The 239689-nt window shown below is 42.7% G+C and overlaps 21 protein-coding genes and 1 long non-coding RNA gene across 42 annotated transcripts; 12 read left to right on the plus strand and 10 right to left on the minus strand.

Moving 5' to 3' along the window:
* Positions 1-17153: 17153 nt before the first annotated feature.
* Positions 17154-33402, plus strand: tnrc6c1 (trinucleotide repeat containing adaptor 6C1). 2 transcript variants are annotated; one of them, XM_028411151.1, is made up of 18 exons: positions 17154-17263; positions 18964-21456; positions 22936-23130; positions 23526-23692; positions 23781-23858; positions 23953-24171; positions 24282-24428; positions 24534-24653; positions 24855-24938; positions 25175-25415; positions 25497-25661; positions 25766-25942; positions 26052-26201; positions 26476-26586; positions 27135-27353; positions 27751-27824; positions 27906-28045; positions 28130-33402. In XM_028411151.1, the coding sequence occupies exons 1-18, from the start codon at positions 17239-17241 to the stop codon at positions 28530-28532; spliced, it is 5208 nt and encodes a 1735-aa protein (XP_028266952.1). In that variant the 5' UTR covers positions 17154-17238; the 3' UTR covers positions 28533-33402. The 2 variants fall into 2 exon arrangements, with proteins under 2 accessions (XP_028266952.1, XP_028266953.1); XM_028411152.1 differs by lacking the exon at positions 26476-26586.
* A 2950-nt stretch (positions 33403-36352) lies between these two features.
* Positions 36353-38255, minus strand: LOC114439625 (uncharacterized). Its single transcript, XM_028411687.1, has 4 exons — positions 37796-38255; positions 37290-37637; positions 37118-37218; positions 36353-36977 (listed from the first exon to the last, which is right to left on the minus strand). Exons 1-4 carry the CDS (start codon positions 37842-37844, stop codon positions 36765-36767), a joined length of 711 nt encoding a protein of 236 aa, XP_028267488.1. The 5' UTR covers positions 37845-38255; the 3' UTR covers positions 36353-36764.
* An 877-nt stretch (positions 38256-39132) lies between these two features.
* Positions 39133-43453, plus strand: LOC114439624 (zona pellucida sperm-binding protein 3-like). The gene is made up of 10 exons (XM_028411685.1): positions 39133-39571; positions 39643-39758; positions 39833-39936; positions 40010-40184; positions 42338-42455; positions 42533-42615; positions 42688-42884; positions 42973-43101; positions 43177-43239; positions 43305-43453. Exons 1-10 carry the CDS (start codon positions 39230-39232, stop codon positions 43451-43453), a joined length of 1476 nt encoding a protein of 491 aa, XP_028267486.1. The 5' UTR covers positions 39133-39229.
* A 199-nt stretch (positions 43454-43652) lies between these two features.
* LOC114440272 (BUB3-interacting and GLEBS motif-containing protein ZNF207-like) lies at positions 43653-48753 on the minus strand. Of its 3 annotated transcripts, XR_003671116.1 has the most exons (12): positions 48639-48753; positions 48243-48369; positions 48012-48150; positions 47757-47939; positions 47580-47640; positions 47454-47506; positions 47216-47370; positions 46902-47129; positions 46254-46395; positions 46055-46177; positions 45701-45781; positions 43653-45253 (listed from the first exon to the last, which is right to left on the minus strand). XR_003671116.1 is itself a non-coding variant. In XM_028412618.1 (11 exons), exons 1-11 carry the CDS (start codon positions 48677-48679, stop codon positions 45774-45776), a joined length of 1260 nt encoding a protein of 419 aa, XP_028268419.1. In that variant the 5' UTR covers positions 48680-48753; the 3' UTR covers positions 43653-45773. The 3 variants fall into 3 exon arrangements, 2 of the variants coding, with proteins under 2 accessions (XP_028268419.1, XP_028268418.1); XM_028412618.1 differs by having other exon boundaries at positions 43653-45781; XM_028412617.1 differs by having other exon boundaries at positions 43653-46177.
* Positions 48754-48995: 242 nt separating this feature from the next.
* Positions 48996-52235, plus strand: c8h17orf75 (chromosome 8 C17orf75 homolog). Its single transcript, XM_028411425.1, has 10 exons — positions 48996-49327; positions 49557-49631; positions 50025-50150; positions 50233-50361; positions 50478-50538; positions 50607-50726; positions 50864-50928; positions 51037-51176; positions 51254-51357; positions 51505-52235. Exons 1-10 carry the CDS (start codon positions 49185-49187, stop codon positions 51718-51720), a joined length of 1179 nt encoding a protein of 392 aa, XP_028267226.1. The 5' UTR covers positions 48996-49184; the 3' UTR covers positions 51721-52235.
* A 250-nt stretch (positions 52236-52485) lies between these two features.
* On the minus strand, positions 52486-55030 carry LOC114439476 (uncharacterized). Of its 2 annotated transcripts, XM_028411427.1 has the most exons (10): positions 54904-55030; positions 54748-54825; positions 54612-54644; positions 54016-54102; positions 53808-53905; positions 53478-53707; positions 53318-53404; positions 53166-53237; positions 53032-53097; positions 52486-52825 (listed from the first exon to the last, which is right to left on the minus strand). In XM_028411427.1, the coding sequence occupies exons 1-10, from the start codon at positions 54967-54969 to the stop codon at positions 52788-52790; spliced, it is 855 nt and encodes a 284-aa protein (XP_028267228.1). In that variant the 5' UTR covers positions 54970-55030; the 3' UTR covers positions 52486-52787. The 2 variants fall into 2 exon arrangements, with proteins under 2 accessions (XP_028267228.1, XP_028267227.1); XM_028411426.1 differs by having other exon boundaries at positions 53166-53404.
* Positions 55031-55181: 151 nt separating this feature from the next.
* rhot1a (ras homolog family member T1a) lies at positions 55182-66471 on the minus strand. Of its 3 annotated transcripts, none has more exons than XM_028411424.1 (21): positions 66062-66471; positions 64882-64940; positions 64620-64701; positions 64277-64320; positions 64143-64196; positions 64005-64057; positions 63745-63853; positions 63045-63146; positions 62721-62819; positions 62521-62629; positions 62278-62398; positions 62119-62203; positions 61888-62033; positions 61711-61811; positions 61491-61621; positions 61290-61373; positions 61034-61156; positions 60746-60948; positions 59447-59590; positions 57221-57331; positions 55182-56231 (listed from the first exon to the last, which is right to left on the minus strand). In XM_028411424.1, exons 1-21 carry the CDS (start codon positions 66096-66098, stop codon positions 56114-56116), a joined length of 2115 nt encoding a protein of 704 aa, XP_028267225.1. In that variant the 5' UTR covers positions 66099-66471; the 3' UTR covers positions 55182-56113. The 3 variants fall into 3 exon arrangements, 2 of the variants coding, with proteins under 2 accessions (XP_028267225.1, XP_028267224.1); XR_003671068.1 differs by lacking the exon at positions 59447-59590 and adding an exon at positions 58917-58997 and having other exon boundaries at positions 56103-56231; positions 57221-58293; XM_028411423.1 differs by lacking the exons at positions 57221-57331; positions 59447-59590.
* Positions 66472-66798: 327 nt separating this feature from the next.
* Positions 66799-75646, minus strand: atad5a (ATPase family AAA domain containing 5a). Of its 3 annotated transcripts, none has more exons than XM_028412840.1 (20): positions 75279-75646; positions 74668-74729; positions 72818-74550; positions 72667-72739; positions 72425-72583; positions 72154-72301; positions 71817-72077; positions 71564-71706; positions 71309-71450; positions 70769-71204; positions 70582-70664; positions 70068-70382; positions 69801-69968; positions 69472-69711; positions 69314-69378; positions 69056-69239; positions 68815-68945; positions 67799-68682; positions 67538-67693; positions 66799-67450 (listed from the first exon to the last, which is right to left on the minus strand). In XM_028412840.1, exons 2-20 carry the CDS (start codon positions 74716-74718, stop codon positions 67372-67374), a joined length of 5451 nt encoding a protein of 1816 aa, XP_028268641.1. In that variant the 5' UTR covers positions 74719-74729; positions 75279-75646; the 3' UTR covers positions 66799-67371. The 3 variants fall into 3 exon arrangements, with proteins under 3 accessions (XP_028268641.1, XP_028268640.1, XP_028268639.1); XM_028412839.1 differs by having other exon boundaries at positions 67799-68679; positions 69472-69714; XM_028412838.1 differs by having other exon boundaries at positions 69472-69714.
* Positions 75647-76299: 653 nt separating this feature from the next.
* rfx1a (regulatory factor X, 1a (influences HLA class II expression)) lies at positions 76300-86709 on the minus strand. Of its 5 annotated transcripts, none has more exons than XM_028412177.1 (18): positions 86557-86709; positions 84676-85062; positions 83933-84042; positions 83765-83857; positions 83119-83216; positions 82591-83026; positions 81767-81948; positions 81217-81336; positions 80971-81104; positions 80478-80596; positions 80235-80341; positions 79998-80149; positions 79642-79739; positions 79293-79442; positions 78764-78972; positions 78456-78609; positions 78320-78365; positions 76300-78235 (listed from the first exon to the last, which is right to left on the minus strand). In XM_028412177.1, exons 2-18 carry the CDS (start codon positions 85040-85042, stop codon positions 78075-78077), a joined length of 2736 nt encoding a protein of 911 aa, XP_028267978.1. In that variant the 5' UTR covers positions 85043-85062; positions 86557-86709; the 3' UTR covers positions 76300-78074. The 5 variants fall into 5 exon arrangements, with proteins under 5 accessions (XP_028267978.1, XP_028267980.1, XP_028267979.1 ...); XM_028412179.1 differs by having other exon boundaries at positions 81767-81942; positions 82642-83029; XM_028412178.1 differs by having other exon boundaries at positions 82642-83029.
* Positions 86710-88065: 1356 nt separating this feature from the next.
* Positions 88066-88847, plus strand: rln3a (relaxin 3a). Its single transcript, XM_028412476.1, has 2 exons — positions 88066-88314; positions 88537-88847. The coding sequence occupies exons 1-2, from the start codon at positions 88071-88073 to the stop codon at positions 88815-88817; spliced, it is 525 nt and encodes a 174-aa protein (XP_028268277.1). The 5' UTR covers positions 88066-88070; the 3' UTR covers positions 88818-88847.
* Positions 88848-90389: 1542 nt separating this feature from the next.
* On the plus strand, positions 90390-96922 carry il12rb2l (interleukin 12 receptor, beta 2a, like). Of its 2 annotated transcripts, none has more exons than XM_028412959.1 (15): positions 90390-90528; positions 90801-90899; positions 92400-92541; positions 92635-92783; positions 92893-93035; positions 93136-93277; positions 93390-93466; positions 93544-93778; positions 93875-94069; positions 94183-94287; positions 94374-94508; positions 94764-94925; positions 95020-95089; positions 95622-95727; positions 95884-96922. In XM_028412959.1, the coding sequence occupies exons 2-15, from the start codon at positions 90827-90829 to the stop codon at positions 96220-96222; spliced, it is 2073 nt and encodes a 690-aa protein (XP_028268760.1). In that variant the 5' UTR covers positions 90390-90528; positions 90801-90826; the 3' UTR covers positions 96223-96922. The 2 variants fall into 2 exon arrangements, with proteins under 2 accessions (XP_028268760.1, XP_028268761.1); XM_028412960.1 differs by lacking the exon at positions 90390-90528 and adding an exon at positions 90562-90718.
* A 1532-nt stretch (positions 96923-98454) lies between these two features.
* LOC114439665 (transportin-2-like) lies at positions 98455-108822 on the plus strand. 2 transcript variants are annotated; one of them, XM_028411758.1, is made up of 25 exons: positions 98455-98602; positions 99759-99858; positions 100096-100171; positions 100295-100444; positions 100626-100732; positions 100899-101032; positions 101182-101263; positions 101355-101477; positions 101709-101827; positions 101918-101978; positions 102174-102345; positions 102532-102684; positions 102762-102987; positions 103166-103337; positions 103441-103527; positions 103657-103764; positions 103843-104001; positions 104131-104218; positions 104353-104451; positions 104652-104747; positions 104841-104916; positions 105119-105218; positions 105309-105383; positions 105772-105942; positions 106027-108822. In XM_028411758.1, the coding sequence occupies exons 2-24, from the start codon at positions 99760-99762 to the stop codon at positions 105877-105879; spliced, it is 2670 nt and encodes an 889-aa protein (XP_028267559.1). In that variant the 5' UTR covers positions 98455-98602; position 99759; the 3' UTR covers positions 105880-105942; positions 106027-108822. The 2 variants fall into 2 exon arrangements, with proteins under 2 accessions (XP_028267559.1, XP_028267560.1); XM_028411759.1 differs by lacking the exon at positions 98455-98602 and adding an exon at positions 98641-99353.
* A 583-nt stretch (positions 108823-109405) lies between these two features.
* fbxw9 (F-box and WD repeat domain containing 9) lies at positions 109406-112737 on the plus strand. Of its 2 annotated transcripts, none has more exons than XM_028412669.1 (8): positions 109406-109751; positions 109831-109975; positions 110504-110740; positions 110822-111332; positions 111470-111618; positions 111716-111919; positions 112105-112242; positions 112317-112737. In XM_028412669.1, exons 1-8 carry the CDS (start codon positions 109648-109650, stop codon positions 112386-112388), a joined length of 1560 nt encoding a protein of 519 aa, XP_028268470.1. In that variant the 5' UTR covers positions 109406-109647; the 3' UTR covers positions 112389-112737. The 2 variants fall into 2 exon arrangements, with proteins under 2 accessions (XP_028268470.1, XP_028268471.1); XM_028412670.1 differs by having other exon boundaries at positions 112105-112170; positions 112317-112736.
* A 6814-nt stretch (positions 112738-119551) lies between these two features.
* kcnc3a (potassium voltage-gated channel, Shaw-related subfamily, member 3a) lies at positions 119552-159232 on the plus strand. 3 transcript variants are annotated; one of them, XM_028412668.1, is made up of 5 exons: positions 119552-120094; positions 138101-138232; positions 139176-140037; positions 140776-140988; positions 158156-159232. In XM_028412668.1, the coding sequence occupies exons 1-5, from the start codon at positions 119552-119554 to the stop codon at positions 158167-158169; spliced, it is 1764 nt and encodes a 587-aa protein (XP_028268469.1). In that variant the 3' UTR covers positions 158170-159232. The 3 variants fall into 3 exon arrangements, with proteins under 3 accessions (XP_028268469.1, XP_028268468.1, XP_028268467.1); XM_028412667.1 differs by lacking the exon at positions 158156-159232 and adding an exon at positions 152864-153182; XM_028412666.1 differs by lacking the exon at positions 158156-159232 and adding an exon at positions 150965-151118.
* Positions 159233-165344: 6112 nt separating this feature from the next.
* On the minus strand, positions 165345-168227 carry LOC114439502 (protein tyrosine phosphatase domain-containing protein 1). Its single transcript, XM_028411469.1, has 12 exons — positions 168040-168227; positions 167863-167943; positions 167660-167778; positions 167439-167576; positions 167085-167356; positions 166702-167004; positions 166368-166613; positions 166171-166287; positions 165994-166095; positions 165732-165812; positions 165552-165662; positions 165345-165467 (listed from the first exon to the last, which is right to left on the minus strand). Exons 1-12 carry the CDS (start codon positions 168225-168227, stop codon positions 165345-165347), a joined length of 1881 nt encoding a protein of 626 aa, XP_028267270.1.
* Positions 168228-169505: 1278 nt separating this feature from the next.
* On the minus strand, positions 169506-172691 carry myl4 (myosin, light chain 4, alkali; atrial, embryonic). 2 transcript variants are annotated; one of them, XM_028411473.1, is made up of 9 exons: positions 172553-172691; positions 172263-172318; positions 170558-170644; positions 170445-170472; positions 170223-170372; positions 170058-170131; positions 169877-169976; positions 169718-169795; positions 169506-169636 (listed from the first exon to the last, which is right to left on the minus strand). In XM_028411473.1, exons 5-9 carry the CDS (start codon positions 170323-170325, stop codon positions 169608-169610), a joined length of 384 nt encoding a protein of 127 aa, XP_028267274.1. In that variant the 5' UTR covers positions 170326-170372; positions 170445-170472; positions 170558-170644; positions 172263-172318; positions 172553-172691; the 3' UTR covers positions 169506-169607. The 2 variants fall into 2 exon arrangements, with proteins under 2 accessions (XP_028267274.1, XP_028267273.1); XM_028411472.1 differs by lacking the exons at positions 172263-172318; positions 172553-172691 and having other exon boundaries at positions 170558-170747.
* Positions 172692-182082: 9391 nt separating this feature from the next.
* scn4ab (sodium channel, voltage-gated, type IV, alpha, b) lies at positions 182083-192900 on the plus strand. The gene is made up of 31 exons (XM_028411468.1): positions 182083-182310; positions 182938-183121; positions 183218-183355; positions 183621-183739; positions 183834-183923; positions 184435-184563; positions 184923-185014; positions 185096-185344; positions 185420-185483; positions 185561-185702; positions 185815-186015; positions 186108-186201; positions 186364-186602; positions 186761-186832; positions 186908-187009; positions 187099-187455; positions 187539-187737; positions 187856-188100; positions 188232-188340; positions 188510-188664; positions 189125-189298; positions 189407-189529; positions 189678-189962; positions 190347-190400; positions 190553-190690; positions 190780-190884; positions 190993-191263; positions 191376-191997; positions 192095-192239; positions 192351-192428; positions 192547-192900. Exons 1-31 carry the CDS (start codon positions 182207-182209, stop codon positions 192898-192900), a joined length of 5433 nt encoding a protein of 1810 aa, XP_028267269.1. The 5' UTR covers positions 182083-182206.
* A 3114-nt stretch (positions 192901-196014) lies between these two features.
* Positions 196015-197193, plus strand: gh1 (growth hormone 1). The gene is made up of 6 exons (XM_028411470.1): positions 196015-196095; positions 196209-196342; positions 196434-196550; positions 196665-196805; positions 196882-197028; positions 197121-197193. Exons 1-6 carry the CDS (start codon positions 196086-196088, stop codon positions 197181-197183), a joined length of 612 nt encoding a protein of 203 aa, XP_028267271.1. The 5' UTR covers positions 196015-196085; the 3' UTR covers positions 197184-197193.
* A 638-nt stretch (positions 197194-197831) lies between these two features.
* Positions 197832-200022, plus strand: LOC114440136 (uncharacterized). Its single transcript, XR_003671102.1, has 5 exons — positions 197832-197892; positions 198697-198738; positions 198817-198923; positions 199002-199094; positions 199499-200022. It is a non-coding gene; the product is annotated as an uncharacterized LOC114440136 (long non-coding RNA).
* Positions 200023-200895: 873 nt separating this feature from the next.
* Positions 200896-208539, plus strand: cdc27 (cell division cycle 27). Its single transcript, XM_028412294.1, has 20 exons — positions 200896-201066; positions 203111-203186; positions 203273-203420; positions 203525-203650; positions 203743-203840; positions 203920-204065; positions 204223-204443; positions 204525-204624; positions 205037-205146; positions 205317-205416; positions 205491-205671; positions 205785-205957; positions 206052-206204; positions 206305-206385; positions 206607-206734; positions 206833-206950; positions 207047-207175; positions 207550-207624; positions 207885-208014; positions 208145-208539. The coding sequence occupies exons 1-20, from the start codon at positions 201040-201042 to the stop codon at positions 208234-208236; spliced, it is 2412 nt and encodes an 803-aa protein (XP_028268095.1). The 5' UTR covers positions 200896-201039; the 3' UTR covers positions 208237-208539.
* A 341-nt stretch (positions 208540-208880) lies between these two features.
* maptb (microtubule-associated protein tau b) lies at positions 208881-215376 on the minus strand. 2 transcript variants are annotated; one of them, XM_028412305.1, is made up of 11 exons: positions 215256-215376; positions 213592-213654; positions 211717-212934; positions 211023-211051; positions 210876-210933; positions 210714-210793; positions 210496-210645; positions 210318-210399; positions 210043-210152; positions 209780-209944; positions 208881-209687 (listed from the first exon to the last, which is right to left on the minus strand). In XM_028412305.1, exons 1-11 carry the CDS (start codon positions 215374-215376, stop codon positions 209655-209657), a joined length of 2109 nt encoding a protein of 702 aa, XP_028268106.1. In that variant the 3' UTR covers positions 208881-209654. The 2 variants fall into 2 exon arrangements, with proteins under 2 accessions (XP_028268106.1, XP_028268105.1); XM_028412304.1 differs by having other exon boundaries at positions 211023-211054.
* Positions 215377-218145: 2769 nt separating this feature from the next.
* crhr1 (corticotropin releasing hormone receptor 1) lies at positions 218146-239235 on the minus strand. 2 transcript variants are annotated; one of them, XM_028412339.1, is made up of 14 exons: positions 238841-239235; positions 228585-228675; positions 228434-228484; positions 228222-228341; positions 226868-226950; positions 222251-222357; positions 221519-221639; positions 221293-221446; positions 221150-221210; positions 220987-221059; positions 220811-220896; positions 220595-220733; positions 220091-220132; positions 218146-219958 (listed from the first exon to the last, which is right to left on the minus strand). In XM_028412339.1, the coding sequence occupies exons 1-14, from the start codon at positions 238871-238873 to the stop codon at positions 219818-219820; spliced, it is 1302 nt and encodes a 433-aa protein (XP_028268140.1). In that variant the 5' UTR covers positions 238874-239235; the 3' UTR covers positions 218146-219817. The 2 variants fall into 2 exon arrangements, with proteins under 2 accessions (XP_028268140.1, XP_028268139.1); XM_028412338.1 differs by having other exon boundaries at positions 221293-221639.
* Positions 239236-239689: the final 454 nt, after the last annotated feature.

The following is a 239689-nucleotide window of genomic DNA, read 5'->3' on the forward strand; positions in this document are numbered from 1 at the left end:
GTGACACGATAATCTATAGGCCCATGACAGCATGAACAGATGGGGCTGTAATTGCACACTATCACTTATAATCAGACTCATTGTTATTTCTTTACCATGTCATGTTTCTAGTTTAATTTCGGATGCCACCGAAAATTACATTTATTCAGCTCTGAATCTGTCTCGGCAAGTGCTAACAAATTAGCCTGATTGGCATATACATTTTTCTGATGTGTGAGGTGTGTATGAACTGACTTTGGTTCAAATAATCTTAGCCATTTCCTCAGAATGTGATAAAAGGCTGATTTTGTGTGTTGTGCTGATTTTAGTAACATGTATTATGGCTCTAAAATTAAAAACAAACCACAACAATCACCCATGTGGACCGAGTGTAGGTTCATGCTCTGGTTTGTCATCGAAATTGTGCCCTCTGCTGGCGGGTAATCATGTTGCAGAGGCGATATTTATCTCCACAGAACAATTGTGTTTGTTTACTTTTTTTACTTTACTTCGGATGCGCTTTGTATCAAAAGACAAACACAGGAGGAGAGTCCAGCTGCACCGAGCAGCACACGCGGCGGTGATGGAGGGGCTGCTGCAGTTGTCATGGAAACGCCAGGGGTGGAGGATCGCGGAGTGGGACCAGTTTATTTTGTTATTGAAGGTCACATGGGCGGATGAAGCTCCGCCCCTTTCCCCCCGTTACCACCGATTCAACCGTCTCGAGCTCCTGCTCCGGTCAGTTACTACAAAATGGCTGCTGAGGCTCCGCCGCCGATGAGAACCCACTGAAGGCTTCACGGTAAGATTTCTTAATCCCTTCGGCCGCGCAGCACGACACATTCAGCCAGTGTCGCTTTACACTTTCGAAAATATGCTGAATTCCGAAGTTAAACACGGCTGCTGGACTGAGAATGTAAATATTTTCAGCTCAGCCCACTTTGACATCTGTGTTGTCTTCGCCTCGGCTGATTCTGTTTTAAAAAAAATCGCAGCTGGTCTTTATTTTTTTTTTAAGCTGGTGAGCTTGTGTACGGAGCTTTTCTTCACAGCGGTTTCATGCTAACTTGGATTGTTTTGCTCATGAGGCGTCGCGGCTGCACGGTTCAGACGGTACAAGGGCGCTCTGCTCTGTGTTGTTGCTGCTGGTCGAGTTGTGTGTGCAGCAGCTCGTCAGACATTAGTGGGACGCTTGTTGTTGCGCTGCGTTCAGGAGCAGAGCTGACATGGATAAAAAAACATGTTTTGTCCATGTTCACACTCTTTGCTCTGTTTGTTTGTTTGCATGGTTGCTTCTTTTCCGGTTTCTTATGCGTCCTCCGTCATTATTGTTGACTACTTTCTAACTCTCCTCTCCGTGTATTGACCAGTGTAGTTGACATTCTGGCCATGCTGCTTCATTTTCAGCTGTGTAAACCTCGAGATATGATGCAGCAGCCATTGCCTCATGAATCCTCTTCAGCAGCCACCATGGCTGTTCTGGAGCTTGACATCCTGCAGTGACAGAAACACACACACACACACACACTCCTCATGAGAGGGCAGTGTGTGTGTGTGTGTGTGTGTGCAGACTGGGAATTCCTGTACCCTGATGCATGTAGAGGGCACACTGACGTCAGCTTTGAGGCCCGCTGGTCTCAGTTACGTGCTGGAATCCCTAATTTCAGTCTGGTCCTGGTAAAAGATGAAGAGATGATGGTAATACAGAGAACAAAAACAGCCGCCTAAATACAGTGTTTATTAAACTGCATATATCTCAGCTGCGGTTGTACGCATACACAAATGTTGATTTTTTTTTTTCCCTGTGAATTTTTTGAATGAAACTTTAAATTCTAAACACTTCCTTTTATTTTTGGATTTAAATAATGGACGCAAACACACAAGCAACTCACATATATATACATATATCTCAGTTGTAATTGGACATTGCTTGAAATTGATTAGATTAATTGCTCCTCCTTTATTTCCATTTTTAGTCAGAGGTAAATAATAATAATTTGCAAGTATTATAATGTTGTTACAAAAAAAGGATATCTTATTTTAACGTGAATTTCAATGCTCACAATAAACAGATTTTGAAAGAAAAGCATTTAACTTTTATTTCAACTTTGCCAGCCTGGCATCGGATGAATGGATTAAGTTAATGTTAGTTGACAAGATAGCTTAGTTAACCAGCCAGCAACTTAGTGCTGCCATACAGCTGGTGTTGCTGGGAACAAATGGCTACAAGGTGGCAGCATATCTAGTGTAAAACTAATCTGAGCCTTACCTGTGTTGTCTTGTTGAGAGTAGTGGTTGTAAGCTGAGCAAGAAGTTGGTAAAAGACAAGTGAGATAAATCTGCTACAGCGAGCCACTCGCCCCCTCTGTTGGTGACGGCTTCTTTATGATTTAATGTCTGCTTTTACAGATCTGAAAAATACTTCTGGGCCTTGGTGACCTCTGGCTTTTATTAATTGTCAGTGTTACAGTTGTAATTCTCTGCAAATGGATGTCAGATTCTTGGCTGCATCTTTAAAGTAAACACTACTTTACAGTGTTTACTGATTGTCATTTTTGTCATCATTCTTAATGTAGCTTAGAGTTATGGCTTCTCTTGTACACAAACTTTTACTGCACACAGTAGGTATTTTAGGTGGATTTAAGATGTCAAATGTGGAAATTGTGAGAAAGCAGTGTGAGTGGATTGTTGGCGATTGTTGTTCTTTGATTTGTCAGCTGGCCTTGTTAAAGTGTTCCCATTACTTGTGGAGCACAGAGTTGACATTGGGAATGGACACAAGTTATTTTAAGGCCTGTTCATAGTGCCAGGAGTGCAGAACAAGTTTCTCTTTTCCTTGTCATTAGTGCGGGTCAGAAAGCATTAACATGACCACACTGAGAAGAGCTGCAAATAGTTTATTGAGTGCAATCCTCTTTGCAAAGCACAAGGACTTTGTCAGTGCTTACTGAGCAGATTTTTAAAGCTTCAAATAAACTGAAGGAAGTACCAACCTGCATATTTTTATTTCTTTAAGACATTTTTTGTGTGTGTGTGAAAACTGTGCCATAGCAAGAATAACCAGTGAAGAAGAGTAGAGGACACTACACATTCTACCAAATCTGTGATAAGCGCCATTGCTGCTGCTGCTGCTAGCAAGCCACCTTCAAAGTGCTTGCCGTGCTCGTGTTTGGCTTGCAGCTATGGCATTCCTGGCTCTGTGCCCAGCGACTGCCGTCTAGCACCCCTTCCCCCATCTCTCACACATACACACAAACCATTGTAACCCCATCATCTTCATCGCTTGGATGTGGGGCAGCAAGGCATCTACAAGTCCGCAGTCAGCAGCTTGAGTGTCTTTGACAGTTAATCTTGCACACATTGATTCTCCATCTCCACTCATTCTTTCATCCAATTTTACACCTGATTTTATTAGACCGTCCTTGGTTTTCCCTGCTTGGTGTTTTCTTTTGTACCTTCCTTTGTCAGCAGAGCGAGTGTCTGGTTTTAATAGGGACACAAAGCTTTAATCCTGTTGTTCTGACAGGAGGATGTAATTCCACAACAGAGCTGAGCGCCCTCACTACAAACTCATAACACACTCATGATGTAGCTTTGGCATCCCACGTTTGTGAGTAAACAAAACAGCACGTTTGACACCTCCTCTCTCGGTGTGTTTTTAATTTATTCAATTGTGCAATTGAATGTGTTATCATTATAAATGTTAACATTTTATGAAAATGTGGGATTTATTTTTTTTTAAATGTCAATAATACAAATGGTATTTTAATCACAGTCATATCTGTGACTATTATTGTTCTTATGATGGAAATCTAAAATCATATTACTTGTTATATTACCAGAATTGCTGCAGAATCTAAGCTCCCAGTTTTGCATCCCTCCAGTATCTGTCTGTCCTCCTACGTTCAAGGGATCAAACATCTGTCCAAGCCAGACAGATGTTATGACATGAATCGGCTGCTGTCATTGAGAGATGCTCTGGTTCTATCCTGCTCGGCGACCAAATGTTTCTTAAACTGAAATCATTCTGACACTTTGCCCGCCACTCACTCTCCTGACTCAGGTCAGAGGGCGACAGCAGCTCACATTAACTGAAACGTCTCTCTTATCCTCTGATCCCATGACACAAGCCCCACTGATGCCTTTGAAAGGAGCAGCAACGGCTATATTTAGCGTAGCAGCTGCACCAGCAGGTTCAATATCAAAATTGTTGGAGGTAAAAAGGAAGTCTTAATATAACATGTTAAAAGTTTGGACGAAAGGCTGGAAAAGTTGTATACTGCTAACTCACAGTGTTAATTAGCAACATGGTCAGTAACATGATTAGGCTTTCAGAAGTAAAGTAACACCTTGTACTTAAGGGCCCTGAGATTTATCACTGCACTCCATTTGTATTTTGCAGTTTCTAATTAATACTGACAAGGTGTAATAGCCATTGGATGCAATGGATACTGGTTTGGACCCATGTATAACATGCATTTCTTACCCAAGTTAGTCTTTCTTCACATTCATTACATTTGTATTATTGAACCTTTGCAACCAAACAGATTTCTGCGCTGTGCTTAAGGGCGATGTCTGTCTCCACCTGATTGCTCACCAGGGCCTCAGGGAGCGCTTGTTGCCAGGCAATGGCACACATTGCTGTCGCCTGCAGCAGCATAGGCTTGGCAGGAGAAAAGGCTCATAATGTTATGTACAATTTGACTAGGTTCAAGGAGCTTGATTCAAATAGTTTTTTTTCTATTTTCCCCTTTCTGTCCTCAGGACCCTGGCAGCCAGCTTTCACCTATCCATTCATGTATACATCTATTCACACATTTATGTATTCATCCATACTCATCATTCCTACCTGGATGCACTTGCACATGAAACTCTCTCTCTGGTGTGTTTTAGCTTGGCTGTTGTGAACTCCTACATCCAGAGATCTGGATACAGTCAGAGGTTTAATAACCAGAATACATTTGTTTGTAATAAAGACGGCTGATTTTGACTCATTTGGCTGCTAGCAAGTGAACATTAGCAGGTGATGCACACTAAGACAAGGCAATCAAAGAAGTATTTTGTTTTTTCCAGTAAGTAAGTATGGGAACGTCCCATATTTTTTAAAGTTTCATTACAGCCTTTAGAGAATGGAGTGAAAAAGAAGCCTGCATTATTTTCTCAGGTTATCAGTATTACTCCTGTCCTCTGGTCTATTTCAGCTACAGTCACTGACACTGATTTTACCTTGAAGAACAACAGTTTAAGAAAAACAGCTTGAAAGATGTCAAAAATCACTTTCACAGATGTTCACCTGCTCAAGCAGATCGTTCCTCTTTTCAGTTAGTACTTAGAATTAAACCATGTCCTTCTCTTTCTCTGTCTTTTCATATTGAAGCTGTGAAAAAAGCAAAAACAGACGAGAACCAGTGAATGGAAGATAAGCAAAAGGCAAAAGAAGGAGAGAAGAAAGAGAAAGGAAGCTGCTCAGAAAAAGGTAAGTGTGCTCTTGTGTTTTAGCTTCGATTGTTTCAGCCTACAGATTTATTACAACATAAGATAAACTCTTCGTTTAACGTGTGTGAGACCATGATATTCTTTTTCTTTACTACTTTCTGAGTTACATAGCAAAGGGATAAGGTAAAAATCTAAAGATTATTCCAATCAAAAATAAAACTTTTGGTTGTAATCACAGTTGTGTGGCCATCTGTAGTACCATAGATGATGAACTAAGAACATCTACAATAAGTACAGGTGTTTTCATTATAGCCTCATTTGATTGAACATGAGGACACTTTTACTCATCTTATTCCCTCAGTGAGTAAACTGCTCAGAGTTAGTTTAACAATTTAACCTTACATACAAGTAATAAACTGTAAAGGCTTTCTAATTATCATTAATTTCTATTTTTCCCCCTTTTCAGGCCACAGAACAGATAACCAAAGGTGAGTTGTGACTGCTTGTATGGATTCTTCTTCTGGTTTTGCTTTGGTGTTAATTGTGCCTTCGCTGGGAGTTTGTTAAAGCTTTTCACATGGGAGGAAGACCTACTGTTAGTAAGTTAGGATGTGTATAAGATGAATGAATCAGATGAGTCACTGAAGCTTTTTGTTGATCACCTTGCAGTTTGCAGTTGTTTAAAGGCTTTGAGATTTTAACATGAAGCACTAGCTTTTGTTAAAGTTACTGAAAACTTTACGAGCAGGCAGGTGGTCCGTATTACCACCTGTGAAGCTGGTAGACGAGACTAATAGGAGCATGGGGATGGTGCAGCTGCATCTGAAGCCTCCCCATGGGCTCATCCTGCTTACCTAAGAGGTTAGATGTGAGAGGGAACCTCAAAAGACGACACACAGAAATAGCCAACAAACACACCTTAGTGAGATACCTGATTGAGGTTGACTGAAAAGTGGCTTCTGTAGTGGAAATTAGGCTTTGGTTGCAGGTTTTGAGCTCCTGCTCTGTGGCAGCTGCAGATCCAACAGGGAAGAGGTATATAAAGCTGCTATAACAAGCCAGGCCTGTCTGTCCACCAGAGATATGAACTGCTAGGTTCTGCTGCCTGGACTTTCATGTTAGTTTCCACAGCAGTTTGCAGCCGGTTCCTTTATATAAATAGGGACATGTCCAGGGATGAACGATCATGATCGGTGGCTGATTGATCTGAACACCCCTTGTAGGCAGTTATCCTTGGTTCAAGAGCAGATTGATTATTTTCTTGCCACTGTAACTCCAGAGATACAAAATGTGTTAACAGGCAGCATTCATCACAATTTAAATGTTATTCTGACAGATTTGTGGTTAAAAAATTTACGCTGACAGAGAAATATATTTTCTGGTCTAAATTCGTGATTTATTTAACCAGTCAATGAGAAAAGCAAATTGTCTGTGTGATATTAACGCAACTATACTGGGAACTAATTAGGAGACCAGGTCTGGTGGTAGACTGAATAAACAAGCATCCATACATGTGAGATTACCAGGAGGACCCCAAGCACGACAGTAACACTACACCACCTCCTGCCTGGTGTAGCAGAGAGGCCCAACCTGGGACCAGAGGAGGAAGGAGCGCAGGGGAAAGGGAGCAGAAGTCAGTAGGGTGTGAGGAAGGAGACAGAATGAATTGTCATGTTTACATTTGTGTGTGAAATAATAGAGGCTGCTGCTGAAACACTGTGTCTCTGGTTGATATGAACACATTAGAGAAAAGCATGTGAAAGCAAAAGAAACAGATGGAGCCATGTGAAAGTGTGAGAATGCACTCTGGTTTCCTGTTTGCCGGCACAGCTGAGGGGGCCCTTTGTAGGTTATTTTTTACTGGCTCAGTAACACACACACACACACACTGTTTTTCCCTGTCTCCTACTGTAACAGCATCATATGTGCATCGTGTGTCTGTGCAGACGCACAGATGCAGCTCATAAACTTTACATCACTGTGCACAGACTCCACTGCCACACTAACCCAAGCTGGGAGAGTTATGAATTTACTGTAATTAGCAAACCTAACCACATTCTATTAAGTACATTTTAAACAAGGCCTGGCACATTTAGTGGATAGTTTGTTGTGGTGTAAAAGCTGACCTCTGCCTCAGTCTGAATTACTGTCTCTGTCTGTTCCACAAGATTACTGGTGTGGTTTGTTTGTGGTTTGAAAGCAAAACATGGACACATGGACATCTGATTTTTGTTCTGCTCAGGAAGACAGGAAAGGTGTGTTGAGCTTGTCTTGTAACTTGTGTATTTCTGGCAGCTTATTAGAAGTGAATAGACTCTCAGTATCCATAACGTCTACATTGTTGCAGTGATGGCCATAAAATGAGGCACAGTTAAAGTTCAGCATGACTTGCTGTCAATTACCAGCATCTGTTTTTTCCCTGTGGGTCCATGTTACACTGATGATGCAGGATGCAGCTTCCAGAGCTGTCCAATCAATGAGTTACCTGTCAGTCTGTGTAACCACTGTAACTGGATCCTTATAGCCCCCCCAAACAAAAATGCAACTTACACATTTTGTGTCGCTGGATTTTTGCAACTGTGAGCTGCTAAAGCTATGTTTAAGTGTCCTGCAAATAGCTTTATTATTCATATTGTTTAAGCGGTGCTGAGCAGCTCTCAAAACAAACTGGCCAGGTTGGTATTAAGAACCTGTCGGGTGCATCAGTAGTGAATGAGCTCTTGTGTTTATGTTCATGCTTTGCATTCTTATTCCTATCAAAGCTCAGAAACACACATACACACAAAGGCGCACATTTACATAGGCCAATAAAAGATAACATTATTACAAAGTAGTGTCGCAGCAGTAATTTCATAACAGATTAATTTGCCGTTTCACATTCGCTTAATTACGCCCAGCGCTTTGTGTTGGAGAACCATAAATTGTGGTGTGATCAGGGGGGGGATTTATACCAGCGCTCCTCTTGTCATCGGCACCGCCTCTTCATGTCTTATCCCAGGAAGCATAGCCTGAATGGATGCTGTGCTGGTAATGATAAACTGCACTTTAAATAACAATAGACATAACATAACATCTGTATTCAGCTACTGGTACTAAAAATTGTGCCATTTGTGTCATTTCTCTGCCGCAAAAATTCCCAACCTTTTAGTGTAATGTATTATGTGTAGTATTTAAGAAACAATCGTTTTTTGCCGTGTTGTAGGAGCAGCAGGTGCTGCCTAGGTCAGCAGGATAGGACATTCCACACTCTTTCACATTTCACTTCCTCTAAATCATAACAGAGAGTGGAATCTGCTCTGCCTATAGCTGTTGGCACAACAGGCCAGGGACAGAGAGGAGATCAGTCAACTTAATTTTGTCTCTGGTTTCCACATGCCTTGGGAGATCAGCAGACACACAAGTACCCCTCTTCAACCTGTGCATACTGAAAATGAAAAGATGAGAGCGTTTGTGTACATGTGGAGAGAAATTGGAGTTGCCTTACACTGTATTAACCCACTCAGGTGTGTGATTATGTTGCACTACTCATATTTCTGTTTACCTTTTGATAAATGCTCTGACCTGTGTAGCCTTGATTTCTCTGCACTGTGCTGTCTGACATGTAGTGCTTTCAAATAGTTTTTTTTAATCTATATGGAACAGATTTGCTTCTTTTTAAGTGGTATTTATTGGGCAGCAAAGGCAGCAATAGAGTGTGCTTGAAGTGTTAGATGGCACGCATGCATTCCAATCAACTTAACCTTAACACGAATAAAAATCTCTACTGCTAAGATTTTACAGAGCACAGTAACATGTAAAAACGTGTGAAAATGTCATTTTGTTCGACATGAACTAGTAGAAGAAATGTAGTACTCTTGTGGATTTATTGGAAAAGCTGTAAAACCATGGCTGCAGTGTTTATGACTTTAGTCTCCTAATTACCAAAAGACTACAATTAAGGTTGAAGCTTTAAAGGGTTAACTTCTTATCTCCTGAATAGCCTTACAATATTATAATGGAGCCCCTGCCCTTTATTTACCCATTGCAGTGGAAAAACGTGGTGTTAGAGCTCCTTTAATCATTTCATTCCCTGTTTAGGGTCATTTAACTAACTCAGATGATGTTTTTGTGTCCAGCCGTGAACCGTCTCTTGACGTTTGTTATCAGTCATGGAATGGTTCGGTTTAGGCATTAAAAGGCTTTGGTGTCTTTGCGAAGTCCCGCCCTAAAAAACGGATTAAACAGGTACAATTTTTTTTAAGTTTTGCACGCAATACATTCACACTGCCACAGGAGGGTGCAACCTACATAAATGCTGGTCCTCTTTAAAATTCTTCTGCTGCTGTCATGAAGTTCAGCAATCAGCTCTCCACCCATCTCCCCAGACAACCTCCCCCTAACCAGTTAGGTCTTAAACATTAGGGAAGTGTGCTATCATACTTTTCTCTCTGAAATTAAGAACCTTTTTAAGTGTAAAATCCTCTACAAGTAGCGCACACAGCCCCAAGGCCGAGGCTTGATGTGCATCTTTGATGAGCTGGGAATTCTCCTGTGTAGCTGCACGGCTGAGGACTGTGTTTTTGCAAATAAGCTGTCAGAGAGAGTGACTCTGATCTTCATTTACTCTTCTTTTCTCACTTTTTATTCAGTAAGGCACTGCTTTGTGCACACATGCTTCATTAGCCGCACCTGCCAGTAGCATTTATTATTTGTGTTTTCTATTTCCAGATGCCTCTCTTAAGAATTAATCAATCTCTGCATGTCTTTTTGATGTCATTATATTACTATATGTGCCAGATATGGCACGTTCTTTTGAATTAAAGAAGCAGCGTGGCATACTATCAGCAAATAGTGCTCTAATTGTAAGCGGATTTGGACCGAAGCTGTGTTAGAGGCAGTGTGACTGGAGCTCGTGGTGGATGGCGCAAGGGGGTGGAGACTTTATTACACACACACACACACACACACACACACACACACACACACACACACACACACACACACACACACACACACACACACACACAGCACTCTCTCTCTGCTCTGCCTCTTTCTCGTCCTTCTCTATGTCGGCACTCTCTTTCACTCTCACTCCCCTATCCCTCCCCGGTCCCTCCATGTTTCTGTCCTGTGATTGGCTGACTGAGCAGCCAGCTATCTTCTCCCTTCCCCCCCGAGCTTCTAGAAGAATTTACGTCACACATCAGTTCCAACTGTAAACGATCGCCTCCAAAACTATTATTATTATTAATACCTGTGTGAGTCGTCTGTTTGTAAGAGGAAATCACCTCTTGACAGTGCTGATGCTGACCGTGCTCATCCGCCACCGTTCGTAGAGTAATAATAGAAAAAGGTAGTAGTAGATCATTGGAACTAAAGGAGAACGCAGCACAGGAAGGTGGGGAGGGAATAGCACAGAAAAGGAGAGGAAATGGAGCAGATGTGGAGCAATCAGATGAGAGGCGAGCTCTAGCACTTTGAGTCTCTCCTGCACATGCAAGTAAAACTGGATCACACTTGTTGTCATGACAGGCATGAACAAAAGGAGTTGCAATATGCAAGGAAACGGCGATATTTACAAGGCTGTGCATCTGTACGATCTGTGACATTATCTCGCCCTCTACCCTCAGTGTGGGCCTCACCATTACATAACTCTTTGTTTTTGTGTGTGACGACTGGCCACATTATTCACTGTTTCACTGCGCACACTCCTGAAGGGAGCCAATGGTAAAGCCCTGCTCTCAATAACTCACTTAGGCTGCACAAAGATTTTCTTTTTCTTTGTTTTGTTGGCTTTACAAGGTTCACCCCTCTGTGCCCCCCTATTAATAAGGACTGAAACACCACTTTTGGCTCCATGCACATTACGTCCAATCAGCTGATGTTTGGGTTTGATCTTGTACAGTATATATGTAGGTTTTAAGCAGGTTTTGCGGCTTGTTCACATACTAGTTTACCAGCTTATGCTATTATGTAATGAAATGTGCTGAGGCGATTATCCAGTGTGCTTTGCGTCCATATTGTGTCCCATCTAGCAGCAGATCTGTGACCCTGACCTGATCATCCTGTTTGTGTTAATGTGACCCCTGACCTGTTAGAACCTGTTAGACTGGTGAGGATGCTGTAATTCACATATATGTGATATATTTTTATAGTCTGTATAACTTATCAAAACGTGATATACTGCATGATGTGAGGGCTTAAACAGCTAGAATGCCAGGTTAAATTAGTGCCTAGCCAATATTCTGTGACCTAATAGAGGTGAGCTCACCTGCATGTGTTTGAGTAATCACTACCAGAAGAGGGAGACAAAAAAAGAATTGGGGGAAAGAGATTTACATTCTGTTGTTTCATGAAATGTAAATGTGAGCAAGCACTTGTTACTAGGTTATCTGGATGGAAAAGAGGACTCCTTCCATCGCTGTCCTGATAGCTGTCGCACAATAATGCAGCAGGCAGGTCCTTTACCTGGTACCTAACCGCTTGAGAATCTGAGAGATTTATGTGACCTGGCTGTGCCTGTAGGCAAAGTTTTTTTAACAGTGCCACCCTGGGATTATTGCAGCCCTCTGGTTCTCCAACGAACAGCCATGTGTTTAGACTGACCACTGCCTAGAATCAAGCTTCAAGCAAACTGGAGAGACAGAAATCCTGTGCATTTATAGACATTTCCTCGTTTGCCTTTCTGAATTTAAGTGCATGGTTGTTTCCTGGTGTGGCCATGCCTTTGAAAATAGTAACTGGAGAATAAACTCAGCCACAGTAGTTTTCCAGGAAAGACTGGTGCTGTGCTGGTGACTTTTGTTATTATCTTTTTTTGGCAACTGGACCAATGTAATTTTTTGGTACTATTGTTCCATAGAACCTGTTCCATAGACCCCATTTGCGCTGTGCCAGGCTCTGTCAAGCTCCTCACTACTCTCCTCTTGGAAACCCCAGTGCCGTCTTCGCAGTGCCCCCAAGCAGTGGAAGTGGCAAGTGTGTGCAAACAGCAAAGCAACTGCAGTCTCCGCTCTAGCAGTGTTACCCACCCAGAGAGGTGTCCCCACTCTTTTGCCAGCAGAAGCACTGGCACTTGTTAATGTAGTCATAGCCTGTGCCCTCTTGGACCGTGCCTCTTATCACCAAGGGACGTCCCGCCACAAGTGGACCTGCTGCACTCTTCAACCTTCTGTTCATGTAGCTTGCCTACAGACAAGCATAGTTATGCTGTTGGGCAGTAACTGCCTCTTATTGATAACAGAATTAGTGTCTCACATAGCTGCTTTGATTGTTTACAAATGTCCCTCAACAGTGCTCTCTAATGCAGTTGTCATCATCAAACCCATATATGCATACCTGCCACTTTTGAAAGACAGTGGCTACCATTTTCTTTTTAGTTTTTGTATGACACGTACCTGCAAAAGCACTTGCATCAGGTGATGCTGGCTGTTGTTTATTTTCACTCTGCCTGTGTGGGAATTAGGAATGGGGATAGAGGAATACAGGGCTAGAGGATAAAGAGTAAACACAGCTGGCTGTATTTATGTGTGTGTGCGCGTGTCTGTATTTTCCCTTCCTGCAGCTTAACATGATGTGTTCCTAAGTAGCGATAGTCTATATTTCCTAACAAAATATTTCCTACTGTTTAAAAGTGATTATATTTTAAGGGGTTTGGTGATTATATTGTGTGACAAAGAAAAAACATTTCCATTAGTATGCGTTCAGGTGCTCTCTGTTTGAATGCAGCTTTGTCTCCATAGCAATGAGATGTTTATCCTCTCCTCCTCTTCCTCCTCTTCACAATTGTCTTCCGACTCTTCGTTCAGCTTTGCTGACCAGCAAACCAGTATTTCCTGCTTTTAGAGGAGGAGCATCACAGAGCTAGCTAGTTGGCGGACCACCTCAGTGGGACTGACCTGGCATAGATAGAGGACTGAGTTAGAAAGAAAGAAGTATAGAAGGAGAGAGAATGGCAGAGGTCCAGTTCTGTGGGCTGAAGTGACTCATGGCTTACGGTAAAAGCTGCTGCTTCTCTCCGCCCCTCTCTGGCAAACCAGCTCGACTCTGCTTTTGCTCTCTGTGTGTCTTTAAACTGAATGATCACAGTAGGACAGACAGACAAAAAGGTGGATAGACACAACCTTTAAGGCAACTTCATGATCATTCATGTGTCTCCCCAGCCATGTCTGTTTAAACCTTACAAGCAAGTTAAGTGAATGCAAGCAATCCTTTACCTCCTTCCTCTACACAGTCTTGTGTGCTGACAAAATTGATTTCCTTTACCAAAGCTTACATGTGATTTTACAAACACATGTGCAACCTTATCATAACAAAACTGTATTCTCACAGCTGACCCTCCACACAGCACTGCAGCCCTGCTCATAGTCTGACAGTCAGCGTCTTCTGCCTGTCTTAGTCTGACTCCACCATCAAACTATGAAGTCAGAGGAAAAAAATGTGAACGTATGATTTGTAGTTTAAGCAGCTGTCGGATGATGCATTTTACATCACCTGGTAGACGTTTGCAGAAAGAGTGTTTTGGGAGCAGGCTGCATGGGGACAGGGAGGCATTATTCATTTACACACAACCAACATTCTACATAGCTGGTTCAGAATCTGCATTGGGCCCCTTCATGTAAATGAATTGTGACTATTATTTATTAGTCTCTGTATAGCAAAAACAGTCTGTTTAATTGTTAACTACTCAGACAGAGAACATCATTTGAGTGAGAGCACTAAAGATTTTTAGCTTATAGCATTTTTCTAACATCATGAAAGAATGATCAAGGATCATATACCAGCAGGCAGACACCGACAAAAACCTCTTAATATAAACAGATCTTGTCAAGTCAAAGAACAGTACAGCTGATGTGCTAATAGCTTGTCTGGTTGAGAAGAGAGAGAGTACATGCACGCTAGACTTAATGTGCTCTTTAAGTCTGCTGATGATGCTGTAAAAGAGCCTTGGGAATCCCCTCAAAGAGGACTGGGATGTCTTGTGATGTGATTAAACATCAGCTCTCTGTTAACCACAAATGTTCAGCTTTCGCTCTCTTTCCCCCCCCCCCTATCTTGTCTCACAAGCTCTGTGTCGATCCAATCCGTTCTCCTCAGCCTTTCTCTGCCGCGTTCGTTGTCCTCTGATGCACGCGCTCACTTACTCCACCTCTGCTTTACCAAAACTGCATCTCACACACTCGCTCTGTTTGGCCTCAAGACAGCAAGGATTAGTCAGTTAGCTGCATATACTGTGTGTATGTCTGTCAATCCTCCCATTATTATAGCCTTCTCCTGATGTTGCATTTTGCTTGGCTAACAATCCATATCCCAAGGCCCTTTCATGTTGAGGAGGCATGAGAGAGCAAGCTATTTTAAGACTGGCATGCTGAAGAAAGCCCTTGACCTGGTTTATCCTTTAGAGCAAGAGGGGGAGAAAAGGATACTGATAGGCAAACATGACAGCCAGATGTCATCTCATAGACATATTTTGTCTGTGAATAAAAATATGTGAATATGAAACAACGTGTGTGCATGTTACAGGATTGTGCCAGTTATCTGTGCCATTTCGGCATATAGCAGTAACAATGAACTACTGGTTGTGTCATTGTGTGATGGCAGCTGGCAAGATTTACTTCAATTTTGTCTTGTCAGGATACACAAGCCACTGTAATGCTGCCTCACTCACACCCTTAAATTTCAGCCACACAAAAACAGTCTGCTATTGTTAATTATTCTAAACTCACACTGTAATAATGCTTATAGAGCTGCTGAAATAGCTCAGTGTGTTGAGGGCGTTTTTATGTGCCAGCTTATGACCCTTAGAAATGTTGTATTACCGGTACTAATGCATCTAGTATTAGTGCCTGATTGCATGATGGTTTCCCTCAGTTTTAATAATTGTACTGTAGAAACAGTTTGCTTTGTGTAAAAAAGTGTCAATAATACTATGTACCTGTACATTTATTTAGTCCAGGGCAACATTTTTCCCAGTTTAAGGATAAATGTAGTTTTTGTTTTTGTTTTCAATGTAAAAGAGACTCAAGATTCCACAATGCTACAATGTTCAGTTTATTATCTCATTAAGATATCTGCACATTATTTGTTTGAAAAAGGACTTTACTAGGGCATTTTTTGCCTTATTGTTATGCACCGCTTACAATGCATCAAATCAAATACAGAATGTGGTGTTTGTGATCATTAAACACAGAGGTTCCATATTCCAGGGAGTGTGTGTGTCTATCAGAGAGCTCGTTCATCGGGCTGGCAACAATGCATTGTCAGCTCTGTACTATCCAGTCTTTCTGCCCCTCTGGGACTTCATTAAGCCAGGAAGAGTACAGCTGAGGCCCACACATCCCTACTAGATTATTTTGTTGCTCTGTTCTCAGCCTTTATCTCTGTTCTTCGTTGTCCATCTTTGCTCCCTGTGTATTTTCAGCCCTCTGGATCCAATCCTAGCTCTACTCTACCTTCATACACACACACCTTCTCAACATGGGGCAAAATGTGGCTAGAACTGCAGTACCTTGAATGGCCAGGCTGGTTTCAAAGGCAAGTCAATCCCATGAGAGCCCCATGGTCACATCTTTGCTGTGGAATGATTTTATTTGGTTTTATTTTATGATCATTTCTCTCACCAATGCACTGAAAATGATACATATATAATGTCTCTTTAGTATACAATCAATGCTTGCACTCAATTTTGTTATAATTAAGGCTAAATGAACACCTGCTGATCTCCAGGAAGTGTTTCTTTTCCTGTCTTTCCCAGGTGTTAAGGTATACACACACTAGATGTAGTCCATAAAACGTGTATGCTAACACACAAAGAGCGAGTGGCCATGACCTTGCTCTTCTTCTGATCCTCAGAGTGGTTGAGAGGCACAGGGGGCTGAACCTCAGCCATAAAGGGACTCTGTTCTCTCCCAAACATTGACTTATTGTGTTGTTATGTGGGCGCTGGGATCATTTGTAAACAATAGCAGCTTTGATTCAGGAGGCTGCTGCTCTCTCTTTCTTGTGCCAAGCTCCCTGCCCTTCCTATCCTTCCCTCTATGCCCGCTATATCTCATGGATATCTTTACTCTGGTGTTTTTGTGTAGTTCCATTGCCATAATAATCCCCATCACCAATGCAATGTGATCAAATAATACAGGTTCTTTAATGATTTGTCCTTGTTGTGTACAATGGCAGTTTTCCATCCCAAGCCTAGTGTTGCTTCTCTTGAACCAAAAGGCAGTTCTGTATTTAGATAACTTGTCTTTGTTTGTCATTTGATCATATGCCATCATGCATGAACGTGCATATGTGTGAGAAAATTACACTGGAGGAGCTGTACAGACTTTTTGTAAGCTGTCTCATGCCTGCCACAGCTATTCATGGGGAGCTAAATGTTTCGTGACAGTTTTGAAAGGTTGGAAGATGTGAGGGAGAAGGAGGGGGGGGGTTAGAGGAGTCCCCCCTTTTGTTTTACCTCACGCCTTGTGAGTGCATATTGAAGGTCGCCAGTCTCCCACATTTCTCTCTAACATTCCCATCCCTCCCCTCCCCCAACCGCCCATGTTTCCCTGCTTTTCCAGAGTAGGAGAATATCCTCCGTCAGAATCTAAATAGAGCATGATATAAATAAAAGGCAGAGGGAGGCAATAGATAGAAGAGGAAAGACCCAGCTAAAGCAGTGTTTGGTGGGAGGGACAGGGCGTGAGGAAGGAGGAGGGGAAGGGGGGGTTCTCTCATGCCGCGCAAGAGCTGTGCAACTTCTTGGCAGCATTTCAGAAATGAGCCTCAGAGGCTTGGCGAGCCGAGCAGACATATTGAGACAAGGATGGTCGCTGCATTGCACAAAACCTAGCTCTTTACAGGATGGTTGGGAGGCACCTCTCCACAGGTATTTCATTTCTGTGTTGCTCATTTTCTTTTCTGTCTGCGATCTGCCTTCTGTGTGTGTTTTTTTTTTTGGTTGGTTGTATTTATGCAATGTTGATGGAAGCTTTAGCGACAGTGCTTTGCAGGCATGCAGTGTTGCGTTCTATGTTATGTGTTTATTGTTGCAAGTGAGGCATGCAGGGGTTGAGATACAGACGGCAGATCAGAGCCTTTTTGGCTCTAGTTCAGGACTGAGAAAATGGCGGTACTGCACTTCTTAGTAGAGTGACGCTACAGAACGACAACGATGTGTGTGTCAGAAACACAGTGCCCTCTTTTTTTCCCTCCGATCTCTTGCTGTCCTCTCTCTCTTCCCTGCAGTTACAAGCATTGAAGTAAGCTTGGAAACAGGAGGTGGCACACAAATGCTGTCACTTACCTCATGTAGGTTTGATACAGTCAGTGTATTCGCATGCATGTGACGATGCATGTAAACAGCAGTGACTGCAGCATGAAGGATTGCAGGAAATAGGCAGTGAGGTGGCACCAGTCAATGAGTCATTAGCTGTAATTAGACTTATTTAGTGACAACACAGTCCAAATGCATGCAGGAATTCAGGGAGGTCACTTGACTCCCTCTACAGAGTTCTAAGAGAAGTACGTCGAGTTATAAGAGAGGGTGCAGACGGATGGAGGCTGACCTGGTGAAGTGATGGGATTCCCAAAGTTTTTTCCCCACATAGGTCAGAAGTTTAAAAACTGGAGTAAAGTTGGTGCCTTTGGCTCACACAATATCTGAACTGGTGTGATGTTTTTGTCTAATAAGAAATGCTTAATATGGCCAACATTACTTTAGCACACACCCACTATCTTGTCATTTTTTTGAATACAATAATCTAGTATAATATACAAATGTAATAATAATTTAATAGTAAACAATCAAATGTTTGTAACCATGAAATAATATTTTTTTGAACTTACAGTTAACTTTTACCTGTAAGTTAAGTTACTTTAGGATCAATAGTTTGGAGGTAAAAAGGAATTTTGGCCTGAAAATTTTTTGTGTATGTTTTGCAGCTTCTATGAGCTGATCAATAATAAGTAACTTTTGCTCAACATTTATTCCTGCTGGCAAGTCCTAGTCCAACATGATCCACTCAAGTTGACAATGTCTAAAGTTAAAGTAACAGACAATCAATGGTCTCAAACAAAAAACACTCTATTGAACATGTTATTAAAAACAACATTCAGAGCCCTTAATGTTTCAAATACAACATTTGTTTACTAGAATTCCGCAAATGAACATTTGAAGCAATATCAGCAAATACATCCAATGTTCCATGACTGCTTTATATGACAAACACAAATAAATGCTTAACAATACTCCATTGTTGTCTTTAGTGACATTGTTAAAGAGAATTATTCCTGTCATGTGTGAAATATGTGTGACCAATGAATTGCGTAATGGTTACATTATTTTCAAATGACATTATTTTCTCTAGTATCATATTAGTCATTTTCCTGTGTGGGTGGCATTCATTTTCATTAATAACGCATCTTTTGAAGTTAATGTATACATAAGTAGACACCTTACATGTTGCTATGGTATTTCAGTGTTAGTAAGCTAATGTGGGTGTGGTGATGTGTGTAACCTGTGGCTTTCATCCACTTTTTTGTGCTCATGTACAGTTTTTTTTGTTCTTTTTCTTTTCTCACAAACAGAACTGCCCCCACAGAGTGGCCAGGGAGCCCATTATGATAATCCCCTCTGGGGACACCTGCCAGTCAACAGGATTTCCACAAGTGCTGCATCTTCCACCAATCTCAGTAGCTGGGATCAACTGATCATTGACCAGAGGGACACAGAGGCTTGGCCTTCTATTACCCTCAGCCAGAGCCAGGCCCCTCCAGGAGGATGCCCTTTGAACAGTGACTCTGGTCACCTGACCAGCAGCAGCAGTACCTGCAGTAGTAGTATAGTGAGTATGGCCACGGGCTCCAATAGCCAGACAGGCCACTTCCCTGCCAACCACCTAAGCAGCAAAGCCAACAGTGGGCCCAGCCCTGCCAATCATACTGGAACCAGCATGCTCTCTAATCAGGTTGCAACCAATCGCAGCTGGGGCTCTGGACCTGGACCCTCCCATTGCACCTCTCAGTCCTCAGTGGGTAGTGAAGGGAAGGGTGACAGCCCCGTGGGAGGAGGTGGAGGCAGTAGGGGCTGGGGTTCTCCTTCATCATCCTCTACTACCAACTTTAACTTGAACCTTAACCCAAATGCCAACCCATCTGCCTGGCCCATGTTGGGGCACGATGGGGGTGGCACAGGGGGAGGCAGCTCAGGGGGAGCCAACACCATTTCACCTCCACAGCCTACGCCCAACCTCTGTAATCCACCAGGCCCCCCACCAGCCCAGACCAGCACCTGTACCGGAGCCAACACTAACAGCAACTCCTCGGGGATTGGCAGTGCTTGGGGTACCATAATGGCTTCTGATGCCTCAGAGCCACACCCCTCCCAGTCCACGAATGTGTCTTTCAGTTCAGAACCTCAAAACCTTAAAAGTGATGGACCAAATCACACTAATAAGCAGGAACCCCCCAGCCCCATCCACAACTTGACTGGATGGGGTAGTGCACCTGTAGGTGTGGGTTCCATGGGCCAACCACCACCAGCAGTCTCACAAGTCAATGGAGAGGATGGTAACTCAGTATGGGGTAAAAGTGGCAACCCAAAATCAACATCATCTAAGGAGGCCCCTGGCTGGGATTCTGGCTGGGGTCATGGAGGAGGAGCAGGGAACTCTGGAGGCTGGGGTGAGCAGTCTGCTGGAGACTGGGGGAAGCAGCACACTGAAGAGGCCCAAGGTGGCTGGCATGCACCCAGCTCTCCTCCCCAGGATTCACAGGCAAGTCCCTGGAACAGAGCTGTGAGCACAGCTGGTGCTAGTGAAGGAAGCAGTGACAGTATGGAAGGACATCCTCGGACAAGAGACCACTCATCCAGAGGTAATACAGCTCCACTGCTGCCTGCACAGGATCTAGATCCCAGGGTGCTGTGCAACACTGGCTGGGGACAAACTCCTGTTCGCCAGCACACCACCTGGGATATGAATGATACAAAACGTAAAAATGATGCAAGCACTGATTCATGGGGCTCTAGTCCAACCACTCCAACTGATACCCAGGGGCCCTCTAACACTAACACAGTCCCCAGTCAGAGGACTGACCCTGGAAGCAAAAATGATGTGCCTGGTTCTCAGGGAGCTTCTGGTTGGGGTGGGAGCATAGCCGCTACCACCCAGTCCAGCTCTGGTTGGGGAGAGCCACCCAACAACATTAAGCCACCAGGTGGCCCTGGTGGGTGGGCCAACCCTCCATCAGGAGGCCCCACCAACAGCATACCCAAGAACGGGAGTCAGTCGTGGGGAGAGGAGAAGTCAGCAGGGTGGGATGAGTCTAACATCAAGTCCACCTCCCAGGGCTGGGGAGAACAACCCAAAGCACCACACAACTGGGGTAACAGTGGAGGAAGCAATAGCACAGGAGACTGGAGAGAGCCAGAAGAGAACAAGAAGAGTCCCACTAATCACGGATGGGAGGGAGAGGCAGGGGGCTGGAAAGAAAACCCACGTGGCTGGGGAATGTCTACTTCAGGACCTGGGATATCTGGATCTGGAGGAAATGGTAGCTGGGGTGAGTCAGTTCCCCAATGTCCCTCTGGCCCTGTTCAAGGTTGGGGGGGCAAGCCTCAAGAAGGGCCCAGTGGTAATAGTGGAGGAAGTGCCATGGGCTCTTGGGGTGGCTCAGGCTCAGTGAAGCCAGTAACTGGCTGGACTGGTAGTAAGCAGGAGCCCACAGCTGAGCCCACAGGCTGGGAAGAACCATCCCCTCCTTCAATTCGACGCAAGATGGAAATAGATGATGGTACCTCTGCTTGGGGTGACCCTGGTACCTACAATAAGGCGGTAAATCTGTGGGATAGGAACAATCCAGGAATGTCACAGGCAAAAGTTACTACTGGAGGCAATAACCCGCCTGTTCCGAGCAACAACCATCCTCACTCTCACAATCACCAGTTTCATGTCCCGCCTGCACCTTTGCAGAATCATAGCCAAAACACCCCAAACCCAGGCCCTACCAGTGGGCCTATGGATCATCCTGTGCAACATCAGTCTGGGCCATCTCACAACAGAGGTCCCCTGATAGCTCAAGGTAAGACAACTGAATGTTCTAATTTTGCAGTGTGTAGTTGTGCCGCATAGTTCAGAGTCAGCCACAATATTCCGATTTTAAAGCTGATTTGATTTGAAATGTAAATGAGCTTTCCTCCCTGTGTTTTCCTGCTTCAGAGTAAAGGTGTCAAACATGAAAGCTGGTTAAATAGTTAGCATGGTGCACTATTAAGCCGCAAGCTGTTGATCCACTTAAAGGTAAAATCTTGACCTAGTTTGCACTCTCTGGATTTACATCTAATCAACTATCTAAATCACTCAGGCAGTAACAGCCCTGGCCCTCCATGAGGCTTCTCACATTTCACAACACCGGGCATGATTGTGTGGGTATCCCTGGCAACTTCACATGGGTATTCAAGAGGCACAAGAATGCTGTTTACAAAGTGCCTCGTGAAAATACTGATTCACTACAAACTGTTTGAGACGGATCGGAAGTGTGTGATTATATGGAAGCCACCATCTGTCAGTAGTTGAAGGGAGGAGGTGGAGCAAGCCCCTTGGCACTAAGAAGGGACAGACACCCCCTGCTGTCCCTCACTTGACCCTACATGTTGAATGCACATTGGACTGCATAAAACCTGGTAACAGATCACCTTGCTGACTGTGGGTTAAAAGCAGTTAACAGTCAATTCTCAGTATTCATCACTAAATTGGGATAGAAATGAGCATTTGTTTCAGTCTGCCTTGTTTAGATCATTGTATCTTATACACCAGAAGCCTGAATGTTAACTGTAATTTTGGAGCAGCCTTAAGGATTTGACCTTTCCCTGGAGAGAGAGAAGAGCTAAGCTTAGCCTGGCACTGCTGCAGGCCTAGAGACAGCACTGTGTTGCTCATGCCAAAAGGGAGTGGGTTGCGCCAAATCTTAAATGGGCATCTCCTCCCTTCATCAAGCATCCTCCTAAGCCAAGCCCAGGTTTCAGTCAGGCTGTCCCTTCACACTCCAAAACAGAAGGATAAAGAGTATTTAACAGAGGCTCACATTGACAGGCTATCAAACAAGAAACAAATATTACTACTACTGCTACCACTACTCCTTCCTTTCTTCAGTATAACAAAATTAGATTGCACTTGTCCTAAAGTACTCAAAGCATTAAAAAAATATAAATGTAAATACTCAATATCAGCAACTCTTTTTTAGTAATCATGGCAGTTATTGGGGGAAATTCACAGACCATGGTGGGAGCAATCTTTGCATGAAATTCTTTCTACACAAAAAAATAATTTTTGATTCTGACCTGAAATGTTCCTTTAATTTGTTCACTAGCTTCGAAAAGATTTGGGAAAGAGCAGCATGCGCAGTAACTGTTGCGATTGTCCCATCCCTCTTACATTATTAGTTTCTTGTCATTTTAGATGTGCATATCATCTCTTTGTGCCAATTTTTTTTATATAGATTCCAGTTTATGTACATTCAAGAATTTTTATTTACATGCGGTTGCCTTTGTTTGTCCTTCAGGGTGGGGAGAGGTACCCAGCTCCCACACTAAATCAGAGAGCTCTTGGGGAGAACCTGCACCTTCTCCAGTCAGCGTGGACAATGGAACCTCTGCCTGGGGCAAACCCACTGGAAGCTGTGGGGGCTGGGGGGAAAGCAACCCGGACAGCTATGGCAGGGGAAACCCAGCAATGACGTCTGCATCCTGCAAACCTGGTAAATGGCTTTATTCTGTATAATCTTGTCCAGGTGCATATACCTTTAAAGAACAATGATGTGTGCTCCAGTGCTGAAAAATTCATGAAAGTCAAGTATACCAACACTGACCCCTAGTGACTGCAGTATTTTAGAGTGGCTGTTTTACTGCATTATAATGTATTAGTACCTTTGCTAGACACTCAACTAAAACTAGTGGACACTTGATGAAAGAAGGCACACTATGAATACTTAAATGTGCATTTGTCACCAATTGTTGGTTGCAGTTTCAAAAAAACTCAAAAAACTTCAGCTTAAAGAACAAAAGAAAAAGGAGTCGATAATACAGCAAAAAATACGTAAATATACGTATATATATATGTTTTAAATAAGCCATATTTTCATTATTTTTCCAGTGCCCAAACCTATGCAAGATGGATGGGGAGGTGGAGGCGAAGAGCTGAGCCTGTCAGGCGGTCAGTGGGATGCAGAGGAGGGAGACATGTGGAACAGCACTGCCTCCCAGGAGAGCAACTCTTCCTGTAACTCTTGGAGCAATGCATCCAAAAAGGGCCCACAGAAGGTGTGAAGCAGGGCTGCTTACATATTGACAGGTTCTTCGGCCCTTTATTTTACATTAGCTAATCCTTTCCTTTTATCCTCTTCCCCAGGGTAAGGTTCCTGGGAAGCAGGAGGATGCCTGGATCATGAATCGTCTCATCAAACAGCTGACAGACATGGGCTTCCCTGTGAGTTGATTGACATTTATGGCTCAAGTACAGTTTCTTTTGTAAGTTACTTGGAACATTTTTACAACAGCATACTTTTCTTTTGTGTTCCCAGAGGGATCCAGCAGAGGAGGCTTTGAAGAGCAACAACATGAACCTGGATCAGGCCATGAGTGCCCTACTTGAGAAAAAGACAGAGCTGGACAAGCGTGGGATGGGGATAGCCGGACCTGACTACAACAATGGGCTCATCAACAAGCCCCTGGGCTGCCCTCGACCTCCGCTTCTTTCCAAAGACCCCTCGACAGAACCCCGCTTGCCCTTCATGGATAAGGTAGGACATTACGAAATGATCAGTGTAGATAATTGATTTCAGAAAAAAATGGTGATACTGGACAGTTTGTGTGGCTGGTTCTGTCTTGACCCTCACTCTCTGTCTGCCAGATGCAGAGTGGAATGTTTGGCGTTGGTGGAGCAGCACAAGCCCGGGCCATGCAGCAGCCGCAGCCGCCTCCTCAGCCGCCAGTGCCGCCTCTCAGCTCCTCTCAGCCTAGTCTACGTGCTCAAGTGCCTCAGTTTCTCTCCCCTCAGGTACACTCATTTATATATACATATGTTTCAATCATGTAGTGTAGATGATAAAAACCGATGTAATTACATTTTGTTAAGCATTCACTATTTGATGTTTGCCCACAGGTTCAAGCACAGCTCTTACAGTTTGCAGCAAAAAACATTGGTCTGAATCCTGCACTTTTAACCTCGCCAATAAATCCTCAACATATGACCCTTCTGAATCAACTTTACCAGCTGCAACTGGTGAGTGTCATACAGCCTCGTCTACTTTCTGTTTTATTGAGAGCGTAAGTGCATAAAGAGCATTTTTTCATTGATGTTGAATGTTTTTGTTAAATCTAGTACATCCAGATTAAGCCATTTTATTACGTGCTATTTCACTGTTATCAGGACTGACACAGTGCCATCGTCAGGCTTTTAAACCATACTCGTATTGTTATACAGGCATACCAGCGTTTACAGTTGCAACAGCAGATGTTGCAGGCGCAACGCAATGTTTCTGGCCCCCTTCGACAACAAGAGCAGCAAGTAAGTTTTATTTTCTCGTCTCTTTTTTTAAGCCTTAATTATGAAAAATACAGGATTTTTTACTGTATCCTCTTTAACTCTTATTCCTTACAAAAAACTGTAATGCACTGTAACTTTGCTTACTATAAATAATTCTCTAAAGCTGACAAAACAAAAACTCCCACCAATGTTTACATTAGCTGTAACTCCTGCACATTATAGATCCTAAACATGTTTTCATTATGATGTCATCCCAGGTTGCACGTACAATCAATAACATGCAGCAGCAGATCCAACAGCACCAGCGTCAGCTGGCCCAGGCACTGCTGATGAAGCAGCAGCAACAACAGCAGCCCCCTTCCCACTCAGGCTTGCATCCTGGCGGGGCCAAATCCACCCTGGACTCATTTCCAGGTCACCCCCAGGCTACAGGCCTTCCTGACCTGCAGACCAAAGAGCCGCAGTCATCTCCCAACACGTACAGCTCCTATTCTCTCTGTGAGTATCAAACAGCCTCACTTAATGAATGTTAAAATCATAACGCTGAACCTGTGTGGTAACATTTATCTGCGTCCACAGCTGGACTGAATCCAAACATGAATGTAAACTGCATGGATGTGGGAGGCCTCTCAATGAAGGAACCCCCTCAACCCCAATCGCGCCTCTCACAGTGGACACACCCCAACTCTATTGAAAGCCTCTCTGGAAACTCCTCTCCTTTAGAGCCCAACCTCGGCAAGCATGGTGAGAAAGAAAAGGGAATGTTGTTTATTTGGAGGGAAAAATAAATAATAAGTAAAGCTTTTAATCTCAGACTTGAGACTTCCTCATTTACTTTTGCTTTTTAGGTGCCAGCCTTGGCCCACCTGGTAAGCCACCTCAGCTGGACGACTCATACAGCCCCTACAACCTGATGAGCAGCTCAGACTCTCCTACCAGCCCCCTGGTCCCTCCAGACAGCTGGGGACAGGGCAAAAGCAGCAGTGATAAGATAGCCAATGGGACCAATATCAACTGGCCACCAGGTAGAACACCCTCATTCTCAGTTTGTTTAACAGAAAAAGTAAATGGGAAGATCTTGTCTTCTGTATCTGTTTTATGTCCTGATAATCAGAAAAACATTTTGATTTGCAGAGTTTTGCCCTGGTGTACCTTGGAAAGGCCTGCAGAACATTGACCCAGAGACTGACCCCAACGTTACACCAGGCAGTGTCCCCAGTGGGCCCACCATCAACACCAACATCCAAGATGTCAACCGCTACCTGCTACGGGACCGGAGTGGAGGTGAGAACAGGGCTGCGCTGTTATGACATCAGGGGGAAAAACATCACTGCTGATGATGTAGAAAGGTTAAACACAACAAGCTGTGTGTCCGTGTACTAAGAGAGGGCCTGCTTCTTATCGTTTTGTTCTTCATTGTCATTTACTGGTTTCTCTTCTTAATGAACTTACTATCACCATTAGTAGTGTGTTTTTTTTCTTTGCTCCATTTTCTCTCTCTGCTTCTTTTTCCTTATTTCTTTGTGTCTATTTGTTTGTGTTGCTGCTGTCGGCTTAGGCTCCTCTCCCACTTCATCTCAGACCGAGGCTCTGCCTCCCTCCACTGATTGGCCAGTCAGTGCCTACACTAGCTCGTTCAGTCTTTCGTCCCCGGAGATGGACGATGCAGGTACATGGAAACACTGATTCACTGCAGATCAGCATTATCCTCCTCCTCTCCTGTAATGTAACACCCAAAGTGTCAACCATCCACTGGAGAACCACGGTTCTCCTGTTTCATTCAAGTCACTGTTCCTGACTAAATATGACCTTCATTTGAGCTCTCTCCCTGTCAGCTTTGCGTCTCATGCACTATATATTTCCCCTGTGGTCTATCTTCTCCCCATTTGTTTGTGGTATGTGTGAAACAGAGGAGGGTGCAGCTTGTTTTCCCCTGAATTACTGAGCTTATTAGTGGGTTTGATTGAAATAAGTGTCCTTCTGTTTGTCTGTCAAACATATCTCATGCGTATACTCAGACATAAAATCAGGGACCACAGACTAATGTGCATAAAACGCTGTCAATTAAAAATCATTTAAGTTTGTGTATAAAGGTTCCTCGAGATGTGTGAAAGGCAAAATAAATATATATTACACTCGGAACATTCTGCTCTGCAGGGCTTCTCCTGTGGGAGGAGCTGTCTGTAATCCTCTTTCACCCTCCTCTCTTTCATTTAGGTAAACTGTCGGAGATGAAATCTACTTGGTCTCCAGGACCCATTTCTCACAACCAGGCCTCTCTGTCCCATGAGCTATGGAAGGTCCCACAGGGCCCTCGGAGCAGCGCCACGGCCCCTTCCCGTCCCCCGCCTGGCCTCACTAACCCAAAGCCTTCCTCCACATGGGGGGGCAGCTCCCTGGGTCTGGCTCAAGGCTGGAGCAGCTCTTACACCACAGGTATTCTAACCCTGTGTTCAAACCAAGTGCGACTAAAGCTGTAAAGTCATTCACTTTCTATGGGCAAGAGCGGCTAAAGCTACGAACTACAAAAGTAGCTGTACTTTATGAGCAACAAAAGCGATTTTACAGCTTTAGTTCCCCATGATGTGAATGCAGGATAAGAGGGAAATATTTTTAGCACCAAAATTGACCTTCTGTAAAATTGTATACAAGTGTCAGCATGCATACAGACAGGAGACTCTTTAATGTGGCTGGCTGTGAAAGTATAGAACAGCAACGCCTTAAAAAGGCCTTGTTGTGGTTTAAGTTGTCAACTGACTCTGGGTGGAATAAATCATCATCATCCTCAGCAAGCTGAGTGTAGTTTCACACTAAATGCCTCTGTCATACACAGCAGGTACCACATGGAACACTGACAGCTCCACACGGACCAGTAGCTGGCTGGTTTTAAGGAACCTCACTCCACAGGTAAAAGCTGAAACTGTTTATTTACAGCTGTGTCTGTTGCTTTGTAGCTACAGTGTAACAAATGATGTGTTTGTTTTTCAGATTGATGGTTCGACTCTGCGTACACTGTGCATGCAGCACGGCCCCCTCATCACATTCCACCTCAACCTGACACAGGGAAACGCTGTGGTGCGCTACAGCTCAAAGGATGAAGCTGCCAAGGCTCAGAAGTCCTTGCACATGTATGTCCACGTTTGATGTGGCGCAGTTTTTTTTTTATTAAAGAGGTTTTAAAGACATTAATCTGTCCTTCTGTCTCTGTCCAGGTGTGTGCTGGGAAACACCACCATCCTGGCAGAGTTTGCCGGGGAAGAGGAAGTGAACCGCTTCTTTGCACAGGGCCAGTCACTGGGAGGAACAACCAGCTGGCAGGCCACTCCAGGCACCAATCAGACGAGGATGGGCGGGACCACGTCTGGAGCCGCTCATCCCATTGGTCATTCACCCCGCTGGAACAACAACAATGGCGCCAGCAGCAGCAGCAGCAGCAGTAGCAGTGGCCTGGGTGCAGGCGGAACAAAAACAGGTGGCGAGTTGCTTTGGGGTGGCGTTCAGCAGTATTCCAGCCTGTGGGGACCCCCAAGCGGCGAGGAAGGACGGGTGATGGGGAGCCCCACCCCAATCAATACACTTCTGCCTGGGGACCTGCTGAGCGGGGAGTCCATGTAGGCTTAACAAACACCAACAGGAGCAAAAACCTTGCAAATCAATGTGGAGATAATCAGAGTGGAAGTAAACAGATGAGAGGAGGACAAGGCTACATCTACGCTGCTTGTCCCCCTCCTCTACTCCTTTATGTTTTTAACAGCATTTCAGTTGCAGTTCTGTTGCGGTCACAGTGTTCAGCTGTTACTTCTGGAGACGCAGGAAGTTTTTTTTGTGTGTGAAACATTCTTTAGTCAAACTGACACAGTGATGAGCTGCCACCTTAAACTTGCGTTAACCCCTCACTGCCTTTTGAGGCAATCATACTGCACCTCAGAGATCCATGAAAAAAAAGGCATCATTCCCAAAGTAAAAACCCTTCAATCAGAGAGGTTGTCAAACTTTCAGCTGGTCCAGACTCGACATTTGTTTTCTCTCAGCACTAATATTAGCCTTAAACTATTTCCTGCCCTGCTATCCTCACTCACTCTGTGTACTTGGTGAAGAAGCATACGGACACTTGCACACCCTTATTTCTGAGCCAGTGAAACTTGAGTGGAAAAGTACATGCTGCTGCGGCTTGACATAAGCAACCACAGCTCACAACTTCAGTGCTTTTTTTTTCCTTTTTTTTTTGCAAGCAGATTAAGTTCCCCACACAACATTTATAAAGGGAATGATGCAACTCTTATTCGCCTTGTTCAAGCCATTTATTTTTGTAGTGTTTTTTTTCATGAACCATTGCAAACAAAGCTATGAAATGATATTATTCAAATGTGTCTGTCAATCTTATCTTGTGGGAGGGAGTTTTGGGTGGGAAGGGGGGTTGTCGCATGTACAGTTTAAAGGACGACAAAAAAAAAGAACCACTGCTATTACTATGGAACTGTAAAGACGAAACACTTAAAAAGCACCTCAATTCATCTGCGACTAACTCTCGCAGTTTGGTCTCAGTCTCAGACCCTCTCACTGATGTTGTGGAAAAACCTCAAGTTGTGGCACCTTCGCTTACCCCCCCCCCCCTCGCGCGCCCACTCCACCTGCAAAACCACCATTTCAAGTGACGTGCAATATAAAGCCACAGACTCTACCGTCCAAGCACTCTTTCACACGGAGACTACAAGAAGTCGATCATTTTCTGTCCGAGGACGCGTAAATGAAACACTTCTCTTCGCCAGCCTACTCTCCACACTCACACCAGTGACTGGTTTTTTTTGGGGGGGAGAGGGAGGGGCAGGTGTGTGTGTGTTTATGTGTGTGTCTGTGTGTGTGTGTGTGCATGCTTGGGACAAATGCGTCAAACCAAAATGAGTTTTTTTTTTTTTTTTTTCCTTTTTTAACCCAGAAGATCAGATTTCTTTCGCCCACATTTGCAAAGATTTGTGAATAGGGGAGTCTATCATAGCACTTAGCAAGAGCGCTGCTGCTCGTTGTACCCTCAATGCTAACAAACAGCAGAAAGGAGAAGCAACACTGGCAAATAAAAAACTGACAAAAGACAAAAAAAGCAATCTGCTTAGTGGCTTCTCTGTATACTTAAGATGGATGTGATTTTTTTTTTGTTTTTCTTTTTTGGAATCCTTCAAACTGAAAGGATGTCAAACATGGTAGCAAAGTGAAGGGAAATACAAAGAAGTACTGACGATGGGTGTGGCACTCGTCCTCACCCTTCTTATCAAAGTAAATATCACTGTTACATTGAAAACTTTGAAAATCTTGGTGTCTGGAAACATGTTCATGTTCTACTGGATTCAGCAGGGAGGACCGCCATCTCTTCTGTCCTTTTACTTTCTGTCGGAGGCCCTGCCAACTTGTGTGATAGTGTGGCCACTGAGTGCCTGCCTGCTGCAGAGTGCAGTGCTGCAGCAGCCCTCACCCCCCTCTCTCCCTCTCCCTCTCTTGCTCGCTGCTTCCTTTTTAGGGGAGGGGTACCCCTACAGAATGGCTTCCCTCCTCTTCCTAATCCTCCTCCTCCTCCTCCTCACTTTTTATGGGCCTCCAGGCCAAGAGCAGCTCTTTCAGAACTGGCCCACCTGTATTAAATTTACTACTACTGCACCGCCAGAGTCTGTCCTCAGCAACCTCCACTTCCACTGTCTCTCTCTGTCTCTCGCCTGCAAGGATCACTTTAGCCAGAGATGGAGTGTTTTGTTTTTATTTCATGGTTTTTACTTAATAGAAATGTCAGTGTGCATTTTTTTTTTGTCGATGTAAGACATTTTGCTGATGATGTTGCTGTTTATCATTGATGATTGTTTCTGATGACGATTTCATGGCTTTTGAATATTGGACTTTATGCAGTGTTCAGCTTCTCTCCTGCCCCTCCCACTGCCTCTGAGGCAGAACCGCTGTGTGTGTGTGTGTTCATGTGTGTTCAGAGGTACGCCTCAAGCTGCGCAGCAAGGCCATATGAAAACACTGCAGACGTCAGGAGGTAGAGGCGAATTAAGAGTTAAGACATGCAGACAGGGAACTGAAGAGGCAAATCAAGTGAAGTACTCCAGGATACTTAGCCAACTTTCTCTGTCCATCCTGGGGGCGCCTCAATGTCCATACTGTGTCATAACGCACACACATCTCCTTCAGTGCAAATAGGCCTCACTCATACTGGTGCTTTAGGAGCATTCAGTCACACCTCAACTGATAACAGCCTTCCATTTCTATGCAAAGACAAGGAGGTGTTCATTCACAGCCATCCCCTACATCTGCCAGTCTCCATTTAATCTCTCAACTACCAGGCAGCTTCTCCTGAGACCTCACTTGGATTAAATGTAGGGGACACTGACAGCCTCTTTTCAAAGGGTCCGGTCTCATGTGGACAGACCTGCTGGAGGCACTCACAGTTGGTAGAGTCTTCATTCTGTGCCAATTGATTAATGTACTTCCACCTCACAACATCCTAAATTTGCTTTAGTGTGATAAGAGTTGCATCTCTCTTTATTGCTGCAGCAGCTCCAGCTGTTGGAGGCTTGAGGAGTCGAAGGGCAGGACAGATGAATGGTGCTGGTCTTTCACCAACAAGAGACTGAACATTTTAGTGGACTACCAGGCAACAGTTACCTGTATGTGTCTGTGCACTGTTGATAGGTCGCATCGGGTACATGTCTTTAAAAAAAAAAAAAAAAAAAAACAACCAAAAACATTATCTTTTCTTTTTTCTTTTTTATCATCGAGGTTTTCACAAAAAGTCTGTTTCAGCTGTGCACTGAGGTGACTGTGTTCTGTCTCTGCAAGCTGCCGCCTTCTGGGGGAGAGAACCTGAAGGTCCTGCCAGCAAATATATAAATAATAAGTTGTTTCTGTGCATTTTGAGGTCAGCATCCATTTAGGGATTCAGCGTATCAGCAGAAACACAGACACAGTTCATGTTTGGTATCAAGTGTTAAAGGTTTATGGGGACTCTTCAGAGTGACAGAAGCTGAGACAGACATGCTTCAAATGATTCTGTTCATGCCGTTATTACGAGGGTTAATAATTCCATCGCTCGCTTGTGTTTGATAATATTTGGTTTCTTGATACAGCAGGAAACGTGTGCAGTTATATCACAATTCCCTCACAATAACAAGTCATTTTATCTCATTATCTTGAAATAACAAGCACATTAATTAGTTCAAAGAATAACGTTTGCTATAATGTGGGAACAGCTTTGAAGTCTCATGGCTAACCGGATGGCCTTAAACATGATTTTACACATTTACCTCTGCCATTGTAACAAGGCTTTATTTGAGCAGCAGACACACTGAAGGCTGAAAATCTGGTCATTTTTAGAGTTTTCCATAATGATCCTGTGATAAATGATGTCATTATCTTCAAACCTGCCTTTGGTTATCTCAGGATAATGAGATAAAATAACTCAAGGTAACGGCATGAAAAAAAAAAAAAAAAAGCATGTTGTCTTCACAGCTACAGGATCGCTTTACATGTGCAGCATTCAACAGAACAATCACTATTGCCTGTGGCTGTTTGTTTGTGTGATTGTTAAAATAACCTGCGTATACTCCACACTGGGTGTGAATCAAGGAACTGGTGTTGAAGTGTGGGGGGGGGGGGTGGGGGATGGGAGAGTCTCACACTCTGCACTCTTATCTACCTGTGTCTAGTTGTCTCACATGGACTAAAAAAAGGCAACTGGAGCTTCTCAATCATCGATCAGACAAGGGTCGAGGGCAGGGACCCCCCTAAACAAAGAGTTAAATTAGCAAATATCTCTTTAAAAACAAAAAGGCCTGGGTTGAATATGCACATGCTAGTTCATATATACATACTTATGTGTATATGTCTAGATCTCTCTGTTTTCCACTTAGCCTAAGCCCCCCCCCTCCCCCTGCCCTGTGTATCTAACATTATATTTCCCCCAGAAGACAAAATCATAAACATATCAGAATAATACAAAAATAATGAAAACAAATACTTGAATCAAAAGAAGCGCCAATAATGTAATGTGAACACTTTTTGTAGTGTTTTTGTTTTTTTTTTTTGTCTCATTCATACACTTCAGAGATTTTTTAAAGCGTCGTTTCAGAGTGAATATACAAAGATCGATATAAAGGCAAATTTACATCTGTTGTATTTTGAGTGTTTGCACAAGGCTGCTTGTACTGTACGTTTGTATGAATGATTGTTCGTACGAGAGCTGGTGATTACGGCGGATGAAACTCCGCCTCATGTTTCTATTCATTTCAGTATATATTTTTTTTTGTTTGTTTGTTTTTGGCTTGTCCAGATTATATTCTGAAGTTAATTGTTACTAGCCTCTAGCGTTGCACTGAGTGTCAGCCTCACCCCTCATCCAGCTATATGAACAACATGATACAAGTACTTGAGGGGGAGACGGGGGACAGTTCATGTGTAAATGTTTACTCAAGGACTAAAAATAAGTGTGTTTTTTTTTTTTTTAAAAAAAGAAAAATGTAATGTTTATCTACCTTAGTGGCTTTCATTGTAGAGTAATCCAAGAAAGTATGGGGTCATAATTGAGTATTGCACCATTTTTTCAGACTATAAAAAAAGAAAAATGAAAAAAAAAACACACACATATATATAAATATATATAAAATGCAGCAAAAAAAATAAAAAAAAAACAAAGTATTTTGCAGACCTGTGGCCATAGACTGGGCGAGTGGGGGGTGGGGGGGTAGGAGGACTTTAGCTCTCCTGAATCTGAGCAAAAACTGGAGAGCGAAGGACGAGAGACATCAGACCGAGCCTTGGATCGTAGGGCTCACTTCAGAGGTGCCTACCTTTTGTTTTTTTTTTGGGGGGGGGGGGTTGTTTTGTTAGCTTTCTTTCTGTTTTTATTGTTCACTCATCTTATTTTTTTTTTCTGCAAGGCCACTGACAGTTTACAAACACTTTTTTTGTCTGGAGTTCATTAAAAAATATCAGCAAGGAATTAAAACCATTGGAATGTTGGAAAAAGAAGAAAAGGACAGATGCTTCCATTAAAAACAACAACAAAAACAGAATGAAGGTTTATCGTGCTACTTTCAGAACTCTGGGATCCAACAGTGTTGTTAACCTTTTATTTGTTCTGTGTTAATTTCATGGACTTTCTAAAGCCTGTATGTTTTTATGTTGATTATATATATATATATTATTTCCATATATATATATAAAAAGTAAAAAAAAAATACATAATTGCTCACTATCTTGCACACACATGAAAAAGTGGATCTTGTCTCAGGAAGGCCAGGGTTCCAGAGTACCAACTCCACGTCATTTTAATGTACATTTTTATGATGAGTTAAAAAAAAAAAGAATAAAAAAAAAAAGGATGAGTTAAAAGAAACAATTCTAAGCACTGAAAGTTATGGATTTCAGAAGAAGAGAAAATCCGTAGCAAGTTATATTACAACCAAATAATGGACTTTAAATGAAAATGGAGTGCTTTATATATAAATCTATATATTAAAATTGCTTTACATTTTAAAGAAAACAAACAAAAATGGTCAATGAGTTTGTAAAAAAGAAAAAAAAAGAAAAGAAAAAGACGGTGAAACACATGCAAATGCTGTAAGTTTGAATCTATGAGGTCCCGTCCTGACTGAATCAGGAACATTGTGCATTACTCTCTCTCTCTCTCTCTCTTTCTGTCTCTCTCTCTCTCATTCTCCCGCTGCGGGTATTATCAGTAGATAAATCAGACTTTTCTGTGGAGCATTTTTCACATTTTTTGGAGGATGTTTGTAAAAAAAAACAAAAAAAAACCTGAGCTGGTTGTAAAGGATCAAGAAACTATGCACAAGTGTTGCGGGCTGTTCTATTGCAGGGGTTTTTGGGATCCAATGTGTTTTTAATTGTTTAAGTAATTTAAAGGAAGGAGGGTGGGGGGGGGGGGGGGGGTCAGGTTTGGGGGGGTGGAGGTGTCTCTCCATCACCCTCCAGCTTCCTTCCTCCTGTTCAGATCAACCTAGTGCTACATCGCCATGCTGTGTATTTATAAAAACCAATGAGCGTCTCACTCTTTAGCACTGTGGGATCCTAGCCTGCCACCCTGAGGGGTTTATGTTCCTCATTTGTTAGGGGTTAATGGACAGTGGGGGGGGGTTGTTTTTTTTTTCCTTTTTTTTGTTTGTTTTTTGAAATATTAAGTAAAATGTCTGTACTGAGAGTTAATAAGAAGTCAGTGGCTTGTAATGTTTTCTTTTTTCTTTCTGTATATCTTTCTCCTCATAGAATGTGATTGTTAAATGACATGCACCGAAACAAATGTTTTCTTGAAACTATGGAGCTTCTTTCAAATATTAATAAAATAGCATTTTTTTTCTTGGCTGTTAAAATTGTCCCGCTGGTTATTTTTTTTATTATTTTATATGTCGTTGGATACATTCTGTTATTGAAGCTGTGCGTCAACGACGCAGATAGTTAGCACAGCTGCCAGACTCACCGGCGCTCCGCTGCTAAATGCTAACAGCTAAGGCCCCGTTCACACTGGGGAAAAAAATGTGGCTTAAGCAGGATTTGGCCGCATCCAGATCAATCCAGATGTGTTTTTTTCCGAGTGTGAACACCTCCAATCCGGCTGAATCCAGTTTGATTTCAATCCTGCTAGATCCACCCTCGAGAGGTGGATCTAGCAGGATTGGCTCAAATGTGGCTCAGGTGTGAACGCAAATGTGGCTAGCGAATCCGGCTAGCCACATTATTAGCCATATTACGAGGCGCCACCTAGTGGTTTGGAGAACAGCAAACATGCTGGATGAAGCCGGATTGAGTGCGGACACAACTGTGTGTGTGTGCCAGATTTGAAAATAGGTCTGAACGCATCCAGCTTAAAGGCTGTCTGGGCTCAATCCTACTCTAGCTGGAATGACTTTCTCCAGTGTGAACGGGGCCTAAATGAGTCGTGTTTTCACCGGGGCAGAAGGAACACACGGAGGGAGCCGCGTCGTATTTGCTCACACAGTGAGTCAAGTGTGTTAAGCTAAACTACGCTGCGCCCGTTTTCACTGTGGTTGCTACAAATGCTAGCATTGCTAGCTAACAGGAGGGTTCTCTCATTTTAGTGCTGCTGGCCAAAGAACCACTCACTTCTTATAAAAGTGGACAATTGTTTCAGCGTATTAACTTTATTGATTTTTAAATAAATCGTCCTGACCACCTTTGTAACGGTTTTAGCTTCGTATTTGTTGTCAAAGTTGTCGCAGCTAGTTAGCTAATGGTAGCTAATTTCTACCCCAACCAACCCAGTGTCGTCATAAGCTTGGCTAGGACAAGATATTTATTTTATTTTATTTATATAGCACCTTTTACAATCAAAATAGTCTGCTTTACAGAAATGCTCTCACACTGGCAGTGATATTTTTAGATCTTTATAATCTACAGTTATCAGAGCTGTGTCCATAGCAACAGTCAGAAGTCAGTCAATCAGAAATAATAGAATGCAGAACAATTGGATTGACCAATCAGAATTGAGCATTCAAACCACGTGTTGGAATGAAATCCAAAATAATGGAGATACTTTTACCTGGAAGTGTGTGGAAGAAACTGAAAATAAATCCATATAATTTTAATATTACAATCGTAGTTTTCACCCAAAAAACTGCCTCACAGCCAACCGGCTGAACGCTTCAGAGTGGTGACAGGAGCTGCAGTATGTCATTTATCAGTGGGTGGGTTTGTGAGGTGCACACTCAGCCAGCTATTCTACTACATACTTAACATTTACACCCACATTTTAAAAGTAAAGCTTCCGGCAGACAGGTCTTGTTTTTGCTGTATGTTTCCTGTTTGTCTGGTTTAAAGTCATATCATGCATCAGGCTCTGAGGGCCAGCTGTCTGGGACAGGCGTAGTAGTTGTCCTGTGGCTGTCGGATTTGGGGGTTGGCGTACACGGGGAAGTGGACTTCCTCCAGCTGTGTGGAGGCCTTGCGGTTATTTTGGGGTCTCTCAGGGCTCTGTTGCTTCCTGCTCATTTCCTCATAGATAGGCGCATGAGGAGGTGGTCTGTGACGACGCCTCGCCTCCCCCTACAGCACACACGAGACACAGATCAGCAAGCTGCCTGTCCGACTGACTACTGACTGACTGACTACTCACATAAGAGCACACTGTACTGTACAACCTCAGAAATTACCTGGTTAAATATGAGTCTGGTTTAAATACTCACACATGTCTGTGCAGCCATCCAGCTGAGGGTCAGTGCAAGGAGCCCCACTGCTGCGAAGATGGTCAGGAGCAGAGTGGTGTAACTGACCTGGCATGACCCCCCTACAACACAAACACACTGTTAAATCTGAAGCCTTTCTAAGCGCTGTGCTGAAGTTTTTTTAACCACGTACCTGCCGCGTCCACCAACAGGAACACCCTGCGTGGACTGATGATGTGGTCGGAGCCATTCCCCTCTCTGTAGCTCAGCTCAAACACGTAAAGTCCACTGTCACTGTGCTGTAAGCGAGAGATGGTCACATTGACCGTTGGCGAGTTCAATCCTCCAAAGATCTGCAGTCGCCCCCTGTGTGCGGGGTCCACCCTGACCTCGTCGCCCTCAGCCATGGACAGGAGGGTGGTCTGGTTCTGGGCGTCACGGTGGTACAGGTGGAGGCTCTCCGGGCTGCTGCGGTTTTGCTGGGACGAGCAGGAAAGTCCCAGAGACTGCCCCTCAGTCAGATGCCTCAACTCTGCATAGGCTACACGTGGAAAATAAAGAGTAAGTGAGGCTGATAGTGTGACCCTTTACTCAGATGAACATCACAGAGGAGGACAGCTTTACTGTATTCATAAACCTAATATTCAACATTTATTTCAGGATTTTGAGATCTAATTTCTGATATTTTGTGTGTCTTACCTTCAAGGAGCTGGATAAAAACCAGGACGTGGGTCAGACGTGTCTTCATGGCCCCGTCAGTGATACTCTCACAGTCATAGTCAGTGATACTCTCACAGCTCTCACAGCCTTCCTCCTCACTCTGCTGTGAGACGTGGGCAGCCACACTCCTGTTATTGTTCCTGTACAGGAAGCGGATGTTAAAGCGCTGAGGTTGGTCCTGTGCACACCGAGAGACTGTCTGACTTCAAAACCAGCAGTGCTGTACACACCTAGGCTTCAACTTTCATTCTGCATCACGTGACAGGTTAACAGAGAGGCGGCAGCACGGTGAGTGTTGATGTCAGTTGTTCAGCGGTTTGACTGTGTGTAGGAGCGCTGAGGTCTGCTCCTACTGACAACACAAGCCAAAATTATAACAGCTTGTTTGTTTTATGGTATATAAACTATATTTTTTTAATCCTTAATCCAAAGTGTCTATTTTCAGAATCTGCCAGGCACCAAGCTGAAATAATGTCCCAATGACTTCATTTTTAACCCTTTACTGCACAAAAAAAGCCCAAGAAATTGGAAAACGATACAGAAAATGGCAACTTCTGATGTAAACAACATAGAGTCAAATAAACACATTTTCCCACACAATGTTGACCCGAGGAATTCAATGGAATAGTTATTTATTACATTTAACTATATCTTGAATCTGTTTATGAACAAAAACAGCAAAAAATGTATAAAAGATGCATGGAGGACCAACTATCTTTCTATTTTCCAAGGTTTACTCTGCAGTAAAGGGTTAAAAATTAAGTCATTGAGATAGTTGGTCCTCCATGCATCTTTTATACATTTTTTGCTGTTTTTGTTCATAAACAGATTCAAGATATAGTTAAATGTAATAAATAACTATTCCATTGAATTCCTCGGGTCAACATTGTGTGGGAACATGTGTTTATTTGACTCTATGTTGTTTACATCAGAAGTTATGCCACTTTCTGTATCGTTTTCTAATTTCTTGGGCTTTTTTTGTGCAGTAAAGGGTTAAAAATGAAGTCATTGGGACATTATTTCAGCTTGGTGCCTGGCAGATTCTGAAAATAGACACTTCAGACACTTTCTTGATTTTCACTTCAAAATCAGGTGGCATAAAAAAGCCATGGACCCCTATTTCCATCTAGACTAATATAAAGTATATTTTAACCTACAAACTATCAACAGCACAGAGATGCCCTGTTTGTCTTGAACACTGGCTGAATGAAATGTGACTGTGAGCCTGAACAGAGGTTGTGTGTGTGAGAGAGAGAGCTGATTAGCAGATAATTGGCCTCAGCAGTGAGAGCTGACCTGATGCTTGCCTGATTTTTGAAAAGCAGGCCTGACCGTGTGTGTGTGTGCTGCTGTGTGGATCAGACAGGTGTCTGTCTGTGTGTGCTGTTTGTTTGTTTGTTACCCAGAACAATTATGGAGACCTCACACCTTCTTGTTGGACTCCTCTTGTCAGGGTTCTGTGTCTCTGCGTTCCCACCAGCACACCGCAGGCAGCATGCTCTGTATAAACGGCCTCAGCTTCCACGGAGCTACGGCTCTAAACAGCAGGAGAGGGTGAACACGGTCAGTGTGACCTGCCACCCGGACTCCCTGGAGATTGTGATCCAAGCCGACATGTTTGCAGTCGGAGCTCCTGTTAACAGTGATGATCTGCGGCTCGGTGTGGAGCGGGATGACTTCTGCACAGCTGCACCTTCCTCTGGAGATGAATACAGGATCCTTGTGGGATTCGATGACTGTGGCACAAAACACTGGGTAACCTGATCTCTCTTTTTACACACTTATTGTTCAGAACTTGCACTAATGAACGTCCCTGGTGTCCACAGATGACTGAGACCTCTCTGGTCTACACAAACCTCCTCATATACTCGCCTGTGGACTCTCCTAAAGGGGTGGTTTGGATGGAAGGGGCTGTGATTCCAATTGAGTGTCACTATGACAGGTCTGTCCGTCTTTTTAAATCCTGCCTCAAAATAAAAACATACTGGACCGCTGCTCACGTGCTGCGTTTCTCAGGAAGTACAGCTTGTCCAGTTCTTCACTCACACCTACCTGGATCACCTTTACATCCACGCAGGCCACTGCGGAAACCTTAGCGTTTGACTTGAAGCTGATGAAGGGTACGTTCCTGCAGGTTCCTCTCCCAGGCCTCCTTGGTCTTCCTTTGTACTCACTGCTTTGATTTGTGTGCAGACGACTGGCTGTATGAGAGAGGCGCCAACGTGTATCACCTCGGCGAGACCATCAGCCTCGAGGCCTCGGTCAGAGTCGGACATCACGTGGGGCTCCGCGTGTTCTTCAGCAGCTGCGTGGCCACACTTGACCCCGACGTGAACACTGAACCCCAATACCACTTTATTGAAAATGGGTAAGCAATGACTGGAGAATTCACTTCTGCACCCATCTGTGTCCCATCTGTGCAGATCTACACTCAACAAAAATATAAACGCAACACTTTTGTTTTTGCTCCCATGTTTCATGAGATGGACTTGAAGATCTAAACTTCATTCCAGATACACAATATTACCATTCCTCTCAAACATTGTTCACAAATCTGTCTAAATGTGTGATAGTGAGCACTTCTGCTTTGCTGAGATAATCCATCCCACCTCACAGGTGTGCCACATCAAGATGCTGATCTGACATCATGATTAGTGCACAGGTGTACCTCAAACTGCCCACAATAAAAGGCCACCCTGAAATGTGCATTTTGTTTCTGCTTTATTGGCGGTCTGGGGACTCAGAACCAGTCAGTATCTGGTGTGACCACCATTTGCCTCATGCAGTGCAACACATCTTCTTCGCATAGAGTTTATCAGATTGTCTATTGTGGCCTGTGGAATGTTGGTCCACTCCTCTTCAATGGCTGTGCGAAGTTGCTGGATATTAGTGGGAACTGGTGCACGCTGTCGTATACGCCGGTCAAGCACATCCCAAACATGTTCAATGGGTGACATGTCCGGTGAGTATGCTGGCCATGCAAGAACTGGGACATTTTCAGCTTCCAAGAATTGTGTACAGATCCTTGCAACATGGGGCCGTGCATTATCTTGCTGAAACATGAGGTGATGTTCATGGATGTATGGCACAACAATGGGCCTCAGGATCTCATCACGGTATCTCTGTGCATTCAAAATGCCATCAATAAAATGCACCTGTGTTCTTCGTCCATAACAGATGCCTGCCCATACCATGACCCCACCACCACCATGGGCCACTCGATCCACAACATTGACATCAGCAAAGCACACGCTGCATACACGCTGTCTGCCATCTGCCCTGAACAATGTAAACCGAGATTCATCCGTGAAGAGAACACCTCTCCAACGTGCTAGACACCATCGAATGTGAGCATTTGCCCACTCAAGTCTGTTACGGCGACGATCTGGAGTCAGGTTAAGACCCCGATGAGGACGACGAGCATGCAGTTGAGCTTCCCTGAGACGGTTTCTGACAGTTTGTGCAGAAATTGTTTGGTTATGCAAACCAATTGTTTCAGCAGCTGTCTGAGTGGCTGGTCTCAGACGATCTCGGAGGTGAACCTGCTGGATGTGGAGGTCCTGGGCTGGTGTGGTTACTCGTGGTCTGCGGTTGTGAGGCCGATTGGATGTACTGCCATATTCTCTGAAACGCCTTTGGAGACGGCTTATGGTGGAGAAATGAACATTCAATGCACGAGCAACAGATCTGGTTGACATTCCTGCTGTCAGCATGCCAATTGCACGCTCCCTCAATGCTTGTGGCATCTGTGGCATTTTGCTGTGAGACAAAACTGCACATTTCAGGGTGGCCTTTTATTGTGGGCAGTTTGAGGTACACCTGTGCACTAATCATGATGTCAGATCAGCATCTTGATGTGGCACACCTGTGAGGTGGGATGGATTATCTCAGCAAAGCAGAAGTGCTCACTATCACACATTTAGACAGATTTGTGAACAATGTTTGAGAGGAATGGTAATATTGTGTATCTGGAATGAAGTTTAGATCTTCAAGTCCATCTCATGAAACATGGGAGCAAAAACAAAAGTGTTGCGTTTATATTTTTGTTGAGTGTATGTAACCATATTTAAGCTGAACTTCTTTACCAGGTTCCACTAGCCTAGTTTTAGCTTTCGACTTTTTTTTTAAACATTTAATCGAACCTTGTAACGTCTAGTGTTTGTCAAAGGAAACAGAAATATGTTTTGTAAAAGCAGATTTAAAGCCTAAAATCTGTGTGTAATGGATGGTGCTACCAGTGGCCGTAACAGGAACTGCAGTTAGCATCCCGTTGTTGCTAATACACCGAATGTGAGCTAGCATCCTGTGTTAATTTCCAGTTGTTTTAATGTCACACACCCAAGTCTTTCAGTGTTGTCAGTGTCAGTTTTTTTTTTGCAAACTCATCAAATATTCTGAAGGGATCTGCATTGTGAGGCTAAGTTACAGCTAACAGTTAGCAATTGTTAATGTGAGCATTGAGTAAAATCCAGATTTAACATGTGGTTTAATGGTCCATTCAGTCGGTGTTGTTCTCTCTAGGTGCCTGGTGGACTCTCAGCTTCCTGGTTCTAAGGCTCACTTCTTACCCAGGACACAGGATGACAAGCTTCAGTTGGTCATCGATGCTTTTAAGTTCCACGATGACGACAGAGGAGAAGTGAGGTTGTACACTTGCATCGTGTCTGTATTATGTGTTTGTGTAATCATTTCTCCACTTTTCTGTATATTTCACAGCTCTACATCACATGTCACCTGACTGCTGTACCGGTTACTGAAGTAGACTCCAAGAATAAGGCGTGCACCTTCATGCAAGAAAGGCAAGTGTGACTTGAGTCAATAATTTAACCTAATGAGCGGAAGCATGTCTGAACAATAAAACTATTTAGCAGATGGCGGTCAGCTGATGGTAATGACTACCTGTGTGGGTATTGTCAACACCAAAACGAGGTCGGCCAAACCCACGGCAAGCCCAGGAGTGCCGGCAGGTTTGGACCTCGGGGGTTTGGACCTCGTGGTTTTGGGAAGCTGGTAGAACCTGAGCCCTTGAAGAAGAGCAGACTGGAGACGGACTGGGACAGGAAGACTGGTACTGGCTGATTTCTGTAGTCTGTGCATGTAACAACTAAACCAGCCTGTGATCTGTAATGTTGTTCCCTCCTGTGTCTTTTTCTTAGTGTGGAAACAGGAGGCCAGAGTGGGTCCTCTGACGGTTTTGCCTGCACAGAAAAGTGCGCCTGTACCTGAGGATGAATTGAAACTGGACATGCCATTCTACGGCAGCCAGTGGAGAAGTGGAATAAACGGTTAGACGCCTCCAGATATCCAAAGGAATCACCTGTTTTTAAAGACCAGATCATAAAAAATGTGTTTGACTCTAGATCTGAAGGAGGGACCGCTTCCCACTCCAGACCTGGATGAAGAGGATGAAGTGGATCTAGGAGGTAAAGGGACAAAGGGACAACTTGAAGTGGACCTCTGACATAAAATAACTTGTATCTGTTTACAGAACATGAAGAACCCCTGGAAACTGCAGCCAGCCTTGAGGTCACACTGGAGGGGGACGGTAACGGCACAGCGGTCCTGGATGACATCAGCCCAACTACACTGTCAAATGTAACTGGTACAGAACCTGATACGATTATCCCAATTAAATAAACGGTTACAGTTAGGAGTGTGATTTCTGATGAGTATGCTATGTGGAATTTTTGTGTGTGATTAACAAATTTAGTTTAAGGACCAGGTGCTACAATGAGATTGAGATTTAAAAAAAAAAATCCCTTTACCACCATTTGATTATTAGCAACATGGTTCTATTGTGAAACCGAGGGCAGAATAAAATGACCAAGCGGTGAAATGCAGAGTTGATCAATTTATTTAGAAGCATTCAGATCTGGTGCAGAATACTTTGAGGGATACATACTCGGACTGTACTCTAAAATCTTCCAAGTCAGGTTTCATTACATACTCACTTTATTCAGAAGGTAGAGCTTTACAGAACATGATCTAATGTCAGGAGGACCAATCAAATATGTATACAACATGAAACTGATTCGTTTTAAAAGGTCAAATACTATGAAATGCTGCATGCATGGTGGTGCATGTAGCAGGAGTACATTCTGGACTTTTTGTTTCCCATTAGACATCAGCAAAACGACCGGCTGCCGTCAGAGTTAAATGTAAAACGTGTGAGCTTATTCTGTGTTTTCTAAAGAACCTATACACGATGGATATTTTATGATATAATGCACAAACATGTCTGTGAAAATTACAATGGTGGTAGTGGTACTTACAGCTTTAACTAACCTGTTACTGGCAGAGATTCTCCTTCATGTAAGAAGTTAGAATCAAATGATCAAGTGAGGAAAGCTGATGAAACAAACAGGATTAAGGGGTAAAAGCCATTTTACAAACAAAAGAAGTTTCTTTCAACTTCCTGACAAACTGCACAATATCCAAGCTTCTAAATGAAAAATAAGGTTCCAGATGTAAGAATCAGGAAAAACACCCACGGCTACAAAGTGAACTGCAGTTAGCATCTCGCTGCTCGTCCTTGCAAGTTATGATGGCCACATCGGCTCAGTGCATTCTAGCCAAGTTACAGCTAGCTGGCTAACCACAGAACTTTACAGGACAAGCAGTAGTTCCACACATTTGCTTTGTACACTCATACAATTAATTGCTGTGTAAATCATGATGTTACACGGCAAGCTAGCCAGCCATCACATCCACTCGGCTATCTGCTTGTGATAACACTAGCAAGCAAAGAAGCTTAGCTTAGCCAACTAGATGTAACTTGGCTACATTGCTCTGGCAGTGTTTACTTTTAAAATGTTAGCTGATTAGCATTAGCCAGGTCAGATAGGGAAGAAACTATATATCTATGCCAAGCTAGTATCTTGCTTTTATTAACATTAGCAAGCACCTAAGCTAACTGCAGCTTAGTTATTTTATTTTTATTTTAGATACTTATACCACATCTGATTAGCTAGATAGCCAATAGCAAGATCAGTCTTGAGAGGAATTAGATGCTCTTTTCCATTTATTGGGTAGCAATTTATCTGTATTAGCTGTAAGCTAATGTCAAAGGTATGGTATTTCAGGATAAAATGTAAATAGTATTTTCAGATGGCCAAAGAAGTTATAATTTTAAAATCAACATGCATTCCAATTCTTACATGTAGAACCTTTAAAGCTCTCTAAACAGCTCAACAGTTAAACCAGGGAAAAGCCTTCATTTAAATGAGCTAACATGCCTGAAGAAAACGATGCCTAACCCAACACAAACAAGGGCCTTCACCAAACTTGCTGCAAGTTTGGGGACATTGATATCCAACAGCGTGTACGCTGTGAGGGCCCCTGGTTAATGAATGAGAAGACAAAAAAATGGTGAGACTTGCCTCAGGCTGACACAGGGCTACACTGAGACAGGGCCTCAGCCAGTCCCCCATGGCATTGCTACAGGGAGAAGAGAGATCTGGGTTTTAGCACTTACAGCCACTGTTCACCCGGATGTTATGCAGCTGTACAATGCTCTGTGTCAAAGGCCTGGTTGCCAGTGCCGTGTACAGAGCATCAAGAAATGTATTATCTAAAGCAAAACACTTAAAAGTGCTCTCACATCCTCTCTGGCTCACTAAGAGCCCACAAAAACAGAGTCTTACATTTTCCCACTTTTTATTACAGTGTTGTTTCACATTGACACACACAGTTCATTACCTCATCTATTTGAGATGCAGGGATTCTTTTTATCAATAAAGTTTTAACAAACAAACAGAATAGAAGCAGAAACAGTTAGTAGAAGCCCTCACCAAGCAACGTTGGGGACACAAGTCCAACAGCACTAAGTGCTGTGAAGGCCTCACTGTTTAGCTTCAAACAGAAATGTATTTACATCAAACTTGCCTTGACACAGGATGGGTACTGCCCATGTAACTCCAGCGCCTTCACAACACTACGAACCATATCTACTACACTTCTACACACCTAAATGAAACATAAAGAAGGAAAGAAGCCACAGGACAGAGACAGTTTGAATCAGAATCAACAGAAACAGTTCTTGGTTAGGTAAATATTTCCTCTGTACTCTGTGATGCTCCTATATCTCTTGTTCCTCATAGCTCAGCAGTAGGTAACACAATACCAACACTGGTTTCTCTACTAGCAGCTGAGGACATTAGAAAAGTGTTGATTGTCCAAACCTATTTAAGAGAGGACTTCAAAATCGACCTCCAGGAGACATGACGGGGGGTCTCATACCCATGGGTGGCCGAGGAGGGGCTCCCTGGTAACCTGGAGGAACTACTGGAGGGGCCTGTCCAAATGGAGGCATTCGTCCTGGTATGTAACCTGCTATCCCCTGTGGTGGTCCGGCATACTGACCTAAAGACGGAATGGATACAGTGACAGGAAAGGTTCCAAAAATCTGCATTGAGTACAATAAATAAATAGTATGTACCAGGTATGGGATGCCGTATGCTGTGTGGATGAGGTGTCATCATGGCGCCCACAGGACCAACTGATGGGGCGGCGGCAGCAGCCGTCTGGCCTTGGTGGGAAATATTACACTGGTATCTGGGCAGGTGAGCCCGCAGCTCCTCCTAGAACACATGAGCCAGACGACAGAGGAGGAGTGATTTGACACTGAAGTTCTGCACCTTACAATCTTTACAATCCGATAGCAACCAATTAGTTCGGCAGTTTCACTTTAAAACGAAGAATATGAATCATCTGTGGAAGCTATAAGACGCTAAAAACATCAGCCAATCCTATGAGGCACCCCTGCATGGAGTATTGGCTGGTTGTCACTCTCTTCCTGCTCTGCGCACACCACAGAGGTACATGCATGATGGCCGAAGTCACAGACTGGTTGGGAGGCGTGGCCTTGAGGTGAGCTCCGAGAGAAAGGGGCGTGTGTTTACTTTCAAAATCTGGCTCACTCTCACTGAGTTTTCAAAATCTCCTACCCTACCTTTAAACAGGAGAAACAAGCATGCAACATCCAGCTTATTTATCTAATGGTCTCAGAAATGTTTTTCTAAAATTGTGCAGCCACTTACGGTAAAAACAAAAATTAAAAGAGGACTGTTCACGATGGACTACTTACCAGTGAGATATCCTCATCAGGATGGATCAACTTACTGGTTGCACTGGAGGTCATGAGGGTGGCAGGCTTACTGGACACAGTGGAGGGAGGTTTGGAGACCATGCTGCTGTCAGCACTGGGGCTGGCTACGGCTGTGCTGGTTTGAGTGTAGGCTGGGAAAGTGGCTTTGGAGGGGTCAGAGGAGGTGGAGGGGGGAGTGTGTGGCAGCCCTGGCACTGTCTGCTGACTCTAAATGAGGGGAGAAAGAGAGGAAGGAGAAGAATGTTAGGATGTGTCAGAAGGCTGCGAGGAGACAAAGCAGGAGCAGATTCTACCTGTCCAGCAATGGGGAACAGGGGCTTTGTGACATCAGGCTGGGCAGACGGGGCAGTGGCGGCAGGAACCATGGGTCTGGCCAGCACACTTGCAACAGGAGACACCTGAGGCATGTGTGTTATTCCAGGACGGTGACCCAGTGGAGGGGAAATGCCTGATACCAGCAGAACAAACTAATTCATGTATATAGCGCTCTAAATGATATCACAGTGATTATTAGCGTGTTCTGAGGGTTACCTGGTGGCAGACCCGGCATCATCGGGGGTATTATACCACCCATCGGTATCATCCTTAACACAGGAGAAAAATAAACTCATGTAAAACCACAGAGAGAAATAAAGCGCCTGCATTCGTTGTACTGACCCTGGAGGCATTCCTGGCATGACAGGGGGCATCCCTGGTATCATGGGAGGCACAGGGATACCTGAAAGAAGAAGATTCCAAATCACAACATGACTAAAAACACAGCTACATATAAAACACATCCTCCTGCAAGCAGACATGAGAACTAATGTCAAGATGAGATCAGGACTTTCCCACCTGAGTAGCTGACTGGCGGTATCCCCGGTGCCGCAGAGCCAGGAGGCATGCCAGGCTGGCCCATAGGGGGGATGTATCCCACCTGAGGCTGGCCTGCAGCGGGCTGCTGGAAGGAAGGACCGGGCTCATCGTTGTCATCATACTCATCAGAGTCATCCTGGTTCTGTTTTTTCTTTTGAGTATCTGAAAACCAGGAGCACAGTGAGTCTCTCTGACTAACCAGACAGTAGATTCAGAGTCTTTTGTTGGAAATACCTTGGTTCTTTTGTTCTAGCACTCGTCTCCTCTCTTCCATGTCTTTCTCTGGGATGCCCTCCATGCCATATATTTCTAGTTCAATATCTGTCCTTCCAGGTATTGCATTAGGGACTCCGTCAATGGTCTCTTTGTGTACCTAGAAATAAAGTATAATAATAAATAATTTTGAAGAGTTTGTTTGATTATAAGATTATATATATATATATGATAATATTAATGTGCTCTCACCTGCATACAGTGGATTGCTAGCCCAGGTCCAGTGTACAGCTTTTTATGACAGATGTGACACTTGAAATGTTTAGCCTTCTGATGCTGGATGAGAATCTTCTCATCATCAAAATCTCTGTTACAGTACCTGAGAGCACGCTTTAGGAAACTAAATTTACTGCATGCATGAACAAATATGAAAGATATTCATGGGCTATTTCAGTTATAATGTTCCTAAATTTGAAGCCAAATAGAAAATTCAACATCAGTCATGTTGTTTACATGTTACGAGCCAGCAACAAACACTCATTTAAAGCCAATTTCTTCGCAGACGGACAGTAAACTTTACATTATTTGACAGAGAACACGCTAACAGGAAGTTTCATAGCATCAAATGTAAGCTGTTGAAAAGGATACCAGCACCAAGGCTTCATTTGTTTCTTCTTCTTCCTCCCCATGATTTCAGCGCTGTCACTTCGCTGCCGCTTTTCCGATAATAAACACAGCTTACGGGAAGATGGCGTCGCGTCTCCCACAAGACACCGCGGCCCCAGCGCTCCCTCTGTTGGTCCAAATAAACAGTTACACACTTAAAGAGTGGATATATTTTCCACAATACACATATCGTTTGGTCATTGCGTTAATAAAACTGTTTTTTAATAGAAAAAAAGAAAGAAAGTTAAATTAGTTTGAGGCCTTTCTGTGTCAATATTCATCGCCTTAGATACACCGGAACCAAAGTCATAACCACATATTGCAGTCGGAAATATTTTGTTAACGTACACAAAGGTTTTCCGCAGTAGCTACGCAAAGTGAATGCTCCGAGCAGTTTCTTGAGCATTTTTGCATGATATCAGCCAGTTATTACAACGACATTAGCAAAACCATCCACAATACAAGTAAACAATAACATTGCTGCTATTTTAGCTTATGCAATAGCGCACATCTTGCAGCAGTGGGACAATGTTTACCTCACAAACCTCGTCCTTCCAAGACTCAATTGACGTGGAGGAGAAGGATGACTTTGACAGCGAAGAACTCGCTGGATACAGCCAGAAAACTCAACTGAACTGCTACTATACCATTTATCTTTATCAAGGCACAAGGTAATGATGGATAGTGTTCGTCTCATTTTCTGCCTCTCACATAAATAAATAACAGAAAGTCTGTGTGGGACATTAGCGCTACCATGCGACATGTTGGCAGGTGTCAGAACAACTCTGTATAACAGAATATAAGTCACCACACGCGTGGGCCAGTGACACTTTTGCAGGTTAAACCGAATGTTGACATTCAAAATGAACCAGGTGATGAGTAAACTGTTGATTGTCTTAGATCTGAGGCTTCTGGGGAAAGTGGGGCATGGAACCAGAGACGAGCAGACTCCACAACAAGTCAGGATGACTTTAGGTAACAAAGGAGCCACATGCCCGCCTTCTACCTGCTTTCAGTGCTCGTTTCTTGTTGGCTTTCACTGTTGTGCATCGGTGTATCCACGGGCTTCCACCGGAAATGCAGTCAACATGGAATCAGTGGTGTTTTCATTCATCTCTTAACTGCTCATTGTCGTGCTGCTGAGTTACATGTTTTTTGGTGCTTCTCAGTGACCTGACAATCTCCATAATATGTGTCAAGTGGAGTTGGCAGTTTCAGCTGTGTGTCTCACATGTGTGTTGTGTTGGATGTGTGGCTTATGGTCATCAGCTTTCTTCATCTCCTCTCCATTGATCTGAGTGGCTTCCAAATTCCACACTGGCAGCAAAGTTTGCTCGTATCCATACTGACTGTAAGCTTTGCCCACAGCCTGAGACTGGTTGACAGCAGCCTGCCGTCTGAGGCAGAACCCGAGCTGCGGACCTACATTTCAAGGAGGCTGAGCAAAGGAGCCCTGCTGGGAGGCATGGGGAACATTGCCACAGTGGAACTCAGGTACTGATGTTAAATACGGTAAGATTCAGAAGTGGATATGTCCTCAACACATCTGTGCTTGACATATTTTTTTTCTTTCCAGTATTCCAGAGCAGGCGATTGGCTGCTACTGCTGTCTCCTGGAGCAGGAAAGGTCTCCTGAACAGCCAGACGCTGATGGGAATGGATATGTCATCTGCTTCATGGGGGGTTCTGAGAAAGGACTGAACTTATATCCTTTTGCATGGTGGTATTTAGTCATACCCAAGCTCTTACAATAATAATTTCCTCACAAAAAGATGTTCACAGTGCTTCCAAAGAGCAGCTAGATTCCTTGACCAAACACACATTTAGATTAGAGCTTGATAAGTACGTCCAAGGCTTGCATGGAAGCCTGCAAACCCCAGAGGTAAAAGCACACCCTTGCACTGTAATGAAGACATATATATATACCTCACTGTGTGTGTCTGCATGTAGCTTCAGAACCTTGAAACTGAAGTGCGTCCCTATCTGAGCCAGTGGTATGAGGAGTCTGTGATGCACATTTATCGAGTGGTGCAGCTGGTCCAGAACAACACCAGCTTCCTGCTGCATGCTGTGAGTCCTTTTTCACTAGTAATGTTTAAGGAGGTACTGGAACCGAAATACAAGTAGTTGATGTTTGACTGAAGACTGTAGATAACATCATTATTGAACATTGACTGTGAGTTTGCTTTTGAATCTCCTGTGCACAGGCTCTGAGTCACACATATGTGGACGTCATCAATTCAGATGAGAGGACGAAAGCTGATGTGTCCAGGTGAGAGTCTTCATAGTGAACTACAGACAGTGCTAACAGGTCAGCAGGGCCTTCTTGTTTCTGTGTGTAGTACACTATATAACAGCTGTCTATTGTTTACTGATCCAGGTTCATTAAAGCAGCCAGTTTGCAGGGTCTCTCCCAGCAGGATACCACAGCAGCTTCCCTGTGCAAAGTCATGTCAGAGGATACACAGTCTCACTTGATTATAGACTGTTCCACCAGCCCTCCCACACTCACCAACACTGGTAAGTCCTGGTCTGTGATGTGCTGTACACACGCTGCATTTGTCTGTAGTCTACTGAACATGTTTTTTCCTCCTCAGTCAGTAACCGGTTCTGCGATGACTGGATTCAGGCGTTCCTAAACGCTGCAGAACGCTGCAATCCCTTCTTACTGAGGCAGATTCTGGAGAACTTCAAACTTAAGGTGTGAAATAGATACAACACAATTGAAACAAACATTTTTGGAATATAGTTGCTTATTTTGAATCAGATGGCAGCAACACATTCCTCTCTTCCCTTTTTTGTTAACATATTACTTCCTCCCTGGAACCCCCGCTCGCGGTGTCTGCAGGCCATCCAGGACATGAACAGTCTGAAGCGGTTTGTGCGGCAGGCAGAGATGAGTCACTACGCCCTGTTCCGCTGCTGCCAGTTCCTGCAGGGCTGTGGAAACGGAGATGTGCTGCTGCAGAACGCCAGAGCGGAGCACAGCGATCTGCCCGAAGCCTGCAGCATCATCACTGTCCTGGAGGAGTTCCTCAAAGAAGAGTCACAGGCTCAGGCATGAGTCCATATCAACAAGATGCTTTCTTTTCTGTCACTGGTGAGATGCTCCCAGCCACCCTGAACCCACACAAACACTACAACCTAAAACATGGGAAAACTATGGTAAAAGAAATGTAAGTGTAAGCTATAAATAATAACTCCTGTGTTACTAAATGTTGAAGAAAATTTCACAATATCGTTGTGTAAATCATCTTGCGCCTTGTTGTGAGTAGGTGGATGTACGCCCCCTCCTCTGCTGATAGTATCGTTACCGTGGGAACTGTTTCGCAGCGATAATTAAAATTTAAAAAAATAAAAACGTCATGCCTGCCACGGCAGGAACCACTATTGATACAGTGCTGTCATATCATGAATACTGTATAACACTACACACACAGCACTACAACATCACTGCACTGACAACAATTACAGTCAGCTGGAAACGGAAAACATTGGAAAAATGAAGGAAAAATGAAGGCAATAAAAATGGAACGTTTAGACAAATACTTTTCATAGAGTGGCACTTTAATGATCTTTATCTATTGTGTTGAGAACACTTGTATATAATGACTCTATGAACCAAATATTGTCTAATGTTGTGCAAACACACTATGGTCATAATACAGAATTGATCCATGATGTGTATATACAGTCTGTATGCTAAGTGATGTTAGATGTTTAATTGTACTGTAACCTGTGAACACACTGTTGATGTTTTGGCTTGTTATTGTTTTGTTTACAAACAGGGTAAGTTTTATTTCCTGTAACAAGTTTTTACATTCCATCAGTCCCTTAAAGAGTTAAAAAAATCCCATTAAATCCAACATGAGTGTTTAAACCCTGTGACTTTTAATGGAGGTAACTCTTGTGCGACAGACCCACACTTCATACGTGGATATTTCTGCACAGTGTGTTCTCTGTAGTTATAAATAATTGCGTAGCTCTTGTATTAAGGGAGCTGCACACGCACACACACACACCACACACCACAGCTGAACCTATTTGTTGCATGGCATGTCTTTGTTACAAAGGCTATTGTTACACTCTTTCTATCTGCTGCATAAATACATACAGTCCTCTGCAGACACCTCATATCCTCCAATACGTTTCCTCCTCTGGCTGTTCGTCTGCAAACACAAACAGTTGAAGGTTAACACGTATAGATGGCAAAATGTCTGCAAGTGTTGCATTTTTATCACACAATAGAAAAGAATAATCAAAGAAGTAATTAGTAATATCAACACAATGTATCTTAGCTTCAGAGTTTTGCTGTTTGGTCTGTTCTCAGTCCAACAAAAGGTGATTATTAGTAGAGAATTCATCCAAAAGTTACCTATGGTGTGATCAGATATCTTCCTTAGGAGAGAGCTTGGCACGTCATAAACGGTGTCTTCAGACTCTAAAAAACAAGATCGTTATTTTAGGTGTAACCACATGTTGACACACTTGTCAGCGTGTAAAACTCACCCTGGTATTCAGCAGATCTCCTGCAAAACATGGGGACGTCGTACACGCAGTCATCCACCTCTGCTGATATCGCTGAGGACAGAAGACGTGACGGAGCCATGGGTTATCTGCACCATGTGTTACAGAGGGTGAATCATTTGAAGTATTCTCACTGTTTCTGCAAGGTAATATATCATAGACCCCGTCTCCACCGTCCTCTGCAACATCAGCGGACCACTGATAGACACCGAGACCATCATCTGAGAACAGACAGCACGTAGCTGAAGGAACAGCTCTGTGTAAAGGCCAACATAATATCATGTGAGTGTTTACCATCTGGATTCTGGATGTAACAGGCTGGCAGGGGGTTTTGTTGAGCAGCTTCCTCAGTGTGGAGGTCCTGAGGCTGAGAGATGGGAGAGGTGGTGGCCTCAGCGTGGAAGTGGTCTGGAGGGACGGGTGCAGAGAGAGGCCGGCCGGGGCTGACCTCCACCTCACTGTCACGGTCGGAGCAGGCAGGCGTGCTGCTGTTAAATCTGTCCCGCTTTTCACACACGTCAAGCCTGACAACCCGAGAGGTCACAAGGTCAGCACATCATGAGAGAAGACAGCCAAATCCAGGTTAAGAGGTAAATAATAATAAAAATCCCTCATCCTCCTTACTGTGTTCTTCTGGAGGTTAAGATACAAGCACCAGAGAGATTCATGGCTTGCCAAAGATTCCCAACCCACTCCTTCCTGAGAGCTGCTGTGTCTGCAGCCTACACACACACACACACAGTGTAGTGTTTAGGAGAGAAAGTTGTACAATGTTTGGTCACAGTCGGAGGCAGTATGTCCACACATACTGACACACACAGCCGTGTCTCACCAACACTTTCGTCTTCCCATTATTCATGATGATTTCAAACATGAAGCGCTTCCTGTCAGCTTTGTGGATCTCTCGCACTGACTGCACCTGGCAGAGAGGTGGACAGATACATGGTTAGGTAAATCCATGGCATTAAAGAATAAAGCATGAACTGTTAAGGAGTTCATTCCGCAGCAGAACATCAAACACAGACAGCAAGAAAAACAGACAGAAAACACAGACAGAGGTCAACGCAAACAGTTAAAACAAGCACATACAGTGACAGACCTACCTGAAACGTGTGGGCTTGTTGAAGGTAACTGCTACTCAAAATGTGCTGAAGTGTAAATTTATTGTTGTTTAACATTCTCACATGATTCTTTTACACTTTTTAAATACTATGATTAGCATTTTTGGGACTATATCAACACCTTACTGTGTCATATTAGAGCAAAGTCTAATAATAGAGCCTTTGTTGCATCTTCCTCCTCTATAGCCTCTAGCACCAATAAATATACACAAAGAAATATGAATTAATAATGAATTAATGAACTCTGCTGTACTTAAATTAATTTTCCATTTTCTTATATAGGAGTAATAAACGACGGGGGACTCACTGTGTATATGTAGTAGTAGCCTCTCAAATGTGCCTGCAGAGAAGACATTTACACTTTAAAAAGAAAATTAAGACCATGAACCACCTCTGAAAATTAATCAGAATTTATCGTTACATCCTACAGACTGTGTACTCACAGCGCTGCCATTCTTCTTGGTATAGAAGAACAAGGTTGTGTTTTGAAGCCTGAACCAGTAAGTGACCCATCTAATTTTCTATAGACAAACAATGAGATCACTGTTACTTTCTGACACATTCACAGTTCTTACAGTAAACGGAAGACAGCAACTCACCAGAGTATCCTTTCTCTTCTGCAGAAAGCCCTCAAACAGCAGCCCTGTGGTCCCTTCCGCAGACATGTTGGCCTTGTTGCTGATAATAATCTCACACTGTGGCTTCTGCTTGTTCAGACTCTACCTGTATATGAAGTGTGACTTCCTTCTCGCTCACGCTGTGAACAGTATCGTTCACAGCCTCATCAGACTTACTCACTTCTCCATTTCTGCTCCCTAAAAGCCTTAGCTTTAAATGACAAATACAGCTGCTGCAAGGACAAAAGCACTGAAATCAGTTGGTGTAAATGTCATTTATTACAGATATTTAAAACCATTTCATTTTTCCTTGTTGTTGTTAAATTATCCATGAACACACAGGCAGCTGTGCCAGATCGTACAGTTCTTTTACCGTAAATGCTGGAAAAGAAGAAACACTTTCATAGGTTTAAGGTGGAAGAGGTGGTGCCGAGGAGCAGCTGCTAACAGTGTTTGTTTGTTGTTCCGTGGTGTGCCTCTAATGTCATAAAAATATCATGAGGGACAAAGCTCTATTTGAACAGCAGAAAAATAAAACCAGACGAGCCATGAGGACAGCTTTGATAATACTAAATACAAAAATACATGAAAATCCCTCTGTCTGTATCATGCAGTGCACTCAAAACAGAAAAAAACAAGGGGTTAATAAATTAACACACAAAATAAAAAGTGCATGACGTCCATGTCCTTTCTAGTGTTAGATGTAGCCTGTTTGTGCTAACACTTCCTGGTGGTGTTGCTGCTTGTGTCTACAAGGTCTGATCCTACATTTCTTGAGGGATACATATACATAATATACTGCATATACATATCTATAGACAGATTCAAGTCCCTTTGTGGTGAGTCTATGTATGGCTGCCTCTCTCTTGTCTCTAATTGTACTGACCTGAGAAAAAGAGAACTGGATCAGGTAAAACCTGGCTTCACCTTGGCTCCAACAACAGTCCACAGAATGTTTATGAATGTGATCGTGATGTTTGAAAAGTAATTGGATGCCCCTCATTTTTAAATGCATAAAAATTTGTACTTTGCTCATTTGCTTTTTGCCCACGTCATGATTGCTAGAACGGGATGAGATGGGGGTCGTTGTGGGGCTGGGTCTGTCGGCTGTCGAGTCTTTCAGGTGAGGAAGGAAGTAGAGTCGACCTGGGAGGACCTGGGAGAGGAAGTTTGTGTTTCTCATGCCATCTGATCACCGCTGTTTGAGAAGCGCCCTGTACATGGCGAAGCCCAGCACGGCAAACACTGTGGCGCCGACGCTCGCTCTCAGCCAGAAGGTGGAGTTCTTCAGGTCGGTCTGAGCCATGTGCCTGTGAGAGGAGGCCAGAGACAAAGAGCGGGTGAGGGCGTAGACGTAAAACAGGCGAAGAGGGAGGGCAGTGAACAGATAGCAGGATGAGCTGCCAAATGACAAAACAAAGTCATGTGCCTGCAACTGTGAAAACTTCCTGAATCTGGACCACAGATGATGAACATCAGTGCCCAGTGATTCCAGCCTGAAACAGGAACACATGCTTTCTCTTGACATTTGGTTTACTTTCAGTTTGGGGAACAGGATCAATCGATGCATATTACTGTATCACTACTGGATTGCTGAGACTGTATGGAGCCCAGGAGGCGTGTAGGAGGAGTCTGAGGCCTTTGGGTTCATTAACTCAATCAGCAGTTTTATTTATGGATTAACGTCTGAAATATTTTCTAAAAGCAAATATTTAATTTAGGGTTAGAAAGATTTAAATAACTTTCTACCTGAATTTGTGGACAAAAACAAAAATCACAACTAATCTTATAAATTGGTCCTGATCATCAACCACAAATCAGACGTTGTTGTGTTTAAAACCCAAAACAAACATTTTACATCTATACAATTCAGACAGAGTTACTAATTAATATGAAATTAGTTCAAAAGCATCACTTAGTTTTCCCCACATGACTCCTCCTGAGCTCTAAATTCTAAACCTGACTGCAGCTGACCTGACAGAAAACACAAACACTGCAGAATTCACTAAAGGAAAAAAGCCACGAGGGAGGCAGCGAAGCAGGAGAAGAGATAACGGGTTTAGGTTCAGCACAGACTGATCTACAATCAACACACACAAGGCCCCTGTTCACCCCGAGGACTTGAAGGCCTAACACACCTGGGCGCCCTGCCTCTAAAGGAAACCTTTCCACACATAAGCATCAACATGGTGTTTACAATGAGCGGACAACCTGCTGCCACATAGTGTTCAGTTACTCACACAGAGTAGTAGCTCCATAACACCATTCTGTCTCTGTGCACGTGGTTTCTGCTTTTTACCTTTGTGAGGGAGTCTGCTCAGCAGAGGCCTCCACACAGATGGACCCCTCCACGATGGAGACGTCTGAAATCTGCTGCGTTAGCCTGAAATTCTCCTCAGACAGCAGGCAGCTGCCCCCCCACCCACAACCTCCACCAAGCGCAGCAGCCACCCACTCACAGTCACACCGAGGCCCATGGCTGCACTCTCACACAGAGAGCAGGGAGATACTTCGATGTGATGCAAACGAATATTCAAAATGAATCTATCAGTTAATGTTGATTAACTTATCATGTTTAAAGGGTCACACGGCACTGTTTTGTCCAACCAGGTGCACTAATCTGACAAGAAAATCTTCAAATTAGTAAAAAAAAATAAATCAATAAATAAAAACAGGGCAGTTCATTGAATGGTGGACAACTAATTGTTAATTTTTACTCCACCAAATTAACAAGAAATTCAGTGGAAATTCTACTTATATATGTAATCTCCAGTATCACCCAGCTCCACCAAGCCCAAACAGCAGCCTTACACCACCCTTAAAGCACAAGCTCAACACATTTTACTGGACACTTCAAACAACTGCACACACACAAGCTATTTATAATACTCTTTTTAACCACTCCTCACCATTTTTTTCAGTTAGAGTATTTTTAGACTACATTGTTAACAAAACAAAACATGCTCAGCTGTTTAGTGTAGTGTGTCAGCTCCTCACTCTGCCAGGTTAGTTGTGTCATGCGAGTAATGTATTACCATCTGCCAGAAATAACAAGAACACTAAGGGTTAAATCCACATGTAGGTCTGGCTGGTCTGATCACACACTTCAGCCTAAAACAACACCACAGCCATTCACACCTTGCACTGTGCTTCGATAAACCTCCCACACATAACCTAAAACGCCTGACTCTTCACTGTACAGACACACAGATGAGAAGCCGCTCACAGACACCAGTAGGTGGCAGGATTTCACCAATGACCGAGGCATGCCTTTAGTAGAGAAAAAGAATGTGTAACATGACAGATTAGCAGAGGGAAAACACATGCAGGAGGAAGAGGAACAGGGCCAGCCAATAAGCTGTGTGTGCACACCTACAGGGCGGAAGGAAAAAAACGCAAAGACAACAAATACAAGAAAGGAAAAACAGGATGAAACGACAGAGTGATTGGGCCACAATACAATCAATGAAGAAGCACACATCGAGTCTGTCAAACATATTAATCAGGTCTAAACCCACATGAGGATAAAAGCAGTTTGTTACAGGGAAACAATTAACACTGAGCTCAGTGTGGGTTTAAACTCGGGTTTAAGAACAGAAATGAGACAAAATGAGACTGAAAACGCCACAAGTACTCAATCAGGCAAGTGATGAAGAGCTAAAGGAGACACAAAGCTTTTAAATAATCCTCAGTGACTGATAAGACATGCAGACCTTACTGAAGTTTTCAGTATCAATGAAGAGATTCATTGTGTTTCTCTCATTTTGTATGCAAACAATGTGTTTGTTAGTCAAAATTTACTCTTTGCATATCCACTGCAGGGAGCAAACACTCAAATACATGTTAGTGGAGTTTTAGAGCATCACTTAGCCACTGTCGGCGCTGCCGTTCTTAACAGGACAGTCAATGTTATTTACATGGCCTCTGAGTGGCTTTGAGTTTCAAACATCATGCAATGTTTTTTTTCTTCTTCACACAGACACACTGGTACCTCCCTGTGTAGCAGCCTGCATGTTAGCTGGCACAGCATGGTCACACCTCGCTGTGTTAGACTGTGCAGAGAGGGGCTTGGCTGGCTGGAGCAGAAACCGAGACAGCTGACATGACTATTCGGTTTGAGGTATAAGACAAAGGAAGTGAATCAATTCTCCAGACGCAAGGTCGTAGTGACCTTTGATCAATTTCTGTGGTGAATATGTGTGAATGTACGGACAAACCGAAAGCATAAATTAGAAAAACAATCGCCTCTAAAAAGCTGAAAACCTGGACAATCTATGATAACTCCAATGTGAGCTGCTAGTGGACAGCACCATATAAATGCATCCTACAGCCAACACATTGGCACGTATAAAGTGATTTAATGACTTTCCCTGCAGTGGATTTGCAGTGTAAACCTGACCACTGGTGAGACTGAAGGAGAGGAGAGGAAGAGGAGCTGCAACTATCACCAGTGTTAGTGAGCTTGGAAGGACCTCTGTGAAACACGGAGAGAAGGAATGAGTCTACTGTACGTTAAAGACACTACGTCTTAAGTCTCTGTATGGACCTGTTGTAAACCACCCTGCGAAGTTGGGCCTTAATACTGCGGAGCAGTTCCAACTTGAGGAGGTTCTGACACAGGCAATAGGTGCACCTGTTGCAGGTACACATGCAGCGGAGGCGGGCGTGGCTGCGGAAAGACACACAAAAATATGTGTATTCACCACCAAACAGAAACAAACACCTGAAACCTGCACTGCTTTTGTTTACTTAACCAATGCGAAAAATAATAAAGATAACACAAAAAAGACAACCGGGGGAAACCAGAAAAGTCTGTGGAAAGTAGTGGAAAATTAGGAATAATAATTTGTGCTTGCGATTCAAAACCCTCAGTAGCCCAAATCATTATTCAAAGTGTTTCCACTTCAACATTTTTAGTCACTGCTGGCTCATATTTACTGCAACAGTGTCCTAAAACCTCTATGGAAAGGGAACGATCATGGCTGGAATGAGAAAGTGCAATACAGCTGTAATAAGTAGAGAAGATTGAAGCAAGGCGTCTGGACTTAGAGACATAGAGTTTTCTTGAAAATGTTTCGCTGCTCATCCAAGCAGAACTGATGAAGCTGCTTGGATGAGCAGCGAAACGTCTTCAAGAAAACTCCAAAAGTCCAGACGCCTTGCTTCAATCTTCTCTACTTATTGTTAGGACCTGGATGACTGAGAATCTTCATTAACAATACAGCTGTATAATATAAATCATAAGAAAAGTTAATTAGTTTTACAGAGATATGAACTGGAATCAGTATTAACATCTTTTTTTTCTCCACAGAGTGAAAATAGCTCCGCATGGTACTGATATTTAACCATTTGCTTTTTTACAGCCTTGACAGACCAGTTATTTACCCCTTGTTGACTCTTAGTCATCCGGCACTCAGTAAGTACTTCTGCTTGATTTAAAGCACTGCTACTCAACCTCTTGTCCTGCACAGTGCAGCAGATCCATCCACTTTAGAATTTAGCTAATAGGATTTCTCAACTGCTACAATGAGATGAAGTAGGCACATCCATTTAAGAGCGAATTAATCTACTCTGAACTCTAATCTGATCAAAGAGCTTTGAGGAGTTTAGACACCCTATGGGCCCTGTAAAGGATTGATGGCAGAACACTGCAGGCACAGGCATACAGCAGCTACATGACATTTCAGTGGTGGCTGGTGTTTATTTTCTATGGTAACTGAGGGCAAAAACGTGTTTGTCCATGTAGTCACCAAAAAGTGGGACAATGGTGGTAAAAAAAATGAAGTCGCGGGTGTAAAAGGTTGAATATGGTTGTGATACTCACGGATACATGGCCATGGTGGTGAGTCTAGTGTAGATGTCTTTGCTCGGTGCCTCAGTCATGTTGCATGTGAACGGCTGGGGTGGGTGGAGCTTGTGTTTGCGACAGAATTCATGAGGTGAGAGGCTGTAGTGCTGCCGTATTTCGTGAAGGTCCGACTTGGCTGCAATCACCACACAAGGTGTCTTGCTGTCGATGAAGTATTGCTGCCAAATACACGCAATGTTGCAGGATCAATAAAGTATGTATATCTACATATCTATCTAGTTTAATGTAGCCATCCTTACACACCTTGTAAACCTTTGCGCAGTACTCAAAAGAGCGTGGGTTGTTGATGTCGTACACCAGGCAGACCACATCACAGGCTAAGTCGGCCTCGGACAGGAATTGAAAATCTGGCATCACCTCATGAAGCTGGTAGTGAGGACAAAAAGGAAAACAGGGTGCAAAGATGGAGAGATTAACTCTCATCAATAATTCATAGACACAGATAACTCAGATTATGTATTAATAGCCCAAATAATTTCTCAGAGAAAATGCTTCTTACCAGCAGGTACTTCTCCTGTCCATAAACATAGGTTGTGTTGATGGCATAGAAAGACTTGTGGTCTTCTCTAACCCGCCTCTGTCGCTGTGGTGGAAAATAATATTAATAATAATTTTAGAATGAATTCTTTGTCCCCACCTGAAGACAGACACATGTTTAGCAGGTAGTCTAAATGGACCTGTGCCTGTTATTTCCACTCACCTGCAGGTTGCTGCCAAGGAAGGCTTGGAGGAAGCCGCTCTTCCCGCTGCCCCGTGCCCCCAACACGTTGCAGCGGAAGACGCTACGCTGGGTCTGTTTCTTCTGCAGGTCGATGCGTTTGTTACGAGTCACTGAAAGGTCACAGAATGCACAAGAATATATGTGAGCAATGGTAACACAGTGATGCTGCTGGAGGGACTGAATGGAAATATGGTCTCACCTGTTATAGCAGCTGCTTGGGACTCCTGTTCATAGATGATGGAGTAGCCGAGGTATCCTAAATACTCCAAACTACGTTGTACATCTAGATATGTTGTTAACCTAACAAAGCAACGCAAAGAGTCAGAAAGCATTTGAGATTAGACAATCTGAAGGTTGAATATATAAATAGACGCACGTCCACTGGGAGAGGTATCCCTGGTATGTGATCCATCCCTGTTCATTGGTGCACACTGTGTTGTTGACATCTGGACCCCAGGGCATGTATGGAAACACTTTGAACAAGTCCTTCACTTCCTCTGGCGACAGCGCACAATCTCTGTCCTGGATTGTATTCAGACATAAAAACATTAGCTCAGCTGAAATGAACACAGAAAATATGGACCAACATGCCCATGTGACCACTCACTTTGTCATGTTTGTCAAAGACGCTCTGAAGAAAGAGGTAAGCATTGTGGTTGAGCTCTGTGGTGCAGTCTGAGGGAACCTTAATTCTGGAATAGAGAAATAAAGACATTAACAACAAGCTAAATAAATACTACAACACAGCCTTTCAGTCTGCACTCACATGGGGAACAGGTATTCCTGTGTGAGCTCCAGGTCATCGTCATAACCGAACCTCCTCAGCACGGTCCACGTGGTCTCGTGTCGACCTCGCTGTATAAAGAGGGTGTGCAGGAACAGGAAGCCTGTAATAAAGAGCCGATGTTTTATGAATTATGTCTTTTAGCTCCCTGTCAGTTCCTCTAATCAATGGAATAGATAGACCTCAGAGTTTGGCGAGTACACAAGTCACAAACAGGTGTCTGACCTTTGAGCGTGAGTCCGTTGTCCTTGACTCCATCTGTCATGTTCCTCCTGACCACATTCTTGACATCCTCTAAGGCCTGAGGTGCCAGTGGTGTATTAAAACACGTTTTCTATATACATACACAACACAGGATAGATTAGCACCACGTTTCTGATGGTTGGTCTGATAAGAGGAAACTAAAGACATGATGCTGACATTACCTGAAAGAAGTTGAGCTCGTTATCATTAAGGATGCCATCATTGTCCAGGTCAGACACTTTAAATATTCTAGTTAAAGCCTTAATGCACGAAGTCTTCAGCTGTAACAGAAGAGACAATTTACATACAATCACACTCTTCCTTGCTGTGCTTAAGAGGTCTGCTTTGCTGCCTTGTATTGATTTCTGGGTGGTCATTATGTTTTTACATTAAAGCACATGGGGGCTGGTTCCAGCCCACATGTCTTACTTTGCCCAGGTCTCATGCAAGCGGTTAGGCTAACACTTGACACTGTCATGACTAATATCTGCTGTGAAGGATCTCACCTCCTTCTCCTCGGGGCAGTACAGGGGTCCTGTCGGGTGGAGAACAGCCTTCTGGGCGTAGTAGAACAGCTCAGAGATGTTCTTCAGGTTTTTGGCAGAGCACTAAGGGGAAAGAAGCCACATGAAACCTCAGGCAGAGCAAATGTTTCAGAACTCATGTACACATACTTTAATTTAAAATAAAAGATGATTAAAGGTACAAGTAACTAAGCACTCAAGTACATTTCTGAGATTCTGAACTGACCTGAACTGTAAACACTGTGTATGTGCCTTCCCTCACGTCCTCCCCATCGCCCTCTTTTAACTTTGTAACTAATCCAGCTGAGGAAGGCCTGACTGAGCTGCATCATGCCACACGGGGCAAATGTAAATTAAACAGTAATGCAGACACATGCCAGCATCCTCCCTGCATGACTGGCATGCCTCTCAACACACTCACACTTTGCCAGTCAACGGACCTCTGAGGGTAACATAAATCTTTTAATGACTCAGCCAGAGTGTAAGCGGAGTCAGGATCTGGACTGCACTTCAAGAGCAGCTGAGTCCAACCCGTCCAACATGCAGCCTCTTTCACTGTCACAGCCACAGCCAGATTTTCAGTCAGCCTTTTATGTTCTTCCTGCAGCTTCATCACTTTTAAACTGCACTACATCAGTAGATGTCACAGTGTTGTTATTATGAGTTTATGTCAATCGTTTACCTCTACACAGGTTTCAATATCCTGGTATTGATTCATTATTGGCAAGATTGTTTCCATGCTGCTGTGTTCCACCAGGTCGGACTTGTTCCCTACAAGTATCAGCGGCACCCTGCAGAGAAAAAAACAAAACAATTAATACTTCAATTAGCTGATCGGCATGACCCACTTGTTACACTGACCCACTAGCTTATTAATTAACTAATCATTTATCAATTGGCAGTTAGATTAAAACGAGTAAAAGACTATCTGAGAAATATTACCGGCTGTCCTTGTCTGTTCTGTCATTTATGAGGGGAATCCAATGGCTCGTCACCTGCAGGAGAAAAACACAACAAAAAAACACTGTAGCTAACTTCAGTACAGCATAACTCAATATGCACAGATGAACGGTTGCTCACCTTTTCAATTGACTTTTTGTTGTTGACTGAGTAAACTATGCAGATAACATTTGCCTATAAAAAGAAACAGCAATGTTAAGTTTTGAAATGCATAAAAAACTAGTTAAAACTGTGACAAGTAAAATTAAACTCACCTTAGATATTTCTTGATACAGCTGCTCTTCTGACTGTTCTGCTTCTAAAAGAAGAAAGAAAAACATGCATTAGTCCAGTGTTTTAAAGGATGACACGCCTTCTTAACTGATACCTAACCAATGTGTCTTAATATAGATCTGGGATTACTAGTTGTGTCTCTTAAAGGAGAACCTTAAAGGATTGCAGCACTGGTGGTTAGTGGTGTGTTTACTCCATGTTGCCTGCATGAAAAATTTCCCCATTCATTTGCATTTGTAACATTACATGAGACAAACAGTTTTCCTCAGTAAAATGTCCCACTACGAGAGGTCCGTCATTGTATCAGTCCTGAGGTGTAGTTACCTGAATAGTCCACAATGTGCGTGGGTACCCTCTCTGGGGTGACATCAGCCGGGATGGTGATCTCCTCCGCTCGGAGTGGAACCTGAAAAACAGACGGTGCCACATACAAACCAGGCTCTATGTTTCCAGATAATAAACAGATGCTAAGGTATTTTCACTTCAAACTTTCTGCAGAGTTGAATTGCAACATGTAACATGAGCCTCACAGAAGTTTCATTTCTACCATTGTTACTCTGTCGTCTGATTGGCTGTTGATACTTACCTCATCAGGAAACTCTTCACTGACCAGAGACATAATTAGTGATGTCTTCCCCACCTTGGCTGTATGAAGAAAAAAAAAACAACAGCCATTATGATAGCTATTTACTCTGCAGACAGGTCTGGGTAATGTGAGATAAGACCTGAGCAGATATGAGCGCTGAAGCTGCTGATACATGAACAGTCTCTAAACTCTACAACTGAAACTGTGAGCAATGCCAAACATTAAAAATGTCAGGAACTTGAAAATATATTTGGATTTTGGACAGATGTAAAGACAAAGCCAGCACTGTGGTAACTTCAATTAAACAAAATAAATAACCAAGCAGTTGATATAACAAGTTTAAATAACGTTGTTGTTGAAGCTCCAGTCTGCAGCAGCATTTGCCTCTCAGTTGATCAACCCCACAAACTGAACTCCACAACACTCAAGTTGGCACGTAGCAATCTTTCTCAGTACCAACTCGCCTTATGTGGCAATGTAGGGCATCCTGTGTAGAGCCACAACTGAAATAAAAATAGTACTGACAACACGTGTGCTCTGAGCAGAACAAACAGTCCAGGTGAAACATGGTTTGGTAGGATGGGATCTGGTCCTGGGTCCTTTCTGCCAGCTCTGCCTACAGTTAAGTCCTTGAAAAGACTAAATGAGTTCATTATTTTCTAACATAACAATTATGAGATAATGAACACAGTGTCTTCTGAAGCCTCAGGTCCATATTCCCTTTTTATACTACTGAATACAATCACCTGCTTAACCTTCATTGTTCATAAGTTTTAGCTGTTACAGCCTATATACGAATTTTCCTGTTCAAATTAAGCATAACCTGCATAAGAAAATGCACCTTCCTGTGCAGACTTTACCAACTTGTAAGTAGTAGTATGTAAACAGGAGTTTAAGACATGATAATGCATGGAAACACTGCTGATCCTTCATGTCCCATGTAATAAATATCTGGCGCATACCCGACAGATGAAGTCGAAGTCTTTATTTTATACACACCACATATGTGTGTGCTTTTTTATCCGTTTATTTACCTCTTAAGTTTAATTCCACAGTCCCACACTGCACATGTAGCCACTCTGATAGACAGCGCCTTCATATTTGATTCAAAGCTAGCTACTAGCATATTAGCTAATGTAGCTTCCAGTCGCTCAAGGGTTATAATGAACTAGTTACTTACGTTCCCCTACAAGTAGTATCCTCACGTCCTTCCTCATGTTTGAGCTTGCTTCCCTCCACAGATAAAGTACAGTTCTTATTGTGTCATGTAGTCCTCCACACTCGGTCCTCCTCCTCCGGCAGTTTACCTAACGTCGGGCCCTGCCGCTGTCAAACATTCGGCGCCTTTGTAGGACAAAACGGACGGACACTTTTTTGGCGCTCCTGTGTGTTTTCTCTGCGCCTCTGCTCCGATTCAAGGTTATCAGCTCAGCAGAAAGGCAATTCAGAAAGTCACCCGTGTCACATAACTCTATAATTTCACGTTTATCACTCTTTTCGGCGCCTGTTTAGCATTTCGCAGTGGCTGTTTCATGAGCATGCCCGACCTCCTGTCCCGGGCAACTACAGCGAGCCGTAAAGGACAAACTTCATACATGAAACGCGTTCACTAAATGAACTCGAGTTACTACAGGTCTTAATGATAAAACAATTCTGATTATTTAAATCAGACTTAACCAATTATTCCTGCCACGAAAAAAAGGACAGGTCTGAATTTAAAGTCTGACTAATTCAAATTTTGACTATCAGTCAGATTTATAAGCTTAAAGAAGGAATTTCAAGAATTTTAATTCACAAAAGTCGCATATTTTGCACTCGCAATCTTTTTGAGGTGCAAAATAACAAAAAATACCATTGATTAATATTTGAGGGGTTTTTTGTATTGTAATTATGCAAAAAGCACAAGACTTAAAGAACTTGTTTAATAATTATGACAGCATTTATTTACTTAGTTGTGATAAACATTTATTTGGTCACAACAAAACCCACAGTGAAAATGTGTACATATTTAAGGCTGAAAAAATAGCGATGAATGTGACGGTGACATGTAGGGTTGACAAATTCAAAAGCTGCCTGCCTTTTATGAATGGTTTAAGATGCTCAATGATAATTTACACACAGCCTTTACAAACACAGGAGAACATTGTATTTTACAAGTTAGTCTCACAAATTATTGTGTCACATGTGCTCCTGAAATCTTTGATAAAAAACACTTTGCAAGATGCAAAGCACTGATTAACAAGGCTACAAAACTACTGTACAAAAAATACACTCCAGCCAGCTTATTACAAAAATCATACAAAGCTGTCAAGTTTAAAACATTCTTTCAAAGCACCAAAAGACGTCAGAGGTTATTTAGTTGTGTACACAGCTCATATTAGGCAACATGATGTATGTTGCTGCTCGACGATCACCACGTGAATATATTTCTTGTTCCATCTGACAACCAACACTTGGTATTAATTTAAGTCCTGTGGTCTTCTGTGAGGATCAGGGGAAATCTTCAGCAAGAAGCTGTAGAGTGCTCTTTTCAAGACCCAAGTGGATCGCATCTAGGTAGTGCAGGAACCTGAAGAAGTGGGGAAAAATAATTAATGTCAGGTGTACTCAGCTTTAAAGAACATGACAGCATCTTCACCACATTCTGAATGCTCACCTTCGTTTAACTTTGCCCTGTTCCTTGAGCTGCTCTGATCTGCAGATCGTGCGTATGACCGGCAAATAGTCCACAGGCACTGCTGGTTTGTTGCTCAGAGTACCAAACAACCTTAACAGCAGACTCTCCATCACCTCTCTCCTCTGCTGGACCAACCTGGAACAGAGGTTAACTTTCTTTAGACCGCCTGGCTGTGCATCACAGTGAATCAATTTTACACTGCACAAAAATATGAAGGCCTAACAAAGAGGCAAGACTCACTGTGGGGGAGTGGGGCCATCCTGAATGAAGCTGTAACCTTTCTGATGAGCAGCCACCGGGAGGGTGAGCTCTGCTGAGGCCTTCGTCCCCATCTCACCGTCTAGCTGTTGGGCTTTATTCCAGGCCTCTGCTACAGAAGTCCGACACTTGTGGAAGCTCAGGGCCTCCACAGCTGCATGGATTTCCATGGCATGGTTTTCCGTTTGGCAGCTCCCTCTGTCGGTGTCAACCCTCGACTCATCTGTCATCCCATCTTTTATAATTGCCCTGGCACACGACATTCGCCTGTGAACGTCACCGCTGTACAGCAATGATGAATCTATGTAAGACATGTCATCTAAGAAGTCTGCTATTGATTCTAGACTCTGTGAAACTGGAAGATTTTTTTCCCGCTCCTCAGGAGTCAGTGGCTTCCTTTGTACCCTTTCTGAAACTAAACTCTCATGGACTTCCTTCTTTGTTTGAGGAGCACTCAGTGGCTTACAGAGAGACAGAAATCCATCTTCCGAGTCTGAGTCAGAGTGCAGGCCATGTTGGACAGGCATACAGCCTCGCGTTTTCTTCTTCTTCATCATTCTGTTGGACACTTTGACTGGACTGCCACTGTCAGAGCCATCAGCCGAGTCTGTTGTGTGCAATAACCTGGCATGTGATCGCAGCGTGTCGAACTGCTGGGTGGAGGAACACGGCTGCTCTTTTGAAACAAGTGATGGATCTTGTGATGCAGAAACATATTGCTCCTGTTTATATGAAGAGGCTGTCAGCTGTGTGAGAGGTAGAGGCAAGAGAGCCTCCATGTTGGAATAGATCAGGTCAATTCCTTGTTGTCTGCATTCAGTCAGCAAATCCCAGCAAACCGCCGCCTCCACTAGACTGTTGCTCTGCTGAAACAACCAGTTATACCATTACCTTAAATCGCTGCAGCTCAAAATGCATCATTCTATGAGCATTAACAAGATTAATATAATATAATGATGATTATTATTATAATCACACCTTTTCATAACATCTCTTACCTGCAGCAGCTGCCAAATGTCTCTCTCTCTTTCAGTATTCAGCAGACCCAGCTTGCTCTCAGTGCACCTGGTGTCACAGGGAGGCAGGGTCACAGGCTGGTCTGCTGCACCTTCATTTTCTGGCTTCAATTCTGCATTTAAAGCAACATGAAAAACATACTTAGTTTAGGTACAGATATTCATTTGCAAACAAAATAGAAGTGGATGTTAAAAAAGGGAAAAAAAACATTTATGTCCTTACCATGTTGGACAGTCTGTAATATCCTTTCCTTGTAACCTCCTGCACTGCGAGTCCAGAACTGCAGCTGCAATAAACTCTGCCTGATGTCACAACCATTGAGTCTAAGCAGAGACCTGATGTCTGAGAGATCCGTCCTCACGTTCTCAGCCATACACAACAGCTGCAGGTAGCTGCTGACATTCGCCTGTGTCAGAGAGAGAAGAGTCAGAAAACTGATTTCACAAAAATGAAAATAGGGTTCAGGAATCCTCCACTCACCACAGAGGGCACTCTGAAAAGGATCTCTTCAAAGTTCCCATCAAACATGGTGCTGAATGCTGGATCTAGAAAATACACAAGATTTTATAAATAAAAGTGCATAAATCTACAAACAACACAGGCCAAAGACACTGCTGAATGTTATTTTTTATACTGACCGCTGGTAGTAAGAATGACTGGTCTCTTGGTTGTAGTCATGAATGTCTTGATGGCAGCTAGAAACCCAGAGTCATCCTCAAAAATAACATCCACTTCTTCAAACAAGATAAGTGATGTTACGGTCTTCTTCCCCTGTTCTTCACTGCTCTTCTCATTAGGGGTGGTGACTGTTGGGGTTTGGGCTGCAAGCTCTTTACTTTTAGCGCCAGGTTCATTTGCTTTCACAACTTTCTTGGAAGCTGCTGTGAGAAGAGAAATAAGATAAAATGGTGAAACACTATTGAAATCCAGATAAAATCCCGAACTGAAATGCTGAATGCGTATTTACCTCTTTGTTCATTTACTGTAGTGTTGTGTGTTTCCTTGCTGGGTGGTCGACCCATTTTGAAGAAATTGGCTAAAGAGGTTGGAGCCAGACCTCCTCTTTTAGCACCTCTTGGCGACTGGGGATGTTTCCTGGGAGAGGACACCACCCTGCGAGGAGAGTTTATTTTCCCTGAAAGACAACAGATCCCCTTGTAATGTTCCTGCTGCATAGAAATGCACATACACAGATCTTTTACAAGAATCGATGTGTCCAGTGCTTTCCACATACTTGGAGAAGTCCCAGGCCTGATGGAGCCAGCGCTGCTGCTGCCACTTGTGCTATAGCTGTTGAAGTAGGTGGGTTTGTGTGCATTGACTCCCTGACTGTCCACCTGGTGTGACTGAGTAGCTTCCTTTAGCTGGGACAGAATAAGACGTCCGCTTCGTTGAGATGAAGCGTTCACCTCAAACACCTTGAAGCCCAGCTCCTGGGCACAAGCATAAACCGCAGCCGTCTTTCCTACTCCAGGGGGTCCTGTGATAAGCATCGTGTTACACAGCATGTCCTCTCCATCCCAGGGGTCCTCCTCCAAGCCCTCCCAGTCTGGACATTAAAAAACAGACACAGGAAGTTATAAACCAGTAGAAACAAGGAAAGGAGAGGGAAGGAGGAGAAGAGTAGGGGAGGAAGGAGGGAGACAGAAAGGAAATACGATGTTGATTGTGCTGGTAATTTAGCTATAACATCATAGTCTTATATTCAACATTAGTATACATTACATTTATATAAATTAAAGTCTCACCACTGCTGCCTTCCTCTTGTTTCTTCTCTTTTTGCTTTCTTCTCTCTTCTCGGTCTGCCCGGAGTTTCCACTCTTTTAACCAACTAGACAGAAACAAGGAACATAGGTAGTCAATACTTATCCTTAAAATGTAAACATCCGACACACAGATGACTTTATTTACTCAGCTGTAAGTGTGATTCCTCACCTGTGCAGTCTCCTCACTGAGGCGGCGTTGTCTACAATGTCACTTGAGTGCTGGGGTTGATATTTTTCCGTCCACAATGCATCCTCCCTCACTGCATCCGAGGTCATTTTGTCATCTGCCACCACTCCCTTTTTTCCAGTGTCCTTCCCCAAAAGCAGGTCATCAACTATGAGCACAGAATCCTCCTCAGGTGGGATGGGTGCAGACTGGAGTGAAGGCTTTGCTTTCTCCTCCTCCTCCAGCTTGGATCTCTGACCTCGTCTTGGACGGCCTCCCCGTCTTATCGGTTCTGGGTCAGTAGTGGAGTTTTTGTCTTGATTGGACCGCTGTTTCTTGGCAACCTTTACAGAATTCTCTCCATCATCATCACTCCGTTTCCTCTTTACTCCTACTGGTTCAGCAGGCAATGAGGTGTTTCTGGTTACAGCTTCTGGTTCTGGAAAATAAATACAGTAAATACAACTGCTTTAGAATTTAAATAAACCACCGAGCTGTGATTAGCTACCCCGTTGCGATCAAGGTATGCTTTTAGATGCTGACCTGAGGCTGTGGACGATAGCTGTTGTTTTTTCAGGAGGCGAGTCATGAAAATCTGTGCAGGGAAGAGCGGGTTAGACTTCCTGAACTCCTCCAGAAGAAGCTGACGAACACCTTCAGAGAGCTCAGGTCTCTGGCTCAAACCCTGAAAAAGAAAAATACTCTAAATAATGTTGAAGTTTTTAACAAGAATCCTGAAAAACAAAGGAAATGACCATGAATATTTATGGTCAGTCTATTACAATCATTTGAACATACCCTTTGACACAAGCTTCTATTGGCTGGTACTGTCTTCACACAAAGAGTGCCACTAACAGGTGGAAGTGGTTTAAGTAAATGGCTCCAAAGCTCTTTCAGATGATGTTGTGAATCAGGCCAAGGCAGATTCCAAAGATGGCAGTCTGTCAATAAACACACAAAACATCTGCTTTAGTTAAGCATGCGAATATGCATTCAAGTTCTGACTAGGAAATAAAAATGGCGCATGTGTTTTTATGATGGTACAGCTTACCAGTTGGACACTGCATTGTGTGTGTAACTGGTTGGAAGGAAGAGCAGGAGAGAGCATAGGCCTCCTTAGTGGCAGCAGTCTTGGCTATATGTTTTTTAAAGGACTCGGGCAACCCACTCTTCAGGAACTTCATGCGTGCCCTGAACTGCTCATCATCCTGAGATTTGTCAGAGCCCTCACGACTACTCTCATCAAAGATGGAAATCACGGTGGATGCCTTCCGAGCAGTCTTCTCCTGACCAAGCGAGGTTGCTTTGGAACCTGTGGTTAAAAAAAATACACTAGTGTCACATGAAGTTACCAAAAAAAGAGTTAATAGCAGAGTTAGACAGATTACCTGGGAGAGTCTTAGTTTCTTTTGCAGCTTGTGTGGCTTTGCCCAGAACATCATTGAGGCTGCGCAAAGGCTTCTGGGCGTTACCCTGTCCTGGTGCCCTTTGCTGAGGTGTGGCAGTCTGGTCCTCCTCTATGCAGATGACAGAGTCCTGACAGACAAATGACACTGAACTTCTCAGTATTAAGAAGACAGAAAACAGGATTTTGCCTTCAGTGTTTAAGTACTCTATAGGTCATTGATGTATATGGACCTTTCTGGCTCTTGACTGTACCTCAGCTTCACAGTAGCTCCTCTTGATGGAGGCCTCGTTTCTTACCGACCGTCTCAGGTTACTCTTCTCCCTCACAGACATTTTCTGACTCTGTTGAATCGCTTTGGCCTTTTCTACAACCTTCTTCGCCTGCTTCCTTTTTTTCGTCTCATTTGACATCTAACACAAACAAATTACAAGGAGATGTCAGTATTCAAACAATAATTATGAAGGATCAATATGACCTTTGTACAGACACTTACTTTAGGAGTGACAGAAGAATTTTTCCCACTTTCATTCTTGGACACTCTTTTATGGACACGAGTAAATTTAATCCTATATGAAAACAATAATTAGAACATGAATACACTGATAGAGGCGTACATTTGATCACATGGGAAGTGCAATGGTCACCTGATTGGGCTTTCTTGTGCATCAGGTGGGCACACAACCTCTGCTACAAAGATGTCACGTTTGGACTTGCGTGTCTTGGGGGTGGACATCTGTACGGGGTTTTCCTGCAGTAAAGGAGTAACAAGAGCCTCCTTTGACTCAGTTTGTTTCCTGGTTTTCCTAAGAGGAGGTGGTGAACTGGTTTCAGGCGCTTGTCTGGCCACAGCCTCTCGTCTGGATCTCCTGACAGTTGGGACGATGTGAGGTGAATTGGTGAGAGGCTCCTCCTTTTTATCATCATCTGCAACAACACTGGTGGCTGTTTCATCTACAGCAGCAGGTAAGGCGTTTGCTGCCTCCTTTCCCCGTTTAGCTTTTCTTCCTGTTGGCTTCTTTTTAGCTGCTTTCTTTTCCTTAGGTCCTTTAGAGACTTGCTCAGCAGCAGGTTGGATTACAGAGTCATCTTCACCTACTTTGTCTGCAGCATCCAAATTCTTCTCTGCTGGTTGCTTCTGCTTGCCTTGACTCTTGGCAGGTTTGGTCTTAGACCCATCCCGGGTGGGTTGTTTGAAGACAGACATGAACTGCTTTCTTTCTGCTTCACTGCACTTAGGAGTGGATTCACTCTCAAGAACCAAAAGCTCTAGATCCTCCTCTTGAAGCACCACATTTGACTTCCGCTTAACAATCGGCGAAGGAAGTTGTTCTCCTTCCTGTGAATGAGGAGATGAGATTACCTCTGCTGGGCAGTTTGCTCCTTTTTTAGAGTTGAATATAGAGGCTACCTGTCCTGCTGCCTTGGCTTTCTTTTGTTGGGTTGAGAAGACGTGCACTTCTGCTTGGATTTTGACAGTTCGGGGTGAAGTGTGGAAAGCAGGTGGCTCACTAGTGTCCAGTTCCTCGGTTGTGACTTTAGTTTCATCTTGTTTGCCCTCCTCATGCATTATTTCCTCCTCAGTCATGTCCTGACTCTGACTGCGCAAAAAGTCTTCAAAGGAGATTGTAACTGTGCTGTTGTTTAACTGTGAGACCTCATCCAGGTTGACCTCCATGCTAGCGTCAGAAAAGGAGCTCTCTGCTTCTTTCTCCTCTCCCTGTAGATGTTTCACCTCCTGTAGCTGCCTCTTTCTCGGATTTCGTGCTGCAATTTTTACTTGTTTCACTTCATCACTAGAAAATGTAGCTGGAGATAACTCAGGAGTGTTCAGTGGTGGTTTAAGTTTCGGACTATTACCAGATTTGAATCCATCTTCCTGATGTTCACCCTCCTCCGTGCACTCGTCAATAACAATGGGATTACTCTCTAATGTTTCTGTAGTGACACCAGCCTCAGCACTAACCTGGGCCAGCAGAGCAGCTGTATCACTGCCAAGGACCCCATGGCTGCCGACTGCTTCTGAGTCTTTGCTTTCATGTTCTACAATCATGCAGGTTGCCTCCTCAGTAGAACCAGCGGTTTCAGCAACAAGTTTCCTGGCAGCTTTGCTGGCCTTTCTGCCCCGTTTTTGAGGTGGCTGTTTTCCTGCTTCTGTGTGTTTTTCTGCAGAGTGAGCCCACTGACAGTTTTCCTTAGCTTGTTCAGGCGAGGTTCTCTTTTCATTAGATGATGGAGTTTTCTTTCTAAAGTAGTCCATGATGCTGTTAGAGCGAGGAGGAGAAAAGGGTTTCTCCACAGGCTTGACCACAGGGGAGAAATAGTTTGTAATTGTCTTGACAACAGGACTGCCACCATCTTTGCGAGATTTCTTGCATGGCTGTTAAAACCAGAATCAAGATAATAAAACATGAGAATCTATGAGAATGAAGAATAACAATTCAGAATTCAGCATCTGGTGTATGCACAGCCCAAGTCAGAGCTAATTCAAAAATACCTGGGTATCAAAGTCCTCAATAACAGATGCCATAGCCACAACACCAGCCATAATTCAGAGACCTAAAGCACAAAAAAAGAAACAGACTGTGGCTGTTAAATGCGTCTCCTGGCATGCCACGGGTTGAAGTCACCTGTCACACGATCACAATATACCCCACACACAAAAACACCTGCCAATTAAAACACTGTCAATCAGACAATATGTGTGCTGCAAACGCACACGAGAAACACAATGCATGTAGTGGAGACAAAATGTTTCAAGGAGACTTAATGATGGTTTGCCAACTAACATGTGTCATAAATAATATGCACTTTCTCTGGGTAAAGTAATACCACAACACTCACAAAACATGGTGCACAGCAACCAAATAACCGCCACCGTACCAATGTACATAATGGACGGTCCTGTTAGGTACACAACGTAGTGTAAAATTGGGTTAATAACGAGTATTACTTATTGTTATTACGTTATGCAGGGAGTTAAAATAAAGTCAGTATTGACCTGTTAACACATATAATAACGAACCACAAGTAACGTATGTCAGAACACCCTCAAACCACTTTTTGATGCCAAACAACAAAACACAAAAGGTTAAAGAAAACACTTACCAAATAAAGCACCACCAGGAGCCTGCTGCACCTTCACAGACGGTCTCTTATTCACTTTAACATGAGTGTGAATAGATTACAGAGGCATGAACTGACTGTATGAGGCGGGCGGCTGTTTGTTGCCAGCACACATACAGTTTTCACTCTAAAACAAGCTAGCAGACTTCGCCAGAAGCTAAAGCGGCTCCGCTCCTCACAGCTTCCCAAAGTGACCCAAACATTTTCCACGTCAGGCGCACTTATGTGAACGCAAGAGTCTAACGTTTCCTGAACTGTTCCGACGGGGTACTCGAGCTACATAGTCATTTTCCTGACATAAACCACTCGTTCAAAAACGCGCCAGACTGGAGCTGAATGAAGAGCGCCAAATATACATGACCCCTGGCATCACGCACTTCCACCAATCACAGGAACGATAGCGCTTCCGTCATCATCTGACGTAGAAGGCCCATAACAAACATGGCGTGCGGCGTCACAATGAAAGTAGAAGAAATACTGACAGCGACCTCTACTGATGAATTGAATGCCATGTTAAGTTTTAAGATTTTTTATTTATTGCTTTATTTTTGTGAAATTAAATTTCAATCACATTTAAATCAACTAAAGTTGTTTCCTTTGTTATACTCTATGAAGTGAACGGTACAGTTTTATTCATATTGTGTATCTGGCAAAGCAGGTGAGCAACTCTTACTCTCTTTTGTTAGGCTAAAATGGTGAAAATTCATCCATCATTTTCTGTTACAAATGTATGTGTTCTATATCAGAATAATAAAGGATCAGATGAGATAAATCACTACTGAATGGCCCCCATTAGTCTTTCTCAGATCGGTCAGAAATGCAAAAATGTTATTGACAAAAATCTGTGTGATCTGTCCACTTACCAGTGTAAACAGTGTAAAGCTGTATTCCAGAAAACGACCCTTAAAGAAATCAACAAGACGGAGTACAAGTGCAATTTTACAAATTCTTTAATTTATTTCTTTAAAATTAAAAACATCTTAATTGCATTCTACCACCTCCAAAGGCACAGTCATACTTATAGCAGACCAAATTCATAAAACACTGCCACTGAACATCTTTTTTTTCTCAATTTCTTTTGTACATAAGAAACAATGCACTATAAAAATGACTAACTTTTTTTGTTTGTTTTTTTTTAACCGGGTAAACAATGGGCATTACGTGTGCTGTAGAACAACAACCGACTAAAGTGATATGTACTCAGCTGTGATAGCATTTAGACTCCATATAAAGGATGATGTGCTGGTTTGAGGCTGCCAACACCTGTTGAAAACACATGCGTTGCAGCTATTTAGGAACATAGAATTTAAAATTTAAAATAGGACATGTTTTCAACAACACATCTTGACGAACAGTGTTTAAGAATATGGATGTTTGAAGCAAAACAAAGCCATTGGCTGAAAGGTGGAAATGCAGTGCCACAAAGGGGAAATGAGTGTTGGTGGAGGACTGTGCAGAAGAGGCCATCATATCACTCACCAAATACAAGATATTTGAATGACATTTGACATCTTCCTGTGTCCATTAAAAACTTATCTAAGACTTTTAAATGAATAAAAAACAGTTTAAAGACAATAGTCAACATGTGCAAAGAGGCAGGGCCTAAGCCTAAGCAGGGCCTTGTGGAAAAAAAAAACATCAGATGTGATAAAAGGATTGACAACTGGATGTACAATCACAAATCAATAATGCACAGAAAGGCTGTTTACAATGTGTGACAACACAGCACCATACACACTGCACAAGAGGTTCACTTAGTGACAACAAAATTCAAAGTAGTGGATAAATATACAGTAGAATATATCGCCGGTCTTACTGAGGCACAGCCCTCCTAAAAAACATAGAAATAGAATTTAAAAGATCTTGGATCAAAGCAAACTGGTTTGGCACACACACACATGACACACATGGAAAAAACAAACTGAAATAAGGCAAAGGAAGATGAGGCCACAGAGGAACTTCTTCAGATGGGCAAGATTGAAGCACTTTGAACACAAACTATGACACATACAGTACCCCTCAGATGTTCAATAGTAGAGAGAGAGAGAGAGAGAGAGAGAGAGGATTTTTTGCAGCAACAAATGGGGAGTCCCTATTTCACAGCTGTAGATTTACAAGTGTGTGTGTGTGTAGCAGCTGTGAGGCACTCCAAGAACACAACAGCATTTCTTTTACAGGCGAATAAAATCAAAGAGTAAATCACCCAAATCGAAAAAGTTTCAGTTATCTACACAACAGTCAACACTTGACTCACAATCACACAACCATGGAAAAGCATGTCGTCGGCCTCCACAAATAACAGCATAGCGGTGTGACCACAGTGCTCATACAAGCAGACAGAAAACACACACACACGACAAACCCACCCAAATATCATCTGCTGTCGTTTACACATTTCTTCTCTCTCCTGAATGACACACTAATAATTTTACTCCATTTTGCACCTTTACACACACACAACAGTATTGACTGCTTTGATATGGCAGTGACAGGGTGAGCAGAAGAAGACAGCAAGGCTACAGGTTGCAAAAGAAACAAAACATGCCTGGCTTTAGTTCATTTTTACAGACTCTATTTTTGAAAACCACATCCTATTGATTTCATCAACAGCGCCAATAGGTGGTTGTGTCATCCAGGCAGCAGCAATTACTGACTGAGTGTGTTTCGATGCCTAAACAACACACTCAATCCAAACAGAATGCAGCAACTGTAAGAATGCATATTTACAAGAACTATATACAAGTAAAAATTTGTGTTCTTTGTACATCTGTCAGTGGTTTAGTTGTCAGCTGACCCGGTGGTGAACAGGACTCTCTGGTCAGTTCTGGCCAACTTTGCAGGTGGTTCCAGTGACTCTTCCCCTAATACTGGCGCATCTGATGGAAGCGACAGCTCCTGACCTTCATCGTCACTCTCCTCCTCCTCCTCTTCTTCTTCCTCTGGAGTATACAATAGATAGCAGAGATGGTTAGAACAATGCTTGGAGCATGCGTGTGTGAGATGGGTAAAAAAAAAAAACAGACCTTTGTCAGGATCCAGCTGGTTCAGACCACGGCCCAAACTGGCAAACTAATGGCAAAAGGGTAATGAGTTAGTATTAAAGAAATGACTTCCATCCTTATTATTATTTGTTATATATATATGCGTTTGTGTGGCTACCTCTCCCATGACCGCAATAGGCGTTTCTCCTTTAGCCTGGGCCACTCTGTGCTCTATAAGGTAGTACATGTATTCATCATACAGCAGGCGGATCAGGTGAAAGGATCCGAAACTGGCTGCACTCCGCAGAGTCAAGTCTCTGATTACCATGGAGCTGTAGAGCCAAGATGGTGGGAGAACAAACTGTTACACAGCGTATCACAGCTTTAAACACAATATAAGAACTTAGTGGCTTTACAGTGAGATGCTGAAAACATCAATCATCCTCTCAATAACTAATGATTCCGACAACTGACACTGGAACACACCTGTAAAATGACCACTTCAGAAGGAACAGCTTGGCAGCCTTAGGGAAGGCAGGGCTGTTCTGGTAGGGCTTTAGGACCTGAGAGACAACGCCATCAAGCCAAGCAGCCCACTGCTCTAACGAGTTCTGCTGCTGAAGGGTGAGCTTGAAGTCCTGCTCCAGCCGCTGAACAACACGGTCTTCACACCGGCACACCCACGAGGCTTGCTCCTGCAAACGGCAAAGAGTCAGTATCAGCCAGTCTTTGTACCACTAGAGTGCAGCAGTGTGACTACTAGTTTGCTCAGCTTTTCCAAACAGTTATTGATCAGAGTATTAAACACTAGTACAGGGTATGTAATGTTTGTAAATGTAGAATTGCATTCTTTTCAGGTTTACATTTTAACACAGTGCAGTCACACACACTCAGAGATTTTTTCAGGTATAAAGAGATACTATGACTATTTACTCTGTAGGAAAGAGAAAGAGGAAGTGGGTACATAAAACCACAACCTGCAACATTTACACAATGTTTAAGAGACTAAACCAACCTGGACGTTAGCAAAGTCAACACGGTTCAGGTCAGACAGCATCTGATTGATCTGGGCTGTGTTCTGGAGGACAGCACGGGCAGCCTGGGCAAGGTGGTTCAGACTGGTGTAGCGGCGCAATGTTTGAGCAAAAGCATTGGCTGATGTTACCTTAAGGTGCACAAAGTGATGATAGGAAGAGAGAGAGGTTTGAAAGTGTTCACCGTGCCAAAACATTCCGATGACGTCCAATGCAAGCAAGTGTGCAAGAGGCTGCGTTCCGGAAACTGTGACATAATCTGTTGCACAAGGCTTGCTCTGTGACCTACAAAACACATTGCTCCATCCACTGAAAGCTAAATGATTGTACCTTGATGCGGACCATTTCCTCAGGGATGTTCATCATGGCGTTGGTTAGCCAGCTCTCCAGGCTCTTGGCAAAGTTGCGGATGGCTTGGGTTAAGGCACCTGGTGACGGTGGAGGTCATTTAAGTACATTTCACTTTCTATTACCTCAATAATATACCAAAATGTTACCATCATCAAATTTTGATTTGTGCCTCAATATCCTCTGTAGTGTTATTAAACCAGCCTCATCTAGATAAATAGTTAAAACACAACCAGGGCCAAAAACATTCCTACATTGTTGTTGCATTATTTTCAGTTAAATCACTTGCTAATTAGTGTTCAAATTTTACATAGGGTGGCATTCTTGTTAAATCTTACTGGGGATGGGTCTGAGGACATCAGGGATGAGGATCTCAACCAGGCCCTGGTACAGGCTGTTGTCACAGTCACGGCACCAGCGCAGCACAGGCTCATATTTGCACAGCAACACCAGACAGGACTTTGGGAGGCGCTTCTCTGACTCATCGTGACTGCCAAGATGAATGGAGATCATATTTAAAGAGTGCTGGCACTTCCTATAGTTCTGGGACAAAAAGGCTTGAATGAACCACTCACACAGCCAACGTGGCATCGCCAGCCTGACTTTGGCTGAACCTCCAGAAGGTCTTCCACAGAGTCTCTACCAGGGTAAACTGCAGATTGACCATCACATCCAGAATGGCCTGAAAGAACAAAAAGAACAAGAGAAAAAAAAAACTTCGATGACTGGCAGAGGACATACTAATGAACTAAATGTAAACTTTAAATTCAAGGTTACCATTCTCACAAATGGTCTGTGGGTACAAGATAGTTGGTTACCTCACAGTGTTCTCTGTACAGCAGCTGGAAGCTCTTTATGTGCTCCAACTCAATGCCTTCTGGAAGAGTCTTTCGCTGGAGGTCGATATCTGAGAACTCTGGAAGAGCTCTTGATGCGTCTGGACACACACACAAAGACGGGGGTTACATAAAGTGTTCTGTGCTGCCTTTAGGTATTAATATAAACAGACACTGCATATATTTGCAGTGCAAAACAGATGATGCCAAGTTATATTTATCTATGAAACAAATCAGTTGGTCAAACTTCAAGCATGCCTTGAAGGTATAATGCATGACTAGAGATAAACCGAAGTTACTGTATTTGTATAACACACTACAACATCACCAAACATTTTATTAAGCCAAGAAAAAAGGAAGGAGAGGAAGGAGAACATGCGAAAAGAGAAAAGACAATAGTGGGTGAGAGGTAGAGCTATGATTAGGTGCAACAGGGACATAGTCTTTAACGACATCAAGTGCTCTATAGACTCACCTAAGAACTGCTGGTACTGTTGAACCTGTGTGCTGATATCCACATGCCCCGACCCCTGTTGCTGCTGTTGCTGCTGGCCTGCTCCTGCTGCTGTGCCATTGGTCATTCCCTCCACTTTATGCACAGGCTTCAACCTGACAGAAGCCGTGGGGGAAACACATCACACATATGTAGTAAACTGTAGATTGCGTTAGACCCCCACAAGTTCGTTAAATAAAATGGTAAAGAGTGAGTGCTTGTGTATACCTCTGTTTCTGTGAGAATGGTTGCTGCCTCATTGCCAGATGTTGTTGGTCTTCCATCAGACGAAGGAGAGAAGAACCCGCCTTGATTCTCAGCCCATAATAGTGGTATTTAGAATTACCCCTACCAAGAACAGATGGCATATATATTTATTAACAACAAACGTATATATTATGTCTTACAGGGGAGAAGCAAGAGGGACCTAAAATGCATTATTTATAAGAGGTACCAAGTCATTTTTAGTAGCACATTCTCCCCTCCTACTCATTCATACACACACATGCTGTGTGCCCTCATCTCTACTCACATTTCTTCCCACACTATGTTAACATTTTGCAATGTTCCAGAGAGCTTGGCAACTCTGCTAATGTATGCACATGCAGATCATATGCATGAAGGGGAAAATGTTAACCTGTTCCCTCTATGATGTAATAATTAATAATGCCATTTAAAAATCATGTATGTAGTATGAATGTGAACGTGAACAGTGCATAAACGTGTTGCTAAGTTGGTGGTATGTATTTGAGTTTGGGTGTCTGATTCCCAAACTCACCGTGTGCCCAGGCGTCGTGTGCGTAGCCCCATGAACACAGATCTAATGAGTTTCCCAAAAGACGCAGCATTAACAGGCTCCAGCTTCTGCTCCTGACAGTGCAGCAAGTAGTGGCAGTACAGGGTGGAACGTGGCAGACTCACTCCTTCAGCTGTCTCATAGTTGTCCAGCAACCACTGTACCTGACACACAGGCAACAAAAGAAAAAAAAAGCTGGTGCAGTTAGCAAAGCTAATAGATATAAACAGGACAGACCGCAACACAGAGAATAAGCAATACACACGTGGCTTAGATCATGCAAACACATTTTTCATATCATTAAACTACAGAAATCCATTCTCATTTACAGTCTGTTGATCATTCGTTAATGAAAACACACATACATCTGTTTGCGTGCCGTGGCATACAACTTTGGTATGCAATGAATCAATGACCTGGAATACTGATGGGATGTCTGCCAAACACATTTTGGTTGTCATTATCATGTGCGATTCAATATGATGAATTTGGGATGAACGTTATAGTGTTGGGGCATTTCAGGCAAATTCAAAATGCCCCTCATCACATGCACTGCAATGACATGAGAATGATGAGGTCATGGTTTTGTTTTCTTTGAGGAAGAAACAAAAAAAATATCTGAATTCTACAAGATTTGTTGTGATCAATACTCAAAGTATCATATCTCCCTCCGGTCCTAATGAATCTCCACATAATTGACTTTAATTGACTTGACAAAAACTATGACATCATCAGTGTGTGCCACCGAAGGGTCGTGTGGATGAAAACAAAAAGAAGAAATTCCTGCGCTTGGCGCCTCTGCATACCTTCTTGTCTGCCGACGGCACGCTACTCTCCTCGCCCTCTGTAATACTCACAGTGGCTGGGGAGGCGCGGGCGGTGTGTGAGTAGTTCTGACTGTTGCCAGCGGCCCCTCCACTGCTGCTGCTGCTGCTGCTGCTGCCCAGCATGTAACCCCCCTGAATCACATAGCTGCCTGCCGTGCCACCGTTGGTGCCTGCCCCATCCCCTGTCCCATTGGTGGTACCACCGGTGGTCACCACGGTGGCCCCTCCCCCTGCTGCGCTAGTGGGCTGGGCCACAAACATGGACACAGCCCCTGTAGTGCCAGAAGTCACAGAGACGGTGAGAGGAGTGCCTGGGGTTGAAGCCGGTGAGCCTGAAGGTGGCTGGCCTTCATAATACTGAGCAGCTGTGGTCTGGGTGTACAGGGGGCTGTCAGCATATGGGAAGGTGCTGGATCTACTAGATGGGAGACATGGGCGTGTTAGAAAGCAAGGAAACTTCTGCAGAAATTAAACTCTAAAAAGAATTATGGACGGCTTTGTTCTAACATAGTGCTGGTTGTGTAGTTGGTGTCTCCTCCTTCCACATACTGCACTTGATTGGTGTATACATGTTGCACTGGGACTGTTGTGAGCTGCTGCTGGACCTAAGGAGTGAGGACACACATACCCACACAAAAAAATATCATAAATCCTCACCCAAATTGTCAGATCATATCTACTGTTTCATCACCCAAAAATTTTTCTTGCAATTAAAAACTTAACTTCAGCATTCAGTGAACATCCAGTGTCCCTGACCTACTTGGAAAGTGTCAGCTGAAGTCTGCAGTGGCAGCTGACTGGGGTCTGAGCTGGTACCTGCAGAATAGTCTCCTATCTCTCCCTCAGTATACAGAGAGTAGGGAAAGTAGCTGGTATTGAAGATCCAAGGGAGGCAGAAATCTCTTACAAAGTCTGCTATCTGTTCCTCATCATACTGCTGCCATTCTTCAAGTTTCTTTTCCCTGACTAACCAACTCACTTCAGTGCTAAGGGGAAGCTGAAAGATGGCAGACGTTCAGACATGTTGAGATGACATCTCCTACTAATCAGGTGAAATGTAAGATTTTGAAGGCTTTAAAGCTTTGATGACTTAGACTCTACATTATATGCTCACAAGGGACAGATGGTGACATTGTGCATTTGTCTGACTTACCTCCTGGGTGATATGGACAGGCTGTAGACTGGTGACACTAAGAGTGCCTGGCTCAGTCTTTGCTATCTGGGAGGTGGCCTGCACCACCGACCTCTGATGAGATGAAGACATACTCATTAAGTGGGGGGGTCCAAGAAAACAAAATGTTGTTTTGTGTGCATGTTTTACCTGCTGGGCTGTCTGTACCTGTTGAACAACCTGGGTGGGAACTCCAGTCTGCACAACAGCTGGAGGGGGACTGGAGTCTGATACACTGTCACTTGAGTGAAGGGTGCCCTCTGAAAAAGATAACAAGGCCACTTACCATCTGTGCACCAATGACACAAGCACAACCCCATTTGTCTGTTCATTATGCCACATCCATGGTGGAAACTTCCAAAATGGCTACCTAGCCTGCTGACGAGACATTTGTTGTAAAAACTTTCTGTGCCAGGCTTGTTCCCATGGTAACACTTGTCAGAAAAGATGTAGGCTATTGTTTAACATCCCCCAAGTCTGCCCTTTGAGCCTTTGTGTTTCCATTGTGGTAAAGAAACTGCCAGATACACAAGGTGACGTATGGCCAAACAATATCTACCTTGACTCCGATCACTGTTGTAATGAGCTAACAAAACCTGTACCTCTTTTTCCTTTTTTATCTCTTCTACCTTCCTTATGCTGTTTATTGACTTGCATCTGCTTGGTTGCTCCAAGTTAAACATAAACAGAACCACAATGTTTAACGCAACAACATCTTTCGCAATGTGTTGACAACAGTATCAGAAAACCAGCCCCTGTACTTAGACCTTTTCCCCCCAAAACCAGTACCAAAAGAGGACCTAAAGGGGAAATTCCAGCAGTCACAACAACACACACTAGAATTTGCATAAGCTAAAACTCAGGACATAAAGTAAAAAAATTACCGCTTTTACCTGTGACTGTGACAACGATGTACTGAGGAGTGCTTTGAGCATTCCCAGTCTGTGTGGGTGAGCCCTGGATCTCTGCAGTCACATACTGTGTCGGAGCCGGCTGGGCCTGCGCTGTGGACTGAGCTTGACTATCAGCTGCAGGCTTCTGTGTGGTAATAGAGGTGGCTTGTTCAGTGGGAGAAGTTCGGCATTGGCATGTGGGTGTGACAATAGTAGAAGTGGCTTCAGTAGTCTGAATTTCAGCCAGAAACTGAGGGGCTGTTGAAGGGGCAGAGCTGGAGTCAGGTTGACCCGTTGTGACAGTGACAACAGCACCCTGGGTTTGGGCTGCTGGCTGGATCTCACCTATGTAGCCTGAGGTGGCCATGACAAGAGCTGGGAATCACCCTAGAAATAAAGAAAGAAGTAACAGGTTAGCAATCACAAGACCAAACATGATATAAATAAGGTCCAAGAAAACCAGATGAAAATAGCAGCTGAATTTACTGATAGAAATGTGCTAAAATAGGGGCTAAAATGAGCCCGTCCACCAGCTTTCATGTTTACATTGTTAATGATCAGAACTAAAACTGATATGGCCATAGCAGCAATTATGAAAAACTGTATGTCACAGCAACTATACCAAGTAACAGAGTAATTCTTCAATATCAGCTGAGTGTATTTGTAAATGACACAGGTACACATACATTTAAAATATTTTTACATTCACACACTGTTTGCCTGAAAGTGCTACTGTGGCTGACCTGTTTGATGCTGTGGGGGAGGAGCAGCAACAAGCAATTTGGTGTCTTATTACCTGTAATGTGATCACACTTTCTTTGCCTTTCACACATATAGAATTTGATCTGTATTATAACCTGGTAACATCCATCACTGGATTTCACAGTATTTGGCTGTAATGTCACACACTGTTTCAGTTGTAAAGGCAAGGATGCCTCAGCTTACATTAAACTAGACATTTTCACACTTATAGCTAAAAAACATGATGTGGCTGAATCCTGCAGCTGTGTGCCAAAACCAAATGAAGCTATTTCATCAATACAATGATAACAATATTAGTAAATTTTAAATCAGAAACCTTACTATAAACATGTAAAGTTGATCGTTTAGCTCTGCAGTGAACAAAGAGGTTAAACTGAACTCGGACATGCAAAGCACCTGCAGAACGCCCTTCTTCGCAACGCCCCTTTCAGACGTTAAACGTCTGCCACCTGCCACAGCTCTTAACTTTCCTACCAAGAGGAGCACATTTCATTTTCATTTTGCCGTTCTGACTTTGTCACCGTCACAAAACCATCTGAGAGGCTACACTTGTAACTTGATTGACCCAATCTGGCCTCCCCTTTTTAGGGTAGTTCTGTACCTGTGTGTTGAATCGGCAAATACATAACGCGGAATGTATTAAACCGCTACCGAACGCCCATTATTAACTGTTAACAAGACGAGTGTTCGTTTCTGGTAACTCGAAACGTTAATTGCTCACAGTAGCAAATTCAAGCTTGTCGTGACAGCACAGATGCTAGCCGTCTAGCAAGGTAGCACGGGCAGCAAGCTAACTGGTCTCTACAACAACCGCCATTTTGTACCTTTTGCATTTGACATCGCCATAACAACGGTCTGCTTGAGTATGCTTACTTGAGTATGCATCATGGCAGTGAAAATTCAGTGTCACTCGAATGAGCAGCAGGCGCAAACTAGAGCGTTCAAGAAAGGCACACGACTGATTATAAGACCGACGGCTTGCTGGCAGGCTAACCTCAGTTAACTCTGAGAGGCAGTTGCCTGTTATGGCTACTGAAACAACAAGGGGAAAAGCAAGAACACATTTCAGTAGAAGCGTTTAAAGGACATGACATATTTTCTATCTGTTAAGAGCTTCACCTCTAGTTCCACGTATGTATTCCCCCCTGGTAAATATCTTCTTTTATTTTAATGGCGGATTCAGTTGTTGTTGTTGATTCTCGTTGCTGGGTTCTTGTCGCCAGGGCTACCGTGGCTATGGCGCCTCTTCCTCACCAGGGCAACTGTTGCTACCCACCCGCTCCCTTCCCTCCCCTTTCTTTGCTCTGATTGGCTGAGTGAAAGCAAATTGTCTTAAAGACACAGTACCAGCAATTTTTTTTTACTACAAAGCCTTCCACGCCCATTTGTGGAAAATCCCAGTGTATTAAATAGCATTAAATTTTTATACGGTGGATGCTCTGCAAGTGACAGTAATAGGTTTGCCTTACTGCTTGTCTACATCAACCAATCTTAGCACAAATATATGCCCCTGAACAAAGGCATTTGGTATTATATTCTATTAGATTGCTTTAAGTGTTGTCTTACATTATTATTGCATGAAATCTAAAATAGGGTATACCCAGGAGTGACTGCAAAAGTGATGGGTTGACTGGCAAAACAGAAAGAGGCTATTTATTTAAGTACAGTCCATATCATGTTGTTATTACTCCCATGACCTCTATGGTTGGCCTCTATGACGTTAATGTGTTAATAAGTGTCAGGGTGGACACCGTCACAAAATGCCATTTTATTTGCTTTTTATCATAACATTAATTGTAAATTCATCATCCCCCATTGTAATTTCCTAATTGTGCGACCTTTTGCCTATGTGGATACACAGATAAAAATGTGTTTTATTTTTGTCTGACTCATAATAAGACTTGTATGTTATCTTACTTTGAAAATGTCACTGATTGTGTCTCGGTCCTGCCAGTTCACCTTTTGGCAAAGCGCTAACAGAATATTTAAGAGAAAAAAGAAATTATACATAAGCTAGACAGGGTAGTTTGTGGATTTAAAAAGGCAAAGCTGATGTAAATAAAAAAAAATAGTGAAAGCATATTCCTGTAGTGGTTTACATCTTACCAGGATAATTAACGGCAACATCCATAATTTGACTTTGAGGGGTCTTTGTTCGGGCAGTAGCTGATTTATGGTGCCCAAGAGAATTGAAGACTGCACCTTACAAGGAAAGTAAGAAAATGCCTTCAACACATGATGCAAATACTCACAGCACAAGAAAATACACTAAGCATGCAGTATACACCATAAGGCATCTGTAATCACACATGGATTATGAAAAATCTGTCATCACACATGTTAATGTAGAGTGAATATTTGTATTATTATTGTCAATATGTGCACCATGTGTACATTAGCATGACTATGCAATGTTGAGCAAACTGCATCTATTTCTGAAATAAGTTCATAGAGGCCTTTAACATATTCATTAATTATGCCACCTTTGCTCTGCTTTTTGTCTTCATAAAGGTCTCTCAGAGTATCTCTCTTTCAAATCTGCTCTCCTCTCAGAGCAGGCCTGCATACGCAACATGCACGTCTCCAAAAGCCCTTTATAAACCACGCCTGGGTCACCTGTAAAGTCATAGCTCATGCAGACAGGGAGACAGAAACCCAATAGTTGGTTAAGGCAATTTAAACAGTTCTTTGTTGCTTTATTTGCTCGGGGAGGGACTATGTGGAAAGCTGTTGTGCTGGCTGTGTGTCTGTTTGTGGCTGGGGTTCAGCCACTGGAGGACCCGACATATGGGGTGAAGCTATGTGGCCGAGAGTTCATCCGGGCAGTCATCTTCACTTGCGGTGGTTCACGATGGAGGCGGTCACTCAGGAGTGCAGGTAATACTGAAGGTGCTCCATCTTCACCTCATCACTCATCACCTATGACAACAAGATTGTGTTTCCTCTGCATCCATGTGTACATCTATCAAAGAGTTTCTGTTTTCAGCTTTTTCTGTTGTGTGCAAACCATGGACAGGAAGCAGCACGTAAACCCATTTTACAGGAAATGACATGGGATTTCATGTGCAGAATACTTTTGTTCTCATTTCACTTCAGCAGATGCTTCAGAGGACCCATTCAGCTCCCATCAAGAGGAGTCCACAGAAGGCTTGAACAACTTTGTGGTGGACAGTTTCCTCCAGAGAAACAGAGACCTGAGCTTCACATCTAGAGACGACCACGAGGGAGCGTTCAGCAGACCCGCCCGTTCCTTCATCACCGATGAGATCCTGGAGGCTCTCCGCAAAGCTGACCGCAAAGGCCGGGATGTGGTGGTGGGTCTGTCCAATGCGTGCTGCAAGTGGGGCTGCAGCAAGAGTGAGATCAGCTCTCTTTGCTGAGGGTCGATTCAACAATCAAGCAGTCACACACACACACACATTTTTCAATTGTCATGAATCTTATGTATATTCAATCTTATTGTTTATATTCATTGTGTTTAAGTTAAAAAAGCATGATTTATGTTTGTTGTTTGTGTTCATTTTATGTATATATATTTATATATATGCAGATATATATGAACAAGTATATTTTTCTGTGTTAAACAGAATTGTTGTATTGTTTGATTTTTCTGTACAGAGTCTGTACTGTAGCTGAACTGTTTCTGCTGCATTTGATTAGAACTCAAGGGAATAAAATGCTTTGTTAAAATCATTTGACAACAACAGCATAATGTCTGCTAAATTATTACAAGATTCATGGTGTTTTATTGGGCTGGAATCTAGACAACAACATCTAAAGTAATTGACACGGGTCATTTCCTTAATTACGAAGGCTTCTGTATAATACGTTGCACAGATTGTGCTGTCTTTGCATATTCTGCATGTGGTGCTTTGCAGTACTTCCTCAACAATATACTTTCAGTGATATGTAAATATACTGAATTGAAGTAAAACATTTGGAATTTCAATTTACAACTAAAGTATGAAAGTACTGTCAGAAAAACATATCATCTGCCAAACATTCTTCTGTGCCATGTCGTCATAATTTGTGTCAAATAACATAAACAGTAATACAACTCATGTTATTGTTATTTTTATTATTGCTGCATGTTTGAGCTTTGGTTAGTTATTTAAAAAGAAACCACATGAGACTCCTCATAATCACTCATGGCTGTATCAAGCTGCAAAGGTTTGGAAACACTGACATGCTTGTTTGTCCCAGATATTCTGCAAAATTTCTAAAGTGATTCAACATCATTAAATTTATTGTTGTGTGGTCATAGTGAAGGTCAAGTTACATGAAATGAAAGTAAAAGTACCAAATAGGTTTAGTTGTGATGGCAAGTAAAGGCTTTCAGTGTCTCTAAATTGTGTCTACGTGCATGCTTACACTTAAACTCAGCTTCTCTGTGACACTGTCCTGATGACACCACATACTTTGGAAATGATGATGTTGAAAAGCAGTATCTCAGATGGGACACTATATTTAGGGACCTTTATTTATTTATCTTTCTTCTTATGATGTTTAACCATGTCAACGGTGACTCTGAGGGCAGAAAAAAAGCCAGTTTTATTGTCTAAAGTGTTAAATTTATTACACTATAGTAAATAATAAAAATTTAAAAATTTATATCTATCTATTTTTTGACACATTAGGATAAATGTAACTCTCTCGTGTCATTCTGACTAACAACAGCAATAACATATAGTTGTTAGTTGTGTGTATGCACATATATTTGTGTAAATTAGCAAGAAGAAGAGTAAAACCAGTGGCTTACATAAGCACACACATAGTGCTTATTCATATCAGACCATGAGAATCGTGTTTTTAAGCGTTACAAATCCCACACTGATTACTTTTTGACACGTTTAACCCACGTCCTGCACACGTGGAACCCCAAATAAAGGTCGGGGGGGGGGGGGGCTCTGTTGGCTACCGTGCGTGTGACGTCATCACATTTCCAGAAATAGGCGGGGAACTGCTGGAAGGAAATCTTCAACCTCGCTGCAACTTTTTTTTTCTTTTTTCTTTTTTGCATTTTTTTTCTCATACCATTCTTGAAGTCGCAGCAGAATGCGCAACAAGCATCGCCCTGTGTCTCGTGATAAGGTAAACAATTTAAACCCGATAATAATCCACCATTAATGAGGAAGTGCCGGCTTGCTGTAACTTGAACTGTAAACAGAGCTGTAATAGACCTACGCTGCCACCTTAGTTGGGCGGTTATCGCCGTGTTATAACGTACCGTCTACCACTATTTGACAGTTTATAATGGGGGTCTACTGTAAACACATGTAGGGTATGTATTAACTTGCCATGTGTTACACATATAGCTTGTGGCTGAATGTACACTTAGACTGGACCTTGCTTCTTTTTCACAGGCACTGAAGGCTTGGGTCCAAATGTAATGGACACACCTTGGCTAAGGTGGCATCTGTCCATCTTGCTGATCACGCTAACAAAGTGCTGGGCAACAGGAGGTAGGCTCTCATTCACTCACTCACTCACTGCTTCCTCTTTCTAGCTGTCTGCCTAACTTCCCTTCATTGTTATAAGTCTATATTATACATATATAATATAAAATAAACAAACTACCCAAAAGCAGATGTTAAAGTCATTGTCACACTCTATGTTTCTACTTCTGAAGCCGTCGTTCCTCTGCTACAAACTTACTGAGTTATGCTGAAGATATTAACCAACCTACAGGTCACGTTTTTTTTATTTGTAGACTGAAGTGGCCACAAAGGAAGGGTGCACTCATCTAGACCCAAACGGTTCACTTCCTGTTGATGTTACTCAGATGTTGCTATTCTGCATTGTGCTACGTGCTAGTATTCGATAACTTACCGCTAAACGTGTGCAAGCTTACAGGAACTGGTTAAAGGTGACAGTCTTGCAAGGAATAAAAAAAAAAAGTGTGAAAGTTTGCAGAGAAGGGTGGATGGCACTCTTTTTGATGCTCTGTCCTGTGGTTAAAAACATCTTCACTCTTGTTTCTCGTAAAAAATGTTCTTCCTTTCTCTAGTGTTTCTATTTATTGTGGCACAGATGAACAGATTGTAAAATAAGCTTTTTATTTGAACTGTGTATGCCTCTTTGGTATTTCTGGGGTGACCGATAATCAGGTAGATTAATAGTGGGTGAGTATCTGTGGGTTCTCTGACTCATGGTGGTAGTATTTTAAAATCGTGAAATGAGCCAGTAGATCTGCATATCTTGTCCCAAACAGTTCACTAGGCTCTCCTTTCACACAAAAAGTAACTCCCGTGACCTTACACCTGTCCCTATCAGATTAACATGATCACTTAAATACCTTAAAAGGATTCAAATTTTCATGATTTCAAGGGCCAAGGAACCAGTTTAAACCCAGAAGATGGAGACCACCTGTTTATATAATCAGCATCATTTGTGCCAGCCTCATACTATAATTAGCTTTTTTCCTCTTCAATAAACTGATCTTTATTTACATAGTAAATGCATTTTCATACAATATAATTTGTAACACAGAGTGCTTTGACTGCCCGCCCCCCTATCACCTAGTTTTGTAAAATGAGGAAATGTTTCATGAAAATGAAACAAGAGTTTCATTTCTAACTATTAAAAGCAAGGAAACAAGCTAAAGTGTAGGTGTCAAAAGCATTTTCTACATGATAACTTGCTGTGAGTTTTTGTTTTGATTCTGAAAAAGGCAGCAACCTTACAGGTCCACTAGGTTTGTGTAGGCCAGGGTAAAAGCAAATCTTATAAACAGGAAGGAGCGATGGCAATAAGAGCTTTAAAAAGGATCTTAGCTGAGCTAGTCCTTTGACTCTTCAAGATCTACTCTGCTATATTTTAAACAACACAGTTGCTAACTGAGGAGCATTTAAAGGGATGTGTCAATAAGTTGGTTCATGCATCAGCCTGAAATTTGGTGGATTGTTCCTTTAAGAGTTTAGAACAGTGTTATCACTCCTGTTTTTACCTTTTAATTTCCACAGGTCCCCCTGTACCTCCTTCTCACCTTGAGTGCTATCGACCATATGATGAAGATCATCGCTGGGTGGATATTCACTGTGTTTGGGATCAAAAGTCAAACCATTCCACTAACTACAGCCTGCACTGGGAGCCAGCAAATAGCGAGTAAACATAAATACATATTTAAATTGTATCGTCTTATCATCTGATGACTTTGTTCAGCTCCTCTCTCTTTGTCTTGTCCTGTCATGTCATTAGGGATGGGCATGGAAGCAGCGGCAGCAGTTTAGATGGGATTATAGGTCGTAAACATTTTTCCAATGGAGTGCTTCATGTTTGGGTCCTGGCTAGGAACCAGCACGGATCTGCCAAATCTGAGGTGCTTGTGTTCAACACAGAAGATATCAGTAAGTCAGTCCTGTAGATCAACAGCAGGATCAAAATAACTGACAGAATGCTAAAACATAGATATTTGCTTAAGCCATGTTTTAAGTTAAATAGTTTTCTCTTTTATAGTAAAGCCACCACCTCCTAAATTTTCAACAATCCATCACGACCCCTTAGAGGTCTACTGGACTCCCCCCTGCCGTGAACTGGAGGTGTCTTCGGGAGTCTGTGACCTTCAATACCGGACTCAGGAAGACCAAGTGTGGGGTGAGGTGTGAACAGTTTATGCTTTGCCTTCCCTGAATTTCTCTTTCTATCTGTCCATGCTGTCCATTAATAAATAAATTGATTTTGTTTTTACCTCTTACACAGCGTGAAAGTGGACTCCATGGCAGCTATATCATTGAGAACCCCAAGCCTTACACAGTTTATGAAATTCAAGTTCGCTGTACCTGTCTCAAAGGCTTGACAAGTGACTGGAGTGAAATCTATGAAATAAAAAGTGCAGAGGCGGGTGAGTCCTTTGTCTTTGAATGTCTTTAGATTTGTTGGAGAACAATTTGTGAAAGGCTGAGTTCTGATGTTGCTCTTATCTTTCTGGATGTCTTTGTACCTCTGCTGCACAGCCCCTGTTGGAGTGGTGGATGTATGGAGGGACTGTGACATGTATCCTACAGACTTTGACTGTTTTCTGACCTGGAAGGTAGGTTAAGACTGAATGTCTGTCAGTCTCAGTGTGCAGTTTTACCCCATCTTATCTTTTTCTTTTATTCCCTACAGAATCTTTCTTTTTCTGAAGCGTGTGGATTCATTTGGGCATTTGAAGTCAAACTTTGCCACAACGACGGCACTGTGAAGCTGCTGAATGTGACCACAACTGAGCCAAGCGGGCAAATTGTGTATGATGGGCTGAAATGGTACCTCAACTCCTCTCTAAAGGGCGTATCGTCTGTCAATGTGTCAGCCTACAACACCCGTGGTGCCACAGTGCCTTACCGTCTAGTCTTGACAACAGGTACAGAAGCTTTGCCTCACTCACAACACATCCTCAGGAGAGACTGCGGGCATAGTGTTAAGATTTATCCTAAAAAATGTTTGTCTCTTGTCTAAGGTAATGAAGAGAATAATAAAAATATTCAGCTCAACATGACCGAAGAGACCCTCACAGTGTCCTGGACTTTGCCTCAACACTTAACCGACAACGTCAAAGAATATGTTGTGCAATATAAAGAAGTGGGGAGTGCACCTGGCCGTGGCTTTGACTGGATCAAAGTGAACAAAAGCCAGAAAACAGGAGGATTTAAAGGTCTGCATCATTTGGGTACATTCTAAAAAACATTGTGTCAAGAGTAAATAAAAACAATCCAGTGTTTCAAACATCATTAAGAATGGTGCTCGGGTGTTTGTCTCCACCTACAGGTCAATTCAAAAAGTACACGCCGTACCGAGTGTCAGTTTTCACAGTATCAAACAGCAGTGAAGTTTATCAGTTCTCATCCAAGATTGCATATTCCCTTGAAAAAGGTAAATGTTTTTGCATTGTTTGTCGCTTTTTGCAGATTTCTGAGCTTACATTTCATTGAAGATTAACTCTTTGTATCTCTTTCTAGCTCCTTCCTCAGTGCCGTTTTTCGAGGTGTCTTCGATTTCAGCCACTGATGTGACTCTGTTTTGGGAACCAGTTCCTCTGTCCAAGCAGAACGGACTGATTTTATATTATGAAATAAGGGTGGACACACATAAAGGTACATTGCAACAATATATAAATAACACTACAGAGCTACACTTTTGAAGTAAAGGGTTATTTCTTGTTGTACAGTGTTGTCCAAACGCATGATGCTTTCAGGTTATTTGTCCATAAACAAAAACTTGTGCTGTGCAGTTTTAAAATGCTTGATAAACCTGTGTTTTGTACATTTTTTTATACACATGAATACATTTATTTACTTGCCTTTATCAGCTATTATTTGATCACAAACAAACAATATGTCTCCCCCTAGTGTACAATGTCCCTGCAACCCCACAGCAAGAAAAAATGACTTGTGAGCTGAAAAACCTGGAACCAGGCCGAGGATATGAGGTGTGGATAAGAGCTGTGAATGGAGCGGGGCCTGGAGCAAACGTCACCAGAACGTTTCACACAGAGAAACATGAAAACATTGGTATGACATCACATGTAAATGTGAGATGGTGGATTAATAGAATCAAGCCATAAACTAACTCACTCTCTTTCTGTCTGTCTCTTTCTTTTCTCAGAAATCTTGATTGTAGGTGTGTTAGGAGTTGGTTTTGTGGTTTTGGTCATCTTTTGTGGCTGCCTTCGTAGGTGAGATAATCTTTTTACCTTTTTTGACATTGTAATATTTCTATTTAAAAGCAACATTTAACAACATGTCGTTTGATGTAAGTTAAAGTGGCGTTTTACTGGCCATAAGCAGTGGATGCTTATAAACATGACTGTCTATTGAGTGGAACTATCTATCTGAACCACAACTTATGTATCCTCTCTGGCCATGTAATGTTACAAATGTCATCCAAAAGAAGCTCCTGTGTCTGAGGCAGCTCTGTATTGCTCTCCTCACTGGCAGAGGTGGTGTCCAGCCTCATATGTCTCAGTCCTGCATCAATGGCAAACATACAACAAAAGTATGATTTTGCAGTTTCTACAGCAGCCCTGTAGTCCTCCAGATGATATGTTTTATGACATTTTCTTGTATAGGAATAAGGAGTTCTGGTAGATATTGTTCAATTATACATACCAACCACATTCTAATACTAAAAAGTTAGTTTAAAATCTGCACATTTGCATCAAAAGCTAACACAGTTAGGTTCTTGTCTTTCTGTTTTGTCTCTACCAGTAATTTTTGTGGAGAAAGTAAAGTGCGACGACTGATGCCTCAGTGTTTGTATGAAAAAGTACCAGATCCCGGCAACAGCTACATCTTCAGACAGATGAAGCACCAGGTAAGACTGAATTAAATTGTCTTCAAATTCCTGTTACTTGTGACTGCTTATTTAGAAATCCATGTAGTCAAATCCTGGTCTGTCGTTGCACATTGCCAAAACCACAAAAACAGCGCATGGTTCTCTGTGTGTTTGTGTGTATGTGCTCATCTGTAGTTTAATGAACCCCTGGTGTGGAACTGCATTCCTGTCTACGAGCCACACACAAAGATCTCTGTGCTGGAAGTTGTGGAAATAAAGTCTCTGGATGACGACCCTGACAAATCAGTCTGGTCAGTGGCAGGAGACAGACGTATGGACTGCCAAGAGGACCAAAGGGACAAGGCTATTATAGATGAATGTCTTCCAACAGACCATAGATTTGGAAGAGAGGATTACAGCAAAATGGTGGACTCTGATGAAGAGAACTCGACATCTTCATCAGAGGAAGAGCCGTTCACATCAGGTTATGAAAAACACTTTATGCCCACTGCTGTGGAAGTTCTAAACGTTTGATGTCTCCACAACAAAATATATGGATATATAGGCTTCTCTACCCTGTCAAAAATCAGGATCGAAGGAAAGATCAGCCAAAGCTAATGTCTCTCAGCCTTTTTAAGACTTTGTTACCACACAGTGTTATCTTACTGCCATACCGGACCACCAGTATTCAGTGGCATTGATGTCTCCTGCTCTTAAATAGGATTATTTGTAATATATGCACATTTCATGTGGAGTTTAAACCACTATTTGCCACTGAGAGAAAAATGATTATTGAGTTTTACTTATACACATAATTCATTCCAGCAATTGATTACTCTGTCGCCATGTTTTCTGTCACTTGTTTCCACGTTTTAGTCAATTGTGACTCACAGGATAAATGTGCCATGAGCAATGGCCCTAACTGTCATCTATATCATAGCATTTTTAGCAGTAATTTAGCAACTCAGGGGTTTTGTAAATATTTAAAAGCATTTTCCCACAATAATGTCGCAGTTTGGTAACAATGAGTAATTGTCCAAGCATTGGGAATTAGCTGAACTAAATGAATGCTAAAAAAATGATTAGTTATTAAATGATGTGAATCACAAATGGGAATTCCCAAGTGCCCTACTTATTTTAAATGAACTGAATGTAAATGAGTAAGGGGTGCTATTTCTTGTTACTGCCATGTTTTTCTATTTAAATTGTGATTAAATGAATTAAAGAGTAAAAATAGAGTCATATTCATTCCTCTCGCTGTCAACACACATGGTTCAGTGTGTAACACAATTGCATATTTTCACCCTCTTTTCACCCTGTTCACACATGACTGTTCTGCCATTCATTCCACAAACATGGTTCTGAAGTTTGCAGATGACACCACCGTAGTGGGTCTCATAATTAAGATTAAGATTAAGAAACCTTTATTAGTCCCACAATGGGGAAATTGCATTTTTGCAACGGCATACCGACAGATAATGATGATAATGATGAGACTCACTACAGAGAGGAGATCCAGCACCTGACAGGATGGTGTTCAGACAACAACCTTGTCCTGAACACTAGCAAGACCAAGGAGGTCATTGTGGATTTTAGGAGATCCAGGAGGATGGAACACACCCCTCTCCTCATTCATGGGGATGAGGTGGAGCGGGTGGACAACATCAAGTTCCTGGGCATCCACATCACATCTGACCTGTCTTGGTCCCTGCACACGTCCCACCTGGTGAAAAAGGTCCAACAAAGGCTCTTCTTCCTGAGGAAGCTCAAGAGGACTGGACTCTCCCCTCAGCTCCTGACAAACTTCTACAGGGCCACAATAGAAAGCATCCTCTGAGTGCAACAGTGTGGTATGGGAGCTGCACAGCACAGGGGGATTGTGGGGAGTCCTCTCCCACAGCTGGACTCCATATACGACAGCCGGATTCAAAGGAGGGCTGGTCGTATAGCTGCAGACCCCACCCACCCAAGACACCAACTTTTTGTACCTCTTCCCTCTGGACAGAGGTACAGGAGCATACGAAACACAAACACACTGAGACACAACTTCTTCCCCAGAGCTGTGAAATCCATCACCCCACTTTCCCATACACATCCCACCCACCCAAAGACTGAGCAATAAGTCTGTACACAGACAGACTGAACATTAATATGCTGCAATATATTCATACTGGTCACTTTAAAAAAGTTAATTTGCACTGTTTTTATTCTTCTGCTTTTATTGTTTATTCTATTTTATATTTATTTAGATATATTTTGCCTTTTTTTTCATTTTCATGTGTCTACCTGTGTGCCTTAAGCCAAGAGCTGCTAAACAAAATGTCATTGTGCCTTGCATAATGACAATAAAAGATTATTGATTCTATTATAATTCATAGGAATAAAGTAAGCCAGAACTACCATAACTACGTGTTTGTCTACAAAAGCAGAATAAAGCAGAAACAAATAAATAAATACAACTGAAAAAGCATTCTGAGTGAAGGAATCAGTCAGGAAGACTGTAAGAAGAAAAGGAAATTACATTATTACTGAAAAAGTTTTTTTTTTTGCTCTAGCTGTCCTTATTCTCATTTCTCTGGCTAGTTGTGCAAATCTAAAGTTTTAATCAAAGCACAATACTTTTCTGTCCTATACAGAGTTGTTATTATTATTTTAAGATATATATATATACAGTTGTTCCCTCTGCTGTAAATAAAGTTTTGAGAGAAAAAAATGGCAGCGCTTCCTGTTCCTGCCCCGCGTAGTTAGCGAAATGTGTACTGAACGGAAGCCGCCATAGGTCAATTTCAGTCGGCGTGCTCATTTGAACAAGAACCACTTCGGAGCACGGGGGGAAGAGCGGCCCGCTGCTATTTATTCTGCTTTCCATTTAAGATTTTTTCATTTTAAATCGATTAGATCTTTGGATTATTGGGTAAGCTGTTGATAAAATCAATATTAAATCATGTTAAATAGCATTAAAAAAAAAAAAAAATAGCATTAGCACCGCTAGTAGCTTTAGCATGTGCACAGTCAGACCAACTACAGATGGCCTAGCGGCTAACGCCACATTGCAAAAACGTGTTCGGCAACTTCGCTCGCCTTATTATTCTTGTTGGCAGTGTTCCGTTAACCACGACGCCTTACATAGCCGTACAGGTGTTGGATTTTGTCAAAGAGGATGACTTAATACATTGCTTAAGGCGATATTTGCTTATTTTCATGCCGGCCACATTGTAACCGACCAGGCCTAGGCAAGAAGGGCAACTTTGGTAGATTCAGGTCAACTGTGCTTTGCGCACCCAGTCGTAGAATTAATCGACCAGTTATAAAGATTTGTTGGGAGTAAATTAACTAAAACATCGGATGTATTTACGGTAACCATGCGATTGGTAGCACAGTACCGAGCATTGCGGTCCTGCATAGTAGCTAACTCATTTCCTGACAACTTTTCTCAGTCTGACCTCTCCGGTTAATCGAGCATGTCGGGCACACGTGGTCCACGGCTCGGTGTTGAAATATGAAGGAAAACCACAGACACAAAGAGACTCCGTCGTTTAGAACAGCGGGCCATGTGTCCCGGGGGTAGGATTAACGTGGAGCGTTTAAGCCGGGTCACACAGAGATTTTAGCTGCTGGTGGTGTTTTTTTGTGCCACAAGCCGATTTTCATCGGAAGTTTTCGGTGTGAGTATGCAGCTGTTGTGTGTTTTTCACATTTCCAACTTAAAAATCTCTTCTCAGTGCCTGTCCACGTGGGACTTATACAAATATGTTCTTATATATTTCAGGTTTTTTAAAACATTTTTATTCTTAGTTACATTGGGACACGTTTGCATAGTGATAATTATAGACCCACCACTTCAGTATAAAGTATTGTGGGGTTTATATTGTTTTCATAGCATAAGAAGTCCGGCTTCCTGTGTATGTGGTTTGGAGATGATGCATTAAATCTTTTATCTGAATGTTAGTGATGGTGTTTGTATTCATACTGTCTGATCCAAAAACCACATGTGTTTATATTTCCGTGTAAACTACGTGCACAAAACTATAAGATGTGGAATTAATGCATGTTTTTTTGGTGTTTCGCAGCATGGAGTGGCAGCCAGATGAGCAGGGGCTTCAGCAGGTCCTCCAGCTGCTCAAAGACTCACAGTCACCCAACACGGTCACACAGAGAGCTGTCCAACAAGTATCCTTCTGTAGTGTAATCTGAGGGTGTGGGTTGTAAAAGTAATTTATGATGTTATAAAAAAAGATGCCTCCCATTTGTGCCGTTTTCACCTTTAAAGACAACTCTTACAGGAGTTCCAACATGATTTAGAGGTTAAATGATTTAGAATACACACAGAAATATGTTTCACTACACAACTTAAGCAGATAACCTCAGATTTATTTAACTTGAAATGCTCCTTAATTGCTGTACTAGAAACTTGAACAGCTCAACCAATTTCCAGACTTCAACAACTATCTCATCTTTGTCCTCACGCGACTCAAAACTGAAGGTTCGTAATCTGTCATTTTTACCCCTACTTCTGTTCAACTGATAACAACAACTCGGTTTCAGACACCTTTAAGGCGGCTGTGAAAATGCCTTAAAATATGTTGAATGAATGTCTTCTCCTCAGACGAGCCGACTCGCTCTCTGAGTGGTCTGATACTGAAGAACAACGTAAAGGCGCACTACCAGAACTTCCCCCCAACGGTTGCTGACTTCATCAAGCAAGAATGCCTTAACAACATCGGTGATCCCTCGCCGCTTATCCGTGCCACCATTGGTGAGTTTGCCTTATTTACTGCCCCCTCTCTACTCTCCCTCTGGATATGATGCATAAACAATCAAATGAGTGCCTGTGAATGTGTTCGTATTCATACTGTCTGATCTAGAGCGGCTGCAAAAGCAACCACTCACGTTCTTGTTGATTTAAAATGACTGAAGTCATGTTGTTGCCCCTCCAGGCATTCTGATCACAACTATTGCCTCCAAAGGAGAGATTCAAACATGGCCTGAGCTCTTGCCTCAGCTCTGCAACTTGCTCAACTCAGAGGACTACAACACCTGTGAGGTCTGCACTCAAACTGCTGCTTTTCTTTGCTATAAATTGCAGGGATATGACTTAACATGGGTTGCGCACTCCCCTTTGTTTTTCTGATGCCGTCTCGTTCTCTCTCCTGTGTCCCTGTACGTTTGCGTTTGATTTGACAGCCTCTCTGTGTGTGTCCATGTCTCAGGGCTCCTTTGGTGCACTGCAGAAGATCTGCGAGGATTTATCGGAGCTGCTTGACAGTGACGCTCTGAACAGACCACTCAACATCATGATACCTAAATTCCTTCAGTTCTTCAAGCATTGCAGCCCCAAAATTAGGTACAGGAGAAAAAGTGTCCATGTAATGTGCCCTGTCATTTTGCCCTTTACACTCATTGTGATTTAATTTAAGGTTAGCCCAGTCCTTGTCTTTTTTTTGTTTCTTCTTTACTACAATGACTTGATCAGGCTTCCTGTTACTCCTGCAGGTCCCATGCAATAGCCTGTGTGAATCAGTTCATCATTGGCAGAGCTCAGGCCCTAATGGATAACATTGACCCCTTCATAGAGGTCAGTTTGTGTTTTGTATAACAGCTGTAAACTAGCATGGACTCATGTGTTAGAATGGTCTGATTAAGGTTTGTCTTCTCCCCTGTTTCAGAGCCTGTTTGTATTGGCAGCAGACGAGGACTCTGAGGTTCGCAAGAACGTGTGCCGTGCTCTGGTCATGCTGCTGGAGGTTCGCATTGACCGGCTCATCCCCCACATGCACAGCATCATCCAGGTAAGTGTTGAACACAAGCCCTGTCAGCAAACTGTAGTAATGTTGGGTAACATGTTTCCCTTAGTGGATTCAGCATCTGGACATGATGAAAAACCCAGCTCATTGATACACAATGATACCTAAAGTTCCTATATTCTCTGATCCAGAATGGTTACACCTCAATTTGCACCCCAACCCTGCATGTTTTTTTTTAATGGTAATGTTCCACATTTTATTTGTCATCTGTCACAGTACATGCTGCAGCGCACCCAGGACCCTGATGAGAATGTGGCTCTGGAAGCTTGTGAGTTTTGGCTGACTCTAGCAGAACAACCCATCTGTAAAGAGATGCTGTCCGGACACCTGGTGCAGTAAGTAGTTCATTAAAAAAGCAGCCCCTTTCTACAAAGAGTTTCTGTGGAATAGTCAAAAAACAACATCTTCTGTCCCTCTTTATATAGACTGGTCCCTGTCTTGGTAAATGGGATGAAGTATTCAGAGATAGACATCATACTGCTGAAGGTAAGCATAATCGTTTTTTTCTTCGCTTTTACATCTCCACAGTGGAAAAGGGGTTGTCCACTACTGGACTAAGTACTGTTTGTGATAGCGATCATGTGCCACAGAGGATATATCCCTATATTGAATGGTGTTGATGTTGTGTCTAAAACCCAGTTTTTTGTTTGTCATTTTAAGTGTGTGTGTTTTCCTCTTTAGGGTGATGTGGAAGAGGATGAAGCAGTCCCTGATAGTGAGCAGGACATCAAGCCCCGTTTCCATAAGTCGCGCACTGTCACCTTACAGCATGAAGGAGGGGAAGGGGAGGAGGATGAGGACAACGAAGAAGATGAAGATGACGACGATGACACGCTGTCTGACTGGAACCTGCGTAAGTAATGAAGAAATGTCAGTAACTGGAAAGAGGTGTTCTTGTGACTTGGTAGGATGACTAAAAGCAGAAGTGTTAATTACAGTGAGATATGTGGCACGTGATTAAATGAACAACACAGTCTGAGTGTACAAAGTATAGGCATCGCAGATATGCCTTGTAATTGGTCTTTTCTTTCTAATGTAGGAAAGTGTTCAGCCGCGGCACTGGACGTGCTGGCCAATGTGTTCCGCGACGAGTTGCTACCCCACCTCCTGCCGCTCCTCAAAGGCCTGCTCTTTCACCCAGACTGGGTTGTCAAGGAGTCTGGCATCCTGGTGTTGGGGGCCATAGCTGAGGGTGAGACTTGGATACTGCAATTATCACCCTGCCTTTCTGCCGCTTTGTCTTATCTGTGTGTCTTCTTCATGCTGCAGGCTGCATGCAGGGCATGGTGCCCTACCTACCAGAGCTGATTCCTCACCTCATCCAGTGTCTGTGTGACAAGAAGGCTCTGGTACGCTCCATTGCATGCTGGACTTTGAGCCGCTATGCACACTGGGTGGTGTCCCAGCCCCCTGACTCCTACCTCAAACCACTCATGACAGAGTTTTTGAAACGTATCCTAGACAGCAACAAGAGAGTGCAGGAGGCCGCCTGCAGGTGACTATTTGTTTACACTCGTTTTCTTCTCCTGATTGAAAATGATCACAGCACATTGATCAACAATGATACTATTTGTTTCTATGCTTAACTTTGGCCCCCGTTCTGCATGTTTTTATACACTAACAGGTATGTTTGGATTTAAAAAAAATAATAATCTCGTTGTTGGTTTACTCAGTGCTTTTGCCACCCTGGAGGAGGAGGCGTGCACAGAGCTGGTGCCCTACCTGAGTTATATCCTGGACACGTTGGTGTTTGCCTTTGGGAAGTATCAGCACAAGAATCTCCTCATCCTTTATGATGCCATAGGAACTCTGGCAGATTCAGTGGGTCATCACCTCAATCAGCCTGTAAGTGTCTGAAACAGATCTGCATGCTATAGTTGGCACAGAATGGAGTGTGTCCAGGTACATTTGTACATATGGATTTACCCAGTATATATGAAATTCACAGGAGTACATCCAGAAGCTGATGCCCCCTCTTATTGCTAAGTGGAATGAGCTAAAGGATGAGGACAAGGATCTCTTCCCACTACTGGAGGTGGGTTGTAGTTTTACCACAGTTGTAATCTTTGACAAACACTCCAACAACCTTCAGCTGCTTTGATTTTTTTTTTTTTTTTTTTTTGGTACGCTCCATAAACCCACACATTTATTGATTGTCTTCCAGTGTCTGTCATCAGTAGCAACTGCCCTGCAAAGTGGGTTTCTGCCTTACTGTGAGCCGGTCTATCAGCGCTGTGTCACACTTGTCCAGAAGACGCTAGCTCAGGCCATGGTAAGAACTCGAATACACATCTACCAAATTTAGTGTGTGTTTTTTCAGACTTTAAAAATTTTTCTTGTGTTTGTTCAGATGTACAACCAGCATCCAGACCAGTACGAGGCCCCCGACAAGGACTTCATGATTGTGGCCCTGGATCTGCTGAGTGGACTGGCAGAGGGTTTAGGTGGCCACGTGGAACAACTAGTGGCTCGCTCTAACATCATGACTCTGCTTTTCCAGTGCATGCAGGTATGAAGGAGTGTGGTGTGTAGACCATTTCCATGTTTGTCTGTTTGGTTACAGTTATAAGGCTGCTTTTATCCACTTAAGTGGATGTAATGACAAGACATTCTGAATTTGTGTGTGGTTCTGTCACAGGATACTATGCCTGAGGTGAGGCAAAGCTCCTTCGCTCTGTTGGGTGATCTAACCAAGGCGTGTTTCCCACATGTTAAACCCTGCACTGGTGAGTTGGTTTTATCAGAGCAATGATTAACATGGATCAGTCCATTTAGTACTATTTATATATGTTAGAGATTGCAAAAAATGCATTTAAGGGATTCAGTGTCACTGTTAGTGACGTTGCCTTTTTCCCTCCAGCTGAGTTCATGCCGATCCTCGGGCATAACCTGAATCCAGAGTTTATCTCGGTGTGTAACAATGCTACCTGGGCCATTGGAGAAATTGCTATACAAATGGGTAAGAGAGCAAATTAATGTTGACTGGCAACATGTTCACTGTACCTGGATATGATGAAACACCCAGCTCATTGAGATGCAATGATACACTATGTTCCCATATTATGTTCTGATCCAGAAAATCATGCAGTGTTTGGGACATTTCTCACCATGATGTGTTTACACTGCAGATGGCTCATTAGTGTGTGTGTGTGTGTGTAGGTGCAGAGATGCAGCCTTATGTGGGGATGGTGCTGCCACACCTGGTGGAAATCATCAATAGACCTAACACACCCAAGACTTTGCTGGAAAACACAGGTACACACAGGTGCATATAGATGTAGTGCATACGGCATATAGTCATCACGTTGAAGAGTTAATGTGAATGTTTTTTGTCTCCTTGTGTTGCAGCCATTACAATTGGCAGACTGGGATATGTCTGTCCCCAGGAAGTGGCACCACAGCTGCAGCATTTCATTAGACCATGGTGAGTCACATGTGTGAAAGTCAATGACATTTCCCAGGTGCTACATTTAAAATTGTGAACGGAATGTTTTAATCATGGGCTGGTTAAAAAGCCTTCGAACCATTTTTACACTGAATTACCATAAGCAGGTTTTACAGGCAAAACCTGGGTCGGGGGCTAAGCTGTCAGTTGACATATTCAGCTCTCTTACGATGCCTTTCAGGTGCACGTCATTGAGAAATATCAGAGATAATGAGGAGAAGGACTCGGCCTTCCGAGGAATCTGTGTGATGATTGGCGTTAATCCAGCAGGAGTGGTGCAGGTGAGATGCTGGCAGTGTTGGCATGTTGCTTCAAATGTTGAAGCTCTCTTTCACTTTGTCTTGAATTAACAACACCCTCTGTGTGTCCAGGATTTCATTTTCTTCTGTGATGCTGTGGCCTCTTGGGTCAACCCCAAGGATGACCTGAGAGAAATGTTTTACAAGGTGAGGGGAAACTGTACCGCAGATTGCTATGCTGATCTGATAGATGGAATCTATTTTAGAAGACCGGTAATCCGTGCAGCGCAGGCTCTCCGCCCTCTGTGATGATCACTCATCAGACATTCGAAATCTGATTTCATGGTGTGGATGATTTTGAGTCTGAGACGGGTGGTGGAGCTTTGCAATACGTGTGATATATTTACATTGAACATCATTTACTCATCATAGAAATGTTTTTTTTGTTTGGGCTTTCAAAACCAAAATGTAAGGAGTGCTGTCACAGTTGTACTTTTCTTGTTTACTGAAGGCTTTAACAATATGTCAGTGCTTAGGACTGAGGTCTTTGACAGCCTTTCATGTTTGTACTTCTGTGTATGTTTGCTTTGTAAAGATTCTGCACGGCTTCAAAGACCAGGTTGGAGAGGAGAACTGGCAGCAGTTTTCAGAGCAGTTCCCTCCTCTGTTGAAGGAGCGCCTGTCTGCCTGCTATGGTGTCTAACCCATCCCACCCACCCCTTAACCCCCTCACCTCCCTGGTCAACACAGGACACTGACCTCTTAGGTATGGCTTCAGACAGCACAAAAATGCAGCAAATGATTGCACTTCTCAGTGGTGTAATCAACGTTTCTGTTTTTTTTTTTGCAGGTTATTGATGGGGAGGGTAATTGGGGAACTCATTGCACTGCCCACACATGGGATGAACCTAGAACTTGGAGGGATGTGACTGGCCTTGAACCTCTACTCTGCGGACGGCCTCCTTTCCTGCCTGCACCCTGTTTGTCTCTGGGAGGGAGGGAGGGGGAAAACTGGCAATGTAGATGTAACTCTTGGAAGAAAATGCCTCACAAAATCCAACACTCTCAAAAGTAACTTCCCCGCAGCATCACAGGGATCCGGGATCGTGAGGACAAAATGGGGTCTGCGTTTGACCTCCCCCTCCTCAATTCAATTATTCTGTAGGATAGATGACTGCTGGGCGGGGTGGGGAGGGGAGGGGAGGGGAGGGGGGTGGCATAAAAAGGAATCATCTTAACCAGCATGGAGTGCCACAGTCTCAACTACTACAATGCACGTAGTCCATAGAAAGACTCACATTAAACAGGCTTGTGCCAGAGGCTCAAACAAGAAGCTGTTCCTGTGTAACAATGTGCACACTTTTTTGCAGACATTGCATCATGTGGTTTGCATATACATTGGTCTTTTTCCACATGTACATTTAATTTCCTTCTCTTCCCTTAGTTGATGCAGTACATTTGTCCTCTAAGGTTTATTTATGGCATTAATCGTCAGTACGTGGAGGCTGCTGGTATGTGAAGCCGTCAGGTGATTGGTCCTTTTGTCCACCTTTTCATTGATATTGTCTAATCAATGCCCCTTTAGTTTAATGTAGGTTGTGCGTGTATAAAGACCAAAGAGGGTAGATTGCTTGGAAAACAATGCAACAAGGGTTCAAATACTGTAAGAGCGTGGCAGGAATCCAGTCTGCTGCGTTTTTTTTTTTTTTGTTTTTGTTTTTTTTTTTAAAAAGAGTATTTACGAAACGGACTTAATGATAGCGGTGACATTACAGAGAATGATTTGTTTTTTACTGAGTGTAAATGCACTTTTTCTTTTGTAAGGTATTAAGAATTTCTATTGTAATAAGATACCGAAATTGCAATATATAGTTTGTTTTTCATTAAGGGTTTAGGACTGTAAATGGTGCAGTAAGCATAAAGATAAGATGACCTAGTAAGACTTAAGGTAGTTTTATCATGTAGCTCCTTTTAAAATGAGCTGAACATGAGTTAAGAGGAGAAAGACATTAAGTACAGTATTTAAGATTCATTTTTCAAAATAGAGGATGTTACTTCGGTAGAATAAGTCGGATTATTCCAAGCTCCTTTCTAAGACTCAGAACATGTTGTGAAACATTTAAAGCTGTCTTTGGAATCAGTGGAGATGTTAAACCCTGGAAAGAGTTTTTGACGTTTGAGAATCATCCCATTTCTCTTGGCACCAGTTAGTCTATGTCTGAGGATGCTGGATGTCTCTTTCAGTAGGTTTGGACATTTGGATTTTAGGTTGCACAATTGTTAATTTTACCAGTATGAGTTGGTGTCAAGCTTCTCAGGGCTGCTCAGACGTAGTGATCTTCACTTAAAGGGCTCTGAAAGAGCTCCTAAGGAGGAAATCGGTGGAAACGTGCATAAAGGTGTTTGCAGCATGGTTGCTTACCTATTGATCTATCAAGGCACCTCCTCCTAATGAACCCTGCATGCTTTTTTTCGTCCCATCAGGTCCTGTTGGAGGGACCTTATGGCAACTGGTACTTTCCACCTTATGATCAAGTTGGTAATTGTTGTTGCCATGTATTAACCCTTTGATACTGTGTAGGATATGCTGGAAAAACATTGAGTTCTAATCATCCCCTTACACTGGTTAGCTGATGTGAGGTGGTCTTTATTCAGCATCATCTTTTTAGTCATTGTCCATAGTGGACGGCTGTAATGGAAGTGTGTATGGGTGTGTGCTTGTTGGTGTTTTTAATATAGCGATGTGTATGCAAAGTGCTGCTTTAACATAATTTCGCATCAGCCCTACTGAAAAGTTTGGGGGTGTAGTTTGAGACATGTCTGCATCAATGTGGTCACTTGGAGTCTCAACGTTTGCCTGCCACTTTGTCTGATCGCTCAAAAGCTTCTGAATGAAAACTAAGGAGAAACGCTACAATCTATTCCTGCCTGATTAAGAAAACGTTAATATATATATTTTTTGTTTCTCTTTAGAATAAGCATTAATGCCCGTTTCTGATGCAACAGTGTTTTAGCTTTTAACCACTTTCACAAACACTCCACAGTGTGAACACTGATTGCACCTTCTGCAGGTTTAACTGGTGTGCAGGCACTGAGCTATAAGGTGGTCACATTTACTGATCACAGCTGGACAGATGTCCTGAAGTTTTAGGATGCAGCTGTGCCACAGAAAACAAACATTTGTGGCTTTACCACTCCTGGCCATGTTAGTAATAACCAAAGTAAATACATAAGTAGGTTAAAATGTCCACAAGTTTTTGTTTTTTTTGTTTTTAATTCATGACGGCGTTTTTATTTTTTTTTTTAATGTATCTTATTATTTTTGTGCTGTTAGGCACAAAATCTTGTGGACTTTAAAAGTTTATTTTTTTGTTTTATTCTTTTTATTTAAAGAACAATTTGTTTTTGTTGTTTTACAGCAGACCATCTGATCATGTCAAATAGTTAGACTGAGGGCAAGGTGTTGCTTTGGGCATACTTTAGTGGAAAACAAGTTCACAACTTTGTATCAATCTGATATTAAGGCTCGCAGTTGAATTTAATGTATTTTTTGCTGAACCTTAGATAAAGGGTTGTTATTTTATGTATCCCCTTTTTATTTAATTTTGTGAATAGCAGAAAATAAAAGTTTTCTATTAAGCTTTGAGTCGGCTCACATGGGATGTTCTCTATGTTCCTCTTGAATCAAACTGCTTTAAATTGTAAATCAAAGAAGGAATTGGGGACTGTAACCTCCAAAGGACACAGATCACTGAGGTGTGTCCCTTGTAAAGATCCAACTTATCCACAAGAAGGCAGCAAAACGGCATACATGTGGTGGACACTCTTATGTTTGTTTTCCTTCTGGATTAAACTGAACCCCAATACACATTTTTCTTTCAGCAGTTTTTTCATCTCAATATAGTATTTGTAAACCTAAAAATAAAGTACATAATAAATCTACTTATCACCTGACTTGATGAATTGTTTCACAATTCAAAGTCAAAGGTTAAGAAGCCATATTCCACTGAGGTTCCAGCTATAAGTTATACTTTATTTACTCAACATGTATTTAAACAGTTAACCTGTTAAATATTTCAATCGTTACTATTTTATCATTCATACTATACCATTTAAAGCAAAAGTAGCTTTTGCAACCGCTAAATTGATAATTTGGAGACTCGCAGTCGCAGTTTGATGACGCAACCGGTGCCGGAAGTAACATTTGAATTGTTTTCTTTTATGTTTCGCCTGTGCGACAATGCTGGTTTACGTTGGCTTTACATTGGTCGGATTTCTTTTTACACTGATCTGACTCGGGAGATACAGTTTGATAAATTGCAAAGTTAACCTGCTGTCTTACAGCGAAGTTACACTAGATACACCGCTTACCGAATTTACCAATGCATGTGTTGCTAGGTAACGCAGAAAGAGCTAACGTTTTGTAACGGCTTGTCACTCTGGTCTTGAACTGGGAGGAGAAAGAAAGGTGATGTCTGCGGTGAGTGTGAGCCTGTCTGATCAGGAGACAGGGACGTCTAGTGACCAGTGTAGAGCCTCTCAAAGCAGTGAAGCTCCTTGCATAGATCTGCACGGGTAAGACCCTCTCACCTTCATTTAACTGGCTGTATCAAATGATGAGATCATAAAAACATCACAATCATGTTCCTTTCAGGCTGTCTGCAGGTCAGCCATCCTCTGCAGATGGCAGCCCATCACCTTCTGCTGAGACAACTGGCTTGTTGTCTTTACCATGGGAGATCTTAACCCACATTAACTCTTACATTCCTGCTCAGTGTCTCATCAACGTGCTGCCAAAGGTTAGTTCCTATATATGTTGTCATATTGTATGAACAGCTGGTTTTGAGCTTGGATCATGCAATAACATCACATATTCTTGAACACAGCCACTGTCAGTCATAGTTTATGATGATGATTTATTTTTTTAAGGATATTAAGTTCAGCCTAGAAAAGCATCTAATGAGCGTTTTAAGACTAAAATAGAGTCTGTAGCTTGTAATTTGTAGGAGATACATTTGGCAGATGACCCTTTGAAGGGCTCTCATAGACTCCCATGTTAAAATGACACCGGAATTGCTTCATATTTGAAAAATTATAATTAAAAAAAAACTTAACGTGAACATGAAAATGAACATTTTTGATAGTTGAATGGCTAAAATCAGTCAATGTATACTGAAGATACGCTGCGCCAAAAAACGTACGGATGAATAAGAAAGAAAGATAGAAGAAAGTGGTTGAAAAACAAGAGTTTGATTGCCTAGCAACGGCAATCAAACTAATGACTTGTTGCATGTTGATGTTTGTTTTTAAGCTCTGTTCCTTTTCAGGTATGCCATGCTTTGGCTACTGTGGCTGCAGACAGCACTGAATGGCAGCTCCGGGCACGGCGACTAATAGGATCAAAAGCTGGTTTTCCAGTAGTTCCACTGGAGGGCTATGACTGGCCTACTGCCTGCATGGAAATAGAGCAGCTGAAAACCTGTTGGACAAGCGAAGTACATCATGGTGCTAGACAGACACAAGAGGATGAAGAGGAAAGGGATCAAATGAGGCTGCAGGAAAGGGTAAGGCAGGATGGTATGCCAGTTGTGAAAGGTGCTTAAGTAGTAGTAGTTTGCATTGTTTAAATTGGTATTATTCCCCAGGACCAAGTGGCAAGAGAGTTAGAAGAAGGACTGGAAGATGATGCAGTAGAAGGGAACCACCGGATGGATATTGATGCTGATGAAGAGCAGGATGCAGTTATTAATCACCTCGAGGACTTGGAGTACATTACCTTACCTTTGGACCACATTGCTGCGGTCAACTCAGTGCTCCACCTTGGGGGTGAAGGCACTTCCTGTGCCACTGCTTCCAGAGACAGGAATGTAAAACTGTGGGATCTGCAGGCAGGATCTAATGGCACGCTACTGCACACATTAGGAACACGAGGTGAATACAGCACTCATCAGGGCTGGGTCTGGTGCCTTGCTTCTCGAGGACCTCTGCTGGCCTCAGGGGCCTTTGACAGCACTGTTAGGCTGTGGGATGTGCAGGCAGGCGGTGCATCGACGGGCCTGATAAGGACTGGGGGTGCTGTCCTCTGCCTGTCGTGTCAGACGGATGTTTTGCTGGCTGGAACATTTGACAAGAAGGTCAACATGTATGACATCAGAGGTGAGAGAGTACCATGTACAACAGTATCAGTTTAACCACTGAGTATGAGAATCAGTGCAAATGAACATCAGTACTTCTATAACTGCTGTCATACAGATTTTGATCACTGAGGCTGATAGTGTCTTTATTTACCCCAGGTGCTCAACCACTGGTTAAAAGCCTCGAGCTCCATGGCGACGCTGTGATGTGCCTTGCTGCAGATGACAAATACATCATCTCTGGTAGCAAAGATTGCACTGTAGCTGTGTATGACCGCACGGCAGGCAAAGACCTGCAGAGGCTTCGGGTAAATGCCATAAGAGTTTCTTAAGTGTGTGTTTTGTGTGCACGCTTATATTGGCCTGCATACCAAAACTAACTCTAACCAACTCCTCTGTTTGTAGCTAAGCTCCTATCTGTTGTCCATGAGCTACAGTGGCTGTGAAGTATGGACAGGAGACAACAGCGGCATGCTGCAGTGCTTCTCCCTGCAGGCAGGCAGCTTAAAAGCTCTGTCCCAGTTTGATGTGGGACACACAGATCTGGTCACTGGCATCCACAAGTCCAGTGGAAGCCTCTACACCTGCTCAGCTGACCGTACTGTCAAGGTAGAGTGACCACAGCAGATTTCTGTTGGATTTTAAGCAAAAGTTATGTCCAAGAAACTGAGGCACATGTAGGAAAAAAACAGAAACCGTCACAAAAATTGAAACGAGTGCATCTGTAGTCACGTTCCTTGATAAATTGATGCTAACACTCTTACTGAACAGTCACTGCAATATCTTTATTGTAGGTACATCTCCCTTGTGCACCTCCACGGACATTATGCATTCTGCGTCGTCAAGCCGGAGTCTCTGGGGTCAGTATCCATCACATCCTGCTATTGAGTAATATAAGGCTGTGTTGTGTGTGTGTAGCAGTGTCCGTGCAGGTTAGTGCTGTTCAAAGTGTTTCACAGACGACTGATAGGCTGATAATGAGACGTCTCTCTCTTTCCACTGTCAGCTGAGCGTGGAAGCCGGAGTCCTCGCTGTAGCCTCAGATGATGAGGTGGCCGTCTGGAGGCCCAGAAGATAAAAAAAAAAATATTAAATACTCGAAGTCCTAAAAGTGAAGTATACCTACACCTCTACACACTTGAAATGAGGACATGGGCTACATATTATTTTATTGTGCTGCACTACCAAATATACATGTTTACAGAATTATAAGACTGGTCGTTTAACTTAATTGTAATGCTGAGTCATTATTAATTAGTACTCTAATTATTTTCTTTATTTTTTTTCCTGAGAGGCATAGAAAGATTTCAGAACACAGAAACGTGTAACGTTGTTAATTTGCTCTCAATAGTTTTATGGTCCACTAGCAGACATTTACATCTACATGTACGTAGAGAAAATTGTTGGTACCCCTCTTTTAAGGAAAGAAAAACCCACAATGGTCACAAAAACAACTTGAAACTGACAAAACTAATAAGAAATAAAAATGTACTGAAAATTAACCAAGGTAAATCAGACATTGCTTTTGAGTTATTGTTCAACATAATCATTTAAAAAACAAACTAATGAAACAGGCCTGGACAAAAATTATGGTACCCGAGAAAAGATTGAAAATAATTTGACCATAGGGACATGTTAAACTAAGGTGTGTCCTCTAATTAGTATCACAAGTGTCTTCAAACTTTTAATCAGTCAGTCTGCGTATTTAAAGGGTGACAAGTAGTCACTGTGCTGTTTGGTGACATAGTGTGTACCACACTGAGTTGTCTCAGGAGATAAGAAAGAAAATCATAGACAAGCATGTTAAAGGTAAAGGCTATAAGAGCATCTCCAAGCAGCTTGATGTTCCTGTGACTACAGTTGCACATATTATTCAGAAGTTTAAGGTCCATTGGACTGTAGCCAACCTCCCTGGACGTGGCCGAAAGAGGAAAATCGATGACAAATTGACGAGACGAATAATTCGATTGGTAACTAAAGAGCCCAGAACAGCTTCCAAAGACATTAACGGTTAACTCCAAGGTCAAGGTACATCAGTGTCAGATCGCACCATCCGTTGCTGTTTGAATCAAAGTGGACTTCATAGGAGGTGACCAAGGAGGACACCACTGCTGAAAGCACATCATAAAAAAGTGAGACTGGAATTTGCCACAATGCATAGTGGCAAACCACAAAGCTTCTGTGAGAATGTCCTCTGGACAGATGAGACAAAACTGGAGCTTTTTGGTAAGGCACATCAGCTCTATGTTCACAGGCGCAAAAATGAAGCATACCAAGAAAAGAACACCGTCCCTACTGTGAAACATGGAGGAGGCTCGGTTAAGTTCTGGGGCTGCTTTGCTGCATCTGGCACTGGGTGTTTTAAATCTGTACAGGGTACAATGAAATCTGAAGACTATCAAGGCATTCTGGAGCGGAATGTGCTGCCTAGTGTCAGAAAGCTTGGTCGCAGGTCATGGGTCTTCCAACAGGATAATGACCCAAAACACACAGCCAAAAACACCCAAGAATGGCTAAGAGTGTGTATGCAGAGTGTATGCAGAATCATAGACTGACTGGACCCTTACAATGACTGACACTGAACACAATCTCTTCTTACTTGCTGTGCAGAGTAATATATTTCTTTCAATGTGACACACTTATTGTGTTTGTGAACCTATTTATCTGAACACATTCATCAAATAATGTTACTATTGTATACTAAAGTACAACCTCACCTTGATAATCCAATGTTGCCTCAAACATCTGACACTGTTCACCATCTGCCACTATCCGAATTCACCTGCAGTGTCACCACGTCAACCACTAGAGGGCAATTGCCATGCATGTTTACAACAAATAAGTCCCTATTTACAGTATATATATACACACACACAACAGACTTGATTACCAGGATAACAACATAAATAAAACTAGAAAAGGGCATTTCCTGAAGAAAATGCAAGTTTGATTGCTGCAGCTGAAGCATTGCTTTGAACGCTGATGTGAAGGATTGCTCTGAGTTGCTGGAGAATCAGAGCAATTCAGAGCTTTGTATGCCTCTGTGTGTCAGCCTGTCACCATGGTAACAGCAGAGGAGACCTCAAAAACCACTCCAACTTTGAGAGCCTGGCGTGTGGAAATGATTTGGAATTAGAAAATTCTGAATACGAGTTCGATAGAGCAGCATCTAATGAGCGTTTTAAGACTAAAATGGAGTCTGTAGCTTGAATTTTGTAGGAGGAGATACATTTGGCAGATGACGCCGAAATCGCTGAAAAACTAATTTTTTTTAAAAAAAACTTGAAGTTGACCTGGAATGTCCTCTATGAGATGCACATTTTGATAGTTGAATGGCTGAAGATACACTGCGCCAAAAACGTACGGAAGAATAAAAAAGAAAGAGGTGAAGAACAATAGTTTGATTGCCTAGTAATGGCAATCAAACTATTGTTCAGAGTCCGAGCTCCTTTCTAAGACACAGAACATGTTGTGAAACATTTAAAGCTGTCTTTGAAATCAGTGGAGATGTTAAACCCTGTAAACATATTGATGAAGATTCTCAGTCATCCAGGTCATCATATGTGGAGAAGATTGAAGCAAGGCGTCTGGACTTGTAGAGTTTTCTTGAAGACGTTTCGCTGCTCATCCAAGCAGCTTCATCAGTTCTAACTGTTTGGTGGGGAAACATGGTTTATATGTGGTTACAGACCTATGTGGGTGGGTCTGGGTAAAACTTAAATAAACAATAGCACTAAATGTTTCCATAGTTACCTGTGATGTTCTGGCTGACTGGGCCAGGTGTGTCTAACGACTGGCTAACGACTATGAAACTGCCGGAGGGGGACTGGTTGACAGCCCTTTGTTCTTACTGTGAGTATGTGTAAACTTCCTGGGAATGGATGGAATCACTGCGTTGTATGTGGTGGAAAGATGATGTCTGAGGCCACCACCTCTGTTAAGGGAAGGTTTTTCCAGCTTAACATAGATGGCTTCCTTGACTCCTCTTTCAAACCACCTTTCCTCCCTGTCTAAAATGTGAACATTGTCGTCCTCAAAGGAGTGTCCTTTGTCTTTGAGGTGGAGGTGAACAGCTGAGTCTTGTCCTGAGGAGGTGGCTCTCCTGTGCTGAGCCATTCTTCTGTGGAGTGGTTGTTTAGTTTCTCCAATGTACAGATCAGAGCATTCCTCACTGCACTGGACTGCATATATCACATTGCTGTGTTTCTCCCTGGGAATCTTGTCCTTCGGGTGAACCAGTCTCTGTCTCAGTGTTGTCATCGGTTTGAAATGGACCGGGATGTCATGGTTGTTGAAGATTCTGCAGAGTTTCTCTGATACTCCTGACACATATGGAATGGAGATGTTCTTTCTCCGCCTGGTGTTGTCCTTCTTCTTGTTGTTGGAGGGTCTTGTTTTTGTGGCTTTGATGAGTGCCCACTTCGGGTAGCCACATGTTTGCAGGGCCTTCCTGATGTGGTGTTGCTCCTTCTTCTTCCCTTCTGAGCTGGTTGGTACAGTTTGTGCTCTGTGCTGCAGGGTCCTGATGACTCCCAGTTTGTGTTCCAGTGGGTGGTGTGAATCAAACACAGGTACAGGTACATTTCCCTTTTGCACCTCCACGGACATTATGCACTCTGCGTCGTCGAGTCGGAGTCAATGGGGTCAGTATCCATCACATTCTGCTATTGAGTAATATAAGGCTGTGTTGTATGTGTGTAGCAGTGTTCGTGCAGGTTAGTGTCTGTTTCACAGATGACTGATGGCTGATAATGAGACGTCTCTCTCTTTCCACTGTCAGCTGAGCGTGGAAGCCACAGTCCTCGCTGTAGCCTCAGATGATGAGGTGGCCGTTTGGAGGCCCAGAAGATCAAAAAATATTAAATACCCGAAGTCCCAAAAGTGAAGTATATCTACACCTCTACACACTTGAAATGAGGACATGGGCTACATATTATTTTATTGTGCTGCACTACCAAATATACATGTTTACAGATTATAAGACTGGTCGTTTAACTTAATTGTAATGCTGAGTCATTCTTAATTAGTACTATAATTATTTTCTTTATTTTTTTGCTGATAGAAAGCTATAGAAAGATTTCAGAACACGTGTAACTTTGTTAACTTTGCTCTCAATAGTTTGTGTGAAACACTTATTGTGTTTGTGAACCTATTTATCTGAACACATTCATCAAATAATGTTACTATTGTAGGTCTTTTAAATTTACTAAAGTACAACCTCACCTTGATAATCCAATGTCGCCTCATTGACACTGTTCAACATCTGCCACTATCCAGATTCACCTGCAGTTTCACCACGTCAACCACTAGAGGGCAGTTGCATGCATGTTTACAACTAATAAGTCCCTATTTACAGTGTGTGTGTGTATATATATATATATATATATATACACACACACACACACACACACACACACACACACGCACAACAGACTCGATTACCAGGATAGCAACATAAATAAAAAAATACTTATAAATACAGATACAGTAAGATATCAGATATAAGTAAGATACAGATGTACAGATGTATCCATTCAAATACAAATGTTCCAGGTTGGAGATCACAGAGGTCCCGGCTGCAACACGTAGCCCCTCTCTGTGCGTATGTTCCTTCAGGTTGTCTTTATGTTTTGAAATACACCTTAGAACACCTTATGCACAACTTGCAACACTGACTTAAATTTGGTTTAAATAATAATCCAAAAAATCATTCAATCAATATTCTAGAATGTCCAAATGTAATATTTGTTTGAGCACAAAAAAGTTGCTACTAGCCTGCCGTTTAGGGTGTCGACATCGCTGTGTCACTTTAATAATACTTTTGGTGATTTATAATATTTAATACCTATCGATAAAACTGCACTCTGTTGCCTTTGGTTGTTCAGAAACCAGGAATGAATTCTAAATACTGCTGCATTTTCAAAGCTCCTGCTGCATGTGTGCCTCCTGTGCTGTATGCTGTCGTGCCAGCTCGGGCCCCTTTCCATTTTGACTTCCTCCACTCTGCTGCTTTGCCTCCTTTGATTTCACACAGAGAAAGAAATAGAAGGTATGAGTTGCAAACATAGAATTAAACTCGATAAGCACCATGCATCCAAGCCTATAATCCAACATCTGATTAGGCCTATATGTAATATTAATTTTGATGCATAAGCAAAAAGCCCTGCCTTAAACAGGCTTTATCAAAGGAGCTAGCACGCTACAAATGTGGTGCCATTAAGTTTTTTTTGTGCATTATGTCAGGTCTACTTAACCAGCCTTCCTGAGGACCCCTCTGTGGGAAAGCGCTGTCACAGGGGAAAAAGAAGATGCTTATTCATCTATGTGATCATGTCAGAGAGTGTCTTAAACAGCAGTGCTTTTATACTTTATGGGTTTGTAAATGGATTTTACTAGCATGTTAGCCTTTAGAAGCATTTGGAACATTTTAACATTAATGCTGCTCATTCAGTCAAATGGTTAAAATATTAATGTAGTGATGTGTCAGCAATATTTTCATGAAGTAGAAAATACAAACATAGGTGAATGTGTGCTCGAAAGTAAAAGATCTGACTACGGTGTAATTAAGATTTGGTTCGATGTCCTGCATGAGAATGAGTCTCCTCTACTAAAGCTGTTCTCTCTCACTTTCTCACTCTCTCTCTCTGCTGCATCACTCCCTTCCTCTGCACTGTCAATCTACTAAAACACTTGGCTCAATTAGAGCAGAGCAAGAGGGATATGATAGAGTGTTTCACTCCCACCACCCATTCTCTCCTTCTCTCTCTCTTTCCTGTTCCAATACAGTCTCTCCACCATCAGCGAGGGGGGGGGGCAGAAGCAGAACAAGTATTTGCTGAGCTCCACAAAACGCGAGAAAAGACTGCAGACCATCAAAACACTAGTGCGCTCTATTCTCTCTCTCTCTCTTTCTCACACACGCACAGACACACATTATTCTCTCAATTCCTCTCTCCACCCTTCCTTATCATCTCCACTGCTGTCCTCCCTCTCTCTCTCTCTCTCTCTAGTGCAGGGCTAATGTGCTGCGTTGGTCTGTTGAGAACAGTCTGCAGCACTGTGCTCATCCGTATGGATTCTACTCCATCGTCACTGGAACACACACACACACACAGTCACAGTCAGCAGAACAACCTAAAGTACACACATGCATCCAAACCCAGTCCCAGACTGGGGGAGAGCTCTGCTTAGACTGAAGATGTCTTCACCTGCTTGGTAGATTAATCAGAATGAGAACCAGTCTCACATCGTGTCCACACAGGAGGTGTTGAGGATCAGCAGGAAGCTGTGCACCTGCCTGCATTTTGGAAGCGCTCTGAGCCCAGTGAGTTTCAGGTCAGGTGTAAACAGCTGCCTGCTGGAAACAAGGTTAATGCAGCAGTGCTTCCACTGGTCCACTGGCACAGATTTTGGCATGGCATGCCGCCACAGTGAAACGAAAAATAATCTGTGACTCCCCAAGAAGCTCCATTCCTCTCTGCCCTCGCTGATACGCATAGAATAGTCATGTGACCATTCTTGCTACGTTGCTCATAGAGGGATGCCAGAAGATCTTGCTCCATTTGTTTAGTTGATTTGGGATGAAATGTTCACACCATGACACTATATAATGATTGATCAGAAGGAAATGATCACAGAAGCAAAAACACATATGAATTGGGTTTAAAATGCATAAATAAGCTGGAATCTGATATTTTGGCAGTGTTGGTCTGCCATATTTCAGCCATCTGCTGTCTCTGCTCTTCAGTGCAGCACACCTCATTTCTCTGCAGGTCTGTCCAAGGATGCAGGGAGCCAGAGGAGCAGAAGGTAACCTGTACAGTTTGTACTTTCTAACCTTCACATTTTAATGTGAGAGCAATCTGAAGTTTACATGTTAGTCAGTCAGAGAGTCATTCAGTGGACAAACATTGATTCATAAAATCCGCATCCCACTCATTGTCTCTTTCTGTCATAGGCTGCACACACACACACACTCTCCCTCTCCCTCTCTCTCTCTCTCTCTCTCTCTCACACACACACACGGGCAGACTCCTCCTTTCTCTCCTCCTCACTCCTCCTTCCTCTCCTCCTCTCTCCTCCTGTCAGTTGGTCCTGTGACTCCTTGCCGGGACGGTATAACAGTAGCCTACAAAGCAGGTACCGGCGGTGGATGGGGAAGGGTAGCAGCAGCAGCAGCAGCCGCAGCAGCAGCAGCAGCAGCAGTCGGGCGCACCGACCGAAGCATGCTCCAACGCAGCCATGACTTGCTCGGCGTCAGATAGCGAGAAGATCGTGATCAACTGCGGCGGGATTCGACACGAGACCTACCGGAGCACCCTAAAGACGCTGCCGGGGACGCGCTTGTCTTGGCTGACAGAGCCCGACGCTTACAGCAACTTCGACTACGACCCCAAGTCCGACGAATTCTTCTTCGACCGCCACCCGGCCACCTTCGCCTTCATCCTTAATTACTACCGCACCGGTAAGCTCCACTGCCCCAATGATGTCTGCGGGCCGCTCTTTGAGGAGGAGCTCGCCTTCTGGGGCATCGACGAGACGGACGTGGAGGCGTGCTGCTGGATGAACTACCGGCAGCACCGCGACGCAGAAGAAGCCCTGGACAGCTTTGAAACCCCCGAGCCGGACGAGCCAGAGAATGATCCAGCGCTCACCGGCGGAGCGGACGGTGACCTGAAGCGGCTGTGCATGCAGGAGGACGGCCGCAGGGCGACATGGTGGGAGGTCTGGCAGCCGAGGATATGGGCGCTATTCGAGGACCCCTACTCCTCCAAATACGCACGGGTAAGTGGCCGGGCAGGTGTCCAGGTTACCGACAACCAAAACCTGCACCTTGTCTTTATTTCGCTTATCTTTAGTGCGCGCGCGTAATAAGACCTGCGTTTGGCACAGTTTTGGACACTGCGCATTATTGGGCGTAAAGACGCAAGGACGGGAGGAATGGAAGTCATGTTCACTGCGGGGTTTTAGACAAAAGCACGTGTGGTCAGAGCGTCACAGCTCTTATTTTTTTAAGCATAAAGTGAAGAAATAAATTCACGTCTTTGTGTTTGAAAATTCAATTATTAATTTCACACAACAATTCACACAAAGACGTACGAGATTTAGTGTTATTTAAAGAGGAAGTTAAGCACAGGTAATATTGATCATGCAAATTGTGACTGTTTTCATGTTAGAAGCAACATTGGTTGAGGTCCAAACTGCATCTGTCAAACCACAGCCTGCCACCATGTTTTAGGTTTTATAGCATCATGCATTCAGAGACTTATCACTATAATGTGGCATTCCAAATTTGGTATAACTGCAGCTAAGTAGTGTCTCCTCACTCAACCAGGCAGGCATTAAAGAGACTGAATGGATTCTTGTCAGTAAGACGAAGGTCCAGTTGTATCTAAGAGAATGTATTTGTCATGTAAAAGAAGCCATTCTGAGGAGCTAAAGGTGCTCAAAAAAAATCAGGGAAAGTTGGTTAAAATGGTTCTTGGGCACAGCGTCGCTCTAGAAGTCATATGTAGAATTCACCTATGTACCAAATCTGGAAAAGTCATAGGAAGCCATAGGAACTCGTGTATTTTGACTTTACTGTGCCATTTTTACCACCCCCCTGAGATCACCTCACTGATCCTGGTGACGATAGTCTGACTCTTTTAATAGCTGGACTCATCATAATCATCACCGTTTTGGAACCCATGATCAACTTTTATTCACAGTAAAGCAAAAGCTTTTAAGAAAAGGTCAATAACAGGTGAAATAGGGAAAGGGGGAGACTTACATTCCAAAAGCAAATGAAGAAAGAAAGTTTATGTTTTAAAGTCTTCCAGTTGAGTGAATTGTGTTGGGCTGAGGCTTGTTAATCTCTACATGGAGAAGAAGTCTTCTGGTCTCCTTACTGTGTGTGTTTTGTGGACAATCCACCCCAACTACCTCGCTGTCATACAAAATTATGACCCCCAAGAAGTCATCGAACTAAACCAGTCACTGTGTGTAGAGGGTTAATGAGTGTGATCAGGTGCAGCAGGTGAGGCTGTGCTCACACCTGGCTCCACTTCCTAATTGAAAGAGTGAGAGTGTGTGTCAGTACAGGAGCGGTTGCAGGTTGAGCGGACACAGAATGATGAGGGCAGTTCTTCATTTGCTACAAAAAAGTGGGAGTTTATAAAAGGATGAAGGCTTGTTTTCAGGCGCTCTACCTCTACACAAGTGTGTCTTGGCAAACCGAAGGATGGAAATTCCATTTATTAATTAAGTCTGGCTCTGCCTACCTTTCCTGTGTTCACATATTATCCCTCTTATTATAAAATGTTTACTCTCTCTGAACTCCAGCATCATTTTCATCTCTCTCCCCTCTTTATGCTGTCAGTCTTCTTCTACCTCTCACCTTTGCCTCCCTCTGCTTCATTGTCCAAAAAAAAAAGAAAGAAAAAAAATCCATGGCCATTTGCAGAATCAGAAGTCAGCGCTGAGCTGTTCTGTGGTGAGCTGTGTTTCTATGGACTCTGCTGTATGCCCAGAGACAGCCTATTGATTCAGTCATTCTCTGTGAGTTAGGATGGAGACATACACACACACACACACACACATGAGCAAACAGCATGCGTGTGCAAATGGTGAGGTGTGTGCACACAGATGTAAAGCTGTTCATCTGTAGTGGTTTGTTTTATGCATTTAAGAAACTGCAGTGTGGAATCTCGGCAGCCTTTATCTGTCCCCAGAGAAGCACTGATTGTGATACACCACTCTGACATGGTTGGTCTCTGGTATTTCATTAACACACATTTCAAAGGCAAATACAGTTTGACACTTGGCCCTTTTATACAGAGAAAGGCCAGAGTGAGGATCCCCTGTTTGTCTGTTCACTGACAGCGTACGAAGCTGCCACCATGCTGCATCTGCTCGTGCATGTCATGTGTTTTTAATGCAGTTAAACTCCCTGAAAAAAAACTGATTGATTTCTTTACCACAGGCAGCAAGGGACATGGGATAATATTACAAAGCATGGGTACCAGTCATCAGTTTTCTCCCAGTTCTGCCTTGTGTGCATGACTAATGGCTCTTTGTTGGCGGCAATAGATGGGGTTTGAGAGTGCAGTGCATCCTATGTGTCATGAGTTCAGCAAACATCTCGCACAGAACGGTAGGGTGCAACCAGTGAGTCAAATAACTGATGTAATCACAGGTGTTTATCTGGACTTCTCCTCCAATCAGCAGCGATGTAAGCATGGCACTCACATGCAAACGCTACTTTTAGCCACTTTGACTGGTGAATTCTAGTTTTGTGAGTATAGATGCTGAACATAGGAAAGGCAGACTCAGGCAGTGTGGCGAGTTTACCCATGTTTAAAGGGTATGAATGGGTTGAATCGGTTCAGATGCATTTGTCTTGTACTGGTGGAGTTTTACAGTGCATGCTTTTTGTCAAAAAAATCCTGCCTCCAGCAGCTTTTTTTATGCAACTTAAGTCAGAACTATAATCAATGAACCAACGTGGAATGAAAAATAAAAACAAGCTAAATTGATATGTCATGGTTGGAGGGGGCAGGATCGGTGTGACAGCTGAGGTGACTTTGAAAGTGTTGCAGTCAATAGTTTTGGTGCCAACAGAGTGACATAAAGATTGGGTTGAAAGGGGGTGGGGGTGGGGTGGGGGGGGGGGTGGACGGTCACTGCAGCAGCTGTGGTCAGGTAGGTTGAGGTCGGTTGGTTCATGCTGATTTAACGAAGGACAAAGTGGCACATGTCTGACTGAAGAGTCGGGGAAGAAAGTGATGGAACTGTCGTTCAGTTCGTGTATCCGTCCGTTAAATATACATGACATCCATCCCTGCGAAGGTTTCAGGGATTTCTCTTCTCCTGCACAGTCAGTACAGTCCTCCCCCCATTCCCTTTCTTTATCACTGCTGACAGCCCGTAGTGCTCTATTACAATTTCAGAGCTAAGTGCCGGATTGCTTATTATTGCTATCCCCCCCCCCCCCCCCCCCCCACCACTTCTCCTACCCAGCCCCCCCCCACCCCCCCAGCTCTCTGCTTGTGCTATAGCGTAATACTGCAGTCCCCGTAGTAGCTGACTGCGCTGTAGTCTGCTGCAGAGAAGGAGGGAGACGGCACAGAGAGAGAGAGAGAGAGAGAAGGGGAGGGAGTGACGGGATGGAAGGTTTTTTTTAATTTTTTTTACATTTTTTGGTTGGTGGGGGTGAATTCACAGTAAGGAACCGTAGAAGAGGATGAGGGTCACTTTCTGCAACCTCCCCCATTTTCGTTCCTGCTGCCCCTCTTTTTTTTTTTTTTTCTTTCTTCTTCCTTTTTTCTTTCCTGCTGAGCTCGGCAGGCTGAGGTGCTCGTATCCATGTATCGATCAGGTCTCACGTCTCAGCTCGCCTCATTCAGGCGGACGTCTCAGCTGAATGGTGTTTCTTTGTAAGCAAAACCTTCCCACACGCACACATATCCTCTCTGACTCTCTCCCCCTTCTTTTCACGCAGCAGGATGTGATGACAATTCCCAGTCCCTTAAGAAGAGAAACAAATATCAACACAGAAGCACACACACACACACACACACACACACACATCTGTATTACACACCACACACAAAGTCCACTGTGGCGCTGTTGTGTCATTTTGACCTCATTTCAGTAGAATTGTTGCACATATCAGTTGTTTTGGTTCACGGCTGTGATGTTATGCCAGCAGAGTGTAACAACAGTTAGCGAATCAGTACATCTCCAGCATGCGTTTACATCAGAGCTCCTAAGAAGCATTTACTTATGGAGTCCCCCCCCCTCTACCCCCTTCCCAAAAAAAGCCCAGTCTACTCTGATTGGTTGGCTCTTGAGCAGGGACCGCCCACTACGCCACATCGGTTATACCAGTGCAGTCTTGACTGCTGTTAGTGAAGGATGAACATAGACACATTTTTCATTATTATAAGAGAACAAGGTCCAAAATAGTCATATACTGCTGTACATGACACGTCCTTTAGTCCATAATATATTATATAACGTCTAAATACTGAATACGGGTTTACTTTAAGATGCTGATGGGGTTTGAAAGCTAATTAGTCTCGCCATGATGACTGGATTGCTGTGAATTATCCTGCTTGTTGTACATGTATTTACACACAGTGTTCAATTACAACGAAATATTTGGACCTCTTTAGCAGATTGGCCATGGTGCTCCAGTCCACACCAACATGCCTTGATTGAGTAAAGCTACAACAGTGCGTGCTGCCTGATCATGCAGACTAGACCCCATCAAACTAATCAGTTTTGACCTTAACAAGCCTCGGGTACCATCTACTTTTCAAATCAAATGAAATGAGAGCATTAGGAGCATCGTGGATCAAGAGGGGCTGTGGGGGGGGTTCCAGTCAGAGACAGGACTGGGTATCACTGCAGTGGGTGTATTGATTTCTGTTTTCATTTCCAAGTCTATAAAGCTGTTGTTCCTTTAAGACCAAAGGTGAGGCAGGTGGTCAGTGGGTGGAATCTGGCCCCACTCATCCAAAAAACAACACACAGCATCTTGATTGCTCTGCAGCAAAACACTGACAGTGTGGTGATGATGTATCCAAACACAGATGCACACATTCTCCTCTTCTGCACATATTTTTGTGTGTTTCCTTCTCTTTTCTTTTTTTTTTCTTAAAAAAAAAAAACCTTTTGCACTGATCTCTCCCCTCCCTCTCTGGTGATTTCTCTGTGCTATAGGCAATATATCCACCAGGGTCCCCCTTCCCCCACTGTGCTTTTCAGGATAATGCTGCGACAGAGCTTTCTTTCTCTCCATGTCGCCTTTTTGCAGGAGAGAGAGAGAGAGAGAGGGAAAGGTAAGAGGAGAGGGTGTGCAGAGGGAGAGTAAGAGGGATCCCATACTATATTTGATGACATGTCAAGAAACAAAACGTTTCACCTCTGAGTGATCTCCACCGTCCTCTCGCTTCGCAGGGGGGGGTCAATAACACAGTCAATGAACGGACACACACTTTGCTAAATGCCAAGGCGCATACACTCGCGAAAGCAGCTAATTGAGTGTTGAAAACAGCATGTGCAGTAAGCCCCCTAGCCTCGATACTTACAGTACACCACAACATGCTGCAGATTACTGCAGAATGATCTGCTGTGACGTGCTGTGCTCTGTGTGTGTGTGTGAGGGAGGTGAGAAATGCAGCTCATCTTCCACCATTCTGGCTGCATTTAAACACCCTTTAGTGCTGGAGTGCCCGTGTTTACTCTGTAGACAACCAGATAGGACACAACACAGCAGAGCAGCAACAAGGATACAGCTGCAGTAACACTGGGTATTCTAGGTCTGTGGTCATTCATGACAACCATGCTCATTATGTGTAGTCTAATTGTGAAAAACAGTATTACCCAGTCGTGGTAGTTTGAAATCTCACAGAGGATGTTAACGTTTATGAAAAGTGACATAACTTCATCTAATGACTATTGTTGACTATTTGTTCAACCAAGTGCAGATATTTAAAAAAAATTAACCAAACTACACATGTTCCACCTCAATAACAAGTAAACTGTATTTTGTGCCATTCTGCGCCTCGTCACAGTGACGTGCTCTCAGACCTTCGATGATTTCAGAAGGGAGTGTGTTGCATCGGCCACCATTTGTTTTTAGGTGTTCCATTGTGCATCTGTCAGAGATAGTAGAGCAGAAATGAGATGGTTCACTTGTTACCTACTTCCATTAGCACTCCTGAATAAATTAAAAAATGTTTAGCTAGTCTCCCCAGCCTGAAACAATTGCACAATATGACAATATGAAGAACTGAAGCCTGGTACTTAAAAGTAAAAGTACAATTACCCAGCAAAATATATACTTAAGTAAAAGTAGAAGAGCTACATCAACAATCCTAATAAGTAAAAGTCTTAAGTGCGTACTTAAATGTACTTAAAGTATTAAAAGTAAAAGTACCCACACAGTGAGTTGTCTATAGGTGCTGCCATGTTGATAAAGAATGCAGATACAGCTACTGGTGATATTCTGTCTCTACAGATGTCACTGAGCTTTTTTATTTGAGGCAGACACAGAATGCTCTGGTACATCCACTAATCATTTTTGGGCTCTCTAAATTAAAACATATGGTGGCTCAGTTGAGTGGAGGCTGACTCTGGATCCATGTTCAATGGTAAGGTTAGCTGCAAAGGACAGGAGGACAGGGACAGACTATCATGTTATCACTGGAGCTGATAGAGCCACCCGATTGGTTTAAACTTCAGAGAAAGCAAAACAATCCACAGTTTTGTGTAGATCAAGGCGACATTTTGGTGAAACCGTATTTATAAAAAGTAACAAATAACAACAAACATTGTAGAAATGTAGTGGAGTAGATGTAATGGAGTCAAAGTCTAAAGTATGCAGTTATTTTTACTTAACTACAAACTTTAAATAACTATAATTAAGTTTGTAGGGAAGTCATTTTGTCATCAATATATGCTAAAGACACTGATTATTTTCATACTTGTAGAGACCAGTTTAAGTGTTCTAACCTCGCCATATTGAGCACACATTTTCACATCCACAGGTGCACTCTGTTAATTAGCGTATTTGGCTAATAAGATATATGTTGGCTGGTGCTGCCATGAGAGCGGTGCTCTGTGTCTTTGTGTGTCATGGTGCAGGAGACCTCTGCCATGAGGTCAGAGAGCCATCAGTGCAGTCAGAGCCACCGGGGAGTCCGCAGGGGAACACGGGAGGGGGGTGGGGGAGAGAAAAGAGGGAAAACAATGGAGGAGCAGGACTGTTTGTGTGATTTGGTGGATGTGCTCCAGCTGATACTTGGTTACAGTAAGTGTGGAGATTTATTACCTTTAGAGGGAACAAAGCCGTGCTCATGCCTGTAAGTGATTTCCTGGTCACAAACTGTCATCAGTGCTTTAGTTTGATGTAGTTTAGTCTCAGATAGCCAGACAGAAGCTCTCGTCAGCGTCAGCTGTTCAGCCTGCTCTGATCTGATCTGAACTGACACCTGCTGTTGTCGAGGGAGAATTCAGGACATTTCATGAGAGAATCCTCAGCACTGTGCTGACACTCACAAAAGTTCTACATTTTCAGCTTTATGACACAAACTATTTCTTCATTCTGAGACGAGCTGTATTTGTTTCTGAAGAAGAACGTCTTAGAAACATTTTGTGTATTCATGTCATTGTGTTAGAAAAAACAAAAAAACAAAGACATTCTCATCAGCTTCAACTCTAATATGATCAGAGTCTGTTAGCATATATTAGCATAAAAATATGAATCCTAATTACGTCATTACAGGGAACAACGCAGTGTCAGTGATGTCGCCGTCTTGAATAAACTTTGTGGCAGGAGGCAGCCCGTCAGTTGACCTCTTGACCTTGCTGTGCAGAGGGAAAGTATGTAGTTAACACAATGTACAAGAGTAATATTAATCACACAGAGGGTTCAGACCAAACCAAACTTCATGGATAAACAAATGATTTTGTCTATTTTGTTGATCTGAATTTCTCCCAGCAGGTGTGGTTCATTCTGTGTGGTGCTGTTCGATCACCTTCAGCAGTCCTGAGTAAATATCGGACGTTTAGATTGCTCACCATGCACGACTTGACTCGTCAAGGTGCTGAGCCACGGAGCCGCCTGCTGCTGACCGAGCTGTTATGTGGTGTAGGTTTCAGCTAACAGAGCTGTCCGATGAAAAATTAAATGCTTTACATGTGCTGTTTGTTCCCCTGTGGTGCTCTCTGTTGCTGAAGTGGCTAATGTGGGTCGTTGGCACCAAGTAGAGACACTGAAATAGAAGCATAGTTGGAGGAGAAGGAGAAGAAGAAGTGCTGAATCAACCGCAGAACGCAATTTGAATTGTTGCAATGATGCTGGTTCAGATGGTGAAGCAGCTGGTGGAATGCTGCAATGGTGTCATTTTTACTTTTGGATATAAATGTGGACATTAGATCAACTTTGTGGTGGTGAGGTGGTGCAGCACTGACAGACACCATTCCCGAGGCACCAGCTTTACTGTGATGTTAGAATATGATTCATTGTACATTTGGCATAAGACCAAGAGGCCATAAGACGTATTGCAGCTTCACATATGGATTACTTAATATTTTTAAACCCCAATTCTTACTGTAAGGCCAAAGATATGACTCATGATCCCATATGAGGGCTTCAAGTTTTTAGTAAAGTCACAGAAAAGACATCTACAAACCAAGCAGGGACAACGCCACAACCAGGAGTTTTCTATCAGTGATAGATTTGTAGATTTATGATGCAAACGTTGGCCCGAGGCAGGACTGTCGCACCATTATTGGCCACCCCACTGTGTGAGAAAGGCAGCTGAGTGCTGTTGTTGCACACACACATACACTGCGGTGATTGTGACTTTGCTTATTCATGACAAACATGACATTTGAAGAGCTCTCTCAGGGGAGGTATTGACCTGAGGAAACCTTTCATAGTCATTGACCAAACCACGAGTATCACTTTAACACTCAAAGCCTCTGGTCATACACACACACACACACACACACACACACACTGCAGAAATAGGGTCCACATATAGAGGGCACTTCACACTCCGATCAGAAGGCTGTGTAAACTGAAAGTAGTTGGTTCAATTGTTTTCATTAAGATTAAGATAACAACAATCAGTTCCTTCTAAGGGTGGTTGAGATGACTGCCTGGGACTGGGACTTACATTAAAATCATGCTCGTACACTTGAGGTGCACAAACTCAATGCATCAAACAGTGACGGACCTGCAGCTTCCCAATCTTCCTCCCTAATGTAGCCAAAAATCCATTAAAGGGATCCCTTCTTCCTTCCATCGCTCCTCCTCTACTTCTTTCTCCCCCCCATCTAAAAATAGCCTTTGATCACTGTCGTTTTGGCACACACACACACACCTCATCCTCCTGGTGGGGGTGGAGACGTTACAGTGCTACTGATGCATGTTCATGGAGACGAGCTCCGGTGCAGTCTCTCTCTCTCTCTCTCTCTCACACACACAAACCGTGGCCATTCCATCCTGCAGTAGTGTTTGTGATAATGCTCTGTAGGGGGCACCATTTCAAATTATGGGATGTAATAAATCTTAATCTTAAAAAAAACATTTAAAAATGATCCCTGTTAGGCATAAATCTGTGTGTATTTATGTGCTTATTTTGCCTTGATAAGGAGATGATTTAATTGTTTTATGAACCCCCTTACAGAGGATTCATGCACTTCATACTGGCTGTAATAGAAAGCAATATTTTATAATTTACTGCACCACTAAAGTGTTGGTGTTATGGTGTGAACTTTATGGAACGTAACATCAAAACCATGAAATAATCGCCCAACAACATGGAGAAGAATGCAACAGAGGTATAATGTCTGTTTCACCTCTCATATTTGACTTATTCTGGATTATTGTCAAGTCAGCTGTTTCCGGGCATGTGCTCCTACACATGCATACACACAGAGTCCAGCCATAAAACCCTGTCAGTCCCCATGCTCCGCATCGATAATGCAATGATTTCCATAAAGCCTCACCATATGTTTGCTGTGCTCAAGTCTACCACAGCACGTTTTTTATTGGTGTGTGTGTGTGTGTGTGTGTGTGTGTGTGCGTGCTAGCAGTCTAATTTAATGGGACCTGGGCTGATGTGGGCGCTAAACGTGCTAGCTTTCTGCTAATGTTTAGAAGTACCAAAGGTCTGCATGCAAGCTCTGTAATGTTAGCATTAGCAAAATACTGTCAATATGGATATGACATTTGACTAGCTTTATGATGTATGATGTTGTGCATTGTGGGATTTTTTTCAGACACTAGATGATGAAGCTAACAGGGGTGGTTGGGCAGCTCTCTGTGACTTGTGTTATCTAGGTAAATGGTTGAAATATAGAGTCCGTGCTTTGTTGAAGAAAGCGCTGACCGCCTGATTATACGTCCGCTGTAACAAACTATAAGTGTCTGAGGTGACAGTGCTGGATTTGTTGGTTTCCACTTGGTCGCTCTGCTGAGGACGGTTTCAGAATGAAATATTGACTCCGAGGTTAAACCGCTGACCGTCAGAGTTGGCGTGTTTGGGTGAACAGTGCGAGACTCGGTGCCCTTTTATTTTAGGACATTGCTGCAGGACAGTCATTCTAAATGATATTTTTGTTTTTTTTGCATCCAAAATTGGAAAGTTAGTCCCTCGGAGTGCTCTGCTTACAGCCAGACTGCTGAACCCCATAAGGACCTCCCATCGGCTGATGTATGAATGCAGACGCACCATGACCTCTGTATCCTCCAGGGTTTGGAGGCTGATTTGCCATAGTCGTAAGAAAAAAAGTGTGTTTATTTTTTGGGGGGGAGGGAGGGCGAGACAGGACACAGCAAAAGCCAGGAACATTTTTTGCAAGGACAAATGTGAAAGACATTGTGAAACACTGCAGCGATGGAAGAGAACAGGAGAACTAAGCAGAAAAAGTGCACTGCCGTCTGTTTGCTGGCCTCACCTCAGTGAGCTGTGTGGGTGAAGGTGTGTGTGTGTGTGTGTCCTAGGAAGACAGGAGTATGGGACGGAGCGGTGCGGCTATAGTGTTATATCTTGGGCTGCACTGGACATGAAGTGATGCAACAGCTACACATCCATGATGTCACATGGTTTGTGTCGGACAACAACAGCTGAAGGTGAACACAATGAAGCGAGTCACTGCTGTGTGTGAAACTAAGTACACGCTGTAACCACTGACACTTCTCCTCCCTTTGAGACATGTTTTTCTTTTCCATGAAGAGGGAAAAAAGAAGGACCGAATGAAGAAGATAAAAGGAAATCGGATGGACAGGAGAAAGCCAGCACTTAGAGAGGAAGCTAACTAGTTAATGTACCTCAAGGCAGTATTTTTTTGTGCAGTTGTAAAGTGCTGCGTCAGAAAGTGTAAGAGAAAAAGCAATGCAATTTGTTTCTTTATCGTTTGTGTACAAGACATCCTGACGTGGGGGTAAACATTCTGCCGTTTATTTTCCTCTTAAGTGAATTTATGTGTGTAAGTATTCTGCACTCATTACCAGCACAATGGCAGATATCACTGCTGGGTGATTTAAACTGCTGCGTTGTAAGACCCTGGAGAGAAGTCTGACAGTCAACATGTCATTTTTTTTGCCACTATGATCGCAGAATCCTCACATCTGTTTTCAGATTTGGTCTGTCTGTCTGTCTGTCTCTAATTCTACCCCTGGGGTCTTCATTCTATAATCACAGCATCAACATGTTTACTCGGTTTCATCCTCAGAGGACGGGGAATATCTGTATCAGTTTCCATCTTCATCCATGCAGTACTGTTATTGAGATAAATCGATGTGGACACACAAAACCCCTGTAAGACCGCAGAAAGGGCAAACCACACCAACGAGAACAAGGAACAGCCGTACTTCCTGTGCCTCGGTTTGGCTGATGAAATACATAAGTAAGTGTTATATTGCAGATGCTGTGCAGAGGAATTCCTTTCAGCTGTGAAAGAGTCACCTTGCTGCAAAACCCGGTCGGTCTTAAAGGCAGAGGCTACATCTAGAACGTGATGGATTTTAATTTGAAGTGTGATACACTCGATGTGAGCAGGTTCCGCTATTTAACAAAACGTCTGTGCTGATACTTTCGCCCTCGAGACAGAAGGTCAGCCCCTGATGTTTGACTGCTGCCGACCCCTTCTTTCACAATCCACCCACCATTACACCACATGATAATGCCCTTTTTTAAGGCTGCATGTTGGTATATAATAGTCACGCGACTGTTGTGATTGCTGTGTGAGAATAAAGGCTATTGAATAGTAAAAAACAACAAAGGCCAAGTCTCACATTAACCCTGTCTGCTTCGGTTTTCCACAAAGAAAAGCCCAAGCAATATATAACACACACACACATGTGCGCAAAAAACAAATCAATACATGACCTTAGCAGAATACCCTCCTCAGCCGATGACCTCATCCAACCAGCCGGTTGAAACATCAATACTGGGCAGTCAGGCAGGGCCAGCTGTCAGTCAGCACAGAGTGAACAGTGGGAGGATTCATCTGGTCCATCCACCCCAATGAAACAACACCAGAAAGGCACCGGATGACCAGGGTTTAGGTGTCTCCATGGTAACGTGTTGTTTAGGGTGGACCACAAAATAGCAGAGATGCTTGTTGCAGATGACAGAACTTCGCCTCGCAAAGCCATCTGTTCATAACCGCTGTAACATCATCTAAATATAGACGGGTTTACCCCTTATGTTGTTGCTGCTGTCATTGTTTTATTCTCACTTTATTCACGTGGCCACTTAAAAGAACACAAAGTGTCAGACAGCGCCCCCTTTTTGCCTCTTTTTAAGTCAGTTTAAATGATGTAATGACATAAACATTTAAAAAGCTATTTCCCAAGCATCAAAACGCCATCTCCGTTGTTGTAATCCTTCTCTCCCTCAGGTATGTGCTGTGTTCACTTCCTGCTTCTCTTTGGCTCTCACTCTGCTTTGGCAGCTTGGGGCATTATTTGGCAGAGCTCCGTCGTCCCTACTTAGTGTATTGGAGTTACCTCTGCATCGAGTGTGGCACTGCAGCAATCTGCGGCCTGCAGCACTCCTCCAGCACATTAGGAGGGGAAGGAGGAAGAAAACCATTCACATGCCGGAGCCTTTTTTTTATTTAACACTCTCTATGCTTCTTTTAGTTTAGACTTTTTGATTTGTTTCTTTAATTAGAAGTCTGATTGCTGCTCTTAAAATAGCCCTTTTGTCCATCGTACACATACTAAAAATCTGCTTTAGTGGACTCATTTTAGACACACGCAGGTTTTTGCAGTGTGACTTGAGGCTGTTTTAGCACTATAGCCAGCATATGGAAGAGTGGCTCTCAGAGCCACATCACTTTGTGACTGTGCTCTCCTCCTCCTTCCTGTCTCTACCTTGCTTGTTGGTCTGTGTCATTATAGCGCAGCGCGGGGCTCCAGGCATTACATTAGCTTGTAACTTGTCTGCTCTCCCTCTAATTCTGCCCAATCTTTTCAAGCACAAACTGCCTTGCTTAAGCAGAATAAATTAGCCATGAAAATATCCTCCACCCCCCCTTCTGTAAAAGAGCCACGGCGCTATAGCTAGTAATTGTCTCACAGTACACCACCTGAGCACACTGCAGCGCCAGGGAAACAGGATCCAAACTGACTGTAGCTACTTGTGGCTGACAGAGCTGCATTGTGATTGACGGGTTTAATTTCATCGATTTATAATGAAAAGACATGAAGGTTCTTTTGATTTTTATCCAACCGAGTCCTATTGATCCTCTTCCTCCCCTCTCCTTGCTGCTTCCATGCACCTCAGACGTCATGAAAGTGCTCCAGAAATCCCTTCTTGACTTAATATTGATAAAGTGCGAAGTTTTATCGCTGTCCTAAAAAGACCCCTACCATTACAACATCATCAGCACCGTGTGGCTCTTTGTGCTGATGCTGATACCTCTCACATGGCACCAGTGAGGAGAGAAGGAGAAATAAGAGATGCAGAAGAACATAAACAGCAGGGAGGATGCAGGCAGATAAAGAGGAGGAGATAAATGAGTGTAAAGAGGGAAAATGAAGTGGAAGGAGAGAGGAGCAGAGGGAAATCCAAAGAGGACGCTGCCTCTGAAGCACACTGAAACGTAATACACTGCAGCACTTAAAACGACGCAGCCACATAACCACATACAGGCTGTCTCTCACCTACGGCGACATCCTTCTGTCATCTCTCACTCCTTTACAGTTACACACATGTTCACACGGCCCGCCTACTCACACTGACACTGACAAAAGTGTGTGTGTTCTTGAGCAGCTACGTCTGCGAGACCGATTGAAGTGGCTGATCCTCACTTTAGTAGACCCTTTCAGGCTAATCAAGGGTTAACACTGATGGTTAGGTTCAGGTTAGGGTTAGGGCTTCGGTTGTGATGGTTAAGGTGCATTATCTCAAAGGATGTTGATGAAGATTCTCAGTCATCCAGGTCATTTCAAAGTCATCTGAACGTTTTTTTTGAAGACGTTTCGCTCCTCCAAGCTGCTTCATCAGTTCTGAATGAATTTCCTCACAAAGATTGATGTACAAGGTTGTGTGTGTGTGTGTGTGTGTGTGTGAAACATCCCAGCCAACATCCTGAGTAAACTGTATGCAAATCTACAGCCAGGCTATTAGTAGGGAAGTCACCTTTACAAGGGACAGTGTGTTTGTGTGTGTGTTTTCTGCAGTGTAAGAGAGGACATCCCACATGCTGCGTCACTGGTACAGGAGAGAAAACGTTATGTCATGTGTCGGTTTGCTAGGTCTTTAAGATGTGATCGGACTGTTAAGTAAAGACTGTGCTCTCTCAAAGCACAGGCCACGTCTGCAGAGCTACCTCCACAAACCCTGCAGCGTCCGTCTGTCCTGAGGCCTCTGCTGTTAATGCTGTTCACAAAGTTGTCCCCTCAGATATTTTGCTGACAGGCCTCGTTCCTTTTCGTAACTTTGATCGTTGCAGTGTGACCTCATAAGGATGTGGACCTAGGGACCGAGGCTAAAATGGTTCTATAAGGGACCAATAAGAGATGCTTTGAACTGTAGTTCATTAAAAATGTAACCATGATATTGTTTTTTTGTGTTTTTTTCTTTGCTGCTGATCCTGAGCTAAAGCTGCTAATTTTAACCACCTATTTGGTTGTGATGGATGTATTTACGGCTAGCTGTAGCTAGCTGCTAACTGTTTAACATTTTGTTGATACTTTGCTGGTGCTTTTACTGAGGTAGAGTTTGTCATGCAGGACTTTTTTTTGTGTTTGACGTTGATGCATTAGTTCATTTACTAAGATAAAGAATCTGAATACTTCATCCTCTGCTGTTCCCTGGTAGCTACTGGTTAATATTCTCTGCTAAATGTTTGGTTTTCACAAATGAGCTGGCACTTAATTGTTTCAACTCAAGTATAATTCTAAGCTTTCTGTCTCTGTCAATCCCGGCACTTTTGACTTGTTTAGGCAAAAGTGTTGCCAAACTATTAAAAAATAGCTGCTGCCCTGTGACGCTGTTGACATTCATAGAGAAAGAAAAAGAATAATATTTGAGCCCAAAGCAAAAATAAAAATAGATTATCAAGGAGAGATCTAAGGATATAAAGAGGAAGAACACAAATGAAGGAGAAAGGTATAAAAAGAGCGACAGAAATAGAGGAGAAAATAGCTGACACAGGAGGGAGAAGCTGTAGTCAGTGATGAAGAAGATAAAGAGAGAAAAGCTAAAGAAAGAGAAGAGATTGTCCAGGGGAGGAGGGAGGAAAGAGATTTAGGTCACTCCCTGTGACTGACAGGAGAGAGGAAATGTGATGGGAAGGATGCAGCTGGGAGGTATGAAGGAAAGTACAGTAAGGAGAGGAAGAAGAGGACTATAGTGTTCCATTTGTCTTGTAGGTTAGATCACATGTCGTGCTTTTCTGGCCTCCTGCTTAAAAACATTCAGTCGTAGTTGATGCTGGAACAATAACAAGAGTGTGAGTTGTTACAGTTCATTAACTCAGATTTTTTGCAGCCTTCACACCCTGTAATGTGTCTGTGCATCTGAGACGTGGAACTTTGTCCAACTTTGGGGTTAAGCTGTGTGACGATGATGGCAAGAAGCTGTGATGATTGGTTGATGTTAGATTTTGATTGATGGCTGGATCATCCAATGACAAAATTTCCAAACTGTTTTCACAGATGATGGCTATATCGAAAGTCAGGATTAGGGGCTGGTACTATGTCTCACACATATAAACTGTGTGTGTGTGTGAGTGTGTGTGTGAGTGTATCCAGGGCAGCTCTAGATAGCAGTGTTAAATTAGACCATGATAATAAGCTGTGGGACTTGATGTGCTCCCCGAGGATTAGAAGAAGACTTCATCTGTCTGTCTTCATCACTGACCTGACACACACGTACACACACTGACACGTACAAACAGGTAGTGATGGTGAAAAGGAGGTGAGACGAGCTGCTGCCAGATCCAGTGCTTCCCATGTTTGCCACATTTCCAAAACTTAACGTGTCCTCGAACCTGAACGCCAGGCTGGATTTTTGGGTGCTTTACACCTCTCATATGGTGTCTACAAATCTGGCTTCAGGTAAATACACAAAAGGCAGCGGACAGTTAGCTTGGCCAGACATCCTAGTTCTAGAAGAGGGCAGTACCTATTGATTAGACACACAGCCAATCAGAGAAAGGAAGCAGAGCCAAAACAGCATTCAGTGCTAGTAGATAATGAAAATCTGAGGTGTTCTGTATTCTGCATATGTTTTTAAACAAGTTACGCAGCAAGCCATCACATACACCCCACCACAGTGGTGGAGTTTGTACAGACTGAAATCGGCAGTGAAGGGGAGGGGGTCCAGTCCCATTTCATGGACAGAATTCTGGCTATCGCTCCAGACCATCATCCTGCAGACTGGAGTTTGTGTGCCTGCTTCTCTTTTGTTTTCTGTCATTTATTGAATCTGCTTGGTTAGATTTAGGAGAAAAAAAAAAACATAGCATCACAGCTTCAAACTCATTTAACCCACGTGGTTAGCATCGCTGCCTCACAGCGAGACGGGAGATATGAGGTTAACTGACTCTAAACTAGGTGTCAGTGCGAGCGTGACTGGTTGTTTTTCTGTTAGTCCTAAGAGACTAGAGACCTGTCCAGTATGTAGCCTGCCTCTCCTCACTCACTGACACCTGGGGACAGGCTGCAGCCCCCTGTGACCCTGCTGTACAGGACACATAGAGACAAACAGAAAATAGATAGAGAGATGAAATTCTCTTGAATTCAACAACCGACACAACCAAACAACAGACATACACTACATGAATGAAAACACAAGAGTGCACCACACACATAAATACCAGTTGTTTCATAAATTAACTCCTTATATGTTCCTGCAAATGCTCTTTTTACTCTACATCGCAATGTCTTTGAAGACAAAGGATGTGTTCTAGATCAACTGCTGCTATACTGTAATGTTATCAGTATATTTTCCTTTAGAAATAAAGAGCACTGCTCTCTCTCTCTCTCTCTCTGCATCTGTACAAGTTTAGGAAGGCTATGATTACTGTGCACACACTGGGAAGACCCCCAACACATGCAAGCAATACACTGCAATGAGAGAGAGAGAGAGAGAGAGAGAGAGAGAGAGAGAGAGAGAGAGAGAGAGAGAGCAGACTAGCAGGGGGTAGGGGGATGCTGCAGAGAAAAGGAAAATCTAACACACGGGGAATGTGCAGAAAATCACAATATTTACATGCGCGCACACACACACACACTACGATCAATCAGTGGTATGATAAAAATGCATTTCTGAATTGTTCATATATTTGCTTGCTTTAAATACACTGTGCCTTTGTTCCTTCCACTATAGTCGCACACTGAGATACTCTGCACCTCATTTATTTTACACTCTTCATCCATCATCCTTCTCTCTCTCTCTCTCTCTCTCTCTGACTGTGCCATTATCAATGGGATTGCAGCAATCAGGACATTTGCACTGAATTAACAGCATTCCTCCACATCCCTCTGTGTGCTATTAGTGCCCCCTTTCTGCAGCCTTTTGCCATGACCGCTACTTCCCCCAATACTGCAATGGCTCAAACCCCTCCTCCTCCTCCTCCTCCTCCTCTTCTTCCAGCAGCAAATGTGTGAACCACTAATCACAGAGGTTTTAACCAAAAAAAAAAACGTGTGCGTGTGCATGCAGGTGTGATCCTTTTCCTGTTGTGTTAGTGGAAATAAAAAGCAGCTAAAAAAATATGCTGGAGGTGCAAACTGTAACCCGCCTCTTATCTCTGCTCCTCTCTCTGCAGTACGTGGCATTAGCCTCGCTCTTCTTCATCCTCCTCTCCATCTCCACCTTTTGCCTGGAGACGCACGAAGCATTCAACACCATCTACAACAAAACGGAAAACGTCACCATCAACAACGTGACGCATGAGGAGGTAGAGTGAAGTTTTAGTGAAATGGTTTAATCTCACTCAGACAGGATTTATTTCACTTAGGGGAGGTGAGGTGACTTCATTACCACCTGCCCTGTCCCTGTGATTGTAATACAGTCCAGGGAGCACATGTAGGTCATTCTTCACCCCCCATAATAATTACACTTTTTTAGAGAACTTCCTGTGATTAAAAAAGGACATATTGTACGTTTTTAAACCAGTTATAGTGACTCTCACACGCCCTGTGTGTGTCTTATACCAATTTCGGCTCAAAATTCAAATAATAGTGTGTACACCAATGCCATGTATTCCACCTTGTTATTGCAATATAAGCAAAGCTACTCTTGACACTCGCCACACAGGAGTTTTTGTTCTTTGTGTGGATACTTGACCTGATGTGTGCGGTCTCTAGACAGTGTTTACCTTTTGTGATGTGATTGGATTATTGCCTCATTCACATGATCATATGACAATTTGTCTATTCTGGTTAAACTTGAAGCTAAACAAGAGAGAACTAGAAGCAGAACCATCAGGTCTGTGACCCAGTCAGAATCAGTTTTGACTTTATACCTGTAATCGGACATATAATCACTCCTATCATGTGTCTCCTTTTCTAAATGTTCAGCAGCATTTGTGTCCACTTGCCTCATTGTATGCTATTAAGTACTATGTTAAAAAACTATTTAAGAAATTGGTCACAAAAGAAGGGCCTAGCTGGGAATTAAAGTGTCTTGCTACCTAATTACCCAGTCAGTAGAGCAGTCCAGGGTGAATTACATGAGAAGTCTCATTTATTATACACCCCATATTAGAAGCCCTGTGAACTAGTTTTCTGTGGCTCTTTTTTTTCAAAAACAGAAGCTAATATGATGTGTTTTCAGTGAATGTTGGGACGACAGACCTGATATCGTGCCACTAACCCTTTCGTTTTTCGTCCACTCTGCAGATAGTGTATGAGGTGGTCACCGATGGTTGGCTGACATACGTGGAGGGCGTCTGTGTCATCTGGTTCACCATTGAGGTGTTGGCACGTGTCGTCTTCTGCCCCGACAAGGCAGAGTTCTTTCGCAGCGCCCTCAACATCATAGACTTTGTGGCCATCGTGCCCTTTTACCTTGAGGTGGCGCTGAGCGGCCTCTCCTCCAAAACAGCCAAAGACGTGCTGAGCTTCCTGCGTGTGGTGCGTTTCGTCCGTATCCTCCGTATATTCAAGCTTACCCGCCACTTTGTCGGTTTACGGGTCCTGGGCCACACTCTGCGGGCGAGCACCAACGAGTTCCTGCTTCTCATCATTTTCCTGGCGCTGGGCGTCCTCATCTTTGCTACCATGATCTACTACGCTGAACGCATTGGTGCCGACCCAGACGATCCAACAGCCGCAGCCCACACCAACTTTAAGAACATTCCCATCGGGTTCTGGTGGGCCGTGGTCACCATGACCACACTGGGGTATGGGGATATGTACCCTGAGACGTGGTCAGGAATGCTGGTGGGTGCCCTCTGCGCCCTGGCTGGTGTGCTGACCATCGCCATGCCTGTGCCTGTCATTGTCAACAACTTCGGCATGTACTACTCCCTGGCAATGGCCAAACAAAAGCTCCCCAAGAAGAGGAACAAGCACATCCCGAGAGCGCCACAGCCTGGCAGCCCCAACTACTGCAAGCCAGACGCGCTGGCCATGGCAACCGCATCGCCACACAGGCTGATGGGCAACGTGCTAGGGCCGGGCATGGTGGGATCTGGCAGCATGATTGGTACCGGAGACTGCCCACTGGCGCAGGAGGAGATCATTGAGATCAACAGGGCAGGTGAGCGAACAAAAGTGAGATCAGGCGTTTATGTTTGACAGTGTTTAGAATCTCTTTTGATCATCCATTCGACAGACGTCCATGATTATCTGTTGTTGTCCTTTAGAAAGGGATCTCCCACTTTCCTAAGACTCGGGTATGATTACAATCCACTCTTAATAGTCACAGTTCTTTTTTCCTTCTAGTGGTACATTAGACCACGTCTTCCTCTTAAATCTCACTCAAAGATCGAAGAAATAGGGAGTAAGAAGAGAGAAAGGAAAGAAAAAGGTGATGACAGGAGACTACCGGCAGCCACTCAACTGGATCACTTCAAATAAATTCAGAAACAGCAAAAAAACAATTAACAAAAAGGCAGCTCTAAGAAAAAGAACAGCTTCCAAGAACAAAATTAAAAGTATTGACAAAAGCATCCAGAAATCTAATCACAGGAAAAGATAAAATGGAGCTATGGCTCTCTTAAAAAGACGTTACAGATTTGCTGTGCTGAGAGTCCAACAGGTTACAAGACCTGGCAGGAATCAGAGAGTCCCCTGCCAGAAACAGGAACCCTTCAAAGAAGTGTTCAGTGTTTTATGCTGAGGCCTGGTGTGCTGACAGAGAGCTTTGATTTTCTTAAACCTGAAGGTAGTTGGACTAACACTCAGCTGAGCTCAGTTCGGTCATATGAGCCTGCTGTTCTTTGGACTCCCTCTGCTCACACAGATTCTGTGCCCCCCCCACTCTGTTTTTCCCCAGACTCCAAGCCGAATGGCGACGCATCGGCCAACGCGGCAGCCCTGGCCAATGAGGACTGCCCCACCATAGACCAGGTCCTCGGGGACGAACGTAGCCCGGCCACAGGAGGACTCGGCTCCACCACCAGCCGCGAGCGCTACCCACACGACCGGGCCTGCTTCCTGCTGAGTGCAGGGGAGTTCCAGCGCACAACAGACGGGAACGTTCGGAAAGGTAGGGATGGAGAGAGGGGAAGGTGGAGGCGCACCGACAGCAGTGGGCTCGATGCATGCTCATGATTGATATGTACTGACAGTGTGTGTGTGTGTGTGCGTAAAAATTTACACATTACATCACACAAGGGGTGGACAAAATAATAGGAACATCACCTCAACACCTTTACACTGCACACAAAACACAAAAACACAACACATATGTAAAAGTAGGCCTGTATAGCCTCTGCAAAGGTTAACACACAGTGTATCGCCATATCAACCCCCCCCACCTCTCCACCCCTCCACTCCAATCCATCATTTTTAGTGACAGCTTAGCATCATCACTCTCTCTCCCTTGACAACATCACAAGCTCTTTCCTGTGGCACATAAAACACATCCACGAGTGCTGAAGGGCAATGACATTTTATCCAATGAGTCTGCTCTCACCTTCTAACTACAGTGTGGAGCTGCAGCGGTGGAAGTCCCCTCCATCCGTACACTGCAGAGGTGCTGCAGTGGCTGCTCCAGCACCACCACTGTCTGCAGCGATGTGTTGATGTGACTGGATTTACTTTACAGTGCGGGAGCTCACAAAATTATTAATGGCAGGAGGATCAACAGTCACTCAGCAACAGCATATACTTGACAACATTATGGTGGCCTGTGTGTGCGCTTCACACCCCTGTGTGGTTCTATGTGTCAGACTGATGCCATGTTAATGGTTTCATTTCAAAGTGGGATTCATATTTTTTACCTGTAGTTTGGATGCTGTTATTCTTTTTTTTGATGTTTTTAGTTTTTTTACTGTCAACAAAACGTTTTCTGTCATCAGATGTTGTCTTACCTAACCAAGCAGTTTTAATGCCCCCCCCCGCCTCCCAGCCAGGTTATGTTTGGTCTGGTGTGTCATCACCAAACATGAACACATGTTACTTTTGGAGTCAATAAAACTCAACCTGTTCTGGCATTCAGGTGTGGGACAGCAAGATGGTGTGTGTGTGTGTGTGTGTGTGTGTGTGAGACTGTGTGTGTGTGAGTGATGTAAGACAATGGAGGCCTTTATGGAATTTGTTGACAGTAAGAAAAAAAGAATCAAAGTCAATCAGCTGTGTAATATTTGATTCTGTGTCTGGATTTGAAATGAAACTCATGTAAATGTGCAGATTTTGAATCTGATGTGGCAGAACCAGATCAGATCAGATGGCATGTGTCATCGTGTACTCAGTCATCACACCACACTTCTTCATGCTCTCTGTCGCTGTATACTTTCTTCTCACTTTTCTACACTGCAGTTCATTAACTTTTCATTCTTTGTTTCTCCCCTCACTCCCCACACTCCATTCTTTTCCATTTTCAGCTCTCCTGTCTGCTTTTGGTCCACCTCCTATGTTTCTTTTCTTTTTCCAATTCTTATTCATCTGCTTCGCATCACATTCTCCTGATTTAACACACACCAAAATAAAAAAACACCTTCACACAAGCTCAGAGTCCAGCTGTGCTCCACCCCTACAAACATCAAGATCAGGACACACACAACACACAAAATCTGATCTACACCCACAAGCACACGTGTGCAGAGGTGACCTTTGGTTACTCTAAAGTGTGGTTCAGCATCATATTTGTGGTGTGTAGGGCAGGAGGGCATATGGAGTGTGTGTGTGTGTTTTGTCTATATAGTAATTTTCTATATATATTTTAATATTTTAATTTTCTTATAGCACCTATTTGTACCTGATCTGCATGATGATAAAGTGTATAATTTAAAGCTATATTATTATCATCTGTTGTTCTCCCCAACATCTCTTAGCACTGATAACAATTTGTATAACATTATATTTTGCAAGCACATATGCTATATTTGGTAGAAAGTGTGTTTTTTTATACACTCTTGTGCTAAATTGGCCATGAAAGTTCAAAACTCAGTCGGTACTGATCCAATACAGCATCTATTCTGGCCTTGGTCTGTGTTTGAGTGTAGTATAGGTCACACAGCTCACAGTGGTGGCTGGTATGTTTACATTTACTAGATTCTAGTTGCTTGGGTCAGTTCCACGTATGTTGCTGCTGTGTTACATCAAATAAGAATGCTAGTTTTGCTTCTACTCTGCTTCAGTAAACATGAATGTGTGTCGTGATGAGCATCTGAAACAACAGTACTACCTAATCTGAACAGGACACGTTATATGGAATATACATGTGCATGGTGCAGCAGCAACAACAGCACAGAGCCAGCAGCATCTCTGATGTCTGAGAGGATGGACCTGGATTAACCTAATTAGCAGGAAAACAAGAAAACATCGGCCGGTTCTTCCCTCTCTGGAGATAATTGATTCCTCTTTTTTTTCCACAATGGCCGCCCTGACACACACACTCTTGTGTCTGAAGTGTCTGATATAAACAGCACTGCGACCAGGACATTACAGATCCAAATTTAAAAGAGAGGGAGGGACATAAACATTCAATCTGTGACGTAGCTTCAAGGCGTAACTTATGTGTTTGCAAAATACATCATGCTCAGAACATGATGACACCACAGACCTGACACACTGTAAAAACTGTCAGTCTGACCTCCTGTGTAAAAGGAGACTGTTGTATGCACACATCATTTTAGCAGCGATCACACAGTGTGAGTCTGTGAGCATGCATGCCCCTGTTTACTGGCCTAAAAGAGAGAGATATGCCTTCCCTCTTTACACCTACAGTATGTTGGGACCACAGGTGTTGGGGTCAGAGCGGGTCTCAGTGCGGGTCCATGTCTGATGCATGCTTTTGCTCTTGTTACTTTGTTGTTGTTGTTGTTGTTTTATTGTCTTCTTCCCCAGGTTGTGTCAGCTCATGGTGTTTGTATGTTGGCTCTCGTCCGGTCTGTGTTACACTATTCATCTGTCTGTCTGTCTGTTTCCTTTTTCCTTGTTTTTTTTCCTGTCTGTATGTCCGTCCTTTTCTGTGTGTGTGTGTGTGTGTGTCTGTATTTCGTGTGTAGCTGTCTTCCCCTCCTCCTGCTCCTCCTCTTCCTCCTCCTTTTCCTCCTCTCACCCGGTCTCTTCTCACTCTGGTACTTACAGATAGGGAGGAGGGTGCTCACAGTCTTCTGCTTTATTTTGACTGATACACTCGATTTGATTCATCAGTGTAGCTGAGATTAGTCAAATGTGAAATTATTTTTTGAACAACAAATAAAAAAAACAAACATAAATACTTGAGCCTTCAGTTAAACATCTTTTAGGATGGGTGCCAGAGTGAAGCGGCCGCTGTGCACAGGCCCGTGAGAGGTGGCTGCTGATTGGTCGGTTGGTTGTTTTCCTCTGTTCTCTCCTCTGGAACTGAGCTCAGGTCAGTTTTTACAGCGCAGCCCACAGAGAGAGCTTTTTTGTTGGTTTGTACTGTACAGCTGATTGGATCTCTCAGGGAACAATTTTGTACATTTGATTCACAAAAAAACAAAAAACAACCAGTTTGACATGAAAACGTTTTTTTTTGTGGTTTTTATCTGAGCCACCGGGACTCTGTCAGGCTGGGCTGGAACACTGACTGCTGTAATGCTTTTGGACGTCGACATTAGCTAAAATAAAACAGCTAATGTGTTTTTTACATACACTGGTTTAGTCTGCAGATTCTACAGTGTAGTTGAGATTAATCACATGTGACATAATTGGACTTTTTACATTTAGGGATCAGTTTTTATTTTTGGGGTCGGCTGTTTGAAATAAAAGCAGCTGCGACGTGCTGGTCGGGACAAAAACTTGAATCCTAAAGAGACGAACATGCAGGCAGGTATTAGAGCAGTGTAGGAGTTCTGTTTGCTGTGCTTTGATGGCTTCTTCACTCCTTTAAATAAAGGAGCAAGTTTCTGTGCAAAATAAAAACACACCGCAAGACATCCAAGTCCTTTATTGTTAGTGTCACCACAGCTCAGTGGTGTGTCAGATTCCTCTACCTTGCTGACATCATTATTAAAGATTGCGTTGCACTCTAATTAGATTGGTAAAGCTTACGGTCCTCTTCGCCCCCTTCTGGCAGTGAGAGTAATTACACAAACACTGGCATCTGCATGATTGTAACACACAGCTTTAAAGTCTTTTCTGGCTCTTTTTTAGGCTAATCATGGCAATAAATGCAGATTAATAATTTATCTGAAGCATCAGGAGCACATCTGTGAAAGAAAGAAGAAACTGTGTGACAGCAGGCTTCTTTTCTGCCTCTTTTTTTTTTTTTTACTTGGTATGAGCTGGAAAAAAGTGAGAGATGCACAGACCAGGATAATACATGTCTTCCAGTCCCTTGTCCCACTCTGTTCTAATGTAGCCTTTAATTACATCACAATACTTTCGTTCTAAGAAAGACGTCTTTGTTTTTCTGTGACTTTGCCAAGCATTCTCGCTAAGAATGCTTAGAGAACACCGGCCGGTCTCCCCCTTCCTTGTAAAACCAAGAGTACCTGCAGCAGGGCAGCGAACACTTGGTGCAGTGTAGCCTCCGAAGGCAGAGACTGCACCTTCCTCCGGACTGCGTTAGTTTCAGAGGCTGCAGATATTCTCTGCATTATGATACTGTACACGTCTGTCTGCCCTTTTTATTAGGAAACCTAATCAGTAATTGGGTGGAGGTCACATAAGGGGATGAAATGTAACATGAATCACTCCCTGGTGCTCCTTTGTTTTTCATCTCCCTGACTGTTTTTTTTTCCCTTCCCATAATTCTCTCTGTCTCTGTTTCTGCCTGTCCTCGTTCTCTGTAGAAATACTATTGATTCTCTTCATTGACAGTCTTGAGTCTTCCTTAGAGGCTCATTGATGAAAGAAGATATGCGGCGCCATAACTCTTTCACTCTCTCAGCCTTCATTTCTAACCACTAACCACACAGTTATATGTGAATTCTCACTTTATCAGATTTCATTATCTTCTCATTTCCTTTCCTTTCATTTAACTGGTGGTTAATGGACCTTTAGGTTCGTGGCCGCTGGTCGGATTCCCCTGAGGGGCTTTAAATTGTATTATTTTCTTTATCCCTGTTACAGCAATTCAGCCACAGTGTTGTTGGGGAGGATAGTGTTAACGCATGGCTGGTTAGACAGCTGAAGCTGTAGCATGTGCAGGCTTGTCATTATCCTGGGGAAAGGCACTAGCCCCCTGATGCTTCTCACAAGCATCCCTGGCCAAAAGAGCAGCCTTGATGCTAGTCACTAGCATCTTTGTGTTGAGCTATTGAGGTTAGTTAGCATCCTCCTGGGCAAGGAACCAGACTGTTTAAGGTTAAACCTCTAGGCTAAGGGGGTAAGGGGATGTGCATTGTTACTTTTAACCCTTACTGGCCTATTGGATAAACCCTTCGTATAGCCAGACATGCTAATGAGCTCATTTTAGAGCAGATAAACAATTTAACTCCTCACACTCCTCACACGCTTTTGGCTCAAAAATCTACAAGTGGACAATTGCTGTACGGGGGTTTAGAGGTTCAACAGTTAACTGTTTATGCATGATGTTGTTTATTTATTCACATGCTTGTTGTTTTTTTCTTTCTTTGTATTTTAGTTTTTCTTTCCTGTGTGTTTTCTGCCCTTCATACATACATGTAGAACATGTAACATGTGCGTATATGTATGTTTAAAGTGACCTCACATTGGATTTAATATGTGTACCTTCAATGCAAATATTATTTCTCAGCAGTAACTTTAGCTTTAAATGTATATAATCAATAAGTGACAAAGCCTTGCAGCCCATTCACAGCTAGTTACCAGATCATTTTTAGTACAACACATGATCACGTGTTGTTTTGCACATTGTTGCTGAAATAATATTTGCTCGGTTCCCTTCCATGTTTGTCCCTCAACCCATAGGCTGTCCCAAACTCCCTCATATTCCAAGTTTCAGTTTTAGTACAACAGAAAAGCACAAAAAATGTGTGAATTCGTTAAAAACAAGGAAAAAGTTGCAGGTTAGGATATATATTTATATATATATATTAATTTTGTTCCTTCTTCTGTAACACTGGTCTATCCATCCCATCTTCAGGATATCCTCCTCAGTCGCTTCCTCTCTATTGTGTTACTAAAGTCTGACTCAGTGGAGGTATGTACAACAAGTCGCCATCACAGCACAGGTAACCGACATGCTGCTAAACTCAGCTTAGCTTCTCTGCTTTTGCTTTGAAGCAAATTTCTGAATGTAGGCTATACAAGTGGATACTTAGCCACATAGCCTTGTGTACACAAAGAGATAACCACGCACTGCCCAGTACTTAAAGTATCTGATCTTCTGCCATGAGCGCTCTGATGCTGACCTATATGAACGCAGAGCACTCCTCCTCACAGGCTAAAGGATGGCTAGCCCGTGCTGTCCTTGTGTGACGACTCCGAGCCAGCTTCTTTTTTTTTTTGTACACGCTACTTTGGTTGAAGGGTAAATGATAAAAGCCATCTGGTCAATGGCAGAAGGACAGTTAATCAATGGAAGCAGCAGGTTGTTATAGATTATAAACAAGATGAAATAGCTTCAAAGGACATGAGCACAACGGCAGGTACATAAAGTAACGGACAGCAGCCGGGGCTGCATCTGCTGCAGAGCAAACTGCAGAGAGCTGCTCATTATGGATGCTAAGCACATCTCAGCTGCACTTTTCCATACAGTGATGTAAGTGCAGCTGCTGTATTCAGATCAGCCTCACACAGTCTGCCAGGCTGGAGCTGACTGATGATTGCATACAACAAGATTAACCAGATTACTTATTGTTAGTGTGTGATAGTAAATAAACCAGAATGCTATATGTACTTTTTTCATATTTCAACAAGATCACTTGCCTTAGCTTGTTCATTAAACACCAATACAAAGCTGGTGTGATGCTGCCTGTGTGTGTGCATGTCACTGTTCTGAAGTCAGAGCTCTGCTCCTTCACACAGCTGCCTGTTCACTGCTGCCGGCTTCAAGATGCAGCGACGGCATCGCTCAAAAAAGCATCAACAGCAGTCACGCCTGCGTGAAAGTGCATTAATTCATCACAAATAAAAACTGAATGGCATCATCTACACAACACTCTTGGACCTTCCCCTTTATCAAACTAAAGAGCTTGACTTAAATACTTCACCAAAAATCCCCAAAAAAGATTCTCCAGTACATGAAACAGCGGCAGCGATCGACATCACTCCATGGAAGGGTGAAAATTTGTTTCAGAATTGGCAATTATGCTTAACAGCAGGATTAATGACAGAGATAAAAGCACTCACTCACACACTCACCCACTCCTTCCCCACCCTTACACTGCTGGTCAGCATTTTTTTTTTCATCAATGACGGTTTTTAGAGTGCTGTCCGTTCATGTCCACAGCTGTCTGTCAGTAGTTGTGTAACAAACATCAAATCAGCACAGAAACCTGAAGGAACACCTAAAACATCTGAAGCACCTTCGTCTCCACTTTGACCCACACTGGCCTGATGTTTTGTGGACAATCCAGCCCAGTTAGCCCAGCCACCAATCCATGAAGGTGATGGGATGATCCCTGTCCATCATTGATGAGCCAGACTTGAAAGATTTATGGTTCTGATGTTGCACTTTGGAGAAAATGGCCACTTGGCTGCGTCTTCTGTGCACATAATCACAATCTTATTCACCAAATCTCTAGTGATGGGAGTCCAGGTTATACAGGTCATTGAAAATTGTTGCAGTGGTCAGGGTATTGATCCCAGTCAATCAAAGCCGCGCGGCCGCTATGTGTGCATGTGTCCGTGCGTGTGTGTGTGTGTTCCAATCAGCTAAAAAGCCGCAGTGCTTCTGATTTATTCTGCTTGTTACAGGACTGGACGCTGCACACACAGCTGTTTAAACAGAGAGAAGTGTGTTCGTCAGTCATTTCAGAATCATAGTCTACAGCCATAACATACAAAAGCACACACGCTGCTCGCCATTTACACACACAGCGCACACACCTGCACACCTGTACATGTACATGACATTCTCACATACTGATGCAGCTTAACACACATGTGCTACACACACACATGGCTACATGTGACCCCGATCTGTCACTGTGGTCTGCAGAGTATACTATATGTAGCACCACCAGGGGACAACAGTGGCGCAGTGGTATAGCAGGGTTGTCTAGTAACCGGAAGGTTACTCCCTAGTCACTGTTGTGTGTTCTTGGGCCTAGCTAGTCATTGTATGACACTTGGCAGCAGCCGTAAAGAATAGAACAGTATCTAAAAAAAAAAAAAACAGACTTCATGTTGAACATGCTATAATACTCACATTACTTGGTGAGGTGACAAGGTATGCTAGCATATCTATTAGATATGCTAATTCTCGCACTGCATCTATCCATCTTTGTCCTGCAGCGCAGGGGGTCATGGGAGTCTGGAGCCTATCCCAGGGACCTACAGGTACACCCTGGACAGGCCACCAGTCTATCACAGGGCAACATGCACAGACAAACAACCATTCACACTCACATCTATGGCCAATTTAGCACGTCTTTAGAATGTGGGAAACCCCACGCAGGCACAGGGAGACCATGCAAACTCCACACAGACAGGCCCCATGCAGGCAGAATCAAACCGGGAACCTTCTTGGTTATTATGCTGGAGCTCGATCACACAGCAACAAAAAGTTGTATTCCATATTTTGTTGTGTGTATGTGTGCATCCTGCAGGGACGGTGAAGTCATCAAAAATGAATGAGAAGGCTGGCATCCGCATGTGACGTTTTTAGAATCAGCCACTCACTGTTTCTACATCGTTACAGTAAATTATGACTGTATACTTCCTCTGCAGCTTTATAACAAATCTAACCACACAAGCTCTATTTATTAGCAATCCTAAGACCCCCCTAGATGAAAATCCACACAATAAGTTTAGAGGTTACCTACCTGCTACATCAAGCCACCAAAAGAATCCCATTAGTCTCAGCTGCACTCAAACGTCAGCATGCTAATACACTAAACTGGTGAACATAGAACAACCTGCTAGCTGTGCATGTTAGCATCGTCTCTGTAAGTATGTTAGCATGTTAGATTTTGCTGAGAGCACAGCTGTGTTCGCATACAGCCTCACGGTGCTGCTAGCATGGCGGTAGATGTGTTTCATTTGGCGCCCTGAATGAAGAGATATTATTGGTGGAGAGGGTTGTGTTTTCAGTTGGTCCTCTGTTGACAGCAGCCTGTTGTTCCTACCAGTAGACTGGCTAAAACACCTGGACTCTGAGATCCAAACGCTCTTCAGTGACAATGGAAGGATTGTGTGTGTGTTTCTAACTGTGCTCAGCTCCAGATGATTTACCCACCTCAGTTGATCTGAGTTTCCCAAAAAAAAAAAAAAAAAAAAAAAAAAAGACTGGCCATGTTTGCTCTTTCCTGACAGAGTGTGGCATCACTCGTGTGTGTGCTTTTGGGAATCCCAGAGCAGGTAGTCCAGTGGATGTCCACGTACTCCAACTTGACGTGATGTCTTTGGATCAAAGGGGCCTGTGTACGTCCACTGGACTGGTGCACCCTCTCTCCCTTTGCGCAGTTCATGTTGGTGCTACAGAGCCCCACATCTAGGTGTCTAAGGGATATTGTGGCAACTGATAGCTGATTTTTCTTAACCCATATTCCTTGTTTTGTCCTGTCTCTGTCTGTCTGTGTCTGTCTGGCCATCTATTTGTTCCTCCGTCCATCCGTCTGTGTCTGTCTGTCTGTCTTTTTCCAACTTTCTCCTTTGGTCTATAATATTTTACCTGGTTTGGGCTGGTTTTGTTTTCAACTTTGTTCCATTTACAAATGCTTGTAACTGTAACAAATGGTTTATATTTGCTATATCTGATGTGCAATGCTGTCATAACATAACATAACATAACACCACTGAATATCATGACAACTACTTGCTGTCATGAACACATTCCAACTTATCTGTCATCTCATGGGAACTATACTCCACTGCTCCACACCTGTTTTTGAATGACCTTTCATAACCCCCGCTCTTAACCTCTGCCCCCTCTGACCTGTGCATGTCATCTTCATGTATAGCCACGGGTTATGAGAAGTCACGCAGCCTCAATAACATCTCTGGGATGATGGGCGCCCCGCTGCGCCTCACCCCCATCACCAACGCCACCTTCGAGCCTCCCGGCCTTAGGCGATGTCACTCACCCATCCCCTCCATCTTGTAGCAAAGCCCACAGAGGACAACAAACAAAAGGATTGTCACTACATCCTAGCTGGTCTCTCATCCCTCATTCATCCCTCATGTTTTCTTTTTGTGTAGAAGAATGTACAGTTGTTGGAGAGAGGTAACATTTTTAAAGCCACACGCTAGCTCAGAGAGATAGACGCTTAGGCAAGTGTATTGTAAAATACACACACGTACACTAACACACCTGCCTTACTAACAGGGATGGAGTGTAGGTTCATTTAGAGAACTGTTAGTTTACCTCTAGCTTTCCCTGTGCTACTTCTTGCCTGTATTTTGACTGCACTTGCACTTCAATGCTTTAAAGCTGATACTTAAGAGTAGCTATGAATAAAAAAGATTTTTTCTAACTCCAAGCCTCACTTAGACACACATATTACTGCAGGATGCATGATTGTACACATGAGAGAACACACACTGCAAGTAGACCCACATTTTCTATACAAACTGCACCTCCTCCTCTTCCCCCCCCCCCCCCCCCCCCCACTGAAAAACATCCCTTGTTAGTGCAGTTCACTGGTTCCCCACTAGGAGGGGCCCAGAGGAGATCAGCAGTAAAGATGACTGATTAGTTTAGGTGTGTCTTTTATTACCCTCTGAACAGCAGGCTATCATCAGGCTAATAGCTAATAGCTTACATATAGTTTTAATATGTGTACGTGATCAGTGTTGTTTGATGCTACTGATGCTGTTAAGTCCATGGAGGATACTTAGTAGTTGATTTAAGTAGATGTTGGTTCTGTGGTTGGAGGCTTAAAAAAAAATTAACAGTAGATAAACACACAACCCAAAAAAGAACATAAACCAGTTTTTATGTAGAAAAAATAATATTTAATGAAGAGCTTAGAGCTTTTTTATGTCTTCTTATCACTTGAAAATGTTGGGTAGGCAACTCGATTCATTAGAAATTAGACATTTTTAGGCCTAAAATAGTGAGATGTCAGTATATTACAGTTAAATAGTACAATAGTCTGTAATTAAATATGATTTTAGGAGTAAAAAGCCAAAAAGGCTGCAAACCACTGCAGATGAGGTCACACAGCAGGAGAGTCTGGTCCTCGCCACCGTCACCTGATGCTTGTTTCTGTGTTGTGCTTTCATTCGGGCAGTAGCTAAGAGTTAAAGGAACAGTACACAAAACGTTCATCTGTGAGATCACAGGACGACACTGTAAAATATAAACCTGGCTTAGCACAGACAGAGGGAAACAGTTAGCTTAGCTTTGTCTAAAGTGTACTGAACTGAGTGTATAGATTAAACAGCTAGTGTGTTTTAGTGTTTGTTTTGAGGTTAGGCAAACTAGCTGTTGCTCCCTGGATCTATTTCCTAATGCTAAGCTAAGCTAAGTGCACTCTGACCGGCTGCAGCTAATCAGCATATTTTCCAATATTTGAAAGATGGTGGAACTTTCTCTGTGTTCTCCGGACGCTGCGGCTCAGCCTGAGAGTGATCAGTGTGGTTTTCCTCAGGTCTGAGTTCATCCCACCAGCACCATCAACACCACCACCATGACCACCACCATGACCACCACCACCACCACCGCCAACAGCGTTACTACTTGCACTGACTCCAGTGTGACTCAGCAGCCAGTGGCAATATTTTTAGTTTTCTCCCTTTTTGGCTTCTCTTTCTTTCCCTGTTTTTTACCTCTCCATTTCCCCCGGACCCCACCCTTCCCCTCCTCTTCTGTCCGTCCATCTCTTCTTCTTCTTTGTTTTCGGCTGCGGCTACTTCAGTAGGAGGAACTGTGAACGGCTACTGGAGCGACAGCCCGTGGTAGAAGAAGAGCAGACGGCGAACTTCTGCACAGGAAGAAGAGCGAGAGCGCGACAAGAAGAACAAACATTGAAATATGCAATGTAGATAAAAAAAGAGTCAGCGACGGTTGGATCTGTGTGTTCAGATGTGTTGTACACATGACGAGTGTGTGTGTGTGCGCATGTGTGTGTGTGTGTCCTCCCAGACCTGCATCTACCTCTATATTAAGATGCACAAATGTCCACTAGGAAGAATATTTTTCCTTCTTAAGGAAAAAAAGAAAATGATAATATATAATCTGCCTTATTTTTTGTTTCGGTAATAATCTGAAATATTCTCTGTTTAACTCCTCAATACTGCTGCTCACCTTCATCGTCTGCTAGCGTGAAGAAACAGAGAGGCTTAAGAAGGCAGCTAAGCACTTGTGTTAGATTTCCAGAGAGACATCACTGACAACAGTCACCATAGGTCTGATTTAATCTGTAGAGAAAGCTAATCTGTAGAGAATGTTTATAATCTATTATCAAGTGTTGATTTCACTGTAAAAAAAGTAAATATTAAATATGAAGGTGAGAGCAGCTATTGAGAAGGTAATGGATCCAGTTTGACATTTTAGGAACAATGTGATTCACTTCTTGCTGAGAGTGAGACTCCTTGGGACTAGAGGGAGATTAGGATTATTTAAAAAGGAGAAATAAATATATCACATGGCTGCCTGCCAACACCTGAGAGTCACTGATTAAATTCGACAAAAAGAACGCTCCAGTTCAGTTAGGCAGGGGTTAATGCACTTTAACCTACGAAGGACTGTGTTCACACAATTCTTCTTTTATTGATTTTATATAGAAGAAAGCAAATAATCTGGAGATTAAGCACACTGCTGCACCATAAACTGAAGTATTCCATCTGAAAAATTACATTCTCCAAGATTATTTGGGATTTTTTTTCACTAGAAATTAATCTATTTTAATCATTAAAAGAGTCATCATTAAACTCTCTGCAAGAATGTCAAAAATCATTTTTCCCAAAATGTGAAGCTGCTCCTTCACTCTGATGTGTCCAGGACTTCCTGTTTCCTGTCCTTCATCATATGAACCAATGATTTGGATGTTTTAATCCAACAAAAGTTCGAGATTAGATTCCCACTATGAAAAGCATTTTTACACTAATCTCACCCACACACACACACACACACACACTTTACTCTGTGACGTGTGTATCGTCTCACCCTCACCTCTTTAACGCGTCACTTTTGTCACCACGATGTACATAATGTAAAGTTTGCGTTGTAGATGAGTCTGCATGGGTTTCCACTGGAAGCAATAAGGTTACTGACATGACTAATGAGGTGAGGAGGTTTGATAAGATTTTAGTCAAGCTTAATGAATGTGTATAGAACATTTAGACTACTAAGACTGAGTATGGACGTATTTATTTAGACGCATACCGATGCGCTAACAAAACGCATGCAGGACAAAAAAAAACAAGAAAAAAAAAGAAATAAAAGAAAAAAATCTTCACTTCTCACGAAGTGCTGAGACGGGCTGACATTATGCATGCCAAATGCTACGATGCTATTGGTCAGGTCAGACCAAGTTAGGTACTGTAACGGGGCCGGGCGAGGGAGGGAAAGTTTATTTTTGCAGGATAGGTGTAGGGGTTATATTTATAGTAGGTCTTGTATAGCTGCTTTCTTATTGATATTGAGACTTATGATAGGAGAATCATTAACAATCGTAGATTTTTTTCTTTATTTTCAAAGATTCTGAAAGCTCTGTGTGCCGTTTATTTTGTCTCAAACCCACGCACATAGTGACAGGAGGAGGAGGAGGAGGAGGAGGAGACAGGCGCCCCTTAACCATGCTCTCAAACCAAAATGTAAGGCCTCCAAATGAAAAAGAAAAAGCTTAGTTCGTTAACTAACAAAGTCCTGGTTTGCATGTGTGCGGGTTTGGAGACAAATGAAACGTCCAGCTGCGCTTATCAGATATATGCAAAAAGAAGCAGTAACTGTGAACCAATGCTAAGTAATGAAAAAAACAAACAAACATCCAGCTTCTTCCATTATCGTCTCTGCAAAAGAGAGGACGTACCCTTCTCCTCCCAGTGTACCTCCCCACAACCTTCATCACCTCTCTGTGTCATGTGATCCATATGTCCCGTCCTGTCCTTTAGCCTACACCTGCTGTGAGTTCAGAAGGTGGCTGCCTCTGCAGTGCAATGGTTCAATGCCAGATAAAGGAAAACATAGTTCCCACATGTGATCTGCTCACTTAGTCACATGACTAGACCCTTTATAAAGGGGTTGGTTGGACAGCACACTGCAGAGGCTGTATTCAGATGATCACCGATGCTCACTCCAGCTTCTGTCTCTTCCCTCCATTCCTTCACAACTCAGGTATTTGTGTCAGTCATCCAAGCTGTACTGTATGTATGAAAACACACTATAGAGACTAGAGAGGAAAAAAAAAAGGTGGAGCTTCCTGTTTTGTGCCTGTGAATGCCATGTACTCTGTTTTTACGGTTCCTCCTTGTCCAACTGTGCTTCCTGTCTTCTCCCGGTGTTGTCCCCTCTTGGTCTTTTCCTCTAAAAGACGCCATCCGTCCCACGACCCCGGACACCTCTCACAGCTAAACCAAAAAAAGATAACAGTGAAATTGGACATGATTTAAAAAAAAAAAAAAAAAAAGATTGGCTTGAGAGTGGACTTCATTTAAGGATGAAGACAGGACCGGACATTCAAATGATTGAAATGAAAATAACTAAGGTGTTTTGTTGTGTGTGGGGGGAGGGGTGGGGGTGGGGGTGGAACAAATGTGTTTGTGAAATGTTGTGTTCTGAATGGACTGTCAGCCGAGCAGCATCAGAGGGAGGAGAGGAGGAGAAAAAGTTTGGGGAAGACAGAAAAGTGTGGTGGTGATGATGATGATGATGAGGAGGAGGAGGAGGAGGAAAGAAAGAAAGAAGCAAAAATCACTTCTCCATGTAAGAATGTGTCCCTCACTGTTTGTGTTCTCTGTGCACTCTGTCGGCTTCTTGTGTTCTTCTTCCCTTGATTCCTCTGTGTGGTTTAGTGTTGATGTGACATTTTATGTTTTGTGTGTGTGTTTTTCGTGTTGTGTGCCGCTCTGTGTGTGTTATTTTTCTTTTCTTCTTTTGTTGTAGTCTTTGTTTGTACCACACCTGGGTCAAACAGCCTTCACAATCACTACAGCTTGTCCTATCCCACACAGGTGCATGCAAACAGCTGTTTAAAAACTGCACCAGGATTAAATTAATAATGACCTGATGCAGCAAAAAAAAAAAAACCTGCCTGTCTGACGGTTAAAGTGGGATAATAAAAATTGTTTTATATATTTGGCCAAGGTCTGGTCTGTAGATTTTTGCAGGACACACACCAACTGAGATGTTTGACTCTCAGCTCTTGGTCTGGATTCTCAGCCTGGTCCTGGTTGGCTGCAGTCCTCTGGTCCTCTGTATTTGATCTCAATGTGTCTGTCTGGCTTCCAAAACTTTGTAATATCAGAGGACTGAAGCGGCCCCCCGAGGACTGCAAACTGTGTGTGTGTGTGTTACAGAGACAGAGTGTGTGTCATATTGGAGCTCTGTGTTCAGTCTCCTTGCATGCTAGCTGGGCAGCTTTGTAGTGATGTATTTTTGTTTTTGCTTCAGTGGTGTGTTTGGTCTATCATTTCCTTGCATTATTGTACTGAATTACGTTGCAGCTTTCTATTGGATCAAACCTTCATTTGATACCGAACACTGCCGGGAGCTTTAGATTCAATCTGGAACACTCAGCCTGCTGTTGTAGAAGTCTTTTGATTTTGAAGGCTCTCTGTAATGGCACACTGACACTGTGACATCACAGGAACTCCTGCAGCCTCTTTTCCAGCAGCATCTTTGGGGTTAAACAGGTTGATGCAGTCATGGCACATGTTAGTGTCTTCATCTGCAGGTGGATTCTGCTGACCTATAGGAGAAGTAATCTGATATTTATAGCCAAATTAGCCATTTGTAAATATCCATACAGTGTTCCAAGGGTTAACTCATTGCCTTTGTTACACAGAACTGTATGCCAGGTTGACTTTATATGTCAGGCTAACCAACTGGCTGAGGTCACCAACCCTAAATTAGGATTAAGATTAAGATAAACTGTATTAATCCCTGTAGAAACAGAGGTTGAGGTGGTGTCGGGCACGACACCATCCTATGTTTCATGAGCTGTCTCAAATATTTACTGCCTGTCAGTAATATTAAGGCCAGGACTTTTCATTTAACCTTCACTGTCTAAGTTCTTCAAACTATATATATATAAACATTGATTAGGTAAATATGAGAAACTTCTCTTTTTGGATTACCACCTTGACAGCTCCACCTGCAGATGAAGACAGTGGCATGTGGTTTGAAGTTCCAGAAAGAGAGGATAAATTCAGTGGCTCAGAAAAAGACTGCACGACAGTCCAAAATGTGAGATGAGCAGCAGCAAACAAAAGATGCTTTTGGCAAACAGGCCTGTGTGTGGTGTGGTCACACTCAGGACTCCATGACATCAAACCATATTTAGCAAAGGAAATGAAAATCATTTCAATTTATTGTGGTGGTGGAGAAAGTAATTGTTACTATTGTTACCATTTTAAGTGTTATATCTGGTATCGTTGGACCTACCAGCAGGTGACATCACTCTTTTTCAGGTCTCACTTTTGACACGTCTCATATAAAATGCCTGGTCAGGTTGTCTTTGGTGTCTGTTTTTAACATGCAGGGTAGTCCAATAGAATAAACACTTGTTTAATTTAATTTATTACAATTCTGAATCAGAATCTGAGTCAAAAGTCATAGACTTGTATGTGTAGGACCTCACAGAGGACGCTGAAGTGCTGCCGTGTGTGATAAACACTGACACTGCAGCGTTATCGTATGACCTGAGGAAACTTGTCAAGCATCCATATGTGATGAGCTGAGAGTGAGAATGTTACTAAAAAATATGTACGATGATGTCATAAAACAAGTTTATTTAGAGATCTAATCATTTTAACTAAAGATTATAAGACCCAGAGAAACCATTACTTTACCCACCGGTGTTATGATCAGCACCAGACCTGGATGTTATTAGATAGCACATTGATATGCTGAATATAAAAAAAAAACTATAATAATAAGGTGAACTTTCACCACATTAACCCTCCGTGTCCTGGTCTGGTATCAGAATCTCACATGTCATTTATTGACTTCAAATCTTCACTAATGTCTCCTTTCTCTTCCCTTTCAGTGCTGAGTTTCTAACCCGCCCGACCCTTTCTCTGCAAGAAGAGGAAAATTAAAAACTCTAAACTGCTGCTCCTCCATCTCTCCCAGTGGGATTCACTGTAGAAGAGGGAGGGAGATAGAGAGAAAGAGAAAACAACGGTGTCACCTGAACATTTCATCATCATCATCATCATATGCAAATGCTTTTGATCACACACACAAGCCATATATCTGCTTCTTTTGAACTGATTTTCAGAACCAACCGCAGGCATGGACGCTCCCAACAGACCTCCACAAGGAAACTGTGTCATCTGCTTTACTGACCCGTCTTTTGATTTGAAGAAGCTGTTGATTTTCCACTAAATGTTCCATTGTTTCAGCTCCCAAAGCACTATGCAAGGTGAGGGGTGGTCCATTGTGATGTCTAAACAGCTCAGGCAGAGACGGATCCAGCATCACCGCTGGGCCGCCCTGCTGATTCTCTGCTCTGAGCTACAGGACCTCTAAGAAGCAGGCTGAAGTCTACTCATACATATCAGAAAAAAAAGAAGAAGCCAGCCATATCACACGTGACCCTGTCTTTTTGATATCATGCAAATCTTCCAGGAGACTGAACATCACCAGGACTTAAGTTCAGCTGATCATTTTAGGACGTGAGTTTCAATTGATGGACCTGATGGAATTTAAAAAAAAAACAAACAAAAAAAACATGGACGGACACAGCTGGGTGACCGTCAGAGACCAGAGAAACTGGCCACGGCATTCTGAAGGAGGCGTCAAGTGAGGACGAAGGCGTGATCGACCCTCGTTCTCTGTTTCTCGCTATCTCTTTCCCCCTCACGTGTCTTTATGGTAACTCCCCCACACCCTCCCCACCCTCCCCTTTCTTCCCTGCATCTCAGCATCGCTGCTGCTCCTCCTCTTTCTGCATGGCATGAATGAAACCAATTAAAACATGAAGAAGAAAGACAGTAAAAGAAACAATGGACGAGGGTTGGGGGGGGGGGGGGGCAGATTTCTAGAATTATTTATTCTTTTTTCCCCCACCCAGCAATGTCAATGCAAAGACACCCACCCACCACCACCACCGTCATCACCAAACCCCGTAAACTGGCTGCTAATATGTGCAAAAAGAGAAAAAAAAAATAAGCATCTCCTGCAGCAACACGAGGGCGTGATGGACGAGGAGGAGCTCCTTCTTCCTCCTTTTTGAGAGAAAGAGAGGGGGGGAAATGGGGGAGGGGAGGGAGGGGGGGGGGGGGGTTCTGCAGACCACACATACCTCTGGGGGATGATATGGGAGAAGGTAGGAACTTTTTTTTTTTTTAAAGCAGGTATTCAGCAGGACTGGGAGAACATCTTTGAGAAACTAAAATAAAAAAAAGAAATAAAAATAATAATAAATAAAAAAATAGCAATGATTGCAAATTAGAAATGCATTTTTACCACATTGTTTACCAGCATGAATATACTGCATGACTTCTGCAAGCCACTCTGATCTCTCCCCCAACGATTCATAACAGGGCTAGAAGAAATTGATTGAGTTTAAAAATACATGTGAAACATTATGGAGACGATGTGATATGCAACAGAGTCCAAATGTAGGATGATGTTTAAAAAAAATGATTTCCTCTATTTTGTATTTTTATTGATAGTTAGGGAGGGGGAAAAAAAGGTAGCAACATCTACTCTAAACTGTTCTGTTTTCTTTTAAGAAGTGACCCCCCTCCACCCCCAACCCCACCCAATCCTACCCAGCTCTCCAAAATCCCCCCCACCCCCAAGGAAAAAAAAAAGTCCTCCTGAGTATTTATTCAGCTACTTTTGTCTTTTACTACTACTGCTTTGACTTCTCAGCTGGCTGCTATTCTGCTTCTTCTTCCTCCTCTTCTTCTTCATCCTCTTGTTTTATTACCAGGATCCTTGTAGACAACTCTCCAGTGGCAGCAGCGTGCGTGTGTGTATGGTGTGTGTGTGTGTGTGTGTGATGCTGAACTGAGCTGAGCTGCGGGATGTCACTGATTCTGTGTATTTGAATTGAAAATGTCTGTTGATTCCTTTCTTTAGAAACATCTCGATCTTCGCCAAACCTTCAAGGTCAGGACAGAGGTTATTTGAGGTCAGGGGTCAGAGAGGTAGAGGCTGATTGATTTAATTCCTCAGGTGTAAAGGTGCAAGATGGCTGCCTCATCATCCAGCATTGTTGTTAAGCAGCTCAGATATATTTATTTATTTTTGTTGGGTGATATTTCATGTATTAAATCATGCTGTATATATATCCCCCTGAAGTGTAGCCAGGATATCAGAAATACCAAAGTCCCCCAGCTAACCACCTAAGAATGGAAAGTACCAGTGTATTCCCTCATTTAGCGTTTCAGTTTCTGTGGCATATTTATAATACGATCCCAAACAAACCTTTTATTTTCCCACAGAATCAAAAAACAGAAAAAAAATAATTAAAATGACATCAGAAAATACAAATAACATCCATTTAAATCTGCGATGCTGCAGATGGGTGTTTAAAAGACATGTAGCTGTGTACAGATGTTATTGGATTGGAATAAGTGACCATAATTAAACATCATTAACGTCATCGTGTGTCTTGTAAATAGAACTCCACTACACGGACTTCATTGGACAGATTTGATCATGAGGGATGTCTTGTAGCTTTTTCATGTAGTAGCATTTACCAAATCTGCCTGATGTCTGTGTCAAACTCATGATGAATGACAGCCCCTAAGGGATCTCAAATAATACATCATTTGGTGTTCACTTGTTAGATGATGTTGTTTGCCACAGTCAAAAAGTACTTCAATAATATGAGCCCCTTCCACACAGTATACACCTTAGCAGAGGCTGCGTCGTCTGTCAGCTATAAATACTGAGCTGGTGAGACTCCATAGGAGCAGAGATGACAGAAGAGGCACAGTTTTACAGTGTCATTAGTTAGAGTTCCTGTTTTTGGTGGTGAGGGGGTTCCCCTAGGGTGAGAGGCAGCCATCTTGGCTCTGTATGTCCAAACAGGGTTGACTCAGTAGCGCTGTCACCAGGAAAAGAGGCAGAGGCGATGCTGCTGCTTGTTAAGCTGGGGTGAGGGGTGGCGGTGTGTTTTCACACCATCTGTGGACAGATTTAGAACCAAATAGCAGAGGTGAGGGACAGAAATGAAAGCCTGAAATCTTGAAGACAGAAAGCAGTGTATTTTTAGAACATCTGGATTTATTTATTGTAATTGCTCTGTATGGGTTGGTATTCAGTTCTAAAGTGCAGGCATGGACGGGCACACGACCATTGAATATTATTAAAAAATGGCTGCAAACACACAAAACAATTACACAAAATGAGTGAAAAGTCAGCAATAAATCAGTCAGATTACTCTAATTCAATGCACTTTTGTCAAATTTCTCAAGAAACAGTAAAGGAAAATGTACACAAAACCCTGTTTTTCCATACCTCTTTGCACTGACAATCACATGAACACAACAGCAGCATTAAATTACAAAAGAGGTATAAATGGATCTATACTGATTTAAACACATTATTTCATAACAAGTTAAATCATCAGTTTACTCGCTTGCTAAACTGCAAATGATTAGCTCAGAACGCTTACTTTAGCCAATAAATTAGGCTAACTTGCTAGTTTGCTGCCAGATTTGCTAACCCTCTTTAACACTACGGTACCCTATAACCACAGTCACAGTAATGATGACCAAATCAACGCAGTAGAGGACAGACATACTTTTTGTTTGCTAAAATTTCAGCTCACTTGTGTTTTTAAGCTATCTTAGTGGCACATTGAGGGGCACAAAAGCACACATAAAAAGAGTTTAAAGTCATCAGCGTAAAAACGACCACAAAGAGACAAAACAGCAAGACTGGGAGTAGAAAGAGCTACAAAAAAGACGCAGTTTGACCACACAGGACATCAAAATATACTTGGTATCTCTTATATGGAAGAGGGTAGCTTTTACATGCCTCTGCTTGGAGGCTTAATCCAGTTTTTTGTGTATTGTTTTTTATTTTGTGGCAGACAGAACAGCCTTTGTTTCCGATGATGCTAACAAAAGAAAACGAACATCTGTTTCTTTTAATGTTTGCATTTTTCTTCAACCTCTATGCCTCTGAAAATGCTATGTAGCCGTGTAACTGTTTGATCTGCCGCTTTATGTAGTTAAACAAGTAGCCAAAAGGTCGATCTCACTGTAAAATGTCTGTATTTTTTCTGTCAGCCAATTTAAAAAAAAAATCTGAATCCAGGAAAGGTTTGTTAGCCCACTGAAATATCCATCATCTACAGAGCAATTATACCTGCTTGGCAAACACTGCACTCATATTTTTTTAGCATTAATAAACATTATAAATTGTAGCACTTACAGTAGCCTGTTTGCAGTCATGCTAGCATGAAGAGTCAGAGCCGAAACCGGACAAATAATAAATCCACCCTCGGTGGTTACATATACAGAGTTTGGTTTGCACTAAAAAGTTGAATATTTGGCATCCACTAAATTATTGTATGGTGTTGTGGTTTTATTCATTGTAAAAAAAAATCTGTATCATTCTGGGAGAGTCTTTAACAAAATGGCAGGGAGCCACAAGTCTAATCGAAAAACAGGGCCTTCAGTATCTCAGGAATACACTGTATCAAAAATCAGAGAGGCGGAACATCAAGATGTAATGATGCTGCAGTACGTATTTTCAAGAAAGTTTCAAACCTTAATTTTCAAATGAGCAGTCTGATCGTTTTAATGAGTAAATCTGGATCTCACTTTACTTGAAGCCTGAAAGCAGATTTTTTTTTTCTGTCTAAACTCTGTCCAGTTGTCCTTCCGCGCTGTGCGAGTGTGGACATTTGTGGTACTGTATGGGATAAGAAAAAAAAAAGAAAAAATGGTTCTGATGTTTTATATCACCTGTCTTCCTAAAGGTATATAGTACAGCTTCAGAAATGTCAAAAATAATAACAGCCTACCATGTACTGTATTGTAGCTATACCAAGGTGAAAACAACTTCTGTCAGAGTCATTAGTTTTGTTGCATTGATCGCTCCTTTGGAATCACAAATGTGTCGATATAACCTATTAAATATCAATAACTCACTTCAGATATAAAAAATAAAAAATAAAAACATGTAATTTGCAAACTTTTACCTTTCCTTTGCTTCCTCATGGTGATGCTGCCTGTGAGTTTATATATTTAAAAGGTTTGGCCCGAATTATTTCGACACAAATGTGACTCCATAGCTTTCAGCATTCTTTTATTTGCTAAAAAACTGTACTTTTGGTTTACATATATATTTTGTATTTTTTAAACACATGCAATTATGATGAATTGTGATCATGAAGATTATGACAATGCATCTATAAATGCTTTTGTATACAAGCATGCAGTGAACATAAAGAGAGCCTATGCACGCACCAAGTTGGGCTACAGGCTTCATGTCATTGTGCTGTTTTAAATTTTGTCATGTGTGGTTTGGGGTGAGGGAGGGGGGATCAATGGAGAACATGACATATGCATTCAAGTAAAAAAATATTCTCAAATACAAAGTGTAGTATTAAACTGATTTAGGGAAATATATTCAACATCTTACCAAGATGAATCCATGAAGGAAATAATTTCAGTTGAAAATCTTCATTCATTACATAGTGGAATATGTTGAGAACAAAATAACATTAAAATGATCAATGTAAATCTAAATTATTAACCCATGGAGGTCTAGATTTGGAACCATACTCAAAAAAAAGTGGAAAATGACATTACAGGCTGATCCAACATGAGTGGAAATTCTTCAAGACAAGTCAAAATGAGGCTCAGTAGTGTGTGTGTGGCCTCCACATGCCTGTATGAATGCCTGGTCTCACAATGGGTCTAAGTCTGAGGTCTCATCTCGGTAATTAATGGCAGTCAGGGTACCTCTGGCCCATGGAGGGCTGCATCATTACTGACCCACCACCAAACTGATCATGCTGGAGGATGTTGCAGGCAGCAGAACGTTCTCCACGGTGTCTTCAGAGTCTGTCACGACTGTCACATGTGCTCAGTGTGAACCTGCTCTCATCCGTGAAGAGCACAGGGCGCCAATGGTGAATCTGCCAATCACCCTGCACGGTGTTGGGCTGTAAGCACAAGCTCCACTTGTGGACGTCAGGCCCTCATACCACCCACATGGAGTCTGTTTCTGACAGTTTGAGCAGAAACATGCATATCAGTGGCGTGCTGCAGGTCATGTTGCAGGGCTCTGGCAGCACTCCTGTTCCTCCTTACACAAAGGAGGAGGTAGCGGTCCTGCTGCTGGGTTGTTGCCCTCCTACAGCCTCCACATCTCCTGGTGTACTGGTCTGTCTCCTGGTATCTCCTCCATGCTCTGGACACTGTGCTGACAGACACAGCAAACCTTGCCACAGCTCTCATTGATGTGCCATCCTAGATGAGCTGCACTATCTGTGCAGCCTCTGTGGGTTGTAGACACCGCCTCATGCTACCTCTAGTGGTGAGGGGCTGACAAAATGCAAAAGTGATCAAACATCAGGCAGAAAGGATGAAAGCAGAGAAATGGTCTGTGGTCAGCACCTGCAGAACCTCTGCTTTATAGGGCTGTCTTGATAACTGCCTCTCATTTCCACCTGTTGTCTGTTCCATCTGCACAACAGCAGCTGAAACTGATTCACAATCAATGTTGATCCTAACTGGACAGGCTGCTTCACAGAAGTGTGACAGACCTGGAGTTACATTGTGTTGTTTGAGTGTTCCCTTTATGTTTTGGAGCAGTGTATAGTGTCTGGTTTAATATATAAAAGAAATGGTTCCAGAAAACTTCTTTATGATAGGGAGGTAAAAAAATGATGTGGAAACAGAGACTGCGTCAAGCAGGAGCTGAAAATTAAGCCAACAGGTAAGTGACATAAAATAATACTTCCTGGGTTCAGTGAGTACTTCCTTCCTGTCTTATTAGGTCTTCTTGTTTGTAGCTGGTATTTGTTTTTGTTACCAAAATAAGTAAAATAAATAAGAAAATTAACATTTTAAAGTAAAAATAGTCAAAATAAATACACAGAATTACATTAGTTTATCTTCAGAATGTTTTATTAGTCATACCAGCAGTAGGAAAATAACAGGTAATAACATTACTGATAGCTCTGTTTGATTTAAGTATATCTCTACTTTCTTTTTATAAAACAAATACATACTATTCTTTATTATGAGTTGGGCTCTTCAAAGTGTGGTGTTGGTGCTGCAGGCCCTTGTGAGGTATCTGTGGTTGTGGAAGGTCTCTCTCAAACTGGCCTTCAGGACTTTCATTAGAGGTGCGAGGCTGTCCATGTCCTCTTGAGGGCGCTGTTGGATAAATTAAAAAAAAAAAACTGTGTAAAGGCATCACGATCTAAAACAAACACTGAGCTGCTCACTCACTCCTCTCACCTTTGTAAGGGCCCGCATCAGCCGGTGCAGGGCAGCATCCTCTCTGTGTGGACACAGGCTGGTCACTGTGCTCACGCAGCTCAGCAGACAGTAGATGGTGTGTTTCTGTGGCTGTAATGATGCAAATTAGCATGTTATATGTTTAATGGAGAGGTGCCTGATTATTACATATTATATTACCTTTTTGAGCACACTGAGAGGCTTCCTGTTGCTTGCTTCAGCAGTCAACCTTCTGACATCCTCAGCACTGAGAACAGGCTCCTGAGTGAGAATAGGGAGAAGGAAGTGTTTTTGTAGTATTAGCCATTTAAAGGGACAGTTCACCAACCCCCCCCCCCCTAAAATCAGATGTCAGGATTTTCCTTTACTAGCATGCAGTGCTATTTATCTATGTAGATTTGTTTGTATTCAAACTGCAACACCGCTCATTGATGGCACTGACCCTTAACTTCTCCAGCCAGGTCCACAACAGACAACAGAGAACTTGAGGGTCTGACTCCGTGACTAACAGAGCCCAGCCACAGTCGCTGCTGTTTAGCTCCTCCTGTTGGAAATGTGAACAGAAGAATCAATGTTTCTATAGTTTCTAATGTAGAGACCTGTACGTCGTGTACCGTACCTGCAGCAGAGCTGACCTCTGCAGAACGATTTCTCCTGGAATACTGTGTTCTGCCATCGCCTTGGCGACAGAACGGACCATCGAGGTCGGGCCTGGGTTATATACATTTCTGTGCAACTTTAAGTGAAAGAAATCAGGAGGTTTTAAAGCATTCACAGTAATGTTTTGTCTTTTTTAACAGTGTAATGAGATGATACCTCAATGTTGGAGCTGTACTTGTGAAGTGCTGTTGTAGATGTGCACTTTGACCTGTTAGCACAGCTGCTGCTTGTCCTCAGGCCTGGCATTGCGAAGTTGAGTGTATGAGATTCCTTTATGGAAGTCAGACTGCCTGATGAAAGTGAAACAAGCACCGGTCTCAGATCAGCTCTTATAAGATCCTGCACACACCAGTGTGTTTCGTTTCTGAGTGAGGTGGTGCTGCATGGACTCAGCTCCAGGTCCTTCAGGACAGAGAAAAGAGAGAAATGCCTGTTTAACAAGTCTGACTTCAGGAACTTTCATTTATAGATGCATAATTTGAGACTTAACCTCGATTGCTGTGATTTTTGCAAGGTCAGAGTCACTGTAGCTGCGTTTGTACAGCAACAACTCCCGCTTTCTGTCCAAGAATCTCAATGGCTCGTCCCAGGATAAAACAGACTCTAAGCTCGCCCTCGAACCCTTAAGACCTTCCCTCATCAAGGGCAAGTACTGTTTGTCCACCAGGGTCTCCCTCACAGTCCTGCCCAGGGTCCGTAGTGCTGACCTCTGATCCAGCTCAGCATGGATCTCTGGAGGAGAAGGCAGACCCAGAGCTAAGCAGGACAGACGGACACACAGGAGGTACACCACCTAGTCACAGTCAGAGGAGGAGAAGGTTAGCAGTGTTACACTGTGGACCCCAGGGGATTGATGCAGTTTAAAGGCCTGACCTTTGGTGTCTGTCTGAGCCTGCGGGCCTCCTGGCCATGCAGCAGGAGTGCTTGTCGGTTTAAGTAATGCTGTAGGGTGAAGGGGGCTCCGTGCCTCAGGCTGAGGTCTGGGTACTGAACCAGCTGTGTGCCAAGCAGGCGGCCAAAGTCAAACACCATGTTTATTTGTGCTCGGGTTTGAATGGAGCGAGGCCGTTTAATCCGCACATAGTGTACGGCCTCGCTTGGGCTGATGCGCAGTGTGTAGATCAAATAACAGGCTATGAGGACACCTGTCAAACACAGAAGAGGATTATGGGTTTCTATCATGTTCTGCATGTGGACTGTAACTACAGTATGTTTGTTTTACTGCACCTGTTCTGCCCAGACCAGCATGGCAGTGCACAGCCACTCTTCCCTCCCTCACCGCAAAGGCCAGAACCTTCACGCCATCGATTATACCAACAAGAGATGACACGCCAAAATCTGGCATCCCAAAATTGTAAAAGTAAACTGCAAAACAGATTACACACACACATGAATACACAGTATCTTATCAAAAACAAACAAACAAATTCAGTATTTGGAGATCTCACTGTCATTATCCATGAAGATCTGTGGCGAGTATGTAAAACCACTTTCAGGGTCTAGAGGAGGCCCACAGTGAGCATGCTCTCCCGGAAGCTGCATGTTGATGATTGATCTGATGTTTAACCTGGAAAAAAAAATCAGTTATGAGGACAGTGCCTGCAAAAAGTCACACACTGCATCCAAGAGTGTAATACTGGCTGGCAATTACCGTTGAAATTGCTCTACGATGTTGTACTTCTCGATTAGATGATTGGACGGTCGGGTCATGGCAATGATGTCATCTGTCACCCTAGGATGGGAAGTTCATAAACAGTAAACACACCCTTTCCTTTCTGTTCTGCTTTATCACATGACAACTGTTAAGACTGCAGCCAGATCGTCTCACCAGGAGGAGAAGAGGCCTCGAATCACTTGTTGGTTTAGTTTCCAGCATTCTGGTCCCTCGTAGCGACAGTCTATTCCTCCACAGGCCAGCAGACAGAGAAGCTTGGGAGGTATAGCTTTCACAAAGTTCTCTCTGGCCTGGGAGTAAAAAGGCCGTGGTACTGGTACGTGCGGCATCAATGTCGGCATTTTCCTGCACAGGGACAGTACCCCAACATCAGTTTCTGCAAATGTCACCTGGTTGGCTCTTTAAACCAAACTCCTGATCTGGCTGAAAAGCTTTATCAGCTGGCCTTCTGTTAGCAAATTACTATCAGCTAACATTACAATGCATTGTTGTTTGGTACAATTAATTAACTAATGTTAGCCTGACTCATTTACAAACGTCTGCACTAGTACATGATATAATGGTACAAAGCACATAGCAGGTCAACAGAATTTAAAAAGAGCCTTTTAGAGAGAATCCTATGAAATGTATTGCAGTCAAATTCCAGACTTACCCTGCGATTGTATTGGTGCAGTGAAGCTGTTATTCCTCTTTAATGGAGATTCAGCAAGTGCGGCTGCAGAAATGTGAAAAACGAGGCTGATGGACTCATCAGAACACACATGGGATGGTGTATCTCAACCCACTGTAGATACACACACACACACAGATATGTCTGTTGACCCAGCTACACTAAGCCTGATTAGCTGTCATAAAGACATTACAACAGGCTTTCATGCCTCGTAGCAAGCCAATTATATAATGCTTATACCTTCACCTACAAATGCAGTATGTCCTAATTACCTGGGACCAGTGAATAACTCATACAGTACATCATTTTGGTTTGATTGTGATGCAGTAAGTACTCTGTTGGCCTTAACCACTTAACAGATGTCTGAAAAATTTAAATACACCATGAATGGGTAATTAATGGGTCTCGAAAGGGGCATTTATTTCAAATCCTGTAGCACAACAGAAAACTGTGAATCACCTCCTGTCCGCAGGAGGAGCTCTGGACATATAGTGTCTGCCACTGCAATGCAGCAGTAGAAAAGATCTGAGAGATTAGGCAGCCACAAGATCCTAACCATAGTGTAATCAAAGGCTGAGTTTGAGCTTTGGATCATTGTCCTGTTGTTACTCATATTTTCATAGTAATGTGTTCTACTAAATATCATTGTAATTACAACACTATGATAATGTTCTATTATCTAAATAGACTAATAGTAGTCTTAATCTACTTAGTACAATCCCATCACATCATGTTTACATTTGTACATGCAGCACCTGACAGGGAAGTAGCCATATTTACATAAAATGAAAATACTGTGCCTACCATTATACAAAAACACTTAAATCTTTACCAGAAGTCTCACAAAACATAATTTTTTACAGATGTTTCAAAGTACTCTTTTCACAGAAAAGATCAACACAATATGAATAAAAAGACCAGCTACCAGCTGAAGCACAGTTTTATTGAACCGCTTCAGTGAGGTTTTATAGAAATGGTCATTGAAAATAGAGACGAGGCCTGCAGGAAGTCCAACCTGAAACTCAAGAAGCTCATGCACTCTTGCGTTGTTTCAGCCAGCCATGATCTGCTTGACAAATGCTGTAAGACAGAAAAAGACATTTCCTTGAGTCATCTCTCCAGGTCTGTGTCTATTGATTGTTTTGGGATCCTTTGTGTTACCTTCATAGTTAATACATCCGTTAGCATCTTCTTGTCCTGCCAGCAGCTGATCCACCTGTTCCTCTGTCATCCTCTCCCCTAATAACACAAAACTATGTGATATATAATGTCTGAGCATGCTCAGTGTTTAACACAAGGTTTAAAAAGAAATCGTCATACCCAAAGTAACCAGCACATGTCTCAGCTCTGCGCCCATCACCGTCCCATTTCCTTCCTTATCGAAAACTCGAAGGCCTTCCACAAAATCCTCGTATGTCCCCTGTTCACACAGTTAATCATTAATAATAACATTTCTAATTAATTAACCGCCGCTTGTGGGAGGTGAAAACTTCAGTCTTACTTTGTCTTTGGACTGAGCCACATGTTGCAGCATTGGTAGAAAAGTCTCAAAGTCCACCAGTTTAACATCCATTTCTGTTCAAAGAATGGGCACAATCTGAGCCTTTTCTTCAATACAACAGTGGTAAGCCTAATCATAGTTAAAACGTGTGTGTGGTGTGTGTACCTTCAGGTTTGGGTCGTCCCAGCACTCGTAGGACTTCAGCATTGGTTGGATTTTGCCCTAGAGCTCTCATCACATCTCCACACTGAGAGAAAGAAATCTTCATCTGACCGTCTGGAGTTCTGTCAAACAGCTGGAAGGCTTCTTTAAACTCTGCACAGATTTAAAACTAGGATTAGATATCTGAGAGTCTGTATACAAATATTTGTTTACTTTCAGGTTTACCTTCGACTTGATCAGCGCTGAACTCAATCTGAAAAGAACAAATTGATAATCTGAATAAAAGCAAAAAAATGCAGATTGAAGAATAAGAGCTTAATTGTTAATCTGTGACAGACCTTGATGCTGTTTGGATCAAAGTCCGGTTCTTTAGCTGGTTGTGGTTCAGGTGAAGTTTTTGCTGCTTCCTTCTTCGGTTCTGGTTTCTTGGGGGCCATGATAACAAAAAAATAAATGAATTAAGCAAAACAGAAAATGAGGATGACAGAGGAGACAGAGGTAGAGAGACGAAGAGAGGAGGAAACGGAGGGGATTCCTTGGTGAGACTGTTTAAATAGTCGCCACTCTCAGAGCTCATCATCTCCATTTAAGGTCAGAGGATAAACTAATGAATGAATCCTCACAGGGTTCCCGCTGTAGAGAGACACACTTCAAATAGATGTGAAACAAATTCCTCAAACCTCTGCTGGACTCACATGTACTGACACCACCTTAAATAGAAAACATCAAATATTCTCTACTGGCTCTTCCCTAAATAGAAAGCACGTAACATTCCTTATTATTTCAATATATTTGTAGAGAAGCAAGTCAGTCACAGCTGATGTTATATGTGACTGATTCTATTCCAGAAACATTTAAAAGTAATCTAGAGTCACATTTTTGTTTGTGTTTACTTCATACGCGCTCACCTTGAGACCTGCATTAAATGTACCTTTCTATGCAGATGATACCTGCCTATATTTTATTTTTAAACAGCGAGCACGCTCTGAGTTTTTGTTAATCTGCCTGTGTGTTTTAGCTGACATATAGAACAAGGCTGTATCTTATTTCACCAGATTAAGAAAGTGATGCTGAAAAAGGAGTCCATGTGTTACTACAGGATGACCTTTACACATAGACTCAGTGATGTATGTGATGCTTAAAACCTTTATGACACTGAACCATCGCTATTAGTGCTGCAGCCCTGCTGGAGCTCTCATGAGGCCATGAGAAGCTCCTTCTACTGTACTTCATTCCTTTACTTGTCTCTTTCATGTGTTATACTTCCATTGTGTCACCAGTAAGCGGCAGTCTGTCCTGTATGTGTGTCAGCTGTGTTGTTTCTTAAAGGAGGGCTTTGGTTTTAGTGCTTGCTTATGATGGATGTAAGGAGCATCAACTCTCCATATGCTCTGTATTGTACATACACCTGACTCAGTATGGATGGATCAAAACCAACATATCTCAACATTAACAGATGTTCTACTTGTCTGATCTTTGGAAGAAATCCACAATGTTTACATCCAAATAGGCTAAAACATATCACTGCAGCTTACAGCTGTTTAAAGTGGCCACCAGGTGGTGATGTGTTCACACCTCAGTCTCTGTCTTTACCAATGTATCCTGTACAAATAACTGGGTTCTACATCATTCATTCTGACAAAAGAAGTGGGTGCAGTGCAGACTGTGTTGGTTTAGTTTTTAAGTTTAGAGGTCCTGGTTCTGTCCTGAGGAATTCACATCTGAACTTTGGATAATGATGAATCAGTTGTAGATACTGTAGTACATGTAGGAAAGTTCAACCTAGATCCAAAACCTCTGACTCTAAAACAGATCCAGGTTTCCTCAAAGGTAGGCTGACCATCGACTTGGAGTATTTGCAACAGTTTGTTAGTTGTTTTCCAGACTGCCTTCATGATTCCAAGATCTTACATTCTGTTGAGGAACCTGAAGAGTTTTCATGATTCAGCCTCACTGATGTCTTTAGAGTAAATGTGGAACAATCAGCCCCCCCCCCGATGGTGCTCCTGATTAAGACAAAACTCCCACCCCTCCTCTTCTCACCAGAAGACACAAGTCGTTGATTCCACCACCTGCGAGCAAATCTCCTTGCAACAGTTCTGCAAAAAATAAAAAAATAAAAAAAATCACTGACCAGCAGATTTCTATAGACTTTACTTTAGAGACACTGAAATACAAAGAAAAAACTAATTATATTTAGTTTATTAACTATCAATCACTTCAGCATTCAGAATCTGTTTTTATTCGTGACACATGATTTGAAAAAGTCATGGTGGGAACTGATGAACATGTGGCTTCACGTGTGTGTGTGTGTGAGTGTAATGACACACTACCTGACCTCTCAGGTTTCAGTCAGAGAGGGGAAGCAAGGCGAGGCCAGAAGACTGCAGACAGACAGACAGAGTGAGAGACAGACAGGCTCGAAAGACAGACAGACAGAGAGAGACAGACAGGAAGTCAGGCTGACACGCCGCTGACACGCCGCTGATGTTTACTGGAATTACTTTGGAATAAACAACAGAAGCAGGTAAGGCTGAGCCATCATGTGATCGGAGTCTTTGATTTCAGATGACACTGAGATGTGAAATGAAGCCTGGGTTTATATGGAGGACTGGACTCTGCACAGATTTCAGAAAGTGGTCACGCTGTTCCTTGGACCTGTTTTCTATTATCTGAAACTGCGAGAAGCTGAACTTACAGTAGATTTTTACTGTTTTATCATCAATTCGTCAACTTTTATCATCAATGTAAAAACAACAACATTGAAACTGTTTATGAGCAGAACCAGAACTGATTTTCAATGTATCATTCACGTCACCTTTAGACGTTACAGTGTTGTACCTAATGCTCGCTGTGTGTGTTGTCTGTGTTCAGTGTGTAGTACACCTGCTGTGCAGCTGTTACACTGATACCCTCTGTCATGATATCGACTCATCAGGCTTTGAAATTATTCATCTGGAGGGAGAGCGTTCAAACAGGCATAGAATTGTTCACCAGTTCACAAGACTCAGGGTCACACAGGAGTCCTGGACTCAATCCTAGACCCAGTGCTGGCGAGACTAATGGACTTGACACTTACTCCCAGCTGATTTTTGAAGGTCAAAGGTCATGCCTTCTCTCACTGTAAACCACAGATGTGCATGAGGATGCTTCTACAGGGCATCGGAGTCTGTAATGAATCTTCACAGCTTGTTTTAAGTCATTTTAACATTTTTATAAATGACTTAAAATGTCATAAAATAATTTACAAAAAGTGGTATTAGTAAATTTAAGGCCAAAATCAGAAACTTGTTTATTCCGACCAGAGTTCAGTCCAAAGGTTTCATTACAGTTGTTGAAAGCAAAATTTGAAAAAGTGTCTTTATTGTTTCTGTTTGTGTGATCCTCTGTCATGTGCTGACTCTAGAATAATGACATCAGTGTCATACAAAGTGGACACATGACCTGCGAAGGGTTTCCACTACTCCACTAGTGAGTTCCACTACAGCCACCACCATGAGTCTGGTGAAGCTGGTCTCTAAACTGAGACAGGGAGAGAAGGTGGATGGGAGGAATGGCCAGTTGGATCTGCTGAGCTAGAACCCCTGCCTGAGCCTCTACTTGTAATGTGGAGGAATAGATGTGAGCAGAGATTGTGTACAGTAGCTCCTTCAGAAGTTTGGTTGATGGTTGACTTCAGTTCATTTGATACTGTCTCTTCCTCTTGTGTTGGAATGAGGACAGATGAGTTACAATGGCTCACTAGCCCACCTAGTGGAACAAAGTGGATTTACATGAGCTCATGGACTGTGGCATCGGCATTTTAGCTGTGATCCTTATACATTCTGAATGATAACTGGCTGCTCGGTTAAATCCCAGCAGGTGGTAACCATGGCAACTAAACAGATGCTCTGGTAATAGATAGGTTAAGAGCAGTAACCTACATAGACAGAGACAGTAAAAGTCTCCTGGGTGTCTCTTTTCCTGTCACGTTATGTGTTACTAGCTGATGGTCAGCATCATACATACCATATCAGTAAATCTCCGACTGGTTTAATTATGATGGTTAGAATTACTGTGCTACATTATCCAATGCTAAATGTGACTCCACCTTTTAATAGGTTTAGAGGGACTTGTTTGCTCAGTGGCAAGGTTCAGGTTGGGTTTTATAAGACAGAGTACCGCCTGAGGTTAGAGTTTAAGATAAGGCAGCAGACGCAGTATTTATAGGCAGGCTGACTGTGTTGAACGAGCTGATCAGGGATCAGATATTAACAACTGCTGCCACCAACAACTGCTGCAGTTTAAATTAGCACAGAGTGGCTGTGGCCCGGCTAACCGCTAACTGAGCAGGGTCACACTGAAAGGTTAACAGTCTGCCAGAGGAAATAGCATTTGGCTAGTCAGATTAGCACTACTAGCTTCAGTTCGGGATAGTATGTATGCTATATGATAAGGTGGCAGCTAATAACCCAGGAAAGCTTTAATAGAGATGGATTATCACGCATATCGTGTTGCTAAAGCTCTGCTGCAGCATTGCTGACAGCAGCCTCGCCCAGGAGGGGCAGCACAAAGCTTAACCATGCGCTACTAGCTGCTAACATGAGATACATCAAGCTAATGATTCCTGACTCAAATTAAAGGTGTTTATTTTCATATGCACAGCAATGAAACAATTAAATTCTTACTTTGCCATGAAATTTAGGTATATGAAAAAATAGAATAATTTTAAAACGCATGCAAAAATAAAAAAATAAATATCAACTATGAATATATATATATATATATATATATATATATATATATATATATATATATATATATAAATGTGCATTGTGCTACATCAGCTATTGTGCAACATTCAGTGGAGAACAATTCTGCAAAACTCATACAACAGACAAATTGAATTAAGTCTGACCTGCCAACAAGTAATCCATATGACTAATTTTCGATATACACCTAATATCTTGATCATGCTTGTGCACGTGTACACGGTATGTTGTAAATGATGCACACAGATTTGTTTTGCAAACTTTTATTTCAGTGTTAAGACTTTAAAAATGTGGTGTTTATGGCTTCAAATGGAGTGCTGGTGGTGTTGAATAACAGTCAGTAGCATCACATTTAAGTACTGTCCCAAAATGTACCTCATTCCCTGGAGTCTTCTGAAGTTGAATATCAGACTGTTTTACTTTATTTAGGCTACCCCTGTGCTGCACAGTGTTATGTTCGCATGCATGTGATTATAGTGCACAGTCACGTTTTGCTTCATCGGTGGAGGTCTCTTTGAGGACCGCTGAACCTTATTAATCAAAGCCATAAACCATTAGAACTATTTAGAAGCATTTGATTCGAACTTTCTTGAATAGTTACCTGATGTGAGTCAAACTGAGCTCCATATGTGTAGCGGGAAACTGAAAGGGACGAGCTCTGGGAACAGGCAGCAGCTGCAGAGGCAGAGGATCATCAGAGGAGATACTCAGCACCTGTAGATGTCTATGAAGTGCAGACTCAAAGCAGTCACAGCATGTAAAGGATATGCAGCAAAGTATTAGATGTGGTTATATACAGATCGTTGCTGCGTCTCAGTCTATTGAGCCCTAAAATCTGGAATGCGCTTTTTGATCACATGACACACGTTTGATGAGTTGGAAAAGGTTAATTGGTGCAAAACTGTTCAATCAGCACGTCATTTTTACTGTCAGAGGTGGCGGTTGCTGTCATTTGCTGTGCTTACATGGAGGTCTCGTTTGATTTAGGCTGTTTAAACTGAATGAAACTCACACGCTCGCTCACGCACACCCACATGACTGCAGTGCTTTCGGAGGTTTAAGAGTTACATGTTTCTTGGCATCTGTATCGCAATGTGATCCTTACACACACACACACGCACATGCTAGTATATCTGTGTGTGTCCGAGTGTGTGTTTGTGTGTTAATGTTTGGCAGCAACTCCATACTGCGGCTCGTTTTTGTCCGCAGAGATTTCAAGAAAGAAACTGGAGAATCTGAACTTGACTGTCAGTAAGTTTCTGGCTGAGTACGACTCAATCAGAGAGAGAGACACACACACAGCAGAATTTAACACCAACATTTAAAACCAACAATCCTCTCAGGGAGACAAATTTATCAGAATGAAACCACAGACCAACACACCAGTGAGCTGGGATGACACTAGTTCTCACTGATCTGTTGCCAGTTAATATATAAAAAACATGTGTGAATAAAACTATTTTAACTTTATTTTACTGAAGAGGTGTGCTACACAAGCTGCACAAGCATAAAAAATAATTTATATTTAAGGTAAAATGTGAATTTATTTAATTTTAAAATAAGCAGAGCTGATCCAATCTCACCAATTTGTCAAAAACATCTTTACGGTGGATTTTTTTTAAAATTGAGATGCTCAGGCTTCCTTGTACTGAAGAGATCTCCAGCTGCTTTGAGGCTACCAGCAGATAATCCCTGCATTAAGTCCTGGATTGGCCCCAGGGACCTCCGCCCAACCTGGCTGTGCCTTGTAGACGTCTAAACACACACACATGGTATCCTCATCAGGTGCCAAGGCTGCTTTGTATGGCTCTTCTCAATGTGTTGCTCACAAAGCCCAGTTTTATAAAAAGCCAATCTAGCTGAAATGGGCTCAGTGCAGCCACATATCATGTATAACCAAGTCTTCAGGATCCAGACCTGACACATTCAAGAAGCCTCCCTTAAGTGGCCACTTTTAAAACTACAGCTTTGTACTTCTTCTTGCCACTCTTTGTCGCAACATAATAAAATGAATGTGTGTACAGATAACTATTTACCCTCAAAATTTAAATTTAAATTTTCTGAGGTGTAAACAGCGCCCCCTGTATGTAGGAGGACTCTGCCATCTGAGGACTGTCATTTGCTTCCTGCTCAAACACATCGTTTGACTTCAGCATGGAGAGCTGACAGAGGGACAGGAAATACCGGACGTTTCTGACTGCGTCCAACAACATTCTGCAGTCTACAGTTTCACACAAACACACACACACACATGCATGGTGTGTGTGTGTGTGTGTGTGTGCCAGCATTAAAAGCAGAAGGACTTTTCTCTATCAGTGTGACACAACATCACACTCTGCTGGAACAACAACACTGATAACAGCTGTCTGTGTTTGTGTGTGTCTGTGTGTGCGCGCAGTGCAACAGGAGAGACGGCTTCATCAGTAAACCCTGTGCCTCTCTCTGAGAGAGACGATCGTAGTTTTATTAACCCTCAAACTGCTAAGTCGTTCCCAAAACACTGGTATTTTACAGCACTAAACATTTATTACACCACAAATCATGTTGCTGTAACCTCTTTAGTGTTGACATTAAGATATTCTTGGGTCACATATGCAGCTTTTGAAACCCCATTACCAAAAAAAAAAAATGATGTTCTGCACTGAACGTGATGCCCAGGTGCTGCAGCATCATGATACTATGACAGTGAGAAAAACAGACTCACACACAGGCCCAGCCATACACCACTGTTTAAACATCAAATCAAAGTAGACACAACAATGTATTGCATATTTTAATAATAAAAGGGGTGGGGCTTAAGGACTTTAATGCCATCTTGTGGTTAAAACTGAAATGAACATGACTAACGCTAATGCAGTTTGTCCCCGTCAGTCTGTGTGTGGCGCCGGTTATCACAAAGACAAGAGGCTGAGTGACATGTTGGTGATGGTCACACGTTTACAAACACACATACTGTACACATGCAGCTCACACACACACCTTCAGTTTAAAACAACGGATGAACCGACAGCAGCGGTGACAGTAAGAGCCATGTTAATGTTTCTGTGGTTACACTTTGAATTAGTCTTCATGTGTGACTGTGTATTTGTACATGTGCCTGAGACATGATAATGTATGTTTATGTTTTTGTGTGATGATGGATGAATGTTTGTTTTATATTGCTCAGTTTGATTTAGTTCATGTTTTATGTCAGTCAGGAGCACTTAAACGAATCAACAGTATGTTTGTTCACTCTTTATTTCACTTTATTGTCATTGTATAACATGAAACAGCATTTTAATGTGAATCATTTTGATGGGCCTTGCTTTTTATGGTAGTCATATTTATTATGTACTCATTGCTAAGCTAACTAAAGCTATCTTTGATTACATTTGTGATTTAGTTGGTCGTTTGTCTGTCAGTGTCCTGCTCCTTGTGGTTCCTGTCTTCTGATTATTACATTAGTAAAGCGCAGATGTCAGAAAATGTGTTCCCAGTGAGGGATTGTTCAGTGTATACCGGTGTATATGATGTCCCGCTGGTTGTTGCTCACACTGTGATGGTGAAAAGAGATCAGCAAGATACTGACACCGGCAGGGTGTTTACTAACGGCCATAAACATTTTAAAGTGCTGGATGCTTAGAAACTTAGAGTTCATGTTGACTGAATAAAGTGTGGAAAATCACACAAGAGGGGAGGAGTAGTGGATGTTCAATAGCAGCATTGTGTACAGTACAGACGGATGATGTTGGTGGCATCTCTGCAGGCAAGTATTAGTATGTTTGTCACTCTACATGGACCTCAGGATCTGTGACACAATAACTAAAAACAATGTGAGACAGAAACAAAAATAAATGAGATGTCCACATTTTAGGCCTCACTCATTTTGCCGTGCATGGAAGAAGTTTAGGCCCACTGATTTACATATTTAAATCAGAATTTGCATAAAATATGATTCATTTACATTTCGGAAAATTCTAAATCCTAAATTTAAGGTCAGAGCTGTGAAAAAAAGATAAAGTTCTGAACTTAAGAACTTTAGTTTAAGTTTAAAAAGCTGAACTCCTTTGCATTTTTTACAGTGGATGTTATTCTTGTGCGTTAAAAGCTGTTGAAGAATGAACAGACCTGCTGCTGCATAAACACATTAACATTCATATCAACAAGACTTTTATCTGTTATGTTGTCATTCTTAAGCCCCACTGACAGCAGAGGAAATGTGTGTGAGTGTGTGCGTATGTGTGTCTATGTGCGCTTGTGTGTCTGTCTGTATTTAGCTGCCTGTAGCCTAATATTTGTGGGAACCAGCAGAGTCACTGAGCTGATGGACAACTGAGAGTGAGAGGGACAGACAGATGGACAGTCTGATTTAGACTTACTGTACATATTGAAACTTAGAGCCTTAAATGTCTCACTGAGTCACCTTTTAATCAACAGTGAGAATATCAGCCCATATTGATCATCATGACTGACACACCTGGATCTTGCCAGCTGTGAATCTGACATCTGTGAGGCAGAGGCTTGAATGTTTCCACATTTGACTACTACTATTTTATTAATGGGAGAAGTGTCTTCTATCAATCTGATGATCAGCTCCAGCTTTTTACGGAGAACTGCTTTATCAGACCATCATAAAAATTCTGTGTTAAAATTACACTCTTTGGTCTAAAAATGTGACAAACCCATTTAAAAAAGATAAAAAAAAACAGGACGTCTTTGTTACTTTTGGAGTGGGATTTGACAGGAGGAGACAGACGGAGGCGAGTAGAATAAGGTAGGAGAAGAGAAGAGAGTTGCAGAGGAGAGGAGGTCAGCGGTTGATCAGAGGGAGGTGAGGAGGGGCTGAAAGAAAATCATGTAGGAACACTGAAAGGAATGAAGAGTGTGTGTGTGTGTGTGTATGTGTGATATGTGTGTGTTAGTCCTCCTGTGTGTGTGTGTTGGAATGAGCTGGGTCATCGTGCCTACTGTAATTTTACACCAGAGGGTCAAACTGATGACTCCCAACAGCTGTTGGTGCCATGGCAACGCATGGGTGGGGTCAACCCTGGCAACGGTAAAGACACCAGAGACATGAGGGGGGTGCGAGTGTCTTTGAGCTACTCCGCATTGGATTGGTCATTGGTCAGCTGCTTTACATCTGATTGGCTGTCTGACAAACTGATTTAATTGTCTTTATCAAAATAAGGGGTTTAAAACATAACCAGTATATAACAGAGGTAATCTATACTACATTAAAGGGCTTAGATTAAATGGGACAGTTAGGAACTGTCTTGAAATGGACAGATTGGTGGAGTGTTTAGGTTTGAATTCCACCTGTAGTGCTTGGACCGATCCTGTTTACCCTCTACATGCTTCCTTTAGGGAATATCATTTAGAAGCATGGAAAAAACTTGATGGTTATGCTGATGATACCCAGCTGTATTTATCCATAACATTCTCTCTCTGGATAGCATTACTTTGGCCTCCAGTACGACTGTGAGGAACCTCCGAGTTATTTTTGATCAGGACATGTCAATTATTACTCATAACAGATCTCTAAGACCTGTTTTAGCTTCTCTTCACTGGCTCCCAATAGGGTCAAAAATATTCTTAAAAATCCTTCTCCTTACCTACAAGGCTCTACATGGACTAGCTCCATTATATCTGCAGGACCTGATAGTACCAGATGTTCATACTAGAACACTCAGATCTCAGAGTGCAGCTTTACTTGTAGGATTCATAAAAGTAGAAAGGGAGGACGAGCTTTTAGCTATCAGGCACCTCTACTATGGAACCAGTTACCAATCTGAGTCCGAGAGGCAGACACTGCCTCCACCTTTAAGACTAGACCTAAAACCTCTATGTTTAACAAGATGAATAACTAGTCTAAACTGTAGTGTACAGAGATGTTAGGTATATATACAGTCACTTGTTGACATGGCCTCAGCCACAGGTATCATAGGGCCGATAGATTCTTAACTTTTTGCATAGCTCTGCTGCTATAGACCTACACTGTTGGGGGACAAACAGGATCCACTGAGCAGTTCCCTATCCCCTTACATCCCGCTCTCACCCTCTTACCTCTCCTCTTTTCTCATCAGCCTGATACATACTCACGATTCATGTCATAAACTGTGTTTGCTGTCTTCCTTGTAGTTTTGTGCCTCTCTCTCCCTCTCTCTCTCTCTGCCTCCAGACCTGCATGCTGACCTGGAGTCTGACCTCTGATCATTCCAATGCTTATTGCCTACACCAGTCTTTGGTGTTATTATTATGATTTATTAACTCACAATGTATACAGTATATCCACTATAATATAAACTCTCTTTCCTGTCTCCCTCTTCTTCTCCTCCTTTACCCGGCCGACTGTCAGCAGGAAGGTTCTCCCTTATGAGCCAGATCCTGTTCAAGGTTTTGAACTGAACTAATCTCATATCCTTAGATCAAGCAAGCAAAAAAAATAGATCAGCTTCTTTACATGGCGTGAAAGTCATGCCAAAGACAGCATGATAATGCACACAAACATGTAATCTAGAGTTCTGGCCTTCCTTATGATGTTCTTGTCTGCTTCCAGTTTCTGTCATTGTTCCTCAGCTCTATTAGGACCCTGCAAACAAAATGTATTTAAAAAAAAGACAGGGAGCATCTCTGAGGATACTGATGGTGTCATGCTCTGTGTACTCTGGATCACTGTACTCTGTGCACACACCCAACCTACATAGAATTATGTATTTGTGTGAAATGGTGTCATATTTAGAGCAGGATTTCTCAAATAGGGATCATAGTGACCTTTGACTTTCAGCCTCCAAACAGTGAGGAGTTCATCTTTTAGTTAAATTGTGTTTGTTTGAAATTTGAACAAATCAGACATCCCATTTACAGGAATAGATCAGACTGAACTCTGCACCTTTGGATGAATGCATACATTGAAAACATAATGGCTGACAAAGGCGCTGTTGAAAAAAAGACCCTGATGACCAGATCGGTGCTGGCAGTGAAATAAAGAGTTTTTCACTCAGAAATGAATAGAAATGCAGAAATGTTCCCAAACAGCTAAGTGCTTTGTTTCATTTCCTGTTTTTTGTCTCAGTACTACAGTGAACACATGAATATTCTTGTGTAATGATGAAATCTGTTGAAGGGGAAAAAAACTGAGCGCAGCAACGTAGCTGAGACAGAAAGCACAGACAAACAGACCCGTCCGGACATAGAGACAGACAGACAAATCAAACAGGTGAAAACGGGCTGATCGACAGACCAAAGATTCCTGCAACCATGATGAGGAGAAAGAAAACGTTTTTTGAGTTATGGAAAAACAAAAGGGGGAGTGGAGCTCTTCTGAAAAGAGTGAATCGGCTGAGACTGTTACCTTCACAGCTGTAAGTCTGAACGCAACATTCAGGTTCATGGACACATGATTTTGAAAGCTTTTTATCAAGCATGGGACGGCTGGTACAGCCAGACTTGGTCTTTTTACTTGTTGTTTTTTGGAGGCAATAAAACTGCTTACTTTACAAAAATCATCTGAAGCTTGTTTAACAATCTGGAGGCACCGTCTTCATGAAAGTCTATAAGCAGCAGTCCTCTGGCTCAGAGCCAACCTATTAAAAGTAGGCAAACTGGCATGTCTTTCAAAGTTTCAAGAGGTCCAGATGGATCTTCAGGTGGAACCTTTTAAATTAGAGATGTTGGTCAGGTGATCAGAAATGGGTCCCAGGATGAAGTCCTGTGGTACACCGATCATGTTTGTTGTCTGATAGTCGTCAGGACCCAAAAGACAGGTGAGACGGATGCTGATACAATACAGCAGTCGGTCTTTGTGTTGTTAACAGAGTGGTTGACTGTATGATTGTGGTATATTGTTTTCACTTGTGACTTGAAGGTCACATGACTCACCTACTATGTCTGTCTGTCCACAAAACTGTGTCCACACAGCCAGCAAGACAGTCAAACCTGTTTCTGATTCTGTTAAATCTCTTGTCTTTCCTCCTTCTGCCTCTTTACAGGAGGCAGTTACTAGGTGACGAGGGAACTCGAGCGGCGCTGCATGATGCCAAAATGGCACCTCCTCTGCCCCCTGTTGGTACAGAAATCTTCAGGCGCCTCACTTTGGCCTCGCTGGACGAAATCCAGCGGCGGTATGAAGCTGAAGAGAAAGAGCAACAGAAAAGAAAGGAAAAGAACATTGAGGTATTAAATAAAAAACTAATAACAAATATATGTAGAGTGCTAATAACTGAATTGCAGTATCTTAATTGTGATTGGCTGTCTCTTTTTGATTGACAGATAGCAGAGGAAAATCTTCCTAAACCAGCTAGTGACCTGGAGGCTGGGAAGCCCCTCCCCTTCATCTATGGGGATCCACCCCCTCAGCTTCTCAACACCCCATTGGAGGAGCTGGATCCCTTCTACCAATCAAAGAAGGTCTTTCTCTATCTATCTGAATACTAACCAATAAAGAAACATTCTATTATGTTTATTAAACAGCTGTTTTAAATCACAGCAGATAGATGTTATGGGTTTATTTGACAACAAGTCTGCCAAGTTGTGTATGTAAGAGAGTAATGAGTATTACAGCTGGTAGTGCAAGTCTAAAGAAGACATCAGGGGTACAACTGAATGAAACTGGTAAACCAGAGCCATGACCTCCCACTGTCTATATGTCACTGACCTGTCTGTCTCTCTGCAGACATACATTGTGCTCGGTAAAGGAAACATTATCTACAGGTTTAATGCAGATCCTGCTTGTTACCTGTTGGGTCCATTGAACCTGCTGAGGATCTTTTCCATCAGGATCCTCATTCATTCATATCCTTCATATTATATTTCATGATCATTGTGTGTTTTTCCATTGATAAATAATCATCATGAGTGATTGAAATGTGTTCCTTAAAGCCAAAACATTATTCAGTTTGTTCATCATGGTGACAATTCTGACCAACTGTGTCTTCATGACAATGAGCGACCCTCCCGCATGGAATAAGATCGTTGAGTGAGTCAACACACACACTAAAGCACTCGTATACACACAGAAATACACACTTACACACAGCACTGATATGACCCTACGGTGACACCAGAAAAAAAAAGATATGTTCTCATCTGAAAACTGATTGTGACTAATAGCATAAATCTGGAGTTCTGAAGTACTGAAACAAGAGTCTGTCTGTTCACTGTCTCATTGTAAACAAAGCGATGGCTTGTGTCTGAACCAAATGAAATTACCATTTGATTCAGCTACAACAGACTCAGAATTCAGGGCACTCAAACTATGATGGCTGTTAGTTGAACTCTGGTCGAGGTCTGAAGGTCTCACCATGGAGATTTTACATGAATCTGTCAAAAGTGATGAATGGAAATGATGTAACTTTTCAGTGTTTCATACCAGAACAACTGCACTTCCACTAGTTCCTTCATGTGAAAACATCATCAGTGTTAATGACAAATAATTATCAAACATGCAACATGTTTTTTTGAATGTATATTTTTCTGTCATGGAACAGGTACGTGTTCACAGGCATCTACACGTTTGAGGCAACAGTCAAGGTTTTGTCTAGAGGATTCTGCGTCGGGGACTTCACCTTTCTCAGAGACCCCTGGAACTGGCTAGACTTCATGGTCATCAGCATGGCGTAATGATCAATAACCTGAGATACACATGTGGATTATAGCTCTAAAAAAATGATGATGATGATGATACAAGTAGTAAGACTAATGTACTGATGATGATAAAGATGAAAAAGTAATGATGGTAAAGAGGTTAATGATGATGAATGTGGTGAGATGATGAAGGTGATGATTAGGAAGATGATCATGGCGACTGATGATGATGATGAAAATGTAATGAGGTGTGGTAATAATGTAATGAAAGTTATGATAATGATGAATAAGGTTAAGACAAGATAATGATGAGGACAATTAATAAAATTAGGCTGATGAGGAAGGTGAAGGTGATAAGACTGAAGATGATGAAGGTTTCTCTGTGTTTCAGATATCTGACAGAGTTTGTTGATTTGGGAAACATTTCAGCCTTGAGGACGTTCAGAGTTCTTCGCGCTCTGAAGACCATCACAGTCATCCCAGGTGTGTGTGTGGGCGTTTGTGTGTGTGTGTATGTTAATGGATTAATGTTTACACTTCTTTAAAACCTGCTCCTTCCTTCAGGCTTAAAGACAATTGTTGGAGCTCTCATCCAGTCAGTGAAGAAGCTGGGTGATGTCATGATCCTGACAGTGTTCTGCCTCAGTGTCTTTGCTCTGATTGGTCTGCAGCTTTTCATGGGAAACCTGAGGCAGAAATGTGTCCTGATGCCCCCAGTTGTCAACCATACATCAGACACCATCTTCGACAATGGCACCAATACCCATGACAACAGCAGTGACTTTGATTACTATGAGTACATCAACAATGAAGGTAAAGTGACCTCACATGTTGACATGATATGTCATATCATCTTCTCACTTCTGCCCATTTGTGTCTGTCTGACAGAGAACTATTACTTCATACCTGGTCATGCTGATGCTCTGCTGTGTGGAAACAGCTCTGATGCTGGGTATAGTCACATGATAAAGATAATTATAATGATGGTATCAATGAAGGTGATGATGATAACGATGATGATGTGTTCAGGGTCTGTCCGAATGGTTACATCTGTCTGAAGGCAGGGAGAAACCCAAACTATGGCTACACCAGCTACGACTCCTTTGGTTGGGCTTTTCTGGCTCTGTTCAGACTCATGACCCAGGACTTCTGGGAAAACCTGTTCCAGCTGGTCAGTACCTGACTGGTATAAGTTTACTCTAGCTTTTTGTTATTGTCACTAATGCAGGTATATTTTGAGGACTTTCACAGAGAAGTCTTGTCTTCCACCTGTCTCCCTTTAGACGCTGCGAGCTGCAGGCAAAACCTACATGATCTTCTTTGTGGTTGTCATCTTCCTCGGCTCATTCTACCTCATTAACCTCATCTTGGCTGTGGTTGCCATGGCGTACGCTGAGCAGAACGACGCTACCATTGCAGAGGCTAAACAGAAGGAGGAGGAGTACGCTCAGATTTTGGAGGCACTAAAGATCAGAGAGGAGGAGGTGCGACCTGATGCAAGAAAACTCAGACAATTTAATAATAATAATCCCTTTAAACACACAACTGATTATTTTTTGTTTTGTTTACATTGTAGCAGGCTGCCTGCAGGGCAGAAAAACAAGCCTCAACGTCGCAGAATTCATCTGCAGACCTAAACAGTCACGAGCAAGAACACGCTACCAAGGAAGGTACACATGTGCAAACATACAGCTGTGTTACTGAGCTGTCAGTTGACTGCTTGTGTGACGTATGCGTTATGATGGTTTATAGTCCGGTCTGATAGGAGTAACACACATTTCTCTGTGAAATCTTCTCCTGCTCACATCTCAATATCCAGTTTTCTGTTCCAGATTTTGAGGATGAACAGAGGCCATGTCCTCCATGTTGGTATGCATTTGCTGACATTTTCCTGAAGTGGAACTGTTGCGGCTGTTGGCTGTGGCTCAAAAAGTGGCTCTACATCATCGTTATGGACCCGTTTGTCGACCTCGGCATCACCATCTGCATTGTTCTGAACACCGTCTTCATGGCCATGGAACATTATCCAATGACGGAGCAGTTTGAGGAGTTGCTGAGTATTGGAAATCTGGTCAGTGGTAAAACATAGACTCACAGAATCTAATCCTGTTGACAAAATGTTACCAGTAGATTCTATGCACTTTCTTCAGAATTCCTTGTGGTATTACTGCCATTTATTAGTGAGATTGAGATCTGCTAAATAAACAAATATGACGTCTGACCCCTCAGGTCTTCACAGGAATTTTTACAGCTGAGATGGTCCTTAAACTTCTTGCCATGGACCCATATTACTACTTTCAGGTCAGTTTTTTAGCTCACTTGTGATGGCAGGCAGCTGTTCTTATGGTAACATGTGTCTGTTGCTGTCATGTGCAGGTGGGTTGGAATATCTTTGACAGCATCATTGTCACTATGAGCCTGGTTGAGCTGGGACTGGCTAATGTTGAGGGCCTGTCTGTGCTGCGTTCATTCCGATTGGTCAGTGCATCATCATTATCATCACAAATAAAAAACACCTTGATGAAACTATACTTATCTGTCTCTGCATCTGTCTCTCTTGTGGCCAGATGCGTGTGTTTAAGTTGGCCAAGTCATGGCCGACCCTCAACATGTTGATAAAGATCATCGGGAACTCTGTTGGTGCTCTGGGGAACTTGACTCTGGTTCTTGCTATCATTGTCTTCATCTTCGCCGTCGTCGGCATGCAGCTGTTTGGGAAGAACTACAACGAATGCGTCTGCCGCATTGCGGAGGACTGTGAGCTTCCTCGATGGCACATGCATGACTTCTTCCATGCTTTCCTCATCATCTTCAGGGTCTTGTGTGGTGAGTGGATTGAGACCATGTGGGACTGCATGGAGGTCTCGGGCCAGGCCATGTGTCTGATTGTCTTTATGATGGTCCTGGTAATCGGAAACCTGGTGGTAAGTGTCTGCAGAAACACAGTTGCATGTCCTAATTCTATTCCTTGATTAGAGTCCTGAATTTCTTCCCGGTCTTCTTTCAGGTCCTGAATCTCTTCTTGGCCTTGTTGCTGAGCTCGTTCAGTGGTGATAATTTGGCAGCTCCAGAAGAAGAAGGAGAAAACAATTTGCAAATTGCCATAAACCGTATCAACAGGGCTGTGACTTGGACCAAGACCTGCATCTTGAAACAAATCCCGAGTCTACTGGGAAAAAAGACCCAAGTCAACCAGGATGACACTGGTGGGACCAGACTTTTTAAAACTTGATATTATATGTTAGTTAAGTGAAAAAATATTTTGTCAGATAGTATATGGTGTGATGGTGTTAATTTCCTTTGTTGTTTTACTATTCCTTTCAGTGGTCAACAATGAGGAAGACAGCAAAAACACAAAAGAAGCTTTAGCTTTGACCTATGTGACCTCAGAGGAAACAGCTTCACAAGCTCCTAGCTCCAACCAATGCAACATAACCAGCCACTACCATAGCATTGCCACTCTGAAGGTACCTATCGCTGAGGCTGAGTCTGATTTTGAGACAGCTGAAAATGAAGATGAGGATGAAGAAGAGGAAGATGATGAGGAGGAGAAAGAGATGCACTCCCAAGTAAACTGCTCTTCTCTAACATTTATCTAAAACTGAACAGTTCATTAATAGATTAAAAGACATTTTTAGTTGTTGAAGTAAACTGCAAAGCTGCCAGTGGCTTCAGTGTAAAATCTGCTCTGGTTATGCAGGGTGATGAGTCGTCATTCTGCAGCACTGTACAGAAATGTCCCGAACCCCAAGAGGAGGAAGATGAAGATGATGAAGATACAAATACTCCTGTGGATTGCTACACTGACAGTATGCAATAACACACACAGTGTGCAATAACACACACACACGCCTGAACATATCCAGTGTCGTAGTTGGATGCAAACGCAGTTTAGCAAGTCGCCTTGGCTGTTTTCTTTACACAGGGGGGTATGAAGACATTCTAAACACTGCATTGGTTTGTGTGTATATATTTCAGAGTGTTACCGTAGATGTCCCATCCTGGATATAGACACGTCACAGGGCAGAGGGAAGATCTGGCATAACCTTAGGAGAACATGTTATGCTATTGTGGAGCATAACTATTTTGAGTCCTTCATCATCTTCATGATCCTGCTGAGCAGTGGAGCTCTGGTAAATTAAAAACAGTTGTAGCATGTTTCCTGCCTTCTTTACCTGCGTTAACATGTTGCTGTAAAATGCACTGTAGACTAACATTAAGTATGCTCCATGCCATTTGGCCATTGGTTTGATTTGATCATATGACTGTTGATTCTCACAAATATGTGCAGAGTGAGTACTAACCAGTAGAGACAAGATGACTCACACAGCTGACAGTGGACTACAAACATGACTGACTACTAACATGGCTGCTGCATGTTATGTAGGTAAGGTTTATCATGTTTATTAACCCTTCATTAACACAGAAAACATGATGACAATGACAACACAGTAATGGTTTTGCCTGTTGGCATGGAAACATACCAAGATAAAGTCAGTCGATGTCACACAAACACAAAAGAAAAACACACTATATGTATATACTGTATGTATATGCTTTTCCACCTGGTAACTTAATTGAATATATGAACAGGCATTTGAGGACATCTACATGGAGCAGCGTCGGGTCATAAAGATAATTCTGGAGTATGCAGATCAGGTGTTCACCTATGTGTTTGTGGTGGAGATGGTCCTCAAGTGGGTCGCCTATGGATTTAAAACCTACTTCACCAATGCTTGGTGCTGGCTTGACTTCCTCATCGTAGATGTAAGATCATCAACAGCTCAAAAGCTTCTTCTTGTCTGAAGCAGATCTTGTTTTTGGTAATTGAGCAATTTCTTGGTTAATGCTGTCATCACGTGTGTTGTTTTCCAGGTGTCTCTGGTGTCACTAACAGCAAACATCCTGGGATACTCTGAGCTGGGAGCCATCAAGTCTCTAAGGACTCTGAGAGCTCTGAGGCCCCTGAGGGCCCTCTCACGCTTTGAGGGCATGAGGGTGAGGAAGGCACTTTAAACGCTGATACAGACAGGTGCATCAGAAGTGAACCCATCTACCTGTCTGTCTATTTTTATATGGTCTGTAAGTGCTGGCGGGTTTAGTATTCTAATGGTCTCTCTCTCTCTTTCTCTTTGTGTGTCTAAAGGTGGTGGTTAATGCTCTGGTTGGAGCGATCCCATCCATCTTTAATGTCCTGCTGGTCTGCCTGATCTTCTGGCTAATCTTCAGCATCATGGGTGTGAACCTGTTTGCAGGAAAGTTTTATTACTGTTTTAATGAGACATCCGGGGAGTATTTTTTACCTGAAGACGTCAACAATAAGACGGAGTGTTTTGCTCTGATTGAGGCAAACTTTACTGAGGTCCGCTGGAAGAACTTAAAGATCACATTCGACAATGTGGGAATGGGCTACCTGTCGCTGCTGCAAGTGGTCAGTGTGAACACACATGACATCACTGATGGTATGTGTCCACAGGGTTCCATGGTTCATGGACAAAAGGGGACACTCTGCTTTCTAGAACTGGATGCTTGACAGGTTGCCTGCTCAATAGCCACCATATTTTAAATGTACATGGATGACCTTAACTTTATGCAAATGAGACACCGCCAATGTGATATGATGATCTTGAAACTCAAACACTCAAACTTAAACAACTAGGATGCATTACTACTAGCTTACATTGACATCCTGATCCTGTGGACACGTACCATGAGAATAAGTAGAACAATAAACGAAAAATATACATTAGTTTGTTGTATTGATCAGCTGAAGTCTTCTTTTTTGCACTGAAGCTTGGACCTTTTTCTCTTTCAGGCAACATTTAAAGGCTGGATGGACATCATGTACGGAGCAGTGGACTCCAGAGAAGTCAGTGTTATTTAAAGTGATATTGATATGTGTAGAGACACTTCATCTGGAACTAAATCTAGAACTGATTCTTATTGAACTGTACTAATGCTGTTCTTGACTTATACCTTGCCTTCTCTCTGGTAACCACGGTCACAATATTGTTAATGCAGGTGGAGTCCCAGCCTTCTTACGAGGCCAACCTATATATGTACTTGTACTTTGTGTGCTTCATTATCTTTGGCTCATTCTTCACCCTCAACCTCTTCATCGGAGTCATCATAGACAACTTCAACCAGCAGAAAGCCAAGATATGTTTCCACTCACTGATAACAAAGTCACTAAAACGTTAAGTTATATCATATTATTATGTTAACTAGGTTTTCTCTTCTGTCTTTACTTGGGAGGAACAGATATTTTCATGACAGAGGAACAGAAGAAGTATTACAATGCCATGAAGAAACTGGGCTCCAAGAAACCTCAGAAACCTGTTCCACGACCTGAGGTCAGCTCAATCAAGCCAACATAGTAAATACAGGTGTAAAGGTTTAAGGGTAGAACAGGATTTCAGTTTTAATGAAGTCTTCTAACTGTAGTGTCCTTGTTTGTTCAGAACAAGTTCCAGGGTTTGGTCTTTGACCTGGTGACCAAACAGTTCTTTGACATCTTCATCATGGTGTTAATCTGCCTCAACATGGTGACCATGATGGTGGAAACAGATGAGCAGAGCCTTGAGAAAGAGACTATCTTGTATTGGGTCAACCTCGTCTTCATCGTTGTCTTCACCACAGAGTGCAGTCTGAAGATCATTGCTCTCCGTCAGCACTATTTTGCCGTTGGCTGGAACATCTTTGACTTTGTGGTGGTTATACTGTCTATCGTAGGTGAGTCAGTGATAGATAAAGTTTATTTTTTTAATTCATCAACAGCAGTGGCTCTAACCCAGAAGAAGAGGGTGCTTTAAATGTCACTCTTTGACTTCTTCCTTCCTCTTAGGTCTTCTCCTTGCTGACATCATAGAGAAATATTTTGTCTCACCCACACTCTTCCGTGTAATTCGATTGGCTCGCATTGGCCGAATCCTTCGTCTCATTCGTGGAGCCAAAGGAATCCGGACACTGCTCTTTGCTTTGATGATGTCACTTCCTGCACTCTTCAACATTGGTCTCCTCCTCTTCCTCATCATGTTTATCTTCTCCATCTTTGGCATGTCAAACTTTGCCTATGTGAAGAAAGAGGGAATGATCGATGACATGTTTAACTTTGAGAATTTTGGGAACAGTATGATCTGTCTGTTTATGATCACTACATCAGCTGGATGGGATGGTCTGCTGGTTCCTATTATGAACACACCACCGGACTGCGACCCAGACTTTGAGAACCCAGGATCATTTGTTAGGGGAAACTGTGGCAGCCCGGGTGTTGGGATCGTCTTCTTCACCACATACATCATCATGTCCTTTCTGGTGGTGGTCAACATGTACATCGCCATCATCCTGGAGAACTTTAATGTTGCCACAGAGGAGAGCACTGACCCGTTGTGCGAGGACGACTTTGAGATGTTTTATGAAACCTGGGAGAAGTTTGACCCCAATGCTTCACAATTTATTCAGTACAGGTGAGTCACACCTGCATCAGAAGTGCTGTGGTAGTTATGGACTCTAATATGATGTGAGAAAACTGCTGGGGTTTTAATCGACTCTCGTGTTTTACAGTGAGCTGTCAGACTTCTGTGACACTCTGCAGGATCCTCTGAGGATTCCTAAACCCAACACAATCAAACTGATCCAAATGGATCTGCCTCTGGTTCCAGGTGACAAGATCCATTGTTTGGACATTCTGCTTGCACTAACTGCACAGGTAATATATTGGATTCACATCATATCATATCATATCATATCATATCATATCATATCATATCATATCATATCATATCATATCATATCATATCATATCATATCATATGTGCAGGTGCTGGGTGATGCAGAAGGAATGGATGCTCTGAAAGCCAGCATGGAGGAGAAATTCACGACAAACAATCCTTCCAAGGTTCTCTCATGTTTTATTCTATTCTGAGATTTTTACTAATTGTGATTGCCTTTATTCCATGAATAAGTACAGAATCTATCTCTACGATGACTTATTAGATTATTATTATTACGTACAGGTATCGTATGAACCAATCAGCAGCACCCTCAGGAGGAAACAGGAAGACATGGCAGCCACAGTGATCCAGAGAGCATACAGGAAACACCTCCTGCGGCGGACAGTCAAACTTGCGTCCTATAAATACAGAGAGAAGACGAGTGCACAGGTGCTACCACCGCCGGAGACAAAGGGACTCCTCTGTCAAAGGTTCAGTCAGCTGTATGGAGACACTGAGCAGGCAGTTTCTGGTGTTTCGGGTGAGGATTCTACCATCCGGGTGGAGCTTCAGAGTGAGTTCCTCCTCCACGCTGCCCCTCCACTCAATGTCCCCAACTTTCTGCAAGATGATAGCCTGAGGGAGTCTATCGTCTGATGACAGCAGACCAACACTTTCCTTCTGTTTCTTCTTCCTCTGCACTGTGTGAACTCACCTGTCAAGCGTTTCCTGTCAGAGGAGCAGCAGTCCGTTGCAGAAATGACTGCAGATACAGTTTGTGACATTGCTTCAGCTCCCGAGCCACAGATGTCAGTGTCATCAGCTCTGATCTCTTCTGGCTTTAACACACGTTCTGTCTGATCTGGAGGAGCTTTGACAGAGCTCAGCCTTTATAGAGATTACTAACACATATTACTGTATATTACTGAATTGTGTTATCTACAGTGTATTTAGCTGTCGAGCTTGTTGAGTCAGTCTGTGCTTTTAACATGTACGGGAGCCAAATTTGACCAGAAAAATACAATTTTATTGGACTATTTTGCTTTTATTTTTTAAAGAGCAGAAATTCGAACAGAACAGAGATGCCATCTGGTTAAGGGCATTTAAAAAATAACTTTGAAAAGTAGTATTCTCATGTATTTGTACTGGAAAATGCTGCGACCCTACTGAGCACACAGTCCTGATGTTAACCCATATGACCTTACTCTGTTCCGATTGGTCAACATAGCTACAAGTGTTTGTCTTTCACTTGACTGGTGATGCCACAGGTGACGCTAAGTCATACATTATACTGTGCCCCTACAAAAAGTTAGTTTTCTTTCTTTATTTCTTTCTTTCTGTACAAATTTGTGTATTTTTGTATGAAGTCTGGTATATCAGTAATGTTGTATTTTAGCTTTAGTCTGTGCAGTAATCCTGGATCAGCTCTTATTCTGCTTTCTTTACAACATCCAATCGCAGGTGACATCGAGATTGTTAATATAGCTTGTATTTGTCATTATCAAACCATCACTTCATGATGGTGAGTCATCTTTAGTGGATGGTCGATCAGTTTAAGGACGGTGAATGATACTTGTGACCTGCTGCAAAAAGAGATTAAAGCTTAATACTTTCCTGAACATGTGTTCAGACTGACCTGCTTCATCGTTACTACAGCTCTGTTTTCATTCAGGCCGATCATGTTTACCTTGTATGTGACTGTTCCTACTGGAAAAGGTGGGAACGGTTCCACTTCCTGTCCAGCAAGGAGGCAGCGGGCCAGCAGCTGCTGTCGGATCTAAATGACCAAAGTTCAAATAGAAAGACAAGAAGAGCAACAGCTGACCGAGGATTACATCACACACACACACACACACACACACACACACACACACACATACAGATACACTAAGAAATGTTTTTCTGCTCAACAGTATACCAAAGCATTAACTGGGTGGAATGTCTTCACAATGATGGCAAACACACGAGCATATTGTGAGTTTGTTGTCTTAGTATGTGTTTGTGTGTTTTAGTTTGTATTGTTGTGTGATTTTTGTTGAGAGTTATTGTTGTTCACTTCAGCAGACTGAAAAAAGCCCTACCTATGTAACAGTGAAAGTGACGCAGGCTGAACACTTTTCATAATTTTTGTTTTTTAGATGTGAATCATGTTTCTGATTCTAACTGACATACTTCCAGCAGAACCAGTTGAACAAAGCAATGACCTAAACCCTCTAATTTAGCAAGTTGAGTGTAGGGAAACATAGCAGTAACACCACCACAACCACTCTGTATGAAGCTGTTGCCCCCTGCTGGACCTTCTGTGACCATCACTGACCCTTCAAAATAAAACATAAGGTATCAAAAAAAACTTCTTAGGTAAGTTTCAGTTGTGTGTGTGTGTGTGTGTGTGTGTGTCATCACTAGAGACACGAGATGATGATTAAGATGAATGAGTTTGTATTGCTGCTAGAAAATTCATATTAACACTGAGATAAACAGCATAAAGGTCAGGTACAACACACACGCACTGAAATCATTAATATAACCATCCAGATAAACACAAACACACTGTTTACATACAGTGAGGACAGATAATGATGCAACACAGGTAAAAAGAATCCTGCAAAAACATGTTTCTTATTGAAAATCCACAAACATGATGACCACAAATAACAGATTGATATGACGTATACAACCTTCCACTCAGCGCCTTCCACTCAGCGAGCTGTAATTTAGCATAATGACAAGCTAAACAACCTACCTGCTGGGAGTTTGGATGGATTGCTGGTAGTAACGACAGCTAATGTAATTTTCCATAAACCAAGCTAAACATAGCCAGCTAGCTGTAACTTGGCTACAACATGTAAAGCTTTTAGGGCCAAGCAGCGGGATGCTGACTGCAGTTCACTTTGTGGCCACAGGTGTCACTATTAACACAATGAGAACCTTCAGCTGTTGGTACACATTTTGTTATCATTGTTAATTAACTGGTCATTACTGTATAAGTCCTCAGAAACAAGACTCTGTCAGATTAAAAATGACCTTACAGACAGTCAGAACTGTCCGCCCGGCTCCTGATTGTTTTGATTGTCTCAGTTTCATGCAGTGTTGAATAAATTCAGTTTGTGATGTAAGTTGTCTCTGTTGAAACTCAGATCAGTGACAGCTCTGAATAAATTCACACCTCTGAGGACACAAACATCACACGTCTGACTGTGTTATTACCTTTACACATCAGGTTGGAGAAGGTCTGCAAACAGCGAATAATCAGATAGGGTACATAAGGCTGACGTTCAAACTGTTCAGAACAGGATTTTATTTTAAAATAGTGGTGTTCTGCTACACTCTGCAGTACCCTACTGTACTGTGATACAGTTTACATTACTCAGTGTGCTCTGCTGCACTTTATGGTGCTCTGTTTATATAGGGTGTGAATGAGAGAAACCTGATAGAAAACAATAAAAAAAGTTTTAATTATCCATCCACAACCTTTTCTTTAGTTTCAAATTTTCCCACTGACCAAAATGTTTTGTAACTAAAAAATCTTTAACTAAAAATCAACATTTAACTTTCACCTGAGGATAATGGACCATCACTGTTTCTTCCTTAAAAACAACATTCTATTTTTATTTCAGCATCAATATTATTATTAGGGTATTAATGTTAATTAGACACGTATACACACTCAGGCTTGTTAGTTCGTTTCATGTTTCTGTTGATGAATTTAATCATCAAGTTTTTTAGCTATAAAACCACAAAACTCTGAGCTGGACACATCAGAACGCAATACAGCTATATACTTAGATCAGGTCAGTCCGAACCAGAAGCAGAGGTGAACCAGAACTGATCCCCGACCAGCCATGGACAGAGGTAAGACATGAAGACCAGCACTTCCAGTTTAAGCCTATTTAATTTAGATCAAACTGAACATAAGCCATGAGTAGTCAGACTAACCCGTTCTGTCTCACCTGTGTCTCTCTCAGTCTTTCTCCTTCTGTCAGTCTTGTATCTTGGTGTGTCTTCTCAGCCAATTACAGAAAACCAACGTCTGTTCTCCCTGGCAGTCAGCAGGGTCCAGCATCTCCACCTGCTCGCCCAGAGACTCTTTGCAGACTTTGTAAGCGTACAGCTAAATGGGACAAACAGGGCAGAGGCAGAGGGTTTGCATTAATGATCTGTGTGTCTCTGTGTATTATGATGTTTTTTAGGAGAACTCCCTTCAGGCGGAGGAGCAGCGTCAACTCAACAAAATCTTCCTGCAGGATTTCTGCAACTCTGACTACATCATCAGCCCCATCGACAAGCATGAGACGCAGCGCAGCTCTGTCAGTATACTATACTACAATCAGACCGTCACTGCATGATGAGCAGTGTCAGTAATCCCTGCTGCATGTATGTTAGTGCACTTATTGACCTAAATGGGTGATTGACTGTTCCAGGTTCTGAAGCTGTTGTCTATCTCCTATCGCCTGGTTGAATCCTGGGAGTTTCCCAGTCGTTCTCTTTCTGGAGTTTCTGCTCCGAGGAACCAGATCTCACCAAAGCTGTCTGAGCTGAAGACAGGCATCCTTCTGCTAATGGTAAGAACCCAGATCACTCTGTACACTCACTCCTCTACACATCCAGACCACTGTTGACTTACAGTTGATTCTGCAGGCCAATCAGAACGCAGCTGAAATCTTCCCGGACAGCTCCGCCCTTCAGCTGGCGCCTTATGGGAACTATTACCAAAGCCTGGGAGCTGAGGAGTCACTGAGACGAACCTATGAACTGTTGGCCTGCTTTAAGAAGGACATGCACAAGGTGAGGAAGAGGAGCAGGATACCTTCAAGATGAAGATAAAGATGATCATAATGATGATGATGATGATGATGAAATAATGTTTGTGTTTACAGGTGGAAACCTACCTGACTGTGGCTAAATGTCGCCTCTCCCCTGAAGCAAACTGCACACTGTAGTCCAGCTCCTTTAAGTGTTAGCACTGCTAACAAGTGTTAGCACTCATATTAGCATAGGCCTTGTTCTGTGGTGTGTTGTAGCAGATTGAATAATATTCTCTAACATGAAAAATTATGTCTTACTGTCAAACATGAGAAATAAAGTGTGTGCTGTGTTGCATTGACATGTGTGCTGTCTCTGAGTCAATGTGTTTAGCAGTTTAGTTTCCTGCCTGTGACTTCATTTCTATTCATAAACTATTCATAACTGTGGCACTGTGTGTATTTAATGTGCCGGTAATCCTGCTATGATCTAACAGTGCTGAGTGCTGTTGTCATGAACTTTAAAAAAAACGCTCTTGGCTGTGTAGACAGATCTACACTGAAAAAACGGACTCTAAAATTTACTAAATTACCTGTAACATTTTCTACTTAATAATATTAAAATCAAGAGAATACTAGAATTTCTTAAGTAAAAACATAAATATATACTCATTTTTATCATGTAACAATCGAACTGTATGAAAAGAGTAAGTTTTATTATGTATTTGAGCATAGTATTTAACTAATTTGTATTCACTGCACATATACTATAAATATTGAGTCATCTTTAATCCAGAAGTGTAGGTAGCAGTTTGAATCCGAGCATGCTCAGTTGAACGACATTGTAACGGACACACACAATGGTTGTGGTGGAGGAGCTGCGCGGCTGGATATACTGATGTTCAATGTAAGTATTTCTGTTTTACAGTTGTGACTGTAAAATACGTATGTACTGTGCTTATTGTGCAAAATAATCTGGTCAGATCAACCAGAGGCATTTTGGCAGCGACAGTTCTCATGAGTTTAAAACATATGCAGCCTAGTTTGACAACTAGCTAGGTGCACACGGTGAGTCCTTAATATTTCTTTTTAATGTGTGGAAACCGAGCCACGTCGCACCGCTGCGACAGCGAGTGTGGTACAGGCCGTGTTGTGGACGTTATGTGCGGTCACTGGGAGGCTCCCAAGGTCTGACTAGCCCCGTCCACACTGAGACTGCACAGTAAAACATGTCAGGGAGAACTATAAAGATTAGTACTGCAGATTAAAACGAAGGAGCGAACATGTTAAAAAACTACTACCGTCAGTTATTGCCTTTGACAATAACGTGTCGCCCCCCATGCGCACCAGCTCTGTTGACGTGATGAAGTATCACTTGAATGTTAACACAAGCTAGCTGCTAGCCTGCAGCCTCCCCAAGCCTCACTGGAGCAGCTGTACAGACGCACACTTTGCAAGCAAGAGGCATCACTTGGCCCTGGGTCTGTTACTGTTTAGCTGTTCTACATGTACGTTAAGGCACGTTTGCAACAATAGCTGTAGTCATATTGTTTTCAGTATTAAGCCTTTTGCACTGTTTGAAATAAAAGAATTTGGTCTTATAAATAGTATTAAAAAATGATTAATTCATTTTTAAACTTGTAATTAATTTGATTTTTTTTAATCTATTGACAGAACTACTTTAATCTGTAATCTGTGTTTGTGTCAACAGAGAGCTGGATAGCACCCTCTTGTAAAAAACATTGTCATTCAGGTAGGTGGAAATCGGCTTAATGCAACATAAAGTGTTTGTAATATTGTTGAAACACATGTGGTGTTTGTTCATTCACAGGGTGATGTCTTTTCTAACACAAGCCCAGGCAGTGGACAGCTGAGGTCTTGGGAGGACAGGCTGACTGGTTTCTGGTGTCTGCAGTGGTCTTACTGGTCTTTGCAAATGTATGCTCTTCTCTTCACATTTGACAGTTCATGGCATATAAATTATGGTTTAATATTGACACAAACATCTGTTCACAGCCCCAGAGGATTGAGATGAGACATGACTCTGCTCTCTGGGACCTCAGACTGTACCTTGGTGTAAAAGAAGAGGAACTTTTTAAAGATTGCCTGGTAAGTAAAGTGTTTAATGTTCCCAAACTGTCAGACATGATTGTCAAATGGTGTTTTATTTTGCAAGTACAATCTTAGTTACGGTAAATAGAAATCTTCTAATCTCATCACTGTCCAGTTGTTTGCAATTTTTCCCTAAATCTTTGTAATAGCTGTATTAACATTTTTCCACACATATCTTTTGTAATGTGCGAGAGATCTGCATCCTTGTTCCACACACCCTCCAATGATGTTGTGTATCAAGATGTTCTATTTGTATAGGGCCAGCTGATTGGAAAATAATTTTGTTTTGTTTAGTGTGATCTAATCTTTATTTAATGATGCATGGATGGTTCCTGTCTGAAGAACAATAACTTCGATTTTTAAATGTATGCATTTTAATTTGTGTTGTACATTGTATGCAGGTGGGCTGCTGGGTGGAAGACATGGAACACATCCTGAAGATCTTCATGTACCATGAAGTGGAAGCAGAGGATCCAGTGGAAGCCTCCATCCTTCTTGAAGGCAGGGGTGTAGTGGCATGTGTGCTCCTCATTGGGACTTATTTAAGCACTTAAGTTTGACTACGCTCAACCACTCCCCTACACATTTGAAGTCTTGCAGAACTGTCTTTAAAAGCAAGGTACTAATAGACTTATGTATTGTTACTGTTGTCAATCAGATATGTCTCATGTCATACACACCATTTCATATTTTATGCTGAGGTCAAAACCAGTGACAATTTCTTATTTTTGGTAACTTTGTTATTACAAGGAAACTGAAACATCAGCAGCCTTCAGTACCATTGTCCTTTTTCTATGACCGGTCTAAATCAGTGGGTAAATGTTTTATAAATTGATATAAGTCATGCCACTGTGGCCACTGTTACAATTATGGATGCTTAGATCAAATTGTTCAACACAAAAGTTCCAATAAAAAAAAAAAGGTATTTGGCCGTGTTTGTGTGTTGTGATTTGTCATTTACATTTATCAAATTCCTGCATCATTTTTTAATTACAGTGAGTAGAATTTGTTGTAAATAATTAATAAAATAGGGAGAAAGAAATAAATTCTACTTAGTTCTTTCATAACTAAAAGGTAAAATTTACTTAATGTTTTAATCACATTAATTAAATAAATAATACTCTTTACTTAATTTTTTAAATAAAAATAACATATCAACTTAAATGCATTTAAGTAACATTTACTTAATATATTCACAAAAGTAGGTTCTAAACTTACCAGTATTGAGTAATCTACAAAGTAAGTCTTACTTATTATTGCAGCATTAAAATTTACTTAAAAAATATTCGTGCAAATTGTTACAGAAATTTTTTTAAGTAAATCTTACAAGTCATTTCTTTCAGTGTACCTTGTTTTTAACAGGACACTTTGGATAAGTGTTGCCTGTTTTACTGATGGTGAGTAAACATTAAATACAAGCTTTATAAATTGTCTTGTTACAATAAGTTACTATTGCTACATTTGTTTCAATTTGTATGGGAAAAACATTAGTACCACAAAGAGCTTCAGATATTTTTTTATTAATTAATAAAAAAATCAAAGAAATTAAAAAATAACTATTTTGTTATACATTAAAAAAGATGGCAAGATGTGATAATGAATCAATTAGTCTGTAAAACCTACAGTAAATGCAAATACGGTTACAACAGTCTATCTATGGCAAAGACCAACCCATAACAGATGAAGAACTGCAGAACTGCTATGAAACTATACACCCCGGACAGTAGATGGCGGTGTGCAGCTTCAAAGTCGACAGAGAAGAATTCTTTCGTCTCTTTCCGCCTCGCCGTACTACACGCTTCGGGAGTCTTCGGTTACGTTCGGCTGGTAACGGTCGGTATGTTCAAATGTTCGGCTGCTGCTCGAGACTGAAGTGAAGAAAGAACGGAGAGAAAAGAGGGAAATAGACGACAGGAACCGATAGACGGAGTCTTGAAGCGGAATGACGGTGCTGCAGGAACCTGTCCAGGTAAAAACACATCTTCTGGTCGTTGTCATGAACTGCGAGCCGTGTATTTGTGAAGCCTCTGCTACCTTGTCCGCCCCGGCCTCAGTGGCTGTGCAAGTCCGCGGTGAGAGAGCTGTCCCTCCGCCGCAGGCCCCACAGCCCACTGCTAGCAGCACGGATCTGTTTTTGTGTTATTGGTGTTAAAAGAGCGATGATAACGTGGTGGTTCGGGTTGTCAGGAGGCGTTAGGTTGACCTAATAAAACGCCAGTTCGCTAGCTAACACGGCTCGGTTACAATTCACACTGGTCATGCCAGACTGATTTAAAAAAATCTGTCAGATTGTAGTATCAGTTGTTTTAATAAAAATTAACTCCGCAGAAGACGTTTTGTCCTTTTGCGGCATGCTTAGATGTCATGCGTCGTTTCGGCAGACATTTAAAGCATAAAATGTCTTTTAGAAAAAAGATAACACAGTATGACTTCAGAATCATTCTTATTATTATTATGTACGGTACTGTGACTGCGGTCAGAATACCCCGCGGTGGCTGGTTTGAGCAGGGTAAACAGTTGTTAAAGTTATTATTCCACAGAGACAATTTATGTGTGTTTAAATGTATGCATTCCGAATTAGCCAGAGGTCTGCGTCGATTGATATAAGGTCTGCTACATAGTTTGCGTTTCTGATCATTAGCACTGCGAAACGAATCGGTTAGAATTCAAATGGAGTTTTGTATTGTTAGCATTGCTAAAGCTGCGACGCTAACCCTAGAGTTCTGTTAGCAGACTAACGCGATGCTAACGTTTAGCTAAACGGCTTTAGTTAACAGCAATTAAGTTTATAACTTAAGTCCATACTTAACCGGGCATGGGTGTCATATATGCCCCCTTCTGTTTGATGTTAAAGTTTTATGTTATAATCTGCTCACAACAGACTGAAGTTAACCAAGCGCTGGTTAGCATTGTGTTGCTAACGCAAGCTAACGTCAGCTAGCTGCCGGTTGACATGAACACTGGTAGCTATTAGCTGCCATATTAGCTAGAGTCAGTAACAGTTATACAGGCTGGTGTTTAATAGTGATATAAAAAGGTTTCTGCTGGTTGAATTTCTAGATAGGTGTGTGGCAACGTGACTACTGCATCAGCACTCAATACAATACAAGAAGGTATAAATTATTGTGCTGACTTGAGCTGACCAGGTTCATAGATGTTACTTAAGACAGCAAACATTGTTTCTTTAATCACAGTACAAATCAGTAACCTGTCTGATCACTTACTACCTGTGAGGTGAACCTAGGTTAACACAATAGTTCCTTCCTTAAAAAATGATTCTATCTCTGTGTGACGTTAAATGTGATGTTGCCATTTACAGTGGATTACAAGTGTTTATTAGAGATTACATGAGGAACGGGAAACTGGTTTTTGTTTGACTATAATAAAACACTATGCTAGAGTAGAAATAGAATGTCTCTTGCGAGAAGAACTGATTATGATTGTGCTATATATATATATACATCACACCTCACTGGCCTGAAACCAGTGAACCAATGTTATTATGTGCATGTGAGGGAGTCACCTGTAGACTGTAATGCTAGTATGACTTCTGGATTAACATCACACATGTTAAGGATGAAAGCGTTAATCTGTGACATGTTTGCGGTAAGGACAAACTAAAATTACAGGACATAACTAAATACCAGTTCAAGGGGTCTGACAGTCTAGTTACTGCTAGTTTCTGTCATGACTACTGTACTGTAGCTGGTCTCTCTCAGGATTAGGGCTGAGCATTGTTAGGATTTCAGTATTAGTGTTTGTCCTTATCAGTTCTTAGTGTTTCTCTTGTCAATGTTTTTCCTTTATTTGATGCGGTTTAGAGTTTCGAGCAATGAGAGTGTATTGTAAGTTGATAGTTGAACAGTGGAAAAGATTTTAAGGGTAAATCTGGACAGGTGAAATGCAAATGGTTCTGTCCATGTCCCTTGCTTGTACCATTCTGTGGTCAGAGAAAGCTGATGTCCATCACAAGTAATTTATGCGAATTCCATCTCTTGTTACTCTCTGTGCAGGCTGCAGTATGGCAGGCTCTGAACCACTATGCCTATCTGGACGCGGTTTTCCTAGCTGAGAGACTCTACGCAGAAGGTACTGCTGCTTTTTCTACCTGTCCATGTCTAGGTGTGTTTGGCTACATGTTGACCTACCTGTATTTCTGTGCGTTTGTCTGTTAGTGCGGTCGGAGGAGGCTCTCTACCTGTTGGCCACATGTTATTATCGCTCGGGGAAGCCTTATAAAGCATACCGGCTGCTGAAAGCACACAGCTGCTCCACACCACAGGTTCGATTCCTGTTGGCAAAGTGCTGCGTTGAACTCAGCAAGTAAGTTAATATTTCAGAAAAGACAAACACTGGAAAATGGAAATAATTTCTTATTCATTTGTTTTTATGTGTTTGTCAATGACATATTTTGCCTACCTGTCCAGGCTGGCTGAAGGAGAACAAGTCTTGATTGGTGGAGTGCTGAATAAACAGAAGAGTCAGGATGATATCATCACAGAGTTTGGAGACTCGGCCTCTTTCACACTGTCATTACTGGGACACATTTACTGGTAATGAACCAGTCCTCTCAGTCTGTTGTTGTGCTTGTAATGTCGGATATTTTTCCATCCTACCTCTCTCTGCTCTTTCTCCCTCTGAGCAGTAAGACTGATCGTGTTGCTAAAGGTGCAGAGTGTTTCCAGCGAAGTTTAACACTCAACCCGTTCCTCTGGTCACCTTTCCAGAACCTCTGTCACCTAGGTAACGGAAACACCTCCAGAGTCAGGCTTTTTATCACATGATCACGTGAATTCAGGAAATGTTATGGTCTGTGTTTCAGGAGAAAAACCAGATCCCGATCAGGTCTTCAGGTTGTCCTCTCTACAAACCTCCTCTATAGCCCAGCCCCCTCCATCTGTAAGCCCTGTCCAGAACTCTTCCCACCGCCTAGACACTGCTCTTATGGAAACGCCACAGGACACACTGGTAAAGAACACAAACACACTTGCAGTATGTTTTGGACAGATGTAATCAGATTACTCATGCTACTCATTACATTTACGTGCTTGTAGTCCAGCATTGGCATAGAGCACTGCTGGGTTTCAGTTTGATAATCTGATTACAATGTGTTCTTGTTTTTCAGGAGTTGAATCGTTTAAATCTAGAATCATCTAATGGAAAGCTGACATCTGATTTGTCAGTTTCCTACATCGACTCCTCCCTCATCTCCCCAGAGACCGGCTCACTATTAGGTAACACAGTTTCAATGGCGTCCGCCGGCTCGTTATTGACAAAACAGAATAAGCCCAAAAGTGGACGGAGTTTATTGGGAGGACCTGCGGCCCTCAGCCCACTGACACCCAGGTGAGTTAGACATAGGCAGAGGTAAAGCTTTTAACCTATCAGTACAGCAGGATATTACATCTCCACCATTTTAATTTGTAGTTTTGGCATCCTGCCTCTGGAGCCCAGCCCTGGAGATCCAACCTATCTACAGAACTATTCAGCGACTATGGAGACACAAACTACAGCTCCCAGCAAGAAGGTTTACACCTACACACACTGTTGAGCACATTAAAACACACAGAGCATTCTTATTGTGAAGTTTCATCTGCTTGTACTGTGGACCAGGGCTCCGTAGAGCTCTTCTACAACTCATGCTTTATATTAGGGCTCGTTGTTGTCCTTCTCTAGAATTAATCCATTTCCTGATAGTGATAGAGAGGAGGTGAAGTTGAAAAAAATCATTGTACAGTAGCATGTCTTTTTGGGCTGTTCTCCATATTACCTCTCTGGGTGCACAGAACACAGGTGGGTATTCAAAAGGAAAGACAATACACAAAATATATTGAATCTTCACAATAAAAGTCCTGTGTGTTTTCTTCCTTTAATCTCATAATTGTCTCTTTGTCCTATTTATCCTCTGCTGCTTACTTAACAACATCTCTCTTTGTCAGTCTGTTTCCAGGATCAGTCAGTCAAAGTCTGTCTTTAGTCAGAGTGGTAATAGTAGAGATGTTCTACCCATCCCCTTCAACCAATCTCAGACCTCTGCACCTCACACAAGGTAAAAAAAAATCACACTTCATTTACATAAGATGAGCTGTCCTCAAGTTCACTCAGTTACTTGTCCCTCCTTGGCAGATGGGATTGATTGGCATTTAGTCAACATTTGTTGTTCAATAGCAGAACTTTGAAAGCCAATATATAATAAATGTTTGATTGTCTATTCCTCAGTGGCTCCCCTCAGGTCCTTAGTCCTAGTATGTCTGGTCCCCCAAACGTTCAGCCCAGACGAAGCTCCAGACTGTTTACTAGTGCCAGCTCTACTGCCAAGGTACTGTAGTATTACATAAATTACAATAAAATCATACTGTACTGAGCTTAATAAGCTCTCTGTTTTTTCTGCAGGAAAACAGTAAGAAGTTAAAGATGAAGTTTCCTACAAAGATCCCCAATAGGAAAACCAAGTGTAAATCAGCAAAGACATCAAATAGCAGCAACCTAAATGAGAGCCTTGACATCCTCAGACTGGATCCCAGTCTGAGTCTCCCAGACACCAAGATCCCCCAGTACCAGAGGGCTGCTGCAGGTACTATAAATAGTGATTATTAGTGGCATGTACCTAACGTTTGGCCATATGGCCTAAACATCCTGTATGAACAGTGTTTTAGATACCGGTGTGTGTCTATTGTGTGGGTTTAGACAGCGTGATGGCATTGCTACGGGAACTGGGACGTGGTTATCAGGCATTGTGCACATACAACTGCAGAGAAGCCATCAACATCCTGACCTCCCTTCCTCCTCATCACTACAACACAGGCTGGGTTCTTACTCACATCGGTAGGGCCTACTTTGAACTTGCTGAGTACACACAGGTAAGTCGCAGCAGACGCACAAGAACCACACCGTTTTTGTGCCTGTGACAGCAGGGGTCAGGCAGTGAACCGATATCATGCTTGTGTGTTGTAGGCGGAGCGTCTGTTCAGTGAAGTTCGCAGGATTGAATCATACAGAGTTGAAGGGATGGAGATTTATTCTACCACACTGTGGCACCTTCAGAAAGACGTTGCACTGTCTGCCCTTTCCAAAGACCTGACCGACATGGACAAAAACTGTCCTGAGGTACTGTCCCGAGAACCACATCTGTCCAGATGTTTAGAAAGAGCCACCATATGACAACAGAGAGAGAGAGAGCATGTTAACATGTCTGATTTTTCTTCAGGCCTGGTGTGTAGCAGGAAACTGTTTCAGTCTGCAGAGGGAGCATGACATTGCCATCAAGTTCTTCCAGAGAGCCATCCAGGTGGGCTACTGTTACCATGGTTACAGTAGTTGCTGTTAAAATAATTTACAATACTGTATAGCATATTTTATTTGCTCTTAGATCTAGACAAACAAAATCATAAAAAGCTATATAAACAGCTATTTCTTACAAGTTTAAGAACATTGTGTTTGAATTGTGAGCTGACCCTCTGTTTGCTACATCTGTCACTTTGGCTTTCCACCTGCCTATCTCTGTCTTAGGTGGACCCCGGTTTTGCGTATGCCTACACTCTGTTAGGTCATGAGTTTGTTCTGACGGAGGAGTTAGACCGAGCACTCGCCTGTTTCAGAAATGCCATCAGAGTCAACAACAGGCACTACAATGCATGGTATGGCATCAAATATATGTATATATCTATACATAGATTAAAATTCACTAAAACACTAAAATTCAGACATTATAACACAATGTCTTTGATGTGTACAGGTATGGTCTGGGGATGATTTACTACAAACAGGAGAAATTCAACTTGGCAGAAATCCACTTCAAGAAGGCCCTGAGCATCAACCCACAAAGTTCTGTGCTGCTCTGCCACATCGGAGTGGTAAGTTCACATGCACTGGTCAAACGTGGCACATGCTAAAAGCATGGTGCCATGCAACATCAGTCTTTGCTATTAATCGTAACTTGTTTTTTGTAGGTGCAACATGCTCTGAAGAAGTCTGATGCGGCTTTAGAGACTCTGAACAGAGCAATTGGGATCGACCCAAAAAACCCACTCTGCAAGTTCCACCGAGCATCCATATTATTTGCCAATGACAAGTACAAGGTAATCCCATGTACAGCTCCTGCAATATATATTATATATAAAGCAACAGCTATTTAGCCATTAGTTTATCTTACGTCCAGCAATACTAATATTTTGCTGTCAGCCTCTCTCTCTGTCTTGTCCCTGTGACATGTTTTTTTGTGTGGACATTCATACTGATTCTCAGTTCTGTCGCCATGTTGGCCTGTCCTTTATTGTCATCCGATCACCAGACTAATTTTCTGACTTGTCACCTTGACTACATGTACGTCTCGTCACTACAGTGACTAGTCTGTCTTGTCACTATGACAACCTGCCTGCATTGTCACCATGGTGAGCTGACTGATTTTTTTTTTGTCTTGTAACCATGGCAACATGTCTGTGTTTCACTGTAGGCGGCTTTGCAGGAGTTGGAGGAGTTGAAGCAGATTGTTCCCAAAGAGTCTCTTGTTTACTTCCTCATAGGAAAGGTAATAAACATCAACTGACCTTGCAGATCAAAACAAACCATTTGGCTTAATGATAATTCTGTCATCTTTGATAGGGAGATGTAATCTGTACAACAAACCAGCTTTGACATACACAGATAAATCCATATTAAAGAGCATTAACAGGGGTTTTTAAAGAAGAAGTTAAAGAAACTGGTTAGAAGTTTGGCAGATGGATGTCTCCAGTCTAAGAGTGCCTCATTCCTTGTTTACCTTTCTCCCCATCCTTACCTGTACCTCAGGTATACAAGAAGCTGGGTCAGACTCACTTGGCTCTGATGAACTTTAGCTGGGCAATGGATCTGGACCCTAAAGGAGCAAACAACCAGATCAAAGAAGCCATTGACAAGAGATACCTGCCAGAGGATGAAGGTACTTCCAGTGCTGTATGGCAGGGATCACTAAATGAATTCTGCTGATTGGTCAGGTGGACTGTCACTGTGACCTTCATTGTTGCAGCTCTTTTTCCCTGTCTCACCTGTCTTTGTCTCTCTCCTGTTAGCGGCAGAGGTGGACGACAGTCAGGACAGCAGTATCATGACGGACGCTGACGATACACAGCTCCACACAGCTGAGAGTGATGACGTTCTTTAACCCCACCCCATCCATATATACCTGCCCCTTCTGCTCGAGTCAAGCCCTGCCCCCTCTGGCCAGAGGCGTACTGTTGCAAGGCAACATTCTTGATTGACCGATCTTCAGTTTAGCTCCATGCCAGCCCTCCACCCTGTTCTTTTTATCAGCTGAAACTGACTGCTGCTGCCCCCAAGCCCTGCCCTCTCACTCCCATACCTTCCTCATATGTCATTGAGCTTCTCCTCCGACATCACAGCTGTTTTTTATGTTCTTTTTATCATCCTTATGGAAATAAATCAATAAAAACATGTAAACCCTGGACACTGGTCTATCTGCTTCCTGTTACCAAAAGCTTGTCAGAGCAGGAGGTAAGTGAAGTGTCTACATTGTACTTGTAGACAGGTTTGTGTGAGTGCAACAACCAGGATCCTTAACGTGAAAGCTTTTGGTTGGCAATGTCTTAAATGCAATGCTTAACCAGTTAGACATTTTTTTCTAGTATTTTTCACAGTTGATCAAACACTTCTATGGGACAATTCTTTCTTTAACATAATAGCGTCCTCATATATCAGTCTTTGCAATCAGCAAAGTAACTTCAACAAACTCCTCGGATCCAGGAGGACCTTTATTGGTACAAAGCACTTTAACAGCTGACAGGCAGAGAGAGAGAGAGAGAGAGACAGTATGATTTGGCACCTGGTATCAAATGGCATTCTGGGTATCTTATTGATGGAGGAGGAAGGGGAAGGAGGGGGGTCATCACGGGGGGCCTACAGCACGTCAGCATTCAGAAACACAGTAGAGATGGTGAATGGTGGAGAGAGGTGACAGAGACTTTCTGTGATTGGAGGGATTTTATGAGCAAAGCCAACAGCCCATTAGTGAACGAAAAGGGCTAACTGTCAGTTTCATATCTTTTCTAGAACAACTATCCGGAGCTGATATCAAACCTAGATTTGATTTAAGACGGTTTACTGCCATGTAAACTGCTCCCTGCTAATTTTCAGGGCTTTGGCTTGTTGTGCTCCCTTACACTTGATCTGTTAAATTGTGATAAACCTGACTGCCAGACAAGATATTTAAACACCTGCCAAGTACTTGAAAGCACCACTTCTTTCCAACCAGCTTCCTTTTTGCAACCTCCCATATTCACCTGACTCTGGAGGAAAGAGATCAGTCTCAGCAGTAATTCACTAAAGACTAGGAGTAAATCACGCCTAGCTGTTGATGAGCAAATTATTTTAACAGCAAGTTCACTTTAACTTTTTTTAACTTTACTGTCATAAAATCTCTCTGATCGTTAGCGTAATATTTACGTGAATGTAATAAGGAAAAAAGCAGAATGATTTGTTTTCTTTCTTCAATCAGGCAGTTTCCTTGGTAACGGAAAGGGTGGGTGGGTGGGTTGGGGGTCTGCAGGCACAGGGGTCATCCCATCACAGGCCTTGTTTTGCGAGGGAGGCAGACACCTTAAGAAGAAGAAAGGAAGTCATTTATAAAGGGATGATGTGTGTGTGATTTGTGTTTATTTACCTATTTGTTCCAAATATGAACCTCTCACCTGGTCGGCCAGGGTGTCAAGGGGAGGGGCTTCAGCAGCATTAAGGCTTCCAGGGGAGGAAGTGTTGCTAAGGCCTTGAGGACAGTCACTCTGGACGATGATTTCAGCTCCGTGGTCGGTTCGGGCTTTGGCGGTGTCCTTGAAGGTCAGTTTATGAGTCTCAATCTGTGAACATATAACAAATAATGCAGAAGCTGGTACGTCCAAAATGATGATGATGATGTTTTATTAATTATGTATGCATGTTTATTGTTGGTACATACCTTCTTCTTCCCACCTCCTGGTGTATGAGTGATGTTCTCCATAGAACCAACTTTAGACTGAACGGCTTTAAAATCCACCTTCTCTGACTTGATCTCCACCTTCCCTCCACCTGAGCAGCAGAGTACAGAGGTGAAATGTGAAGTGCAGCAGCTCTCACTAACAAAACAGTAATATTGTACAATAGAGTTATAGTTATTTTTTTTCACTGGCTGTGAGATGTGCAGTTGTGTGAAGAAGCCTTTAGGTCCACAGGTGCAACGGGCTGAAGGGTTACCTGGTTTGTGGTGAATGTTGTCTTTGGAGCCACACTTTGCTGTCACGTTACTGAGATCAATCTTCTTGTGAACGATCTGAATCTACAATCAGACAGGTCCAGCAGTCAGACTCTACCAGTTCTGAGCTCAGCAAAGTTATTGTGTCAGTGAAGGTGCACATGTTTAGAAGTGTGCTACCTTTCCCCCTCCGGGTGTGTGTTTCAGGTTTTCCGTGGATCCAACCTTTGACTTCACGTTGCCGAGCTTGGGCATGGGGTGGGAAGACAGGGGGGGCGTCCGTCCACGAGCAGAACCAGGAGACCTGGGTGGGGTCCGGACCACTGCCACCTGCAGGACCAGATCAACACCAGTCAAAACGTGGCAGTGGTAATACATCAGTATGTTGGTGTTCATACCTTCTTCACATCTCTGTTGGGAGTGGATGATCGGCTGGCAGGGGAGCGACTTCCTGGACTGCTGATGCCGTCCACGGACTCTGACAGACAGACAGATACAAACAGTTAAAAGTGATCATCTGGCTTGTACTGCTGTGATTGGCTGAATGAGTGTTGCCCTACCTGTACTCTTGGCAGAGATCATCTTGGCTGCTCTGGGACCTCCTGCTGTCCTGGAGGCCTGAACCACGTACATAACAATTTAAAAGAACTCTATACAGCTTTTAAAGAGATAAACAAAGACTTTCATATTTGTCAATATACTGTTACCTTTGTGGCTTCATCAGCAGGTTCCTTCACTGCTATGTTTTAAGTTGGAGGAGGATAAATAAAGAAGCTGATGACAACACACATCATAAAACATTGACTGCTAATTGATTGTTTACAGCTGCAGGAAAAATGCTGTGATGATTAGTAGTGATCAATAATCAATCAGAGAAACAAACAGAGCATAGTCATCGATAAACATTTAAAAGTGTCTGTCACAAACACACAGCTGCTTCTGAATCTGATTGATCACTGATCAGATCGATGATTATGCCATCGTGTTAGAGGGCAGCAAAAAGAAAACACAAGCGGAGCTCAAAGGTCAGAGAGACTGAAGAGTGTCTGCCTGTTTCCATAACAACCAAGGGGAAGTGTCAGGAAGTGTCCAGTCTGTGTCACGTTCAGTAAGAGAGACGTAAATATACGCGATGTTCCTTTAACATACAGAAACATGACACAGAGGAGGTGATACAGAAAGAGGAGGAAGAAAAACAAGCAAGTTGGAGGTGAGGAGCAGGCTGGAGAAAGAAAGAGAGAAATAATATAGAGAAGAAGAAGAAAGAACAGGCAGGACGCTGAAGGAGGTGCAAGCTGCAGAGGAGAAGGAATACGGAGGTGGTGGATAAAAAGGATGACGCTGTGGAAGACAAATAAGGAGGTTGTGAAGGTGGAGGAGTACAGAGACAGAAGGACAGACCTTTAGTCAGTGAAGGAGGAGCGCTTGATTTCCTAGTTGGAGTAGCCTGTTTAGGAGAAGAGGAGTTTTCTTTTTTCTGCCTTGGGGCAGCTCCTGCAGGTGGAGCTCTGGTTTTAGAGGGAGAAGCTGTAGAAGTAATCAATCGCTTCTTCTCTTTGCTGACTTTGCTGGTGTCAGGAGCCTTTGTTTTATTAGCAGGGACATCTGCTGAGGATGATAGAGCAGGTGGTGTTTTCTGTATTGGTGCAATTGTTTTCTCCTCCAGCTGGTCCTCAGCACCGGGCTCTGAGTGTGAAGGAGTGCTCCTCTGACTCTCAGGGACCTCCATGGCAGGGTGGAGCTCTGTGGACACCTCCCGCTCCTCCTCAGCAGACATTACAGCTTCTCCATTTAGTTGCTCCTCTTCTGTCTTTAATTCAGCTCCTTTCTCCTCCACTGCCTCCTCCTCCATGCTGCCAATCCTTTCTTCTTCTTCCTCCTCCTCTTCTTCAGCTGCTGCTTCAGCTCCAGGAGGTGTGATGGAGGGACAGGGAATGGCTGGTTGCTCCTGTTTCATCTGCTCCTCCTCCACAGACATTACAGCTTCTCCTTTTGTGTTCTTCTCCTCTGTCTCCATCTCAGCTTCTCTCTCCTCGACCACCTCCTCTTTCTTGCTGTCCATCCTTTCTTCCTCCTCTTCCTCAGCTTCTGCTTCACCTAGAGATGTGTTGGAGCAGGGACTCTCTAGTTCCTCCTGTTTATTCTCCACCTCCATTGCTCCATCAACTCCTTCAACCTGTTCCAGCATACCGTCTCTCTCCTGTTTCTCCTCCTCCTCATCCTTCTCACCCCCTTTCTGGTCCTCCTCTTCATCCTCTCCTTCCTGCTCTTCTTGTGGAAAAGGAGACGTGGTGGTGGGACAGGGAGTTTCAGGCAAACCCTCCTTCACCTCCTCTTCCTCTCTTTCATTCATTTCCTTCTCCTCTGTCTTGACCTCCTCTTTATTTACTTTGTCCTCTCTGTCTGGACTTTTTTCATCTTCAGGAGGAGGTGTGGAATGAGAGCACAAAGTTTCTGGCTCTTTCCTGCCTTTCTCTCCAAGTTGCTCCTCTTCCTCCTGTTTTTTCATGGAGTCTTCCTCTATTTGCTCCTCTTGCCTCCTCTCCAGCTGTTTCTCACCAACTCCTTCCTTCACCTGCTCCTCCTCCACTCCCTTACCAACTGAGATTATGTCTTTGTCTAGGAAGGAGGAGACAAGTGGAGGAAAGAGAGGAGCAAGATGACAGGGGAGAGATCAGAGGAGAGGAGAGACAAAAGTGGGCAACAGAGTAGACCATGAGGAGGAGTAGAAGGTGTAGAAAGCCGGACATTAGAGGAGCAGATAGTAGGAGTAACAAGAGGAGAAGACAAAGGAGACAATTGTAACATCCCAGATGAAGACAAACAAAGTCACTAAACACATGACCAGCAGGAGTCAGTCTGAGAAGGAGTAAGTCTTAGTGGAGGAGTTAGTTCAAAATTATGAGTCTGAAATGAGGAGTTAGTTTGAGTGGAGTATGTTTAGGAGGAGTCGGATTGAAGAAGGAGGTGCCAGTCTAAGATAAGTTAGTTTGAGAAGTCAGTCTGAGAGAAGGTGTGAAAGGAAGAGTTGGGAAAATGTTTGACTGTTTGAGAGGAGCAGGCCTGAGTGTGAGGAGTCTGAGGGGCGGAGTTTCAGTCTGAGGGGCGGAGATTCAGAGGAGAAAAATGAGGAGTCTGTCGAGTCAAAAGTTTGTGTCTTAAAAGTCTGTTTTCTGTTTAGTTAAACAAACCTGACTCGTGTTCATGTTTCATTAATAACCAATTGATTTTTTTTATTATTATTTCTTGATAAACAGGCTGAAAGAGTCCACCAACCTCCCTGCACTTCCTGGGCGGGGCCATCTCTGAGAGGGGCGGAGTCTCCATCCATCTTCACTCCTACGGTTGGAGGGGGGGCGGACAGAGGGACACATGTGGAGGAGGAGAAGAAAAGAAAGGAAGGAGTTAAGAAGCTGTTGCTAGGTTACCAACAACACAAAGCCGACAATAACTAATAGAAGATTATAAAGCTGCTGGGAAGGGGGTTTTAAGAGGCTTATGAGATGAATGGCAGTTTCAAATCTACAAATGAGATCGTGCAGGGATGATGATGTTTAAGCACGTCTTAATAGAGATGTGCTGACATCATGTAAGGAATGACAGGTATTACAGCACTAAGATCACTCTGGGTCTGTCTCCACCTTCCATTAGTAGAGCAGCCATTAAAGACATCCTGCTTGTGTACCAGGATGCTGCTGCCTCTGCTCTGTCCAGGTGCATGAGTGCAGTCCTGATTGTTAAAGTGTGACAGCAGCTCTGCAGGCTTCAACAGCTGCCCGCCCTGCCAGCAGATGTTTCTCAGCCAGTTTATCTGTTGCCAACTCCTTTTTTTTTTTTGCTTATGCAGCTCCTTTATGTTGCATCACATTTTCACCCTGAAACAAACTGCTCACAAACAAACAACGTGTGGCACAAAGTTCCTTTTACACAAATTGAAATGAACTCATCCAGTCCCTTAAACGAAGAGTGTTGCACATAAATCCACAGCCATCCATCAATGCCACTTTCCAAACCAACTGAATTACTGTGATTAAGGTGAAGGCTGTTGGCACATGGTCTCACTCTTTGTTAATGACTTCTCTCCATCCTTCACTCACATGTACTGAGGCTGATGCTTCTCCTTATTTTTGAACTGATTGCTGGTACTCATTTGTTCACTCACATTTATTTTGATTAGCTCATGTGAACACACAAAACACAAAGCAGAACCTTCCTAGGAGACTCTGACCCTGAAACTGCTAACAATGACCGAGCCACCTACCAGGCCTCCACGTGGACGGGCCTGTTCTCAGGGTCTGCAGAAACAGGCCACAAAAGGCATGCAGGGCAGAGCCGGAGAAATTCTTTCAGCCTGTCCACACAATCACTCTACAATCTATCTACCTTCAAACATGATGCTGAATCAACAGTTATTTATCCTCCATGCAAGCACAGTGGATGGAATTTACATTTAAAATTAGGAGAGAATAAGATGAGCAAGTGGAAGAGGAAAAGTGATGAAGAGGAGCAGAGGATGAGTCAGTGAGCATGCTCAGAGACAGAATAAAACCTCCATGATGATGATGCAGCAATAAACAATAAAGTCTGCTAAAAATTTAGTGTCTCCACCTGCCACCACCTACTCCTAAAACTGCCCGCACCTCTTATCCCACCTGCCCGCATCTCCTCTTTATGTTAGTCTGCGGGCTAACGGGCTAATCAGCTAACGACGGAACGGTAAACCGGGCGGTGACAGTCCCGGAGCGGAAAATACCGCCGCCGCTGCTGATGCCGTCTCCGAACCTCCCAGACTGCAGAGGAGGAGCGGCAGAGACCCAGCGGCCCCGGACACAGAGGAGGAGAAGGGACAGACTCGGAGAGAGAGAGAGGAAAGGAGGGACAGACCCGAAGACAGAGGAGAGGACAGGCTGGTGGAGGACAAACAGGTGTCCATGTCTTACCTCCTGTCTGCTGCTGCTGCTGTCCGTCTGTCTGCTGCTCCACCCTGCTGCCGTTCTGAGAGGGAGGGGATGCTGCTGCATGCTGGGAGGAGGCTGCTGTTGCCATGGCAACCTGCTGCATCACTGTATCACTGCACTGTGATGGTGCTCAGAGGAAAACTCTGAAGGTTTGTTATAGAGTTCAGTCCTAGAGTGTTACACACACACACACACACACACACACACACACACACACACACACACACACACCATATATGATAATGTAAAACATAGTTAGTCATCAAAATTAGCTGCTGTTTGTGTTCTGCACATGTGAGTGGCCACCTGGTTTTTAGACTCTGCTCTCTTCCTAACAGACCAGCAGATCAATAGGTTTCCAGTGATGCTCCTGTTACACAAACATGGGACTCCAGCTGCTAACAGATGTGGAAGTGTAAAATCTGCAGGTATGTGACTGAAGTTTGGTGTTACATGTAAAATAAAAAAAAAACTATCAAACACATCTGTCCAAATATCCAGATGTTGCTTTTCCGATGTCACTTATTGATTTTATGATGATAAGATTGCAGGGCAGCCCTTTGATGGACTGGCACTCTGCTCAGGAGTACCCCGCCTTTCACTCACTGACAGCTGGGATAGGCTCCAGCCCCCCCTGTGACCAGGATTCAGAAAATGACTGGATGGATGGATAGAAGGCTCCAGGTCACGTTTCTTTCTGAGGACTATACTCACACACTTCATTCCTGTCGCCATGCCCCCTCTGCATCTTATCTGCATGAAGCTTTATGTGGTATGCAGTGTTTTTCTTTATTTAAAGCACTTTATTTTATTGTGTTATATCATTTTTTAATAATAGGAAACAGTAAAAAAATGTTTATGGCTAACTTTTTTTATTTATACAAATATGGGGTCAGAATTAAATGAAGCTTAAAAGCTTTACAAAGAAAGACAGTTAAATGGAAATAAAGAAATATTATTTTTTTTTAGTGTAATAATAATTGTATTGTTTTTACAGTCTTGCTGTGGCTACATTCACTGTCTGTCCACCAGGTGTCACTGTGTCTCTGAGAGTCACAGAAGAGAGAAGAGAGAATAAGTTTTACTGTTGTGTTTCCAGACATCAGTTTGGTGACAATTGAAAAAATGATGATGAACAACAACAGCAGCGACAACAACAACAACAACAACAACAACAACAACAATAATAATAATATTTATTGAACCTAAGTCTTGTCTGTTTCTATCCAGTCTACTGCAGACACTGCTGTGATGTCACTGACCGTGGGTCACCATGTCAAATTCATTTTGTTCACAGCCAGTCACATTTAACGTCCATAGCAGAGGAGAGCAGACGTTGTTGACGGGGCCAGGTCAGATTCTGAACCACACATCTCCATCCGGTCTGACCTCTGTCTCTGTGGAAATGGGACAGAGATGAGCAGCTAGCTGGCTAACATGATTGGAACCGACATCCTGTCCTGACCTGAGACTGCTGTTACCATGCAGGTGGAGTAGCCGACTGGTCAGAAAGAGGTTATAGACACAGGGAGGAAGACCACACAACCTGATTGAAAGTCAACATTTAATAAATGTTATATAACAGTGAAAACTGAGGCTGCAGCACAGCAGCTCTTCATCGCCATCTGTTGGACAAAAGCAGTTAGGCAGGACTGGACCTACTGACTCTGAAAAGGTGGAAACACATTTATTAATATGAAAATTGAAAATATTTTACAATAAAAATATTAGCATTAGCAACAGTGTTGACACTAATATGAGGCTGTGTGGCAGACGGGGCCTGTCCTGAGCCTTCTGCCTGAGTGAATCAGTTTGGCAAAGTTTACAAGGAGTTGATCCATTAAACCTAAAAGTGAGTCATGTAAATTGGTGATATAACAGAGTGACGTGGGCAGCTGTTTTCTCTGTTTGTTCACCTTGACTAAGTCTATCTGTTGTCTCTTGTTGTCGTGGCGACAGGAACCCATAAAACAGTAGTGTAGATGGAGCCACTAATGAAGGCTAACGGTTTGAGCTCCATCACACTGACTTTAAATTCACATCGCCTTGACAACAGAGACATCTGACAGGCCAATCAGTTTGTTTACATGTGAAGAAAAGTGCAGAGATCACACAGAGTCTAATTGTGGTCCCCTGTTTGTTGTGCAGATGATGTTGGGAAAATTCCATAATGGTCCAATCAAATCAATCAGACAATCCATAAAATCAAGAAAAGACCCCAACCTGATCAAACACAAGTTTCCGCTATGGAGCCAAGATCACGACTACTAAAGGTGGAAAGTGTCCATTGTATCACTTTTTTGACTTGAGTCGTCATACTTGTGTTTTTAAAATATTAAGCATTACTACTCTACTACTACTACTTTTAAAGCATCATTAATTATAAATAAAGTTTGGTGTATTACAGCCCTGGTTCTGCTTTCATGAGGACACCACATTATGTCTTTATTTAGATTTCACTTACCTGGTTTGTGTGTTTTCTGTCTCTGCTTCTTCCTCTCCTGTTCCTTTTGATTAATTAAACTTTGACTGCATGTGCTTACTTAAAAATAAACTCCTTGCTTTTACTTCTTCTCTAGAAAATGTAAACTCAGCCGTCTAATTGATCTACTTTAAATAGGTTTGTGTGTCAGCTTGCTTCTCCTTTTCTCCTAAAAGCAAGTGAAGTGTGTGTGTGACAGACCTAGGCTATATGAGCAGCTGTGGAGTGTTTACTGTGCACCACAAACAGAGTCAGTGCGCTCAAATGTCGGCTAAAAAAAAAACTCCAAACATTTTTCCTGAGGATGAATTTATTCTTACATATCAGACATCAGTGCTTACAGAAGGGTCACATCAAAATGTACAGTATCAGATTAACGTTTGACTCCACTCAGCCCCTTAATGTTCCAGTGTCTGATCCACGCACCAACCGTTCCTCCTGTCACTAAAACACTACAGATTAAATCATGGATGAGATTTTAATCTGACGTCCTTATAAATTTAATATTTACATTTAGAAATCTGCTGTTTAAGCTTTTCCCAGCTAATAATGCAAGTGATTGTAGCTTTTAATTAAACAGTCACACACACATACACACACACACACGCACACACACACACACACACACACACACTCAGGCACGATAATAAAGATGAGTTCAGGAAATAGGAGGAAGAGGAGCATTTTGTGTTTCATCCTGAGCGTTTTCCCTCGATACACACCTACAGGTACTAACTATACTATGATCACTATGGTTACAGCGGTTACTATGGATACTGCTAGTTCTACTGGTTCCTATATTTCAGGGTTGACCCGAAACCCTGACTGAGCCCTAATCTGGCCCCGTCCCTTTTTTTTTTTAATAAAGATATACAGTTAAACTCTGTGTGCAAATGTGCACAACGACAATTACAATTTATGAGGAATGTATTTTCTCTAAACTAAATCTCTTCTGTACAAACTGTCCATCTCATGGAAAGTGCAAATATTCCAAAAACTAAAGATAAACTCCAGGATTTGTTGTTCTCAAAAGTAACACAAGTTTTATTTCTGTCTGGATAAGTCTGGATATGATATAGTCTCGCCTCTTGAATTTATGATGGTCTAAGTTCCTTTTTCCAATAACCAAATTTGTTGTAATTTTGTGTAATCTTCAGTGTATAGCTATTGTTACAACCTTAGTTGTTAAATTGTGCTTAATAAACCAAAGAGTTTATCTTAAAAAACTTAAACAACAACAACAACAACTGAACAAAAAGGAATTTACATTTACATTTTCACTTAGTTGTAGCGCCCTCCAGTGGCAGTCAATTCTCTGCTGTACATTTTTGGTTAGTTGCGTTCAGGAGCTTCAGTTGCAGTGACGGAATTTCTGGTACTAATCTGCTCTGCTGCTGTTCTTCAAATCGAGTGACTGAAGATTAGTTAAAGTTTGAATCAAATCAAAACACTTGACTAAAACTCATCCAACAAACCTATAAACTTATTTTTTTCAGTCATTGATCTTTGAATTTTCTTTTGGAAACATTTAAAGATAACCAACTAAAGCACAAACAGTTAAGTTCTTTTCTGGCAGCAACATTTGATATACAAGTTCTGCAGCAGCTGAAACACACATCGTCTGTGTGTCCTGAAAAAAATGACCTTAAGCCACAGCACAGATAATTACACAACCTGTGTGTGTGTGTGTGTGTGTGTGATTAGCTCTGGTAAATAGGAGAAAGCTGGTGATCAATATTACAATATAGACAGTTATAGTTTATTAACACTTTTATCAATAAATAAATAGGCCTATTGAGTACACAACATGAACACAGTCCAGCTGCCTGATATGACATGTGACCCTGGGGAAGCAGCTGCTTGGTCAAGTCCAGTGATTGGTCAGACCGTGACGAAGGGCGGAGTCAAAAAGGCAAGTACTGACAGATACCATCTCGTCTGAGCTGGTCTGGTTACAGCAGCAGGTCTTAAAACAGAATAAGACCTCCGATCTGCTGAGCCACATCACACATTGTGATTGGTTGAGTTCAGGAACAACAGAGAGAAACAGTCTTTCGAAAGGTCAGAGGTTGGAGGACTGTTTGATGCTGTGGAACGATACTCTGCTGGGTGAAGTAGGCAGCGACGTGGCGCGCACTGCCCGGCTCCGAATGGAGTGACGGTCCTGCCAACGAATCCAGCGCTTCCTGACTGCAGAGCGCACCTGCATACCAACAGACATACATGTTGGGTGTACAATCAATATGCTGGAGTAATCATTAGAATTAATGAATGAACTTAAAAACACAATGGGACCCAATGTAGGACCCTGGGGAACTCCATGGAGAGAAATTACCTCACTGTTAAGGAAACAGTAGAAAACTGAGACGAAAAAACCCTGCAGAGACAGAAAGGAGAGTATGAGCTGCCTACAGAGCAGAACCCTGTATACATTATAGCATGTTTTTTCTCCTTATCATATACACTTCTTGCTTAGCTTTAAGGCCTCTTTAAAGCTGTTTCTTTGAACATCATCTTCACACTGAGCGGGCATACACCGACTGAAGCTGGCATGGGGCTCTCTTTGATAAGTGATTTACATTTGATGTTTTTCCATTAGGAACAAACACTCTGCGTCTGTTTGGATTCAAACGCAGACTGTGTGTGTTCAGGGAAACGACTCGCAGATGAAAATGTTCCAGATGTTTGTGCATCTTTTCATCTCAATCTTATCAGCCTGTCAGGTTTGGTGTTTTTAGAATCGTTGGTATCTGTAACTGTTGTGTAAAATGTGATTTGCTTTGTGGATTTAAAATGCAGTTTGGATGTAGCATAAAAAAATGTGAAAGCAGAGGTGAACCTGGAAGGACTCCAGTATGGAGTTGAAGTAGATGAAGACAATCTGAGCGACCTCATCTTCTCCTCCGGGGTTCACAAAGAACAACATGTAGGTGATTCCTAATAAAGGCAGCAGCACCAGAGTGGCCTTCACTGCTTTCCTGTAGAGATGAAAGAACACATTCAGCAGGGTTAGACTCCTCCAGCGCGGATGTGAAGGTGCTTCCTGTGTTCGCACCTGTACTGGATGGTCTCTGACGTTGTTGATGCCCTCAGTTTGGTCATCAGGATCCGAACGATGTTAAACAGGAAGACGAAGTTAATCTGGAGAGAATGAGATGGAGAGTGAATACTGTGGCGTCTGCTTTGTTTATCTCATTTTTATTATTAGAGGTGAACTGGATGTGCTCTCACCAGTAAGACCAGGATCATGGGACCTTGGTAGATGTAATCTGTATAAACCCCTGCCCGCTTTCCAAACCAGCACCTGTCAATCAAAACACAACCCTCAGTCCTGAGTTTATAGCAGTATGACAGTTCATGGAGAACGTTGTTCCAGATTCTTCCTGTCACTCACTTCTCGTTGTCATAGTACAGCTTCCCGAAAGCCCACGCCACTATGATAGGAAATGGAATACCTGAAAAAGAGATACATGTGGACAGTTGACCTGAGAGCAGGACAGACAGACAGGCGGACGGTTGGCAGATGTGTGGACTGACCCCAGCCGATGCAGATGAACATCCACTTCCTGAGTTTGTCGGTAGAGTAGGTGAGAACGACGGCGGTGTGGAGGTAACAGCCTTCGCCAAACATCCAGAAGAAGTTCGTCACGTGGAAGTAATTGTAGCCGGCCGTCACCAATCTGCACCACACCTGGAGAAGAGGAGGTATGACGTGTGACCTCACTTTAACTGTGATTATTATCCAATGAGCGCGTGTGTTTACCTGGTTGCTCTCGGTAACAGTGGGGTTCATCGTTAACTGTACAATGAACCAGGTGGCATTCCTCAGGATGAAGGCTGAGATCAGGTTCCAGTGGATGATGTTTCTCAGACAGCGAATACTCCTGTAACACACACACACACACACACACACACACACACACACACTGCTAAACTCATAGCCCCCTGATTACGTCTAAAAGTTTAATGTGGACAGATTAATGTGAACAGTGAGTGTGTGCATTTCCTGGAAGCTTTACAGAGCAGTGCACAGATGCTGCACATCAAACACAGCACAGTCATATGTGCAGTTTATAAGAAACAACACAGCAGAAGGAGAAGTGACACTCGCTTGTCAGTCGACACAAAAATAGAAAAGAATCTGTTGGACTGAAGCTTCATTTGATCCGTGTGTCTCTAATCTGTCCTCCTTCCAACGTCTTTGATCTTTAATCCTCCAACAATGACTGGACATTACCCAGCACACACACACACACACTGGCACACAGCACCCGCACTGGCATAAATCACACACTGAAACATGCAGAGCGACTCAGTGCCACAGTAATTCTGGCTGCTGGTTGTGTGTTTGATGATCACAGAGAATCAGGATCCTTCGGGTTCATCAGACTCTCAGTCTGCTGATCAGAGGTTTGTTTATGGAAGGAGAAAATTATCTTAAACTGGAACCTCTCAGTCTGATGCCGGCTCTGATTGGCAGTTATTGGTGAATTACCTGAGCCTCATGAAGAGAGTGAAGGCGAGCAGCAGGGCTCCCAGAGAGATGCAATGACCCAGATAGTTGATGATCAAGGCCACCTGATAGTGAACTTTACTCTTCCTCTGAAAACACATGAAACAGTTTAAGAAAAAAATATTACGTTTGATTTGTTTGCACTTTAAAAAATGAATTAAACAGTTTTACTGAGTTATGACTGACCACGTATAAGATACATCATGATCTGATCCAAACATGTGAACACAAACAGACTTCCTTTTAATTCTATAAATATGTTGAAACCGGTTGTCACTAAGATTAGGTTTGATTCATCATCTGTTCTTAAAGCCTTCATTCAAACTGAAGTAAGACCAGCTGAAAGGAGGCTCTAGGTGGCTGGTTTCCCAAACCCACATGTATAGGTTGGAGCTTTAGATAGCAGTGTACTGTCTCTGAAGAATCATCTCTTCACTTTCATTTCATTGAGATGGGTTTAGGCATCAAAATCACTTTGGCTACCATGGAATGGAATCCAGTCCCAGAAGACAGGATCTTACATAAATTACTGACTACAAGGCAGTGCTAGCTACATAAACATAAGTTATTTCAGTCTCTTGCTGGTAAGGTTAGGCTGGTGCAGTAACCATGGAAACACATATGTGTTATTTGAGTCTTAATAAAGCAAGATTATCATAATCCATAAACATTTTAGACTGTTTTTTTTAAATGTATAACTATAATATCTACTGATGTGCGGGGGTCCCCCAAGGTTCAGTCCTCAGGCCTGTTGTTTTTAACATGTATATGTTCCCATTAGGCTGCACTGAGAACAGTGGATTTTCTCGGAGCCTGGACGTCTGCAGCTGAATGCAGATAAAGTCTCTATGCTCGCCCATCGTGAAACTGTGGGAGGGTCCACTGTCTGCCCCATTCTCTGAACAGATCCCTCTCATAACCCATGTGAGTATTGGCAATATCTGCCCCCCCCTTCAACTTTTAATGTTATGGTCACAACACAGAAAAAAACTACAGAGCCCCTAAAGTACAAAACTCATGATAGTAATAATGAGTAATTAATAATAATGACTATTTATAATGAACATACAAAGGTAACAGTGGAGCCGTAAACTCGTACATACACTGCATGCATGCTCACACAATCTCATCCCTTTGTTTCTGTCTTACTGGTATATGCTACTATTACTACTATTAATAATACTAATAATACAACACCATCATGAGCACACTGTAAACTAATTAGTTCATTATTTCATTATGTTGACATTACAGGTTATAAATGCTGTTTTCAGTGTTAATTTATTCCGATTATCAGTGAGATGACTGCATCACTTCAGTGTTTGAGCTTAAAGAGACAAGAGTTGTTGCTGTGGCGACGCTGAGTTCTGACATTTCATCTCTGTATTATAATTTGTTTGTTTTTATGACTAAAAAAGATACAAATGTAAATTACTCTAAAGAAAGTCCAAGGACAGTGTGTGTATCTCTGTGTGTGTTATATTGTGGTTGCTTTGATAATAAAAACACTTTCATTCTCAACCTCTTCTGACACTAATACACCTTTCAAATACACCTTTCTTTCTTATTTGTTACACTCTCATGATTGGCCAGCAGCCATGTCTGTTGTCCAATCAGAGGAGGGCAGGAAATAGGAAACAGATTCTCTCAGTGGGAGAGCAAAGGAGAGAGAGGGAGAGAGACTGTGTTACATGACACAACATATGGCTGTACTGACTTACATGCATGTTGTCCCTTATATCATTGTGAGGACTCTCTAGGACCTAGATGTGGTTCTAATCTAGGTTCTGTAACATCCATTTGATGGCCTATGAGGACCACACACAATAACAGAAGTAGTCTGGTCCTCACAATGATAAATGTACTGGTAAACACACACACACACACACACACACAAACACTGAGGTCCAGATGGTTCTCTCTGGTCTCTCAACGTTCTCGTTCACACTGACGTTTTGATCACTCATCCATGTTTTCACACTCGTCTTTGATTGGTGTGGTTTGTTTGTTCTTGTGTGTGTCGAGCTGTTAGTGCAGACAAGTTAAACAGTGCAGACGAATTAAACAAAGTCAGAATTAAACAAACATCAATGTGTGTTTGTGATGCCGAGAGGACTAAATACTGATGTGACACAAATATAAACAGATAACACACAGTTATTCGGAGCTCAGCTGGAGGTTCAGCAGGTAAACAACCCCGCAAATCCACAGAGAACTTCCAGGCTCATGTGTTCTGCTATCAAAACAAAAAAAGGTGGCAGCAGCTCATTCTGTTTGTAGGCAGTAAAAAAAAGCTGTCTGAGGTCCTGCATGGAGATAAGTCAGAACAAGCTGCTGTTCTCCTGGCAGCCAGCAGAGGTTCTCAGACGTACTGTCACCTGATCACCTACACCTGCCAACACACCTGTTCTCATCTCCCCAGGATGCCTGTCACAGCTGAGACTGCTCCAGGTCCTCTCACTGATACCAGCTGAGCTTCCAGGACCTTCTGCTTGTGTCGGCGGCCTTTATCTACCTGCCTGTGAGTACTTTTTTTTCTTTTTAATATAAACCGTGCATGTCTACATCGTCCAGATGAGACAGGTTTTGAAGCGTTTTGAGGTCAACAAACAGTCAGAACAAATCTCTGCCCTTTGACGACTGTGCGATCCATTATAGATGACTGTATCAGAGAAACACATTATCACCCAATAGATGTGTCAACACACGCACACTAAAAGTGTTTTCGTGTTCTCTGTGTCTGGGGACATATGTGTTCACTGTCTGTCTTTTACCACAAACATGAAGTCTGTTCATTTTTATGGAGGGGCTGAACATTAAATCCACTTCTTAAGGTGGTAAATTAAATACGTTTTATTTATTCAAATATATTTTTACAGCCAGTAAGAACTGTGAATATCAGCGACCAGTGTTTATCCTCTGTGGGGTGTCCGCCTGCCCGGTCCAACCATCTGTTTGACTTCATGTTTCATTTAAACGTGTTCATCCGCGGCTCCTTCATTCATATTTCAGAGTCGAGCATACAGACACTTCCACTTCACAGGGTTTACCGTTAATAACAATCGCTAAGGCGACAAAGTACTTAACCACTCCTCAGTGTATCATCATGAAAATCACTCATTTCCCAGAGAAGATGGCAGGAGGGTGGTATTTCTGGTATTTATTTTAACAGTACAGGATATTACATTTAGGTAGTGATGCAAGTATTTAAATGAATGTGAAATATGGACTGACAGGTGCAGGCATGCATGCGCGGTCGTCTTCTCTTTGGTTAAATAGAAATAGAGAGGTGGATGAAAATGTGTGCATCCTGTAGGATTTTTCAGTTCCAAGTTTAAAGGGCGTAAAAGAAGATTTGTTGTTGTTAAAGCTGCTGTTGAACTGTGCTCTATAAGTAGGTTGATCCATTGATGGACATGTAAAAGATATCCTAGACTTCCAGTGGAGACACATTGTAGTTAGAGAAGTGAGTAATGGTGTCTATATTTAGTCGACTTGTGTAATATCTCCAAGCAGGCAGACTGAAGTAAAAAAAAAATGGGGCTCAGGATGAATTCTCAGGTCTTTCTGTCCCCAGGGACTGAACTGGGTTAGCATGAAAATATTCAGGTGTCCGTGGGAGCCAATCAAACATTATCTTATGATGTGGATAGTTTGATCAGCACCACCAGGGCTTATCTGGAATACTGTCACAGAGGCAGCAGTCTAAGCAAAAGAAGCCCGGCCAACCAGACGGGATGTTTAATCCCTCAGTCTTCACCGGGCTCTCCTGCCAGATGAATCTCTGTCAAATGTTGAACCACCTCAGCCTTTTTACTCTGCCTCTCATTTAGTTTAGATTTTAGACACAAACTTTAAAAATATAAATGTGTCATTTTTGCATCACTGTTTTTTTTCTTTTGAGTATTTTAAGTACAGCTCTTGCCATTTTTGTGTATGGTTACTATGGTTACAGGTGGTATTTCTAACCCTCTGAGGAATCACTGAGGAGTACAGTTTCTTTACTGCTTTTTTCATCATCTTTTTTTTATACAAGTGCTGCTTTATTTTTGCCATTTTTTTAATATCGAGACATGTAAGTTATCATTTGTAACTGTATGTCACATGTGATGCATTCATGAACAATCAGAATTTTGACAATTGTGACATTCTGTTTTTTTTGACATAATAACTTATTTTTGATGCTTTTACTCACATTGCTTATTAGCATGAGCAGCTAGCAGCGAAAGGTTCAGAAGGTGATTCTGTGATTTTCTGTCTGGGTTAACATCAAGGGCATTGAAACAGTGCCACTTTTTTAGTGGTGATTTACATGAAGAGGCATCATTGATCTCAGAACTGAATCTTCCTTCTGAGAGAAACATGAAAGATAACTAATGAAAAGCTCCTTATAATGTTGCATTAGATTAGCTTTTTATAATTGTGTGCTGCTCAGCTATGGGCTCTCTGTAGTTTGTCCTGCTTTGTAGTTTTTGTGTGTAGATGAATGTAGGTCAGACATCAGGTCAAACACACCTTGTTTTTGGGCTGTAATTGCAATTTTATCCTTAAAACTTGTCCAAGCATAATAAACAAGTAAATTGTACTGTTCAGTCTCACCAGGATGATGATCTCGGTGCACTGACTGTAGTTTCCTCGTGGAGCCCAGCTGCCGTTAGACTGGCACTCTCTGTAGACCCTGTCTGAACACAGAGAGAGGACAGTCGCAGTTACATCACTCAGATAATTTCTATTTATTAAATAACATCCAGGCTAAAGAGTTTCAGAACTTAAAGCATCAGAGTCTGAGTGTAAACTGATCCGTCTGTGGATGACAAACTCCCACACTCTGACGAATCAACACGTTCATCTGGTTACCGTTATCAGCTACGGCGTAACCACGGCAACACCAGGACTGTCATTTGGTGCTAACTGCATCTCCCTTTCTAACCCCCCACACACCCTCCCACCCACCTCACCCCTTCAGTGTACTGGGTGGGCATCCAACTGTCTTATTGTCCAATCAATACATCTGAATTTCGACGCTTCGTTAGCAGAGCATCTAAACAGATCAATTGACCCCACACGACAGTGACTGACAGCTAGATCATTAGCCTATTAGCTGAGTCAATGTTAGCTGAATAATAACCAATCAGAGACCAGATGTTTGATTACATCAGAGAAGAGACAGTCAGGGCATTTCTCTGTGTGTGAAGAGATGATGATGATGATTATGATGAAGGGTGGAGTGAGACATGAGCTCCAGCTGGTTTGACATGCACATACACAGACACACACACACACACATGCACACACACACACACACACACACACAGATGACTCATACTATTAAGTCAGATCAACAGCTAAACCTCTAATTAAACAGGATATTTATTACCACCCACACATTAACACATACACATGCACACACACACACACACACACACACACTCGTACTGAGTGGATGAAGTGGAGCCAGTTGGCAAGAAATAACATGTCAGATCTTTCTCTGCTGCTCCTCTCCTCCTCACTGAGTTGTTTTTGTACGTCATCAAAAGACCGCACGGTGCTAAGCCGTGATTGGCTGACACTTAATTGGCGGCCTCTGACTGGTCGTGCACAGAGGAGGGCTGAAGATTATTGTATTAACTCCAACACGCTGAGAAGCAGAGTGTCAGCTTCACAGAGAAATGAAATACGGCCAGGTCGTTCATCTGCTGGACACAAGCGGTGTGTCAAAGCGAGATCTGAGCGAGCCTGGTTTATTCAGAAACTGACTTCCTGTCCGTTCCAGTGCTGAAATGCTAAACATAAACAGCCCTCAAATTTTCATTTCAGCTCGACTGCAAAACATTTGCATATAAATAAACTACAGATTAGATTATATGTTACCTCTGACTTTGATACAAAGAAAAGTGTGTGCAGATCAATATTATTGATTAACGTGTTTTACAAGTAATGAATTGGTACGTACTGGTGGTGTTATAGTGGATGCCATTGAACTGCTCAGGACAGGGTCTGGAGATTAGCTCTCCTGCTGCACTGCGAGGCCAGCAAGTCCCTATACCATCCACGGACAGGTCACAGTACAGACCTACACAGAGACGGACCACAAGTTATGGATTTTACATCAAAATACAATCCCACAGGTTTGAAATCTTGCAGATTGGGGGTCAAAGTGCAGACCTGAGGTGTTGCTGATGGTGAACGTCTGGTTTAGTAGGGCCAACGTCCTGGCTATGAGACACAGAAAGACAGAGAGGAATCAGGAATCAGCTCTTTACCACAGCGTGTCATCTGAGAATCTGAGAACGAACTACCAGCCACAGGAAGTTACCTGTCAGGTTGGTGGACAGCAGGATCAAAGTTTCACATGTCAGCTCAGCCGGAGAAACCCGTCCACTCAGCAGCACACACACACAGACCACCTGAAAATGAAAAGGACGTTCAGTTTCTTGCTGTGCACATTTTCTGACATCTGGCTAATGCCCTCAGTCAGAGAGGAGCACAATAAATCGACACTCTGAAGGTCATGATGAGAGAAAAAGAAAAAGTTAGACACATTACACATGAGCCAAAAGAACACATCATAAAACCAGTGTCATTGAGTGTAGTTTAGGTTTCAACACACATGGGAATAAATGAGTGTTTGTAGTGCCTGCTGCTGCAGCCTGAAACCATGTGTGGAGGACGTGTTGGAGTGTTTGCTTGGTCATTTCACGGTGATGATACTTATGGCAGATTTAATGAAGTGGCCAATTTAGCCCTTAAGTGGAACTGATTTTCACATCAAAGTTGATGCTGGCTATGACTGAATCGCTCCATGCATTCACTGCTGGAAAACACACAGGGTTTAAAAAAAGAAGCATTCTTGACTTTGACCTGTTGTATGCAATAAAAAACTGATAATGAAAGGGTCAAGAGAGGCCAACGCTATCCATAGGATTTTCTCTAATTATGTTTACATAGCAGAATACCATATAAACACACCATGCTGAAGCTGCAGACAGACAGGTAGACTGAACAGTCTGAGGATGTTTGTCCAGACTCTTTCATAACCGCGCTTGATATCCACAGACATGCAGCGTATCCTCAGAGGAAACAGGATGAAAAAATCCAAGTGATATAAGTTAAAAATAAATCAGATAATAAAATCGAGCTCAGGGGGGAGTCAGGAGTCTGTCTGCGTGCTGAATAATTTGTTTCAATCCCACAACTTCATATCTCTCTCTGCACTTATTTGGGTCCTGCTGCTGTTTGTCCAATATGCCAGATGGCCGGTTCATCATTCAACAAGGTAGTCTTTTAAAAAAGTGGTCACATGACGGATGCTGCTGCTGCATCCACCTGCAGGCGAAAGCATCTGCAGCCGCCGCTACATCAGGATGCAGCTCAACGAGATGTGTGATTGTCATCTGTACATCACAATTAACTGATACACTCAATTACCAATTATCTCAGTAATTAACGATTAATTAGCCGTTCAGACCGCAACCATGTCCTTCTGTTAATTATTCACTAGTGTCACTGATTCATTATTCACTCAGCGTGACTTCACTCTGTTTGGCATTCAGCGCTCAGATGCTGGCAGGGTTTGTCTCTGTGCTTCAAACACACACACACACACTAAAACACACTAAGTAAATCTGTCGTCCGCAGAGATTTACTGTTGTGACGATGCAGCTAAAATTAGACAGAGAGCTGAGTGCAGCACACACTCAGTCTTCTGGGCGTTGGGCGTAAATTTTTCGGGCTTGGCAGCGTGTACAGCAGCTCAGTGGGAGGAGCCGTTTCAGTGTCCACAGCTCCTGCACAACCTCTTTTTATTTTTCTAATGCAAAATATCCAGCTCACTTTCTCTCTCAGGAGTTACGTCCACATTAATTTATGTGCAGCAGCAGCAGACGTTTGTCACTAACTAACGGTCAGGAGAGCGCTTAAACATCCAACATGGCGCGTGATGCAAACGGCGAGCACATGTTCATGTCATGTTCACCTTTCACATCCTTTGCAGACAATAGGGAACACAAAAGAGCACCAGAGATCATTGTTCTTTCCACAAAAAGATAAGAGAAGAACAGATTTTTTTCCATGATTCATAATAAATGTTTGTGTTCAGACTGGCTGACAGTAAACACAGAAATGATCTCATTGAAACAAACATTTCTCAAAACTGCATAAGTGATCTCCATCTGGGGGTATTTGCTGTATGCAAGCTGTCAGCTGGCGAGCAGCAGGGAGCTCCCAGACTTTGCCCCAAAGTACACTGTTTAGTGCGACTCGCCAAATCCCTGAAAGAGTCCAAAGTTTACCAAACCAAAGACACAATTATATCAAATGCACAAGAAAACAGAGTTTTTCATGGCGGTGCACAGACCTGCTGGGTGACTTCTGATAGATGGTGTCAAATGTTCATGTTTTCCTCAGATCTATTAACAAACACTGGCATCCCCATCACTGATCATTAGCTAACGCACTAAAATAAGATTGTAAAAACACCCACATCATCAGTGTAATCAGGTTCAGTGTGCTGGTTTTTTACTGCAGACCCTGACCATACAGAGCTCCCAGCACATGCTGCAGAGCTCCACACTGGTCCCAGACTGCAAAGACTGCAGAACTCTGGTCCCACTGGTCCCAGTAAATACTGCAGAGCTTCATGCTGGTTTTCATGAACACTGCAGACCGTTACACTGATCACCACAGACACTGCAGAGCCCCAGTCCCTGTAAATGTTGCAGAGTGTCCTCCTAGTCCGAGGCTCTAATTCCCCTGCTGGTACGACATTTACTGAGCGTGGGCCTCTAATCTGTCTGCGCCGCGTTCGGAGGTTTAGACAGTAGCTCATTACTCAGTCGGACTAAATCTGCAGCTTCAATCTGACTGTGATGTAGAAACAGACTTGGGGGTGATAGTGCTGACAATATGGCCTATAAACGTGTAACACTGTGGACACTAGACAAATGCAGCAGACAGCATCAGTAATGTTCACAGTGAAAGAGGAGATGCGAGTGTCTGCCCATGTTTTGTGGGGCTGTAATCTGATTGGCTAAAAGCTCTGGGAGGGGGGGTTGTTGTCCATATGGCTCTTTTCTCCACCTCCTCGTAGATGAGCCTTATGTAGTCGTACTGTTTACACCAGTAGTAACTACTGGGATGAAGGCTGTTGACGAATTCCTTTTTACCGTTTCATGTCATTTCCTGGGAGACGAACTTTGAGACAGATGTCAGCATGTGTCTGTGATAAACAGGCATGGACGTACAGTACAGTCTTACATGAGAACATGTCATGTAAAGAGTCAGAGTCCAGACAAAAGTAGGACAAAGATGAGAACGGTGGGCTTATCATTTATGATACTCCAGCTGTCCCACAGGGACGTCAAAATCGCTCCACTTCTCAGAAGGAGTTCAAGTACTTTTCCAGGACAAAGTTCCAGCATGTAAAGCCACAACATCTCACAAGCTCCCCTGGGAAGCTTTGGCCTTCAGTTGCTGTGGCCATGACGTCCAAAAGACAGCAGAGACCCTAAATGAGTTTGTCCAGAATCAGAAAACTAAAGACTCCCATAAAAACACGTCAGAGTTCTCCTCTGTTTATCAATATATTAATAACCAGGCTGCAGTAGCACATGTAATGTCAGGAGCAAATCAAACCGTTTTCTAACAACTAGAAATGATCAGAACATAAATGATAGAAACGTGTTTGTGTGTGTTGCTGTTAATAAGGTTACACTCTCCACCCCGCTGCACTCTCTGTGAAAACAAACAGCAGCAGACTGAACCTGATGCATCCTGATGAGGGAACAGCTGTGTGAGGGGCCGACGTTAAACTGGAGTCATGTAGCTCTGAACTGTAGCGTCCCAGTGGAACAGAGGGCAGTGAAGGCAGCACAGCAGCTCCCCTCTAAGCCGGAGTAACACCGATAATCCTCAACAGTAAGAAAATAACACGAAGAAGACTTTATTAAAGGTCTTTTATCCGTGCTTCCAGGAGATGAGTTAGAGAAAATAATGCAGGTCTGAGGTCTGCTAGTAAATGATTGATTCCGCTGCACAATAATGAGTCTTGCAGGTTGTCTTTTTTTATCAAGCTGTATAAAAGGAAGTCAGATAATAGAATATTTTCTGTGCTGTTGAGCCTTTCTGATTGGAGTTATGATCCTAGTCTCTTCTAATCTGCGTACTGACAGTGATCCTTCACGCCACAACGGATGTGATGAACCAGTTTTCAGTCCGTCTTTGGCAGGTTTGACAGCTGTAAGACTGTTGAGCTCTGGTGAATTCAGTGTTACAGAAACAGGGAAATATAGTCCCAGAGAACACACATAATCGAGCTGTAATTTATCTCAGCAAAGCTGGAACGGAACGCCCTGATACATCTTTTATATTTGAAGCTTTCAAGTCAACATTTCTGTGCACTAATGGGCAAAAAAGGTACAAGTACAATGTTATTTCCTGCACCAAATAAGAGTCAATGATGACAGCTGGTATAATTTGCATTGGCTGAATAAGATGAATGTTAAAAAACCGGGAAACTGAAGTATAAAATGTCAGATTGAGTTTAAGTGCATGTAATAGTAGTATTTTAAGCTTTTTAGCTAAAAACAAAAATACTGCTTAAAGAAGAGTTGACTGGAGTGGAGGAAGAGAAGAAGCAAGGAGGACAGGAATAGATTATCCTAATGTTCAGGGCTTTTATTTTGAAAATACACGTACAATGTAGGTATCAGAAAGGGTGGTTTTTGGCCACAAGGGTTCACCCTAGGTTTCAGATGATAATTAATTGACGATGAATAAATATGCTAGCGATTAGGCTAAAGCATTTCTGTAGCCATACAACACTTCCTGGTTGCAAGTCATTGGACGCTTTCAATCAAGCTTATTTGTTCATTTGTGTTCTCTATTATGACATGGTATGACATTATGGCTAACAATGTAGGTCCCCACACCACTGCAGTTCCTCATATGGCCACTTGAGGTTGTCTATAAAAGTGAGGCCATCCTCATAGAGCTCCATGTTAAAATGCAAACTTCACAACATGTTGACAGTCTGCTCTCACAGAGTGACGGCTGTGTAAACCACACACGAGGAAGCCTTTAAAATATTTGAGATGAAAAATAGGCCACACAGTTTCTCAATCCGTCTTCAATTTAGATCAATATCATGATGATGCAACTTCAACATTATGCAAATGAAGAGCAGCCAGCATGACGCCTCGTTACTTGAAACACAGTGGGCAGCCATCATAATTTATTATACAACTGCTTTAATAGAAAATGAATATGGCAGCATTATCCAGACCTTTCATTTTTTTTAAACCTTTATGGCTCTTTCAAACTTTGAATACATCAGGGTGTTGACACATTGTGTATGTTGATATATTCATATATTCATTCAGCACAACAGAACAAACCATCCTCGAGACCTTCAACTGCAACCAGCCCGCCTCATGTGAGCTGCAGGAATCACTGCAGGAGCCTGTGTCTGCTACCCAAATATTTTTAATCATCACAGAGCACATCCTGGTTCCGTGGCTGTTTGATCGAATGTGTGTCTGAGTTTGTGTGTTGTAACAGACTTGCTGTCTCAGATGAGGCTCTGTGAGTGTTTCCCTGCCTGCAGGCGGCTGTTAGTGCTGTGAGTGAGAAACAAAAAGGAAACGCTGCATTCCTCCCAGCAGAGAGTCAGAGACAAGAGACCAACCCAGAAAACCAACCGAGCACAGCGACAAACACACAAACCATCGCACAGCCACACCGGCAGCCACGACACGTACAAACAGACCCCGCAGATCAACAACAGCCGACTGATGTGGACATCTACAGAAAAACAGAAATACCTGATGCAGCAGAGCATCTTTATTTTACTGATCCAGCTAATTAGTGCAATTTTTTCCTCATAATTTAAGATTGCAGTAAATTACCAGATCTTTTCCAGGCTGGGGTACACTGCTTCTGCCTCATGGTGCTTAGGCTGCCACTGACCTGTGGTTTTCAGCTGCATTGGGAACAAATCACCCATCAATTATACTGACAGATGATTTCCACAGAAGGACTCTGAATGTGGCTCGTTCTCTAGTGGGACGACTATTTTGTTAACTCAGTTATAACAAGGAGAGGGGAAGTGGGTCAGAGAGCAAGTGCACAAATCACACATGGACAAGCCCCACATGTTCCCCTGGTTCAGGGTTTTTATATTTCCGTTTCAATCCGATGAACCGCGGTTTGTTAGCTTGTTAGCTTGTTAGCCTGTCAAAGACAACAGCTGAAAGCCTTAAACACAACATATGGGTGACATGATTCATGTCTCTAACCAGGTCATGTGACCTCGGATGATCAGCTGTTAGTGTGTGTGTGTGTGTGTGTGTGTGTGCTGTCTGCATACACACAGATAGAAACTCTTTTAATCAGGATCACATCTGGTCTCAGCTGAAAACTGCACCATGAACTAAAACCCACAATACTCAGATTACTCAGAAACCGCACAAGAAAAACACATTGTTTTTATCACATGTATGTGAAAGATGTGTTCTGCAGTTCACATGTGTTGAGTTCACACATGGAGACACCAGGCACGATAAATACTTCACATCATATATGACGCGTGAAAATGTTCGGTTGTAGTGGCTCCTTCATGCTGCTGAAATGGAGCAGCGGGAGCACACTGATGGATGTGTTGTGTTTTCCTGCTGATGCTGCAGCTTGTCAACAGACACACACACACACACAGAGTGCGGATAAATGATGGGTGTAGCCCCGCCCTCTCCTCTGTCACCTGTAGACCCTTTCAAAGTGACTGCCTCTCTGTCATCACACATGTCCGTCCAGCTTCTTACTGCTCCTTTAAATGATCCCTCTCCTCCTCACATTGTGTCTGTGTGGAGGCGTGATGATTAACACCTTCAGCCCACCTCCTCGCTGCCATCCAATCAGAACGCACCTGTTTTACACCCAGTGTGCCTGAAGGTGCAAGCAGACGGGCCCGTCAAATTTCACGTCATCAGACAGGTCAGATTTGATTATTAATAGCTGGAACATGCAGAAAAACATGCCGAGTAATGATGCACTACATGCTGTAAAGTTGATCTTTGTTTTATAGGAAGAACCAGGGGAAGACTTCATGCAGATTTTAAATAAAAAAACACCCAGCAGGTAAGCACACATCTTCCTGCAGTGAAAGGGCACATTCATGTGTGAGTGCTGCTTTTATTTTTTCCCCACTTAGTCAATCTGTCTCATTATAAGCAGCAGAATATGCCATGAGTGAACCTGGATGTTTGGACACACGTCACTGATTACTGTGTTTTAAGATTCTCAGACAGGTGGTTGTAAGGTGATGTTTTTCATAGTGAATTACTGGAGGTTTGTTCTGATAGATATAAGTGATAATGACATCCTCAGGAAGAGAAAGTCAAGCTGAATTTAGGCAGACGTGTTCAGAATGTCTGACACAAATTACAGGGATCATTTGAAGTACCATAATCTGCCTGCACATGGATATAGAGTGTAAATAACCCTTGATGGATGAATACTGCACGACATTAATCAAATTTCAAGAGGTTTCTCCTTAGTGTGGCTAAGGCTAAAGCTTGTTCCATACTCCACTCGAACAGAAAGACCTGATGAAAATGGCGTCGCTTTATTCTCGGAGCTTGTTTTTAACACATGGTCTGGGCAGAACTTTTTTTCTTGGTCGGGTCCGAGAACTATTGTGTGATTGGTCGGAATTTCAGGGTGGGCGTGACGAATGTGGAGAGGCAGAAAAGGTGCTTCAGGTGCAGAGAATCCACACAGGTTAAAAAATACTGCCCGTCAGACCTATTGTTCAATCTATTATCATGCTTCGAGCACATACGCGCCCCCTCTCTGAACATTACCGGCTCGTTATCATCCCTCATTCAGGTAAACAAATATTTGGGCAAACAAGCCATGAAATCCTGAATAGTGGCAACAAATCTTCCTCCTCCTCGGCTTCAAACATGTTCACCTAATCTGCTGTCCTCGAAATCTATGTGTGTGTGCGTGCACTGTGCACTGCAGTAGGAGGGCCGTATGAGGAGTTCTGCACACATGTTTCTCATGAAGCATGAAATGTCCGAGCCGAAGCGAATCGCCACATCGGGAACAGATTTCTCTGTTCTCATGGAGTATGCAACAAGCTTTAGCAGTCCATCTAACGCCTGAATAATCCAAGTATGAGTTGTGGTGGGTGGGTGTTAAGATAGCACTGACCTGTCACTCAAAGGTGCTGCACCCTAAATTAAGCAACACTTTAAGCATTTTTACAATTTAATTGGATGAGTTACATTAATGTGTCATGAGGAAATTATCTATAAAGACCAGGCTGCGACCATGTTTATTTCTTCTGTAATTGGACATTTCAATATAGGGGTGTATTGTGGCAGACCCCCCTCGGTGTGATATGTGCAGGATGGAGGGGATGAAGGGGACAGGAAGTGATGGATGACAGTGTCGATCGCCCCCTCAGGTTCTGCCAGTCATTCCACACCTTTGTCTCCCCCTCATTTCATTATTCGTCCCATAGAGCTTAATGAAATACACCTCATTCTGTGTGTGTGTGTGTGCACTGTCGGTTTCAGCGTATGTGTGTGTGTGTTCTATAAATAGACTGATGTACGCTGGAGAAACGCCAAACCTCCATTTATACATCACCTCTCTCTATCAGTCTTTCTCTGTGTGTGTGTGTGTGTGTATCATCATTCACATTTGTTGTGCATTTTTTATGGTAAATCAAAGAGCATGGAATCAAACAGATTCAGACACTTTAACAAACACACACACCGTCAGTGGTGTGTGTGTCCCCTGGTTCTGAGACCCCCAGGGGCCACACAGGCTCACTGATCACTTTGTGGTAATTACATTAACTGCAACATTAAAGCAGAAAATATTTCAGTGAAAAGCGAAAGGAGCCTGAAGGCAACATCTGCATTGTCACCTGCTGAGTTTTACAGATGTAAATTACTCCAATTAACCAACATTAACCATTTTCATTGCACATTAATTGCTCTTTTGTAACAGCCAACAAGCTAAGTTGTTTATTTTTTTTTATTATTTCTTGTCACAGGTGTCATTGTGAGTGTTGGCACCTGAAAAGCAAAGTGCATGTGTGACAGTGTCGTTCACCAGAGAATGAACCTCTCCAAGCCACATGTCAAATATTCCAACCAGACAAAAGCAATGTGTCAAACCTCTGTAGCTCTTTTAAAAACATCAAATGCTTCCTAATTTATTCTCCAAACCTTTTAGTCCATCAGTGCCACAGCAGTAACAGGGGGAGCAGAGATATCCAGGCAACCTCCTCCCAGCTGCTCCCAGACCAGCTGGGAGATATATTCACAATGAATTCTGGGTAAAAACCCCCAGCTGCTGCTGCCCCTTTAAAGAGGCCATCTTAACCAAACAGCAACTTCGTGAAACGTGAATCCATGCTAAAGTGTCAAAAACTGCAGTTCCCCCTGCAGCCTCTAGGGGATGACTATAATTGGTAATTTCCCACAGACCTCCACTCACTTTACAGCAGAAGTATATGACTTAATATTTTGCATAATTATAGGTGTGACCTCTTTGATTGACACCTTCCTGCTCCACCTCAGCTCCATAGCACTCCACCTCTTTGCCTGTATTTGGAGTTCAGGCAGACTGACATGCTGCCAACATGGTGGGACCCACAACCGCTCTTTAAAAGACTTATGAGGACGTCATAGACACTTCGTCCATATTTATAAACAGTCTATGGCTTCCACTCGCTCCTCTGAATGAGGAGGAACAGCAGATCTAATTTCAGCCTTCACACTTATACCCATGTTCAGCCGCCTTATCGTTGCATTCCGTCACACCGGTGGTGATGCTGAGCGTAACAGGCAATAGAGCTACACTGTCATATAGAGAGGAGGTCGCGGTTTACAGTTAGGTCAACAAATCGTTGGACTTTAACCGAGAGAACGCTGTTTGTTTAAAACTGTCAGACTTCTTTAAATATTGTTTTATTTTAACCATCGATGATGGAGAAGATGCCACAAACCTTACAGGGAGCTGAACTTATTGATTAAATTATAAACTTGGACATACACTGAGAGAAACAGACGTAAGTGAAAGAATCCGTCTGTTTGGGTGAAATTAAACGTATTAACTGATCTTCTCAGTCAACCTATAGCTCAGCCCTCCATAGCTGACCTTTAAGCACCTATGGATCAAGTCAGCCGTGGACAGGACTGTCATTTTTAATCTTTTTCTTTTTGGAATACAACATTTGACAAGTGAGCTTGTCTAATCTCCCCCCTAAAATAAACATGGCCTGCTTCTACACATTGTTTCCTAATCCGGACCAATTCTGATATGTTCCGGAGACCAAATCCTTTTGGCAGCCCTCAGACATAAATGTAGGTCCTGATCAGCACATCTGGCCTCAGGCCTACACTTTAGAGACGCCCCTCCAGGCTTTTGAGTCTGCTGTCTGTGGAGTGCAGGATCAGATCATGGCTCTATTTTAAAGTTGCTGAAGATTAAGAGTGTAAAAGAATGACTGAATATCAGGCATGAAACTATGACACACACACACACCATCCCACCCACCTGACTCAGTAGTTTTCTCTCCATTTCTGTCATTCATTCATCAGCTCGGACGCGCGCGCTCTGGCACGCGGTGGTCCTGCCGTTCACAGCCTTGTCCCGCACGGTCCGGTCCAGTTGAGGACCCACAACATGTTTGTCTGTGCCGGGCCGGGATAGATAGACAGATAGGTAGATAGATAGATAGATAGATAGATAGAGAGAAAGAGAGATAGATAGATAGATCTGCACCAGATGGGGAGAAATCCGATCCGTGCCGAACCGGGTTAAATCCAACACTGCTTAAAAACACTGTAGAAAGGCCAGTAGTCCGGGTCAGTCTGTCGGTCCGGGTTAGCACGGGTCTAATTCTGGTCCGACTCTGTCATGAATACTCCGGACTGAGAGTCGATGTGAACGCGGGTCCACACCGGGAACACTGACGGACCGGAGCAGCGCGTGCTGCCGGTGAGGAGGCTGCTGCAGAGCACGAGCCAATCAGAGGAGGCAGGGGAGGGAGAGAGACGGTTCAACAAACACTGGCCCACAGCACATGATACACAGATCAATTACACACATCGATTTTCTGGGTTCTCAGTTAACTTCAAATGCTTTGTGTCCAAATATAAACTTTTTTTTCTTAGAAAACCAAAACCTCTGTCACAATATTATTTGTTTAAATTCAAGCTGTTTAGCTTAACTTGCCTTAATTTATGCTGCCTTGCCTTTTACATAATAATATAATATATATAATATAAACCTATAAATATGTAGTCCACACACACACACACACACACACACACACACACACTGACACACACACACACACAATTCCCTTAGTGGCTGACAGAGAAATAACTCAGAAGAGGCTAA

This window comes from Parambassis ranga, chromosome 8 (genome assembly GCF_900634625.1).
Source record: "Parambassis ranga chromosome 8, fParRan2.1, whole genome shotgun sequence".
Lineage (NCBI taxonomy): Eukaryota > Metazoa > Chordata > Actinopteri > Ambassidae > Parambassis > Parambassis ranga.

Bases quoted from the DNA above. Each gene is read 5' to 3' on its own strand.
- kcnc3a (XM_028412666.1), top strand. From the start codon at position 119,552: ATGACTTGCTCGGCGTCAGATAGCGAGAAGATCGTGATCAACTGCGGC. The intron at 138,233-139,175 runs GTAGAGTGAAGT...TCCACTCTGCAG, and splicing joins ACAACGTGACGCATGAGGAG to ATAGTGTATGAGGTGGTCAC. The intron at 140,989-150,964 runs GTAGGGATGGAG...CTTCATGTATAG, and splicing joins AGACGGGAACGTTCGGAAAG to CCACGGGTTATGAGAAGTCA.
- rfx1a (XM_028412175.1), bottom strand. From the start codon at position 85,042: ATGGCCACCTCAGGCTACATAGGTGAGATCCAGCCAGCAGCCCAAACC. The intron at 80,342-80,477 runs GTAACCAACTAT...TTGTTCTTTCAG, and splicing joins TGTACAGAGAACACTGTGAG to GCCATTCTGGATGTGATGGT. The intron at 78,236-78,319 runs GTCTGTTTTTTT...TGTATACTCCAG, and splicing joins CCAGCTGGATCCTGACAAAG to AGGAAGAAGAAGAGGAGGAG.
- LOC114440272 (XM_028412617.1), bottom strand. From the start codon at position 48,679: ATGGGGAGGAAGAAGAAGAAACAAATGAAGCCTTGGTGCTG. The intron at 47,130-47,215 runs GTAGAATCTGCT...CCCCTCATTTAG, and splicing joins TGTTCCCCATTGCTGGACAG to AGTCAGCAGACAGTGCCAGG. The intron at 46,178-46,253 runs GTACATACTATT...TTCCGTCTTTAG, and splicing joins CATACGGCATCCCATACCTG to GTCAGTATGCCGGACCACCA.
- il12rb2l (XM_028412959.1), top strand. From the start codon at position 90,827: ATGGACACACCTTGGCTAAGGTGGCATCTGTCCATCTTGCTGATCACG. The intron at 93,278-93,389 runs GTGAGTCCTTTG...TCTGCTGCACAG, and splicing joins AATAAAAAGTGCAGAGGCGG to CCCCTGTTGGAGTGGTGGAT. The intron at 94,288-94,373 runs GTAAATGTTTTT...ATCTCTTTCTAG, and splicing joins TGCATATTCCCTTGAAAAAG to CTCCTTCCTCAGTGCCGTTT.
- LOC114439625 (XM_028411687.1), bottom strand. From the start codon at position 37,844: ATGAAGACACGTCTGACCCACGTCCTGGTTTTTATCCAGCTCCTTGAA. The intron at 37,638-37,795 runs GTAAGACACACA...TTCCACGTGTAG, and splicing joins TTTTATCCAGCTCCTTGAAG to CCTATGCAGAGTTGAGGCAT. The intron at 37,219-37,289 runs GTACGTGGTTAA...TTTGTGTTGTAG, and splicing joins CCTGTTGGTGGACGCGGCAG to GGGGGTCATGCCAGGTCAGT.
- tnrc6c1 (XM_028411151.1), top strand. From the start codon at position 17,239: ATGGTTGGGAGGCACCTCTCCACAG. The intron at 24,654-24,854 runs GTGAGTGTCATA...ATTGTTATACAG, and splicing joins AACTTTACCAGCTGCAACTG to GCATACCAGCGTTTACAGTT. The intron at 25,416-25,496 runs GTGAGTATCAAA...CTGCGTCCACAG, and splicing joins GTACAGCTCCTATTCTCTCT to CTGGACTGAATCCAAACATG.
- crhr1 (XM_028412338.1), bottom strand. From the start codon at position 238,873: ATGACAGAAATGGAGAGAAAACTACTGAGTCAG. The intron at 228,485-228,584 runs GTAACTTCCTGT...TGTGTCTCATAG, and splicing joins GCTGTCCACCAACCTGACAG to CCAGGACGTTGGCCCTACTA. The intron at 220,734-220,810 runs GTGCGAACACAG...TCATCTCTACAG, and splicing joins TCAGAGACCATCCAGTACAG to GAAAGCAGTGAAGGCCACTC.
- c8h17orf75 (XM_028411425.1), top strand. From the start codon at position 49,185: ATGTTTACCTCACAAACCTCGTCCTTCCAAGACTCAATTGACGTGGAG. The intron at 49,632-50,024 runs GTAACAAAGGAG...CTTTGCCCACAG, and splicing joins ACAAGTCAGGATGACTTTAG to CCTGAGACTGGTTGACAGCA. The intron at 50,727-50,863 runs GTGAGTCCTTTT...TCCTGTGCACAG, and splicing joins CCAGCTTCCTGCTGCATGCT to GCTCTGAGTCACACATATGT.
- LOC114439476 (XM_028411426.1), bottom strand. From the start codon at position 54,969: ATGTCTGCGGAAGGGACCACAGGGCTGCTGTTTGAGGGCTTTCTGCAG. The intron at 53,906-54,015 runs GTGAGACACGGC...GTGTGTGTGTAG, and splicing joins ATGGGAAGACGAAAGTGTTG to GCTGCAGACACAGCAGCTCT. The intron at 53,405-53,477 runs GTAAACACTCAC...GTCTGTTCTCAG, and splicing joins TTACATCCAGAATCCAGATG to ATGATGGTCTCGGTGTCTAT.
- cdc27 (XM_028412294.1), top strand. From the start codon at position 201,040: ATGACGGTGCTGCAGGAACCTGTCCAG. The intron at 205,417-205,490 runs GTACTGTAGTAT...TTTTTTCTGCAG, and splicing joins GTGCCAGCTCTACTGCCAAG to GAAAACAGTAAGAAGTTAAA. The intron at 205,672-205,784 runs GTACTATAAATA...GTGTGGGTTTAG, and splicing joins GTACCAGAGGGCTGCTGCAG to ACAGCGTGATGGCATTGCTA.
- rhot1a (XM_028411424.1), bottom strand. From the start codon at position 66,098: ATGAGGAAGGACGTGAGGATACTACTTGTAGGGGAAC. The intron at 64,058-64,142 runs GTGAGCAACCGT...TTTCTCCTGCAG, and splicing joins ACAAAAAGTCAATTGAAAAG to GTGACGAGCCATTGGATTCC. The intron at 62,399-62,520 runs GTCAGACACCTG...TCTTTATTACAG, and splicing joins CAACGGACTCACGCTCAAAG to GCTTCCTGTTCCTGCACACC.
- gh1 (XM_028411470.1), top strand. The intron at 196,343-196,433 runs GTAAGCGTACAG...GATGTTTTTTAG, and splicing joins AGAGACTCTTTGCAGACTTT to GAGAACTCCCTTCAGGCGGA. The intron at 196,806-196,881 runs GTAAGAACCCAG...TTGATTCTGCAG, and splicing joins CAGGCATCCTTCTGCTAATG to GCCAATCAGAACGCAGCTGA.
- rln3a (XM_028412476.1), top strand. From the start codon at position 88,071: ATGCAGACAGGGAGACAGAAACCCAATAGTTGGTTAAGGCAATTTAAA. The intron at 88,315-88,536 runs GTAATACTGAAG...TCACTTCAGCAG, and splicing joins GCGGTCACTCAGGAGTGCAG to ATGCTTCAGAGGACCCATTC.
- maptb (XM_028412304.1), bottom strand. From the start codon at position 215,376: ATGCAGCAGGTTGCCATGGCAACAGCAGCCTCCTCCCAGCATGCAGCA. The intron at 210,934-211,022 runs GTAACAGTATAT...TACGTGGTTCAG, and splicing joins CTGCTGATGAAGCCACAAAG to GCCTCCAGGACAGCAGGAGG. The intron at 209,945-210,042 runs GTATGTACCAAC...ATATGTTCACAG, and splicing joins CAGGAGGTGGGAAGAAGAAG to ATTGAGACTCATAAACTGAC.
- myl4 (XM_028411472.1), bottom strand. From the start codon at position 170,656: ATGGCCCCCAAGAAACCAGAACCGAAGAAGGAAGCAGCAAAAACTTCA. The intron at 170,373-170,444 runs GTAAACCTGAAA...AAATCTGTGCAG, and splicing joins CAGCGCTGATCAAGTCGAAG to AGTTTAAAGAAGCCTTCCAG. The intron at 169,637-169,717 runs GTAACACAAAGG...TCTGTCTTACAG, and splicing joins CGGATGTATTAACTATGAAG to CATTTGTCAAGCAGATCATG.
- scn4ab (XM_028411468.1), top strand. From the start codon at position 182,207: ATGATGAGGAGAAAGAAAACGTTTTTTGAGTTATGGAAAAACAAAAGG. The intron at 183,924-184,434 runs GTGAGTCAACAC...GTCATGGAACAG, and splicing joins GCATGGAATAAGATCGTTGA to GTACGTGTTCACAGGCATCT. The intron at 184,564-184,922 runs GTAATGATCAAT...TCTGTGTTTCAG, and splicing joins TTCATGGTCATCAGCATGGC to ATATCTGACAGAGTTTGTTG.
- LOC114439502 (XM_028411469.1), bottom strand. From the start codon at position 168,227: ATGCCGACATTGATGCCGCACGTACCAGTACCACGGCCTTTTTACTCC. The intron at 167,577-167,659 runs GTGAGATCTCCA...TCTGTTTTGCAG, and splicing joins GATCTTCATGGATAATGACA to TTTACTTTTACAATTTTGGG. The intron at 165,813-165,993 runs GTCAGTGCCATC...ATTCTCACTCAG, and splicing joins CCTGGCTGGAGAAGTTAAGG to GAGCCTGTTCTCAGTGCTGA.
- LOC114439665 (XM_028411758.1), top strand. From the start codon at position 99,760: ATGGAGTGGCAGCCAGATGAGCAGGGGCTTCAGCAGGTCCTCCAGCTG. The intron at 101,828-101,917 runs GTAAGTAGTTCA...CTCTTTATATAG, and splicing joins CTGTCCGGACACCTGGTGCA to ACTGGTCCCTGTCTTGGTAA. The intron at 101,979-102,173 runs GTAAGCATAATC...TTTCCTCTTTAG, and splicing joins TAGACATCATACTGCTGAAG to GGTGATGTGGAAGAGGATGA.
- fbxw9 (XM_028412669.1), top strand. From the start codon at position 109,648: ATGTCTGCGGTGAGTGTGAGCCTGTCTGATCAGGAGACAGGGACGTCT. The intron at 109,976-110,503 runs GTTAGTTCCTAT...GTTCCTTTTCAG, and splicing joins TCATCAACGTGCTGCCAAAG to GTATGCCATGCTTTGGCTAC. The intron at 111,619-111,715 runs GTAAATGCCATA...CTCTGTTTGTAG, and splicing joins AAGACCTGCAGAGGCTTCGG to CTAAGCTCCTATCTGTTGTC.
- atad5a (XM_028412838.1), bottom strand. From the start codon at position 74,718: ATGGCTGGTGTTGTGGCTATGGCATCTGTTATTGAGGACTTTGATACC. The intron at 72,078-72,153 runs GTAATCTGTCTA...TTTTAACCACAG, and splicing joins AGAAACTAAGACTCTCCCAG to GTTCCAAAGCAACCTCGCTT. The intron at 69,715-69,800 runs GTAAATACGCAT...CTCTTCTCACAG, and splicing joins TACAGTAAATGAACAAAGAG to CAGCTTCCAAGAAAGTTGTG.
- LOC114439624 (XM_028411685.1), top strand. From the start codon at position 39,230: ATGGAGACCTCACACCTTCTTGTTGGACTCCTCTTGTCAGGGTTCTGT. The intron at 42,456-42,532 runs GTGAGGTTGTAC...TATATTTCACAG, and splicing joins ACGATGACGACAGAGGAGAA to CTCTACATCACATGTCACCT. The intron at 42,616-42,687 runs GCAAGTGTGACT...ACTATTTAGCAG, and splicing joins TGCACCTTCATGCAAGAAAG to ATGGCGGTCAGCTGATGGTA.